The sequence below is a fragment of the Pungitius pungitius genome, chromosome 7, assembly GCF_949316345.1.
Source record: "Pungitius pungitius chromosome 7, fPunPun2.1, whole genome shotgun sequence".
Classification (NCBI taxonomy): Eukaryota; Metazoa; Chordata; class Actinopteri; order Perciformes; family Gasterosteidae; genus Pungitius; species Pungitius pungitius.
The window spans coordinates 5,631,619-5,900,158 of record NC_084906.1 but is presented as its reverse complement, the minus strand read 5'-3'; the positions used below and the strand labels follow the sequence as shown (position 1 = coordinate 5,900,158).

The following is a 268,540-nucleotide window of genomic DNA, read 5'->3' as shown; positions in this document are numbered from 1 at the left end:
CGGCCCAGTGGGAGCTTTGCTCCTTTCCTCATTTCTCTTTTCACGGTGCATCACTGAGGTATTTCCACTTGTTCTGGGAAAGGCGTAGCATCATTAGAAATGCAACGGGGACCACCCAGGGCCACACTAGAACACTGATACCATTACATTTATCTCACCAAATTGTGCAGGGCAGAAAGAATTTATGTGATAAGGCAAAGCCCAATCCCCGGGGATACAATATTGTCCAATTATACGGGGTAATCTGATAATTGAAGGATCAAACTGTGACTCTGGAGTTTGCACAGATGCTGATGCAACAGAGGGCCTGTTTGTCTGTGTAAACATCAACATCAATGAAGGAAGAAGATTTTGATCTTTGAGCCTTGCTGGTAAAGCCTGTGCCATTGAATGCGAACATCAGTTTCTGCATTTGACAGGACCGTTGTTTGTAATTCAACATCACAAAAATACCCTGATTTTCTTTTTTACGGAGAATAAAATGAGAAAATTGTTTTCACTCTGATATATATTTGTTAAGTATGATGGTGCATTTAGAAGAGTTTAGCTTGAGAATAAATACCCCAAAATGAACCCATGTTATCTCTTGTTATATTCATTTAGTGTAAAAACAAGTTATAGTTCAATCGGGGGAAATATGCTGCACAGTTAAGTGGCAGTAATTAGAAGCTTCCTCTCTGTTTCTATCATTAACGCTCAATTAATCCCACCAGCTGATGGATGTAGCCTCATATTGAACAGAGATATGTGAAGCGCGTTTTGACAAGAATACATATCTGTGTATTTCCAGAAAAGCCCAACTGTTCCTTTAAACAACTTACCCACAGCAAATTCCCATTCCCATTAGACGAGGCGCACGTGGTCGCAGGTTGTGTTTTTTAAATAGCACAGGCTCTCTGAGCAGGTGCCCCAGGTGTGCTCCTGTGGGACACTGCTGGCGCCTTGATCCTTGCTGTGACCCCCCCAACCCTCTGCGATCTACATCCCGTAATGGCACATGCTGCGCTGGCACCATTGCTCATCCCTGAACCCTATTGTTCATTGTTTGTCCTCTCTAGTTTTTTCCCATGGGCCCCTGGCCAGTGAGAGGAAAAGGTCACTGTAAATATTGCACTGAAATCCTCCCTCCCTCCCATCGAGCTCCTGAAGATGGAACAGGCGACCAGTGGGTGAGCACTTCCTTCCTGTGCAGGGCATTTCAACTGTAAGACATCAAACAATTATGAATCCCTCAATGTCAAAGATCGCTGCAATGAGATCATATGCTCAGTGTTGACATTTCAATAACCTGGGCAGGCCTCAGCTTTTTGTTAAGAACACACGATTGCATGATATCTCCATTTGTGCCATCACTGGCTGCAATTCATCTTGGAAACTGCGCACATGAAATACTTCTATGTTTTAATAGACGAATGAGAGTTAAGTGAAGCTTGGCAACTCCTGACCCATGTGCGGCTAATCATTAGCCTGTAGCACTGCTGTTAATATAAGACAGGGATTTTGTAAATAAACCGCTGATATTTGGGTTTGTTTTGCTTGAGAGTGGCGCTGATCTCCCGCTGCTCCCCTTTCCCGGAGGAGTCCAGTTTACTGGGCTCAAAATTTGGGCTCCGGAAATTCAGGCCTGTGCCAGGCTTAGCTTGGAAAAGCATCTAAATGAACACAGTGGGAGAGGGAGAGTTAAGGGGAACAGAGAGCTCCTCACATCACAACACGACCATTAAAGGGATGGAGAGATGGCGGGGCGGAAGTTCAGGAATGATTTTACATAAAGGTAGAGAAAAATCATCTAATATGATTATCTTATGTCAGCTCTCCCGTGACCTTAAGGCTTAGTTAAACCAAAAGACAAGAAACGTATTTACACCGGTGTTTTGCATTGGAGATGCTGGCAGTCATTACGTTTGTGCTTCATTTGATGTTTTCAATAAAATCACTTGATGGTTGTTTGAGGCTGTGCTTCATTTAGATCAGCAGTATTTGAGCCAAACGCATACACCGAAATCATGAAGGTAACACATCCATTCATCCTTGTTACTTATTTGGTTAACAACTCGTTAGCAACAACAAGTATTGTTTTTCAGTGTCTTTGATAACCCACAGACCTTTCTGTCAGCAGTTTCCCCAGGAACTATTTTGTGAGCGTAGTTCCAAAGAAAACTATTTATAGTGAGGTCTGTTGAACATAACTATACCAATGAGAATATTATTATTAATATTTACCGTAAATGGGTTGATTTTATCGATTGCTTAAATGACTTAATGTAATGTAAATGTAATCACTTGTAGGGACAATGCACATGACTTATCTCCTGACTCTGCAGTTCCTCTACACGTTTTTATGGGAGTTTTAGCTCATTGTTTGGGATTTAACTTCCATTACTTTTTTAAGTCTCACTGTTCTTACCTTTTTATCACCTTATCATCAGCATCTGTGCCTAAACAGGAAGCTCTTATGAACGAATAAAGCTCTATAAACCATAGTTATAGAAGACTAGAAGGTGAACATTTATACTTTTAACTCTTGAATCATCCCACACAAGAGAGCCTAATTAATTAATTAATTAATCAAAGTTATTCGGACGCTTTAATTAGCAGCCAAATATTGGAGTTGTGGGAATTTGGACATCTTTGTAATAAGACATAGTAATAGGAATGATATTAAGATTTTATTCTGTGTGAAATCTTTGCTGTTTTGTGTTTTTAATTTGGATGAACCGACCCTTTAACTTTTTAGACACAGGAAAGATTGGAGAATTCCTGCAGTTAAAGTGTGAGAATCTGAATAAAAAGAGAGGTGTGAGAAGGTATAAAGGGGCATTTTCTCAAATATGTTCAGGCATTTACCACCCAGGTTAACATAACATGTTCTTTGCCTTCTCATAACACCACTCCGTCGGCCCCCCCAGGCCAGACAACAGGCTGCAGTGTCTCGGGAGGCACAGACAGGATCAGCCCTGAGAACTGTGGAGGAGCACTCTGGGAAAAGTCAAGAAAGTAAAAAGAAAAACCCCACAAGGGCGCTCAAGACGTAAATTCGGGGTGGATTGATTTCCTCGGACACATATTGTGTTCCTGAAGGTTGTTTCACGGAAACATACAGCTGAAGCTGCCGATGCACGCTGCAGTGTGTGCTCCGTCCATGATGAGGTGTGACGCGCGGAGTGTGTTCATGACTGTTTTTTATAAACAGGTGGACCTGGTTGGAGCTCTCGGTTAGATGTGTGCTGAATGGGCGCAAGATCAAGAGGAGAGCATAAAATCGCTCCTCGGTCTCTACGCTCAGGCTTTGTTTTCTGTCAACACATGTTGACAGAAAACAACGTTTTTTTTATTTTTATTGGCCTGAAATATAAATACAGGTCATATTTTGAATTAGTGAGAATATATCACGTTGTAAATATTACCACACTTAAGCATGAATGTCAAGTGTTGAATCTTAATCTTAACCAAAAATTTAAAAAATCCTTTTTATAAAGATGAGTGGCTTTAATTTCATACGAACCCCATTGGCTCAAATTATATTCGTATTGAGTTTTTATAGTAAGGGAATGCAAAGATAGTTTGCATATTTACCATACAAGAATTTTCAGTGAAATGCTGACAGAAGGAGAAAGAAATGTATGAAGGGTGAACCACACAGTACAGCTGGAAAAAAAGGGGACCAAAAAACCTAAAATTGCATATGCCTCAAATTTGAATTATATCTAATTTCCTACTGTGTGAAAGGAAGAGAGGGTCTTCAGTTGAATGAGCCCTCTAATGCCACACATGGGCTTTCCATCCCATGGATCAGCCTGTAAGGATTTAACACGCTCAGGAGGAACTCAATTGGCTTCAGTGAATATTAACTGGACTTAATGTGCAGCATATTGGCTCACTAATGATTTAGAATGTCTTCATTTCCTCATTTAAATCAACGACAATAAGGATTCAGGCCTTGGCGGGAGGCCTCACCGTGGTCCTCTGGGTTTTCCCTCTTCATGTGCACGCGAATCCTTTCCAGAAAACCAAACCAATTGTTGTCTTCAGACCAGAAGGGGGCGCCCAAGAATGTTAGTTGCGAACTTGGCCACTCCACTAATGTCTTCCTCTCAGAGGAGCGCTGAAGATGTACAGCAGATGACACAAGTACAGACCTTTTGTTTCCCTACAAAGCTCCAGTTATGGGGGTGACACCATGTGTGGACAATAGTTACACCATTGGTGTAACAACCTAAACATCCGTTTAAGTTCTCATTTATCTAACAACTTAGATATAACAGCATAGATAAATATGAAAGTAATTCTTTAAAAAAAAGTTTCCATTGGTCAAAGAAGTCAATGTTCTGAAATTCAAGACTTTGACACTGTCTCAAATTGTCAAAATGTTTATTTAAATCAATCAGATGGGACAAGAAAAATATAAGGTAGAATGTGACCAGACATATTCTGCCCTTACATTATAAAGAACAATAATAATTGTAATAATAAGGATATTTAAAAAAAACAGATCAAGCTGGAGTTTAAAGTACTTTGCTTTAGATGGGAAAAAACAAGTTACCCAAAGAAGACAAAGGTGAAATAATATAAAAGTGTTGTGAAATAGTATAAAAAGTGTTGTTTCTCCATTCTATACATGAATGCATTTTTGTGACTTGTGATGTAATTCAATTGGTTTCAGAACTCATGAAGAAAAAAAAAAGTTTTGTTAGAGAGAAATGTACCTACCGGTGTGATGAATAAAACCGCCTTTAAATCAGCAAAAGAAAATAGGGTTATTTTAGGAGCTGTTCATGGTTAAGAGTGTGGTTATGTGTGTACACAAAAACATTTTGTGTATACATTACAGTGTGTGTGTGTGTATGTGTGTGTGTGTGTGTGTGTGTGTGTGTGTGTGTGCACGCGTAATGGAGTTGAAGCAGAGAGGCTGTTTGTAGTGAAAACAGCGAGAAAGAAGACACAGAGAGGAAGCCAAACACAGGCTTCTCTTTGAAGTACCGAGCAGGGTAATGCTATTGTACGCAGGTTATTTAACCAACACAAACACAAGTTATATGTTATTCTCGGAAATATCTGATCATCCACTTCTGATAATGTGTGATATACGGTATAATATTGTTAAAATAATTCAGATTAAAGTGAATGTGTCATGGAGGCCATAAATTGTCCTGTTAATGGGTTGGAGGCGGTGAGAGATTTCCCGTGTTAAGTGGATGAGGTAGTGTGGCATGCAGGAAGGGAAGTAGCCTGTGTGTAGTTCAGTGGGGGGTGGTGCAGGGGATGTGAGGAGAACTATAGGACTGTGTATGTTGGAGAGGTGCGGAGCGCGCAGCAGTGCAAATTGAGGTCAGTTTCAGCCGAGTAGCCTTTTAGCTTTGATCCCTCGGCTGAACTGGATGAAAGACATCCTGCTTCCCTCGCCAAGGAGGGAGGAAGGGGAGGCGAGCAGGGGGAGGACCTCAGTTTTCTACCTGACAAATACGGCTTGATGTAGCTCAAACTGTTTCCTCTATTACAAAACAGATAAATACGTCCTATTCGGCTTCATCTCTTCTTCGCTGACTCCCTTCTCCTTTGTTGCTTGCCTTCACAGTGCATTCACAATCTGAACTTTGATCCTCCCTCGACCTGTCAGAGAAGCAGACCCGAAGCCCGGAGCGATCCGCTGGTTGCGTGTGTCTGGGGCCTTCCGTCTGAAATTTGGTGCGAAAGCATCCGAGTTCTTGCCAAATCACTGTGCGTGTGATCATAAAATGATGATTAAATGAGATTACAGTGTTCAGACTTGTGTCACTAATGCGTCGTAACTGCATGTGAACATAGTTTCGATGCCACGGTTCAGAGCAGCCGCTTCCAGCCAGGCACGGCGACTATCCTTTTCTTCTGGGGCAACTTGGTTAATGTGTGATGATTGTACAAATGTACAAATGAGGTGGGGTTTTTTTGCACTACATGAAGTATGCAAACTATTTATCATAATTTAAAGACGCACCATTAACTTTGACCTTCCTTGTTTACTGTAGATCAATCAGTTGAGACACCTTTTGTCACCCAATATAGCACATTAATTTGGATTGAGGCCTTTAAAATGAAATTAGATTGGGGCCGACCCTCCCTGGAGAGCCATATTTGGGGAATCGACATTGACCTTTACTGTGGTACTTTCTGCTTCAGTGGGTGTCTCCAGGAACACATTTTGCCACCATGACTCAAAGGATGAAAACAATGCCGGCGACGCCATGATGGCTGTTCATCATTGGATAGTTGACAGAAAGGTTGAGCCCAAGAGTAAACCCTCTTCTGCACGCTGTCACTTTCTGTTTCACCTACAAATGAAGGGATTTACAAGATCTGCTTGATTGTGTAAGTGAATAACTTTGTTGTAGTGACGTTCAGTTTTTCGTGTCAACAAACAAAACTAAGGTTTTCATGCGGTGTTACTCACCAAAGCTTAAATCTTAAGGGTTCTACAAATGTGATGACACCATATCCCTTTTTTAAATTTTAATTTCATGTTTACATCCATGTTTGCTAGCTTGCAGTCGCCACCTTTACTCTCTTTGTCTCTTTGTTCGGCCTTTCAAAACGTAATCTCATATAATCTCAAGTGTGTGAAAATAAAATCCAGGTTGTGACCAACTGTCTAAAATGGTTCTTAACTTCTTTCTGCTTGTAGTCATTTCTCATTTTGCTTACTCTCTCGTGACCTTTCTGCTGCAAAGCGGCAATACTTCAAAGTATTTTTCACACACATAAGGAACACAAATGACAGGATGGACCTATACATTCAAATACAATGGGGCTCAGGAACAATGAGGATTAAAAGAGGGCCACTTCCCTGTGTCTGACATTGGGCCACTAGAAGGTAGATGTCAGAGAAGAGCTTGTATATGACGTAACATGGAAAACCGTCAGCTTGAAAGGGAGTTTGTATGGTTAAAGTTAATCCATCACAAACTATAAGACTTCCTAAAAACTTCACTTCCAAAAAGAAGACCAGCTGTCAGGATTTACGATGACATGAGAAGTGGGCGTTAATTTCCATATTCACACCTGTGACGTGTTGAGATCTCTTCTGTGAACGATCCCATCGTGTTAATGTAGTTTTTTCTTTTTCGGCAGAGTGAGCGCTCTTTTCTTTTCATGTTCTATGTGGCCAAAGGACCCAATACTCCTTACTTCCGAGGATAATTTGCGACTTGCAGGCACAACGTCATAAACACCTGTGAACTTCAACCTGTTTGCTGGTATTTTCAGAATCGATCCAACAATCATCCAATACAGATGAACCTGTATTTGAGTTCATTTAATAATGAGGAGAGGTTGTCAGTGAAGATTAGTTTAGAGAACCAGGGAGATCCCCAGCTGTTGGAACTTGTCTCATTATCTAACGCAACCGTTGATTCCAGCATGCTGAGAAGTCAGATGCCTGTATGAAATTCAGTTGTTGCTTTTATTGTATTTCTCTTCAGGGCACATTTGGGTGTGAGACGTCCACCCACCATTCAATCAACGATGAGCTCAAAATTGTCAACCAGGTAAACAGGTTGGGACTATTCATCTTATTTTTTTTCTTTTGTAATATGAATATTTATGCAACCGTGAATCATGCATTATGATGGAGACTGTTCCTCGATTGCATTCTTTGTGAGGAAGTTTCCATGCCACATGTGAACCAGGAAACACCTGTTATAGTGTTTACAAAGGTATGTGAGGAGTGCAGTCTGCTGAAGATGCAATGTGTTCCCACCTACAAGTTCAGAGGGCCTTGATGAAAAAGCGCCAGTTTCAGCTCAGTTATTACAAAAATGTCACATCAAGTTTTGGTTGTTGCTCCATTTCATTTGACAGATATCATTTGAAACTTCTCGCTCATCTCAGAGACCGGTATTAAACTGCCATATTAACATGGCTGACGAGCCCTTTTCAGACCATCAGCTCTTTAGCTCCTTGCCTTGAGTATTTCAAGCAAGCCCAAACTATCTTCACTACAGGGTCATTTCTTGATTGACTAGAATGATATATTTATTATAAATGAAATATCAATTGATTGTCCAATCAGTCATCTTCTATACCGCTTATATTTAGAGGGTTGCGAGGGGCAGGATTCAGACCAGCTAACATCAGACGAGAGAGAGGTACGACCTGGACTCGTGACCAATCGATTGCAGGTCTGTCACATTGATACACCTACGGGCAGTGTTAAAATTATTATTACTGTAGCAGTCAAATGTAAAAGAACAACAAAGCAGCGCAAAACGGTGCTACTACAGCAAAGAACTTCAAGATTGTAAAAGGAGATTCCTTCAGTAAATGTACTTGTGTTGTCTGCTTTGCTGACTTGCAATGTATGAGGAGCCCAACAAGACCCCCGTTTAAGTCTCCATGGAATGGGACAGGAAGGGTAGTAAACTCCTAAATCAATCCCCCACTCCAAATTTAATTACATCCAGCTCCCACACAACCCATTCCCAACCCATTTATGTGCAAAAGGAAATGAAATAATACGAGTTTGCATTGGCTAATACGTTTCATAAGTGCAACGATTAGAGCTACATTAAAGGAGAATCATTTTCTCATTGCACATCCATCTTGGGTCTATAGCAGGTAGACAATGCTCTTCCTTTTTACACACATACACACACACGTCCCCAAATTTCCGTAATGGTAACTGTCATTTGGTTTACACACACAAACACACACACAAGCGCGCACACGCTCGGTGACGCAAATGCAGAGCCATCTTTTAACACCCACGGGTTGCCCATCGCGTGTGACTGCAGTGCAGAAAGCGAGGGCACAGGGAGGTTTCTTTGAAATGTCATCCAACCTGTTTCAGCCCATAATGAAGCGGCAGTTGGATAGCTATCAGGGAGCCACACAAAGGAGCGAGACGGACTGACACCTCAGCGGACTTCAGGGACATCATGAAAGAGCAATATCGAACACCATAAAACAGAAACAGCAATTCTTTACCATAAATATGTGATGTACAGGCAGGTAGCAACATGCCTGAATGTATGGTTGGAATAAGTACTAATGCTTTCTCACTGAAGGTTTTATTTCCAAATAAAGTAAAAACACCTGGTACCTGCAACTTCCTCGTTAATACACTGTAGAAACTATAACTATAATTCTATTATATTGCGAACAAGGTGAGGCTAATCTCGACCCTCTAGGAACAGGAGAAGGCCATGAGGTGATTCCACCATAACAGCAACACTCAGAGCAATAAGTCGTGACACCATCTGCCTGCTCAAGACTTTCCCATTAACAAAGAATCCCCCATAAAACAATTAATCAATTTGAGCCATTAGATGTGATAAACATTGGAACGTTTCTGCCATCAATGAATTATGTTGATCATTTGAACTGGGAGCCGGCAGGAGACCAGCAGGGACCATGACGTTCAAGCTCAATGGGCCAAAGAGGCCAACGACCTTCACCGGTATTACTGAGCGGCAATCTTAGGAGGTTGCATTCAATTCTCTAAATACACAAATGGTTTGGGTTTGCTTTTTTCCTACACTAATCATGCCTAACAAGCATTGGCCCCATACGGACTTTGTCAGATGCTACTTTTTGCCTTTGGTGTACACGATGGATGCTAAATTGTAAGTACGGAACGGAAGTGGCGATAATATTTAAAGCCAGCACTCAAAACCTCCTTCAGTGATGTAAATCTGTCTCTCTGTCCACAACAGCAGTGTGGGACCACAGGCTGCAGTTAGAGTTTCACCAGAGAGGCTGTGTGGTCCTCCAGTCTCCTGCTATTAGTTTGTTTACAGAAGTTAAAGCTGTGAGCTGCTGACTGCCCCGGGCCAGCATTCCAATACAGTGGCTCATACAAGCATGCACGGGCACACTCTGTAAAGCTTTTGTCTCTCAATACAATGAATTCAAACCCGTAGCACTGAATAGCAGGGCCCAAGCACTCCTGATGAGCCCTCCTTTTTCCGTTTGTCCTTTGAAAGAATATCTCTTCCTCGCTGGTCATAGATCTTCTCCAGCCCTTTTTTCCTATTTGTCCACAGTTCATAAATCTTTTTCCTCATTTTCTCACGCAACCTTCATCTCTCTCGGCTGCGAGACATAACCGCATGACTAGCTATGGGAATGGCGGGACAATGGCGGTCTGGTCTCTATGGTCTTTTGAACGGCAGATGATAGCTGCATGTTCAAATAAACAAAAGTCTTTAAATGTATAGGTGAGATTTCTTGTGCTGTTGAGACAAGCATATACAGTTTTTGTCCACTTAATGGCCAAAAGGTCACCTCGGAATAGATAAACTCACGTAGTTGAAACCAACAGTTGATGAGATGGGGAAACATTAATCCAGGTCCTGACAGTTACTTATAACTATTAGTCTTAGGGGAAGAGAGACAAATATGCAGACATAATTCCTATTCCGTATTTGAAGTATCAGTCTATCCATAAGTAAAACCCACTCGTAGGTAGCACCATGTCAAGTAAAAAGGAATGAAATGTAAATAGCTTATAGCGTACAGTAGGAACACAGCAAATCAACTGCACTGCAGTAATCAGTCAGGGTCAAAGAGTTTCTTAAAGAATGCTAGTATTGAAAAGACTGTATCAACTGCTGTTGGCTTAAAATGGCTGTCATTTCACATGCTGATAAGAATGCCATATTTATCTCTCAGTCTTTGTCTGAAGATTTTAGTGGACAAACTTTTGAGTTGCTTATCGGTACAGGTGTTACACATGTTGACTCAAAAGCCTCGATCTTGAACGGCTACACACCTGAGCTGGTAATGGACTCGCCTTATCTTGTTTAAACAGTCCGGATTTCTAGATGGGCAGGCATGTTCACACCTAGAGACAAGAAACAACACTTCTCAAAAGCTTACCGGTCACTGTTCCCGCGAACTATGATCACGTATGAATTATTTACGGCATTGTATTGTTAAAGGTTGGTTTGAAACTTAGTAATCTCTGACCAAATCCATACCAAAAGACACACACACAGCTTGAGACTCATGTCACGACCATTTCCCCTCTGTACCTGCTGGCCATATTGCCTCAACATTTTGCCCCCATTTAACAATCACAAAGCTGTCATTTCATTCACATTAATGTGAATGCTTAGTCATACACACAGTGGAAAATTGGACCGTGTGCAGACACACCCAGCGCTAATGGCCCAAAACACCGTTGGCCACAGGCAAGGGTGTAACCATGGTTTAGATTTTGGGGGGGTTCAAATGAATACCCTTCCTCGTCATTTTTTTTAAAGCGGGTATTGGGCAGGTGTTGTGTAACAGTTATCCAGCATGTTCTCCTCTCTTGTTAGGCATTTAATAAACTGTTTGAACTTGTTAAAGTCCCCAAGGACAATAACCAATGAGTCCGGGTTGATCCGCTCCACACGTCGTATCTGGTCGGCGAGTGTCAGCTGTGCCTCCTGCACGGCATGTAAACACCGACTAGGATGAATGAAGGGAACTCACAGGGTAGTAAAATGGTTTACAATTAATGATGAAGGATTCCAGATCAGTGTTGTTCGATCACCGTTACATCGTTGCACCAGCTGGTGTTGGAGTAGAAGCAGATTCCTCCACCATTCGTCTTGCCGGAGAGCTCCGCGTCGCGGACCTCTCTGAGCAGCTTGAAACCGGAATCGTGAAGCACAACACGAAGGACGTAGAAAAGTCTCTGTCTGTCCTCACCAGCAGCTGAAGTTGGTCCAGTTTGTTGCTCAGTGAGCGCACGTTGGAGAGAAAGATGCCTGGCAGCGGTGTGCGGGAACCAACGAGCTGAGAGACCGATCCATCGACAGGGTTCATAAGAGGAGAACATATATTTTACATATTTTCTGCTCTACATTGTGGGGACAGATTGGTATTTTCTCAATATTGGAGGGGACACAACCCCCCAATGGATGAGTGGTTACGCCTATGGCCACAGGTACTACTGAATTTTCTTTTACTCTGCGAAAAGCCCGGGTCTTTAAGGCAGAGGATGTTCTCGGTTTACAGTCAGAGCACTGCAGTCTGCAGTCACGTTATCCACTGAAACACTGAATAACATCCCTCTTGATTTTCAGATGGCTTTGAATTTGTTTTTGTTTCTTGATGAAAATATTGCCTAGGGCAAGCATTTTAAAGTAGCAGTAATGACCACATGCTAACAGATGATGAAATCGCATCCTCCAGTTACAAAGACTAGTATTTGTATGAAAGACTATGAGAAAATATCCCAAACTTAATTTGTTCCCTCTGTAAACATTGTGAATGTTAGTGTATGTTCTCAATCTCAATAGTTTCACGTCTTGTTCAATACAGCATGATGTTCATTTGGTCAATTACGTCCCATTTGGAGTCAAATAGACCATAAAGCAGACTGGGCTTTTAGGCGGGCTTACTGTGGTTGACAGGTCGCTGACACTACCTGAGTCGTACACAGCGTTGCATACCACACACCTTCGCATTTAAAATGTGGTAACTGTTTAGAGGTTGCAAAAAAAATGAATAGATGCTAACATTATCCAAAGGGCAATTACAAAATAGCAGAACATGGCTTCAAAACGACATCCCACAAACCAATGGGTGAAGTCACAATGACTACATCCACCTCTCATATTTAATTTGGGAACAAATGAATGTACTCACTCTCATTTAATTGTAATTGTTCCAATTATGGGTCTTGAGTTTGCAGATGGTTCCCGACATAACTAGAATAAAAAATGTATGGAAAGTCAATGCCTTCTTTTGGATTTTTTGTTTTGAAATGTCTTGAAATTCTGCTTAATATTTGTGTGAGGGTGGATTGATGAGGAACAAACATATCTAATGCAGTGGTTCAAACAGTGTCTAAGGATTAACACTTTTGATGGTCTTTAAAATAAATCTTTAGGCTCCACAGAATCTCCTGGAATTCTGGTTTGTACACAGTGATTGTAGATGTGTCAGTATTTCGTCAAATATTGTGTGTGTTTGTGTTTTTGGTGTCTGCCCCGGTAACTACAGGGCAAGTGAAGTAATGCCGGCCAGTGAACCTACGCAGGATGGCGTGTATAAGGATGCCAAAAACCTTCTGCTCGCTCTCCCAGTCGCTTCCCTCCAGCTTCTCTTCCTTGTTTACCTCCCTGGTTCCTTTTCCAATCTTCATCCCTGACCTTGTCATTAGGACACACATTTGTTTGATTCAAACATATCTTATAATTCCACTTGTACTTGGGTTCAAATATAAGAATTACGATGGTTTAGCTAAACTACTTCTTATGTATATTTGCATATACATGTACTCAAGTATTCAGTGGGGAAAAAGGAGATTCTTACAATCCTTTACTAAAGTACCACTATTCAGGCAAAAATGTTTAAAGGTTGAAGGACGTTAACCTCTGTGCTAAATACGGGCTGGTAAGATGTGTATTGTCTTTCTCCGTCCGTCAGTCGGAAGTTGTTTGCATCCCAGATGCCTTTAGACACACCTTACAGCTCTACAATGTGAAACACCCTCATACAGGAACTCTCATTGTTCACCTGCAGGACAGGGCGAGCTGTGAACTCCTGGTCCTGGGTCCATCGGTCGAGAAAGGGGGGAGTCCGGGACACCAAAAACAACAAGTACCTCCACTTTACCAAGTGTCTGACTGACTCGGCAAACAAAGACTGGAGGTGACACCCACAGCTTATATGAACTGTATCTGCAATCATTACCCGGGCCTGCGTGCAGATATAACACAAGAGGGCTGACCCTAGCTGATGCGTGTTCATGGTGATATCACCAAATCCAGTCACGAAAGGATTATTTGCGTAGATAAACAGCCTTCTTATTTGATATCTCACTCGCAGCAGTCCAGAAAGCCCCCGAACACATGCAGTTAACTGAGGGATACACACAAATACCTGCTGGTTTTCGGTAATGCATGACAAGCTACATGCCACTCAAAAAGATGCCTCTTTGTGAGAGGTAATAAAGCCGTGCATATTGTCTATCTGTGTCTAGCACCCTTATTGTGTTTTATATACTCGTGCACTCAAAGTAGCGAGTCGCCGAAGAACAGGCCCGCCGTAGATTAGGCGCCGTTACAGCGACCCTTGCGTCTAATCCTTGCACGCACGCCACCGGGGATGCGCTGCTCCCAAGACACAGGCTTGGATTAAAGCTGGGAGTTATCGGCATGTGCGGCGCACACACAAAGAGAGGGCCATTAACATAGAGAACGGTACAAGCTGCTCTCCTTTGTGAGGGGTGAGACGAAGCCGAGCCACCACTTGAGCATAAACAGAAGTCACCGGCAAAGGAGCAGCGAGAGGGGAAACAACAGCGATCACAAGGAGTGGAATTTGGTCTGAAACTCTGCCGAGACATATTAGAATGACAAAGCCTGTAAACTTGCTCTTTATGTTGTTGCAGTGATGCACCCTCAAACACTCGGAAAAACAGCCTTTCATTGCCTATCCTTCCTATAATGAGAGAGCCCATTGTGCGCCGACAACAAAAACTACTATTTGCACTTGTGTACACTCCAAATGTGCCAAATATTAGAAGCTTCTTGTTGATATTAGGTTGCAGCATCTTTAAATACCATCCTTGGTGAATAAGATTGTAAAAGTAGGTTATTCCAAAAAAAATTAATTTCTCATTATTTCATTTTTTTGTACCAAAACCAATGTAAAAGAAGTGAATCAACTTTATTTTGGTGCTTGCTAAAAAAACAAGCTCTCAACATCATCTTTTTCCATAAACGCTATTAATAAGAGGCATTCATTTCTGTGGACAAATAAATCAACGCATTCACACATTGTGCACTATAGTTTGGTTCAACATTCTTGTAATGGATTAGTGCACAGTGGCTGTCATGGATGGTTCACACTTTGGGATCAATCTTCTCAATTTATATTCATTTTCATTGGATGTTGAATTGAAAAAATTCTGGAAAGAAACAAGGCCCTTGCAACATGACATAATTCTCCATGCGGCTTCAAAACAACTGTCCTGCTCACTTTCTGAAACAGTGTAATGTGAGCGTTAACACGGAGGGGTAGCAAGTTTATGCTAGCTAGCTGACAATTAAGCTACTAAAAGAGGGAAAATAAGCCTCTAAGATATGATGGCGGCTGTGGGGAATCCCAAAGAGTCCGATCAGAGGGCGTAAACATTATTATGATCTAAATAAATCCGAAAAGGATGTCTCCATCTCAGAATTGGCCTTAAAAGATTAGGACCAGTTTACTATTACTGTAAATGGGTTAGTTTATGGCTTAAAATCACATTTTGTTAAGGACTACACTTTAAAGGTGTCCCTTGGAGTTTCTCACCACTTATGGTGCTTCAGAGCGATGCAAGTAGGCTCCTGTCTTGTTTGTCCGATGTACGCACACAAGCACACTGGCATTTACATTTGCTAGAGAGAAATGATGCTTTTGTTAGAAACACTCAATGTACAGTGTACCTGAAACTTTCGATTCACCTCAGCCCAATGCCATTTGACGAGCAACACAAACTAGTGTTAACATTCTGTGTTTATGCAAAAATGTGTGTGTGTGTGTGTGTGTGTGTTTGGTGAACGTAACGTAAACCTTCCCTCTGCCTCACAGTAGCGCCGGCTCTTTACATGCAGTCTGACTTCTGGTGGACGGAGTGTACATTGTGAGTGTGTGAAACCACTCCAACCGATCACCCCACCGCCCATGTCTGTGTGGAGCTGCTTAGGCTCAGAAAGGTTCCTGAGTTTGGTGACTCATGAAGCTTGGCTGCAGCTGGCTGCTTACAATGTGTTTTTGTCCCGGGCCCGGGCATTGATTCAGTATCTGGTCAGGCATTGTGAAACCTGGGAGTATCCCAGCGTCATTAATCCAACTCCCAGACAACTGCGGGCAAAGACAAACGTTTGAAACACTTTTGTCAGAGGGCTGACTGATTGACTCATTGTTTTTTTCGCAGCATCAAAACAGCTTGACAAGAGGTTAAAGAAAAGCCAGACCCATGTCAAAAAAAATGATACATGTATATTGATCATAAAAACAGAACAAGAAAACAATTTAACAGTTGCGTGAATTATTTTCACACAATCAAATTAGTCAAGTAACATGTAAATCATCACCTTCAACATTCACTCCTCAGGGACATGACACCAGAGCTCCATATACATTTTACAAAACAGACAGGTAAAGAAGTGTATAGTGACAGTGATTTGTGTCCTGTTTCCTGACATCATCAACGTTTGGTTGCAAAGTAGTTCAAGACTAAAACTTAAAAACATGTTTATAGTTACATGAGAAAAGTGTCAGTCTGTTCTTTCTTTGGGTTTTCAACCACATCTCTTGGTCATCATCAGCGTCAGGGGTTTGCTCAGTTTTCCTCTTGTGACATATGATTACAACGTTTGCAATGGTTCTGTTGCTCAAGTTGTTTTGTTTACATTTCTGTCATGTTGCATAAAAACCAAGTTTTCTTGAGATTTGTCAGGTCAACGACACTCCAACAGTCAAAGAATATCATCTGAGCTTTCTGATTCCAGCATCCTTACTGATCCTAATATTTAAAATAGCTTACATGCCCTACTCCAATGGCAAAATGTAATGTCAGATATTAAGTTCCTAATAAAGGACATACAAAGCATTACTTTTTATTGGTGAATCACAAAATAGTTAACTACACCTTTGTATTCACATGTGATTCATATTTGAGTACAATTTGTATTAACCAAAACCACACCCTGATCGACCGAGATTGTTTGAGTTGCCTTCACTTAATCATTAGCTAATCTTTCATTACAATCACAATTTGTGGTGTTAGAATGATTGTTTGTCCACCAAACACCTAATCTGTGTTAAAGGGTTAGTGCTGATTGCCTCAAATGGAGCTGAATACCTGTGAATTTATTGTGATTTTTAGTTATGGCTCTCTGTTTGACTAGCATGTAATTTTCTTCTTAGTTCTGATGAATAAATATCTTGATCCAAAGTTTCTCCACATATTACTACCCCCTGGTGAAAGAGGTTCGGGTTTGTCTGGCATTACTGAATCATCTAATGTCTACAGGTGGAACTCAAAAAATTAGAATATCGTGCAAAAGCTCATTACTTTCAGTTATTCAACTTAAAACGTGAAACTAATATATTATATAGATTCATTACATGCAAAGTGAGATGTTTCAAGCCTTTATTTGATATAATTTTGATAATTGTGGCTATATATATAGTATATATATATATATATATATATATATATATATATATATATATATATATATATATATATATATATACTAATATATTAGTTTCACGTTTTAAGTTGAATTACTGAAAGCAATGAGCTTTTGCACAATATTCACCTGTATGTAACATTTCAAACCACTAAACATGACTTGGGTTTTTGCATAGGGTTGAACATCTGGCTGCACATTCTGAGAACTGCTGATCTAAACTAATACCATATATTATGATAAAGTTGTGAACTTTGTCATGTGTGGCCATAAGATAATTCATTTACAGAGAGTCATTAAAACCAGCTATTAAGTTGACACAATCGACACATGATTGCTTTACAGTAAAACATGCTTAGCCCCGTGAAGTCATCTCATTCTTCTGTTTCATCCTAAACACGATCTACAAACAAAAAGGTCATGTCATTAACTGTGAAATAAACACCACATGCAAATTTCTTTGTTCGTTTTTTGTCCTTTCAAATCAGAGAACATCTCTGCTGTATTTTAAATGATCACAGCAAACCTAAATGGAAATAAATGACAGCATCACCAGGTTCATCAGACCCAGTAGCTGCGTATGAGGGAGCCATGGCTTTGACCTGTCAATCCTCGGCTCACATTAAGGATCGGCTGACTAGCACAGGGTGGCACAGTTTGGCCTTGTGAGAGCCCTATCGGTGTTGACAAAGAAACAGATGACCCGTGGGGTCGGGCCAACACAGTGGCAACACCCGCAGAGGGGAAGAATTGCTCAATATGCTGATAATGCAGCCCGTGCTATCTGCTTCTGATTGCTTTATGGCTGTGCAATCCAGGGACAGTTTGCATTCGAGGTTAGGTGACCAAATATGGCCGAATGTCACTGCAGCAATCCAAATGTACTTTATTATCTTTACAAGAGCATGAATTCCCATCGTGTATTGATCTGTGCAAATAGAAATCATGGTAGAGGTTAATGAATGATGAGTCGTCTGAATCTGATCTTCCGTATCCGCTCATGAAAGGATGGGAGCCGATGTGCAGCTTGCACATGCTCACAGAGGAAGTTGCAGTGACACAGCAGTTTATGTAACAGGCCCAATACTGGTCTTGATTGTGTTGCTGTCCCCAGACAGCTTTGATGCTTATGGACGAGAGCAGAGTTGCGAAATCCAAGCGTGGGTCAGGAGTGAGAAGCTACAGTGCACCGTGTTCAGTTGTTGCCTCTTGTTCTGCTGGATTGTTGCACCGGGTGTTGAGTTTCTCATGAAGACCTCGTAGCTACGAGCTGGTTTCAATCTCCTACATGTTTTAATGTATATTAAATGTAGTCTATTCTTGTAACTGCGTACAGTACATGAAGAAATATGTCCAGTTCGGTATATCATCAGAGAATTCAGGTTGTTTAGCTTTTTCATGATTTGGTTTGTAATTTGAGTTCCATCATTTCTTTTCATCTGTATAAGCGTCATAAGATATGTTTCCCATAATCTACATTACTGTTTTTCTCCACGCTCTAAACGGGTCAATCTGTGTAGTTGCAAGCCCTCTTTAGTTTATTTGAGTTTGTTCTCTCTGCGACCACGGCCATCACTGTGGGTAAATATTCAGTAACAACTAATCACCACAGATAAACTGTAGTTCATGTAGCGAAACCATTTTAAATTTCAAGAAGAATGAATCTTCCCTTTATTTGAACTTACAAAGAGCTAGGCCGACGGATGGGGGAGAGGAATTGCACTCCACACGTCTTGAAGAATGAAATACCTTCATCACTAAAGACCTTCCTATTTTCCAAAAGCAAACAATGACATTTAAAAACTCAACATAAAGAACGAGCATATTGCCGTGTGTGTTGTGCATCTTCTCTCTCTCTGTGGGACCGAATGATCAGTACGGAGCCACACAGAGTGGGACGATGGGCCAAATGGGTGGCCTGAGGCAAGGAACACCAAGAAACCATCAAGTTCGGTGGTTTAAGTGCGAGCAGGGGGAGCTATTGGTTTGGTTTACATTGAAATTAAGGCAGAGGAATGAGAAACTGCTGTTTACATTTCATGTGGACTGTTCTCTGTATTTCCATCCACACCCAGAAAAACCTAACTCAAGGAGTTATGAAAAATGCATCCTCTAATTGAACATGTGAAATGTGAAACAGAGCTTTGACTCGATTTAGTTTACAGTTCAAGTGTAAGCATTATAGATTTGCTCAGGGTTATTATGGCATTGTGTACTTTTCAGGTTTTGAGCAACGTGGCATATATAGAGTAAATAAGAATAAATACAGTATTAAAACTTACTGGACCACGGTAACCTAGATGACACAACAACAATGTTTACTGGGAAATAGTATTTGTTTAAACTACATTTTGAAAAAGGAGTAGTGTTAAATGAAAAGACACATTACATATGTCATTACTAGATCCATGACTGTATTACCAAATAATGAATACTTCATTATTAGATTAAACTGCATGCATAGAGATCTAGATTTTTTTATTCTATCCACCGTGCAATAGAGTTCTTTCCAAAATGTTATGAAAACTATCAATTGGCTGACTCTTAAAACAGGGTGCAGATATCTCTCATAGTAAAGAACCAGTCTGTATTGATTTGTCAAAGTGTGTATTACTTGGCGTGATACACATGATGACCGTAAACTCAACCCATGTTTATAAAGTTCACTGGTAACAAATCAACGGAGAAGTTGGTTAATTATTTCATAAAACCCACCCTGGGGTCCCAAGTGCTTTGTTTCGTTTTCATTGTCATAGCATCATTTTATGGGCATTTATTGCATATTTTTGCCTGTATTCAATTAAAAAAAGAAAAGAAAACAAGAAATATTCCATCAAATTTGGCCTGATTTTAACTCAAACATAGATTTCTAGAAGCTGGCAAATCCCAAAATCTGTCTTTACTTGCAAGTGGTTTAAACGATTTTGTGAGTCAAAGTTTATTTTTGGCCTATCAGCTCAGATGCAATGATGATCTTGCGCAGGCTTTACGTGTGAGTACATGCCATGTGTGTGAGTACACGCCACACAAAACAAGGACATACATGTCCATTGTCAAGGCGGATTCCTCACAGGTGTGACCCGCTTTGTACGACAAAATGACCACAGGGCGTTGTGCGCACTCCCACTGTGCAACGGAGGCTCTCACCTCCTAGAAAATGTAAACCCTGTCACCTAATCACCAACAGCGGACCAGGGATACAGAGAAGACATGTGACCCATGGAATCTGTTGCTGTGCATGTCCGTGTGGCGGTGAATGTTTCTTCTTTCAGCCATGCACTACGAAAAGTGAAAGAGTGGAAAAGTATTTTTCCTCACACGCTATGAGGTGGTCGACAATAGAGCAAACTACTTAAGTCATCGAGAGAGTGTATTATGATCGGCAATATGGGACCGGAAAAAAACACTTTCTATACAACCAAGGGTGTTTCTCTCAAAGCATCATCCAGGCAGCAGTTTGTTTTCATTCAGTTCTAAACTAAAGTTCATTTTTAAACCTAATTGCAGATACAGTATGTACATGATCTACATTAACAGCATGCATTTGATATGGATTTTTTCTTTAAGATTCGTTTGATTCGGGTCATGTCTCTTCAACAATAAATTAAAATGTATGACACATTCCTTTACACACAGATCTGCAAATACATTTGAATAAAAGTGAAATCAATGCAAACCAAGAGCTAACTTGCATTAAAACATGTTTAATTGTCTACAGCGTACGTTGTTTGTAGGGAAGTTGAAATAACCACTGAGACAAAGTTCAAATAACTCAATTTAAAGCATGTCGCATAACTTAGTGCTTAATATTATGACGTTTTTTAGTCTTAAAATCCTTGTTCTGTTATTTACTGTTTGAATGAGAAATAATGGGACTTTTGTTCGAAACATTGACACCGGAGCTTCCAGCGTTGCAAGTGTGCATGTACGTGCACCTCGTCAAAATCTGTCGAAGTACTGAAGGTACACTGAAGGATGTCACGCAGGTTTATTTATACATATCATTTGTCTACCTATGTGTTGTGCGTGGTTGCTTATGTGTGAAAAAACAGGTATGCCCCGCCACCTCTAATTAACTTGGTGAAGATGTGCACGACTCAGCAGCAGTTGACAGCATAATCACCCTGTGGCTCACCTGTTTATACGCGCAAACACACAGTCACGCATGCACACATAAGCGCATGCTTACTCACACATACACACACACACACACACACACACACACACTCTCGTAGGATGGAAAACCCTTTTTGAATCCCTGGGAAAGTTTTCCTTCTGCACCGGGGTAAAACCTGAAGTCTTCGTGGAAGCATAAAACCCAGACGTGCCATAACCCATCACTGAAGGCTGGTCCAGGAGCATTCTCGCCAACGAGTGTGCGTTTGTTTGTCTCTCTTTCTGATGTAACCTGGCAGCTCAGGTGCAAAGAGAGGCCAGCGCGGCGTTTAGATGTGCCAACCTGCAGCCGCGGGCAAGCCAGTAAATGAACATTCAGGGTTAATTGAGCAGCAGCTATTTAAGATACAAACAGACACAAACAAACTCTATGGTTTCACAAAAGGGGGAATTCTTTTCTTTTTTTTCTGTGTAGTTTATTCAATTAATTCAGACTTTTGGTGTATCTTTTCCTGTTAATTAGTTTCTCCCGCCGCACCAGGTGAGTTCAGGGTTGAAGGAGAATCCAGATGTTTCTCATAGCCTGAGCAGTAACTTTGGTCATGATGGAAACATTATATGTGGTTAATAAGTAGAAGAAACATATCTTAAAGTGACTCTGAACTTGACTCTATTCTAAGTACTGTACTCACAGACCCCTTAGCATCCCTTTTTTGAGCATTAATGAATTTGGGATTCTGGTATGTTGAATGTTGTTTGATGGATCAGATTCAAGACCAATGTGGACCTCTATAATCACACTTTACTGACAGGGCTGACGTGCGGTAAGTTAGAGTTAAACTCAATGGTATCTACAATGGACAGTTTGTGTTTACGCATGGTTGTACTTGGTTTTGTTTTCATTTCCAGAAAAACTTTGATTTCTTTTGTTAACTGGGAACTTGCTTTAAACGTGTCTCACCACATCACCACATCATTCTTAATGTGCAGTCTACGTTATGTTACAGCATTCATTATAAAATCTTTTCATTGAAGAAAATTAAAAAAGCCAAATTTAAATTAGCTGAGACTGCCGCATGTCTACTATCAAATTTTAAATAATAAGATAATTAATATAAATGGGTACTGCTTGGCTCAAAAATGGAAACCAAAGGATGGAGGCAATGTTAATTAGAGTACAAATGAGTGCAAAAAAAGGAAAAAGAAATTGATGAATATAGAAACATCTTTTAAAAAGAACTCTTCAGTTTTGGTTCAGAGTTTATTGGATTTATGGGTTTTACTTTAACAAATTTCCAATTTCAATATATAAAGCTACTGTCACGGTTTGGGTCCTCTTCCTGTCTTATTTTGTAGTTTTCTTGTGTCTCGTGTCTCTGGGTGAGCTTCACTTCCTGTCCTGTCATGTGATTGCCTGATTGCTTCCACCTGTGTCCAATCACCTGCACCTCCCTTGTGTATTTAAGCCCCGTGTGCCTGTTGTCCCTCGTCGCGTCATTGTCTTAGTCAGTCATCGTCGGTGCACGGCCTTTTGCTTCTTTTCGGTTTTGTGCTGAATAAAGAGCAAATTTTGGAAACTTTGAAACTCCTGCGTTTGAGTCCTGCCTCCTTCGACCTGCACCAGCACCCCCAACCTGACAGAATGACGCAACCAAGTAAGGACTCAGCAGACTCCTGGTGCGATTTGGGCCCTGACTACATTGATGTGAGGAGCCCGTTTTTCCGGCGCAAAACCGGCGCCCCCCGCCGCCGCAGCCGCACAGCTTGGTGCCCCCCGCCACGACGACGCCGGAGCCGCACAGCTCGGCGCCTCCCCGCCACGACGACGCTGGAGCCGCACAGCTCGGCGCCTCCCCGCCACGACGACGACGCCGGAGCCGCACAGCTCGGCGCCCCCCCGCCACGACGACGCCGCCGGAGCCGCACACAGCTCGGCGCCCCCCCGCCACGACGACGCCGCCGGAGCCGCACACAGCTCGGCGCCCCCCCGCCACGACGACGCCGCCGGAGCCGCACAGCTCGGCGCCCCCCCGCCACGACGACGCCGCCGGAGCCGCACAGCTCGGCGCCCCCCCGCCACGACGACGCCGCCGGAGCCGCACAGCTCGGCGCCCCCCCGCCACGACGACGACGCCGCCGGAGCCGCACAGCTCGGCGCCCCCCCGCCACGACGACGACGCCGCCGGAGCCGCACAGCTCGGCGCCCCCCCCGCCACGACCACGACGCCGCCGGAGCCGCACAGCTCGGCGCCCCCCCGCCACGACGCCGCCGGAGCCGCACAGCTCGGCGCCCCCCCGCCACGACGCCGCCGGAGCCGCACAGCTCGGCGCCCCCCCGCCACGACTCCGCCGGAGCCGCACATCTCGGCGCCCACCCGCCACGACGACGCCGCCGGAGCCGCACAGCTCGGCGCCCCCCCGCCACGACGACGCCGCCGGAGCCGCACAGCTCGGCGCCCCCCCGCCACGACGCCGCCGCTGCAGAGCCCGACGGACCCTGCCGCCGCAGAGCCCGCCGCCCCCCAAGACCCTGAGGCCCGGGCGCTGCCCCGGCAGACCCCCCGAGACCCTGAGGCTCGCCCGCCGTTCCGGCCGCCCCCCCGAAGGACCCGGGACATGGCCGTCGGCACTTGGAGTTCCCTGCGTGGCCCAGGATCGTCGGGTCCCCACCCTCCCTCCCCTTGTCTGACTTTCCCCGGTTCTGTCCCCCTTGAGGACCGTCTGGAATTTGGTCCTTGAGGGGGGGGTTCTGTCACGGTTTGGGTCCTCCTGTCTTATTTTGTAGTTTTCTTGTGTCTCTGGGTGAGCTTCACTTCCTGTCCTGTCATGTGATTGCCTGATTGCTTCCACCTGTGTCCAATCACCTGCACCTCCCTTGTGTATTTAATCCCAGTGTGCCTGTTGTCCCTCGTCTCGTCGGTGCACGTCCTTTTGCTTCTGTTCGGTTTTGTGCTGAATAAAGAGCACATTTTGGAAACTTTGAAACTCCTGCGTTTGAGTCCTGCCTCCTTCGACCTGCACCAGCACCACCAACCTGACAGCTACGGGAACCTGGTGAGCAAATGGGCTGAGGCAGCCACAACGACTGTGCAAAATATGCTAAACGATTGTACATAAATTAGGTCCGGGACTTTAGCGCATTAATTACAATGTGAATTAAGATTAATTACACAAAAAACAACAAATTAAACTTTTTTTACACTTTTTTTTTTCACCGTGGAACGTTTCTCACTGGATGAGTTTCGGCGGACCGATTATACTGGAGCACCAACTAGCGTTCATGACTTCAGACAACAACAAACCACAGTGAACATGAACGAAGAAGCTGATGAGACCGTGTCGGTTGGCCCCGTGAATGGGAAATCTTGTTATATTATAATTATATTATAATAAATACACGGATGGAAGCATTGATAAGAGCATGGTTGTGTGCAAGCTGTGCAACAAGGAATTCACATCGAGCCTCAAGTATCCCCTCAATGCAAAACAATTGGCAGCTAGCGTGGACGTTAGCCCGACTACGAGTACAAGGACCCACACCCAACCCACACTGCACCAGATGACTGTTTAAGGACCAGGGTAACTAAGTCCACGTCTGAAAAAATAACCAATGTTCTGAATGTACTTAAGTGTTGGTCTACTTAAAAAAACCTGCTACCTGAATTTCTGAAAGTACTATATTTCTAAATATGCTATTGCTAAACTTGTCTGCTGGAATTGGTTGAACAAAAGTAAAAATCCATGTGAAAAAAAATACTTCTCACTAATCTCAGGTCAAATATTTAAGCAATTAAAATGCAATTAATTTTGATTAATTAATTATAAAGCCTCTAATTAATTAGATTCATATTTTTAATCGAGTCCCGGCCCTAATAATATAAATGTATATTATATTTTTACCCTACATATTTTGACTTTTTTCCCCATGACATGACTGGACATCTTAGATGTCACTAATGCCAAATGCCCCAAATTTCTGTACTTTAAAACCTATCTGGGTTCAACCCTCAAGGGACATGGTGGCTCTTCCTAAATCCTTTTTTAGTTTTGGGTAACTGACATTTATAAAAAATCATAATGGGATATTGCCCCAGAGACGGCTTGGTGCATCTTGGAGGATCAACCATGCTATTCATCCTTCCTGCATTGGTAAAGGCACAAGTGAGTTTAATTTGAATGTAACAGAGAATTGGAGGGTGGATGCACTAAAATGGGTAAACAAATCTACACCCTGTGCCAGACTGTCAGTTTAAGGTTGTCCACAGGATGCCCTGAAGTAGACAAAATGTGATTGTCTTGAAAAATGCCCTCAGAGGCTGTAATAAGTTTCATGTCAGTGTGACCACTGAATGAGACACATCTGCTCCTCTTTACTGACTCATCCGGCCTTCTCTCCCGTCAAAAAGGTGGAACCCTATAGGCTACGTAGCATGGCTAATAAGTGCTATAGAGCAATTCATCATCATTCAAAAGATTCTTCATCGTTCTTGACAATGCCATCATAATCCAAGTGAACACACCTTGTGTTTCTGCATAACCCCTAGGGCTCACTTCTCTGAAACAACCAGTGGGGACAATGCCCCCACTACTACCTCCGCAGTAGTGTGCTCAAGACTTGGCAGGAGCGGGATTTGAACCCACTGGCGGTGCGCACAGAGGCTTCTGGGCTCTAGCTTGCACCCCTACACTACCAGTCCTGGTCACATTTTGGCAACTTTGATTCTCCTATTTAACCTTGAGCATGTGAGTTAAACTTTAAAACTCTTTTAAATGCTTTTTCCTCATCTGGGCTTGAACCCACAACCTTCAGTTGCAGTGCAGGGGCTTATGTCAGCAGCTCTTCCACTGTGCTACTTCACCACACACTAACAACCCCTTTGTTGGTTGTATTTAACCTTGAGATTGCCACTCAAACCTGAAGTAAAGCCAGAGGCTCAAACCCAAGACTGGGTTTGAACCCACAACCTTCAAATGCAGTGCAGGGGCTTATGTCAGCAGCTCTTCCGATGTGCTACTCCACCACACACTAACCAACCCTCTGTTTGTTGTATTTAACCTTGAGCTTGCTACTCAAACCTGAAGTAAAGCCAAAGGCTCAAACCCAAGACTGGGCTTGAACCCACAACCTTCAAACGCAGTGCAGGCTTGTGGCAGCAGCTCTTCCGCTGTGCTACTTCACCACCAATGATTGCTTTGTTGTATTTAACCTTGAGCTTGCTACTCAAACCTGAAGTAAAGCTAAAGGCTCAAACCCAAGACTGGGCTTTAACACACAACTTTCAAATGCAGTGCAGGCTTGTGGCAAGAGCTCTTCCGCTGTGCTACTTCACCACACACTAACCAACGATTTGTTTGTTGTATTTAACCTTGAGATTGCTACTCAAACCTGAAGTAAAGCCAAAGGCTCAAACCCAAGACTGGGCTTGAACCCACAACCCTCAAACGCAGTGCAGGCTTGTGGCAGCAGCTCTTCCACTGTGCTACTTCACCACACACTGACCAATGATTTGTTTGTTGTATTTAACCTTGAGATTGCTACTCAAACCTGAAGTAAAGCCAAAGGCTCAAACCCAAGACTGGGCTTGAACCCACAACCCTCAAACGCAGTGCAGGCTTGTGGCAGCAGCTCTTCCGCTGTGCTACTTCACCACATACTAACTGACCCTTTGTTTGTTGTATTTAACCTTGAAATTGCTACTCAAACCTGAAGTAAAGCCAAAGGCTCAAACCCAAGACTGGGCTTGAACCCACAACCTTCAAACGCAGTGCAGGCTTGTGGCAGCAGCTCTTCCGCTGTGCTACTTCACCACCAATGATTGCTTTGTTGTATTTAACCTTGAGCTTGCTACTCAAACCTGAAGTAAAGCTAAAGGCTCAAACCCAAGACTGGGCTTTAACACACAACTTTCAAATGCAGTGCAGGCTTGTGGCAAGAGCTCTTCCGCTGTGCTACTTCACCACACACTAACCAACGATTTGTTTGTTGTATTTAACCTTGAGATTGCTACTCAAACCTGAAGTAAAGCCAAAGGCTCAAACCCAAGACTGGGCTTGAACCCACAACCCTCAAACGCAGTGCAGGCTTGTGGCAGCAGCTCTTCCGCTGTGCTACTTCACCACACACTAACCAATGATTTGTTTGTTGTATTTAACCTTGAGATTGCTACTCAAACCTGAAGTAAAGCCAAAGGCTCAAACCCAAGACTGGGCTTGAACCCACAACCCTCAAACGCAGTGCAGGCTTGTGGCAGCAGCTCTTCCGCTGTGCTACTTCACCACATACTAACTGACCCTTTGTTTGTTGTATTTAACCTTGAAATTGCTACTCAAACCTGAAGTAAAGGCAAATGCTCAAACCCAAGACTGGGCTTGAACCCACAGCCTACAGGGTAAGGACAGTAGCTCCTCAGCTCTTGTGCTGCACTACCTCACCCTGCACAAATTACATTTTTGTTTCTCGTATTTAACCTTGAGACTGCTACTCAAACCTCAAAACTCTTTCAAAGCAGAAGTGATGTCTGCATGAAGGGGCATGAACCCACAACCTCAGACAGCAGGTTGGAGCCTGCAGTCCTTCAGTTGTTCCCTTGTGCTATTCAAGCACATGCCTCATTGTGTCCGTTTCTCATATTAGACCTTGGGATTGTTTACTAAACCTCAAAACTGTTTCAAAGTTTACAGTTTGAAGCCCTGACTGCAACCAAACCCTCCTTCTGAAAGAGCAGGTTTGAACTGAGGATCCTCCACACTTCAGCCTTCCTGCTATCTCCCTGCACTGTTCCACCACACACCTGTTGATCCTTTTGATTCCAACATCAATTCTCATAGATTCTCAGGCTGGAATCCACAACACAACACACTTGTCTGCTGGAATTGGTTGAACAAAAATAAAAATCCATGTGAAAAAAATTACTTCTCACTGTTCTCAGGTCAAATATTTATGCAATTAAAATGCAATTAATTTCGATTAATTATTTACAAAGCCTCTAATTAATTAGATTAATATTTTTAATCGAGTCCCGGCCCTAATATTATATATACGTAATACTGTCTATGGGCCACTCATATTAATACTTAAAAAAATTCAAATTCCAATAAATCCCTGGTTGTCAAACAACTTCTTTCCACAATACACTTGATTACATAATTTTCTTTTTGCTGCTGCCTTTAATTGACCATTTCTTTATTTAGAAATTTCCTAAGACTGAACCTGCACAAGTGTGCCATAAAAGGGAAGGAATGAGACATAGTGACTGGCAATGATAGGATGTTTACGCCATCTTTGAGTAAGTTGCACAATAAGAAAAGGACACGGTATTTAGTCAATTTTCTGAATAAAGTTGTACAGAGAATACGGTACGTTCTGTATTTTATTATTTTAACGGACCGATATTGCCAATCCAGCTAAGCTACATTGATCCGTCGTGCCTTGCATCAACCCTTTACGGTGCTGCTGGTGGTGTTATGATCTGTAGGATGATCATCTCAAAGGTATCTTTCTTGACTGTGACAATGAGTTCACGTTACTCAAATGACCTCCGAAGTCAACAGATCTCAAACCAGTAGGGCTTCTACGGGATGTGGTGGAACGGGAGATTAACATCAAGGTTGTGCAGCCAACAAATCTGCAGCGATGTGACGCAATCAAGCAATATGAATCAAATCTCAAAGGAATGTTTCCAGCACACGGGTGAATGTTTGGCACAAAGAATTAAGGCAGTTTAGAAAAAAGGGGTTTGAACTCTGTATTAGCAGGTGATGTTTTTGAGACAAATTGTCACTCAAATAAGCTCCACACACTCACACTGGTAATGTACAACTTGCTTTTCACAGGTGTGCTGCACAAACATCACAGTGGTGCAATCCTCCCACACGCTGTGATGGGGGAAACGGCGAGTGAGATTTTGTAAGATAGCTGAATGGAGTTCATCAGACCCAATCAGATCTAAGAAATGTGTAATCCACTCTAATGAGTCAGAGTAAATCAAACACAGGGCTTTTTCCGATCGGCCCTGGCAACAATGAGACCTGTTTGTTTAAGTGTAATGTGGGAGGCGATAACTCGGGGAGGCTGCTGCCTAGGAGACTAAATGATTTAAAATCTGTGGTGTTGTGCAACGCCTTGACTCCGCATGGATGACGACAACCTGAGGGAACACCAGTGCCAAAATCATCAAACAGGGAGCTGTGATGGGGTGAGAACCTGTTTATGCATACAGAAACTCTGCATCTTGTACAAATACACCTGGAACACGCCCAGTACACATGGCAACTGGGACCAACAACCACTTTAAACACAACTGCAGAAAAGAGGTTCTGGCAAGCTGCGTGGATTCACTACACCCGGTCAAGTCTCATGACAATAAGCGAGCAGCAAAACACAAACCCACGATGTCAGTATGTTTGATGTCCCGCCGCTCCGCCCCCCCCTCTTGTTTTTTTAATCTTTGCTTCAATAGAGGGGAGTCTGAAAGGCAGAGTTGAGATGTTTTAGTACACGGTTTGCGGCGGTAAAACCCGCAGATAACAATAAGGGTTTAACACTGAGCAGGAACCCAAAGACCTCGAGGAGAGAAACACAGAGACAATACTTGACGGTGAAAGAGTGACGAACACTCTAACATGCTAAATCTCTGCCTTTGTGCCCCGAAGCTTTGATCCCAAACTTCCAGTGAGCCTCTTGCTGAGTCTGTTTGCTCTTATTCAGATATATTAAGACCTGCCATTATACGGAGACTTCAGAAACAGCCTGTGGTATTAGCTCAAAGATTAGTTTACTTAGAAAAAAAAGGGTCCTGAAATCAGAGGGGAAAACCTTTCATTGATAGAGATGAGAGGTAATCTGTGCGCATTGCAGGGCTGTGCTGGTGTGTACATATGGACTGCGTGAGTGCAAATGGCAGTTTGTGTGCGATTCTTTAGCTGTTAGATAAATATGCATTCAAAGTGTTGGGCTTGAAAGAACAAGTGTCAGGAGCATAAACGTCTTTCATACTCTAAGTCCAATACACTGTTTACTGAGACTTATTGTGGTTAGAGCCAAACAGCCTCTGAGAAGCTTCTGCAGACCTGTCAAGCCTTGGTGTGTGTGTCTGTGTGTGCTTGTCTACTTTTAGTGGCACGTATCTGACGGCTTGTTCTGTAAGATTTGTGTGTTTGACCGATGCAGACTGCCGTTCGTCCAGTGAGGGGTCATGGGTCATACCGACTGTGCCGGCAGCCGGTTGGGTCAACGGACATCACTGACCTTTGACCTTTACCCTTGTCCCAGGACTGACCCAGATGATTGACTGCCGCATGGGAGGTATCTCAAATGCTCATACGTTTCAAACGTGTCTACAAATGACCCTAAAAAATATCGATGTTCACTGTGGGCTTGATGGATGGGGACATGACAGAAATGAATTTGAATTTGAAGCAAATGTATTCGGTCAAACAAAATCTAAACATTTGTTTAACACTTTGACCTCGTCCCTAAAGGCAATAGCACATGTGCTATTCTAGAGGCTTGACCATTTGTATCAGAATTTCAACATCAAATTGAACAGTTCTCACCAGTAATGTGTGGGTTTGATCGTGATTTCCTTACAGTCAACAAACCTATGGTTCCATTCTTTGCTTCAGGAAAATTTAGCATCAGCCAATATCAACACTATATTGGCTATACAGGTTGTGACACACAAACACATAAATTCGCACCTACACAACATTCAGACAATGCATTGGGAAAATAAAGACTAGTGATAGCAATGAGTTGTTGGCAAAGCGTTTTTTTAAATGTTCATGCCAAACCAATGAATATGTGTGCATTTGAGCAGCTGATTGATTAACATAGGTATGCTGAAGACTTGCGTCTGATGATTCGTATATTTTCAGTCACATGCCACAATCATACTTACCCGGGCCATTAACCACTCCCTGCTATCAGAGTTACTTTTGAACAATGTGAAGGAATGTCTTCTCAGAAGGTTGCAGTCACTCAGGATCTGACACACTGTGTGAATACATCAAGTTATGCTGCAGATCACATGACTTCAAATACTTGAATACATATATGTATGTCCAAAGCAATTCTATCCTCAAACGGTTTGTACGATACCTTATACAACAAAAGGTTAGTTCTCTTCTTTTTCTGGGATTTCCAACAAAACCAGCAACACTTGTTACATACAATTCGAAATAAACAGGAAGATCTGTTTATTTTAATGCCACAATTGCTACAAATAGCCTGCCCAGCATTCAACATTAACTGGACCAAACATACAAACATATGGAGTTTTGTCACCCATCTCGGACACGCACGGCGTGTAAACACAGCCTCTATTGTTTGTATCAATCCGCTGTTTCGGTAGTTGAGGCTACAAACAACATTTCCTTTTTTAATGTTGTTGTTTTTCTTTTTATTCACACTTTCTCTTTCTTACAAGGGCAGGCAAGCACACACTCACTTTCTGTTTTTTGTCATAGAGGTTTATGGTTTTAGATATTATTGATCTTTATAATTTTACTTCATAAACTCTATTAAATTATACAATAATAAAAGTTTTTTAGTGATTATTTTGTGCATGTGTGTATTGTGCTAATAGTTATATATTAGTCTGTACTCAAGTTCTAATGTTTAATTGCCTTGGACTGTTAACATCTTAAGTAAACACCCATTTTGAGAGATAGTTCGCTTATTAGTCCCTGATATCAGGGTGGTGGCCCGTTAATATTAACATTTGTTAAAATCGTATCATTAATGTCAATATATAATGTTTGATAATCAAACACACTCTTGCCAGATCCCAACACTGATGTGTTGTTATGGTTGCTTAGTAACAGGGTCACATAGGGACCACCTCCATCAAAACCCATCGGCTTAAAGATGCAGAGTAACTAAATTGCTTAAATCTAAGGAAACGTCTAAGGTGGTTGTGCATGTCAATTTTCAGAAGGAAATCCACCTACTAAACAAAGAGAAGGTTAATCAATGTTACCCAGAATATTTAGGCAGAGAGAACTCCACAGAGGTTCTTAAATCCTTTATTGATAAGAAACTACTTCATTTGAAATATGGAAGATTTTATAAAAACAGTAGCTCACGTCAGATGTTGATCTTTGGACCAAACAATGGTCCTTAGCTGTGATACAATCACACTTATCAGAGCTTCTGCATTTCACTCATTTTGCGATGATTTTGTAAATCTCTGTAGACTCCGTAGTAGAACCTTGGACTCTAGCAGATGATGGAGGGGGCCCAGCGGAGCAGCGACGCGGAGCTCAGCTCTTGGCTGCAGGAGGGGCGTTTGCTGCCTGATCCGGGTCGGCCTTGCAGCGGGATGGCTGCCGCTTATGGCAACATTGAAGTCCGAGCCGAGGCCGTTTCTGGTTAACCCCAATGCTGAAGATTGGTTTGCTCTAATCTTGCAGGCGATTGGAGTAGAGAAGACATTGACAATAACTACGAAGAAATTGGAAACCTTCTCGGTCATGATCTTGTTTGCTTATGTTGGCAATATTATTTTCATCATCATTTTCAGTATTAAATCCTCAATGTTTCATAACCAGGTACTGGAAGTCACGTAAAGCAGTATGGCAGCGATCCATCATACATGGTGTACAAGGTCAGAGGGGTTTCAGAAATCCATGATCAAAATAAAAGAACTGAAACCAGCCATTACTTTCAAATGGATTTTAATAGAGAGGATAACATGAGACAATGAGTATATCTAGATAAAGGATGTTTACTTATGTTGTTAAACGTGTGTTTACATCCGTGATTGCTTGTATACAGAGCTGTAAAACAGGCCAACATATTGAATTATGATTGAGGAAAACATACTTTCCATCAATAACTGAAACTCCTGAATGATTTAAGTAAATAGAACTTAAATAACTTGTCACTGGACAAATGATGTGGTTTCTCAGACATCTTTGGGCTTCAGGGCACAGGGCAGTTACTCTCAGTGTTGAGAGCAGTTACTGTCCAAACTTTAGCAATCGTAGTCATGCTCAAAGGACCCAGTGATGCTAATCATCTGTGATAATTACCATGAGATAAACATAGCTGGCTTAACATCTCTCAGACTGCCTGCTGACCTCTGATCTAAAGATTACCTGGGATGACCCCTCACTGATGGGCTTGTGTACTCTGCAAGGACCACGTCATTCTTTCGACTAGTTATGATCAGCAAAAAGGAAAAGAGAAAAAACAAGTCACAAGAAAAAATATGAGCGAATCTACTTTCATTTAAAAAATAAAAAAAACTACACATTTTAACCACGGCAAGCATCTACTTATCTATATTGTAGATGTAGATGAACATGTAAAACTGAACAAACTGTATAATTCAAACATCTGTTATTTTTAACCAGCTGGCCTACAAAAATATTTATCGTTTTCAAACCCTTATTTATAGTTAACTATATTGGGGTTCAACCCCCCCTTATGAAGTTGCTGTCCCCCTCAGGAGTTCCATACAGCTTTTTGCTTCTCTGTAAACTCTGCAGGAGGAATGGCCACTTAATCCACTTTGTTCCACGGTGTTGAAACTACCTGAGCACAGGGTCTGAAGTTTGAACAGATGAATGAAACGCATTGAGTCTAAATGACATATTTACTGTCTACCTGTTCACTTACAAGTGACCGTGTTGTCGTGGAAACAGTACTGTAAGGCAAAAGTGAACAGCCTAAACTTTAATATGTTCTTCCGTGCTTGAACTTTTGTTTGAAAAAAAAAAAAACTGGTCTACACACACTACACCAAAACTGGGAAACCACAGCTGAAGGAATGCAGAGGAGGGGGGCGCTCTTCCGTCCACATTGGGGAGGAAAGAAACAAAGAAGTGAAATAGATTTAAAAATGTATCTTCTCAATATTTCTCTCAAAAGATACATTTTGGTCAATTGATGAAAATCAGTTGTATTTAAGATGTATATGGGTTTCCTTTAGAACACTTCTTTTCAGGTGTGTGTGGGCAGGAGCGTCCGTATGTGCAAAGTACAAATGAAATGATAAGCGATCCAGTCGCACGACGAGTAAGGGCTCCATCCTCCATCCAAAAGAGGTAAAAAAGCCTGCGGTTCACTCTAAGTGCTGTGTTGTTATTTCTGAAGTGAATGGAGTTTGTTATCACAGCTTGCACCCCCCACCTCCCCCTCCCCCCTCTCCCTCACCCCCCCACCACCCTCCTACTCCCCCCGCTCTGTCACTCTGCAGAGCGACAGTGCAGAACCCCTGCTGTGTTTCTCATGCTACACACCACAGGACTGTGCACACACACTCACATGCACACACACACACTTATGTGAAGGGAGTAGACATACATGCAGATACATCTCTGATGCAGTAATGTATTGAAGCATGTAAAAAAAGTTACCGTTGCAGGAGTGCATGTGTTTGTAGGAGTTCATGGCGTGCGGCTCGCCAGCTACCGCCATGACTGTGCTTACATGTTACTTATCTTATCTGCTTATCACGTTGGCAGACAACACACACACACACACACACACACACATACACAGTAACCAGTATTTTGGCAGGTGTTCTCCAGTTTCCTTAATCAGGTTAAGATAATCTTCCCTTTGAGTACACAAACTCCCACACACGCACAAACACACACGCAAAGACATACCAGAAGCGATAAGTAACGAAATACATTTACTTAAGTACAAAATGGAGCATACTTGAATATTTCGGATTCACACCACTAGTACTAGTAACTGATCTCTTTTCAGATTTATATAATATATAAGTATGGGAGGGGCAGTTTCAAACACTCTGTTTTAATGCACATGATTGTCTGAGAGAGATCATTACTCATGTCAAATTTCACTAATAGCAGATACAGATGTCAGCAGAAGAATGTATAACGCCTACACACCTGGCTGCCAGTGGAACAAACTCGCCCCAAAAGAAAACAATACCGTGTGACAATCAATAACAATCAACGAGTGGAACAGGTGAGTGTCGCGCGTCACTCAGCGTTTGTCCCCGGAGCTCCAGCGTCAGATGTAAGCCATTAGCCGACACAAAGCAGGATTGTCTGCTTGTGCGTAGCAGGCCGGCCCCGCGTACGTCAGGGGGGGAGGCTGGCTGCAGCCGCCGCTGCTGCTGCTGCTAAAAGCCATGTGTGTTTGTGTGGGTGTTTGTTTGGGATCACGGCAACTGTAGTGGGGCAGAAGATCAATTGTCGGGCCAGTGGTATGAAACATCAGCTTGGACTTGTTAGAGGGAACACGCAGTACAGGATCGTGGAGAAAAAGCACAGAGTGCAGCAGTGACGTCGTGGTTTCGCTAGTCCGACCTCCTCCATCTGGGTCGGACCCAGACATCAGCTCGGTGCCACGTACAACGTTTCCGCGCCGCAAGCGACCGCTTCGCTGGATACACAACATTAGCCGGGCAAGGCCGTCACTCTCCTGGCGATTGTTGTATTGTTCCCTTTGCCGGGACAGGGGATGAATCACTGAATGTGAATGCGATATCGTTCAGTAGGAAACCCTGTGATGAGCACGGTGGTGTGCTGGTTAGCATGGTCGCCTCACAGCGAGAAGGTCCTGGGTTTTTAACCCGCCCAGAACCTTTCTGAGTGGGGTTTGCATTTCCGGGGGTTCTCCCGAGTGCTCGGGCCTGGGGGGCCCTCTGCGGATCAGGGGTATAGAAGAAGATGACTGATTGACCCTGTGATGAGTCAGCAAATTATCTATTATTAGTTATTATTTATATCAGTCAAAATCCATGAAGGTACGAAATAAGATGTACATTCAAAGTCACCTGACCTCACACTCACATAACTGTGATTACCATCATCGTGGCAGATTTTTTCCAGTTTCAGAATGTTCCAGAAAGCGTCTACAAACAGGATGAGGCAGATGCTTGCTCATATAGAAAGTTCATGTTTTTTAAGTCCTCAAAACAAGTCAGTCGAAAGTCCATCCCTGTGGTGGATTCCTTTAGGCACTTTACAGAAAATAAGATCAAGAGACTCAAAGTTTTCACTCGGCGTCTCTGTCACACATACTTGTAATACAATAATTTACACTTGTGACGTGTTGTTTTTACTTCAGGAATATCAAAGATTCTACAAACGGCCAGAATCTTTACCAAAGCACTTGAGTGAAAAGCTTAAGGGTATTTGTCCGTAGGGTAAATTTTGTGCAAATACCATCAGGATTAGCACATGCTCTGTGAGCTCTGATGCAAAAACACAGGGTGCAACGATGTGGGGTATGCACCTGGCCTAGACCATGTGGATGTGAAACTGGGTGACAGGCTCAGGTGAGTTGGGAGAGCCTGTCAATCATAGTCCTGAAGGCCCTGCGGCAGGCTGCCAGTTCAGATGTACTGCCATATATGGCTTAAAACCTGAGCCTGTAGTCTCAGATTTGTGCTACATAAACATATTCTACACACTTATAGGATAGTGGGCACCTACAGACCCATAAGCAGATTATCTTGAATGTTTATACAGAATGACTCGAGCACAGATCTGATAAGGCTGATCCGATCGGTATCTGAGAAATTCTCACGCACCTGTGTGCTGCTTAGAAAAAATGTGCATTTGTTCAAATGAATGAAAAAGGTTTCTGTTTTTTTTTTACAAATAACATTTCAAGTCAGTTTTGAGCCCTTTCAAGCACACATTCTTTTACCTGGGTTTTTCATCTCACACAAGGTTCCAAAAGCTCTAATGTGTTTGTACCCAATAAGTAAACCAAAGCCACGTGATTACAAGGAACCATTAGTAAATTACAAATACAAAGTCAAGTGTTTTTTATAGTGACAAAGAACGATAAGATAAGAATGGCATCCTGTGAGGTCTCGGCACATCCTGCTGTAGCAGTAAATGTTTATTTCCTTGATTATAAATGAACAGTTCAACATATTACACGTAATTTCGGGAAAGTTGGCTGACATACATCTAAATAAGTTCCAGCATGAAGTAGATCAGGGCTCATTTGTCAGATCTAAGCCACACTGTGGAAAGAACCTTCATTTAATGACCACAGCAGTTTGGCCCCTGTGTTTTACATGTCATGCATGATCAGATGAGATATGTTTTCATTGAAGTTAAATGCTGGCTTGTGAGCAATGATCAGAAAAAGATAGATAAGGTCGAGAGAAAAATGAATGATGATCTTTTTTTAGACTTCCAATGCTTTCATCCATGAAATTAAATGAAAAAATGTTCAGGTCCTTACTGGCAAAGATGGACTCCAGCAGATGACCTTCTAAAAAAAGAAGAATTTGCGAGAAATTCTTGGTTAACTCATGATAGTGTAAAATCATTGTTGTTTATGTCTGGAAGGTAGATCTTTATGTTGCTCTCGTGTTTACCAGGATGTGCAGACAGGATATGAGACGTGAGCGGTAGAATCACGTGTTTATTATTTAGTAATTCTACACATGCCTACCACTTGAGTGCCTAAAAATGCCAAAGCACTGTTGGTTCAGCTGTTGTAAAAGAGCAGGAACCTCACAATATTTTCTTGTCATGCAAAAGAACTTTAATCGAGTTTTCTCTTTTCTTTAAAAGTGTTATCATTGAGTTTGATGTAAAGACACCCAACATTAAAGCTTCACGGCTTCATCTGATTTGCTGTTCTCTGTGTAGTCATGCCATGCTTTGCTTTGGGATAGCGGCTCGGCTCAGTCAGATCAGATCTATAACCCCACCTGAGCATGCCAGCGCTCTGAACTGTCAGGAAAGGCCCACATGCGTTGGCACGTTATTGTCGTATGCCTGATAACTGGCAACAGCCGAAACAGAGCGTAGATGAGGGGCACGATGGTAGAGCTGCTTAACTGAGTGTGCAGAGGAGGTGAGAAGGAGAATTTTGATAAGATTGTTGTCACCAAAATGTTTCTTGAAATGACCTGGCATTACGTATGGTTGTGTTCCCGTAGTCGAAACCTGAGTCGTAATGAACCATAACGAGTCAACCCCACCGTCAAATCGAAATACTAAAGTGTGGCCGTGACAGGTGTGAGAAAGGTGTAAACTAAAACTACAAGTGAACATGAAGCTTGATCAGACTTTCAGTTCTCGAAGGCCGAATGGTGTTTCCCTGGTGGAGCAATGACCACACCTCATACATTAAAGAGCAGTAGTTCTGGAAATAATAATCTGGAATAATGATGACATATTCTGGGAGTTGGGATTTATTCCTGGTAAGTAACTCATAAAGAGACCTCCCATACTCCCCACCTCACTACATTATGGGGACTCTCATTTCTGCATTGGCAATAATTGTTTACAGCGGACATCACTGCTCACCATTTCCCAGGGTAACTGAGCTGGGAGGTCTTTGTACCAACAAGACTGAATCCCCACAAATTGAATTAAATTCTTAGAGAGGTTGGTGAGTTAGCATGCTAATTGCTGACATGACTTAATGCTTCACCGTTTACAGAAAATTAGCCATAAAAAGACGTCACTCACCTGGTGATTCTATTTTCTTTTCTTTGCTGTGTCTACAGTGTATGGATGGATCATTCAGTAAATCATACTAATTACCTCTTAAACTGTCTGGTTTTACTGCTCCCATAGCCTTGTATAGCTGCTGAGCAGCAGGACTGACCCGTATTAACTCTTAGAAATACACTTCTAATATATTTGTCAGATTTGTATTTAAAAAAATAATATGACCAAGTGAAAATAAATGGAGTAATTAGGAGTACTTCTGTTTGGATGGCCACTTTGCTAAAACCTTCCCCCTTAACGGACCAATGATTTTTTTTAATCCAAAGCATGCTAAACATGCAACATGTGCTTAGCATGTTAGCATTGGCGTTGCCACAGAGCTGCTAGCGTGGCTGTCTTAAACGTGTAGTTCGAGTGCGCCTGAGGCATTTAGTGGAATTTTGAGAAGTGACAATTCATCCTGCGCGCCACACCTGGCCTGTCAACACAATGGTAGAGCTAAATATAAACTGAGGATCGCTGTTGAAGGGATCTTCTTGCCATCAGTCAAAGTTTCAAACAATTTAAAGACGTTGTGTTTGCGATGCATGAAAAATCTCAAAGATTGACACCAGCCCTGCTGATCACACACAGACACATCCCATAAATCAGCACGGGGGGGAAACAGGTAAGGTGAGCAGTAGAAAAGGAGGAGGGAGTGGAGCAGGAAAGGGGGATTTAGGTTAAAACCATAATAACGGACTTTGTGTTATTTTTGGAGCTCTAGTCAGAAAGCTACTATGTAGAACAAAAACAATGACAGTAGCTTTTTGCAGCACCTAAGACACAAACAAACATGTCCTTACGTTCTATCCAAACCCATGTGAGTAATATCAGACCTGAATCATCAGTGCATTATTAAAGGCTAAACCTCAATACCTAAACCAAGACCAAATAACAACCAGGAAATCCAATGAGCTTTGTTGGTGAACGTGGAGGGAACCCCACACACCTGGTGATCCCTGTGCTATTGTCAAAACAACATTTCAGAAGAACCAGTTTTTCAATAGCACACACACACACACACACACACGCACACGCTGGCCAAACCTCTGCTGCTAAACACACACGCGATGGCATACTCTGAATAATGACTCATAGCTATTACCTGACACTATTAGGCATTGTGCAACACAGACTGGGTTACCCTCCGAATCGCTCTTTCCTCATATTTCATGCTAATCCTATTTTCAGACAAACACAGGCCAGCAGCTAATAGCACAGGTATGTTTGGGCATGTTGAGTGAATAACCAGGCTGTGACAGGCGATCTGTCACGCACACTGTACATAAACCATCGATGAGTTATCCAACCGCCCGCCAACCCACCGACCCAACCAACAATCAGTCAATATGATAAGATACAAGATAGGGTCTGCTTCATCGGAGCCCCAGGTCAATATCAGTCACAAAACATTCTCAACTTGCGATAAGAGAGGCCCCGAAAACACACTGGTTATGTAAAACGCTATCTAAACATTGCATAAAGCAGACTGGCGTCTGGTTTTGTTGGGGCGATCCCTCACCTGTCTTGAAGAAGAGGAATACACCCGTCACATGACGTGTGTGTGTATGTAGGTGTGTGGAATGTATTTTTCCATCTAGAAAAACATTCAGCCGTTGTGTCCCTGCACTCAAAGGCCTGGAGCAGCTCACAATATGACCTTTAAATCATAAACAAACAAAGGGCCAGAGTCATACATTCTCGGTCAGGTTTGGGCAGAACAAACCTTTGTTAAGAATTAATAGATTAAGCTGAAACAAAAAGGTTTTGACCTATGAACTCTCTTTCTACTTTTTCATTGGCAATTATTATCAGATTGGGCGTGAATAAAACTGGAGGGGCAGGTGTATTGGGTGGCTTTTGGGATTGACACTCCTATTTTTGCAAGTCACGTCAAGTTTATTGACCGTTTATTTGTTAAAAGAAAAGTTATAACTAAAAATTGAGAAGAATAAACTCAAAGTAATCAACAATTCAATCATAGCAATAAAAGGGGATTTTGCTTAGATACTATTGGCTAATAAAGACAAAGAGATTTGTAAAGGGACGTGGCCAATGTTTGTAAAATCAGCTTGTAAAATTGACTTGTAAAATCAGCTTGTAAAATGGGACCTTTATTAAAATGGATTGTAAATGGAATGTACAGCGTTGATTTTTTTTTCTCAATTTTTAGCCATGAAAATTAACTAAATTAATAAAAATGAAATGAATTTCATGGTATTGCATTGTATTTACACAACATGGGTTAGAACACAGCAGGACTCTACGGCACTAAAGCGGTGGCTCAAAAAATATATAATTGCAATAAATTATTTTATATTAATTAAAACCTAGTATTTTTATTCTCGATAGTTTCCATCAAAATACATTTTTGTACTCTAATTTCAAAATGAACATGTTTATCCATAATTAGCTTCTGCTTGTAGTTGGTGACCACAATAGTAGTCAATTTAACTTAACTTTCTGTGGAAAACGTGATCAATTTAGCCAAAATATTTATTAAATTATGTATTATATGTTCCTTTAAATTACGACTTAGATTTTATTCTAATATGCAGATGCATTTTAATATTCTAACACAATATCCCGGGACACACCTTCAATGTGATGGTATGGCCTTCATGTAACCAGAGAGGAGAAGCGGAAACAGGGTTTGGCTGTATATGCGTCATTAGACATGAATCAATATACAGATTCTTTAAGCACACAACTTGTTGGTCAAGTCAGGGCTCACATTTGCAGATCTCCAAGCTGTATTTTGTGTGCTTCAGTCTTCTTTTTCCCTCTGTACAACAACAAACATTTGGTGCCAGAGAGCTTTAAATACCATGAAACAGAATCTCATGGCAGTTCAGATTTTTGATTAAAAGACAGGGGGGAGCTCCTGAAATAAGAAGATCCAGGTCTGTGATTGCTGCAGCAGGCCCCTCAACCGCCACTCCGTTCCATCTCTCACACATGGACCACCTGGGTGATCTGTTTATGGAAGCCATCCCAGCTTCTGGCCCTGAGCACATTCAAGCTATTCATGCCTCTCTTGTTTAAAGAGAGTCGATTTATAAAGTCTCCTAAACAAGCAGTATGCAGATTAGAAACAGAGCGACTTGTCCAATCAGTCCAATGCGTTCAATCTGGACATAACTTCGCTCGGTCCCCCAACACACCCACCGCGACATTAAAGACTTATTTCCCTGTTTCGGATCAACATTGTTCCTTTGGTGGATTATAGGAGGCATCTCTGAGGATAATTCTTTCCATGCCCACAGAGGAGCATCAAGAAAGAAAAAAAGAACAAAGAGGGGCAGGTATAACGTGTATGTGTTTCGTGCGAGACCAAAGTGTTTCTACAGGTTAATTTGTAGGGAGCAGCTCCCGCTGTTGTCACGCACGGCACACCACTTTGTTTTGCTCCTGCTGTGAAAAGTGTTTTTGAGCTAACCCAAACACAGCCTATAGTAACAGTGATGTTATCTACCTGAGCGCACGGGGCCCACCTGCGGGGCTCTGACACGGCGAGGGAGATGTTTTACCTCGTCTGCACGAATGGGCCCGGAGCACAGGAGTGAGGCAGGAGGGAGTGGGGGCGTGTGGGAGGAAACCAGCGGAGGAGGGCGGAGGCGTGACGGAGACTTTTACAAGCTAACACGCACAATGCTGTTTGGGCAGGTTGAGCCTTCAGACTCGCTGACTTTCCATCAGATAGTTTTTTTTTTTCACCTCAAAAGGCACACTGTAATTAATCAGATGTCTGGGTTTGAAAATGCACGCAAGGGCTCGGTTCAAGACCTTTTGTTTGGGTAGATGCCTGGTCAGGTGTTAAGCTGTATAAATAGTAACTGCCTGTTTTCTCACGACGCCTTTTGGAGAAAGTTCAGATGGTTTTCTGTTGGTTCGTTCTGTATGGTTCTCTGTGGTTTTCTTCTTTTTGGGTAATAATTGGGGATCTCTGTAGGAGAGACCTTCACCGACACTGTTTCTGACCCCTCAGTTAACTGTCAATGCCCTGATTGAAACTGAAACCCTCACGGTCTGTTTGTCCCAGCAAGATACAGTAAAGGTACTGAATGGCTTTGGGGGGAAAAAATCACATTGCTGCATTATTATCCTGTATCCTGTATTGTTACCGTTATCATGCAGTTCACCCATTACTGCCCGTGGACGTCATCGAGCAGGTGCTGCAGTTTATGCCCCTAAACGGATCTCCCTCCTCTTCATCCACCTGGCCAAACTTGTTCCTCTGGCAGGCAGAAGGGAAGCCAATCTCAGAGAATCCGGCCCTTGAATGTGTTCATTTGCCGGATTCTATTCCCAAATTAAACAGGATGGATGGGTATTGGGTCAAAAAAGGTCCGATCGAACTGCAAAACATTGGCAGCTGACATATGGGTGGAATTTTTACCTGATGAAAAAGATTTTATTGGATTGTGACACTCCTCAACAAATCCCATGGATATGCCATATCTAACTGATATGAATCTGTTAATTCATCGTAAACTAATATTTGACACAGCAGTACTCTGGCGTCGGAAAATACAGAAAAAGACATTTATCCCTATCAACAATGTTATGTCGCTCATTTGTAGCCCTTCCACGACTCATTTTTGGAGCAATTCCGCAGCTGTGTTGAAGTTTTTTGTTTCAGGGTTCCTCGTAAACAAAGTTGAATTCGAACAGCTGTTCACAGCGCATAAGGGCTTTAAGTTATCCAGGAGTTGCATGTTCTTATGTCATTTTAGCATCTGATTCTCATCCCAGGGGTTGCTGTGCAGCCATGCAGCTGCTGTTTGCTCCGGCGGATCAATGCAGCAGCAGAGGCAGGAAACATTATAGCCCAACAGCCAGCTGGAGGAGATTAGGATTTTTTTTTCCCAAATCAAACATCCGATCCTTAATGATAATAATTTACAAATTATCACCGGATCAATATCTAATAGCATGTACGACAAACAGTAGCATCTGCTCATGAGCCCAGGTATCTAATCACCCCTGCAGTGAGCCATGTGACAAAAGGAAAATAGAAAAAGAAAATACATTAAACTCTTTGAAAAGAACGCATTTGCCGAGAGTTTCTGTACTTTGAGCCGGGTCCCACTAAGAAGGGGTCACTGGATATGCAGAAAGGCATGTGGTAGATTTCTACAGCGTTGTTTGCCCTGATGTTTCGGTTATGAAAAAACGCAGGTACACATTTAATGTATTTGTACAATAAGAAAACATCATGTCAAGGGAAATGAACAATGAGCCTGCCTCATGAATAACTCATCTCAGGCTAAATTCTCTTTGTTTCTTAATTCATTTGCTTTCCCACAATTATAATATTCCCACAAACATAATATAGCAATTCTAATCTGTGGACAATCTAATCAAATTTGCATCAAATTTAAGGTCATTTAGTAGTCATATTGCCCTTCGATGAAGTTGACGGACTCACAAGAGAAAAATCGTAAGTGCAAGAGGCCAAACACAACTTTTAGTCTCAAATGGTAACTTTGGTATCTCTCGTGTTGTGTCTAAGTGACTGATATGATCAAGGAAAGGACTCTACAGAGAATTCAAAAGGTAAATAAAATCTTGAAAGGAAACATGCCGACATGAGCAAAGAGTTTCAGGTGTCACTGATACGAATGGAAGCCAATGGTAACTGGACCAACCCAGCCCTGTTGACCGCTGACACGAAGCCAGTTGAAAATTCCCTCCAGAACCCCAGCAGATGTATCAGTGCAACGTTTTTCACTGGCTGAGTAATAGTCTTTGTGACGGGTAATCTGCCGTAATACAGAAATATCACAAGAAACCTTCTATTTTCTCTTACATCCACCAAACTCTCAACTTGAGTAGAGGCTTTTTGCATGAACACAAAACACCTGTGTCTACTTATTTTAAAAAGCTTAAAATTACAAAAAAAAACATTCAGATTCAGATGTCAGTTATTGGTCCTTATGAAATAAATAGTGGAAATCTACCACTTCATGCTACATTCCTACTTATGCCCTACATTATTTGTTGAAGAACACGTCAATGGTTATGTATGAAGAAGCTAAAAAGCCCGGGATAAAGGGCTGTGAAAGTGCCTTTTAGCACAGTTGATTGTGGCAGCTCTCTCATGGTGAGAAAAACAGGATCTAAATATAACCCACTCACTAATGTTGTCAATCAGCGAGATATTTGTTGGGGTGTTCTGTGGTTTGACTCCATGGTAACTTTTCAAATTCCCTGCTATGTTTGCAGATAAAGGCTCCGGGCGAGAAGTTCCACCTCCTCTCAATCAAAGAAATAAGAGGGCTGGTTTAGGTTCAGACGGTGCAAAAATAGCGCTATGGAGCAGTAGGGCGAAGCATGTCGTGCAAACCACTATGCGTGAGTAGAGTGTTTGGATCCTATTTCAAGTTTAGACAGAAAAAGGCTGAACGGTTGCCAAGTAAACAGTGCAGCACAGGTACTGATTTGGCCCTGTGTTTATGCTTACACAAAAACAGCCTACAGCTCTGCTGAATGGAGGTAGGTCTATCAGCTGCAGCGATAAAGCGAGGTGTCTATGGCAAAGATCAATCATTGCTCCTTTTTCTTCTTTATCCATTCCATGCACTCCCTCCGGGCACGGCATGCGTGGGGACCCTAGCGTGTGAAGAGTAGAATTGGACGATAGCGGCAGATAGGGCAGGTACTGAGGCTGTGTTTTGCCCGCACGACGGCAGTTCATTGACAGACACGCACTAACAGTTACATTTCACAAGCGTGATTAAGGGGTGCACTCGGGTCTGCTCCGCCCTCAAGGCCGTTTGGTTTTTCAGTTTCTGTAGACTGCGGTTCACGAGATGGTGCGCACTCGCGCAATGTCAAGGATGAGAGTAAGCTTGAATAGATGCAGAGAGTCATCTGTTCATGCACACTCATACATACTGTATGGATAAAGGAATGCATCCAGGAAGTGTCAGGGATAATGAAGGGATAGGATTCAGTTTTACCCAAAGCAAAGGAGACCCCTAAGGAGCTATGTTTGACCAGGGGCCACTGAGGCTACATGCGCCTTACTAAGTTTTATGTTAAAAAAAACTCATGTTTTTTGTCCACACTTCGACGGCGTTTTCAATCAGCAAAACGGGAAACGCTCCCGAAGGCGGAACAGTTTGAAAAAGCAGGGGTTTGGTCAGAAAGGATCAATGGGCTGCATTCATATACTCAATGAGCACTTAGGGACCAGAGAGCACCTGGATTTTAGTTTTGTTTGTTTGCATTTGGTTCAACCAAAAGAACACTTGGTGCCCAGAAGGGCCCCAGAAAGGGACCACAGAAGCTTGTTTGCCCAATTGGTTTGAACTGACTAAACTGGAGCTTCAGTCATGGGTTAAAAAAAAACAGCAACATCCCATTTTTGCACGGTAGCATTGTAAAATATAGTATGTACCGAGGCAATAGCAGCAGGGGGGACCCGAAATGACATCACTACCTCTGCATTGGATTTAGATACTGGAGGTGCCAAGATGCCTCTCACCTGTACTTCACCTCTTTCCTTAAATACTTTAATTATATGCTTCTTAGCTCCGCCGTTTATGTGTAACCCTTTTTTTTTTCATCCTGTCGGTCTGGCAGGGTGTGAGCACCTCAGGTAAGAATGCAGGAAAACCCAAAAAAGCAATCTACGGATGCCATCTGACTGCAAGATACGCTGCTTTATTTAATCGCATTTGATTTATTAATCATCACTGCCTTTTACTTTATTTATGTATCTGTATGTATATCAGGTATCCAACCATACACCTTATGCTACATGAAGCAGCTGCCTGCGAGTGTATTCAATCTGGAAAGTTTTTAACATCATGAATAAAAACAGCTTCGAGGGAGCTTTTTGTTCGTCACTTGTTAAGTGTTCAGGTGCCTCTGATTACATGGATGAGGCTTCCCCCACAACCATTTATCTTCGAAAACACAACGGCATGGTTTTTACAGACGCATTGTCGAGTAATGACGGTAATCACTGCTCAGAGAATAAACAATATGGAACGTATTCGTCCTACTGCTCTGTAAAGCCAAAGCACACGCGCAATAAAACACACCTGAGCAGGCGCACAGCTGCAGACAAACATGCACGCACATACCCAATCCCCCGTGCCCGGGCCGACTGTGCTCAGCACAGAATAAGGGAAATTGATGTTTAACGTCTGATTATTAGGTGTGGTGTAGTGAAGCTGACACTTTGCCGTATACCTACCCGTGGGCCCAAATGAAGCATGTCGACCATCAGCAGCTTCTGTCAGAGACTGGCTCTGCTGCAGGGAATCCTGGGAATGTGAGCTACGCAGCGCGTCGCGGTTCCTCCCTGCCCTGCTCGCCCACAGCCCGCACTTTGTTTATACAAAGACATGGGGGTTGGACAACCTTCACTCACAGAAAAGAAAGAAAACAACAAGATAAGATACAGGTAAGAAGTCAGCCTGAGACACACAGACAAGGGTTAGCGTGTGAGCACAGACAGCCGCAGAGGTGGGGCTATTTTGGGAGCTGCAAAGGATTCACCAGATGAATTTACATTATTGGAATTCCACTCATGTCAGCACTTAAAGGAGACTTCTACTGTTGCTCAAAGGAGACGGTTAAGATCGCACTAGTTGAGCTTCTTAAACAACAAGGTGCCAATTTTAGGAGAGACACTTACAGGTTATAGGCGTGTGATGTGTTTCTCACGGTCTCGCTTTTCAAGGAACTTAACTTCGCTGACCTTGATGAGCTTGCAATTAAAAAGGTTTTAAAGCATGATACTGTATGTAATATAAATGTCTTTTAGAACCAGAGGCTACAAGATGATCCTTACCTGCTCATTTTGTTTTGAAACAAGCATAAATATCATGAGAGGAAGGGCAACATGATATTTTACTGATCCCTGTGGGGAAATCAAGTTTCCACCTTGGATTTCAAATTGCCTTGTGGAAGATTAAAACGGAAAACAGGTGTGTTGCCTTTCACACCAAATCTCTGCAGCACAGGTGTGTGTAGCCAACTTGGCAGAGTACCTGAAATCAAATACAGCCTCATCACACTTCTGAAAAGAAGAAAAATACATGCAGGCACACCTACCAGCATCCCGGCGGTGTAACATTCTCAGTGGGCCTTGTCACAGTGTTATACAGTGGCGGTGATAATGATAGCACACATGCCGCTGCTTTCCTCCGCTCTAGTTTTAGGCTCACAGCGGTCGGCCTCCTGAGTTTCAACAAAAACATTTGGGTTTCAACTCTCCAACTGCTGCAGCGTTGTAACTCCAGAATTTGATCAGAGGGTGTTTGACGACCTCTGGTTTCTCAAAACCTAAAAATCTAGTCAGTGGACCTTGAGTTTTTTCAATTATGAGGCCTAGGACTGACTTTTTCAGTAATGTGCATGTGCCTTAACATGCTAACAGATGGACAAAAAACTAGTCCACAGCAAACTGTGGATCAAACACACGTTACAATCCAGCACAAAGCACATTTTCATTTCAAATACTGAGATGGACAATGATAACCAAGATTATTTTTAAAAAGAAAAAAGGAGCGGTCATTGGGATTCTCATTGACAGAACTGGGACCAAATGTACCCGTAATTGACCTACTTGCCTTTCCAAATCTGTTGCTTTCCCACATCTAGATAAACACCAATACCTCTGCGTACGCTGACATTTGTAATCATACCTGTCATGTAAACCCAAGGTGATAATTAGGCAATAAAATTGAAACATGTAGGTACACAAACCGCTCAGAATGCCAAATATAGATCCACATCTCAGCGCTGATCAGATAAGACGGGTAGTCCACGCCGCCTTCATCCTTTATCCTCTGGTATCATTGTTAAAATGGAGTTATTTAGTTTATTATGTTTAGCATAATTCCAATATCCAGGGCCACTAAGAATCTTTTCATAAACACCGTGCAGAACCCCACACGTGACTGTGTGAACAATGTATAGTTGAACTTAGACTACGTTGTTCAAGTCTCGGCAAATTCCAGCTGTGATCTGCGGAGTGCCAGAGAAGACATTTTAATGATTATTACTGGCCTGAGGCCAAGCTCATGACTCATGTCAACTCTCCGGTGTCTTTCTGCTCCATCAACTGGCTGAAATCTGTTGACAGAATAGTTACTGGGAGACATTTAGGTTACAGGCGTTAGGGATGTCTGTTTAACCTGTTAGGGTACACTCCCTACAAGAAAAATGCTTTTTAACTATTTGTGTTTTATCCTCCCAGGTGTGAAGTCTACCCAGTGTGTGGATAAAGGTCTGAGAGATGAGATATGGCCACTTCAGTGTGAAGAAAGTCTCCGCAGAGCCTCGACAACTACAGCGGCAAAAAATGATGACTAGCTGGTGTAAACCATGGCTCCTGTACTTTGCCAATGTCAAAATGCAAAAAGGTGTAGTTGCGTGTGTACCGAACAGGGTGGGTCAGAAGGGCCCGCCCACACACACACTTTACACCACAGGTCAGAGGTCAGATTTTCGGTGGGTGTGCATCAAACAACGGTCACTTCAGCAGTCAATAAAGCATCCAAAATTCAACAAGCGCAAACTTTTTGTGTGGCTTTACTCCTGTTTGTATGGTACTTCCATCGGGAGGTGCCAACCTTGGAAATGATCTTGAAACTATCATCCATATTTTACTGCATGCGTTTTGAGCTATGATGTGAATTTCATCAACATGTTACAGAAATCTAACCTAAGTCGACATATTGATTGTTGGTTGAATTTATTGTCGGGACAGTTATAACCAGTCAAAACCAGCAAAGTGGCAACTTGTTAGAACAGGATTTTTAGTGTCTTGGTTTCGTACTGCACAACAAGTCAGAGGGGATAAGCAGAGGTCGTCGGGGTAAGTAGGCCCTCATCCTCACAGAGAAAGTAACCACCAAGTGAGGAATTCCAGGACCAGACGGCTCTGGCTCCCATTCAAACGTATGAGACATGGTGGACAACTTTATTTCATTTATTTATTTTTATTCACACTGGAACTTAATTGTATGAAAAAGACATACTTTAAAAAAAAATGTACAATCTAAAATAGTCTGTGAACTGTCTATTAAATTGAATAGCCTTACATTAAACAATAGAGCAGTTTTCTGTTTATTGTTTGTGCGTTTATCTCGCGTTACTTCCCCGTTCCACCGCATCGCCGCAGGAGGGAGTGACAGGTTGAAGTGAACAGCAGCAACATTCCTGTCTACTTCCCCGTGTACTCTCACCTTTCTACACTCGTTTTCCTTAATAACATTTCCACGAGAAGCAACTGAAGAAGGGTGATATTCATTTAAAAAATTCATATTGTTTCCATCCATAATGTGACAAAAATGCATTTGGACTCATTTTACGCAGTTCCCTGAATCTGGAATCAAGACAAAAATCCGCAACTGATAATATTTCATGTTTTTTAATAACATCCGAATAGGATCAATGCCATAGAAACCAAATGTAGTTCAAGTATTTATTTAACTGTGCAGCAGTCCAGCAGGCTATATTGTTTTTATGATTATGGAAGACCAAAGGACTAATTATTTTTCATACCTGCCCTCTCTTCACTCATCTTTTTTTTTTTACCTCCCCAGCGTATCACGGTGGCGTCCAACTAAATCACTCAATCGCATCAATGGATTCGGGCTTGAAACCCCGCCTGTGGGCCGTCCCTTGCCGAGGCATTATATTATACCAAGACAAGCGTGTCTCCGGAGACAGATCTGCACTCAGCTGCCCTAGACTGAGGAATAGGGAGCCTCCAGCGCTTCAGAAGAGCCTCTACAACACACAGACATTTCTGCTTTTAGGACCGATACACCTGCTCCGTTGCACAGATATCATCCTTCTTTTTTGAGGGGAGGGGGAAAAATGAAACTCGAAGTTTTCTCTGCGCACCACTTTGTGCCGAAGCCGCTGGAGTTGTGTATGGACCCAGAGAGGGGAGTCCCGTCTCCTCTATCCGGGGACGAACTGGGGTCCGACGGGGACTGCGTGGCCAACAGCCCGGCACCTGTTACCCAGATCGGCGAAGGCAGCAAAGGGAAGCCCTACACCCGCAGACCCAAACCTCCTTACTCCTACATCGCCCTGATCGCCATGGCCATCCGGGAGTCCAGCAGCGGCCGCCTCACTCTGGCGGAGATCAACGACTACCTGATGAAGAAGTTCCCGTTTTTCCGCGGCAGCTACACCGGCTGGAGGAACTCCGTGCGCCACAACCTGTCACTCAACGACTGCTTCCTCAAAGTGCTGCGGGACCCGTCCCGGCCATGGGGCAAGGACAACTACTGGATGCTCAACCCGCACAGCGAGTACACCTTCGCTGACGGCGTGTTCCGCCGCAGGAGGAAGCGCATCGCCAAGAGGACCGCCAAGGAGCGGGAGAGCCCGGACATCCTGAGCGAGGACACCCGCGTCCCCGTCGTGGAGGAGAGGGCGGGGACCAAGTTCTCCAGCTCCTTCGCCATTGACAGCATCCTCAGCACACCCTTCAAACGGAGGGAGGACAGCCCCGTCGATGCTGAAATCCACGCCCACCGGCTCTACTGGCCCCCAGGGGCCCACATACCGCCTTACGGTGTGGGCTACCCCGCGCAGCGCGCGTACCTGTCAGATGGTGTGTACGGCAGCACAGAGCCCAGCAGGGGTGCCCTCACGTACTTTCAGCAGACAGCACCGCGCATGGCCGCAAGTCACGCCGCTCTCCACGCGCTCAAGATGTCCAACAAGGCGCGTGGTTTCCATATAGACTTCTTGCTGTCATAAAGCATCTGGACTGTTGTCAGACTTGTATGTTTTGACCCATGATGTGAACTCTTATGGGCGCTCCTAGCTTTCAGTGAGCTGTTTAACTGTTTGGGACTCTGTGTAAGTTGCTGCCTTTGCATCTGTGCGCCAGTGTGTGTGTGTGTGTGTGTGTGTGTGTGTGTGAGTGTGCGCGCGTGTGTAGATGCGTGTACATGAGTGCATCTATGGTTCATTGGTCATTTCCACTGTATGACGGCAATTAAACCCCATGTTGAGACATATTACTATTAATCTATTTATATTTTAATGTTTTGTATGACCTTCTGTATAAAATAGAATTTTGCCGTGTTTATATATGTCAGCAAATGATGTGCTACGTTGAGAATCATGTGGCTGCACTAGAAACGCATGGAAATACCTGTGGTTTTCTTTAGAGTGATTCATGCATGCCTGGTATTTTTGTGAATAAAAACGAAAAACAATGGGACCCTGGTGTTCAATGAGTTATTCATTATACTGACATGAAAGGGAGAGGCCTGAAGATCATAAGCAGGTGTACAGACCAGTGAGGGCTGGAGTGAATGGGGCGCACACCTGTTCAACAGACAGGGGAAGAACAAAGGTGGGTGGGGTCATAATCTGTAGAAAAGAAAGTCTTTAATACGTAATCATCAAAGTCAAAATGATGCATTAAAGCCTAACGTATCCCTCACACTATTTGCTCAGTACTGATTTTGCCAAATTTAAATACTTGACTATTACTGGTTTATTGAAATGGAAAAATCAAAGTAAGTCCATCGCAATCAATGCAACGACCAAATACAATAACAGGTCAAATGATACAAACAAAATAAAGAATAAGTATATACATTTTGCTCAAATAATGTTTACACTGCTATGTTATTTATGGCACATACATTACCTGAACAAGTACTATACAAATACAACCTATACAAATAATTTTTGCACAGGGACTGCAAATATAATCTTTCACTAAAAAAGGCTCCCGTCATAAAGAAATAAAGTGATATCCTTCCTCATGTACTCATCATAAAATAACGTTTTATTGCAATGATTCATTACGTTTGGACGTTATTGATGTTAATGTCAAAATATGGTTTATTACAGTATAACAGCAATGTTTGTTAAACTATATTCAAACGTGTTGGTGCAATCAGTGTCTCACAACCCTTTTGTAAAGAAAAGACAACAAATATGACAATATTCGCACTAAAGCCTCACTTCATTTGATGAACGCGATGCAAACCGTGTACAGGGCTTATCTAAAAATAAAACTTAATTTGTTCCGTCATCGAAAGACAGCCTTTATTTTTGATTATTCATTTGCATATATGTTTGGATATTTACTCAATCACAATATTACTGCGACATATGCTCACACGAACACGGCTGTTTCCTGCTCGTGTCCTGATGAGGCTGCAGTTGCTCTCCGCGGTCCTGAAATAGACCCCAGACTCATCACCTTCTGGTCGAGTCATGAGCAATAGTCTATATAATATCTTAAGCGGTGTTCTGCATTTGAATAAATGTACAAAGACGAGAAACCCGTTGTCGTCTCCATCACAAGTTCACAAAAGTTAAAACTGCCTTCCTGTTGTTGTAGGTGTACATCATCAAATAAAAAACGCTCAGTCTCAGAGCTTCCCTTTGGCTTTTAAATAATTAGGTATTCATATTTTCATTCATAAAATAACTTTCCGGAGAACCATTTAAACCTGAACACATGACACTTAATTACCAGTCACATTACTATTCTGAATTGAACGGAAATCGATTGTACTTTATTAAAAATAACAAATTACGTAAATTATTTCAAATCCAAACGTGCACGTTTACAACACTAAATATGCTGTAATTTGTGTTGTTGTTTCATCTTAACATTTAAACATGTTTTGATAAGACCTTTATAATGACTACACACTGATCACGCATGACCTCGACATCCCCCGCGGAGCGTCAAGCAAACACACAAGTCTACAAACAGAAGCCGAGGTCGTTGTCCAGCGCGCAAGGAGCAGTCTGACAGGTGACAGGTGAGACTTTGCTCCGGTTTTCAGGGGCAATGCTGCAACCTGCAGGTGAAACGCCGGAACCGCATACCTGTGCGCGCGGGGTGGTCACGTGGCTACATTGCTCCCAGTATCCCCTCATTTTGAACATCTTTGTTGTCATGGCGCGCCTTCTTCATGTTTTGTAAACAGCCTTTTTCTGCTCGTGCTTTTCAATTGGTTCCCATATCAACCTGGTACACGACGGCAGGCTCAGGAATTCGTGCCTGTTCCAGGGCCGACAGTGGTGCAAATAAGGCCAACAGTGTCATGGAACCAATCTTTACGACAGGCACAATGTTAGGAAGTCCAAACAGGCTGTCACTGCGTCAAACAGAGCCGCGCTTGACCCACCAGGTTCCCGGAAAGGCAGCTCCAAAGCTCCCGCCACAGGAAACCAAAAAAAAATTAGATTACCGTTAAAAGGAGGTGTTATTGTTTTATTCAGTCGTGCTTGTTGTTTGTTATGTTTATGTTTATTATAGGGCTATATGATATATGACTACATTAAAAATAATAATTTTAAGACGAACGTTATTGCTATTGTAGATAAAGGTTGTGTGTCTTTGTACTATTTGGGAGAACATAAATATTTGTATTTTTTATCAGAAATCTATGATCGTCATGAGTTTTATGTAGTTCCACTTGAATGTTGTAAACACGTAGAACCCAAGCATTTGGTTTCAAAATGAAATAGGTTACCTGCTGTCCAATCCTAATTTTACCTGGGGATGAACAATATATTTCAACCTAATGAAAACAAATAAAAGGCTTTAACGTGTCGGAAATACGGGCCTCCAGCCGAAAAAAGAAGAGCTTTTGTGGCGCCCGCCGATCAAATCATTTTTCCAAAAGGCTAAATTAGGAGGTCGCATAATCTCGGTGCGTAAAAGCAGCTGCGGCGCCGTCTTCAAAGCACTCACAGAACAAAGATTCCCTCTGCAAACCGAGGCATCCTGATCTCGGCGGGGGTCGTGAGTTTTGATGTCGCAGGAAATTTCTGGGGCCGTTAAGATCCTCCAAACTGCTCTGTGCGTGCGTGTTGGTACGCGTGAGTGTGTTTGTACGTGTGCATGTTTGTGTGTGCGTGTCGAGGTGGAAAAATGATTTTATCCGCACATCCTTTGTTCTGTATGTGCTGTATTTGCAGAGGTTGTTGTTGCTGGTTATTGTTGGGAAATCATCCAGTATCTACACCAAAAAAAATTGTGGCGGCAAAACACGTGCACAGCCAAAGGTTTGTGTGTCAAATAAAATGTATAAATGTGGAACTATTTTGGGGTATTTTCTGCACAGTCTCCACCGATGGACTTGTGGTTTGTTAGATCTCCTATCTCTTGGGCCTGTAAGAAAGAAAATCTAACGTATCTAAAACTATAGGCTGACTTAGTATGCATTAGTAAAATAGCGTAATTGAAAGAAATCGCGAACAGCATGAACAACACAACCAAAACTAAAAGATCTCGGTTTGGTGGCAGTCACAATACGTGATGCTTTCTTTTTTCTTCAATGATCTCCGCACTATTGCAATACGGATGTTGATACTACCTTTATGGGATATATAACTCCATCATGTTGGACAAATCTGTGTGTGATGTCTCCATAGGGGAGGAAACTGTCGACGCCCGCTCGCCTAATTTCGCTTTTCTCTTTCTAATGAACGTTGGGCCCATGGGACCAGCTCTGGCCCGGGGCGGTAAGCTGACACTGGCGCGCTGTGTGTGGTATATCCAGGGCCGGGCTTGATGGAAAAAGCCTGCTTCCACTCATGTCAAAGTCATTTACTCAGAGCAACCCCCCGCTTACACACGCACGGTGAAGACCACCACCTCTCCATCTCTCACACTCGCCCCAGCCCGGCACTGCGACAGTTTGTTTTTGTTATCCTCTGGACCGGTTTGGGAGGAAATTATGAGCAGAATAATAAAAATAATACGAGACGGTGCGTTTTTTCTTTTGTTGATTCGCAGCGACGCGTTTGGTTATCATCTGCCCCAAATATCACGTATCGGCCCAAATGATTGTTATGCGTCATCAAGGCTTTAATTTACAAGTTGGGCCTTTAGCACGTAGTTTAGTCGTTTCAGAAAAATCTATGATCTGGCGCTTAATATCACGACCCCATACATGCAGGAACAGAGAAGTTGGAAAACCCAGTTTTTAACGTGCGTCTGGCGTGTGGCGCTGTTGATTGGGATGTCCGGGGGAGGCACGATTGATAGATGACTTAATTGCGTGTATAGTCCGAACTTGATGAGGGCAAGAAAGAATGCAAGATAATCAAATGAGGGGCTTTAACACTGTTAAGAAGGGTGAGTTGACTTGGGCCAGATTTGGCAAGAGAGTGTAGGAGGAGAGAGGGTGGGGGCTCTATTCGTCACTGATTTCAGGAAGATTTGCAGGCCCAGAGTGCGGATGAGGAGAAGGGGTGGGCGGTTGAGGAGGGGGGGGTCTCTCGGAGAGGGAAGACAGATTCATGAAATGATAGGTGGTCGCGCTTTGTTTGGCTGGACTGTTGCGCTCGATAGGTCGAGGGTTTTTTGTGTTTCCTCCACTTGAGGGATTATTAAAGCGGTCGATGGCCACCCGGCGCGCCACGCAGCCCCACTTAGCGCCGCTGTGACACCCATGGAGCCCCTGTGAGCCCCTGTGTCGCTAAAAAATCCTCGACACGGCCTCCAGTGACTAACCAGCCCCCCCCCCCCCCCCCCCACCCCCCGCCACCCCGCGCCCTCTTCCCTCTCCCTTCCTCTCTATGTCAGTGCGTAGTCGCCGTGCCTTCTGCATGCTTCAAGGGAGAATTGTGCGTAACGGGATAGTCGCGCGTAACGGAAGACAGATTTCACTCCATTTTCCACAGGGATTGTGAGGACCACTGGCGGTGTAACGCTCACTCGAGAGGACACTGACGACTGGATTCCAACAGATTTCTCATTTCAAACAGCTCACAGCACCGTCTTTCTCCCTCCCTCTCTTCACTCTACGCCAGTCGTACGTCAGAGCTGACATGACGACCGAGACCACTCAGCAGCAGCTGGACCCTCCGCCTCCTCTGAGATCCAGCCCGGCGTCCGGCACCCTGCACCCCGCCATGCTGAGCCCACAAGCCGCTACAGAAAGTTCGTCCACCGCCATTAAAGGAAAGAAGACAAGCTCCGGTTTACGGCGACCGGAAAAGCCGCCGTACTCCTACATCGCTCTCATCGTTATGGCAATACAGAGCTCCCCCACCAAACGACTGACCCTCAGTGAGATCTACCAGTTCCTCCAGGCTCGCTTCCCGTTCTTCAGGGGCTCATATCAGGGCTGGAAGAACTCCGTCCGGCATAATCTTTCACTCAACGAGTGCTTCATTAAGCTGCCCAAAGGGCTGGGCAGGCCGGGGAAAGGCCACTACTGGACCATCGATCCGGGCAGTGAGTTTATGTTCGAGGAAGGCTCGTTTCGTCGCAGACCCAGGGGCTTCAGAAGAAAATGTCAAGCGCTGAAGCCCATGTATCGGATGATGAACGGCATAGGCTTCGGCACCTCCATCCTCCCGCAGAGTTTTGACTTCCAAGCTCCATCGGCCACTCTCGCCTGTCACAGCAACGGCTACAACTTGGACATGATGAGCAATTCGATGGCCGGGGGTTACGACGGGCTGAGCGGCGGCCACCACGTACCCCACATGTCCCCGAGCCCCGGTTCCACGTACATGGCAAGCTGCCCCGTGCCGTCCAACGGGGAGTACGGACCGGACAGCAGTAGCAGCCCCGTACCGTCCTCTCCGGCTATGGGCAGCGCGCTGGACGGCCACTCCCCGTACGCCAGCACGTCCGCGCACTGGGCTTCCTCCGGCGGGTCGCCCTACATTAAACAGCAGCCTCTCACCTCCAGCAGCCCCGCGTCCTCTGGTTTACACTCCGGCATGTCGCCTTATTCTCTGGAGCCGAGCTATCTTCACCAGAACGGCAGGGACAACCACAGCACCGACCTATCAGGTACCAACGACTCGCGTGTGGCTCGCGACGAACCGCGCAGAATATTTAAAGGGGTTATCATACAAATTCATAAGATCATCCTCGTATGGCAACTTCACCCCATTGAGAGACTGCAAAAAAGCAACTCTGCACTTCATTTCCAAAGTGCAGAGGCCTCTGACAAATCCTTTTTTTTTTGAGGGAGTAAATTATATATTTTATAATTACGAGTAATATTTAAACCAGAAAGACAACATGTAAATTATTATTACATTTCAGTCGTTTTAATTCTATTGTACCCTTCTTAGCTTTCTCAGCAACTGTGGAAGACAAAAATGATTTGGCAATTGTTGAATCAACTGATTTGGAAAATACAATTATATTTAATGTTAACTGAATAATACAATTTTGCCAAAGCTTGGTTCGGCAAAGTTATCATTCAAAATGTTTTTGAGGGCAAGAAATATATCAAACATCAGATTATAAGGGTAAAGGGTAATATCCCCTCGGGTTCCACAGGATTTTCTATAACACATGTGTGCACGTGCTCGAGAATAGATGTCTCTTTCGTGTTAATTCACGTACCCAGTTCACGCTCATTTGCTTTAGCACAACACACTGAGGCTTTACTTAAGTCTGGGGATTTCACCGAGGCGCGTTACTCATGCTGGAGCCTAAAGGGTCCCAGAGGTTACCCAAACAAAGGGGTCTGCAGGTCGGACCACACCAGCGGAGGATTTCAACCAGCGCGTCTCCACAAGAGACGGCGGCCCTTGTTAAACTTTACGCAGCGTCTTAATTGAGGCTGCACGGCGGATAATGTGGGACTGAGCAGTGAAGGGTCCGTAACTGCAGTGTCAGTCGGGGGGGGGGGGGGGGGGGGGGGGAGGCTTGTGTGCAGGGCAGCGAGCTGCGGCCGAGAGGATAAAGCCTGCTGTCTTCCCCTGAAAAACACAGTCACATCTGGAGTCCTTATGACCTTGACGAAGCCACAGCCTCCCTATTTATTTTTCTCTTTCTCGAAATAGAGGCTCACTTGCAGACACAGAATGGCGGCCTCGTTTAAATATATTTGCAGGTTCGAGGCTCTCCAAAGGGAAGGAAATATCCAAACAGTTTACTGTGGTTGAAAATCACAATAACGGCAGTCAATTGATGAAAAGTCCAAAGGTCAAATGCTTTTAAAATGACAAATAATTGGATAAAATTGGGTTGTCACCACGTGGAAGATGTATAAATAACAAATCCCTGTGGAATATATATTTTACATATGTAAAATACATTTGATAATTATAACTGCGAATTCATCTGCAAAGTGTGAGAAAATGGGGGGGGGGGGGGAGTCGTCAAACAATAACAATTTCTGTAAAAGAAGGCCTCGTCCGTCTAAGGCAATAGTAAAAGCAAACATAAATACACATTTTGTAGTCCATGAAAAATATCAGGCCAAACTGCATTTATGTTGAAGACGTAACGACAACAACATAATGGTCTGTTCACAACGAACCAGTCACCCGCCTAACAGCTTTCTCCTGTAAAATAACGTCGCACCATTTGGATTAAGATGCTCAAGGGCTATTCGTAGTGCGTGGATTTGGACATGCGTGTCTGCATCTCTCTTCATTTCCTTTGATTTGTGTCTCCTCTCTAGTGGGGATTCCACGCTACCAGAGCCATTCCTCGGTGTGCGACAGGAAAGATTTTGTGTTAAACTTCAACGGCATCTCGTCCTTCCACCCATCCGCTGGCGGATCCTACTACCACCACCATCACCACCACCACCCCCAGAGCGTCTGTCAGGACATCAAACCGTGCGTGATGTGAGCCGCCCCGTGACCGTGCGCGACGGGGACAGTCAAACTGCAGCTCCGTCACAACCCTTTGGATGTATCACACGCGCTGTGCCTCCTGTGCGTGCAGCCCAAGTAGCTTTCTTTCGTTGGACTTGAGAAAACTACGCATTGAAGGAAATGAATGAAGAAACCCCAGAAGCCTTTAAAAAGCAACAACAACACTCAATATGACACAATGTGAACCCGACCAGGGTTTTCTTCTTCAAAAGAAGCTTCAGAAACACACCTTTTAATGTGTTTGCTCTTGTAACACGTGCAAACGAATTATATTCTATGTAACTATGTTCTATCCTATTAGAGTAACTACACCTTGCACTTATTTGTATAACCCATTGCCGACTTTTTGTCCTGTAAAAGGTTTCAATAAAGCTGATACATATTTTAGGCTATATTCCTACAGATTTCTGTCTTTTCATATACGTTTATATAGAAAGGTTCTCCTTTTTGCATTAAAAAAGGTTGGATATTGAACTTTAGAATTCCCTCTTCTTGAATATTGTACCTGGTCGTTTACGAGCAGCAGTGTTGGAGAGGCCATTATTCTTAATAAGACAACAAGACTTGAGTATTTTAATTACTGGTGTTTTAATGGCAGTTACACAGAGTAATATTTAACACAAGAGACCTATCAATTTATAATATTTAAAGTATTTTTATAGATCAATTAAACATAGATCACATCAATATTGTTCCGACAACATGTTGACACAATAGTAATAACAGTAAAATGATTTCATTATTGTATTATTATAATTATTATATTATTAAGAGTCATTGTACTGCATGGTGAGTCATTTTACTTTTGATACTTAACTTTACAAAGCATTTTAAAATAGTTGTGTACTAAAGGTATTTAATTAGTATTATTTTCTATTATCAGGGGCATTCAACAACAAAGGCAATGACAACCTGATGTCGTCCATGAATCCTGTTTTTGTCAAATCGATAATGTTGATTTTCAGAGTGCTTTTGAAATATCTTTTTTTGATGGATTCTATTTTGATTGTGCAGTACGAGACTGGGATGATACCGGGGATATTGCAGTGGTGGAAGTTCAGATCCTTAACTTTCATAAAAAGTAACAATGGCACTGTGAAAAAAGACAGCTTTACGTTTTATTCCTAACTCCACTACAACCAAAACACATTTAAAGAAATTTTGTAATGAGATTACAGAAGAGCAAATTTTACTTTTTTATGCATCGGAATGGCCCCTTTTTATATTATTGGTTGTCATTACTTATTCAAATGAAAAATGATTTTTAATGTGTGAAATCAGTGGAGGAGATGCATGTCATGTTAAGGAATCAGGTAATTTTGTAATTTTCATCTAAAATCACAATATCCAAAGTAACTAAATCTAAACCACCATCAAAAATAAAAACTCAATTGAAGAACATGCAACTCAACATTTTGCTTACAGCCAGTACAGTGTCCGGGTAATTGTACTATCCACCCTGTTGAGTATTTGAAAAGAAATGAACACTTTTAAGCAATATAGATAAATGAGAACCAAACAGGCTGATCATCAAAGGCGTGGGATTCCAATGCAACAAGAAGGTCGGATCGTTTCCCAGTTTGAATATCACCAAATTTTACAGGTTTTACACTCCCATCCCGCCTGCCTAAAACAGCAGAACGTCTTTTGCATCCTGAGGCTGCTCCTTTCCATGTGGACATCCAGCGTTGCCAAAATTTCAAGGCGCCATATAAACAAAGACACGACAGGGCCCGCGTCTATGGAAATGCAACAACTTGGTATTTTTAGAGTGCGGTAAACAGAGGAGAGTCGCAGAGAGCGGCCTCGTCACACAAACACAAACCAGACTGGGGCGGCTGCACTTGTGCTGTCTCTCTAGTTTTTGTCTTCACGGCATTTGGTCATGACTGCGATGCAGCATCCCCCATGGCTAAAATATGTGGAGATTTGGCAGTGGCAGCTCCATATAAGGCCACTGACATAACCTCAGATGCCTAAAATGCTCTGATGAATCTGTGACTCGAATGAAACACCTCAGGAAATGTGTTTAATATCTGTTACCTCAATGTTTATTTGCCAGAGCACAGTATACTTTTAAATATATTCTCTCATATAATGTTAGTCATTTTCATGTTAAATTAACAAAATTCAACCAGTTTTAACATTTCTAAGGTATTAAAAATGAGAACCCCGTGAGAAATGAATGCTCTCTCAAGTTGGATTTTCAAATTTGAACATCCTAAATAAGCAACATCCTCATGGTCCAATGCTGCAGAGAAAAATAACTGGTGTTGTAGTAAATTATCCGGGGGGGGCGGGGGGGCTTCAAACGGCATTTGTTCATTCATGTTCATAGCTTCAGATACAAAATCAGTAAGAAAACGATAGCAGTTGTTTGGGGTCCCACTAATGTCTGACTGGTAGCTAAAAGAGAAGAAGGAAGAGCAGTCACATGAAAAAAAGTTGTCTTGACAACAAAATCCTCTCTAATTTCCTCAGTGCAACCCTCCACGATGAAAAGTCACAGAAAGTGCCCTTGCAGCTGCTGGATTTTCCATGACGGGGTAATAAGGGGTAAGTAGCTTTCGATGTGGTGGAGTACAACGCCATCTAGTGGCTGACTTCGTCACACTGCCATGAATGACACACCTCTTAAACCAGCACATAGGAAATGTCTTTGGGCTATTCCTGTGTTGAAGTGAAATGATCTAAAAACAAATTAAATTAATAAAAACACTTTGCTAAAATTGCCATTTATGAACACACGCTGTGGTATATTGGAACTTCAAAATCATCTGCAAATGAACATAATTTATGTTGATGAACAAATGAGAGTCACAGCATCCTCAAACAAACTGAATCCTTCTCAAGGAATCATAATAACATGCAAGCTGACGGTTAAGGCCAAGGAGCAACGTGTTGGATGGACAGACAGAGGAGCACACCAACTGTTATCTTTCTTGAAAAGAAAATTCTGACATTTCCTCTTTTGTTGATGACTTGAACGGACTAGTGAAACAAGGCTAAACAGGTCCCCAACCTCTGAGTGACGTCTCGTTGTAACTCTCGGCTAAATGACAAACAAAGGTCCTCCTCAAAGGGTCACAGTGGATATGGATGAAAAAAAACATCCTGGTTGATTCCACTCATACACGGACAAGGTCCACAGCTTTTTGCAAATTGTGCTCTATTACGAATGTGACGCAGCCTGTTACATCACTGATTACATGTATCTTGTTACTGTAGCATATATGTGGAAAAAGTCACTGTTCAATGGACTAAACACAAATAGTGAACTGGCAGAGCAAAGTAAAGTCAGACAGCTCGCCTCAGTTGCTTGTAAATCAAAGCTTTTTGTTTGTATTCAACACAATGGAAGAAGGAATCTATGGGTTTGGGATTAATTGCCAAACTGCATTGATGCCCCATTTGACCAAGAGTCGTGCAGATGATAAATGTCACTCCTTTGTTAACTCACTAATTAATGTTATTACCAGTGGCCAATAGAGGGCACCTGTAGTGATGTAATTTTCATACTTTAATTGTTTTGCATTAAATCAAACTGGGATGTCATTGATTTGATTGCCTTATCTAGAACATTATTACCTAACGTAATGCCATGCTGTAGCGGTTATGATTGAATTGTTAGGGTTATGTTAGTTGTCAAACTCGTTGCTGAGTTAAGTTAGTTTGGGAGCTAAAGGACGTAATCATTCCTTCTAGAACGAAGCCTATTATTTAATGTGGTAAGACATTCTTTCATTGTTTCATAACCACCTACCATTACTAATCTCCAGTATGGCAACAAATAAAACACTTTTCATGTTGAAGTGATCTAATGTCTAAATCTTTCAAAACAATCTTATAATTTAGTGTATTCACCCTTAGGAGACCCCCCCCCCCCCCCCCCTCTATGGAGCGATTTTGGCGGGGATGGACTTTTCCACTTTGGAAAACAGTCAAGATTTTAGCCAGACTCCATCCTTTTCCTTTTTTTTTCTTGTATCGGTCATAATTCATTGTCTGACATGCTTTGGCCATCCGACAGTTATTTGATATAAACAGTTGCAGACTTGAGCCATTTGATGATTAATCTGGCACACAAAGGGTGGGATCCTGCCCGCCTTCCAGTGTGACCTTGAGGAGATAATATTGTGTTATGGAGTTGTTGCTCCTCAGGACTCATGCAAAGCTGCGCAGAGGGCAAAACAATAGTCCTTGTCACTTGCGAGTGATGTTCGTCCGCCACTCATGATATAATCATGGCCTTGAAGATTTGGTTCACCATCAGTGAGCCCTGTCTCCAGATATGTATGATTTTGTTGATTTGATCAATACATCTTTAAAAGTTTCTCTGCAAATAATCAACAGCATCATTTAAAATCTTGTGTTTGCCACGGATGTGTTTGTAAATTCAGCATGAAAAAAAAAGCATAAGAAAGGACTATGGACCAATTGCAGCTGAAAAGAAAATACATTTATTATATTTAAAATACATTTTATAAATAGTCAATGTTTTTGTTTTTGAAGCGTGGATTATATAATCTGTAATATTTGTAAATTAAGATATAAATGAAATATATGCTTTTCCTGCACATTTTCTACGCTTTTCTCAGCTGAGCTCCGGCCAAGTCCCAAAGAGGCGGGTCTAAGAAGCAGTTAGCCAATCATCCGATAAAGCCAATGAGTGACATTATACATTACATATATATATATATATATATGTGTATATATATATATATATTAATTGATATACTACATTATTTGAATTAAGATGTCCTTATTATGTTAAACTGTTGGAATAAATGTTAAATATTTAACTGCAAAGTAATAATGCCTGTTTGACCACCAAACAAAAACTCCACCAGCCGCCACTGCTCTTGACTAAAGAAATTGCAGCGGACCAAGAATAAAAACACAAATGAGTCGACATATCAACTAAAAGGGGGCACCCTTTTGGAAGACAATACCCGGGGTAGAGGTCAAGTCCAAAAACCACAAAATCAGCAGGATGCTGCACTGGTCTAAATACGCTTTGAAAAGAGCTTTGCACATCATCCAATATCGACCACCCTCAAGGCCCAGCTCTAAAGAAGACAATACCAGGCAGGCCTGGAGTTTATCACTGACATTTGATGTTTTCCAACTACCTTAAACAAAGTCCACCAGAACACGGGGTGGCTCGCAGCTGCACGCTACAGCTAAAAGACGTGGCCTCGTCTTCATAGAGGTCTAGCGACCATTCCTTCTCCTCTGACTCTTCTAAAGATGACTCTGAAAAGGAGAACGCCCATGCAGGGAAAAGAGAGCTGAACAGTTTAGAGCTGTCAACAAGAAGCTGGCTTCCCAGTCCAACCACTATCCAACCAACCAGAGAGAAAAGAGAAGGAGGAGAAAAAAGAAAATGTTCCACAGCTCTCCGAGAATCCCAAAACCAGTAACGATAACAACAAAGAATGGGTTGGCCTACGCCCAGCCGGACCCACGGCGTACAAAATGGTACGGAGGGGGACTCCATTGACGTGGGACTGGGTTCCCAGTTGCGCATTTCCATTCGATTCTGATGGTCAGGTTGGCTCCATGTGTGGCAGCCTCTGCCATCAGTGGATGAGTGTTATTATATGTGAGCTCTGAGAGTTGTTTGATATCCTGAAGGCTGGTGGATTACAGCTGGTGTTGCAGCTGGTAACTGGTACGAATCCCAGCGAGCCCTGTATGCATCTATTGGCGTGAGTGGGGCTTTTCTGGATCTAATCCGCTGAGGTGGCTGGTGTGCCAGGCGTCTTCAGAGCCTCCTCTTTTTATTTACGCTTTTCCACAACGACTTGTTGCATGTTTACATTGTTCCTGAGTCCTCATAGTTTTTTTTCTTCTTTCAATTGCTCTTTTAACCACTATATGTAATGCTTGAGCTATATATCAAATGCTTCCGAATTAGATATAACATCTCCTTTTCCAGTTCACAGACATTGAGTATATCCAGAAAACATGCTCAGTAAAACATGCATCTTTGCACATCTGGAAAAGTGTAAGAAAATGATTTTCAAGATGTCAATATCAGGAATCAGGAAACATTTTTGGTCATCTTAAGCCCAACATACGTGGAATTTGATCTGGCGGTTGGTGCATGACAGCAGACAGTACAATAATGGGCAACAGACAACGTAGTGCAGAAATAATAATAGTAATATAATGTATGCTATGGGTTAGTACGCTAAATTTATGGGTTAATAAGTTAAGAAATAAAGATAAAATTAAAAATAAAAATTAAGATGAAGTGCACCAGCTAACAGAAAGTGACAAGTGCAAAAACCAGAAAGAAACGTTGAAGCATTTTGGAGCTGGAGTTCGGGAAATAGTGTCAGCACACTGGTTCAGATGACAATACTGGCCAATGAAACTGATAATCTGCTGTAGTGGCTTCTTGTGAAATTAAAAAGGGGCGTGGTGCACATCAGGACTTAACAGGTTAAACATCTGGCAGCTGAACCATAACAGCTGATTAGTGGAGTCACATGATGCAGCTATGCTTTCTGTCAACAGACCAACATTATGAACTCCCTCACTTGCCCCCCAATCCCTTCATTTCAAAATAAACCCACCATGGAGGGAATTCTTACTGTAATGTTTGATGAGGCCCATCAATTAATAACTTCTTGGTTTTCTCAGTTTAGGGCGACTGTGGGTGAGTGGGGAGCGCCGTCGTCCTCCAATCAGAGGGTTGGCGGTCTGATCCCTGGCTAACCTGCATGTCAATGTGTCCTTAGGCAAGACACTTAACCCCAGCATTGCTCCTCTAGCTGTGACTACAGTGTGTGAATGTTAGTTACTGATGGGCAGGTGCCACTGTGTATGGTAGGTCCTGTCACTAGTGTATGAATGGGTGAGTGACGTCATGTAGTGTTAACGCGCTTTGAGTGGTTAGAGGACTAAAAAAGTGCTGTACCAATTATTTTGGAACGATAAACATTCTGTGTCCCAACTCACCCAATTCTATTATTTCAAAATAAAAGCCCCAATGATTTACTCTACCTCAACCATAAAGCACAGAATGAAGCTGTTTTGTTGTTGCTCTTTCAAATACTAGTACAACTAGTACTTACTTATTCTACTGCTACTACCAGTATACCACAATTACAACTACAACTAGTACTACACCTTATGTTACTACAAAAAATACATTTTTTAATTCAGCTTTTAATATTTCTGTATTTTTTTCAAATTCATAGAAGCTTCTCCCATTTCTGTTTTTATGCAATTATTTGAAGTTCATTTCAGCTTTTCTCATTTCTGTATTTTCAGCAATTTTTAAATTAATTGCAGCTTTCCCTATTACTATGCTTTCAGCAATGGTTAGAATTAATTTCAGCTTTTTTCATTTCTGTATTTTAAGCAACTGTCTGAAATTAATTTCAGCTTTTTGCATTCCAACGCATTTTCAGCATGCATTTTCTAGTTTGCCTATAAAATATGGGACAGCTTGTTGTCGTCTACTCACCACAGACTAACGAACAAAACATATATCACGGTGATTAAACGTTTGCCTGCTAGTGAATGCCATTTACCTTTTAAAAATCATTGATCTTTATGTTCATGCAGCTTGTGTTTCCACTTTTTTTCTAAACCAGAAAATGAAAAAACTATACAATACATTTTTTTTCTCAAATAATTTCAGGTGAGTCACACTGTACAGAGATTGTACAAAATATGTTCCAAAAATGAACAACGGATTTAATCCCACCTTTTCACGCTTTTTTATTTGTTGCTGCATTGCAATTATAGTGTGATGTTTGAAAGATACATTTTCCGGTTGATTTATTAACATAAACGATGAAAACTAAATTCTTGTCACTTTGCTAAACTTCTTTTATTTTGAAATGATGTGCAAATATGAAAACTGTGTGTCATTGTGCGAGGAAAGTATGCCACTCATCAGGGCAGCTAAATCAGAAACAGCTCAAGGAAAAGTTTCCTTCACTCATTTCCCATGGCCTTATTTCAGAGGAGCACCACACATTTGTCTGACTGTTCTTAAATGTTGAGTTTGACGGGTAAAAAAAGGAAAAACTGCCAAACTGTGAGGAGCTTTGTGGCCTTGAGAGCAGCGTTACCCTCTTCAAACCCGTCACAGCCGGAGCAAGATTAATGTTTTGCACATGGATGATTGGCAGCTATTTATTTGAAAACCAATTCCAATGAACTCTATGAACGCATGACTTTGAAATATTTTGGAAATCTGTCTGTGTTTAATTAGGCACTTAATATAAACACCGTCGATGACACACTGAAGTGCCTGCAAAATAGAGAATAGAAAATGACCACAAACTGATGTGGTAAAAACGCAGAATTTCAATACCGTGCACTTTTTCTCTATGTACATTCCTTTTAGAATTGTGGACATCATTAAACTAAAACAAGCTTCTAAAAACGAGGTGTCCTGTCCTTACCACCGTGTTTTTGCATGTGCATCAATGTAGCAGCAGAGGGGGCTATGTTACTACATTACTCCAGTTTGTGAAAGATGAAATGATATTTCACGGTGAGCCTCCCCTGATGACGAAGGTCACGTTGATGATGACTAGAAACCAGAAATGATCAGCTGCCATCAGTCATCATCTAAGAGGCTAATGTTGTACTTTTTACCTCAGAATCCGCGTCAACAGAAGGAGAGATGAAAGTTTTGAGATAGCAGTCGGGATGTTCAAAAGTTTCTCCCTGTTGATTGCAAGAATAAACTAAATGTATTTATACTATATTTATTTGTAAATGGTGATTTAAGATGAATAGCCTTCACCAAAATGATGATATGATCAACTTGTCTTGTGTGAAAATTCTCCAACAGTGGCCTACCAAGTCTAAAGTTGTTATTAATGTGAGCTGCAACCAGCTGCAACAATCAAATTATAAACTGTAATGTATTGTGCTCCATTTGTAAATTGGGTATTCTACATAATTACTATTTTTTACTTTATTCGACATTAAGGAGTCAATATTTTGATACTAGGATATGTTTGAGATTACGAGCATTTCCCTCCACGCGGCCCTCAACCTCTCTCATGGGGACCGTTGAGCCGGCAGCTCGCAGCTAACGGTGCTAAAAGCATGAGCAGAGCAAACAACAATGACAGGGAGAGCTGCAGGGTTTACCTGGGGGATTTGACCTCTATTCTTCTGCGATGGTGAGGGGGCAGTGGAGAGCATGAGTGGGGCTCACATCCACTAGCATGCATTAAAGCAGTCAGCTCAGCTATCCAAGCGAAGAAAGGGGAAGATTGGATTACAAAACACACACAGTGCTCAGCGAGGACACTCCGTTCTATCTCTACATTGTCATAATTGATACAAAATTGATGTTCTAAATATCAAGAACCGTTATGCATGTTTTGGTTGCAGGACTATTAGCAGACTTCTTTTACTTTTAGCCAAAAGTAAAAGATCTCACAAGAGCCATGTGCTTCCACCATCTGACCACAGTGGGGCGCGAGTGGGTCGTACGCTTACATTGAGCGGCAGCTTTTATTCAAAGGCTATGTAGTAAAAATGATGTTACTTTCTCTTTACCGTTGATGTATAACAAATAAAATCAATGCAATTTTTTAAATAATATTTACATATACTAAGGATTTCTCGATTTCTATTTGCTTTTTTGTAGTTGGTAGAGATATTATCTGAGGGGACGTTCCTGTATGAACGGAGTTCAGCTGACAAATGCCAAAACGTATTAATAAAAGAAATTCATCCACGTCTGGGGTTTCACACACCCGCCCCTCTCTCTCTCTCACACACACACACACACACACACACACACACACACACACACACACACACACGGCCGACGGCAGGGGCCAGTGGTCAGTCGGACCCAGCGGCGGGCCTCACAGAGACGGTGCGCTCTGCATCTGCTTCGCCATTTAGAGGCCTGATAACACATGCAAATGCCTGAAGAGAGAGAGCAGCATGGATGACACTCAGGTGAGAAACAACCGCTTCTCACAGCTCAAGGAGTTTATCTGTTGGCTGTTGGTTTGTTTTCCCTTCGCTTGAATTAATATCACTTCTGAAAGAATTGTTCGATTAATTCATCAGGTAAATTCCGAGGATTAAGATGGGATAAAACAGCTGACTTCTATTTTATTGCATCAGGCGTTTACTTGCGTTATTATTATTACTTTCAATGGCTCTGGTGAACAGCGTGTTACGGCGTGTTTGTTTTGTTATTTCACAGCTTTACCAGAATTCATTCTGTAGATAAATAGAGCATGTTTTCGTTTGAAATATATTTGCAGAATTGAAAGAATGTGCAGGGAAAATTGACAAACGTATTTACATTTTGTTGAATACATATAAATAAAACCCACGCATTAAAGTTCTGATTCATACTTTTTAAATCATTTTTTATACAATAAATTAAAACTGGTATCTTTCAGAAACAGCAATATATATTGAAAAATAAATATGAAGATTATAGCAAATAAATGAAATCAATAACTGAATAGAGAAGTAGGTGGACATCCTCTTGATAATAAATAAACCAATTTAAACACAAACCTTTAATTGGAGGTTTTCACACACATTTTAGGAGTTATACATTGAACTAATAACATATAGATTATAGAATATAAATAGTTACAAAGACACAATAGCTGAAACACTCCCTTGACCGCTTAATTGTTAAACGATTGTTTCCATCAGGCTGGGAAAACACTGATGTTGTTTTTAGGTTTCCAACATAACGCAACACCATTTTCTGGAAGCCACTAGGTGTGTGGGGAGGGCATTGGGGTGGGGTGGTGGTGGGGGGGGGGGGGGCAGTTAACAGTGATTCAGTGTGAATGACATTTGGAAGGTCTCCATCGCGAAAAAAAAAATCCCACCTCAGTCTCAGCAGCCGCTCGCACCCAGGGGCCCTTTTCTCACCCATCTCGACCAAATGATCTTCATTTAACCTTTAATTAGTTTTAACACCCCCCCCCCCCCCCCCCGACGGGAGGCAGCCTCCCTCTTTCATGTCCGTCCTGTTTGTACAGAGGCTCCGCAGCAGCTGATGCGAGTCCCGCACAGACTGCAGTCTGATGAGCCCGGGCTCATTTGCCATTATAATCGGCAACACATCTGGTGTAATCACGGGTTTAGGTATCGAATAGTTCAGGAAAAGGCCTGTAGTATTTCAGGGCCTGCACGGCTGGTAGGAGACAGATTGAACAGAGACATACTTGCGGGTGGCCGTTTTGGTCAATCTTGGAATCTTTTCATCTCCCATTTTACGCATGCGTTTTGCTACTCGGGAGAGTAAGAAGAGCGTTCAGGGGGGGTTCAAGCTCGTCACCCCACAACAGCTCAGTATTCTTTTTACCAAAATCAACCAATGCAATCAATTGTATGACTAACAATAAGATATATATTAATACAAAAAACAAATTGAGTAATTAAGGGGGGGGGGGGGGGTTCTCTGTTGTTCAGGCACACCCTTAAAAGCATTTAACAACTCCATGAAGTTATAAGGAGAGAGGGATGAAGGAGGGAGGGGGCGGAGGAGGAGGAAGGGTGTAGTAACTTCTGTCGCCCATACCGCTTTTCCACAGGTTCATTCCGTCCTCCAATTGGATGATGGAGCACACTTTCGGGGAGGAGCAGCTCAGAGTAGCCAAAAGGGAGAAAAAATGTAACGGGTAGAAAAAACACAGATCCTAGCCGTGTGGACTCATGCGCCTCCAGTCTTCCTTTTAGCCTCCTCACTTTCCCAAATGTCCACTGCGGCAGCGTGCGCCCTGTCCGCTTCGCCGTGGTGAGCTGTGGCTTCTAGACGGGACGGGACTAGACGATACAGGAAGAAGCGAACCCAGTAACACATTGGGTGCACGCGACGAACTTAACAAGGGTTTCTGGAGGGGTCGCTTTTTGGGGAGCTTTTACGCATAGCGCAGGATGCAGGCGCGCTACTCCGTCTCCAGCCCCAACTCTCTGGGAGTTGTACCGTACATCAGCAGCGACCAGAGCTACTACCGGGCCGGCGGAGGATACACCGGGATGCCTGCGCCCATGAGCATGTACTCCCACTCGGCCCACGATCAGTACCCGGCCAGCATGGCACGGGCGTACGGGCCGTACACCCCTCAACACCAGCCAAAGGACATGGTGAAACCTCCCTACAGCTACATCGCTCTCATCACCATGGCCATCCAGAATTCACCGGAGAAAAAGATCACCCTGAATGGGATTTATCAGTTCATCATGGAGCGATTCCCCTTCTACCGGGACAACAAGCAGGGCTGGCAGAACAGCATCAGGCACAATCTGTCTCTCAACGAGTGCTTTGTAAAAGTGCCCCGGGACGATAAGAAGCCCGGTAAGGGCAGCTACTGGACTCTTGACCCGGACTCCTACAACATGTTTGAGAACGGCAGCTTCCTACGGCGTCGGAGGAGGTTCAAAAAGAAGGACGTGCAGAAGGACAAGGACGACCGCGACAGGCAGGTCAAGGACCCCTCGTCCCGCACCCCGGGCAGGGAGCAGGACCCCTTAGTGCAGGGCTCTCATCCGGTGCGGATCCAGGATATAAAGACGGAAAACGGGACGTCTACGCCGCCGCAGGCCGCTTCTCCGGCACTGAGCGCCGTGCCCAAGACCGAGAGCCCGGACAGCAGCAGCAGCAGCAGCAGCATGTCCACCGGCAGCCCGCACAGCGTGCCCTCCAACCGCTCCGTCAGCATGGACGGGCCCGAGCACCACCAACACCACGGCCAGCTGCCGGCGCAGGGCTTCAGCGTGGATACCATCATGACCACCCTGCGGGGGTCTCCGCAGGCCGAGCTGTCCCCGCCACTCATCGCCTCGCCTCGGACAGGTATCGCTCCTTCCATGTCGCTCAACTACTCCCCGAACCAAACGTCCGCATACAGCTCGACGCCCTGCAACCAGAACGCCATCTCCAACTCCAACGCGACCTATCACTGCAACATGCAAGCCATGAGCCTGTACGCGGGGGACCGATCCTCCGGCGGTCACCTGGCGCCTTCCACCACGGTAGAGGAGGCTCTGCCCGACTATTGCATCACCACGACCACCGCGTCCCCTCTCGGACACAACAACCTGGGCCAGGTGGGCCAGGACAGCCACCACGCGCACCAGGGGCGGCTCGCGTCCTGGTACGGGGACCTGAGCCATTTGAGCCCGGGTTACCCGGCGCAGCAGCAGAACTTCCACTCTGTGCGGGAGATGTTTGAGTCCCAGCGGATCGGGCTGAACGGCTCCCCGGTGAACGGGAACAATAGCTGTCAGATGGCCTTCCCGTCCGGCCAGTCCATCTACCGCACCTCAGGAGCTTTTGTTTATGACTGCAGCAAGTTCTGAAAGCCAAAGTGTTCCCATTTAAATTAATAACTCTAATATATGTTTTATATTTTTGTTTTGTACTTTGGGTCGTTTGTTCCCTCTCCGAATGGACATAAGAGATTCAGAGACTTTCTTTTTTTATCGAGACGTGTGTAACACCGAAAACACGTAAGTTTTTTTTTTCTCCTCCAACTTTGAGAATTGTTTATAAAGATGGCACAAACTCCAGCTTTTATGACCATATACTGTAAATTATAACCTAATATAGTAATTTATTTTGTAGAAAAGGGGAGTGGTTGGATATTGAGGACCAACACTTTAATGTTTTTTTTTCTAGTTTTCTTATTGGTTTATTTGTCCCAGTTCTTGTATAGAAATAGAGGGGGGCTTTGTAGTCTGTACTGCCTTATTTTATTCATTTTGTCTTAATTGTTGAAAAAAAACTATTTCGTAGGCATTACATTTTGTTTGTTTAATAAAGTGCCGTCTATTTGATCTTAATTTGAGTGATTTATTAGCTGTGGGGAGGGGGCATTTTTCTTAACCAGATGTCAAAATGTCTTTGGGCTGAAAAACATTTGGAAATATTTTTAACTTGCTAAAAATGGAGGCATTTTGTCCTATAGGTGCATTTGAGCGTTTTAGTGCATCAACATTATTTGATTTGTTTTAGTTGAAAAAAGAAAGGTAACCAAGGAAACAGTGTTTAAGGCCCATGGGACTGGCTTGCTTCAAGAAGGAATAACCGCTCGTATAAAGGGTACCAGGGGCCCTGCGGCCCTTTACCGCCGGGGCCCAATTCAACCACAGGGGGTTATTATTTGTCCAAGAGGTGACAGCGATTCATTTTCACTTGGACTCTCAGTGTAAAAGCCTCACGCAGACCTGCAGATTGCAAATAAGCTCACGTGTGGCAGCGGTTCAGCGGTGCGGTTTGAACTCCCGAAAGGCCTCGCGAGCACATCACAAAGCGAGCGGGCTTCCGTCGGACTGCTGTTTGTGGATGATGGAGGCTTTGGATGCGGCAAGAACAACTGCAGCTGCATTTGTTTTGGGTGCCTTCGGGGGACATTTTGTTGCACGAGCAGACCCCGTGATAAGGACAGTCAGACTGATTTTATGTGGGGAAGTGGTGCAGCCTGCGCTGTGTGTCCCGTCCAGGCTAAAGCGGTACAGCAGCACTGACCTGCCAGCTGTTTGTTTATTTCTGGGATTCCTTGATGACGTGACCGCCCCCCCCCCCCGCAAAAGACCCACATTCTAAGGAAGATCGTTATGGCAAAAGCCACAGGCTTCAAATCCAGTTATGATTCAGTGTTAAGATTACCACCCTTTCGATACTATTTTTTTATTTAAAAAAAAAAACAACAAACATTGCGAACCATTTAATCGAGCGTAACGGTGAAATTCGATAATAAACACCATTATTCGGACAAAAAGCAGATCAACAAGAACAATTACTATACCCACACATTACAATAACAATTCTTAATATTAATAAAATTAATAAATGATTATAATAATATTTTAGTTTAGCCTTCACACAGTGTGTCTGTCTCCCTGAGGCAGAGCAGATTTGAATGAGTCAGTGAAACTGTCAAATACGGCACACACGGGGCCACGCGTCAGATGAGTCAAGGCCATAAAACTAGCGTAAACAATGCGCACCGCATGCACAACGCTGCCTAATACCAATCACTGCTGTGATTGATGCGGCCCTCAAGGGTCAAGGAAGGAAAATCCAGTCCCGACTTACAATCATCTTTCATTGTAAGGACAAGACAGGAGGAGGTGATGGGGGTCAAAGAAGAGGATGTCAACAACGCACCTTAGGAAAGGAGAACTGCCACTAAGCTTATCTAAAGCACCTTCCCCGGGGCGGTTATCTACCTGCAGCCTTCCAGTGAAAAGAGGAGACGACTGGAAACGATGCGACGAAGGCGCCGATAGAGCATTCAAACGCATCCACGCGGGGTTTGAGGTAAAGGACATGCAGCCCAATGCGACGTTTTAGTGGGTCGTGGAGCATCCCGATGGCTCACATCTCATGTGTTAATTGGTTGGCATTTACCAAATAATTTACAGGGAGCACATCGGTGGCTCCATTGAAGCGGGACTATTTGATTTTGGATTTTAAAGAAGCTTACGTTAAAAAAAAGTACAAAGAAAACATATATTTTTATTTTCTTAATTTAAAATATATACAATTTAAAGTATTGTAACAGTATTGAGCTACAGTATTTTTTTCTTCATATTTTTGCAGCTGGAGGCAAAACGAAAATATATTTTAAAAGAAAAGCACGTTGGTTAAACGTTCATGGTTTACGTCAAAAAATGAAGAAAGCCGCAGATTAAATGTAATTCGGCTTTTGATGTCCTATTTAACACCTATTTAATTAATGAGAAATATGTCTTTGATGTGAAAACCATACAGAAAAGGACATTCAAACAGTATAAACTGAACATTGTATTACACACTAAAGGCTTTAACTTTATTTAAAACAAGCGAGTAGCAAAAATATTAAATGTATTTCCTCTGATGAATTGGTTTTAAGCGTCACTGCTGATACTTGGACGGATTTAGTTGAATTAATATTCACACCGTTTCCAACATTTGACTCTCTGTCTCATTCGTGAGGCTTTGTACGCGTTCATTCTCTATTTCTATTGTAACAACACGTCTGTCTTTAGTATTTTCTATTAGGCTAAAACAACATCGGAGGAGTCAGATTCATGTTAATTCGTTTTTCCACATAAGGACCAGTTGAAAAATGAAAAGAATATAATTTTATTTAGCGGAGAGCATGCTATTTTCCCTCTATGGAGTAATGAACAGATTGATGCAGCCAGCGGGCCTAAACAATATCGACTTATGAATGATACATAATGTATATTTCCTGGGAATGGTTTATGAAAAAGGGGCTTTACATTAAACACGTCTGTCATAATGTCACCAGGAGTCAACGCAACATTAAAGTTTCTTTCTCCCGGCCGCAGCCTGGATTTGAGATGGTTCCCCCTAAAGTAAACCCACTCATTATCCGTTAAATTGGACATGCACAGAATACAGAACTATTCTCATCTAACAAGGACTTGTGGAACCATGAGCTTAAATGGACCGATAGAGTGGTTTCATCCCCTTAAAATGTTTGTTTAGCTGCAAGACGTCTCCCCCCCCCCCCCGTGTCCTTTTTCTTTTTCTGTGCTATAGCTTTACATTCGTGGTGCAGAGAGCCAGCCCCCGCGTGGCTTTCTTCGGGTGCCAGCAGCGCACCGGATCACGCGGCCCGCCTAATTGTTGTTGAGCGGTGCTCGGTGCACCTGCGAGAGGCTCCGGGGCCCTCCGCGCGGTGTCAGAGCCCAAAACAAGCGCGCAGCCACATCTGCTTCCAATCCAGAGTGCACGGCGATCCCAGCGAGGCCTTTAAATGTCCTGTAGGTGTTGTCCCAGAGACAGAGAGGAGCGATCCCGGCCCGGGCCCCCGGACCCCTCACTGGGACCCGCGGGCCTGCGCACGAGTTCAATGTCAAACCGCTCGGAAATAATACCGCCGCGTGGGAGGTGGAGAAGTGCTTTTAGGAACTTTAGGACCACTTTCTGCTCTTTGAATGCGCTTTAATCATTTTCACGCGACCATTTCTTTCTGAATGCCAGCATTACATTTCAGATTCATATTTTATGAATAAAATATATGAAAAAAATGGTTGGGTTATACTTTTATAACTATTAATATATATATTACACCGACAGGAGACCTTGCGTTTTATTTTTCAAATGTTGCCGATGGTGGCCTACTTTTGCTCTCCCCTTTCTAGGGTTTATATTATATGATTGTGTTTTGAACTGGACTTAAAAGGATCTGAATAGTTCTTACATTACTCTTATTCCCCAACATCTCGCTAGCAGAACTTTCCCGTAATGTTGGGCCCAAGAAAAGCCATTAAACAACACGCATGCTATTTATTACAAAGTGTGAATGTGCATTGTATTAATTCGATGCAACGTGAGGAAATTACTAAATTTCTAATTACGGTTACGGACTTAATAATGCAAACAACAGGAATGACACTAGTGCTTAGTATAACTCAAGTGGTTGTCCCCTCACAGCATTTTAAATGAAAATGAAGACCTGTTCAAGAGACAGAATGCACGCCACGAGGTTTAAATATCACCTGGAAGTGTTTCGCTGTATCAGCGTAAAAAAAAAGCACAGCGACAATCATCAGGACCAGAGGTCCGGATCCCGGGCTCTACATTGGCGGGCAGAGGGGACGGAGAGCGGGGCCCCGCACGCCGCGTCCGGGGAGAGCCCCGCTTCCTGCCGGGTAAAAGGGGCGCAGTGTGCTCGCTAATGAAAACCCTGGAGCGAGCGGAGGGAAGAAAAACGACAGGAACTGAGCAAGGCGACCTCTGCACAACCTGGGCAAAACACACACACATACACACACGCACACGCACACGCACACGCGCACACACGCACATTTAACCAACGGGCATACTTGCATTTTAAGACTTGCTGCTTGCAAAGCACCTCCTGCTCAATCTTAATATCAATACGAGCATCGATTATCAGTTTTGTTAGCTTCAGAAAAAATAATACAACACGTAAAGACCAACCTTTATTATAGCAAACAGTTTTGTTGTATATATCAAACACAACTAAACCTGTTAAATTACTATTTTCCAAGATAAAATTCATAAATTTTCTTTATATATTTTGCCATTTCATTGTCCGACAGATAAAAAACCTCTTAATCAACAAAGCCGTTATCAAAAGAAACAACATAAATAAACCCTTAACCGTTACCATCTACACCCATGACATGATACATTTGGAAAGAAAAAAAAAAGGCATGTCTGCTTTGTGCAAAATCAAAAAATGACAGGATGCTAAAAAAAGAACACAAGAGCCCTTACCCACCCCCCCCCCCCCCCTTAATAAAGAAGAAAAGACACAGTTCATTTTGGAAAAAGTGATTGAGGTAAAAATACAACATGTTCCCTCTTTAGTTGATGGAACACCGGAGTGCTAAAAAGTTTCCGCCCTTCCCGGAATGATGACTGATTTGGACTCAGGCATTTGGGTTGTTTTTCATTAGCTGGATGTCTCCATCCACCATCTCCTTCACCAGCTCCTGCAGAGGGGCCCCATGGACACAAGTTTACACTTAGTTACAGACAGGATGGTAACTCTGAAAAGGTTGATTCATCGTTAATGAAGTTAATCTCTGGAAATTAAGAGAGTTGAGTCCCTGATTGGAAATTAAATTCTTTGTCATTAGTTATCTACACTGTGGTTTATAGTGGCCCTGCTATTAATTAAGATGCTACCAGCATTGGCATTAGTTAAATATTATCATTTATTCACATTCAACTGAAACGTCTTAAAAAGCAATAAAGGTAACGATAGGGTGTACAACAATGTGACAGTTCGTCACGCAGTGATATGGAACACACGGGTCAATGTGAACAGGTACTGTACATTATCGCTCAATACACCCTGTGACTCACTCTCAACCAATCAGAATGCTGGATTTCATCCACCTTTACAATGACACAACGTACGGTCGGCTCGTATCAGGCGGGACACGACGACTCTCTGAGACATGGCAGTAGGCCTGGACTCACAATTGACGCTGGTTGGTTGGTTTTGTACTGGTTTAACATCCTTCACCTCACTATCTCACCCACCTACTCTCATAACCCCTCACACCTGTTATATATCTAGATGCAGAGCAAAATACACACTCATAGGCCCACTTGGTCACCCTCTCTTTTTTTCATAGTCATAATTCCTTATAGGCCTTCAAAGATATTATTTTTGAATCTTTTGGCATTGTGCTTTCTGTGGCTCAGTAACAGTTTATTTCATCAACTCATTCCCTGTCTGTCGAAAAATATCCTCAGTAACATAATATAGCATATTGATTTCATCCACATCATCAGATGAGTGACACGCACCTCAAAAGTGACTTTTGTCTTCCAACCAAACCTCTGATACGCTTTGGTGCTGTCGCCCTGCAGGTAGTCCTGTTGCATGGAAAGACGAGAGAGAGAGAGAGAGAGAGGGGGGGGGGGGGGGGGGGGCAGAAAAACAAACAAATCAGCACTCATGTATGATCCGATGCCGACGGGGGTCCTGGATCCTGGATTCAACTCAGTGTCCAAACTCTGTGTCTGCAAAGTGATGCTCTCCCTCCCTCCCTCCCTCCCTCCCTCTCTTTTTTTCCACAGAGGTCACAAAGTCTCTCTGGCCATCAATCGCCCCTCTCGGCTCCCCACCCCCGATCTGTCCAGACGGCCCCCGTCGGTGCCAGAGGATGATGAATTGTGGGACTCTGGTGGTGTAACCCCCCCCCCCCCCCCCCCAAACCCCCCCATCCCGGCCCAGGACCCCCCATACACCTTCCCCCTCCTCCGCCCCTAACTCATTTCCCCCCCTGTTGTGTTTTGCACCAGGTTCAAGAACCGACGAGACCCTTCATGAGACCACCAAAGAGACTGAAAACAACATTTCCCCTGTGCGTCCTTTGTTGCAAAGCTTCCTTTCTCTCTCTCCCTTCTATTTACATCTCAATTTGGGTGGGGTGGGGGGGGGGTTCATCGCTCAAGCATCATCCGTATTAAGTTAGTAACAGAAACACACACGTTGGCCTCGAGGGGCCTAATAAAACGTGATGAATTCCCCTTTGTGATGAACTGATACGGTGCGATCCTTAATCTTTCAGCTAATTCCAAAAGGAACGAGAAAAAGCCTTCGTTGAAAAGTCAACAAAGACTTCTATTTTACTTTCTTTTAAAGTTTTTTTTCTTGTAATCTTTAACAGTCGTGGCTTTGGTTCTTTCGCAAGAAATGCGTGGTGGAATTCCCTTTTCTTTCTTTGTTTTCCTTCTGCATGGAGGTTGTATTCATATCAACTATATTGCCAGAAGTCTGCGGACACCCAGACATTTCCCTCACACCATTGCTGAGCATCTCACTCCCAAACCATGGACATCAATTGCAGACATGACAGCCTACCAATTTCTAGAACATCTTCTTTCAAGATTTTGGATGCAGGAATTTGCTTCAATTCGGGCACAAGAGCATTTGAGTGGATTCACACTTTTGCATTACGGAGTTACAGGGCAGCTATGCAGCGGATGTAGGAGATACATCGGTACCACATGGAAAGTGAAAGAAAAGGGATTGTTCTGCAAGCTTCGTTTGTTTATCAAGCACACTGTATATCTGCATGTTTTAATGCTGTGTTGTGGTATGTGTGTCGTTGCTGTACTTGGGAAAAACTCAAGACGCATTTCCATTGGAATGTAAAATGAAGATCACGAAATCCAACCGTACAAACGGCTGTGAGCAAAGACAACGAGCAGCAAAATGAGAAAAAAGAGCCCGTCCTTCTCAGGGAGACACATCTCTATCGTGCTGAATCAAAGAACACCAATATGCCAGCTAGCCCCAATAGTCAGGTTTTCTATGAATCTATCAGGGCGGATGTTCCAGCTGCTGGTTGTATCCCAAAGTACCAGAACACAAGTAAGACTGCACCATCTCTGGACTCCACAGAAAACGGTGTACATTCAAATGATGATTGCCTTTTTGAGGGACAAACATAATGAATCTCGTGCAATAATTCCATTCATTCTATTGCAATGATGTCATGTTTATTTTGGAGCCGGTCTCGCTGTGGATATATGTTTGCAGAGGGTGTCTTGTTCTTTTTGTGGTATTTTTCCTGTGTGTCTTAAATTGCACTAGTCAACACTCATAATTCCATTGTATTCTTTACAATGACATACATTCTATTTATCACGTTGAAACAGGGAAAGGGTCCCCTCTCCCCACATGGGGGCTGTGCCTTAACATTTCCATTATCTGAAAGCAGCAAGCTGAGCCCAATCCATGAAAAACAGACCAAAAGCACCCAGGCGTCAGGCTGGTGACAAAAGAGCAGTGTTTTATTCCGACGCCGAACCTCTTGAAAATGTCTTTTCTGAGTGATCTTATTACAGAGGCACTCACTGGCATAGTTGAGCCTTTTTAGAGAGCAGGGACCCACATCTCCACGGCGCTTAATCGCAGTCTGCTGATTACACACAAAGGCGAGAACCCTGAGCGCACACACGGAGGACAAGTACAGGCTGATTCAGTCTGCGACGGCCCTCGGTTTGAGAACCTGGTTCAGTTCAGGGTGTTTTGATTTTTTGACATCACAGGGTGCTGCACATGCAGCCCCGCAGATGAAAGCGACAGGGCCTTTTTTCTCTTGCCCTCCGTCTGCAATGGCAGCACAAGTCGCTCTTTCTTTCTGTACATTACTCACATCCATTTTTGGCTCTGAGGGCCATAACTGGAAACATTTCCAGACTAATGACCTACAGCAACGAGACATAGTTAATCATGGCGGTGAATGTAATTATTGTAGGGTGACTTACTCCACAATTAAATTAAATAATCCACTCGCTTCATAATTATGTTGATTAGGGTTTGAAATGGTGAACATTTCGAAGCTGGCATAAAATAAACAATAACTGGTCTCGTCACGGACACCGAAGCCGGTCTGAAGTCAAGTGTTATATTTTTCAAAAACCTGGTTCAAGATTTGAGCTTCCGTGTCCCTCTTTCGATTGGTTGTTGAATGGAAGGAGGGGCGGGTCTCATCGGGTATGAGCGTGTCAGAGACCAATGGCAGCAAAAGGAAAGGAAAACAGATGCAAGAAAGTTGGCCTGATGATGAGGTGGAAAAAAAGACCCTGAAGTAGGGTTTTGTTTAGTTTCTGTCTGCGTGCATATGTAAATCCAATGAACGGATATACGCCATGCAGAAGAGCTCTGAACTTGTGTTCTTGTTGTAAAAAGAAGACGGATTGTATAAAAGCGTGATCCACTACCTCAGTAGTAAATGATGTTCACACTTGGCTTTGACTTTGTAATTTACGCAATCAATGGTTGCCGTCACTGTGACTACATCCACTTCTTCTGGTGTTGATGCCAGAGGTACCTGCAGTGTGTCCACCCTCAAGTCAAGGTGCCATCCATCTTTAGTTCACTTCAACTGAAGCCAGAGCAACTGACACATTCTTGTAATGCAGCTTGTGATTGGGACATCTGGCAGATTTTACATTTCGGGACTTTGTAGAAAAAAGTTTATATTCTTTAAAATATGGTTATCCCAGAAATGCAACTTTTGGCACCGGAATTGGCACCAATATTTCAATCGACAAACAGCGCTAACAGGCAGAGTTGTGCTTTGCATTATCGTCCCGTTTGCCATCTTAGCCTCGGCTGGTTTCTGAAATCTGCATCCGAGTGTGGCAGAACGTCAGTTGAAATCAGACTCTTGTGCACTAAGTCGGCCGTCTCAGCAGACAACCACACAGTTCAGCATCCAGGAAGTTAATCCGGCGCCTGGTTTTTCTCAAGCAGGATTTCTGCAGGTGACGGACAATCTCAGCGTCACAGAGCGGTCTCCAGAGTACGGCTCACTGGAATAAAAGCCGCTTCCAAACTGCTAACAAGAGCGCTCTGCGGCCAAGTGAACTCACCCCAAACACAGCATGTCGCAAATAATTCAACACAAACTACTAACAGATGGGCGGGCACAATAAAAACGTCATATGGATCCGATTTTGAACCAAACCCAACGTTTTGGTACATCCTGTTTGAGGCAGGGCTCTGCCCGTGTCTGAAGCTACGCAGCAGGGAGAGCAACAACAAGTAGAAAGCCAAGGATTAGCCCTGACAAGACGTGTCCCTCACACTGCGAGCATTAGAAACATTTGGCGGATTACATTTCAATATGAGCGATAAGCCCACTCTGCTGCTTGGTACCATGTAACAGTGAGGACCACGGTGCCCTGAGCACTGATGTTTATTATGAGCGGCAATTAAGATGGGGGAGAACGCGTACGCAAATGGTTTCATCCGTGAGCCAAAAGCAGGAAAAAAAAATCGAGAGACAAGAGTTTTATTTGTTATGATTTGTCTGCAGGGCTCAGAGCAGGCGCAGTAGCGGTACACACGAGCATTTGTTTTTGAAAACGATGGATGAAACTCAATACGACAGTAGCCATTAGCTCCAGTGGTTGCTGCTGCAGAAGATCCAAGAACAAAATGATTCAAGTCTTAAATGAATTCAAGACAAAGCTTAAAGAAAAAGCTAAAGCGAACAGTTGTGGTTCGTAGCGATGCTCTCTGGAATGACGTTATCTTTCGCCGTTGTCATGTGCAGAAACGTGCAACAATTGGACAACACTTGGTAATTGTTGTAACGAGACGTTTATGGCTCTCCAAGTGGTGGCTACGCTCCAGTGGCTCACCAGGGACAAATGGGAGCTGTAGTCGTGCTGGTGGCCTCTTTTCCACCAACATCTGTTACTTAATGGATGTTCCCGTGGTGGTTGGTGGTATTGAGGACTTGCAACATGTTCCAGGCGTTTTACGTCCATATTTCACAATAAATCATACGTGAACTCCTTTCCATTTCAGCAAAGATAAATCAACAATTGCATCCTCACATGAAGTAAATAAGAAAACACCCGGAACGTTGTTTTCAAATACAAAGTATAAATCATAAGTAGATCTCTTTGTTTTGAGCTAATCGGAAAAGGATCTCTTGTGGCCACTAAGCTTAGTAGGGCCGTGTTGGTAAATGTCTTATTGGGGAGGAAAACTATCGAACTGTGCGTTGGCGAGATTTCTTTTTGATGGTTAATGGCTTTGGAAGGCATGGACCAACACTGTCACCCTGAAACGATGCTTCCATGGGTCACTTTTCCGTTTAGTATGAAGTACTTGCTGCTTTTAGTTTACTTTGATCAGAATCTGGACTGTGGGTGGAGGGTTGACCTCGCTACTCTACTGTGTCATGACCACAATGATGTAATCTCGTCAGTTCGAATGCAACTGTATATAGTTCCCCACGCCTCCCATCAGCCCCTTTTCGCTCAACTCTAATAAAGACAAGGCGCCTTAAAGAATAAGCTTCAGCAAAAGTGAGAGACGAATAGAGTGTGATCATGGTTCATAAAGCACACGGGCCGTAAAGAGCACTCAGCGAAGGCATTTAACGCAAAGGAATTCTGGTATCACTGCAAGGCCTTTCAATAAATCACACAGCACACCAGGGCTGACCTCCGAACACACATAAGGGCACGCACACAAACATGTAGCGGCGTGTGGACACACACACACACACAAGCATACACACCTATAGTACTTGAATGTCGGGAAAGGTGGAAAAAAAAAATGCTAAATGTCCGTAATGTATTACTTTCTTCCTACTGGAATAACAACTACTTACGGGAGACACATCAAAGGTTCTTGGGAAAACATGGCTCTCCTCTCTTTCTCGGAGGGGTGCATGCTGGGAGACTATAATGTGGTTTTGGCCAGTAGCGCCTCTGGTATTTGTACAGTAGTGGACATGAGGCTGCGAATACAGAGACTTCAAAGCAAATCAGATAGAGCAGCAGCGAACGCTGTGAGAGCCTGGAGGCCAAGGTTTCCATGTCCCCAGTAGACACAGATGTTCCGACCAGACCCAGAGGTTCTGACCTCGACCTCGTTGGCTTTTTGATGGAAGAACTCAACCCTTTTGCTGGGATTTTTATACCCAGGATGACGCTGATGCTGTTACGACAGCGACGGGGACATGAAGCGACGGACATGAAAAATCGGTTTTCCCCTCAGAAGTCAAACTGCTGCCTGTATGTAGTTACATGGAGGCGGCAGCGATCACCCTGCGGCCAGGTGTGTGTGTGTGAGCTGCTATGAGTGCGTGCAGGTCGGGACACACTCCCAGCAGAAAGCAAAAAAAAAAAAAAAAGCAAAAAGGGAGAGAGCCACATCGTTTCTAGTTGTTCAGACTCAGAGTCACAAATCTGTCACTGGTCAATTTCTGTGCACCTCCGCCAGCATCGCCTCGACTTATTTTAGACAAAAGGCCCCCAGTTTCAGCTGAAGAGGAAAGAAGAGACTTTTGTGGTGTGTGCATACCATTTGTAAGTCATTTTTAAAAACAGGACACTGCAAACCTTGTGCAAAAATGCTTTGACTGTCAAACTAGATGTGAAATGTCCTGCTTAAAAAGGCAAATTTACAGAATAACAGTGACGTTTATTGTGTTCAGGCATCATACTGCATTTGTTTTTAAGAGCATTCATTATGGCGTTAAGGGTTCTATGTTTTTTAACGCCTTTGAGGCGGGACAATAACTAGCTCTTTATCGACCCTACACAATGTTTAGAGTGATGTATTTAAACTGCTGCACCATCATTCTACATTTAGCCTGATTTATATGGCGTTTCCAGAAATCCTGGCATCTCACAGGAATTTCTAAGAATGGGTTGATTGGGGTCGGAAAGGTTAACTGGCCGTGTCTGTGTGTGTTAACGTACTTTGACAACACAAATCACCGATTTCACACAAGTTAATAAAGCACCGCTGAAATACATTTAGATGAATTTTGAGATGCTGCGTCTTTAAGAATCAAAGTAATTAGCCACACCCAGCTAGAGGTCAAAAGTCATGTCCAGTGTGTGTGTGAGTCGGAGAGAGAGAGAGAGAGAGAGAGAGAGAGAGAGAGAGAGCTGTGTGAGTTATAGCTCAGGTTTCCTTCCCTGACTCCCCATGCAGCTTGGCCTGCACACAATGTGTTGAGTGACCTCTAAAGGGTGGCCCTGTCACCCTGATGAGTACGTACACTACACTACACACGCAGACACGAGCAGAGCAGCCTTTAAAGAGCCTCGATTTTAGGATAGACCGACGCACACACACACACACACGCGCACACACACACGCGCACACACACAAAACAGCAGGAAACAATTAGCAGAAAAGCAGGAAAGTGTGAATCTGCTCAGGAGAAGAGAAAATGCAACCTGTGAAAACTGTCTTCCAATCCTCGCCTCCTCTGGGCTGTGTGTTGATTGCTCTGCATCAGTGCTCATTAAAATTCCTGGGGGAGCCGTGTGATAAATATTTACGCGTCTGAGGACACACTCCACACACACTCCAAACACACTCGAGCGGCTGGATCTAGCTGCCGATAGTGTTAAGTGCCCAGCAGGCTCTGGCAGCGAGAGGGATCCGCACGTGAGGCGTTTACTGTCAAGATAAAGGGAGGACGGCGTCGATTTAAGGCCGTTAATCAAGGGTGAAATTGGAGATTCTCTGTGTGTGTGTGTGTGTATGCGCGCGCAAAAAGTCTTTTAATGTGAGAAGTTTATGGAAATGAAGAGGAAAATATCGCACATTTTCACATCTGAAAATAAACGCAATCACACACACAATACACTCACACACACGCAATGTAACCACAGCGGAGCTGGACTCCTCACTACTGTTCCACTAAGCTGTTGCCGCCCCCCCCCCCCCCCCCCCTCCTGTATTCTATTATTCCTGTGGACGGGAAACAGATCATAATTCCTGCAGTCAGCAAAAAGTTCTGTCTCAGAGTGAGAGATGGAGGGGGGGAGGGTGTGTGTGTGTGGGGAGGGGGGGGGGGGGGGCAGAAAACAGTAGGGGAGCTCAGGTGACTGTTCATTTCCACCGAGGTCATAATGAAAAAGTCATTCACAGTGAAAAGTGAAATGTATGTTTAGTCTGTTTAGTGCGTTTATATAATACAGTTTGTGTGAAGTAGCGCTCTGTGTGTGTGTGTGTGTGTGTAATTGGTGTTCTTCTATCAGTGCTTCATATTTTAGGAGACAAAGGTGAACATCATTTCCCTCATTTAGACAACCATCCTAAAGTGAGAGTGTGAGAGATCTCCCCAGAAATGATGACAGAGTAGCTGAATAAAACTAGAAGCGGATGCAAGGGCCGTTCCAATTCACGTGTAAATAAGAATGACTGCGGATGGCGGACGGACCACATTGCTCTTGGTGGTGTCTGTGTATGTGGTCCATTGTTATCCCGGACAGAACCACCAGCCTCTGCAGACTGAGGTCTGCATGTGGGAGTAACGCACATTCAGCCGGATTTTTGTTGTTGTTGCTTCTCCTCTTGCACAACGTCATTTCAGAGTGCCGCTTTTCAAAGACACAGCACAATCGGTTTTACGAGGTGTCACACTTTAGCGAGCCTCGTGCCTTTGAACCTCCGTGGGACGACAGACTCTCGGTCTGAGAGCCGCTGCTTTAGATCACCGCAGCACACGGGAGCCCTTTGACATCCTGTTTTCTTGCTGAGGTCGCTGTAAAGCTGTGGCTGACAGCTAAAATGTTATTAAAATCAACAGCATCGCCGAACCACACAAACCACGATAAACTACAGAAATATGTTAGTGTTCCCTAAAATATACAAATCTGGATAAGCACGAGTTGATCTAGTGGATCTACAGATTCACAAACCAGGTTTTGTAATCATTTCTATTTACAATTTACCATTATTTAGTTAAATTGTTCCCTTTGATATGAATATATAATATAAATCATTTTGCGATGGCAATGTAAGTCAAAGTAAGAGCAACGACACGCTAGTAGGCTAAAGCGCGACCTTTGGCCTCCTCTGCGGCGCTGTCCCTCGTTCTCTGCCTTAAGAAAGCCATTTGAAAAATTTAAATATTTTTTCCAAAATCAAATATATAGTAGGTTTGAGTTCTGTCTTGTATTTTTCCCCTAAGCTAATCTTATGTATCTACTGAGGAAGAACCTTCCTTCATTCAAGCATTTCTTGCATCTGTTTTTATTAATGTCAAACAGAATCAATAATTGGCTTTTTTTCCCTGAGCTGGCATGTTGAAGGGGGGGGGTGAACGGGCGTGCCCATCGATCCCTGCTCCCCTCCCTTCTTGCCTCTGCCCCACCAGTGTGGAGGGGAAGGAGGGGAGGAAAAGACAGTTGTTGGTGTTGGGGGGGGGGTGTTTGGATGAAACGTGGGGAGAGGAGGAGGAGGAGGAGGAGGAGGAGGAGGAGGAGGGAACTGTCCTGTACGGGCCACATCTCCTCCAGGACGGCGTTTCCTCTGCGAGCAGCATTCCTCATCTTATCAGCCCCAATAATCTGCCTTTCTCATCGTGCCCAAACAGGGAGAGCGCGAGTGAGCTGCTGCTGCTGCTGCTGCTTCCCCCCCCCCCCCCCACACACACAGACTCTCTCTTTCTGTGTCTGTTGGCTGGTGATAGAGTGATAAAGCCGGGGAAAAACAGTGCGCTGTCTGTCGCGTAGAGGAAGTGGTCGCTCCGTCAGTCGGGTGGAGGAGGTGAGGGAGCAGCGGCAGAATGCAAACGGACACCCTCCAGCTCTGCTTTGGTGTCTCCAAGTTATACTCGGTTTTTACAGGTAAATATTGTGCTTTAGCCTCCACTGCAATTGTAACTACCGTGTTACGTTGCAGATAAAAATATGCTGTATTCAAATCGCGTGACAGTCTACAAACATTAAAAACAGCACTTTGTCATAACAACAAAATACAATCGAAAACAGGTCAGGCGAAAGAGGAGGACAAGCCGTGCGAGATTCAGAGCGATGGGGCCGACCTTTCGGTGAGAAAACAAAGTTAGTTAAATGGTAAGTTACGGTAAGCTAAACTGTTTTGTGGCAACCGTAAATTACAGACTGGTTGAACCACTGTAATTGCCACTGTGGCACGCATTTACAGTTTTATTGTGCTAGAAGGTGTTAATGGAGACATTGTGGGAGCGCTCCCTTTCTGTTTAACCACCAACGCCGGTGGTTTACACTAAGTACACATGTTTACGACCTGTCTAATGTGCTGCTTGTGTTTATTGCACAATGCAATCCTTTTCATTCACATTTTGAATGCAGCACTTTCACTTGGAGTGCAGCCTTTTTTTTACATTCTGGTGCTGCTAGTTTTGTGTAAATTAAATATATGATTTTTTTTTTCTTTCCCCGCAGCTGCAGCAATGGCTGAAAAAGGTGCGTGTGTGTGTGTGTGTGTGTGTGTAGCATGTCGGACGAGCGAGCTCCGAGAATGATTGAGTGAGAAATAGAAATAAATTGAGCAAGAGCCAGAGAGTGGGAGAGAGAGGGAGGAGAGAGAGAGAGAGAGGGAGGAAAAGTAATACGACGGCACAGACTTAGGGTAACAGGAATGTGGGGGCTCCTGAGTTCAGGAGAGGGTGTGTGTGTGTGTTTGTGCGTGCATGTGTCATATGAGTGTGTGGATACTAGGGCGACTGAAGGGAGCAGACCCAGAATTAATCGCCCAATCAAGATAAGAAGCCAGGGAAAGACATTAGAGAGGTCACAGTACAATTAACCTCTTAGTCTAAACCTCACACACACACACACACACACACACACACACACACACACACACACACACACACACACACACACACACACACACACACACACACACACACACACACACACACACACACACACACACACACACACACACACACACAAAAAGTCATCGAGCTGGAAGTTCATTGCAGAAAACGCAGCAAATGAAAGTCAAAGGTTTTTTTTCTTTTGCTGACCGCTCGACCCGATGTGCTTTTATTTTGAAGCATTTCCTGTATTCGGCTTTTTTGAGGAGGCATAGTGGATCTACCTGTTTGGTACTGGCGGAGCCGGCTTGTTTACAGTGGGATATTGAGTGAGTCGGGGGCTCGAGTGGAGTGGAGTCGGATGTGGTTCACACATTCCACCAGAGACTCAGATTACACTGCAGGAAACACCGGCCCTGCAAGACACACACTGCCTGACTGTGATTTATAAACACACCGCTCTATGGGACACACACACACACACACACACACACACACACACACACACACACACACACACACACACACACACACACACACACACACACACACACACACACACACACACACACACACACACACACACAGTCTTGCAGAGACACATTATAATTTCAGGGACTCGCTCTGAGTCGGTGCTAGGCCTCCATCCCTTGCTCACTTTCCTCCTTTCCTCTCCCTCCTTCCTGCCTTTCCTGTCATTCTCAAACTCTGTGCTCGCAGCGTCTCTCTCACTCTCTCTCTCTCTCTCTCACACACTAAAGGATCATTCCAGAAGTGATTTAAATGTTGATGAATTAAATTCTGCCACATTGACATATTACCATAAGTCACAGTGGCCTTATTCTACCGATCAGCTGTATTCACAAGGAGCTTTTTATTCACCAGCATCCCACCCTTAATCAGCGTGAAGCTGTTCTGAAGTAAGGGTTATGGGTCAACACTTAAACACCATCTGCCCACACTACCTTCATTGAAAGATGTTTGTAGGGAGTTTTGTCCTCGATAGGAATTTGATCGTATAAGTCGTTTGTGTCGAAAACACATTTCAGTATCGTCTGTAATAACCAGAAGGATGAACTCGACGAAGAACTGTATTTTGTCCTAACTGCTGGATTTATTGGCATTATTTTGCATATTGTTCTCAAAAGTGCAGGGTTGTGTGAAATGATGACCTAACTATCTCCTACTCCCATCCCTTCATGCACGCCAATGATCAGGACTCTTCCTGGCAGCATCGACTTGGAAGAATGTTGGAACAACCTGCCTTTTTCACTTAGTATTCACTTTGACATTGCATCTTCAAATCGACATGTCCCACTTTCTAAATTGAATTAAGAAATATTATGCATTGCAGTTTGTTGTGTAATGACATTGCACAATTTCATTCTATATTTCCTGGGAGAGGATACATTCCATGTTGCCCAAACAAGGGAGCATGTTATTTTAACAATCTTACTGGAGTAGGAAGCAGAAGGGTTTGAGGGAAATATAATCACTGAATACTGCACACAGAACCAGATCTAACCTTTAGCAGCTAAAGCACATTGGGAATGATTTATTTTTATTCTACGTCTCGTAATTGTCGTATTACGAACCGACATTCAAAACAGAAAACTGCATCATTTATAAAAATGTCAGCGTGGTGTAGGTTCACTTCAGTTCAGCCGGGGGGTTGAGGTCTGACTCCCTGCCCAGACCCTCCCCCTCCGACAGTCCAACGGCCACGCTCCCCGAAGTCGCTCAGTGGAGAACTCTGGGTAATCAAGCCCAGCTGGGACTAGGGGGCAAAGAAACAGGCTGACGCTGCTCACTCTTTTCTCCCTCACCCTGGCGCTCTCTCTCTCGCTCTCTCTCCCGCGCTTCTCTTTCCACCCGTCTGGCAGGTCTCTCTCGCCAGGCGCGGCGCCGAAGCCGCGCCGGCTGATAGCGCAGGAATCCTGGCCCACAATCCTCGGTGCTCCCTCGCTAACTCAACGTATTAGTATGGTATTAAGGTGCCGCAGATAGAAGCTATCCTTCACACCGCCGACGCCAGGGTACAAATAACCGCGGAGAACCCGGCGACTCTGAGGCCCTCGGCGCTGCCCGTGCGGCCTGAAGTCGAACCGGAGGCGCTGCCTTCGCTCGGCGAGGTAATGAATGACAACGCTCTGCACTGTGTGTCGCCATCTTTATCAATGCCCCATTTATGTTCATGCACCTTCATATCTAATGTGTCTCTCTGTTTCTCCCTGGCAGCAGCACCGGGTCAGTCAGTGTGTTGGACTGCACGGGGCCCCAGGGTGGTTCCGCTCTGACGGTAGGAGGAAACTCCTTCAGGAAATACCAAACTGCCAGACACACACACACACACAAACACACACACAGACACACACACACACACTTTCTCCTGAAAGTAAAGCTTGTGCACAAACTGCCCTGCACTCTTCGTTCACTTAGCTTCAGCGCCGTTAGACAGGGTCTGACACTCTCAGCTGTGATAGCAGCATTCTCAACCTGTGGCGTCCCATGACCCGGGTTAAGGCTGCGGGCGGGATCTTTCTATTGCATCAATTAGGGCTCAATTAAACAGCACATCTCGGTAAAATCAACATTCTTCCCCTGAGAGTACAACCTCTCCCCTCAAACCAGTAATAGTTGATAAGAGTTATGTGTTTCCAGAAGAATTTTAAAACCGAATGGCGTTAAGTGGCATAGGAAGATTTGTATACCTTTGGGAAATAATTGACATAAATGAAGAAAGGCTGTGTGGTTTTTGTCAAGCAGTTATTTCTTCATAAACTCCATTTAATTCCAGTGGATTTACAGAGTTTTGTTGAATCAAATCAAATTAAATCATTTTAGCTAGTGGACATACTCAGCTCCTTTTTTTTTTCAAGCTTTCAGTCTTCATTTTAAGAATATTTGGACTGTGTGTGACTGCAACAGGTAAATAAATTCCCCTCTCCTCAAGGTCCGGTTTGCAGAGGGGAAGAGGGAGAGAGCAGACGTGCATCCTAAAAGATGAGTCATGTCCTCCTCCTCCTCCCCTGACATATTCAAATTCTGATATGACGCAACATCCCTCTGTCAGCTTGCATGCTTGATTTCAGCGACGCTCTTCTCTCTTTAGAATAAGTGCTCCATGTAGACAAGCTCCCTCAGATTTTCAGTTTTCTTCTTGAGATCTTAATGGGTTAAAACAATAAAATGGCAAAAGGAAAAACAAACTATTTGTAAATTTCTGAAGTTTTCCAGTGATTCAATCTTTTTATGTCAGGGCCCCCTTTGAGGAACATTGTAAGATAGACAAATATATATATATATATATATATTTTTCAAAATAGTGTTTAAAGTATAAAAATGCAAACAACATTTATTTTCCCACCTTGAAAAACTCGAGGGGCTTCTTCACATAATCGGGGTGGTGGGTTTCCAGGCGTCTTTTTTTAATTTATTGGGTTTCATACTTTCAGCTGCCAGAATCCTGCACAGCACACAGTCCTTCTTCCTGACCCGTTGAGGTCCACTTGCTCTGGCACAAACCTTTCCATCTTTGTACACTGCTTGTTTACTATGTAAGATCTTTTTTGGCGTCTTTCTGATGCTACACGTCACTCTTTCTCTCCCCCTCTCTGTCTCCCCCTCTCTGTCTCCCCCTCTCTGTCTCTTTGCTGCACAAGTCCGCTTGTAACCTGAGCTGTTCTGGGGAGGGGGGGGCGTGGTTCGTATGTCAAATCCTCTTGTCTGTTCCGCTTTCGTTTTTTTTTTTTCCACGGTTGTGGCTGTGTTAGGTCCCGCCCCCCAATTTGAGAACTACTGGTTTAAGGGACGGTTGCAGAAACTTTCAAAATTCTTCAAAATGTGATGTCTCTCAGTGATCTGACTATTACTAAATGTGAGGTTGCTGCATTACAATTAGGGAAAACACACTTGATTATAGTATTTTCTTGTATAAAGTCGAGAAAGATTTTCTCAGCTGACTCAGCGGAGACACAGGTGCACTTCGCAGCTCTTCTTAAGTCACAAACCTCTAGCGAGGCTCCTCGCAGCAAGAGTAATTCATATATTTTGAACTATTGTACATTTCGGTGGATTAGTTTGTGTTGGCCTGATTGCCTTGGTTTTGCACATTTTCCCAGATTACCCAATATTTGGCATGTTTTCTTTTACAGTCCAGCACTGTCTAATATGAAATATGGTGTGATTCTTTTTGAAATATGCTGTGATCGTTTGCTGTGAAATACGCTGTGATATTTCTGAAAGGCACCTCTGTGCAAGCGTGTATGTGTGTGTGTGTGTGTGTGTGCACGCGCACGGAAATGTGTGTTTCCAGACAGCAGCTCTTTGGCTGACCACGGGAAGTTCCAATCAGCAGCACGGCATAGCTGCTACCTTCCCTTTCCCCTGGTGACCTCCTCCACACCCCTCTCTTTCCACAATAGAGATACCAGGATCACATTACAGGCTGAGGGTTAAAGGTCAATCCCATTTTTCAGGCCTCTCTGTCCCTTTTTTTTGCATTACAGATCCTTTCTCGGGGGTTAAAGCCTCCCGTCACCTAAATTCACATCAGTTCACGCGTGGCGAGGGAGTGGTATCCGTCGGAAACCCTCCGTCTTCTCTTCTCCCCCCCCCTTCCTCCTTCTCCCTCGCCCACACACCCTTTTTAGTGTCCCTTGACAGACAGTCCTCTGATCTCAGGGCCCACTCACACAAAGACATAGACATGGTTAGGAACACGTTTAAAACACTGCCGGCCTCTTTGTGTCATTGTGTTGGTGTGTCTGTTACACCCCGGTTACGGTCTACATTTCCCTGCTGCAGGGGATTGGGTTACTGGGAGGCAATGCGGAGCCTGTGATGACCTCCTGCAAAGGAAACCAACCATTTTACAATAATAATGCAAAAGGATATATTTTGGGCACCCAGGGATCCACTAGTTAAAGCCGTGCTCATTTTATGCACAATTACCTCTTTTTCTTGTGCAGTAACTTAATTTGTTCCTAGAGGCTTCTAAAAAGCTGGACTTTTAAGATCCTTTAGAGCCATTGGGGCAAGGTTGTTACTTGCATTTCTGTATTTCAAAAAATTGGACTACTTCCCACTATGTAATTCTTTGGTCTGCACACTATGTTTTTCTATAATTCTGCTCAATTTGGTCTCTGCACTGTGTTGGCTGCATGTTGTAATCCCTTTTCTGGATGTTTGTTCAAATCATTGTTGTGTAGTGACGAAACGTCTGCTTGACCAGTGACCAAATCTATTCAAGTAGCCAGAACCTGCGTTTATCATAACGTTCTCACCAAATTATGTGTGACTGTGTCTGGCTTTATTTTGACATTCTGACTGTGTTTAGTTGCTCTGAATTCACAGCTCCGATTCAATCCTTCTATTGGTTTCTTCTCATTAGAAATACTGTCCAAGGATTAGGGATATGAAAGTGGAGTAGGGCTGTAAATAGATTAAATAAAACTAATTACACAATTAATGGCGATTAATGAATGTTGTTGTTGTAATGTTTTTAATCAATGTTTTTAAACTAAAGACTAAATCTAAAAGTTTCAAAATCTAAAGTAATGAGTAACAATTTTACAAAAAGTGTATTTTAGACACGATTCTTTAATTAATGTTAAACACAAAACTACACACATTTAATCATCTTGGAGGCAGAATTCCACCAGGAACATGTTGAACCAGCAACTCGTCCAGCTAGCTTTGCCTAGCAGCTAGCTTAGCATAGCAGCTAGCTTAGCATAGCAGCTAGCTAAGCATAGAATAGCAGTGCTTTAAATCAGTGACCCAAATCGATACTTCAACGGAAGTAAACAAAGACACGTTAAAATGTTACAATTTTTTGTTGCATTAATCTTGAACACATTAATCGCATAGGTCAATGCGTTTATGTTGACAGCACTAATTTAGAGTAAGTACTGAAAACACCATTTCTCAGAGATCAAGCTGAAATAATGAAAACCTACAGCAACGAGGAGATGTCCTGTGAGGACATCAACGTGGAAGTGGGAATCAGCAGTGGTAGAAAAAAAAAAAAATAGAAAACTCCTGTCACCAGCGGCTCCTTCCACTTGGCAACGCTATATGTGTGGCCCATTCGGAGAAAAAGAATACCAGTCAAACCAGCCACTTAGTATGATATACACATGGCTGACAGCAGAGCAGTGCTTTAAATCATGGCTTCTATACTACAGAAAACCGCACCCAGAGTACCAGTGTGCTCTCCTTCAACAAGTCTGCTTTTGATCATGTTGGGGTTGCTTAATCCTTTTAATTAGACTCTCAAACAGAAAGGGGCGCAATAGCTTACTGTCACTTGCTCTGACAGGAGACAATTTCCACAAAGTGTCATGTTAATAAAGCGTCATTAACTGGAACTGCATAAAGAGAGCGTGGCTTCGTGAGGAGCGACGGATAGAAGAGGAAGTGGCGCTCATCAGAGGGGGAGGTGTCGTTGCCATGGCCGTACCCCCTTTACACGCAACAGTAAATGCAGTCATTTTAAATCCACGTGGCTCCGAGGACGGACGCACACACATCGGAGTCATGTTTAAAACTAACGTCTTTGTGGTTTACCACAAATCTGTAATAGGTCAAGTTCAAATGAAAACAGCCAATAAAACATCGGCAGACGTTCACTGATGTACAGACCGAGTTGTAGGTTCCACTTCACTTCGTCATATGAGCAAATGAACCAAGTAGATCAGTAACACATCAGTGTATGTAAGTGAGAAAGAATAAGTGAGAGGACCTAATGCTATGAAAATATATTTAATATTAAAAGGCAAAGGGAAAAAACTGGATTGAAGTACGTGTAGATTTAGTCCACTATTTCTTCACTGAAAAGTTTTTGGGGTTGGGAGTCATTAAAAATCCTATTCAGACATTTCGGAAAACGGTCCAAATGCCGTTATGCACACAGCAATTGTAACTACGGCAGAACATGTGCGACCACCTTCTACAACCTTGTCTTTTATGGCTTTCCGTCCCGAGCAGCAGAGCGCCCGGCTGTCAGCGGTTCTTTCCAGACAGCAGAAGTCAAGGTGAGGGAAAACTCGGCTTCACTGGGAATCGTCTTGGAAAAGGACATCCAATTCCTCCCCATTATACAGAAACCTTTTCAAAATAATTCTAATATTTCATGCTCCCTCTGTGTGAAAGTACCGTGTACCTCTGCCAAACGTCCAAGCGCTGCACTCACGGCCTTTTTGTGTGTCAAGTGCCATAAATTCAGCCAATGGAGCTCCACGAAGCTTGTTCAAAGGATAAATCTCACCGCTCATAAAAAGCCATTTGCTCCTTTATGTCTGTCTGGTGTTCAGACATTCACCTCAATCCATCAACGCTGCAAGCTGTCAGAACACCGGGGCCTCTCCTTACCTCACATTTCCCCTTATCACTGGCTTCTACTAAGAGGAATCTGTGGAATCCTGGAGCTCAGCACGTTCGCCAACCGCCAATAGGACACGGCTAAATGAGCTCCTTTTTAAAACACAGACTAATTCCTGACACATAAATCGCCCCGATTGATCACAGATGCCGGTGCTAACTACTGCGGCTGAGAAGCGAGAGTGGAATAAAGCAACCAAATTGGACAATGACGTGCGAATCTGAGCTCTGGGACAATGTTTAGCGTGGTGATACAGTCGTGCCGCCTCGTTCTTGTTTAAGACCTATAGTGCCGTATAGGAACTCCACCCAGCAGAAGGGGCTGACTTTGCTGCCTCAGCGCTTCCATCCAAATGGCTGCGGTTCAGTTCGAGGTCTCGCTGCATTGGCCCCGACGCGAAGCACCTCGGAGAGCCAGCAGTCCTAACTGGCCCCTGGCTTCCACCGCCGGCCTCTGATTGACACCACTGCGGTGCCAGAGACATAAAGCAGGATAATAATAGCTGCTCATTCCTCCCTATCCCATACGGCCCATGCAGACAGGCACGCACTGTCCAAATCCATATAAAGTTGCACGATAAGAAGCGAATGAGTACCTCGGTCTACAGCCTCACTGAAATCAGATCCATCTCATCCACTGTTGAGCAAGACACGAGATCTCGGTGGGTCACGGACCCTGTCTGATGCTTTTCATGATAACCATGTAATTATTATTATGATAGTGTTATTAATAAATGTGATGTGCCAAAAATTGCTCGCGTAGCGTCGCAAAAATTCAAGGGAAAAATGAAGGCCGACATTCCGAAGAAAATCTTTTGAAAATCTACAATGTAAAGGGTGCAAGCAGCTTCACCACTTGAGCTGTCAAGTTTGAAACAAGTCAACGAGTTAAAACAAATGACCCAGAAGTAATCAGTGATTACTGCATGTTATCTTGGGGGATTCAGCAGTGAGCTATTTACAGTGAAGCCAAACGTGTTGATTCTTCCCAACTACTCAGACAATCGTGTGCGTTCACCACCAACGCACAAAAATCAAGTTGACCTCATGAGAAGAGAAGAGTGTGTGGAGAGCAGAGTGAAAAAGGTGCAGCATGACACTACACTCCTTTATAGACTTTCCATCACTCCTCTCTTTTTTATTACTGTAAGACTGGCAGGTATGTGAGTTTGAGACCATAACCATGCTGATGTTTATGGCCTGTGTTGTTGTGTAGACATTACCTTGAAGGGGAGAGTTTGAGTGTTCCTTATTGTAGATACTTGCACAGTTGCCATTGGGACTGTATATCTATAATAAAGCAAGTGGTTAAAATGCTATATTGACCCAAAGGAATAATGGCCACAAAAATGAAAATAAGACGCACATTGTAAAATGTGCCTGGAAGAAGTAGAATATAAAAACAGCTGATAGGTTGAAGAGCACCTTGGGCTTTGAAAGACATGTCAACTGGATGTCTGACGAGCAGTCCAACCGAATACTGGGAAACTGGGAAAAAGTCTGGATATTTCAGGCTTCATTAAAAAGCAGGTATGACGCAAACAAAGCAGGCCAACTGTTCAAATCTTCTCTGGGGCACCGGCACCAAAGTGTATGAGTTACTGCCTGCCAGGGGCCGTTATGTCTGCAGGGGGGGAGCATACCTGTTTTTCCCATTGCCAGGACAACGCACTTTCTCCACGGACGGCGTGGTTGCTGCAGTGTTACGGTTTCTCCACGAGTTGGCCCACCAGTGTTGGCACAATGCACTAGCACGTCGAGAAGGCAAAAGCAGTAAATGGTGTTCTACCAACATCTGCTGAGAAAATAAGTCACTGGACATCGACTACGACGGAGCTCCCCAAATCAAAGACACCGTAAAACTTATCCTGTCTGTGGTGACAGCAGCACTACGAGGACTTCGGGAGGAGATTTATGAGGTCTGCACCGCCAACACGGAGTCGAATGAAACCCAACACCAGCTTTGTTTCTTCAACGAGGCCCAAGGACAGAGCACCTAACGTCGGCTGCTACGTTCGGACTATAAAGGTGTCACTCCGCTTCAACAAAGTGCTCGCTGCGCGCGCCGGCCTCCTCCTCCAAACCCCCCCCTTTTGCCATAGAACTGCGGAAAAGTGTCGTTACCACAGGCTGAATGACTGTAGATGCAATACGTTCGGCCTCTCACCTCACTTCTGAGTGCCGCATTTTGGGACCCGTACAAAAACGCTTGTACGTGCCACATAGGCGTGCGGGGCCTTGTAAAAAACTACTGCGATTCATCTCGAGCATGAGGTCGCCTTAAGGTCCCTGCTGGGTTTCACTGTGGTCCAGCTTGCCTTTGATCCACTTCTTGAAATGCTGTTGGTTTCTATTGCTTTACACAGGAGGACTTGCTTTGTATTTTCAAATACTGCTCTACAAATTAGGATTAATAAGGATATTTAGTTCATTTAAAAGAACAAATTATAGACCTGCTCTATAGGGGAGAATTAAATTCCATGCATAGTGTATATTCAGGGATAATGGTGGCAAAATGCTGCCCATTTGTTCAGCCTGGTACCACCGAGCAGACCTGCTGAGTAAATCATGTAGCTTTGAACTCTTGAACTCACATTTTCCCACTTAAAATGTCTTCTTTAAGCAGTTCTTTCCCACATTGTTCAACATCATATATACTATGTCTCTGCTAGTTGTAACACCTCATTTAAACTATACGATGCCTTCACTGAATGAATTATTTTAACCACCATGTTTTTATGGCTGCACAATAATCATTTGGAAACATCATCAACAAGTGAGAGGAACAACATCTGGCTGTAAAATGTTACAAGCCAAATAACAATGGTCTGTATAGAAAAGGGTTGCTTAAACAAACTGACATACCAGTAGTACACTTTGTCATTGTATGTGGAGGACCAAAAAAAACACAAAGTAAAAGCCGCTTGCATTCAGTCTCGTGGACTATATAAACATATAAGTAGTACGTTTCACAAGATAAACAGAGCTTTTTACACGGAGCGTTTCATCACTTTACATGAAACACACAGTGACAAACACACAACAACACAGTGAGAAATTCACTGCAAAACATCCCATCCTTGTCCCGCCTGGCCACTGCTTTCTGGCCCAGGTTTCAGTTCCTGTGTGTAGCTGTGATCGGCCCCCTGCGTCATCTGTGAGAGACGTCAAAGCCTGCTGTGCGGGACCCATGAGATCATTAGACCCCGTGTAGGGAAGGCAGGTTGCAACACCTGACCACAAAGGCACAAGGAATGCATTCAGCGTCACACAGCGATGGCATCTACCACTGGCATCCAAGGGTGGAATTGTCCTTTGAGCTCAATAAAGCTCCACACAAAACGTAATTAAGTAACCGGATTGGTCACGTCAACAGTTGGTCTTTATTCTCCCGGATCACAGGAACTATTGTTCGAGCTCCTCGTCCGATGACGACAGGAATGAGTGTGCTCGCGGGCAATTGGTTGCGTACATCTCACTGCTGGAATGACAGCCGTCCCAAGCGGGAAGGAAGTTTAGAATTGGACATTTCACACATGCAAATGCGCTCAGACAGACGGTTGACAGATGCGTGGGTGCGGTGCGTCAGCCGGGCTATTGTTAAGGCCGCATTTGGAGGCTTTTGTATGCTTACCTTTAGCCTAAATACAAGAAGACCAAAAAAACAGGCCTGTCAACTGTCAAAATTCTCACAACCCACGATTAGCATTCGGTGCCGGTTTCTGCCGCGCTGTGAGAACTCTTTCATTTGTGCATTCGTTCTAAGCCGTTTGCTTTCAGAGGAAACCTCGTATGCGGCATTCAGGGAACGGTGACTGCCAGTAAAAAGAACCAGTAAGCAGCGACAAACGGGTCCAAGGCAGCAACAGGATGTGGCACAGGATGACAGTAAAGATACGAGATTCATTTGATCACCGTCTTTCCACTCGGCGCCCAAACAGTGAAACAAGAGTCGGCCTCAAACCACAAAGTGTTTACCGTGGGGCGTCCGCTCACGTGCATGCAGCACACACTCCACGCGCAGGTATGTAGCGCACCCACTTGTAACACTTGTTTGTAACACAAGAATAAACTTGCAGTTGGAAAACAAAAAGGAGGATCGACAGGCTGAGAAGCGCCCCTACGTGACGGATGCAAGGCCATCTAGATCTCGACGTTTTTGATACATGGGAACTTCTGACATCGATTCCTCTGTGTCAATCAAATGCCGTCAACTTGCGCAACTGTTAACCGCAGCAATGTCAGTGGGGTGATTTTGTGGTGACCAATTAATCTTTAGAGTAATTGGAATGCCATTTTAGACCGTGGGAAGTTTTGATGTGCATTTACTACTATTTATCATTCACTTATTCAATTGTATTTTGGCCTGCTTTTGGAAAAAGATACTGATTGGACAAAAATAAACGTGTAAATATACATTTCTGTTCCAAACCTACAGTAACGTCACTCGACTTCAAACTAACCTCTAAGCTACCCTGGTCTCCACAAACTGAGCAGGTGGCGGATGATAAAGGGGGCAGCTGTCTGTCAGGGGGATAATCTCGCCTGGAAGGGCATTCCTGTGCTGCCGACCAGTGCTCGTTGCATCACTGTGACTGAGACACAGACACTAAGTGCGAAAGGGCCAGGAGGTGGGCTGAGAAAATGGCCGTGGAGGAGTTCTGCGAAACACTGATTAGGATGGAGAGCGACAAAGTGAGATTGAGAGACAACCTTTCATCGCCACTTCTCCTCCTCCTCCTCCTCCTCCTCGGCATGAGAGGGTCGGCCACAAATCACGGCGCTGTCACTCATCTCCCAGCAGCTAAGGCCCTGCAGCGACGTGTGAACTTGGAAGAATGGCAGCACGGCTGCATTAGCACAGACACGCGCAAGTGTGTACTTGTAGACACACACCAACGCAAATAGATGCACAGGCCGAGTTGTCTGGGAACATTATCGCCGCAGTCCAAAACTAAGTCTACATTAACAATCAGTGCTTCCAGAGCTGCCTGCGAGTAATTAGGATCGGCAATGAATATTCCATCTTTAAGTTGAACAAAACCTCTGTGGCAACGATCAGTCATGTGACACAAGTCGTTAGAGAACCCTCCAATGAGCCGAGCCTGCACTCACACACATTTGGTTTCTTAAATCTTTGGCCAGATAAAACTTCTGCGTTGGATACATTGTGGTACAGGCAGCATTGAAGTGAAACAGGAATGACATTTAAGAGAAACCTTTTTTCTAAAGTTAATTGTACTTCTAGATTTGACCCTCAGGGTCATGTTTATTGTACTTACAAGAAGCATTTACGACTGATTATTGGAAATTATGTGAAACTTCACAAGCTCACAAATAGCAACCTACCATATGGAGATATTTTTGATAATCATGGAATATTGCATTTACACAAGGGGGTCCAAAATGATTTTACAAATTACAAAAATATACTTTTCTAAGTCACTTGGAATTATCTTCTATGGCTTTGGTGGAGCTTTGACAAGTCCGGACAATAAAATAACCGGAATGATGTCATAAAGATGTCACCAGAAAGGATTGACGCAATACATGCATTACAATTGTTAGCTCATGAAGTTAGTAGTAGTTGTAGTTTTGACTCGAGCGTTTCTCTAAAGATGGGCTCACAACCATTGCATCAGAAAGTGTAGCATTTAGCATTTTTGTTGTTTGACGTTAAAGGATTAAACGAAAGGCATGTTTGCCTCTATGGCCAGTTTTGTTCTTTTTTAAATGGAACTCGTGTAAATCCCCCTGCAGCGCCCTTAAAACCGCACTTTACTTTCAGTTTGTTTGTTGTTCAGCGACATATGACGGCAAAACAACAATGCACGTACACACCCTGAAGCACTGCGGATCCTCATTCATCTGTAATGTCGTTCCTATTCGATTATCAAGATCAGCATTGCTGTAGTTCCAGCCTCGTGCATCTCTCAACACGGTCTAAACCCAACCGTGAGAACCGGCCGATGGAAACCATGTGATGTCCACAGCCAGAGCACTGGGTGTCGCCTGGCAACCAAGAATGATCACAACGACCAAAGCATAACACGCCTCTGCAAAACGCAGGCAGAGGCCGCTCACCTGGGCTAAAACTCCCTGCTGGCAAAACCCCCACAGTGTGATTGACAGCTGCGCAAAGGCATTTCAATGGGAACGAACAGCAGCCATGCCAGTTGGAGCAGTTAGCTGCAGGTTTAGTCGCAACAACCTGGACACCTTTCAATCGGGACGTTCTGCAAAAAAAATGGCTGTGGTTTCTTTTTTTTTCTGTTTCCAAAACCCACGTAGGCAAATTTGCCATCACCTCTACAGCCTCATGGCTTTGTTTACCAAATTTACACAGAAAAACAGCATACCTGCATATTTAACCCCTCTCTTGCCCCGCCCTGCTTCCTCGCCCCTGTCCCAAGGGGCTCGGGAGATAAATGAGCTTGTGTCAAACACACACACTGACAGGGATAATGATGAATTACATATATATTAGCACACAGCCCGAGGACTCGCTCTTCTAACGTACACACACACACACACACACACACACACACAAAGGCCACACACACACACACACACAGACGCACAAGACTGAACACAAAAACAGAAGGTTACACATGCACACGCACAAGCACTTGATGACAGGTATTTCCACTTCAGGAGAGCCAAAATGCTGAGCTGTGAGCCCGGTGTCACTCACTTCCTGTCTGAAGGGGTCAGAGGTTAAACACTCTTTAGTCTCTTTAACCCCAACCACAGAAAGAAGTAGACAGTGAGACAGAGCAGAGAAATCGCCTGCTGTAATTGACCCGTTTCGCTCTCGTTATCCTGTTCCCTCCGAGCTACAGCTTGTTCTGCCTAATTCACTAATTCAGTCAGCAAAGTGCGAAGTAGGAAGCGGAGAATAAATGCAAAACATTAGTTTCAGATTGTCAAATGGGAAATCTGCTATTGACAGATCTTTTTCAATGTTAATTCAATGTCTTTTGGTTTTTGTTGAACAAAAATAATCACATCATCGGTCAATCGGAACCTGTAACGTCTGACGAACGTTGACAAAAGCAAGGTTACTTCTCTGCTGCAGTGAATGTGAAGGAATGTTTCATTTTCTTTGGAACAATTAAATGCGTCTTGGTGTGCTGTAGACAACACTTAGTTTTACCATAAGGAAAAACATTTATAATATAATCTATAAAACAAAGACATTTGGCATATTTCAGGTTGATCATAAATCTCCACAGAGGCATTGTTTTGTTATGGCCTGAAATCAAAACCTTACAACCTTTCAGCAACCTTCAAAAACATAATCAGCTGCTTAAGTCTGTAAGTGGTTGTTGGAATTAGTTTCAGCTCTTTTGCCTACTGGGTTGCTCAATTAGGTCGGGCAGGCCTCAGCACTATGGAGTGTGTAGCCCATCTGTCCTTGAATCGCAACAAGCTCTTGGCGAAAGACACAAAACAGTTTGTCCATTCGACCAGTGTCTCGAGGAGCCTTGGTGCACAAAGAACACAGGTCCAGGTGTGTGAGCGGCGCTTCCATCGCCTCAGCAGTCAGTCCGCAGGGACTCCTTGCTAATCCTCCGCCATCACTCAATGGGATCTCAGCCCTAATCTTGCGAGGCCAAAGCTCAGCAGAGGGGAGCTGCTGGCTTTAAACTGAGAACCTGACGGCTAATCTCGGCCACGACACCCCTGGGTAACCCTACACCCTCCAACGGGGGAGCAGCCACAATACCCCGGGGCCCACGACTATGAGGGAAGGACCTCCCAAATATCAGAGACACTTCACGCCTCGGATGAAACCCTGGTTCAGATGTTTGGGGTGGATTGACACTCACTGCCGTTATACACTGGAGCACTAAGTGACACAAACAGAGACAAACATAACATTCTATCGTACTGCAGAAACACACGCCCTCGCTTTAGCCTACATTGAAGAAGCTCAACAGTATGCTAAAAGCAGTCCGAGGCTGTCAACTCGACCCGTTACAGCTGATGAGTGTATGGTCTCAGACACAATCACATGTAACACTCGTGTCAAAGTCACATATATAGAAGAGGAAATATGTGCTATGTTCTATGAATGTGATCTTCCTATTATTACAAAAGACCAACTTCATTAGGCAGCAGTTTGCTGACATGATGAACAGCACAGCTGATGAAAAAGCAGAAACAAGCGCCCAAAAAGAGCAGATATAGGCAATAATAAAATATAACAGCTATAACATGACATGGAGAGCCACCAGAATGTTTCTCAGGATGTCAATAACTAACTAGCAAGTTAGCTTTGGCCTTAGTTCATCTGTTTCCTACAGATTAAAAAAGTATTAGGTGAGAAGATCATGGTGGTCGTGGTAAGTGTGTTAACTAGAGTTAATATTAACAACAACTGTTGACAACGATAATAACAATAAAGATGAACCCATGAAACAAACGTTAAAAGAGAAACAAGAGAAATCAGACTCACCACTTCGGTAGGACGGAAGTACTTAGGGTCCACCTTCACATGGATCACTCCCGTCTCCTGGCAACGGCCAATCTCCTGCTCATCCTTTCCCTCCCACCTGGAAAGACACACCTTTGAGCATTTTCCCACAGCTGCTGGCAGGTTCAGCTGTCCTTCTCTCTCCGTCTCCTCTGATCATTTCTCGTGCAGTTTGTTTCTTTAACGTCTCGTGCAGACAAAACATGCGACCTGTCTTTGTCTCCAACATGTCAGTGTCTTCCAGGACACAACAAGGAGGTGAGTGAGGGGTGAGAGAGAGGCGGGGACCGAGACGTGGCACTGAGCGGGAGATCGAGGCTGCTAAAATTATAGCTCCTTTCACACATGGGACCTGTTACATTGCTGGCTGCACGGATGCCGTTGGACCAACAGTAAGACATTTATTTCCTTTTTATGTAAGAGGAATTTTGGTCCTCATGTTTTGCTGCCTCGCCTCTGGATTGTTTTTAAAGTTTGAAACAGTTAAGAAATAATAAGCGATCATAAGTTATCTATGACAGACGTCTCAAACTCTGCATAGAGCCTCTCTGTGAGTTCACGCTGTGACCTTCACGATAATGTGATGAGACTGAAAACGTTTTGGAAAGTAAAAAACAACTCAGTAAATGTCTGGAACGGCGCCGTGTGCGTGTGCATCCACTCACACAATGGTCTTCCCCACATGTTTGAAGGCCTTCTCCACAAAGTCCCGCACACTGTGCACCTCCCCCGTCGCGATGACGAAATCCTCCGGCACCTCCTGCTGCAGCATCAGCCACATGGCCTGAAAGAGACGGAGAGACAGGGGAAGGGGCACAGAGGTTAAACGACTGGGTCGATCATGAGGACGGTTCAGAGCTCCACGCTGGACCCCGGCTGGCCTGGTCCTGACAGACAGGAAGTGAACCTGCGACCCCCCCGAGCGGGGCACTCGCCCGTACCTCTGCTCTGACGTCACCGCAGGGGCTCATGGGACAGATACCGTGGGAAAAGGAGCGCAGAGTGCTCCCACAGGCCCAATGTGTCGCCGGGCACACACAGAGCGCACCTACGCACACACGCACACACACACACACACAACAGGCTCGGTCCGACCGCTTTAAATAACACACGTTAAGAGAAGGCGCAAAGAAGGAGTTGAGGAGAAACTCCCAGAATAAAAGAACAGCAGCGTCACATCCTGGCTTGTGTTTCTGACTCCCTGATGCAGGCGGGCAGTATTTCGATTAGCCTTTTTACCCCAGTGAAAGCTGATAGTCGGAATCGCTTAATGGACCCAGCTCCGTATTAAACAGTCAGCCGGGGGGACTCTTCCTGGATCCAAAATATTTATAGTGAACCAGAGCCAGCCGGTCAGAGCTGCTGACCTCTGGCTCGTCTAGCCGGATTCGAGGAGACTCTGAGAGCACAAAGACAGACGGACGGACAAACGCTCATATCGGCACACATGCACAGTATTACATACATACATACATTCAGGAGCAGGGTCGCATGCCGATGTGTCCTTGGGCAAGACACCAAGCACTGACTGAATGTTAGTTACTGATGGGCAGGTGCCACTGTGTATGGTAGGTCCTGTCATCACTGTTTGAAACGTCATTATTATTATTATATTAGTACAACTATTTGAACAGTGACAAAAAAACGTGCAGTGGAATCGAAAGCAAGTTCACTTTCATTGGATTTACGTTTATTTAAGTTTAATATCAACATAGTGCTTCCCCTTAATATCTCAAACGAGATGAGTCCATAACACAGGATGATGGAACTGAAAACAAAGATAACTGCATCAGGTGCTGGAAGCCACACAGTGGCTGTCTTTGGCGCCTCTACAGAAGTTAACACTTTGCGGTTGTCGCTCTCAGAGGATTGCACCAGCGCTGTTTATGGGCTCTACTTGGTTTTGCATTGAACAGTGTGTGTGTGTGTGTGTGTGTGTGAGAGAGAAAGAGAATCGGTTCCATCCGGCCACATCAGGATGTGTTATGTGATGCAGCTGGACAGACTGGCTGTCTCTCTGAGCCCATTTAGCACATTATTGGTTCCCTCTGTAGCAGTACTCATAGGTGTGTCCTTTACAGAAACAAAAACACAAACTTTTAAGTAGCGTCCCACACAAGCTGTGTCCCTGGCACCCAACAAAGAAAAGGGAGGGATTCTACGAAGGGTTCATCCACGTGACAGCATGAAAGTATCCACTGCCATTCAACTGACCATTAAATGTAGATATAACAAGTTGTGACATACAGGGGTGCAAGAGGAAAGGTCAGGTGTCTCCAAAATATTGGGATGAACGTAATTGAGATGACACCTGACCTTTTGACCTCGCACAAGCAACAGATAAGAAATGATCTTCTTGGGACCATGACATCGTATTTTCTAGGCACTTCGGCCATCAGACGCGTTGAACGCAAAGTTTACATTTAACTGCAACCGCCTTACGTTCAAACGTATTGTAGATAAGCAAAATTTGGACCTGTGACCATGGCAACGAGGCTCGGGGGGGCTGCGCTATGAATAACAACCACTAGCAGCGAGGAATGCTCCTCCTCGGGGGGGTGGGGGGGGGAGGGGGCGAGGCCATCCTATCTCAGGATCGTTCGGGGTCAACTGACCGCTCAGCACTGATGGCTCCCCTGAGCCTGACCCCCTCACCTTGCGGCCCCTGATGAACACACCAGATTCTCACACTGCTGCATGTGCCAATAATAGCACCTCGTCAAGGACTGACAGTGAAAAACATGAATCCAGGCATGTTCAACTTTTCTAAGTCTAGAGCACCATCAGGATCTGTCCTCCCAATTGTTCCCACACTTGTACGTCCCATCGAGTGCACGAGATGAACAGGACCTGGATGCACTCATAGAAAATGGTCTCCACAGCAAACTGCACCGGTAACTACATGGAAAACAGAACAACTAGATGGAAAGGTCATTTTTTCCCTTGAACAGTAGAATTTTAGCACATAAGAGAATACGTTAGCACTAGTCCCAAAAAAATACATTACTTAGCTGGTTGATGTAGTTATGTCATTTCAAAATAATCCATTGAAAACAAACAAAGTAGAGCGCCAACTAACCAAAATCTGCATTGCCAAAGAAGCATCATTTGGTTTGGGATTTTTAACCAGCCAAAACAAGATTGTTGCTTTGGTAACTTTCTAGATCAATCACTTCATCCAAAAAGAATTCATCAAAAATACAAATAATCACTACTTCCAGCCCGACAGATTACAATATACTTTTCCAGTAATAATAAACCATACAGGTCATGGATGTATATCCTGAGGATTTAATCAGAGTCTGATCCACATCTTGGCATTTTAAAACAACCAGATCTTCAAAACGAGCAGGATTAATTATCAGAGGAAACGCTAAGATATCAAACGCTGGACAAGTAAACTGTTAAACTGTTTTGATCGTGATGACGTTGTGATTATTTGGACTTGTAATGAAGCATCTGATGCATGTGTGGCCGGCAGTAAACTGGAAGGCTGTGATGATGGGAGCTGGGAACGCGGCTCGGCTTCTCTCTCGCGGCCAGAGAAAATGTTTACGGCTGGAGCTGAGTGATATGGCCCCTGATTTCTAACCAGGCAATGTGAGAAATAATATGAAGAGTGCTTTTCTGCTGGTTGCAGTGGGAATAAAGCGGAGTGAAATCATGGGAGACGTGGTGCATTCCTCTTCTCATGACAGCTAAGGGGGGGAGCGCTGGCTCCACTGCGGGTATTCCCACAATTTACGCATCTTTTTCTCACTCTCTTTGACATCAGTCGGCTTCTTCCTCCTTTTTTTTTACCTTTCCGCCTCCCTTTTCTCTTGTCCCCCCCCCTCCCTCCCTCCCTCTGCTGGCCCCTGTGTCCTCCCCCCCCCCGCGCCTTTCTCCGGATCGCTTTGCTTCATTAGCTATCTGATAAACAGCTCAGAGGTTCAGCCCTTCACGCTGGACCCGCACCTTCCTGTTCACATGGCCACAGGATGACCCCCATCACACACGTCGCTCTCCGGTCCAGCTCAGGGGGCGACGCCCGCAACCCCATCTACCTGAATTACATTGTGACGCACACGAGGGGATTCCTGGTGAGCAAAGTTCAAATGCTGTGTTTTGTTCAGAGACTGAAGAAACACCGGGTAGTATAAAATGTGTATGATGTTATGAGTTGGAATGTTTTGAAATATGTTTGCATGTACATTTTTGCCATCTTTGTCAGTTTGACGACCAGGGCGTTCAAATAGATCTTGTTAAGCTTTGTGGACGAGTGTCTTCTTAGGCAATATGATATTATAAATTACAATAATTATATATACTTTATAAATAAAATGTGGAGGATTTTTATTCCTCCAAGATAATTTTATTTAACTAGTCCAAAATGATTGGTCAATATAATTTTATCTTGTGTTATAATAAAAACGACCATATACCTCTCTAGTTTATTTAATCTTTCAGGTAATATATCTTTCACTAGTTAAGTTCTTCTTTTTGTAATCTTTTTATTGGTTTAAAAAAATCTCTTAAAGGAATAAGGCGGTAAAGTGACAACATGGAAACCTGCTACAACATATCTGAGTAAAGCTTTAATATTCACTAAGTGGTTTATCATTTTCAAAATATTAATGTTGAAATAAAAATCATGAATACATCCCAGTCACCAATCAGCTCATTTGATGGAGCACAGAAACAGTGTCTTTAATACAGTAGGAGTTGGTTGCTCCAGTATTCAGCTGTAGTGGCGGGGCACTTTTTTCTGAATATGTATTATATTTAATCTTTTCCATATGCCCCTGTCGGGTAGAGCACAACCAAAGCTACTAGTCTGCGGGAAAATCCCTGGTACAAACCAAAGGCGTCTGCTGACTCAATACTTCTGTAAAGGTCACGCATTGCACTCTCACCACGATGATACCAACGGCTGCACAACTACCGTCTCAGGCACCACACTCTGTGCCGCTTGTGCCCAACATGTGCGAGAATGTCAACGTTCATCAATCCCTGGGCAGTAATTCCTCCCGTGTGCAACATATTTTAATAGATAAAATACATGTTGTTGTTTTTAAGCGAGGTGGATATTTCCTGATTTCCTGGTACAGAAAACCCATCAAACCACAATGACCAAGGACCTCCCTCCTCTGCAGCCAACTGACCCCTGCATCCCCCCCCGCCTCCCCCCAGCTCTGTGTCTCGCCTTCCCAGGCTGATGCAGCTCCCCGGTCCTCCGTCTCTGGCTGCTTGACTACAGCTGACATGTGGAATGGCTCAAGGTAAACACTTAATAGAGCTGCCATTATGGTCGCAGAAAGCCATCAGCCCCAATCACAGCCTGCTAATGCCATTAACCCCGGGGTTTCACACACACACGCACACACACACACACACACATGTTGACACATACCCACATGTGGCCATGAACACACACACACACACATGGCCTGACTCTCTCACAAATGCAAACATACGACAAAGCCGCTTTAACATAAAAAACCATGAAAAACGCACACATGCCAGCACTCCTTTAGATTGCTGCATACAGTAAATCTACATGATCACCTACAGCCATGTGAGTCTGCCTGACTCTTTTCAACAGAGACTCTCTCAGAAGAGTTTTGGAGAGGTTGCCGGTTCATATCTTCTCCTCTACAGACCCGACCAGGCCCGGCTTTTCCACATCATTAGTAGCTCAAGAGGTACTCAGCGCTGTTCCACAACATGCTAGCACAGCTGCCAGACAAGAATAATAACGCTTGGAAAATAATAAGAAAAGTGCTCTTATGTCGGGGGGGGGGGGGAGGGGGGGGGGAGATTTGAATGGACGCACCTTGGGGCGGCAAAGCGCCGATAATGAGATTAATGACGGGCACTCACAGCTGTGATGCCGGTCAGGCCTCGCGATGACACAAACATCTTGTACTGAGATTAGGCAAATAACCACTCCAGAAGTACATAGGCCCAAGAGCAGATACCACAATGAGGCCAGATAACTTCCTCCCATTGTCCCCATGTTTACATATTTAACATCAAATTGATTTCCAATTCATAACAAGTAGAACCATGTCCAAAAAAGGGCTGGAAAACATGATCTCACTTTGGGCCTTACATCAACACTACGTTTCATGGCTGAAAACAATAATGTGGTTCAAAGTGGATATGCTGCACATAACAACATTTATCTTGCTTTTTAGGATGAACATGGTGAAATGTAGTTTTTATAGTACCAAAACGAGGACATAATGGACTCCTTCAGATATCAGCGACATATTGCAGGAGTGGCAGAGAGCTTTATTTAAACTGAAAGTAAGTGTGTGTGTATGTGTGTTTTAGTGTCTGGTTTTCCTTTCGTCTACAATCTAAATGTGTCCACAGTGGTTCAGGTCACTTTGTTTGGCTGTACTAAAGCACAACATAAACAATTATGGGCATTAACAACCTCAACAAATATGAGCTCAAGCATTAGTGTCTTGAACAAGTTTCACCTGAAGTTCTTTACGGTTTCAGAGTTGTGAGCTGATTGCGTTCCAAGCCAAATATGTACATTTGTAAAAGTTACCTGTTATATGTTACAATCATGCGACGTGCCATGTTTTTGCATTGTCACCTGTGTCTGCGTACTCACATAGGAAATGTCCAGCCGACCGGGCCTGTTGGACAGAAGAGGCGGGGCCAAAGCTGCACGTGTCACACGGACACTTCGCATTCATTGCCACCTGAGCGATCAGAGACTGTATGAGGTTACATGTGAGTGACGGACATCACATTGTGAGTGTGTCTGTCTGTGTGTCGGACAGCATTCCACAACCGTGCAGGATAATCCCAAACACCGGATTAGAGAAGAATGGACACGTCTGACAGCTTCCTCTGACATTCTGCTCTCAAAGGATCCTTTTGTTCTTTGAGCGTCCTTGCTGTGATACACACACCTTTTCACACAAAGTTCTTCACACACACACACACACACACACACACACACACACACACACACACACACACACACACACACACACACACACACACACACACACACACACACACACACACACACACACACACACACACACACACACACACACACACACACATACGGCGTTTGAAACTCTAACAAGATGTGGATATAAGTACTCCCTGCCACTCTGAACTGCATATCACGTAACGACTCCACAGCGCTGCCAACACAACGCTGACACACAACCCATATCAGTACAAACATTGTGACACAGCAGGGTTGGGGCTGGAGGCAGAATCATTTGTCCTTTCTGTGGATGGGCACTTAAACCCAATATTATTTGAGAACCGACCAGAATGTGTTAAGAAACAACAAATTGAAACAAACTTTGGTATCGCGTTGGTATTTTAGAACCTAAATCAGGAAATGTGTTTAACTTTAGACACTTTTTTTTTCTCTAGAAAGAAGATTATATTCAGCAAAACTAGGTTATTATTTTTGGTGTCTGCACCCAATCTGAGGTACTGGCCGGATATGGAAACTATACAAACATTACGCAGCGGCTTTGAGGCGAAGGGATTCAAAGCCCTTTGCAGCAGACTAAACCAGAATAATAATACTAATCAAAGTGAAAAGTGTATTTAATAAAAGCGTCTGGAATTAAAATTGAAAAACAAGTCACTACTAATATTGTTGTATGTTGTACTCTTAATATATATATTTTCAATTACATATGAAATGAAACATTTAAAACAGCACTTAGTACTGCCTCTGTATTGTACAGAAAATAAGTCATGATTACACAGAGTCACGTGCATCTCAACTGTGCTCTTGTTTGGTTTTTAATTAACAAAAGTTGTTTTTTTTGTTACCCAGATTTGAAAAAAAATGTTATAGGCTGCAAATGTTATAGGCTGCAAAACTACGCCACGCCTCAGGTTGTACAAGTGGGGAAGTTTGTTGCAGAGGTAAAGGATTCCCAAAGTGTCTCTGTGATGCCACAGCAGTTTCACGCCGCGGCGATCCGCTGAATATCTTTTAATATCTCAACCCTAACCCTAATAAATAAAAAGGAAAGACGTGGAGAGTCGAGGCGAACCTTGCACTGTAACGAGGCATTAGTGTCAAATAACGACACGACATGCGCAGCAGGTCTTTGGACTACTCCATGAAATGATGTTGCATTAAACCGGGGTTCCTGTGACGCTCCTCATCGCCCATAACAACATAACAACGCAAAAGTCACATGCTGCTCAAATTGAGCCTGCAGAGACATTCTGTCTCAGGCTCAGTGACTAAGTCTTACCATGCGTTATGAACCATTGCCGATAAACCCAGTTTGTAAAAAAACAAATGAATCTCTGTTACAGCACAATGGGGGCCAGCAGCCTTTCAACAGGCAGTCAGGGGAGGGGGGCACATGTTAAGTGAATTAAAAGCTCTGAAATGGAGAGTGGTGAGCTGACATTCCAGGAGTTTTCCTTTTCCAACATATTTGATGTGACTTTGTGTTTGACTGGAGTCTCTTTTCTCATATAAGGACAGAGCTCGTTCATGCCTGCGTCCGCCTGCGTCCCACAATCCCTGATGATCTTGCAGTGAGTCAGTAAAGGGCAGGGGTGGATTTGGCAGAACTACGAGCCAGACTAGACCGGGACAAATTGGGCTAAAGCAGGACGGGCCCAACCGGACCGGACCGGGACCCATCAGCCCCCAAAAAACGATACATGTAAGCAAGCCTCAAACATTAAATCAGGGTCTACATTTACACAGGCACCTTGATATTTTCACACACACACACACACACACACACACACACACACACACACACACACACACACACACACACACACACACACACACACACACACACACACACACACACACACACACACACACACACACACACACACACACACACACAGCTAACTTTCCCAGGCTCCACCTCAGGGAACACTCATCATCCAAATGGCTGCTGTGGAGCTGTGATTTTTAGCAGAACCAGTTTTTTTTTTTCTCCTCTTACTGAGCCCCCTATTTTTAGAGATGGTTGAAATTATTAGACCCCCCCCCCCCCACCCTTCCGCCCACACACACACACCCTCCTCGTCCTCCTCCTCCTTTTCTTTTCTGTTGCGTTTCGACCAAAAAAAGTCACAGACTGCAGCGTGTTTCCCTGTCAGACAGCCTGTCTGGACGGGGTCGGCTATATTTACAGCCGGATGTCGTCCCGGCCGAGCGTACGCACACAGGGACACGCGCTGCTGCAGCGTGGCCAGGCCTGACGCAGAGACGACCGCAACCCCGCGCCGTCTCTTTCCCTTCTGACGCCGTTCTGCTGGCCCGGGCCTCGCGGCGGTCTTTGACCTCAGAGGATGCCGTTTCTCCCCCCGCCGCCGCCCCCGGCCCTGTTCTCCCAAAACGTGGTCGAGCTCATAGTGAGGGCAAAATCATTTTTGTTCACACGGTGCTGCTTCACAGTACGGTAAATCTGGACTGTGTCCGAAGGAAGGACGAGTTGAAAAGAAACAGGCAAACATTTGAAAACACAATGTAAACACGCGTTCAGTGAGGCTCACTATTAACACAATCTTGTTTGATTAATCTGTAAACCAGCGTTATTAGAATTTATGGTTTAAGTCCAATGCTGGAACCGTTACTTGGCAGCTAGGAGCTGCAGCTTTCCACAGCGTGGTCCTGTGTCATCATATCTGCACAGAGAGCTACGGCGAAGGTTCACCAGTGTCGTCCAACAAGCTATGGAATCACTAAAGCACGTAATTACTTTTCAAACTTTTCGGGCGGGACCTTTAGCATTTCTTTCATTCCTATCAGCACATAGACTTTTTGGGGATAAACCTATTGGGTGACCTCGAATAAATCCAATCCCACACCAAGCATCTAAGCTTTAGATTTAGCTGTTGTTTGGTTTTCCTCATTCAAATGGCAGGTAAAACGCAAAGGATGCACTCTTTGCAAGAGCAGAAAATCTCTCAACTAAAAAAAATCAGAGCTGTGATAGCAAAGTTTGAAATCAAAGTTAGCTGTAGTCTTTAATCTGTTGTTCCTGAATACGCGTCAAGCGCCGTTAAGACGTAAATTTAGGGAGAATTACGTGGAAGTCAAATAAAGAAGTAAATCGCTGTACTGACTGTATTTTATTTTCATTTGAATACTGAATGCTTTAGCACCATTAGCACGTTCAGCAGAACCTCCGTTACTTTGTGATATCTCGGAGAACGAGCGGTCCTGGAGTCATCTTGTTGGATTTTTCCATAACTTATGTCTTCAATTCCGGCATGTTTTCATCAGACATCTTGACACATTCATCAAAAAAGAAGTTGCCTTGCCCAACTGCGGCTAAAATTCAAGCCATCCATTTTAGCCAGCACCCGTCCCTTTGATACCATCAGCGTGTTTGTACGTCTAAACATAACTGCATGCACGGGGAAGTGCACACACTCACACACTGTTGAACCGGACTGTGACCTCTGGCTGCATGAACAGTGAGCCCTCAGTAAACAATATTTCCATGTTTTCACCAGAGGAATTGCTCTCATGAAGACTGTCATTCACTATTTAACGTTAAAACGGACACGCCGGAAAGCTGAGCGCGCACACACACACACACACACAAGCTCCCGCGCCTAAACGCACCAGCGCGCACACAGCGGCCTGGGCTCAGCGCCACGGTACACGGTGGACCGGGCTGCTGGCGCTCTTGGAACTCGGCGATAGCGTCATTTTTACGCCGTGAGAACACCAGAAACACATTTCTCAAAGGAGCCCTCACATTTGCGGGGGCGTGTTACCATTTTTCTTTTTGGCGGGGGGGGGGACAAGAACACACACATACACTCAGGTTCAGTTAGAAGTTAAATATAGTAGCTATGCCCCATATGTCATAGTTATGAATAGGTGGCTGCAGGGGCTAAAGAGGAAGTGAAAGGCTTATTTCATTTTTATAATGGTCTCTGGTCTTTACTTAACAGCATAATCCCACATGCGTGTGTACACACACACACACACACCCCCACCCCCTCGGCTGTCGCAGAAGGGGGTATCAATAACAGGGTGATGAGTGATGCAGGGCCAGAGAAACACTTATTTATTTTGCCCTCTTTGAACAGGCAGGAAGGAAAAGAAACATCAGCAGGAGTAGAGAGACACCAACGCAGTTTCTAATCAAATCTCTCGCAGCGTGCACCACACACTGCCTGCAGGATGGAGGCTCATAGGGCGCCTAGAGGTGGGAAACTCTGCAGTGTGATGCAGTTGTATTTCATTGATCACAGGGCAGTATTTAGGAGAGTATGATCAATTCTGCATTCATCCGCTTTTCTCCTCCCCGAAAAGCCGTACTGTGTGAAAGGTGAAGATAACACCATACACAACACAGGAAGCAAATTTTACGCAAGTTTTATCAGCAGTAATATTGTGATGAGATTGGATTTAACAGTGAGTCTGATAGCAGGAGACAGGGAGTTGAAATATTTATAGCCTTCCACGAAAACTGAAAACAGATAACGCTCTGGGAAACTGGAATCTGAGAGACCAGATGAAGAGATGAGGGATGTTTGTTTGTGGAACAAAAGCGATAAAAGGGAGACGGGGATTCACTCAAAAGGAAGTGAAAAATAAAAGTGAGGAGCTTAAGTGAGAATCCAGAAGTAGAGGACACAGTGAGCGTAGAAGTGTCAGTCCACGCTTTCTCCGTAAAGTGAATTTCCAGACTTCCTTCATGTGTTGGGTTTGAACTCTGACCCCGTGACACATGACCTCCAGGCTGAAACCAGGGGCAGCAGTATAGAGGAAGACTCTGCTCACACTGTAAAGGCTCATAAACACGCCGCTGCACCCGTCACTCAGGCCAATGGCTGCTTTCCTCTCCACAGTGTGTGCAAGTGTGTGTGTGTGTGTGTGTGTGTGCGTGCGTACTTTGGGCTCAGTCTCTATGCTTAGAATTCTGTTCCAGACGCAGTGATCTCACATGAGATGCTATCACCATGTTTACTGTTGCTATGGTCCCCTGCGGCTGCTACATGGCTTACAAATTGGACAATCAAGAGCAGGTGCGTGTGTGTGTGTGTGTGTGTTTTGGTGAAGCAGCCCAGTTTGACTCTCTGGTGAAACTACATCCTCTCCCCTTACTGCAACGCACAGGCCTGTGCAGGTGGAGGAGGGACTCCTCCCCAGGTGAACACACAGGCCTGTAAACTTTAACGCTGTTTTGTCACATGTTTAAGAACGCCACAGGCCCTCCGCGGTGCGCCGTCCTCGGGGGCCACGGTGGACTGATTAGGGAGGGCAGATCTCATCTGTGTGTGCATCAGCTTTTCTCCTTTGTCTCTCTTTTGGTTTTCTGACTTTAATCCTATTGACGACATTTTGATGGCACTGTCCATCTCCTGATTATTCCTTAAGTTTCCTGCTGCGATACCCTGTCCAGGTTGGTCCATCTGCCGGAGCCAAAGTGCGTTGCATGTATTATGTAATGCAACTATGCATGTATGTAAAGTCCCCAATATTCCTTTTTTACTATTATGCAGCACACAGGAAAACTAGTTCATTTTCCGCAGTAAAGCAGCAATGCAAAGAGACTAAATTTTACCACAATTAAAATCCTTCTCTGACATTAGCTCAAGCTTTAGCTGCCCGCACTCAATCACACCGTATGGCCCCCCCCACTATGCCGTCATTAAAGAAAAACACAAAATGGCAGAGAAGGTACAAAAAACAACGGCTTGCCTTGTCCCCGTACGCTGGGACAACACTGATACCGTCCACGGTCACAGGGGGAGGGGGACAGTGGGGCGGGGGGGGGGGGGGACTGTGAGAGGGGGACAGCTGGGAAACCGCACATTCATCATTTTCACAAAACATGAAGTGAGCACAACATAATATTTTAGAAGCAGATTAAACCCTGTCCCATCCTCCAGCCTCCTTATCTGTGCTTTGGGTGACTATGGACACATTATCAACGTTATCTGCCCAGCGCAGCAGGAGCGGAGGGAGCCATGACAGGCACACGCCATTTCCTCAAACACACAGGTAAACACACACACACACACACACACACACACACACACGTTTCCTTCTGGGAGTTTATTTTCAAATCCGCTATCTGCGATCAGCTGCTGTAGGCTTGTCCTTCCAGCCGGACCCAAACACCGCGCGCGGCCCGATACGGAAATCAGAAACAACGAGGGACGCGGCGAAACGAAAAGGCGCAAAAGCTGGGTGAAAAAGTGGGTGACGAGGGCGGTCACGGAGAAGGACAAGCTGCGACATAAGGAATGAGCAGAGGAAGGCAAACGTTAGGGAGAGTGAGAGAAACCTGAGGACGCCTGCGACATGAACCCAGGCCGAATGTTCGATATCCCTCACCACAGATGGCTTAGCGCAATGCCTGATTTTGGCAGGAATATTCATTCCTGTTTTTTTTCAGTGAATTTGTTTTCAAACAGGAACTTGATTTCCAAAAAATAGTAATACCACAAAATTATCTGATTATCTGTTTCTTCTCAATCACATAAGATACGATTAGAAGAAGTTCTGCTCAGAAAAACCTGACATGCCAATCTACAGAGAGAATTCCACTTTCGGTTTCATTGTGTTCATTTGATTTCCTAAAATAGACACAGATGTGAACTTCTCTCTCATTATATACAAACACATTATATACAAACAAATATGTTTCATTGTGATTCAATGGCAAAATCATAAACACATGCACACAAAACACTGATAAGGCAGCAAGGCGTTGCAGCACGAGCTCAATAAAAAGAACTCCACCCAGTACAGTATCTCACACACACACACACACACACACACACACACACACACACACACACACACACACACACACACACACACACACACACACACACACACACACACACACACACACACACACACACACACACACACACACACACACACACACAGCAGGCAAAGCAGATCAGATGAGAGCGCGGCCGCTGTTGATACGGAGCCAATAACATCCGGACATTAGCACAAAGATTCGGTGCCAAATAAAACTGGAAAGGACAAACGATTACCAGTCAGTGTCATCAAAACATGGTGGCTGCGCGGCCCTTGAGACACTGCGTTCCCCCCCCCCCCCCATGAGCCCAACAGAGGTGTGTTTCTGAAATGTGCCTTTAATGTGTAAGATAAGACAGACGGACTGTAAACAGAGTTTGTGTGTGTGTGTATTGAAGGCAGCGCCTGCAACATGTTGAGCATAGGAAACAGATGCCTCACCCCTGGCTATGAGTGAGAGAGAGAGAGAGAGAGAGAGAGGGGGAGGAGGAGGGGGGTTGTATTGGAGCTTTTCAGCAGGGACCCTGCAGGCTCAGGGCTGTTGTTGCACATCGTTCCACAGTCAGGCGCCCAGAGGGGTACAAGGATAATAACGCGGTGAAGTTTGGCCATTTTCAGCAGTTCATGCTGACCTCTGCAAATTCTTTACATATGGCAATATGTGTGTCAAAGGTTCTCTGGGGAGAGAGAGGTTCTCAAAGTCTGCAGAACACACACACAAAGTTAAAATGGCACAGTAGCCGCGCAGAGGTAATCAGAGACATCTTGTGTGACACGCCGGTGCAAGGCCCGAAAACGTTCAAGGATCTGGAAATTTTTGTTTCTAAGGTGCCAACACAACTCTATGACTCAATAACCGCAGATAAAATGAAAAATAAATTCAAACAATTCAAGCCTTTACTTTTCGACATGCAGATGCACGCTGTTGGTTCTGAAATGCGTCCAAACACTTCCTCCTCGGAAGATTAACTGCAAAATGTGAGGTTGTTCCGTTACATTCAGTCAACATAACATTATCAATGACCCGTTTTTTGGAATCAGCGAAGAATGGCTAATGGTAAGTGTTGCAAATCTAAAAAAAATAAATAAATTAAGACCGGAACCATATGATATCTGGCCAACAAAAATGTAACAAAAAATCTGAATAACATAAGAGTGAGAAGCATCCGGCGCCTTTGGGATGCTCTTGTGTGTACCGTAGTACAGACCTGGAACTTTCTCATGCACATTAGAAAAGGAGTCGATTCATATTTTTCCTCCCCATCTATAGCCTCCTCCCTCTCTTCCACTCATCCATCTCTCAGTGTCTCCCTCTCACCTGTCTTCCCTTTAATCTCGTTGTGCAAACCCCATCCCACCAATGTCGGCCGCTCTCCCTCTCCCTCTCTCTCCCTCTCTCTCTCTCTCTCGCCACCGACCCCTTCGGACTGAAGGGATCAGTCTCAGTGACGGTGCACTAGCTCTGCCCTTACACTTCTGCTCCAGCGCTTCCTGTGGAGCTGCAGTGGGAGTCACTAAAGGAAGTCTTCATCTCGGAGGACAGCCTGCTTCCTCCCGGGAAAGCCGGATGGGGTTGTGGGCTGAGAGTGAGAGGTTTCGGAGAACAAGCAACCTGCTTGTTTAAAACCAAGTGAACAAGGCAAAAAAAAAGACCTCTATGTTTTAGGACAGTGGCTCCAAAATGTTGGATGGGGGTCTTTGTGGATTGTGTGCGCCCAGTCCACACTGCGTAGAAAATATTCATAATTCACCACCGCAATCGGCAATCTTCATCCTTGCCGCTATTATTATTATTATATTATTATTGTATGTCATTAAGATGTGCTTGGTTACCCTATCACGCCCACATTCTTATGAACATGATGGTAAGTCGTGGCGTTCCTGAGCTGATGATCAGCAGTCTCGATTCTATATATTTATATATGTTTGTTGTGCAACGCATCCATAGAAAAGGTGAGTGGCTGAGCGGTCAGCAGGTGGGTGGCCATGTGTACGAGCAAATATTATCCTGCAACCTCATTCTATGTTCATCACGATCGACTAAAACTTCTGTCAAGCACTCAGTAATGCTGCATAAATCAGTGGAACCACTTCATATTTCATCTGCTGCTGCTCGCCAAAGGACTTGGCAACCAGCGCCATAAATTTCCAGCATTTCAGCTGTATGAGCACGCATAAACATTCAGAGTAATGAAAACATGCACCTGCACACACACACACACACACACTGCACATCATAAACATGCACACACTTTAAAGTCAATCCAGCGGTGTGGTAAAACAGGGTTAAACAATTCATCTCCACCAGCAGACTCCGAACAATAGAGCCACTGTGATCTGATGTGTGCACGATGAAGTCTGTCATTTTCATTAAAGGTCTCTTTCCTGAACACAAAACACACACACACACACTTTCTTTCTGTCTGTGCTGACATTTTGGAGCACCCTCCGAGCGATGGATGCAAAACAAAAGCACTTTCTGTACGCTGGCGACAATTGGCAGGGAGCACTGCTCCGAAAAAACAACACAAGTGTTTGGCGTTTCCCCCGCGGTGCGAAACTCTTACTGGGAAATCTTTTCCCTATCTCACACACACACACACACACACACACACAATTGCCTGAGGGTGTTTTTCTGCATCTAAATAATCAAAGAATCCTTTGTCTTGATAAGATAACAGTTTAGTCACTTGAGTGACAACAAAGGTTTGTCTCTTTCTATCAGTAGACTGATAAAAAAGGGTCTCTCCCCATTTGCGCGTGGCGCTCAGAGTTTATTACGCACAAAGGGAGGCATTGACACCGACGCCCAGCTGACCTCCGCTCTTGACTACGGATTTCCATCGCAAACCATAACGGGCATAACGGCCTCCATGGCCGTCACCATCAGCATCAAGTGCTTCCACATTGAGAACATGGCTGAAACTTGTCAATCCGCAATGAGCGGCGGAGTTTTGAATTACCTGATAACTATGAGAAGACATCGAGTTGCCTGTCGTGGTTTACAGTAGTTTTCAGAGCAGAAATGACTTCATTCTTCGCCTATGCAAATGTCGGGACGTTACAGACTTGTACGACCTGCGTTGGCAAGGCTTTATTCTATTGTTATCATGCCTTGAAAGCAGATTTGAGAAGGATAATTTTCAAGTGGGTGGGTGGTGTCGGGTGTGGGGGGGATGTGGAGCAAAAGCTGTAGATCTGGATGGGGTTAACCTCGAGTGGACCTTGTGGGTGGGTGGTAAAGAACCAGGCCGGCTTCTTTTCGTACTGTAGTTGAAACCTCGTTAAAAGCCAATTAGGTTAAATAATAATCCAGGTCGAATTAAACACACACTCACAATCTGCAGCTCTGCCTTCTACCAAAATACTAATGAAAGGGGATCATTTTGAAAAAAAGAAATGCGATCTCCAGTCATTTTTGGGTGATTCTTTTTATTACCTCAGTGTATGTGTGTGTGTGTGTGTGTGTGTGTGTGTGTGAGAGCACAGAGGCTGGTTCCCAGGCTCGCGGACCACCGGAGTGAGCCGGTCGAGCTCCGAGGCAGTAAAAGCCCCGGGCGCCGTTAAGGACACAAGAGAGAGCTCACAACTGGACTGGCTCTGCTTCCGGCGGGACAGCCTATGTGCAAACACCAGAGGCCGCTTGTGGAACTTTCACCTGGGGGCTAAATGCCGGCTTTCCAGCGGCCTCGAACGAAGAACCCGCAGAGCCAAATAAAAAAAACAACACATGGAAGCGATTAGTTCGCACCGATAAGCATCTCCAGCGTGTCCCTCTGTCCCTAAGTCCTAACACACCCAAAAATGATAACAAATCAGATAAACCATCTGATGAACACAAGCTGACAAAACACCTGCAGCAGGGACATCACACAGGTGTGTGTGCGCGCGGCTGAAGACGAACAACATTCCCCTCCTGAATCTACAAGGATCATCGCATGAAGGACCCCGGGGCAAACACAATTACCCCATTATTATTAACCAATTATCCAACAATGTCTCCATTGTTCACTCCTAAATTGATTTGTATGCTGGCACTTGGGATTATTTTGACATAGCGTAACAGAGTATCAATAACCAAATGTTGACTCCCATTTGTATAAAAGAATGTAACAACACACCCTTGCTATCTGGTGCTTGCAGTGGGTGTATCACCATAAAGTGACAATGAGATCGTCTCAGCACGTATATGATGAGTAATTATCCTCCACAAGTGAAGCATTGCGGCCGGTTACCCAAAACACAGAACAGGGAAAACGAGTCCTTTTGCTTCTATACAACCAACACGAGTCAAATCGGTGCTTCAACTGCCTTTGAAACATTTATTTACATACCAAAAGAAATTCAAATTGTCCCTTCATTCAGAAATAGATAATCATGTGTGCTGATCTCTAATTTAACGGATTTCTATGAGACTAAAACGCCTACATTTTATTAACTCGCCTCCTGAGTCAGTCAGAAAAAAAAAGTATTTTCTGAGTTGTTACTGTACTGTTGCTGCTCCTTCATCAAAACAAATGTCCACACTATGAATTAAAAATGAAAGCACTGTTGTGGTTCTGCTGTACAGCACTTCTACACTAATCTACAACACGTGATACTCTGCTGCTGCTGTATTTGGAGTGAACAAACACACATTCCAGCCCAAAATGACTGTCCCCAAATCCAGATGTAGACCCTGAAGCAACATGACCTTGTCCCTGTGACATGAAAAACTAAAAACAACCTGCTTGTTCATTAAACGATGCCATCGCCAATAACGGGCTAAATCAGTACCATGTGGCTCTGAGGGAGCCTCTCAGCCCTCGGTTTTTTTAATATAGTGGGATGAACATCACACAGGATGGGCTGACGAGATGCATATGTCTGACACGACATAATCACGCGTGGGTGTACGGCAGCAATCTCCTTAGGGCAAGCGTTTCACATTTTTCTGCTTGAAATCCATGTTATTTCTCAAGAGCAACACCCTGGGAGGAGGAGCTTTCAAACGCACAATGCTTCCATCAGACATTCTGGCATGGACACAAGCAGTTTAAAAAAAGCCGCATCAAACTACTTCAGATGCCATTTACTCGGCATAGATTTCCAGCGTATTAGCTGCCACATTTGCTGCAACAAAGCCTCGAGCCCAGCGAGATCCACAGGTACTGGAGTTTAGTCGACGTGGCCAGAAACCTAAGCACACAATATTGCTGTGTAGGCACTCGAGCTGCTCCTCCTTGGAATGTCTTTGTCTGTTTTCCAGAGGGAAACCGTATCCCCGGTACTCCTGCCTCCGTTAGGCCGCAGAGGATCGGGCTAACGGAGCCCGCCCCGTGCATACCTCCGGCCTCCGGAGGAAATGCCTGGCATACCCCCAGAACAAAAGGGAGCCATATAGGCACCGAGGGAAAAAGAGGAGGCTTTTTTTTGTTGGTCACATTCAATACGTTAAGTCAAAAATCAGAATCAGATGAAGTTTAACCAGGCGGCAGAAACAAGAGGAGCCGGTTGATGCTTTCAGCCTGGTTTGGATACAGCTCTAAGCAGTTCAGACATACGGTTGTGTGTGTGTGTGTGAGTGTGTGCACACGTATAAGCCTAAAGTGTGTTGTGACTTGTGAGTGGAGTAGACATTAAGTGGCTGACATTAGATCTAGTCTTTGTGGGCTGCTCTACTCGCGTGCCGCCTGAGAGAGAGAGAGATAATATACATGTGTGTGCGTGTAGTGTGTGCACGCACGTACGTACACAAGTAGTTTGCAGAGCGCGCACCTGTGTCATATAAATCCGCCACGAGCTTGCTCCCGAAGCAGCGCTACATCTCCAATAACAGTCACAGAGAGGGCTCCAGGCGAGGGGTGGAGAGATGGCTACTGTACATTGCTGTAATAGAGCACAGCTGTGTATGCATGGGTGCATGTGTGTGTGTTGTAAGCACATGTGTTGAGACAGTCGGAGAGGTTCCACGGACGAGCGTGTTTCTGAAGCGAGCTGCTTGTAAATCTAAGAAATTGGCTTGCGATTGCATTTGGCTGCAGCTGAAACAAAAGCAAATCACTTTTTGATGGCGAACCAGAATAACACATGTTGCCGACTATGTCTTTGTCGGAAGAAGGACATGCTTATAATGTACAGAAAGACAGAAAGACTTCAAATGGGTGGATGGACTGCTGTTCTAAATAAAATGCAGGATTTGGAGCCAGGGTTGACTTTCTTAGTTCCACTGTAGTAAGGTTAAGGTAACATTGTGGCTTTGGTTGAAACATTGAAAAGATTGCTGCAACGTGTCAATTCGGTTTTGACGTTTGAAGCAACCTATTCTTTTACGAAACGTGATCTGATCCACAGAGTTGGCTTTACATGGCAGATATAGAAAAGGGCGATTCTTTATTTAGACCAAGAGTGGAGGAAAATAAAACGGGACATGATGACAGGGAATGTTTAACGGATGAAGTTAGTTTGCAAATATGGTCGATACAAACATCTTAGCATTAAAAGATCTAAGCGGCAAATAAGTTGTGTATTTTAGGACATGTGTTGCTCCTGGGTGTCCCGGATTCAAATCAATGGACATGACAAAAGTACAGATATGTGGAAACATCCATACGAAAAACTGAGACATGGACGGTAAAAAGAAGTTGAGTAGAAGAGGGGGAGAACAGAGAAAACCGTCGCCATCACTGCCGAGCAACAGGCTGTGTGAGGGCCCAGGGTGCCTCTCTGTGTTTTAACTCCAGAGTTCTTCTTCTCTCCTGGGAAATAAAAACATTCTTGTTTTCCCTCCAAATGAGCGTTCTGGGGGCAGCCAGATGTGCAGCCGGAGGAGAAGGAGGAGGCGGCTCCTCTCCTCTCAGTCTAAACTCAAGGGCTAGGCGAGGGGACCTCCTACACCAGCTCCTCTCTTCCAGGGGAGACAGCCCACAATCTCGCCTTTCACCTCTGACCCCTCACCCCTGACCTGAGGGATGGGGAAGGGAGTAGAGGGGGGAGGAGAGAATGTAGAAAACCAATCACCACGTACAGAATGACTTTGCCTGAGTGATTTGTTTGTTGTCCTTGCTGGAACAAAGCCCAGCAGATGATGGGGAGAGAGGTCTTCTCTGCATATATGCATACATGTGCTGTGTATGTGTGCATGTGGGGGGAAGGGGGGGGGGGGGGGGGTGCGCTCATCTCTTCTTAATCTGGTCCCTCCCTAAAAGAGAGTTGCGTCAGTCATCTATTCTGGCTCGTCCGTCGATCGGGAGGAGAATACCATCAATCCTTCCGGGACCTCGATTGAGAGACCACCGGCTAACACAGAGGAGCTGCAGGGGAGGAGGAGGAGGAGGAGGAGGAGGAGGAGGAGGACACGGGTTCGAGCCCTGAACCATCGCCAGACGGCTAGAGAGATGCAGGGAGGGAAAGATGTAGGCAGATAAGAAGGTGAGGGAGGGTGGGATGGGACCGGGGCGAGGAGGGCGAGAGGGAGGTGTTAAGAAATAGAGGATGATACAAGAGTAGGGGAGTTGAGAGAGGAACTTGATGTGAAAGGGGCGAGGGGGAATCTTTAAAGTTGTCTCAAGGGAACAAACTTGGTACACGCTGTCCTCATGTAGTGGGAATGTTACTTTAGTTTCCCACATGCCCCGCATGTGCTGTTTTGCACCTCTGGGTGCAGGTCGAGGAGAAGGCCGCCTACAGGCCTCACAGATGTGAGATTGTTGGGAGTCAGATAGCTGGGCATGGCATTCTTCTCAACAGGAAGCAGCCCTTTTCTCTGCAACTTCCAGACCTGGCATGCTTTGAAATCAATGCACTGCCCTCATAAAAGCCCTCACTTCCTGTCTATACAGGAAACAGTCACTCACCCGCTCGCCTGCTCCTGATATCCTGCAGGTCTCGTTCGGTCTGTGAGATTGTTCTGCCAATCAAAACATGTTTATCGATGAAAACAAGCGCGAGAATGTGCCCTTATCAGCGCGTCATTTGCATGCAGTTCATAAACTGACTAATCAGTGACGCGTGAGTCCTATGGGAGCCGGCCAAATCAGATGTGCAAGCACCCCCAGAGGTGCTAATCCAACAATGGTTATACATTGGTTGGACGCTTGTCAACTCTACTTCCTCTTCAGGTGAAATATGCCCCCTCCCTTCAAATCAATTACCCCCTGCCAGCTGCCGAGCTCTTATTTACGGGCTGAACCTGGAGCCTGAGGTCATGGCAACATTTGACCTCCCACCTTCGACCCTCCAAGGCGACCTCGTACGCTATTAAACTGCCTCTCTACCGTTTTTTAACCGATCTGATGACTCACTTAAGGGGAATCCCCGGTAACACGAGAACAAGATGGAAGATCTTCCTTAATGGCAGCTAAGGAAAATGGCTGCCAATTATTTGAGAGAAGTACTTTGGCGGACTAAAACTCCTGGATGCAAAGGGGGCTATCGTTTTACATCTCTGTGGTTGGCCACCCAGGGACACCTCAAGCAACACGTGCATCATGGAAAAGATCCCCTTGAAGCATAATTCCATCTGTATGTTCTATTTTCAGCTTCATCTCTCCAAAGCTAAATAAAACATCTGGATTTATTGCTTTATTTCAACCTTTGAGTTCAATTGTCTTTTATTTTTTTAGCTGTTAACATCGTCAAAAGTCCCTAATTTACCCAAAGGTGCAGTGATTGTGTTCTTACAGCAGGAGGTACAACATTTGAGATCTTGAGGAAATAGAATACTGTTGATAAGACGTAAACTGATTTGCTCTTCAAATGTGGACGAGGTCTTGAGGTCTACCAAGATGAGGGCGACCTAAGACAATAAAAACGGTATTTTTCAAGGGAAACTAGTTCAGCCGTTTGGGATCCCTTCTCAGCAGTGGATGAAATGAGTCAAAAGAAAATCAGAGGAACCTGAGAAAGCAAAGAGAGAGTCAGAGCCAGCGCCCACCTGGCCTCGCCATGTTTATTATTACCATTATCCAGTGGTAATGGAAAGTTGAAACAAACACTGGTGCACCTGTTAATTCCACCCCCGGGGAAACGGGCCCACAGACTCTCCAGCTATTTCCTGTGGCCTTGGGGAGGGCGCGGGATGCGCAAGCAGAACCAGATGATGGGGTGTTGCAGCTCAGCCATGCAGTGGCCATCGGGGAGGTTTAGAGTCAGGGGGTAAAGGCCAGGTTGAAGGGTGGGTACGGCCAGTAGGACAGGAGAAGGATGATTGGGGGGGCGGGGGGTAGAAGACAAACTGAGCCCTTCATCTGAATCTGTTCCAGACCCAGAGCTAAATGACAGCATATTAGATCCAGACATGAGCAGGAGGCTGTCTGTGTGTGTGTGTGTGTGTGTGTGTGTGTGTACTCAGATTTCGACTGATTATATAAGTAAAATGACTTGGCGGTCACAACTGTCTGTTCCAGTGTGAACCCTGGGAGATTCAGTCACTGCCTATTTTTTGTGTTTTCCATCCAACGGAACAAATAATGACATAGAAACCGCTTCATAACTGCACATAACCCCTAAAGAGGGCATTATTTTATTATCCAAATCATCAGGCTTCAGCGCAGACCGAGTTTAAACTTAAATCCCTTCCAGCTCAATCTGCAACTTCTTCCTCGGCCAAAGTCACTCCATCAACCATCTAATTGAAAATGTCCTCTGTTTATTTGCGTATTTCTGTAGGAACCCCAGCAAGAGATTTCTAAGACAAGCATTTCTTTTTTGGATGTTCTTGGATGAGTGCTCCTTATTGCATTCTAATTCTAAAATACTTATCATCCTCTTTAACAGATAGTTAATGAATGGTTCTCTTTAAAGTACGTTTGGGGGTTTGTTTGAATTCGTCAGACTGTGAATGACGAGCCAGGTTGTACTAGAACGAAGCCTCTCCCAAAGCATATCTTCTTAAAGCATCGCCGGCTCTGCAATAAAACCATCGACGTACACAGACATGCACACAGAGACACTCCCTCAACCCGCCTGCCTCCCTTCGGTGTGAAAACATGCTTCCTTCACCCTCATCATCCTCCTTCTGCATCCCCCCCGCTGTTCTGCGCTGCGGGGAATTAGAAAGCATAACAGCCGAGAGGTCCAGTCACGGAACACCCAGGCCGCTCTCTCCTCCCCCTCTTCCCCTCAGCCTGCACCTCCTCTGAGCTTCCTGCTGACACAGCAGGCCCTTTCTTCTCCCTGGCCCGTGTTTCAGGAGGAGCTAGTTCACCAGCGCACCAGGCCGCCCAGACAGGGCCCGTAAAAGACGGCCTCGGCGCTGCGGGGAGGGAGCCGCCGGTGAAATTGAGCATGGTAACGCTAAATCCTTCACCGAGCGGGGAAGGCAGACGCACATGAAAAAAGAGTCCACAGAAGACGGCGAGGTGGTGGAAAGGAAGGGAAAGGGAAGGGTGGCGGGGGAACAAAGAGACGGTGACAAAATGGTGTTACCATTCTGTGGCAGGGTTTAGCCCGATGTCTGTGTGCACATCACAGGGACAAGGGGACAACAAGAGGCCGGGCAGCGTGGGGGGCTACATGCTGAAATACAGTCCCTTGCGTTTCCATTTAGTGATTATAACTTTGTGAGTATTATTGGTGAATAATACTTCACAAGTATCATCAGCATTCGAGGTACTCTATTGTCTTCGGTACGCTGGGTAGTGCGGCCTCCGCCCGGCAGCGGGGGGGGAGGCCGCGGCATCGACCGAAGGGGGGCGGCGAGGAGGCGCCTCGGGCAGACGGGACGGGACAAACGACAACAACAGCCCACACCAGAACGAGACACAGAGCACGGGGAGACAATGAAAAGAAGAGCATGCGGGGGAGCCGGAGTGTGGAAATTGACAAAGGCGAGGATGGTATGCGGTTCCATTTTAAGGAGGAGGGCTGGGGATGATTTACAAGAGCCGCGTGGATCCCTCCGAACCCGATCCGACCAGACAGCAGCACAAATCACCGCTCAGTGGACGCCCGGCCGTCACCGCCATGAAGCAACACTCCCTTTTCAGAGCCGCGGCATGCGCCAAGGAGGATACTTCAAAAGAGCAGTCACGTTACATATTACCAATCCATTACGCCTCATCTCTAGCCGAGCTCCCCCCCCCCCCCCCCCCCCCCCCCCCCCCCCCCCCCCTCCCCAATCCTTAATCCTGCTTTGTCCTCCAACCAAAAAATGAAAGTGAATCCAAGAAGGCTGCGGTCTCCCACCTGTCCGAGGAATTCCCTCTCTGACCCCATCTCACGTAACATGCTGCGTTAGATTCCATGTTCCTGCATGTTCTGCTGTGTGTGTGTGTGTGTGTGTGAGAGAGACAGAGTGTGAGCAGGTTAGTCAGTGGCCGCTCTAGAGAAACATTACTCTTTGAGGTTGATACCAGGCCTGACGACCCTGGAGCCAGATCAGCGCCACGGGGATTAGCCACTCTGATTTATGACCCCGACCGCTGGACAGTGATCCTGCTGGCAGCATCACTCACGCACACTGACACAAGCACCTGTCCCTGACCAGCTGGGAAGAATCACCTCACAGACGGTGCCGTCCGCCCTGCGGCCCGCCTCGGTGCGTCTGGGCCCGCTGTGCGCCCCGCTTTGCCAAACTTTTCTTTCGGCTTGGCCCTTTTTCAAGGAGTTGCCGAGCAGTGTTAACGTAACCAGCCAAACCATTGGATACGGGAGACGGAGCATGGGAATTTATGCATGAAGTTGATTTCCAGTCAGTGGGAAGATAAGGTAAAAATGTTGGAAGTGGAATGAGTTCAGTTAATTCTGAACAGAATTTTCTTTTTTGTTAAATTACTGCAAATGGCACATATTAGAGATATGTTTCAGACTTTATTTTGTTGGAAATGTGCTGCTCTTATTGTCTCCTCATGTAGTCGAATATCTGTCAATGTGAATAGCCCAAAAGAAACTTTAGGAAACAAGCCAAATGTATGAAGAGATGAGATAAAGAACACGATGGATTCTCCGTTTAGTCCAGAGTATGGGATGAGAAATTTGAACTACTTTAAGATCTGGGTGGAACAAGTCACAGTGGAATAATGAATGATACTAAAATGGACTGCAAAAAGAACAGATTCTGATAATAGGTCCCAAAAGGCACACATTTTCTTTCTGCATACTTTAAATGGACAAGGGGGGAATTAAATACCATCCATTAATGTAATCCATCTGTGGTCCAAACAGGTTCTTCATTCGCTCATTGGTTAAAGACGACGTTGCTGTTCTGTCATTTCTATTCCTTCGTTTAGCTTTATGAGTCTATAATTCATCCTGTAATATGCACTGCTTTATTTCTTCATTAGACAATCTATTATTTGAAATATGCACTAAAACTTTTAAAGTCAAGGACTGGTTCATGAAGAAAGTATTTTTCAATCCAAAATATTTTGCAGACCGTATATCTCGTACACTGCTAATCTGTCCATAATTGTGCCTTAAGATAATTGTGATACATCTAGCAAATGTTGAACCTGTTCCTGCATATAGCAGTAATATTAGGCACGTTTTTACATTACAACAAGTTGAACTATTCACCAGTGACACGCCGATACAAGACGACGACGCCGCCCTCGCTTTGACAACTCGAGGCGAGAGTCGAGCAAACGGACCACTGTCCCTTTAGAAATGCGAGTGTGACCTCCGACCTCTGAGCTGGCCAGGGGCGCGGTGTCACAATAGCCCCGACGCTTCTGCGGCAGTCGCAATTTCACGGCGAGGACAAGGCCGGCATATGCGACAGCAACTGGCAGACGTCGGCCACGCCGGCCACCGCGTGCCTTCACCGCAGAGCGGAGGACAGACGGAAGACCCGGTCGAGGTAGAAAGGGAGACGACAGATGGTGGTTCACGTTACACATACACACACACACACACACACACACACACATGATGGTAACACACATTCTCAGGCGCCCATCACACAGAGGTGATTCATGATCTCTGGAGTCACAGGGGAGCATCGAACACACTTCTTCTGTGTGCGAGGTCACCCTGTTATGGTGTGATTGACAGGTGGACACAACCTAATATTTAGCATCCAGCTGTTCAAAGCATTCAGTTATGACCCCGAAAAATATTAAAGATGACAGTTTGTTGGTCGGTGATGAAAAAATAGGCGGAAACAGTGCAAAATGTGAGTTATTAAAAGAAGAAATCGGAGAGGTAAACATAACCGGGCGCATGATCTGGGGCTACTGCTTCATATCAGGGTGTGTACGGCATACAGCGTCATACTTGCAAGTGTTCCCAAGATGGCTGAAAAAGCATCAAAACAAAACCCAATCAACCTGAGCAAGTTTCTTAAAAACTGAAAACTCAGCAAAAAGGTAGCTATGATGTTTTGCTCCCTTAGAAGTATTTATGTTTTCATGCAATCCTCCCTCAACATAAGTAGCATTTGGTCCAACAGGACAGACGTGATCACGCACATCTGACAAGCATCTGATAGACATGTGGTATGGGAGATGTAATGAATGTGTGATGAGTTAAAGCCGAGTCCGAAATGGGCACAGTAGTCAATAAGGGAACCACCCCCATAACCAGCAGGGGCCTAAAGGTGCACGGCGTCCTCCGGTGAGCTGGTCTGCTCTCAGGGGACGACTGCGTGTCGACACGCTCCGATCCGTGGCCAAGTGGTTTGCAGCGGACGGGGGGGGGGGGGGGGGGGGTGACCCTAACTCAGGCGGACAGACACCACACTTTAAGGTAGAGATGAGCTGCAGACCCGTCACAGCAGGCTGGAGTCCTGTCAGCACTCCGGATTCTGCCGGAGGCTTCTGCACTCAGCACTGCACTACGACGCAAACACACACACACACACACACACACACACAGAAAGTCTCTCTTCACACACGTATGCACCAGTTTTCGTTTTGCCAGCATGCAGCTCGATAAAACCACTATTATGTCGGGAGTGACGGCGCAGTATGAGTTCAGTTTGAAGAACGCCAGGAGGGAGCATTTGAAATCAAGAAGAGCAAAGACGTGGAATCTGCCCCGAAAATCTCCCGTCTCTGAGACTTGTCTTTGGTTTGTTGATGTTTAAATGTTAAAAGAGGGTCAGTTCATGCAATTCCCAGAAATGTTCAGCCACGGGAGACATCAAGCCGTGTAGATCATTTCTGTTAAAACGGTGAAAGAACTTCACGCCTCTAAGAAACGGCGACTGAATAGAATTCAATTTATATGGATTGATTGAGTATTTTTAATGAAAGATGTTAGAATTCATTTTCCAAACTTGAAAAGAATAGCCACAATAGGTTTGGCCTGAACAAACGTTTTCTGGGTCAGATCTATTGAGTTGCATTATGGGAAATACAGGAAAATCGGAAAATGTCCCCTGCTTGACAGTTCTCACTTGTGGGAAACTTACGGCATTGTTCGCTCTCTACTGTAAAAGGAGCTGAGCAGAGACATAATAACAGACAGCGGGATCAGCGTGATGTAACTACGGGTCACATGGTAAGACGAGACGTCCAGTGTCAGACAAAAATAATCATCACCAACGCTATTGGATATTTTGTGTTTGTGTTTCTGTGTGCTGTAACCAAGGAGCAGACTGCAGAGAATCAACATGATGTCAGCGGCCAGAGAGAATCACACGGAGCTTCACCGCGAGCGTCCACACACACACACACACACACACACACACACACACACACACACACACACACACACACACACACACACACACACACACACACACACACACACACACACACACACACACACACACACACACACACACACACACACACACACCTCGCTAATCGCCGTCAGATACAGTCCCAGGCGGGCCGGCTCCACCTCATTGGCCGTGATTAATTGTCCGTCCTGTTTTCCCATGATCCACCGCGGGGGCCAGCAGAGACTGACTCCAGCTCGGCATTCTGGGAGTGGGCTCTGGCAGCGCTTCTCACCGGAGACGTGACCTTTCCTTCCACCCCCCTCAGCAACCCGCCCTCCTCTGACCTTTCCACTCTGCCCTCGGTGGGTTCAGGACGGTCGGGCGGCGGGCCATAATTCAGAATTACGGGCCGAGCCGAGACGTGGTGGAAGCGCCGGGGTTTCTCACGCAGGCAGAGAGGCGAGGCAATTACCACGCCGGCCAGTAATTGAAGCATAATGAAGATGGATGGGGTCGGCGGCGAAGGCGGCGAGGTCGCATCACGGGCTAATTCACGACATTTATTTCAGAGCATAGCGAGCTAATTGCTGGCATGCAACAGGTGAGGACGGCCGTCGCAGCCCCGCGAGCCGCAGCCATGCAAACAATCGTTAGCCGCTCGTTGATTGATGTGTCGAACTTCCTCGCAGGACGCGTTTACGGCGGCGGCGTGGTTGGATGTCAAGTCCAGGGCGGAACGGTTGGTCGTTTTAACGTGGACTGTTGTGAGAGTGGTCATTTTGGGTTCATGAGAAACATAACCGGGACGTAGCAGTCGGACATCCACACGGTGAAGACAGAATATGTGGTGCACAAAAAACAGAATGCATCTTGGAGCGGAAGCTGAGTTCAATTCAGACAGAAGCTGTAGATTTCATGCATCTGGACGACATATGCCTCGTTTTTATATTATTTCGTTTTTTTTTTTTTTTTTAAATAGTCCATCAAAATTGATCAGCTCGAAAATAAACAAGTACAAAATTAAACTCCATTCATTTCAGTGAGTAGTATATAAATATGTACAGTAAAATCTATTGAGCAGATTTAGAGAAATGGTATTGGAAAAATTGAATTGTGTACATCTATAAATCGAGATTAGTTTGTTTAAAAATCAAGCAACTCCCTTTCAATATTTCAGCATTAACAGACAAAAGTGTCCAGATCTTCCAGCCAATAACAGCCATAGTGTCTTTGTTAGATTCGCTAAAAAGTGCCACCAACACGTCCGTCCAACTAAAGCAAATGCTGCAAAAACAGCTCCGGAATCCCCCTTATGCTCGGAAAAAAGGATCTTGTGAGCCGCGGTTGGGAAAATAGACAAGAGCGGGACACGGATAACATGTTAATAAGCAATAGTCCGTTCACAGCGAGCCGTATGAAACACAATAGGTCAGGATTCTTGTCCTAAATCTTGGCTCAACCGGCCATAATCTCTTCCTAACTCCGAGTAAGGCCCAGTAATAAGAACAAGGGACGGGCCGCGGAGTCTCTCCTCCGTGAGTAAATATACAACAACCTGGGAGCCGCGGCTCTCATATCGGAGCCATCTGAACACACTCACAGGCCAACACAGGACCATCTGTGGATTTCTGGGAGGACATCGATGCCTTATTGGCTTCTTTGGAGTGAGTTTGTGTTCCAGCAAACATCGGCCGTGCCCTGCCCAGAGGAAACGTGGGAGTGGGCGGGTTGGGGATTCAAGGGGATCTGGTTCTGCCTGGAACCGGCTGGTGGTCTCCCCAACCAGCTCATCAGAAGAGATTACATGCGCCGGCTGCTTATTAATCAATTTGTGAGATTAATTTTTAAACAAGGTCAGACACACACACAATATTCTCCGTCTGGAAAAGGGCCCCCATGGCTACTGTAACAGTGTTAAAGCGTTCCTGTTGCCGCGGTGAGAGCCGGTCAAATCCCTCCATCAACAATGGCCTTTGTTTCTGTGTCAATGAGGCACTTTTTTTTCTCTCTTTTTTAATGGCGCTGATATTGTTGTCGCCCTTAACCTCCCCGGCTCTCTGGGCGGGGCCCAGCTGAAGCTTGTACAATCGGCCGGTGAGAAATGCAGTATGAGTAACTGGCCGGGTGGGCGGCAGAGCGTGTTCCTCCGACAGCGACCGGCAACTCCGTGTCGTTCAAGATGTGGGAATGTAGCTCCCCGCCGTGTCAGTAGCCCGACGCGGACGCCTCGGCCCGTTTACCCGGGATAATTCTCATGTCAAACCGAGCTCTATCTCACGGCTCCTGTCCACCTCTCTCCGTCTCCATCTGTCTTCTGCCGGCAGGGAACGGAGCACAGCTGGGGGGGGGGGGGGGGGGGGGGAACAACAAATCGTCCTCTGACGTTTTTCGAATTTCAGGACAAACGGCAAGGATGTCAGAAGGAATCTGGAAAGTGGGACAATACCAGCCGAGGCACAGAGAGAGAGAGGGATGATGATGGATAGCTTTCCATATCGGGCCCATCTATTATCCAGAGACTAAAAACAGACATGGCGACCGAATGAAATGGTTTTAAAATCCTTGTGTTCTTTATGTCCAGAAAACAAGTGAATGTGCTTTATGTAAACACTGAAACGCCACACAGCATTAAAGGATCATTCTGGTTTAGAAATTGTTGGATCTTATTTTCATGGTTTTGGGAAATTTATTTGGCTATGATAACAATAAGAGCTGGGATTTGGAAACATGGCGGCATCCTGAAGTCCAAAAGAACCCACAATCCGTCAGAGGGGCTTGACCTTTCATAGTATGAAATCGGCCGCAGCCAAAAAGAATGAAGATTATGATCCATCATTGTACAATATAGGTGTGTACAGACAAAGCTCATTTGGGAGTTTTCTCAGTTGTCAGTTTCTAATTTAAAAGTATTTAAGTAATGGCTGTGTTTGGACTACAACCCCCACATAAAACGTTTGGGCGTCATGCTTAAGTCATGTGACAACCAGGACATCTCCACGGCAACTGAGCAAACTCCACGCTGCGGATAAAGTAGCCAGAAAAAGTTGAGTTTTATTAAGTTTAGACTTCCCAACTAATTCTCTCCTTCCCCCACTCGGACACGGATCTCTGCCTGTCTGACTGACATCTCCCAGTGGATGTCCGCCCACCATCTGAAGATTAACCGCGACAAGACTGAACTACTTCTTTTCCCCAGAAAAGAGTCACCCACTCAGGATCTGACTGGTAACTTTGGCAACTCCGTGTTAACGCCCACTCTGACTGCCGGGAACCTCAGCGTGACACTCGACTCTGAACTCTCCCTGACTGCCAACATCACAGCGACAACACGATCCTGTAGATACACGCTCTACAGAATACGAGCCCTTCTCACTCAGAAGGCGGCGCAGGTACTGATTCAGGCTCTTGTCATCTCCCGCCTTGACTACTGTAACTCTCTCCTGGCAGGTCTCCCTGCTGCCGCCATTCCACCTCTGCAGCTCATCCAGAATGCAGCAGCTCCACTGGTCTTCAACCTTACGAAATTCTCCCACACCACAGCGCTTCTCCGTTCTCTTCACTGGTTACCAGTGGCTGCCCGCATCCAGAACCATTGGTTCTCACATACCATGCTGTGAATGGATCGGGTCCTACAACAACCCGCACACAAGCTGCTTGTTCCTCCCTCACTGAGAGAAAAGCACTCGGTGAGATCGCGACTCTTCGCTGTCCTGCTCCCAGATGGTGGAACGAGCTCTCTGAGGACATCAGGACTGCAGAGAGCCTCTACCAAAAACTCAAGACACACTTTTTTAGACTCTACCTTGACTAAAACACTAGCAAACCGTAGCACAAACAAATGGTAGCACTTAAATTGTACTTATAAGGGAACTTCCATTTCATTTCACTTTCAACATGTTTTGAAACTGCTTATTTGATGAAAATTGTACTTTCTTGTTCTTCTGAGTCTGTATCTCTATGATTGAAATGCACTTATTGTAATTGGCTTTGGATAAAAGCGTCAGCTAAATGACATGTAATGTCATAATGTAATAACTGAAAGAATGATTAAGTTATAGACAATTATTACTAAAACTTCTTACACGTCTGAAAGTCTTTTGCACAGGTGCGATCTTTAAAGGCTGGAACGTGCTTCTGCGTCTTGTGTCGACCGACTCGTTTTTAATTCATGGTTCAAAAAGGCTTCACCGCCACAACACTAGGTGGAAAAACGTTTTTTTGCAGAAAACCTAGAGAGTGACGTCTTTGTGTGTGGAAGTCGTTGGTTTGTTTATTTAATCATCAGAGACTTTTTTGGCCCCTGCATCGCCACTGCTGCTTTTCAATGCATTAGTTACATATTTGACGCCATCCGCACGTCCTTGTAGTGCGCCAATTAAGGGTTGTATCAGTGGTCATATTTAAGTTTTTTTTTCCATTGAAAACTCTTCAAACTGATTCATTCTCCTGTAAAAAATCTTCCTTTTAATAATGGCGGAATTATGCTATGAAGCCGGAAATGTGAGACTCCCGGAAGGATGTAGTTAGCAGACCAATCACAGCCTTGTGGGCTGCGTGAGCTCGCGTAGCTTTTGACGCAAGTTTAGAAAAATGGGTCGACACACGCAAGCACGCGGAGGGGGTGAAAAGGCAGCAAGGGGCTCTTCTACGTGTCCTTGCCTCTCTCTGAAAACACAGAAGCATAAACTAGGCTTAACTGCGCCCTGAGGAAGTCTGCCCGAGGAAAGAAATATTGTTAAAAAAAAAAAAAAATAGAAAGGAGAAGGATAATTTGGCTCATTTGGACAACATTAAATCTTTTTTGCCTGCGTGACTTAAAATCTGGGCGTGGAAAGTATCGCCAGACAACCGGCCACAAACACACATTAGTTTCTAACCGACTGATGCTGAATGCAGGCAGAACCCCCCCCCACCAGCGGCAGCACCCACCACCCTGTTCTACTTCCATCCCCAACCTGAGATATACTGTAAGTAACAAAAATAAAAAAAACTTCACTCAAAGGATGAGAAGGTTTGTGTTTGAATGTGTGTGTCTGGGGTATGAATAATGTATGAGTGGCAGCTCTGATTGATGTGGGGTATGGGGTTTCCAGGCAGCCAGCGGAGGGGCTGTGTGCCCGTGCCCAAACCCCAACACGCAGCACGGCTGACTTCAAAGGGTGTGGTCTGGACTCACTCATATACAAACCCCAAAAATCTCTCTCTCTCTTTGACACACACACACACACACACACACTGAGTTGCACAAACACACTCTCTCATTCAGCCACATTCAGACACAAAATTTCAACCACTCCCACTGATGAAGACACACATATGCACACTTTCCTCACACACACACACACACACACACGGGCACGCTGGACTTCCTGTGCTCCCAAACAGGAACACACAGGGTGCTGTGTGCGGACGGTGGGTCTGGGGTTTTGGGTGGAGGGAGGCCTGGCTTTCCACACCTGCGTTTGGAGCAGTAATTAAGGGTGCATGCTATTTTGGTGGCGGCGAGCATCCGTGCGCACGCAGGCGCACACACACACACACACACACACAGCGAGAGCTCACCGTGGCTGAAGCGTGCCGTGCACGTAGGCCGGTGTTGTTGTGTTTTCTGCGGGCGGAGAGTGTGAACGCCAGTGGAAAGCTCTAAATGCCCTGTAAATACAAACAGTCCTATTTCCAGTTCCAGGCCATTTAACAGCTCATCATGGCCGGCCCCCGCGGGGCCCTCGTCACATGACAGGCAGCAGCCATGGAGCAATAGCTCAGATGAGATGCTGAATGGCGTGGTCAACAGGTAAAAGTCGCACGGGAATCCTGAAGCGGTCCAAACGTCTGTATTTTAACCACTTGAGAATAATCGACGTCACACCGATGACTCTTGCATTTTATTAATTCTATTAAAAATATAAAGCGCCCCTGCTCACATGTCAGATGGGCTGGGAAAAGCTCGAGGTGAAGCTAACGCTCGTCCTCCCTTTCAGCAGAAAATCACACACTTCTCCTACCGCAGCATCTATTCTGCTGTGGATTGTTCATCTGGTGTATTTTTGAATCTCCCCCCCCCCCCACCCCCCACGCGGCCAGTACATTACAGGCGACGTAAACCCGCCCCGCGGCGTGTTGCGCCCGCCGGCAGCTCAACGTCTCACGGAGTAAAACAAGCATGACGTGACGTGACAGTCTCCAATCTGCCGGCTCTGTACTTTGAGGTTGCGCTGGTTTGGTGGCCAACGAGGCAAGCAACTCTGCTTGCCTCGTGGAAAAAGAACGATGCGGGGGACGGTGGGGGGGGGGGGGGGGGAATCGATGGGAAACGAGCTCACTCGTGTTCTCTCTCTCCTCCTCGCACCCTCGCCATCTCGTAAACACACGCGCACGGTAATTGCGTCTCATTAGAGAGCTCGGGGCCTTTCATGTAGCGGGCGAACATGGCCACCGTATCTCCCCTCTGGCCCACAGACATATACAAACACTTCAGCTGGACCGTGACACCCCCCCCCCCCCCACACCCTCCTCCCCATGGACCCCCGGCTTCACAACAGAGTTCTATGAATTCCCCTTGGCATCTCGCTTTTCTTTTCCTCACATGCCTCTCTCCTCGGCTCCGTCCCGTAAAAACAGCGAGGGGTTGAAAACGAAGACAGGAAAGAGGGAGACAGCAGTCAGCGGGCCGACGATCCTGCTGTGGGCTGGTAATGATATAATGACAGGACTGCAGCGTTTCACTGGCGGCTCTATTTATAGCAGATGTCACGACAAAGCAAAATCGTTCGCTCTGATTGAGTGAGTGTGGCCGCTCGGGGCTGACTCGGGCATTGTGAGCTGGGCCAAAGGGAGTGAGGGACAGTCTAGAGAGGGGAGAGGGAAGTGGACGCCAAGGACCTGAGTGAGGGGTGATATTGAAAAGAGGAAAGGAATGGAAAGGAAAAGAAGCCCGTCCCGGGCATGGAGCAGCGGGTCAGCCACAGGTGACAAGATGGGGTCACACAAGGTGCAAAAGCAGCAACTCTGACGCAAGTTTAGAATGAAAACAAACCAGCCGCTATCACTGCAGGTCACGGACGGGGCCTCCTCAGGTTACACACACACACACACACACGTATTGCCGGGGCCACTTAATTAAAAATGGGATCGCTGGCCCTCCCTTAGAAATTCCCACCTTCTGAAAGCAAATACGCGTCTCTCCAGCGCGGCTGTTTAACAAGCATTGGGTTGAATACCAGCAGCGGGGACTGAAGGCCTCATTGTGGTGCAGCGAGGGGCTCTGAAACGCCACGTCAGTTCTCTCCTCGTCCGTCACGCAGACACCTCGGTGCAGCATTTCCTCACCAATTATGAAGAGAACTCGGAGCTCGCTGTGCATGGTCCCGACTGCACACAAGCCCGTTGTTTTATGTTTAAGTGCGTTATAGGCAGCATGCGGGCCGCAAGATATGCACAAGTAGCACATCATTCGTTACGGGGACCCTTTGCCTCAAATTGTCCACAGAGCTCGTTGCAAATGTGTGTTCCCCAGTGCAAACTGTGTGTGTGTGTGTTTGTGTGAGATCTCGTGTGCCACACGGTGTCGTACGCCTGGTTTAATACGATAAGCCTGTGAGAACTTGGATCTACTAAGTATAATAGAAAGCAGACAACATGAGGAAGCCATTTGGCATTGTGCAATGAGGGAAGACAGGCTTTCATTGCTCTGGCCCGACAAATGTTTCCATTCCATTAAAGCCATCAGGCCAGTTTGAAGTGGACTGGTTGGGTGGATGTGTCTGCCATGCTCAATAGACTACAGGCAGCTCTCAGCGGGACAGGAGGGAAGACGCAGCTCGGCCATGAATCACTATTCCTTCTAACGGGAGTCATTTTTCACTCTTATAAAAATCTGATTGTTGAATGAAGCAGTTCTGCAAAAGTAGGCAGCTCTCCGCAGGGAGCATGCAAAGGCCATTGGATTTGGATATCAATATTGTTTTGTTTTTTTAACCTGTGACACTGCAACGTATTACGACTGGATTACTTTATGAAGAGTTGATTTTTCTCACAGAAATAAAAGGATTTGATCCACAGGGTGCTTGTCAGGAGGTATCAGCTGATCCATTATGATAATATCATATAAATAATGCACCCGACAAAAAGCCCCGTAGAGCAGTCACTAAATAGGTGAGAGGGAACGCATTTACCACCAAGTCCCCCCCAAAAGGAAAAACATAGCAAACAAACGGGAGGGGGGGGGGGGGGCATAATTAATAAAATGTTGTGGAATGGAATTTGCATTATTTATGTTTCTGTGGAAAAACTGACACCACTGTTGACCCTCTGTGGGTCTATGTAAACGTATGGAAATTTGCAGCAGTGCAAAATATATCAAAAGTTAATACAATGTTTCCCACAAGCAAACAAATACTTTCCAGATGTGCATTCATTCTCGAAGACAAAGTAATATCAGTGCCCCTGTAAGCAGCACATGCATGCAGGGGGAGCACAAACACAATCACACTTTGTGTGTCCACAGAGGGCTGAGTATCAGATGGGGGTCAGACAAAAATTGAGCGAGAGAGAGAGCGAGCGAGCGAGCGAGCGAGAGACTTTGCTCCAGCTATGTTTGGCTACACTTTGACTCTCCGCAGTCGTGATGGAGAATCTTCCCACGAGCCGCTCCGAGCCAGTAGACGCACGGGGAGCGAGCGAGGGAGTGTGAAGGAGCGAGAGAGAAAAGGTCACACACATTCCACTCCCAAAGATTTAGGCCAGGCTCCTCGCACACAATTAAAATAAGATGATCCACTCCCCCCCGCCCCCCCACCCCGAGCCCTGGAAACATCCCTCTCCTCCATCAGTCTGCCTGAGCACTGAAGGCTTCACTGCTCTCCCTGATACTCCCTAAAATGTCACAACGTTTTCCCCCCCCCCAGCTGACAAACGCCCGCGAGGACAGCCGTGGGCACACAATGGCCTCTGGAGGGATCATTGCAACGACGCAGGGGGCTCCCCAGTCAGGGAGCGTCTCAGCTCCACGGACCAGCTGTGGACTCGTCAGTGCCAGTTCCAGTAAAGGAAGCCCTGCTGGCATCCCTTACACTGGGGTTACATTTGGAACAAATTACTGAAAATTCACAGTGGATTTAGTTTTTGATAACTAACATATAGTTGAATGTTCATCCCTTGCATGAAAATCAACATTTGATGCTGTAATTTGACAACATCAGCAGATTACTGTAAATTAACAGTATTTTTTATGAAGTTGTGGATCCAGTCACAGTCCAGCTACATTGTATGTTTTATTGTTGTTACTATGTGTGTAACATGCTTAGTGAACTGTTATCTCACTTAATGTTTGATTTGGCATGTTTAATTGCATTAGGTTTATAAAAAAGCAAACTAAGGTCATCCAGCGCTCAACTTCAAAGTTTAGCCAGCCAACAGCGTAGTCCGTAAAGTCAACATCAATAGTTAATCACCAATTAGAGTAGCAACATGAAACAGTAGTAACTGAACCTGTGTTTACTTTTGCTAATGAAGAACTTGATGCAGAACAACAAACGGGAAAATCGTGGAAAGGAGAGCAGCTGAGGTAACGCTAACAGTGACATCACATGTGTTTTTCCCAGGAGTAACAATACAACCAGATTAGACTAATAGAAGAATGAATTACATTCTTTCAGAAAATATAAACAGCCTTTTGTAGAAAACGTGCCTTCAAGTCTCAAAAACGGCTGAAAGTATTTACGAAGAAAACTATCAACAAAATAACCCAAAGTGATGATATATAGCATACGAATGTCCATGAAGTGAGAAATAACAATGAGAAAAAGGGTTGTTTATTGTTGTATTGTATTAAGTAGCAGCTTGTGACGCAGCATTCAAGCTGCATGGAACAATATCAAGTCATTACTTGACAGATATTGTTTTAAGGGCTTTCTTCTGCCTCAAAGTCTCCTCCCTAACACCCAGCCATTCTCATCGCCCCAAGCTGACACCCTCCCTCCTGCCCCGACCTGTTAAACCCCCAGCAGGGTACTGAGCCTTCCCACCACCTCCCCCCTCTGGACTCATCAGGCCATCCATCCCCCCCCAGCTCGACTCACTCTGTCCAGGTGGGAGGTATGAGTCTCTGCTGTTCCCTGCGTGTACGTGTGTGTGTGTGTGTGTGTGTGTGTGTGTGTGTGTGTGTGTGTGCACGTCACCATTACCAACCCTTCCCGTCAAACACGGCACTAATCTGCAGCACAGCGGCTGCACTGGAAAATAGAATGACACTAACTGACTAATAAGTCACATACATATCGTTTGGAACAAATAAAGCCTTTATTTTGAGGAATTAGTAGCAGGGATTAGACGCTCAAGGCTTTATTTACTGAATATTGCATTGTGTAGTTGTACTCTAACTGTAAGCAGTCTCCGCAGTTTCCATGTGTGAAGGCAATGGATGAACTCTAAATATTTTATTCAGCACCCATAATTTAAGACTTGATATATTAGGTTCTATACAGCATGCAACACTAACAGAAGAAGTTGCGTCTTTCTTTTATTAAAAAAAAACTTCTGTTAAAAAAAACTTTTTTTTGACTGGTGGTGATTGGGTTTAGGATCAGTCACAAAGAACGTTTTCCTAAAAGAACTGTGTTTAAAGACACCAACTTCCAGTTAATATGTCAAAGTGCATCATTCTTAAGAGTCGTTGTTCATATTCAACTCATATTCATCTTCTTGGTTTTTAAAACAAATACACACAAAGTAGCCGTGGGCTCTTATGTCCCACCCTTCTGTTTTTGTGTTGTTGGTGCAGTTGGGGAGGTGGGGGGATAGAAAAATTTATTTATTTTATTAATTGATCTATTTTTTATTTATGTCTAGGGGAGACGTTTCAAAACGTTGCCAGAGTGTTGTACCTAATTCCACTTCGGGGTTTTCTTAGATTTCATGAATAACATGTACTTCTCCACTGAGCATCTGTATCATCTCATATGTCTGTGTTAAACTGAACTGTTGAGCCTGTCAATGTTCCTCCAGCTTTCTGCAGGACGGCGGGGTGCAAACTGTCCTGCAGGCTTCATCTGAGAGCTGAGGACTTTGGTTACAAGAGGCGTCGGGTAGAAAAAAAGAAAACCAAGAAGAAGAACAAGGGGAGCATCTGCTTTCATCCTCAACCCAGCAGGGAAGAGCTTCGGCCTGTCACTCTGAGACGGACAGCCAGCTGCTGCTCGACGCGCACGCGCACACGCGCACGCGCACACGCACACACACACACACACACACACACACACACACACACACACACACACACGGGAAAACTATATTGAATGTTCTGGGAGTAGCATTGAATCTCAGTTGCACAAAATTTCTCTTATTTCGCTATTTTAAAAGACATATTCCTATCATTAAGAAAATAAAAAATAACACAGGAACCGTAGAGGCTCTCAAGTGTGCAGACAGTTCTTTCCAACATGAACTCCTTTCAACTTTTTTTCTCGCCCTTCAAGAAAGAGCTACAGGAAGACTATCCTCCGAGCAGAGTCCCAGCCGTCCAGCTGGACCTGAGGCAACGACTCGCACTTAACACTCGCTCACCGACACTGTGCATTAATACATGTGCATTACAACGTCCAAAAGCCCTTCCTCCACGGAAGGAGGACGATCATTTTGGTCCCGTATTTTTGCAGCTTCTTGGGGTTTGATGTGTTGTGGAGTGAAACCAGGAAAATAGAGCTATTCAACTTGTGATAGTCAAATCATCTTCACTGCCTGCTCATGCAAAAAGGATTAATGAGTGCTTGCCGCTTCATTTGATTGAGGAGGGGGAAGCAAAACGCTAAGATTGAATTCATGCAGATGAATCAAGGCTAATTAAGCTAGAGAGACGTGTTTGGAGACGACAGGAGCACCACGCATCACATTATCATCACGTTATGATGACGTTGCCGTCATGTTGTCATATCATTTCCTGCAATTCTTTCAATCTAATGATCTTTCCACAAAATGCACTTTGAGCGTGGCTCCAGCATCACTTGATCCTTAGTGATCTCACCTTGTCCTTAAGGTTACTTTTTAAAGCATGTTGCAGCGATCGAAGCCCACTGCAGCATGTTTGGGGGTTTCAAATCCGTTTTGACAGGAACTCCAACCTACAGTAACCCTCCCATCACCCCCTTCATATCAGGACATCAAGTAACAGCTGACTACAAAAGTAATAAACAAGGGGAACAGAGAGGAAAAAAAGACAGGGTACACAGTTTGTCATATGTCACCTCCTACGCCTCTCCACGTGACTTTGGCCAAGTGAGACTCTCTGCTGTCTACCGGTTTGTGTTGTGCCTTCATTTCAATAAGTGGGTGCAAAATAAAGTGTCTTTTGTTAAGCCCATATTCCAAAAGACACATTATGGAGGCTCCGTGAACCTGTGATATCACTGTTTGATGTTATGCTGAGGCAACAATCTCTATAAATTAACACAGACTTCCCAACGTCTGTGTGTGTTGGTTTGTGTTCATGCATAAGGTTCCTGACGGTTCAGTGTGTTTTTATTGCTCAGAACCACAGGGGGGGCAAACCCCAGTTTATTAAGCTGCTGCTAAGGCCATGGGTCAAATTTCACCTGCAATTACCGTCACAAAACCTCTGACACACACACACACACGCAAACAGCTGCTGTCGTTTACTCATCCTGCTTGTGTGGGATGCCAAGTCAACATGACGGGAGCTTGTGACACAGTCGCTCTCTCACTAAATGATCCACACTCAGAATCTCCCCCTGCGGAGAGCGCACACAGACAGACACACAAACACACACAACAGGCTCACGAGATGACATTACGATTATGCAAGGACGGGTGTGTTGTGGTGCAGCAGTGGTGGTGAGGGGTGGTGGAGCAGCCAGGAGGTATGGGTGATGAAACCTAACGCGCCCTCTCCTCTGCCCTATTAGCTCTCGTTTTAGCTCTTTACCACTCCAGCTGTGTTTATTAAAACTTTACAGAGCAGGCCACAGTATTTATCAGCTCGCTGGATCACTGCTGGAAAGACATGCATGCAGCAAGCATGCAGTTCAAGGACACACGCACGCTTAAAGTTCTCTCGTGCTTTGAAACTCGCACTACTTACTCATGGACAGATTATTGTTATGTTTATTATATATCCCTTACAGGAAATTGATAAATACATTTGTTCGGGTTATGGAAATTTGGTTTGAAGACACTTTTGAAGATTGAGATTTTAGGATTAATCGAGACGATAATCCAAGGCATCATCAATAATGAAAATACGCTTACTTAAATCACAAGTGGGAACGTTGCGGTTATTGCCAGTAAAGTTTATCAGCTTTGCTGTGCGACCACTAACAGGAATTTGCCTGAAGTTAATATCGCCCCTTTAAATTGGAAAAATACTACGCTACGTTTGGATGAAACTCAAATCTTATATCTCCTTTTTTCATTTAACTAGCAGACCGGCTAAAAGTCGAGGTCGCCAGGCTTAAACGCCAGGCCAAAAACTAACAAATCTGATATCCACAGCAAAAACACCATGTCCATCAAGTCGCAACAACGTCTTTGAAAGTTAACAAGGCCCTTTTGCGTGTCGAGTCTCACTGGATAAGCGAGCAGAACATGTCTATTTTACTGTACCCGGTGCTGGGGCCTGCCCTCGCTGTCACCTCCAAGGCCAAAAACATGTGATGAATGGCCCGGCGCTCTCATCAATCATCTCTGATTGGCCCTGATCTGCTGTGTGATTGGCTAATTAGCCTCATCTGTAACCATTACTGCACAGAGAGGCAGCTGTGGCAGTGAAAAAGAAAAGAAGAAAAAAAGGGATAAGAAAAATAAAGAAGGTGAAAAAATTACACCATCAGGGCTGCCCTGTCACCTCGCTGCCTCCACACAATGCCAGGAATCAGACAGGTCTCAACACACACTCACACACACACACACACACACACACACACCCCCACCCCTTAGGACCGCTAGGAAACACCTTCCGAAGGCCAGAGTTTCACAGGTAATTATATTTTGATAATAAATAGATCAAGACAAAAGGAGCAAGGAGGGCTTGTGGGACTGTGTGTCGGCCACATCTCATCTGGCAACAGTTTCTGGTCCAATACAGCGACTAGAGCAGCAACGTCAGCTCCCGTCACGGGAAAAATAAGCCGGGGTTATTGGATGTCGGAGGGAAATATCTGGTAACTGGGTGGTAAACTGCCAGCCGAGAGCCAGGAGGCTGCGAAGGAGGGGGGCAGGGCTTTGGTGGAAGTGCCGGGTCTGGTGACGCAGCAATGACAGGAAACAAAAAGAAAAAAAGAAAAATTGTAAATAATGTAAATAATGGTGGAAGAAACGTGAAGACTATTAAAAAAAGAACAAGGTGGGGAGAATAGAAAGAGCAAAGGGAGGGACAAAGTGAGCCAGCAGAAGACATGGGGAGAGTAGAAGAGGAACGCACGATAGGGACAAAACCACCAGCCTTCTGCTGTGCACAGGAAATGACTCTGCAGCCAGAAGGGGAGGGGCTATAGGTGAGGGGGGGGGGCTTCAAACAGCTGCACCCATCACAGGCAAAACTCAGAGTGGGGTTATGGGCTGGGAGGAGAGGAAGGAGCAGGGCCCTCCTTAGGAAGGATTCCTACCTTTTCCTATAGGATTCCTACCTTTTCCTGATAGCATTTTTAGCGAGAGGATAATGTGGGGTTTCATTTTTTCTTCCTCGATAAGCGGATTTGCCAAATCCCAGAGGAAAAAAAAAATGATTTAAAAAGTAAAGGGGCGACCATGTGTTTCAAACACCATCCCCAAACTGGACGAAACCCAAACGCTTAACTCCTTTGAGGCAAATCAGATCAGGAGGATTTGAATCATTCTATTTGCCCATTTTGTACTAAAGCGTTCAGCTCCCGGCATCTGTTCCACAAAACCACAATGATAATAAAAGGACTCCATTGAGGGAGTCGGCGGGCAGCTCCAGGTCTGCCCGCCGAGGACGGACACCCGATACCCGGCCGAGACGATGCCCAGCAAGCCGCACGCCTTCAGACGTCGTTAGAGCAGACACACAGCACGCCCCTCCTGCCACCCGCAATCCATCCACAGCCAATTACAAGCAATTTCCCTGTCCTGGGTGGGGTGAGGAGCGAGAGAGCGAGAGCGAGAGCGAGAGAGAGAGAGAGAGAGAGAGAGGAAAAGCAGTTGTCAGCCTAAAGCAGACACACATGGTTCTGTTTACAACTTGCCAGTTGTTTGGCTTTGCCATGGTAACACAGTCATGCTGGACGGTTAAAAAGTGAGGTGGAGAGAGGCGGTGGGGCAGAGAGGAGGGGGGAGGAGAGGCGGGGGGGTGTTGTGGTGACAGTTGCGGCCTTTGATGGTTCGCAGGGCAGCGGGGGGGGGGGGGGACCTTCGGCGGGTGCGATGGCTCATTTATGCATAATGTACAAACGTAACACAAACTAGTGTCTGTCCTCCCCCCTCCGCCCCCTTCCTTCTCCTCCTTCTCCTTCTCCTCCTCCTCCTCCTCCTCCACATCAGTTCCCCTCAGCACCTCGGGCTTCTGTTTGGCTTCCCCGAAATCGGCCTTTTCCGAAACCGGAGACGCACAGCGAGGAGGTGCTTGATTCACCAGAGCTGGAATGTCGGCCGTTCCCACAGGAAACCTGGGGCGTCTCAAGCCAGGGTGCACTGGACAGGCAAGTGCGCACACACACACACACACACACACACACACACACACACACACAATGCAGCGTCCCAGGGTTGCATGAACAACAACACGAGTTGTACTTGTATGAGACCAGGAACCCGTCCTGTTGTTTTACTCGTAGGGGCCGTCATAGAGGACTGTAAATTTACACAACTTTCTTTGAAAACGACCTTGATCTTTGTCTAAATTACCTGCCTGGGAACAATGAACTGGAATTTTACTCCAAACATCTAACAGACACCTGAGTAACGCACACCGTCCTCCACTTTGTCAGGTGTGGTCATTAATAAATGAAAAGAGCCTATGTGACATAAATGCCAATTCAAGTCCGACTTCCTCCCACAGATGACAAATATTATTGAACGGACGTCTCAGCGTATTTTGGCAGCCCGAGGCGCTGCTCTAACATCACTCCGCTCTGACACAGTGCACCCAGATGGAGATCTGTAGTTCAAGAGGAGGTAACCTCCTCACCCCCGCTCCCATCTCAAAGAGCGCCCCCCGCCACCTCCGCCACCATCACCTCCTAATAATAACACGGCTCGCCGTTGGGGGGTCTGCTGTCAGACATGGCAGCCCGTCGAGCCTTTCATCTCCACAGCCTGCACACACGTGGTCCAACCTCTCACATACACACACTGACGCAGGAATGTGCGCTCCCTGACACACACACACATACATACACACACACACAGCTCCTGGACATGGCGACCCCACTGTTCGTTTCATCTCCGCACTCCTCACTCTGCTTGCCACTGGCACAGTCACGTTAACACAAACACCATATTTCTGTCATCGTCCCTGGGACGCGGCGTTCCCCTGAATATCTCTCTTTCTTCTGCAGGCATGGGGGGTGGGGCTAAAGGGATCTGGGACATGGGTGAGTTGTGGGAAACCAGAGTGCAGTCTGTGGCCTCGCAGCATGGAGCCCTCTGCCTCTCGCACCGCTCCCCCTTTCCTCCTCTATCTCCGTTTCTCTTTTGGCAGAGAATCACAGGAGGCTCCATGCAGATCGCATATTGTGGCCTCAAATGATCTGGGAAAACATGCCGCGTTAATGCTACGTGCACATCTGAACCCTGTTCAACTCTGCCGCGCTGCGCGCACAGTTTGTGTCCATTTCTCTGGGACCGTGTGCGGTTGTGGTTGTGTGTGTGTGTGTGTTACCTCCACATAGTCTTTGGCGTGGCCCCAGTCCCTCTTGGAGTCCAGGTTGCCCAGGCTGAAGTTCTCCAGCTGGCCGAGGTGAATCTTTGCCACAGAACGGCTGATCTTGCGCGTCACAAAGTTTGCACCTAAAACACACACACAGAATATAAATATGACAGAGGTTTAGCTCGGGCCAATACACAGACCCAGATCAGTCAGAAGGAGAGAAGGGCAGATAAGTGAAGTGGAGGCCTCGGGGAAGAGTTTAGGCTATCACCACAAACAGACAGCCTTCCAACCTCCTCTACTGCTCCAAATCCTCTTTAGCCAAAGCAAAAACTACAGCTAGAAACCGCCCTTAGTCCAATCGATTCGTTACAACCTCAAATTTCAGCCACTAGATCCTTTTAGTTTCCTTCTCTCTCATTTTCCTCTCTAATTCACTACTTCAGCGTCAAATCTGGGCTGGAGGCCCGAGGCACATCTCGGAGCATCAGTGTGCCTACACCAAGAAAAGGAAAACAGGAAAACTGCCCACGCACAAAACTGCCCACCCCCGGCCCGGCGCAGTGTCCAGTCCAGAGTCACCGCAGCGACACGTCGATCCGTCTGCCAGATCGGCCCAACACACGCGGCGATAACATCTGGGGGAGAAGCAATGAGCTCCTGGTGGGTCCGTGGCGCTAGAAGGGTTTAGAGGCGCCTTTGGCAGGACGGCGAGGGCCGGTGTCAGGTTCTCTGTTCTGTGCTGCGGGGGGAACGACGCCGCGGAGAGCCGGCGAGTAAATGCACCGGGCCTCCAACCCAAACAGAGCATTATACTTATGGACATCAATATTAAATATTGGGGTGTCACGTCTAATTATGCCACCGTCTTAGTCAAAACAGCTTATTAGCCCTCGAGGAGGTTCACTCTCGCTCGGGCTCTCTCTGCCTTTTGTTGAACGGCCAAAATGGCAGATATGCCGGGACATGCGAAAGTCTCGTTTCAAAGAAAAGCATCAAAGAGCTGGCTATATTTAGCAGAGCCATCATCCCTGCTGTACATAAATCTCCCACAACCTTGCGTGAACCTTTGGGGAGACCTCTTAAGAGCTCCTGCATGCTGTTCTTTTTAAAAACTCATCCTGTCCGAGATGAATGTTGCCTTTTAGCTCCATAATAGCGCGCCTCTGTCTCGAAACGCTCTAACGCGGTTTGACATGGAGCAGAGCCTCCATTTAGACACAGGAAAATCCCATGAACCCAATCATGCAAATGCCACAAATTTGTAGTAATTATTTCATAGGAAAGGGACAGCCCTGAGCAGAAACAGAGGAGCTTAGACACGCTTATTTGGAAAAAAACAGCATGCTGTGTGTCGATGGCATGGTCACATGACCCCCGCGTCACGGCAGCCCCTGTGAGCTGGAGTTTAATGAAGTTTAAACGCAGCGCCAGCCGGTCCTCAGATTTTCACTGGATTGCAAATCTAAACAAGAAATCCGACGTCTAACCCCTGCTAGTTATCAGGGTTCTGGGACTTTTATTACAAAATAGCATGTGCTTAAAGAGCGTGGATGAAATGCGGATGGAAACCCCCGTGCAATGTCCGACCTTGATGTTTTCGCATTATCATCTCATCTGGCCCCCGGGGGGCCATTCTCAGTGCTGGCAGGTCATCTGTTCTGGCAGATACCGCTAGTCAAATGTTAAGCATCAATTATTCATCTGCCACTGACGCGTGCATGATTGTCAGTTTTGCTCATCACCCTGGGAGGGATATTTATTTAACATACACACATGAACATTCTGACCTCCTAAATCTGGTGTGCAAATGATGGAGCAATTAGACAATGGACAGATGCTTAATGGACAACTATTTTTCAGGGGAACTCCGCGGATTCATGGAGAATTACCACTAAGCTGGAACCAGCTTTCTACGTAAAAACAACCCGTTGTTACCCACAGTTTTATCTCGTCCTTGGCTTTTTTAACGAAGCGCCTGGTTCAAAGGAATAGGTGCTATGGAGCAGCAATAAAGGAGAGAAAGTATCGTGATACTTGTCAGGGACTAAAAGTGTAGCAATAAAAAAGGGACCGCATTATTTATTTTTTCTTTCATCAATAAAAAAGAAAATAATAAAGTTTAACAGTCTAACGTTGAATGAGTGTCCCTGCAAGCTGAATTTTTCTGCGTCATCGTATATTGCGACCCCGTGGGCCGAGGAGCGTAACGTGAGCTCAGATTGGTAACAGCAGCGAATCGCGATGCACGGGTTCGATTTCATCCCAAATTCAAGAGAAACAGGGTTGCAGGTTAAACCCAGGTCATCAAAACTCTGCAGGCCCGAGTTCCCTCTTTAAAAAGGTGGCAGAGGGATACAGTGTAGCACAGTACACCCAATGAGTAATAAAGTCCATTATTTCCCCCCCGAGCACACCTGTAGTCTCCTTGTAAAGCTCACACCTATGTTTGGGGTGGCTCTGCTCCCTGCCTGCTCTAATTGGTGCGGTGTGGAGCAGAGCGTGGGCCTAATGGACCGGCCTGCCTGGCTGTGGACAAAGCCTACTCTGTTACTGGCCCGGGTGTTAATGTGTTTCCTTTACTGGCACCGGCACCGCAGGCGAGCCGGGGGGGGGGGGGGGGGGGGGGAGGCAGGCGAGGAGGTTTCGAACGCAAACGGGGCATCAGTGGCCGTTTAACCTTGCCCACGGCCCGGCGGAAAGTCTAATAAAACCACGGGCCCTGAAAACTGAGCAGACAGCAAAATCCATGCCAGAAATGGACATTCAATCTCCCTCTCTCTCTATATCTCTCTCGCTTTCCCACTCAAACGTTTCTCTCTTTTTTTTTTTTTTTTTTTTACTTTCCATCACTCCCTCTCTTTTTTTGGCCAGAGGAGCGACAGGAAAAACGTAACACTCGGGGTTCGTTGGCACAGCTGGGCTGAGATGTGGCGAGAGGAAAAGAGGAGGAGGAGGAGATGTCTCCCATCCAAAGCTGGGCCGTGTGGGCCCAGACAGGATGGGGACGGGAGCTGTCAGCTGGGGGCCCTGAGTGCGGGGGATCAGGGAGGGGACTGTGGGTTCGAGGGGGTTTTGGCTGGACCGGCCTTGGTTACTCTACAGATTCTGTTGTTAAGATACGTGACTTATGAAGTCTGCCTTCAGCCAATACTGTACGCTCTCAGACCCCAGGATGCCTGGCTCAAGCTCCTCTATATTGCCGTCTGTGAGTGTATTTATGTGCGTTCGCTAATTGGGATTCCACCGCGGTGGGATTTATTAAAATCACTTTAACATTCATTTTGCAGACATCATGTGCAGCTGTGGCTCAGCCGAATGGCATATTACGCTCTGGAAAAACTAAAAAGATGGAGTTTATCCAAGTCTTGAATCATGTCAAACATTTATCAAGTTGATCTTTAGCGTTATATTTGCACAGGTAAAACATCTACTTCCTTCCCAAGCCAAGTCTCCTGTTCCAGTTTTAGACCTGAGGTATGTTTTTCATTACCACTTAAATCTGCTCAGAGGTGATTTGTAGGATGTAACCAAGTTGTACCTTTTTCTTAATAAAAATGTGGAATGGTAACCGAGGCTCCGTTAATAAGCCACATTCCAAAAATAGGACCAAGGATTGCCTGCTTTTCATAAAAAAGTCAAACACAAAGACTCATTCCTGCTTCTTTCCAGTTTTTTTTTCCAGTTGAGTCATTTCTGTCAGGAGCTTGTCTGAACTGGCCAAGACTTACTCTTACCCTGCCACAGACTAATAGATTATTATTTTTTTTACCTCAAAACAAGGTTTAGACACCTGTTTTGGAATTCAATCAAAACTGCAAATCCCATAATCCCTTTCTGTCTTTGAACCGATGGCCCAGGGGAGAGAAAAGGCTTTGTAGACTAGAAGTAAAAAATGAAACCCTTGTTTCACACATTTCAGGTTGTAGATCAACCGCGTTGCCTTGGTTACATCAAAATGCTTGTATACACATCTCCTTTATCCATACTGTGTTATGGAGTTATTCTGCAGGATGAATCTTCCTTCATTTGCGATTGGCCAAATTCCACCCAGGCCAAAGACCTGTCAGTGTCTGCCATCACTGTTATTGCACAATTCACTTTCTGACTGATCTGTGGAGGCTCGACGGAGGGAGAATATTTGCGTTGCATCCAAGAGAGGTCACGCTCCGCCAACACGGCGTCTATCCACACCTGACAGAATGCTGCCCTCTGAGCAGACTCTACCAACAGGGAGGGTGCAGATAGAAAGAAATGCAGCGTGAGGAGGGTTGGAATGGAGATGGAGGATTGAAAAACACAAAGACAGCCCCGTTTTGGAGATTTTTAATTTTTAATTTATTAGGTTGTGATGCAAGAAAAAAAAACGGATGGATGGCACACGGTGTGCAAAGATGTGGGGAAAGAGAGGGGAGTAAATGATACATGTCGAAAACACTGACCAGAGCAAATAAGACAGTATTTCAGCCCGGTATCGAGAAAACACAGACTTAATCATGTCAGCATCCAGCAGTGTGACGCAATCAGATTGTAGAGCGATATTTTTGGGGTTTCTATTGCCCAACAAGAGGTATTGGCAAAGGTTGAGACAGCCCACGAGGAGTGCTGAACTCACGGTGTGTAATTAGAGCGCCTCAGAGCGGGCACTGAGTCGACACGTTTCTTAGATGCCATGGAGATCTGGGGCAACAAACACCGATTGAAGGGCGTCAACAGGGACGGGTAAAAGTATTAAGAGAAAAACAGCGCGACGGGTATGAAACAGAGAGGCAGGGAAGCACCTTTTTCGGGCCACGTGGCGGTGGGAAGCACGGAGAGGACTCTGTCGTCGGCTCTGCTTGGAGGCGTCACACTCGGCTCTTCACCTTGCCACAGTTCAGCTATTGTTTGGACTGCTCTCACTCAGCCTTTTCTCATCAACACCCGACGAAACAAAAGGGCGAGAAAAAAAAAACCCCAAAGTGTCCGCTCCACGCCGGGTTCCTTCGTACCAGACCTGCGCCGAATGCCCTTGACGCTCCCTGACCGGGTCACTCCCATTTGAAGATTTCCTTAGTAAATAACCACTCCGATAAATGGAAAACATATCCTGTTGCAAATCTATCATGCGATCTGACCTTTTGGGCTCCACCTCAACAAAAGCAGAAAGATGAAGCCGAGGCTGTATGTGTACGAGTAGATTTGCCGGGCAGCATTGATTTTGGCAGTGCTATTCTTACTTCCCCAATGCGAACTGGTCTTCTCTCCTAACATAACAGTATATTATTCTATACTGCCAAGCGTGAACCACAGAGCTCTCAGGGTGGAGAGACTGATGGGAATTCCCCAAATAAACCAGGGGATTAGCCTACAACCGGAGCTGGTCAGTAGCAGCACCAGTGGATACGCGCACAAAACCTATTACTGTTGTGATTTACGGCCCAGACTTGGATCAACACACTGCTAATCGCTATAAATTAAACTTTTGGTTGGCCTTTTCTAACAAAATGGAATTTTTGGGGACGTCAAGGTGCGTGCTGATAGCGATGACCAAATAAACACATGATCCGGTTATTTGCATAGGCTTTGCTGCTGATCGCTCCTGCCAAGCAACTGGAGTAATTCACCATCTCATATGTCAAAGCAATATGGAGTCTATTTCGCACCCCTGCTAACGCTAATCCCCCCTCTTCAGAGCGAATGCGAGGGTTATTTATTATGGCTAAAGACTAAGCTAACCAGAGAGCAGCTCGCCGCGGTGTGAACCGGCTGGCAGATGCAGGCTCCTGTTTGCTTGGCTTCACGCTGGATTTCCAACGCCGCATTTTTTTCTTCCCGACCGTCCGCTTTGGACCTCTCGCGGCAGAACACTGGAGGTCGGATGTTTATTGGTGGAACGCTCAGGTGTTTATGAGAACTGTAAGGGAAACCAGAAGTGCATTCCTGCTGGGATTAAGTCATCGTGGGCGCAGTGAGAGACGGGGCTCCTTGTTCAATCCTACAGAGGGACAGCAAGTCTGAGTGGTGTAAAGCTTCCCTCCTCTGTCTGCAGCCCTTCCCAGCAGCCACCAGATCATCATGTGACACATCACACCACGCCACCGTGATGATGATGATGATGATTGGCCCGGTGGGTCGCTTGGTAAGGTGACTAAGGCAGACGCCTTAGGAGCAAAAATAAAAAATACAAACTTCTATTTGCTTCACACAATACACAGCCAGTGGCACACTGGGCCAATGATGTCACCGCTTTTCCTGTGTGTGGGAGGGGAGGCGAGGGAACGGTGATGTCAGGGCCACGGACACTGACCTCATGGACTGACCCCTCAGTGAGTCAGAATTCAGAGGTACGACGGACGGTTGGAGGTAACGAATAACCCTTCATCGCTCTCGGTCTAATGTCAATGCAATTCGTGTCACTAGCGTTTTAAGTGATGTCCTTGGTTTGGTGTGAAATGTTACCAGATCATACAGGATCTTTTGTTTTTGACATGTACGTTGATATTTTTGGTTCAGTTTTTACTGTTTGAGTTTCTGTTGTTTGTCCTTATCTTAGCCCATTGTTATATAGACTGAATTATTATACTTCACAGGGAATTTGTCTTTTCCATAAATATCTTTATCTTGTCCCCCCAGCCATCATTATATTATACCCTAACAAATAAAGTAAATAATGCCTCTGTGATGTTTAATATACCAATTTAGCTAAATTCAAAGGAAACGGATGGTGATCTACTTACGTCCTACAACTTACAACTTCTGTCCTGAACTAAAATACAGAGATGCTGTATATTGTATTAACAAATAATTACAACGTGTAACAAAACATGTATTATTTCAGTTTGCAACTTAGATGAAACCCTCAATAGTGTTGAATTCAAGTACAACAGCAAGGTAACCCTTAAAGTTGAATTTCAGTGTGCATGCTGGCGGGTTTAATACGCTTCATTCTACACTTTTCCTGGTGTGAGGATAGAAAAAACTCAACAGCTTGAATCAGTCCCCAAGACATACGGATTCAAGGCGTGCTCCATACAGTACAGCTGACCAGCTATGCACCTCACACTGTGTAATATAACCTCACACCCTAACAATGACTGAAATGGGCCACGGGGTGTTTTGCAGCTCGGAGCATTGACTCCTCCCCTACAAAGGCCCCCCTGTGTGTGTATGTGACAGTATCGTGGCCAAATGGCCCCCTCAGTGCGGCAGAGTCAGGGAGGGAGATGAAAAGGAGCTGAAAGGACCAAAAGGCTGAGGGAGGGAGCAGAGCGCTCTGCCCTTATAAGGTCATTGTGTGTTTGTGTGGATTAGGACACACGCATCTCTGGTTTCATTGCTTCAGTTTGGTTATCTCTCTCTGCTTACTTTCATGATCAACAACTCTGAAATCTAGAAAATGACAGGACACTGCGAAAAGATGAAAAGTGTTTGATCGACCGTCCACAACTCAGAATTTCAAATTCAACAAACGTTTAAGAGCGCAAACCCAACAATGAGCGCACAATATGGTCAAGCATTGTTTTAGATTATTTCCTGGTTGATCAGCACTACTTATCTCTATGGCTCCTCCAACCTGTTTCATCTACTGCATCACGCGTCCTTCCCAGATTGACTAATTGTCCCTTACAAGACCTCGATGGCGACCACACCGTCTCTGCTGAGCCGGCTGCACCAGTTCCCACACCTATCTATCTGTAGTAACCCATTAGGGTTTACTGGTTGACCTCTGACCTTGGCTGGGGTTCGTGGCCAGGGCCTTCATTAGGGGATAAATCATAAACACCTGAGCGGCTGACCTGGGCTCAGCGCAGGGGCTGCAGTCATGTGGTATTCATTTGGGGTCGCGGTGGCGTGTAAATCGGGTTAAACCAGCGCCTGCGACCCTCGGGGCTCTGGGTACATATTAAAAATGTGACCACAACCGACTTACTGTGTGTCAGAATGTGTATGAGTGTGTGTCAAGTAGTTATGAGGGACCTGGCTCTGCCAATAAATGAATATGACTTTATATGGAGCGTGTAATTGAAAACTTGTTCAAAACTCAACAATGGCTTACCTTCTGCTTCACGGTTTTACTGCGGATTCAGCCTGTAGCTCTGGACAAGTGATGTCATTTTTCTCACAACCAAAATAGTTCATCAATAGGCCCTGTGAAAAACCCTATTGGCAGATTTTTGACTGAGAAAAATAGGCCCTTTTCTTTTATTGAACTTTATTTGTTCCATGTCTTTGTAAGTGGAAACATTCCATTTAAGTTCAATTCTGTACACAATGTTTTTGGACTAAAGTAGGTCTTTCTAAAAACTCCTGCCTGATGATTATAAAGAACAGATGGCACGCAGAAATACTTCAATACCAAAAAACTTTGCTAGCCCTAATGTGACCTTTAATAAGGCTCTTTGAGCAGGGCATTCTCTTTTCTTCTCCTCTATTACTATCAGATGCTCCTCAAAGAAATTCCTTGTTTCCACGTTTGTAGGACAGAAAACCGTGGTGCTTTGTGGGTCCACTGACCAGCAGCATGCGTGTCGTGCAGCGAGCTCACCTCTCCTCGGGCTCTCGTGGTTGAAGAGGATTCCGTTGACAGCGAACATGTTGTAGGCCTCTCGAAAGTTCACCACGATCCAGTAGGCGTAGAGCTTCGCCGCACCTGAGAGGAGACGTGGCGGAAACGGGGTGACGGACACATGTATTAGCACACGGAAACAAGACCGTGCTCTCAGATCCACAGTCACTTCTCTCTCTTTTTACAGTCGAGTGATGCTTGTGATCATTAAATCGTCAATGACGCTTTCACACAGTAGTGGGAAGGTTTGTGGGGTTATAGTGTAGTGGGGTTCAGTGATACAGAGGGACAACCCAAGCACAGAGAGAAACACTGATCTTCTCTTCCCAGGGCTGCAGGGGGGAAAGATTGCAACCACATCACATGTCACAGTAGAACACAGCGGTACAGCAGATCAAGTTTCAACGTCAGGAACGTGAACCGCAGACTCCTGCTGGTTGACCAAAAGCAGGATTGTACAAAACGTTCCCCCCTCACTACCCCCCTCCTCCTCCTGTGATGAGGGGAATACCAGAGCAAGCAAAGGGAGGTGCCCATTGATTAAGCAGTAGGTCAGGATGTACGCAGGAGGTGAAGGGAGGCCGTCATGGCAACCCTCCGCCTCCCCCCCCCTGTCCCGGGTCTAATTAATGGAGTAGCAGCCCTCCTCGGGATGGTATGTGCCTCCCATGCAGCCTCAGATTGAGTGCTGACAGATGGGGAAAGTGTCAGTGAGGAGAGCATTGAGACAACAGAGAATATGAAACCTAATCCAGCACACACGTGTACAGCCTGGCTCAATGTGTGTGTGTGTGTGTGTGTTGAAAGGGAGTGCTGAGTGCAGTGGATATAAAGGTGTCTTTGTTAAAGTGAGAGCCACTCCAGTCTTTAGTCAGACGCTTTGGCCCTGGGGTGTGGTGCCCCCCCTCCTCCGTATTTCACTCACTCAAAAACACAAGGAAAACGTGCAGCGAGGTATCAAGCAATCTGTGTCTGTATGCCCTCACATGGCCATAGGCAATGGTTTGATGAATGGTGCAGGGTAGGAGATGTTAGGTAATCAGTGTGTGTGTGTGTGTGTGTTTCCACATGGATCTACAGTACATTGTGTATGCGTGCATTACCGTAAGGGGAGCGAGGGTAGAAGGGCGTGGTCTCCGTCTGAGGGATCTCATGGACTTTGCCGTAGAGCTCACTGGTGGAGGCTTGGTAGAACTTCACGCTGTTGGTCAAACCGCACGTCTTCACGGCGTCCAGGAGACGAAGTGTGCCCACGCCGTCCACGTTAGCGGTGTACTCGGCCAACTCAAAGGAGATCTGAGAAAGAGGGAGAGAGGAAAATGGAATTACTAAGGGAAGCAAAACGTCCTCTACTTACGATTCTGTCAAGGATTTACAGGATAGATTTAAAGTGTAATAAATAAAATTGACTTTTGGTACGTACCAAAAAAGATAACTTGACCATGACTAGACTTCAGACTGCTTAAAACTTTGAACCTGAAATCATTTGAGTTGTGCTGCGTTTGAATTTGCTGGTTCCTCACTAAGTGTAATGACCTGGAAGTCCACGTGATAAGAGCTGTTTGAAAGGAAAGGAGCTTCAATGCTTCCCTACTGGACCACTGGATATACAATAGAAAATTAGATAATTCCATCCCACAATTCCTTGCGGCGACAATATTTAAACAGTGACGAATCCTTCGGCCATTCACGAGAAATAACAACCATTACCAAGACACTTGGCTCGTCTGCATGACTCAGCACTCGCTGCAGACAGACGTCACCAACATGCGTCTCTGCGTCGCATCAGAGCTACGCAGCTCAGTATGAGGCGGATTCCCTAAACACGGTTTTCTTCTCCTAACTCCTCATGAAATCTCCTCACCATCTTTCCATGACGGTTTCCACAGAGGTCAAGGAATAGTAGTTAAGAACAGACGCTGGAAGGTAATTTGTTTTTTGACAATTCGAATCCAGCCTAAACCTTCTTAGTGCAGGAAGAAAAATGTATAGTGAGCGACAATGACGTGGAACTGGAGAACATGCCGTTTCTGGCCATCAGAAAAACAAAATACCCCAACTCCCACAATGCCCGTTTTCCACTGCCGAGGGCCAAGGGAGGAGGGAACTTAATGAACACCTGGGGGGGGGGGGGGCAAATTCACTCTAAATTAGAAGTGGATGTGCGTGTGCACGAATGCGTGCGCTCGCACTGTGTGTGCTTGTGCGAGCGCCAGGCCGGCCTCAGGCTCCAGATCACGCGTGACGTTTAGAAGCCGCGCGGGTTAGTGGTCACCACACCTGGAGCCGCGTCAGGACGGAGGAAACGCTTTGGCCCTTTTAGTGCTTCCACGTCGGCGCTGCACTCAGCCAGATAAAGACCCCTTATTTAAGGCCAGGGCCGCAGAACACTGGACCTCTATTCGACTCAAAGCGCACACGCGCACACACACACACACACACACACACACACACACACACACACACACACACACACACACACACACACACACACACACACACACACACAGAGCAGGCTTGATCAGGTTCAATTACACTCAACAGCTCGGCGTAATTACCGCTGACGCTCCACTCACTTTGCATTCTGGCATTTTCATTTACATCATTTACAAGTGAAAGTGAGGCGACACTTTATATGCTTTCATATACTGGAGGTCACATGATGTTTTTCCCTGTGCAGTGGAATACAATCTGAGAAAACTAGACAAAGTTCTAAAGTGACGCACAAAAGGCAAACTGGTGTTTACTGCGGGGAAGTTGACAAATGGCCTCGAAAAGTCAAATAGCGCTCAGTACAGAAATATAAACAAAACATTTATGAAACAAAAGGTAAATTAAATTGTTAAATTTAAGTCACAATTCTTCATGACTTGTAGCAAGAACAGGTACCAGTCCTCTGGTTCTGATGTCACAACTCCCTCCACTAGTTTGACCAATCTGAGAAGACAGTAGTCAGTTTATTTTAAGTTGTCATATAATCTAGATATAATTCCATTTATTAGATGTTTTTTTTAAGTATATTTGAAATTAAATGAAATTTCTATTGATTAACAAAATCTTTGTATTTTAAAAACTGCACTATATATTGTGCTGAAGGACTAAAAATCCTTCAGACACATTTCTATTCATGCATATTATTTACTTGGTTTTACTTTCTATTGAAATGTATTTTAATGTTGCCGGTGAAGCCTGAACCTGAGACAGACAAAACCCGCTTTCAAGCCCAGTGAGGGGACAATCACACATACACACAAGTCCCACTCCCACTCCAGCAGACATAATGTAATCCTAGCTCCATCAGTCCCCCCCCCCCCCAACACGCCCTTCCTTCCTCACACATTGCTCCTCCTGCTGCTTCGTCACTGCTCACTCTCGCTGGACCCCATAAACCTTATTTTATGCTACTATAGCACCTTCCTGAGCGACACCGTCCCCATCCTGCTGTCTGTTTGCGAGTAACTCCTTTCCCCACACACACACACACACACACACACTATCAAAACCAGCTGAGAGGGGCAGGGTCGAGGATGCCTTGACAACTTAAATCAAACAAATTGCCTTAATGCCTCCATTCTCTGTCATTATGTAAGGCAGGGCCTAAGCGCTGACGGTTTAAAGGCCAGACGCTCGTGTGCACCGCTGTGTGTGTGTGTGTGTGTGTGTGTGTGTGTGTGTGTGTGTGTGTGTGTGTGTGTGTGTGTGTGTGTGTGTGTGTGTGTGTGTGTGTGTGTGTGTGTGTGGGGGGGGACTGCTGGGCCCCTCGGTCGACCTGGCAGATATTGTTCCGTTTTTGGAAAGCAGCCAGGCTCTGTCAGCATTGGGGGTCCGCCGCCGACCCAGTGAAAAAAAGCAATCTGTTTAAAAGGGTTCTAGATGTCCAGGATATACGCGCTGCATTGAGTGGTTTCATTTCTTTCCTGCTCACACACGGCCGGTTGAAATGCATGCTTGGAAGTGGGGAATGTGACTCTGTGGAAATGTGTGTGTGTTCTCACAGACGTCACTTGACAGATGTATAAATATAAGACACATTTATTCAGCCGTGGCCTCTCTGCATACCTGCATGGCTTCCACTCAGGGTACTAACCGGCGTACACACAGTAGTGAAGGAATTGGGAGCTCTATTGTGCATTCAGAAGAAGAAATGCGTCAGTCAAGAGCATAGAAGCAACATTATTGAGGCGATTTAAATGGTGGAGACGCACCGAAATCCAACAAATGAGTTACTCCAATAGGAAAAGATCTACCCTTATTTGAATCAATTTGACCAATCTTTATTATTAAGTACATTTTTGGTGATCATTTTAGTATTCTATATACTCGAAAACAAATTGTACGTATTGTATGTTTCTGTTCGATAATGTCGCAAAATATAAATCCTGCAATTTGACTACTGCTACATATTTAGTTATGAATCTAATAATAACCATGAATGTGAATATTGTAAATTTGTAAAGGAAATGTAGTTTTCAGTTTTGTGCCAGTATTCTGGCCATGCAATGCATTCCTATCGACCGTACATTATAAAACCTCGGCAAGAATATCTAATATCTATGTATAATGTGATTTAATCTACCGTAAAAGAATTATTCAGATTTGTTTTTCCAATTAGAACCCAAAAGACTACGCTCTCCTCAACTCTCTCTGGTCCATCCTCTGACCCCTGTGGTACACCGTCAGCCCATGAGAGAATGAGAGTGACTTTCTCTTATGGTGGGCAACAACGTTGTCAAACACTGAAACCCTGCACGTTCCTGCAAACAGAGCGAATAAATCACGCCGCCGCCGCCGCCCTGGAGGTGGAGACGACAGAGAGAAAAGAGCGGGGGGTGTGGAGGGGGGAAGAAAAACGGGGGAGAGAGAGAGCGAGAGAGCGTGCGCATGCATGCAAAGGGGGGTTTGTCGGGGAAAACCGCAGTCAATTAGACCTTTACTCATCACATTTCAGCCAACTGAAATTAGAGCAGTCGTGTGTTAACACGGCAAAGAAAAACAGGCGGGTTCACCTCAGAGAGAGACAACAGTTCAGCTGCATCGCTATCATCAACTCGACTACCCTGTAGATGTTTTGGAGACATTGTGAAGGCCTCAGTGCAGCTTTTCTCAGTCCATCAGGGGACATCAACCCCCTCAGGAGAGTAGTTACTGGTTAGTGATCAGCGTTGCAGAAGCCTCTTGTCTTTAGGTCATTGCGGGAGCTCGGTATTTTGGAGTCTGTTTCCGTGGGCCTGCTGAACTTCTTATTCTGTAGTTAGTGTGGGGTTCTGCTTATTATTTTGGCCTCACACCCCAGACTTCTCTGCTTCCATGGTAGATGGTTAGAAAGAGGACTTTACAAGCTCTTTTACCACAACTTGACATGGTGCTTTATGGTCTGACTGAAATGTCTGAAACATCATTTGGTCAAAATATCACAAGGGTCATTATTAACGGCACCCTTTTCAGCCGGCCTGAAGCCCTGTCCCCTCCCTCCTGTCCCCTCCTCCAGCCACCACCCTCCGTGGTTTGACCCTTGCTTGGCACACCCACCTTGTGGCATCATGTAAATACAGTTCAAATACATAAATATTCCTCCACTGATCTGTGATAGAAATGTCATTACTTTTACGATTCCTACGAGGCATTATTTTAAATCATATTTTTGTCCCGAGCTGCTGTCGGTGTGCTGAGGACAGCCGCCCACTCTCCAAAGAGAGCTGATGTCCACCGTCATGTGTGGTGATGAAACTTGAGGGGGAGACTCTTCACCTCCAGTTCTGTCTTGTTGGAATTTTGTCACAAAAGGTCATCTGCGCACAAACACGCAAACACACCGGCTGGAAAAACAAAGCGCCAACTTTTTCCTTTCAGCGTGCCAAATGGCCTTTCCCTGAAAACAGACACTACACAACTGACAGCAGAGTATGACACGTACACGCTGAGTGACGGGGAGACATGGGCGCTGAGGTATGACATTGCATCATCCAGCTGGAACCTCTGTTGGCTTTTTGAGCGTTTTCCTGGTAGAGAACTTGACTTTTTGAAAAGGATCCCAGGGACAAAATTAACCTCCCGACCACCTGTAAAACTACAGGTACGACTATCTGAGGCACTGATTCAGGACATCACAAGCACGGCGGAATTTTCTCAAAGCATGAAGTTCAGACAATGCATCACATACGCACACACACAACTTGCAAAGAATTCCTTCGCAGTCTTTTGACGTTTGCAGTTTAAATATAGACACTGTGACGAGCGGAAACGATAGGAGCGTTAATTATAGAGCGCACCTGAAGGAAATCCAAACAGCGAGTTTATTAGTAGAGCGTCGGCTTTAACGTGAATACCCAGAGTAGCTCAACAGGCTTACATGGTTTACTATAGCTGCTTTACAGTGGAGTCGATGAAGGCTATCAGTTTACAGGAAACCGCCGTAATGAAAAAGATGCTTGTCGTTGTATACAAATGATTAAAAAAAAAGATAAGAGTTGAGACTAACACCACAATAAAGTAAAAATAACCAAAAAAGCAATAATGAACACCGTAAAAAGACTTGCATCTTAACAACTTCCTTTTGGAAGACGTTTGACTAAAGTTGGACTTTATTTGGTCCTCCGATGAAATGCTCATAGTGTTCTTTGCGTGCCTGCATGGTCACAAACGGCGTGCAGGGATTTGAGCCCTTGCCAAATTTAATTGAATTTATTTGTATGGGCCAGAAATAAAAATTAGCCCCAGAGGGCTTTACGATCTACATGACATTTGACATCCACGGTTCATGGAGCCTCGCATCGGAAAAGGGGCCCCCTAAAAAAAACATCGCCCTAAAAGCACAAGTTCCTGTATACCTTAAATTGGTTCTCAAAAAACTGGGAACGTTCCACTGAACGAAATAGACGTAAAGAGAAATTCAAGGTCAACATTAATTAATTAATTTTCTAAATGAGAGATCAATCTGTACATGGGATGACAAGCATCCACCCCACTAACAACCCCCCCCCCCCAGATGTTCACTTATCATTGCGATCATTTCTGGATCTCTGTGTTCTTGTTTTTAATTACAGGCGTCTCCGCTCGGCTCTCGAGGAGACTGTTGTGTGCAGCTATGGCAATCAACAAATACAAGTCAAACACATCAGCTGAATGTAATGGGGGGGGGGGGGGCAGATTGAGAAGGAGGGAGAGTGAGGATTGCACGTCTAGGGGAATACATGCCACGGCAGCCTAAGTCAGGGCAGGTAGACCGAGGGTTGCTGATTGACTGTCAAACCGAGGATTTATGCAGTCGAGTCTGGAAAGTCCCCGTCTGCCTCCCGGCACTAAGCCTTCTACTATTTCTATCTCTCCCTGTCTTTGTATCGCTGCATGGTTGTCTCTCCATGGCATTCATGTAACCCGTCAAACTGGCTCCAACTCTCTTAGTTGCTAATAAAGTTGCTGTAAAGCATCTAGAAAAGCGCTCAACAAAATTACAACAAAAGTTTTTCTACACTAAAACATTGTAGAAGCATTTGATTGTGTGCAAGAGATGGACATTACATTTAGACTGATATTCAAACACATTTTATTGCAAATGCATTTCATCAATACAAACTGCCGGATTATTTTAGCAGCCCGTCACTCCCTCATTTTATTCTAATTTAATTTCCCCTCAAATGGTTTAAGTTCTGTCTCGTAACATTACGTAACAGAAGAGGGGACCCGATGAGCACTTAAACCCTTTTTACAACGCCCAGGAGAGACAGCTGAACGCTATAGAGCCCCAGCCCCCTTAATGAGAGATAACATCTCCTCCCCCTCCCCTCCCCCCCCCCTCTCTCTGGGTGTTTTCCCTCACACGTTTTATCAGCTGACCAGGACCAGATGACTTCAAAGGGAGCGCTCAGAGGAGAGGTGATGAAGGACCTCCCACATCTAAGACCCCCTGCCGGACCAAACTGATCCCCTTTACTCCTGCAGCCCCCTTCTTCCCTCGCTCACCTTGCCGCCCCCCTCCTCCCCCCAAATCCAGCTGCTCCATTTGGCCGTAATCGGCACCCAGCAACCCCCTACCCCTCCCTCTCCGATTAGAGAAGGTGGGGGTGGTGGGAGGTAAAACTTGACAAATTGCCACATGCTTCTCCACCCGGGCCTCCTTACCCGTCCCTCTCGATCCTCCTTTCCCTTCTCCCACAGTCCCCACTTAAATCTGGGAGCACCCCTGTCAACCCCTCCAAGCACCCTGCACCACTCACTTGATGAATGCTGTCTTTGTGAGCAGAGGAAGCCACCAACGCACCACACACACACACACACACAGTCCTCAGGCCTGTGTGGTGTTGCTTGCATGATCCTTAAATAGAAGCGAAGTTTGGTGACCACCGCCCCTGCAGGTGCTACATCTCTTTGGTCTCTCTCACACGCACGCACACACACACACACACACACACACACACACACACACACACACACACACACACACACACACACACACACACACACACACACACACACACACACACACACACACACACACACACACACACACACACACACACACACACACACACACACACACACACACACACACACACACACACACACACACACACACACACACACACACACACACACACACATACAGGTAGATATGTATTAGGTGGACTTTTTCGCCATACAGGCCCGGGTGTGGTTTAGATGGACTACCCTTTCCTGAGGTCCTTCAGCTTTGGCAGTTAGGTTAAAACACTTCAAAAAATCTGAAAAAAAATCAGCTCACTTTAGATTTCAGATACACCCTACACAACCTCATACACAGCAACCTAATTATACTGTGGTATAGGTAGACATTTTTATTTTGACAAAAGTATGACTTATAAGGACCAAGAAAACACTATTGGGTCTTTAAAGGGACAATGATCCCGCCCTCCTCATTAACATAAATACACACAGACTGGACACAGCATTACTGGAACCATCAATTTAATATAAAAAAATATTGTTAAAGGATGGCCAAATTAGTGGCATACAAATTTAGCCCCTCAAACTGAGACAGTATGTGTAGAAATCTATCTATATTATCTAATGATCCATCTATGCAGAGGGAGATCAGCCCCTACAACCTGGGTTTCACTTAACATGAAAAACACAACAATGAGCTGGGGCGATTTTTTTATTACTGTCCCACTCAGGACACAAGCAACCAGACTACAGTGGTTTTGTAAACTATTTTATGAAACAATTGTTTACAAAAGACTAGTGCTTTTGGAAAAACAAGTCCTGTTTACCAAACAACCGAAGAGAACGACAGAGCGATGGGCAGGACATACATAACATTTTTTCATCGCACCATGGAAATTTACCTAATCAACAGATAAGACAAAAAAGGATGTAGAACAAATAACAAAAACGCTTGTTTGTTTACAGCTGGGACCGTCTTTTTTCAGCTGTTCCCCGATTCCGGACGAAGTCTCTGACATTTTGCACAGTTCTTTGTTCCAAGACGGGTCCTTCAACCAACTTGCAGTGACTGCATTCGTTCTTGGTGGCCAAGTGACCTTTACGAATATGGTCTTTGAAGTGCCGCATTACCGCTTGAACCTCACATTTAGACCACGCTCTCTTTGTCCCTCTTCTGGACCCAGCATCTTTTCCTGGAAGATACACGAAGTAGACAAAAACGATCACACAAAAATAATTATTATTTTGGCCTTTTCTTTCTTCTACACCTTGTAGCAATGCCTTTTTGTGTCCAAGTACTTTAAAAAGATGCTCTACCATCAAACTTTGCTTACCTTCAGAGAGAGGGTAGCTCTCATTTACTGTGGACGACACGGTTCCTGCTAAAACAAATTTCACAATAATTTATTTTCAAATTGAATTTAAGTACATTTGGTCAACAGTGACAACTATAAAGTGAGGGAACCTACCTGCATCGTCAAAGCCATGGACCTGCTTTGTAGAGTCGGATGCAGCATTTACAGGCTCGCTAGTCCCACCCTCTGATCCTCTGCCTGCTGTGCAACCGTCATCTGATTCACTCCCACTGTCCTTTTCTTCAGCGTCGCTTAATGCAATTTCATCTGAAAAATATTAGTAGCACTCATGGGTGGCTGGACATAACTAAAAATCAAAGTTTGAGATGTGTGTTTGTTATATAGTAACATTATTTCAGGCCACAAGTGGCTGCACAGTGTAAACTAAAGAGCCAATTTGGATGAGAGGGCAATCGTTAAAAATCAAAAGTCAAGCTTTTTAAGGAATGCATAAAATTAATTTTAAAAGGTTAATTTAGCACATTTCTACTTAAAGTTAACCCTTTCCTACCCATTCTGGGCGTGTCAGGGTAGTGTGTGTCTGTGGGTGGAGATTCAACAATTATTTGCAGATATTATGTATACATATAATTCTGGCAATGTTTGCCCTGTAAAATGTAAACCACAATCAGGTGTGTTGTAAGTGTTAATTTGTTTACAAACCTTCCACTTCAATTTCGTCCAGTGATTTCCCCTGCATGGTGGAAAGATTCCCTTTCTCCATCGATAAAAGCAATTTGGAAATCTTTGCCAGTTGTGTTGTGGGAACTGGTAATCTGTAGAAATCCCGGTGAACACGGATGTCGTGACCCAGGAAATCTGCAACTTGATCAAGTTCGTTGTTTTTCAAATTAAGGACTTGAGAGAGTGTGGCGACATGTTTCCTGAGCTGTGTCGACCTGAGGTACTCGGGGTGCTTTGCTCCACACTCGCTTGCATGAACACGCAAACAGTCCTGTCCTCTGTAGTGGCTCATCGAGTTGGGTATGGCGAACAGGAAGACATTTGTGGCACAAACACCACAATCCATTCTTTTGCTGGTAAGGAGTGACAGAGCCTCCACCATGCTTGGTGTGAGCAGAACTGCAACCTTTCTGCCCCTTTTCCCCATTATTTCGATTCGGCTGAAATAGTTGCAGAGTCTCTGTTCAGTCTTCGACAACCCCATTGCAACATCTTCATGAAGCTTCGTATTGTCTCTTTCATGGAAACTTTTGAGGCGCATTTTTGAAACCTCCCCAGCACGTCTTCGATTGAACACAATGATTTGTGCAAGTGTACACTTTGCAAGTTGTGCGTAGTTCTGAGTACTGGCCTCCTCCAAGTTGCGAAAGGCAGTTTCTGCAGAGTTCTCAAGGTGCCGATGAAGGATCTGAACATCTTCTGTGAAGGGTAATGTTGATGGCTTGTTATATTTTGCATCACTCAATGTGTTCAGGGCACCGTGAGACACCACCTCAGACCACTTGGTGGTGTAGAGCTTCTTGAACATGTCAGTGGACTTGATCAGGTCCTCATCTTCGGCCATGAGGGCCCTACAATGAACAATGTCACAAATTTTCTGAAGTGTATGACCCAATTTCAGAGCGAGGCTTGGTGTTGCATACGAGTGTTTTTCTTCATCAAAACCGGAAACTCTCTTTACAGCTTGCACAACCCTCTGGAAGTTAGCAGGTTTAACAGCCTCCTCTAGGTTATGCACAGAGAAGTCTGTACGCAGACATAGCAACAAACGCCCCACTTCACGGAGCTTCTGTCGTATGTACTCGTACTTAGTAGGGTCTTGTCCATGTTTGTTGTAGAGTGACTGAGCTAAATTAATAATGGAGAGGTCATTTCGCACAACAGAGGCAACCTCATCCTGTTTCATGACACTAAGGATCTTCCACACTCCGCTTGAGATCTGCTGACAGAATGCATTTTCTTGAGCTTCAGCCAAAGCCAGTACTTTTGTTCTCCCAGGTTCTCTATTCAGTTCAGTGTTTTCTGGCTTAAAGGGGCATCTGCGGGCATGTCTCCAAAGTTCCTTACGAATGTACATGCCCTGACAGTACATACAGTGAATAAACTTTCCAGCGAGTGCTTTAGCCTTTGGTTTTCTTTTCACTTTCAGTGGCCCTGTTCCATCTTTTAAAACTGCAGTGTTGTGTCTAAAATTTCCCTTATTCCTCATCTTTTCTACCAAAATCTTGCGCTCTTTTGAGTGCTCAGGGAGGGAAAATGCTTTTACAATTTCAGCATCCGTCTTGTGTGTTTTCAAATGGCGGGAAATTTTGCTTTGTGGCTTACCACAAACATAACAGTAATTCTTTTTGGTCATGGTCAGATTGTTTACTTGTTTAAGCTCAACTTCACACTTTTCCTTTGTCAAGTCTTTGGGAGAATTCAATGTTTCAGCAGCAGATGGGCAACCTTTTGATGAACTGGACAGAACTGGGATGCTTTTGTCTGACCCATGGGCTGTTCCAACATCAGGTAGCACTGGTTTTACTTTAATCCATCCGGCTTTCAACTGACTTGGGGTAATGGGGATGCTTGCATCTGAATCATCATCCTCATCATGGGTTTCCGAGTCTGGTATGTATTCCTCACTCGACACACACTCGTCGTTGTCATCATCGTCATCATCATCAGATATTTGATCGAGAAACTGGAAAGAAAACGAAAGGATTTTACGTGATGGACAGCTCCAGACAGTTAAGAGTTCAACAAACTTTGTTCTGTTTTCTGTGTCCAACTGACCTGTGATGGGTCTTGGTTATCATTCGTCATTTTCCTGAGGCAGGATTTATGCCAGACTCCTGAACAAACTGAGACATTTTGAATATTTAGTATAAGTTTCAATACCACAGATTTATTATAAGTTGTTGTGTCAGATCAATAGAGATCTGAAATGCATAATGCAAAAGATTCCCCTTTAATAATTTAAATGCCCATGTTTGTACCTTTAACTGTAATGACAAATGTATTGGAGAAAAACCTCTAGCATTAAAGCACAACAGATCTGGTCAGTGCCAAAATAAAACACCTTTTAAGTAATCTGAATGATATTCCACACCAACTATGTCAACTTCATCACAACAGATGTTTACACATTTCACAATTATGAGAAATAGTTGATATATCAGCTTATTATGCTGTGAACGAAGAAATATGTAAGAGTTTCATTATAGAATGGTGTGTACATTAGAACACAGCAAATATATCGACCCAATACCCAAAGACAAACTCTGTACTAATTCACTAAATAGCTCACCTCTGCATTCATAGCCAACCCACTTGAAGGAGGATACAGGTCCCACACATTGGACACATTTGTCCAAAGAGGATATTGTTGCGGACACCAGGTGATGCTTTAGACACTGTTAAAAAAAAATATATATATATATATAATGTATATTTAACAGTGTCACATTGACATGTTGGTATTTTATAAGTTCTAACATGTGTGCCACATTTCAGGTCAATCAGTCATATAGTGCGACATCTGTATGCTTTCACAACAAAGAGTTATGTTTTTTAGGGGGCTATCCCAAGACACTTTTAGTTTACATGCGTTATACATGACTACGAAGTTTCATACACGTAGGTCAACCGTTGAGCTGGGGGCTGGATGATTGATTTGTAAGGGGCACAATTAAGCCAAAGTGCCATTTTGAAGCATTAAAATAAAATCAGGTAACTTATCTTTGCCATTAAATGTGTGTACCAAGATTAGTTATGAGTTTTGAGCAGTTAGTTCCTCAAAAGCACCGTTGTTGAGTTAAAGAGTCTAATGTCCTCATATAAAACTGTCCCCATACACCATGAGAGGCGACTACACACACACACACACACACACAGTAGATTCAGAGAATGTCCTCATATAAAACTGTCCCCATACACCATGAGAGGCGACTACACACACACACACACACACACAGTAGATTCAGAGAATGTCCTCATATAAAACTGTCCCCATACACCATGAGAGGCGACTACACACACACACACACACACAGCTAGTAGATTTAGATCGAGAATGTCGATTCTGATTTTAATTCCCATGTCTAATGTCCTTATACACCACTGTCCCTATACACCATATAAATACATACATACATACACATACATTATATGTATGTGTACATACATACATACATACATTATATGTATGTGTGTATGTGTACATACATACATACATACATTATATGTATGTGTGTATGTGTACATACATACATACATACATTATACGTATGTGTGTATGTGTACATACATACATACATACATACATTATACGTATGTGTGTATGTGTACATACATACATACATACATACATACATTATATGTATGTGTGTATGTGTACATACATACATACATTATATGTATGTGTGTATGTGTACATACATACATACATTATATGTATGTGTGTATGTGTACATACATACATACATTATATGTATGTGTGTATGTGTACATACATACATACATTATATGTATGTGTGTATGTGTACATACATACATACATACATACATACATACATTATATGTACATACATACATTATATGTACATACATATATTATGTGTACATACATACATACATACATTATATGTATGTGTACATACATACATACATTATATGTATGTGTACATACATACATTATATGTATGTGTACATACATATATTATATGTATGTGTACATACATACATACATACATACATACATACATACATACATACATACAATTTAGACTTATTTTACCTTTTCAACCCTTTTGGGGGGACCATGTTGTGGACATGTTGGACTCAGGCCATCCACAGAGGTCTCAATCTTGTTGGCCTTGTCACTCGCAGCAGACTCCATCAGCTCATTCGCAGTGATCATCTGTAGCAGATAGAAAAGGAGGACAATGAATAGAGAAACTGGAAATGTACCATTAGAGAATATTTAGGGTTTTAATGAGGCAACTGCACACACACATGAAACATGATACAATGCTTTTTCACAAGTAATTAAGTTTAGACTTAGTTTACCTTTTCAACCCTTTTGGGGGGACTATGTTGTGGACATGTTGGACTCAGGCCATCCGCAGAGGTCTCAATCTTGTTGGCCTCGTCACTTGCAGCAGACTCCATCAGCTCATTCGCAGTGATCATCTGTAGCAGATAGAAAAGGAGGACAATGAATAGAGAAACTGGAAATGTACCATTACAGAGAATATTTAGGCTTTTAATGAGGCAACTGCACACACACATGAAACATGATTCAATGCTTTTTCACAAGTAATTAAGTTTAGACTTAGTTTACCTTTTCAACCCTTTTGGGGGGACTATGTTGTGGACATGTTGGACTCAGGCCATCCACAGAGGTCTCAATCTTGTTGGCCTCGTCACTTGCAGCAGACTCCATCAGCTCATTCGCAGTGATCATCTGTAGCAGATAGAAAAGGAGGACAATGAATAGAGAAACTGGAAATGTACCATTAGAGAGAATATTTAGGCTTTTAATGAGGCAACTGCACAAACACATGAAACATGATTCAATGCTTTTTCACAAGTAATTAAGTTTAGACTTAGTTTACCTTTTCAACCCTTTTGGGGGGACTATGTTGTGGACATGTTGGACTCAGGCCATCCACAGAGGTCTCAATCTTGTTGGCCTCGTCACTTGCAGCAGACTCCATCAGCTCATTCGCAGTGATCATCTGTAGCAGATAGAAAGGGAGTGGGTGGACGATCAGAAGACTTTCCTTAATATTTCTGAAGATTTTAACAATAAACATCAAACCAAAGGGTTCAAGTAAAAACTGAATAGTTAATACAGCAGAAATTCGATATTTGTATGTAGCAGCATGTCTTTTGTACCCCATCAACCCACAATGTCAAAAACCATTTTCATATTGAAAAATTAATATGTAAAATCAAAGCTGCGTGTGAGCAAAGAGCAAGGAGAACTTCATTTTCACAAAGAAATATTTTGACTACCTTGCATCGCCATGGCCAGTCAGAGTCACCATAATTATAGGTGATCTCCTCTCCTTGACTGATGTCTCGTGCTGCAAACAAACACAGATGGGGCTTCCCTTGGATGTTTAGGTACTTCATCTTGGCATTGGGGTTTACATTATCGTCATTTACAAGCCTTCCAAGAGACCTATCCTCTTTTGCTGCATCAACACTACAAAAACACAAGTAAACATTAGTTTCACAAGAGTAAATATATAAAATAAAGGCAATGTGTCGTTTAATTAGACTAAGCATTGACATGATACGCACCACCATAGTTTTCCATTAAAATGGAACTCGAACATGAACACCTTAAGGTGGTCATGGTAAAGGCTCTGTCTCCTCTGACATTCTTTATGGTTTATTAGTTCACCTCTATATTCTAACAGAAAGTCTCCTTTATCAAATGGAGCCGAGGTGAAGATGCCGCGACCTATTTCATAGACAGACAGAAAAAAACATCAGTCAAGTTCATTCATACTTTAATCAGGATTACAAAATCCAAACATTCAACTTACCTTTGAAGGCATTGATGTATTTGACATCAAGTCCCACTTTGTCCCCTCCAGTATCAATGTAAAATTTGGCATCATCCTTCGGATTTAAGCGTCTTCGCCGATGCATATTTTGTTACTGAAATGACCAAAGAAGGCTATCAGCATTTTTATCTTTATTTATAGAACATGCACGATCAGAAAACTTTCTATAGCCATTTAAATCAGTAATAAACGGAGATAATATAAGAAAATCCATAACAGCGCAATTCAAATTTTAATTTAACACTGTTTCACAATTTAAGAACATCTTTAGATGCTCTAAGATTAACTGTAGAAGTTAAGAAAGTCCCTAGCATGTCCGCTACGTTTTGCACGTTCGTTTAAAAAAACACAAAGCATATCATCATATCTCACCTCACACGGTCTCATCTCCTCCATTCGTAACTGTAGCTAGCTCCGTTTTATACAAAGCTAGCTACTCGGAGCTAACGTTAATCACGGAGCTACTCGGAGCTAACGTTACTCACGGAGCTACTCGGAGCTAGCTACACACGGGGCTACTCGGAGCTAGCTACACACGGGGCTACTCGGAGCTAACGTTACTCACGGAGCTACACGGAGCCAGTTACACACGGAGCTACTCGGAGCTAGCTACAGACGGGGCTACTCGGAGCTAGCTACACACGGAGCTACTCGGAGCTAGCTATTCACGGAGCTACTCGGAGCTAGCTATACACGGAGCTACCAGGAGCTAACGTAACTCACGGAGCTTGCTACTCATGCATGTCTTCATCTTTAAAAAACTGATGAACCTTGTACTTGACGTTCGTACGTAAAAATCATAAAGCATGCCATCATATCTCACCTCACACGGTTTCATCTCGGAGCTAGGTATTCAAGCCTGTCTTCATCTTTAAAGGGCTGATAGACCTTGTACTTGACGTCCGTAAGTCCTTCCAACGTGACTGACCCGCCCCTCCGACGTCACTCACCCTGTCCCGCTCCGCAGGAAAAACCAGCCAATCACAAGGCAGCCCGCGAAATTTTAACCGTGTGTGTCAAAATGTGTATGAAACAGCACCAGCATGGTCAGGACGCTACGCGGCGCTGTTCTATACACTGTGATACACAGAAATCAGGTAAAGTGGTAAAAAAGGACTTTCCACGAAAAAGAGAGAGTATGTTACTTAAACAGTTATAAGCCGTTTACACTCTTTGTTTTATGAGGACCTCAGCATGGTCCGTAAATACCATATAGGTCCTCGTAATGCTGGTGTGTAATCAGGTGAAAAGTCCAGATATAACATATCCACCAACACACACACACACACACACACACACACACACACACACACACACACACACACACACACACACACACACACACACACACACACACACACACACACACACACACACACACACACACACACACAGAAACCACAGGCAGCCACAATAACGCATACCAGCACACACTCGGGCTGCTCTGGTAGCTGTCACAGAGCCATGCGACCAAAACGGAGCCCGGATTCTGGTCCAACATTGTGCCCGATTTACACGGCCTACCCCCCCACCACCACCCCGTCCCTCGTTTCTCTGTCTGTACTGCTGCCCTACCACAAAGCCCAGCCAGTCCATCCCGGCCCACCCAGGACCCCCTGGAAAGGAGCAGCTGTGTGTCGTGGGGAAAGGACCCGGGTTTTTACATGGTGCCCGTTTAGTTATAAATACCTTCTCGTTTGTCTTGCAGAGTCACTGGAAGTGTCTCTTGAGAGTTGTTTTCTGGGTTTTGTGCCGCCATGGATGAGAGATCGTGGCTCATAATAATAATTCAACATCACATAAACGACAAAACCTTTTTATGTGGTTCGGGTTAGGGTGGTTTAAAAAAAAAAAAAAAGAGTGATTTACTGTACCTGGAAAGCACGTCAAAGTGTCACTGTGACACAAAAATCAACTTTTCATTTTACTCAATGAGAAGGTGTGACTGGTACTGTACCTTACTTCCTCGATTTTAAACTATTTAAAATATAGGTATAACTTAAATGACAGCTGAACAGTCGATTTTTGGGATTTTTATAGTATTGAAACTCCTAAAAATATTGGTAAAATACTAGACTAAATAAGTCAGCTTCCATTTCTCAGCAAAAAAATTCACACTTCAGAGAAATTGTTGCTCTTGCCATACGGTGTCTATAAATTCTTTTGTCAAACTATGTCCAGAGAATTTAGATTACCGACAAAAATAACCTGCAGAACCACACCGCTAAAACAAGCACTTTCGTCACGTAGGGTGCATTGTTTGTGACCGTGTCTGTCCCTCTATAAGTGTCTGTGGGTGGGTGCGTGTGTGTGTGTCTGCTGCTGCTCTCTTTCATTACTGCGGCGAAGGCTTGTCTGACAGCGCGGGGAGGCCGAGTCAGAGGATGGTGTGATGGAGGAGTGGCCGACCTTTCCCATCCTTTCCCAAACCCCATCACACCAAACCGGCTTTCATCTGGAGCGGATTAGAGACATTAGCACTTTCTTATCTCTGCGCCTTCCTCCACGTCTTTCACCATACACCACCCCCCCCCCCCCCCTCCCCCCTTTCCTGTCTCTGGCCTCCCTCACGACACCCACCCCCCTCTGATTTCTCAAGCTTTGTCCCGGAGCATTCTTAAAATACTAAGAAGAGGGCCAAGGAAAAGTAGATCAAAAAGATAATAGTAAATAGTTGAAGCAAAAAAAGGTTTGGACGGATATATCCATCTACATCTATGTATTAGATATACACGCATGCTATGCTAAAATGGTAAGTACATAAATCAGGCTCAGGCTCGCATTTTCCAATGAGAGAAGTTCGCTCTGATCTGCATTTGGCTTAGTTAAAGAAACGGCAACCGATAACTCGCAACCCTGACACACGGTATGTGCACACAGAGAGGATTCACATCATAATCACGAGTCGCCCTCCTACGGCATCTAAACCCAGCGGTGTGGTTGTGTGTGTGTTGTCGGTGGAATGTGTGACAGATATTAAGAGAGCGCTCGCACAATTAACCCAGCGCTCGCAAACAAACACACACGGCCCGTGATCCGCAAATGAATGCTAATCATCCATCTTGAGATGATGCCACCCGAGGCTGTCCTTTTTGGGGAAGAGACATCACCGCATGCTGCACAAACCGGGTCGGGATGGGAATCTAATCTCTGGCGTTGCGTGGCGGAATGAGCAGGATTACGGGTTACGGTCAACTGGGCGGACGTGGTTATCGCGCGTGTTGATGCCGACAGCGTTGAGACAAGGGTTCGTCGGCCGTCACTCGGGTGAACATTTAATCACTGCACCATTAGCTCCATTTTATTGTTGTTGTTTTTTTCCATATTTCTATCTTTCAGGGACTTTACAAACCAGCAAAGTATCCTCCCACAACCTCATAATTCACTTGTACGGACCCACGTGGACACACAAACACACACAGAAAGGTTAGCAGAAGACAATTGCTCGGGTTCAAGTCCGGGCCGCCTCTCTCAACAGGGCGGGAACATGGGAGCAGGGGTCGGCATGCCGGGTCGGAGTGGCCAGTCTTTGAAGGAGGCCCGTGGCAGGGAAGCGCTTTCTGGAAGGGGATGTTTTGACATATCACATGGAAAGGCTTTCTGCCACACAGTGGCTGCCCTTAATCTTCCACCATCACCCCGTCGCAACGGAAAGACCATGTCAAAAAAAATCATGTAGCAGAAATATTTCCAGCAAACAACAGCCTAAACCACTGCGATCCCTTCCCTGATCAGCAGGGAACCAGCAGTGAAGCACGTATCATGTTTAGACTAAGGTGTAATACGGTAAGAGAGTATGGCAGGACACTGCTGACAAGCATGTATTTTTTAAACATTATATATACACTCACCGGCCACTTTATTAGGTACCCCATGCTAGTAACGGGTTGGACCCCCTTTTGCCTTCAGAACTGCCTCAATTCTTCGTGGCATAGATTCAACAAGGTGCTGGAAGCATTCCTCAGGGAGTTTGGTCCATATTGACATGATGGCATCACACAGTTGCCGCAGATTTGTCGGCTGCACATCCATGATGCGAATCTCCCGTTCCACCACATCCCAAAGATGCTCTATTGGATTGAGATCTGGTGATTGTGGAGGCCATTTGAGTACAGCGAACTCATTGTCATGTTCAAGAAACCAGTCTGAGATGATTCCAGCTTTATGACATGGCACATTATCCTGCTGAAAGTAGCCATCAGAAGTTGGGTACATTGTGGTCATAAAGGGTTGGACATGGTCAGCAACAATACTCAGGTAGTCTGTGGCGTTGCAACGATGCTCAATTGGTACCAAGGGGCCCAAAGAGTGCCAAGAAAATATTCCCCACACCATGACACCACCACCACCAGCCTGAACCGTTGATACAAGGCAGGATGGATCCATGCTTTCATGTTGTAGACGCCAAATTCTGACCCTACCATCCGAATGTCGCAGCAGAAATCGAGACTCATCAGACCAGGCAACGTTTTTCCAATCTTCTATTGTCCAATTTCGATGAGCTTGTGCAAATTGTAGCCTCAGTTTCCTGTTCTTAGCTGAAAGGAGTGGCACCCGGTGTGGTCTTCTGCTGCTGTAGCCCATCTGCCTCAAAGTTCGACGTACTGTGCGTTCAGAGATGCTCTTATGCCCACCTTGGTTGTAACGGGTGGTTATTTGAGTCACTGTTGCCCTTCTATCAGCTCGAACCAGTCTGGCCATTCTCCTCTGACCTCTGGCATCAACAAGGCATTTCCGCCCACAGAACTGCCGCTCACTGGATGTTTTTTCTTTTTCGGACCATTCTCTGTAAGCCCTAGAGATGGTTGTGCGTGAAAATCCCAGTAGATTGGCAGTTTCTGAAATACTCAGACCAGCCGTTCTGGCACCAACAATCATGCCACGTTCAAAGTCACTCAAATCACCTTTCTTCCCCATACTGATGCTCGGTTTGAACTGCAGGAGATTGTCTTGACAATGCCTACATGCCTAAATGCACTGAGTTGCCGCCATGTGATTGGCTGCTTAGAAATTAAGTGTTAACGAGCAGTTGGACAGGTGTACCTAATAAAGTGGCCGGTGAGTGTATATATATATATATATATGTCGATGGCTGATGGACAGATGACCATCAGCCCACAGGAGGAGATGGAGGGAGAAAGTCTGCTGATCCAAACTATCCCACGATCCAACAGCAACCTGGCTCAACCACAAGCACAACCTCTGGCTATCCAGCTGTTTGCTCCAGAAAATACTACTATATTCTCTCACACACACACACACACACACACACACACACACCAGCAGGGAGTAGTATAAAACCTACTCTCAAGTTACAGATAAGGTGGAAATGTGCTCTCTCAGTAGAGGCGCTCACAATGGCTCGCTCACCGAGCCAAAACACATTGGACGTACATTTTAGAGCAGCCATCCGCGGGATTTGTGAAGTGGAGACTGTTGGTACAACAGATAAGAAGGACACGGGAAATACAAGACTTCCTTTAAAACATGAAGGGCATTTTCTCCCCCTGGGGTAGAGCCAAACATGCGTCATGATAAGCACCTAACAGTACTGGATCTAAAATGATTTTATCCCGGTTTCAAAAATAGGGCTCGCATGTACCCTCCATCTCATGGGAGATTTAATTGATATCTTAAATAAAGTTAACTGACACCTGGAAGAAGCGTTCCCAGCTTTTGAAAGATTGATCCCAAATTCTCTTAGTTGTCAAATTCTCTTAGTGATTGGTGACAACTTATGAGACACTGATGCTTCCACTCTGTGGCACTTTATTGGGAAGACCACAGTCTACATCCACATTTACAGTAGTGATTCATAAGGAAAATATAGTTTAATATAGTCGTTTTTCAAGAAGAAAAAAAGAAGCGTTGAACGTTTCCGGCCGCTTTCATTCTGCACAAACCTGTAAGTGGTACCACCCCGATCCGCCTACAAGCACATAAGTCCACACGGACCCCCCTTTCATGTTTATCTTTTCACTGACTCTTCTATCCTCACCTCTGCTCCTCCACCACCACCACTAGAGCAGCAGCAGCCGGAGCAACAGAGCGCCCTCTCCTCGCAGACCTCCGCCTTCTCCAGGCGAGGCCGACCACAGCCCGTCCAGCACGGGTCACCTTACCCGCTGGCGGCGTGGGAGCGGATGCAGACGCGGGCTCACAGAGACCCATTCAAAGCCGCGCATAGGAAATGTCTTCCTCTGCAGCGATACCTTACACCTCATCTGCATATTCACAACGAGGTGTCGGTGTCCCCCCCCCCTTTCCTGTCTGTGCGAGGGGGGAACCGGCAGCAGGACGTCCCGGCAAAAAAACAAACTGAGCGGGACTCCATAATGAGACTTAGAATTGTTAGTAGAAAGAAGAACTATAAGCGGTACGATAGATTATTTGTAAGCAAGACATGAACACAAATTATTCACGTCTGCTCGTACCAGTGACACAGGATAGCAATAAAAAGAAAACAATGCAACTGTCATTTGAGGAGTTGTGCCGAGACCTGCCCGTCACGGATCACCTCGCAGGCAGACAGCAAGTGTCAACAAAACGCATGCACGTGGTAAAAGATGAGCGCTACTATTGCGCGGGCAATCTCCCACTGCAATTACACTGGAAAGCCAAACGGCAGCATACCACGACGACACTGCAAGCGGAGCCTGGCAGCCGCTCAGCTCGCCCGCGCATCCCACCCGCAGGTTTCCTCTACTGTTGCGTTCGGTTGGGACTGGAATCCGAGCAGCATTCCAGCCGGGGTACCGTGCGCTGGCACGTACCGCCGCTGATGTCATCGCCCGTGTTCATACCAAGAGGGTAACCTGGTCTGAGGTAAGAAATTAATCTGGAATGCCTTAAATGTTTTGGCACAAATAAAAAAAAAAAAAAGTATCCGCAATGTCCTCATCCAACATGGCATGGCGGTAAGTGCTGGTCGTCTTTGGTTTTGTTCTTTTTTCAGCTCCCATTGTCTAATGTCACTTTTTATTTCTTCAACTCCAATAAATTAGGGGCTTTTTTTAATTTGGTACTTTCCAAACTTTGAGAAACCTTGAGGCCAGAGTTGTGTGCACACATGCTCTCACTAACAATGACACATGGAGGTGGTTGAAATGTATTCCTATTGTTTTAGGTATTAGCAGCGATTCAAAACTTATGTGCTCACTCAATACAAAGCTCATGCTTACAATGTTATTGCTGATTATTTGCAAGTTGGCTAGAAATACGAGTTAAAGGGCTAGAAGCACGTTGTTCGCCCCAAGTTAGATTTTTTTCAATGATTTAGTATTAAATTGCATGAATAAAAACCAAACCAAAAGAGCAGACGGATACAGACACAAAACATCAATGGAAATGTTTCCCACATCACTAAACAGTGATTTTGAAATGCTTTTCATGCATCAAAGAAAATGAATCTGTTCTTTGATAGAATGGATCCCTCAATATTTATGAGATCATTTGAAAGTCCTCTTTGCAATGCTTATCCAACTGAAGTTACATATTCCACCATGAGGTTAAGATCTCATTTGCTGTCACAGAGTTTGTTAATTCGTACTTTAAAAAAATCCAAGCACATGGCGTCTCATATTGTTATTTCATACACTTACATTTTTTTGTGTGACCGCACATTAAATAAAACACTTCCCGGAATCCTCGGCCTCCATAAACTACTTGAAAAGAACAAAAATCACATCGTCCTCCCAAGCCCATTGTTTTCTTTTTTTTAACTGCTGTGCTTTGTGGGAAGTGGTTAGCTGATGTCTGTGCATGTCCCCTGCAGTTTAAAGAGTCACTCTCACAGTAACAAAAATAAATAAATCATAAAATCACCTTCCTTAAAGCAATGTGCAAATAGAAGACAATAACAAGGCTGAAACTGACACAGGGCTCCGATTATAACAAGTAGTTACATCCACAGTGTGATCCATAAAAACTACAACAATAGCGCTGAGACTTCCCTGCAACTCCCTCTGTACTGGGATCACGGACAAGAATATCCAGAAGCTGCAACACATCCAAAACAATGCTGCCAGGATCCCGATGAGTGGAAATAAGAGCACACAACAGCCATCCTACACGCACACTACACCGACTCCACGTCTCATTCCGCGTTGACCACAGAGTCCTGCTCCTCACCCGCCAATCTATAAGTGGACATGCACCTCTCTACCTGCAAGAAGCAATTATTCCCCTGGCACCCGGCAGCTCACTCCTCCGCGTCCCTGCTAGCACCCTCCACTGCACGGGCCCCCGGAACCGTGTCCCTGACCACCGAAGGGCAGCAGAGTCACTGGACTCAAAGCTTCTTATTCATGTTTTTATTATTATCTACGGAAGGGTGGAGCGAGGTGCTGACTGACACTTTGAGCAGGGTCCACGCACACAGCAGGTGAAGACACCTGAGACAGAGAGATGTCTGGCTCCCATGCTGTGCTCTCCGAGGCCTCGGCTGCCCAAGCGATGCAAGTTCAGACACAATCCAGAGCAACAAAGGACGCTGCGAAAACTATTCTGCAGCAGCAGGCCTCGGCAGCTGTAAACGCTCACACCGTAAATTGGTTCAGTTCTTTGCCTTTTTTTTCCCCCAAAAGAGAATCAAGAATTTAAAATCTGAATTTCAATTTAATGTAACCCAAATACACGATTCCATTCCAGTTTCAGATGGCATGTTATGCATTGTATTGTATGTTTGTTATTAATAAAGACAACTTAAGAACAACTTAATCCACTGGAAAGAATTATTATTATACAATGAATTATTAAAGAAGATACGAGAAATGAATGAAAATGTGCTAATGTATACCCTTCAAAAGAGATCCATGTCTTATGGCCGCAGACCATTGTGAGTCTTACCTAAAGTAATGACTGGAGTCTTTTTAATAAAATGTTTAGTGTTGGTGATCTAACAAACATCTAACAATGTATTCGGAGATCCTTTGGCCAAGGCAGTCACACTGTGAAAGTTCCATCACATGATCGACCTTCAAACCTATCTGACACTAAATACTGACACCTGGCACCAGGTAGGTCATCAAATAATCCATAATTCCAATGTACGCCTCTCCACAAAAGCAGAGACTTTCGAACAGTTCCCCCACGAGGAAGGAACATATCCCCACCGCGCGACGCCATCACACCTGCGTAGCAGTACGGCGGCGTCCTGGCGACCGGCCGTGTGTTCCTTTGGTTTTTGAGTTCCACGGTTTACGGCCTCGCTGCCCCGAGGCACGACAGTTTAATTTGACTATAATAAGATCAGCACGACAGATTGGTTTCACTGCAGCGGGCGAGGCGCCTGACTTTTATTACAACAGTCATCACTTGGAGCCTATTATTGTAAACGTTTAGCTGTGGTGGTGGCCTGCGCCGGCCGCACACGCACATAAACTCCATCTTAGATTACTGAGCCGGAGCAGATATTACCAGACCAGTGCTGAGGAGATGTAGGAAAGATTTAACGTGGGGAGCCCAGACTCCCAGGTGTTTGTCTATGTGTGCATGTGTGTGTGTGTGTGTGTGCGTGTGTGCCACTGTCAGAATGACTGGCTGGTCGGGGGAAAGTGTGAATACTGTGTTTGTGTATCCATGGCTTTTTTCCTTCTTCTTTCCCCTGTCATTATGTTCATAATTTGGGGGAAGGAATGCTTGGGGGAACGGTTAGGAATGTCAGGGGACCCTCCAGCTTCGCCGCTAAGCTACGGCTACACCCTGACATCCCGAATGTGACGAGGTCACCTACAGCAGAGAAGAAAAAAAAAAAAAAGAGCTCGGAGCAGAAAACGTATTTGTTGCGCATAACGTGCACGCTGGCAAAAAGAAAAGCAACACCCCCCTGACCTGTGTTATTTCTTGCTTAACGCTCTGTAATGGTTTAGTGTGTGAGTGTTAAGCAGAGGAAAGTAAAGCAAACAGCGAGGTGTTTTCTTTGGAGTTTGCCCACACTGCAGACGGACGAGAGGAGCGATTATCTCTTGACTAATCGTGTTCTGTTCTCTGGGAGATGGCACTTATCATCGGCCCGGCCCGGCCCCACCTCCCCTCCTCCTCCTCCTCCTCATGACCTCCGTCAGTCTGACACCTCTTCACCCGTTCCCACAGGAAGGGACCTGCTTTAAGGCGTCCCAAACGGCTGCACGCATGCTGCGGCCAAGGCACGGCACTTCTACAAGTGATTAACACAATATTATAAATGAGCACGACAATATTTGACTTCATCGGAGATATAACAGCACATGTGTTTTGAGAAGGTGACACAACGGGCCCACCACACGGCCCATTTAGTAGCCACTCCGGAGAATCACACGATCTTCCTCAGCAGGTTGAAAGTTAATATTGATTCCGAGGTATGATTAAATAATCCAGAACAGCTACTAAATCATCAATACCCATTGTTAAGGAGGAATTTCTACCCAACATGCAATGGGTTGTGTACCAGTGACATATATTTTCATTTATTTAAGGGATACTTAAATAATTACGTTATGCCTTTTGCTGATGAATGCATATTTTGCCATCTAATATTTTACTGGATGGCACCTTGGAAACCTAGTTCTGGAAAATAATGAATTATCCCCCGTCCCACGGATCACCTGAGTTGATTTACCCTGTATGTTAAATGATTATGCCACTGTGGAGTGACTGATGCAGTAACGATGATGAAACAAAAACAAACAGAAGATTTCTGGCTCCGGGACGAGCTCGAGGAGACCGAGCGGTTACGAGCTCCGAGTCAAGAGTTGGAAGTTGGCCGCCTCTCAACAGTTTGCCGCTCGTCTGCCTCACATGTCCGTCCGTCTCTCTGCGTCCGCCCGACCGGCCCCGGCGGCGGTGATTGATGGCCCTGCGGAGGACTTGGAAGCCATCCTTCTCCGTGACGGAATACACGACAATTAATCACAGCCGGCCGCTGTGGATACCTGCACCAAGCACCGGAGATAAAGACCATCGTGATCTTAACTGCAATCCTGCAGCGGCCGCTTAGAGGCACTTTCTAGAACATCCCGAGACCGGGTCCTGGTCCTGAAGCTACATCTAAATTGCTCACCGACGCCGGGCCGGAAAAAGTCGAGGACAGGGAAACGGAGTGAAACACTGCGGGTAGTTTGATTAATGAGCAGTTTTTCTTTCTGCCACTCATACATCTGGCAGCACCACACAGCTGGACAGAAGGTCGCCTGAAGACATAGGTCAACAATGATGCCATAGAAAGTGGCCTTCAGGATCAATACACAATATTTTCCCATAACCCATTAGTATCTGGACAGATGCATGTGCACATCTGGCGGTATCCTTCTGCATCATTTGGTCTGGGACGCTTTCATTCTTATTAATTTAACGAAGCTCACGGGAATTCAAAATGTATAATAAAAGGTATAATAATAACTTTCTGTTGTTGATTGAGAAACCAACGAGTCCATTGAGTGAAAAATTACCGTTTTGATAATATATTAATTCTTTCAGAAAATGTTTTCAGTCTCTCAAACATGGAATGCATTAAAATCATAGTTTGACATAAGTAAATTGATTGTTCTCTTTGAAACCTAATGACAAACTTGACAATTATAGACATTGACTTTTCTCAAATGGAAATTTTAAAAAACAAAACATTCTAGAAAATAATCAGCAGTTTAATAGATTTAGAGTGAAAATAAGAGTTAAACGGATCCATCATTGTGTTGTTTGTCTTCTTTCCCGTTTCCACATGAAAATGACCCCACGCACAAAGACAGCTCAATAGAAAAGAAGAAGAAGAAAGGTCAAGTGTGGAATAAATTCATTTTCCACCTTTGAGATGAATAGAGCCGTTGAGCTGCAGATTACATCAGAGTTGGAGTTGGGTTGTAAATCACTTTTTTTTAAATCACGTTTTGCTGCAATATCCTGACGGCACATAAAATATAGAAACCAAAAAACGGCATGGTCATTCTGCTACATTGGCCCTTAGATGAAGTTAGCAGATGTTAATGAAAGGGGCGCAAGGTTGCAAAAGTAACATGAAAAATAAACTTAACCACAGACTGATATTTTTGTAAAAATCTCTCCTGTGGACCACTACAGGTCCTTCACAGGAGGTTAAGGGGATGAAGAGTTTTCCCTAGGGAATGTGCCAGACGGTTATTCAGTTGAAGCACTTCAGCTTTTTTGTTGGAAAAAAAAAAGTAATTCTTAATTTCATCAACTGTCAAAATATCCATGGTGTCCAATCCAAGCCACGCAGGAAGAGTACATCTCTTAGAGGCCTCGCTGTTGACGGATTTATCGATGATAATGAGTCTTTCTCTCTCTGCTGCTCTCTGATAAGATGAATGCTTTTGTGTCTCCCTGCAAATGGCGCAATAGCCGACACACATACACGCTTATGGTGAGAGCGGCCTAGCCCGGCATCCAGGTATGACAACCTGATTTAAAGCCTTAAATTAAAAACACCCAAATGCAGAGCAGCCTCTGCACACAAAGAAGCTACAGATTCCAAACCTGTTTAATTCCTTCAGAGGCAACAGAACAGAACTGAAACAGTTACACTTGTCAAGATTAGGATCTAAAGTCATAAGTCATCACGGGGCTCTATTCCAACTCCTCTTGTTTTTTTGATGGCATCATAGCTCATTACGGCAGGCTTTTTGCAAACTGATTGCAGTCCTGGGATTAGCCCAGCAGACACGGGAGCGCAACCACAGGCACGTTCCACCAAAAATAATGGACAGATTACAGATTATGACCCTCTTAAAAGGGCAATTTACACATTTTGAAACAACAATTACACCGCCCCCTGAAAGCGGGACCTGCCTTCCATCTCTAAATCGGGTTTAACGTCATGATTTTGAGACAGTCCCAAACAACGGAGAGCGATCTGACTGCAGGCCTGGAGAAAAACTCCAAAACACAAACATGCAATTACCAGGGCAGGTTTGTGTGTGTGAAGGTGCGCGTGCTGCATCCCAAGAGGGTGTCGAGCGGCAGCGGCCCGGGACTTGTGTTCACAGATCAGCAGGCCGCGTCCACTTCGGTGCGAGTGTGTCTGTTTGGGGATGCGGCGTAATTAAGAGGCCTGAGTCGATGACGGGGAGAAGCAGATGTTTTGACTGGAACAACAGCAACTTCTAGGTGAAAACAGAGCGAATAGCTGCACAGCTCTCTCCGCTCCTCTGCGTGTGTTTGCAGGCAGCGAGTGTGCGCACAGAAATCCCTTTGTGCACACGTCACGTCAACGCAAAACACCGCCGCCGCCTCCTCACAACAAGCGCCTTTGTCTCCCGCCTGTGTGTTCATTGTGTGAACTCATCGAGAGTGAAAGGCACGTCCACGCGGCTGTGATTAACTTTCCCTCAACTGGGAGCGCAGCGCTAACTGACAGCTGATGCTAATTTGAAAAGGAATAGCGGACAGCGTGTCCGTGCACGGAGCTCAGTCCAACCGAGCTGCAGATGTACAACACCTTTGGGTGCTGCTGCTGAAGACAGGATGTCAGTAAGAAATCCTTAGAGAATTTAATTTGAATTTAGGGAATAGATTAAAGAGCATTTTCTGACCAAATCAAAGGGGAAAAAAGTGTTAAAGAGGAGAGCTTGCAGCTTGCACGATGAGGAATTCAAATGATCACAGAACAATCGTGTTTTGTGTATTGGCCTGAAGGACGTTGTTCTTGTTTCTTGTTTTGTGTGTTAACGGAAATAGTGTCAAATAGCTTTCTTGCTCATTTTGTTTAGCTGCAAGTTGAAACTTGCAGAGTCAACTTAAAGGAATAATTCAGCCACAGAATAACCACAACTTGTCTCTTTGGCCCCTGAGGCAAATAAGAAAAAGCGTGAGCAGCGAAATCCACAAAAAGATACACTGAAAATGTACTTCATGCTTCCGACAAGAGTCACCGACTTCCAGTCTATTTCTATTTATTTTTAACTGTAAAGCAGTGATTGTCAGCAACTGGATCAGCAACTGTGCTGTAATAGAATGGCTCGCTTTGCTGAAACACGGGTACACAAATGTATTTATACATTATACATAGATGAATGTATACATTCATCTGACAATGTGATATTGTATTAGTGATAACATGAGTAAATGTGACCATATTAGTCTTACAGTGTAAATGCTGTCATTAAATATTTTGTTGAAACTTCAACTTTTTGTCCAAAGGTTTAAGGTCTCCAAGAGATGTTGCTGTTCTGGAATTAGTCATTATTTTATTTCAGAAATCATCTTATTATGCAGCACTTTGACACAAAGGCAGATCACTTGGAGTTGACATTTCTTGTTCCCCCATCACACAGGCAGCTGAGCTCCAGATAAATCATTACAGAACATCCAGTATGGCGCTATGACTACGATTATTATTGCCAAATGTCTCCCTGGAGGACATAGCAACAGGAAGATTAATGACTTTGATAAATAAATATTTAGTGTAATCCCTGGTAACCGTATTCTCCTCGCTGCTCGCCCCTCTAGCAAACTAACGAAGCACACCGTCACATCTCTACTGAGGGGAGTTATCGTACCGAGGAACACGCTACGGGCTACTGTCAGTCACTCTACAGCCATGGAAGAAGCAGGAGGAGGAGGAGGGTGGGGACTCTTGAGACGAGACCGATGGAGTGTGCGGCAGATGAGGGAAAACAACCAAAATTGAACATCAATCATTTGTTCAATGGCACCATGTTGATCTGGTCACTAACTTTACTGCCTCTAATTGATATCAATTTGACTGAAAAGATGAAAAGTGGGCACTTATCTAATGTCTAATCCTGAAGCATGCCTTCCTCCACTAATATGTGGTGTAATGTGAACGTCTGACCTGCAGAGGGCCTCGTCCAGACCTGGAGTCTGAAATGAAGGCTTTAATCTGGCGCTGTAATTATTTTTACTTTAAAAATCAATCTAAAGGGAAGTATATCAGAATATCTTCTCAAATAAGAAATTTTGAGAAAGACATTTTTGGAAATTTAAAATTGTAGGTTTGCTCAGACAGAAAATGTTGATTCGAGAAGCTAGAGGCAGAGAAAGGTTCATTAATAATATATGTAAACATATGTCAATTCATGTTATGAATTCTCTTTAAATCTGGTGGATGCAGCTCTGTGAAAATGTATTGCATTGAGCAACTATAAAATAAGACTGACGACTGCTTAGTAGAATTAAGAGGTAACAGCAATTTCATTTTTTATCAATATACCAATCTACACATCTATAGAGATAAATTGTCACACAAATACACACACTTAATTTTATATATATATAAATGAATGCTTTTAAATAAATATCTGTGTATATATATATATATATATATATATATATATATATATATATATTGATGACATTGATGACATTTAAGAATCTAGAACCACGAAACATTTAGCTTTATTTGCTTGATCTTTATATCTTTTTTTAACAGTGTTGTTGATTGTCTAACAAATCATTTTGTAAAGCCATTGGATCCTAATTCCCTGGGTAATATTTAACATTGTAATTTTCTTCAAAGATTCCGTTTGTGTTGATTGATTACTTGATCATAAAGTGGTTAAAAGCCCATCTGATGTGCTTCTCCTGACCGGGCTGCTGCTGAATACTGGACTCCAGTCCAGACTGACGCAGCCGAGGGAGTCACACAGCAGCTCACTGATGCCATCTAGGACTCACCGGGGGAACTACACCTTAGGATAAAAACCAGGCCGTACCCAATTTGGGATTTTATTTAACAGAGATTTAGATGCAATCATATTTAGCTTTTTGATACTATTTATGGACTCAGTGAATTTACTTAACAAACCTCAAAAAGCTCTCCCACCGGCCCCCGCAAACTGCATGTTTCCATGTGTAGGATCTTTGCTGCATAAACAGAAAAGAAAAAAAACCTAACTGCACTCAGAGTGCAGCATCGACTCGGACCCACAGAGCCCCACCACACAGCATTCCCTGACTCCGCGTGTCTGACTGCAGACGTGTTTCTCTTGGCACAGAACGGGCTATTCTTAAACCAAAAGTTCACTTTCAATCCGGCCCAGGCGGGCTGCCTCGTACGGAGGCCTGACCTTTCCAGACAGGGACGCACGAGAAAATGTGAGCTCGGAGATTGTAACGCATCTTCTCTTGGACAAAGCGAGCTGGATCCTGGAGCTTTTTTTTCCGTTAAACAATGGAAAACACACAACCTTAAACGCACGCAAATGAGGCCTGAGAGACAGACCGCGCGTATCGCTCGGTGGGGAATGCACGGATTCGGTTGAGGGAGAGTCTTTATACGAGCGGGATACGCACAGCCGCACCCAGGGCTGATTGGACGGGTGAAGTATAAACACCAATCACTGGGCGGGCAGGCCAGGCCGTGCCGGGCCAGGCCGCTCATCAGTCACTGACCGGCCAAAAGCAGCTTTCTCCAAAAGTCTTTCTTGTATCAATTAACTTCAAAAGACTTTTTTTTTTTTAAATGCTGAATTAGACAAATCGGAAGAGCGCAGATGTTTAGAAGCTGGAGATTTGCTTTTTCCTGTGAAGACTATGTCTGCGATAGTGTAGGATACTTTAACCCTTTTTGCTGATCCACATTCTTCCTAAATGCCATGTTTCCATAAATTAAACTTATTTCAAGTTTAGCAGCAATGCCTTCTTAAGGTAATGAGTGTTTATGTTTTGTTTTTTAAATTGTACATTACAGCCGGTTTGGTACCAAATTGATAAGCCAGGTTTCTCCAATATATAACATTTATGGAAATTTGAAATTGTAGGTTTGCTCAAACAAAAAAAGTTTATTTGAGAAGCTAGAGGCAGAGAAAAGTTAATTAATAATATGTATTTGTAAGTCAATTCATATTATGAATTCTTCATCAATCTGGATAATGCAAGGGAAAGTATATACACATATACACACACACATGTATAAATATATGCTACAAATAAATAAATAAAAGTCTTATTTGCATAGCAATCCCCAAATGTCCAAGAAAAAAAGCATTTTAACAGTTTAGAGATCTAATAAGACAGGAAATTGAGCGTCTAAAGACACTACAACATTCTGTACCACACACGTCGCACACACACACTGGATGACGCATACAGTCCAAACAACTGAATCGCATTACCAACGAGCTACAAGGATTGCATAACGTGCCCACACACTATAAGTAGTGGCATTAGGGAGTATGAGAGTAAACGGCTGGCAGGCTGCACACTAGCCGCTTCAGGCCAGTAAAGACCTCAACACGGCGGGTTTATGGAGCAGAGCTTTGTGGGGAAACAGGCGTGTTAAATCCCGTGTGTGTCTCCGGTGTGGGAGCTTCTGCGAAACCGGATGGGGGAGAAACCAAGGGGGGGGGGGGGGGGGGGATAGAGAGAGAGAGAGAGAAGTTAACAAGAAAATGTCTTCCCGAGGAGGACTTTGGAAATGGATAACAAAGGATCTAGATTGAGGACGTCCGTCCCATTGATGCAAAGCTGCACTTTGGGCTCCAGAAGCCATCAAAAACACAGACAACCGTAAGGCTTCTTCTCCCAACGCTGTTCCCCATCTCCCCCGTCTTTCACTGTCCTGCCCCCCCCTGTTTGTGAGCAAGGTGTGGTTATAACTCTGTGTGAACGCTGCAACGGCTGCAGGTGGGCGATCTTGCATTGGGGAGAAAAGGAGGGGTCTGTGAGGGGGTTCTGTTCTTCAGCGGGGCAGCACTAGGTGGGAAGGGGGGGGGGGGGGGGGGGGCGGAGGCACATTGTACCCTCGGAGGCCGAACAGATCACTGAGAGCAGCGTGTAAGCACTTCTCTCCCATCTCATGTTCGATGATCACGCGGCTTATTTGGTTTCATTTGATCTCTCCTGTCGTTTAACCTGTAACATGGTGCTACTCATTTTAGCAAGACCTGGAATAAGCTAAAAATATATATATTAAAACCTCGGAATAAACGCCGCTTGCCAGGGGGGGGGGGGGGGGGGGGAGTTAAGATAAAGTTCTTCCCACTGTAGAAATAAATAAGATGATATGAGGATTGTGGCTTCAATTTCAACCTCCTGACTTTGTTGATCCCGACGTTCCCTTTGGCACAACCATGAGGTTAAAAGTTTACACATGACTTTGGTGATCCTCAGACACCAGCGGATTCCTCACTAGACAAAGTACGTGATGTTAATCGGCAGCAATCCATCTCCACCGCTCACACTACTCTAGTTGCTGTAAAAGCTACACTGCACAATCCACCAGAAACTGTGTGAAACAGCTCTTTTTACAAAAGACTTGTACAACTTCCCCGTGCCTTATGATAACATATTAGGAAACTAAGATCAAACTGCTGCGGCGGTCCCACGGAAGAGACATAATATCCCTTCGGTTTAGTCCGTGTGGCCTTTTGATGCTGCAGCTGGCGGCTCTCCGGCGTCCGTCCACTATTCCCTGTCCACCTCCGCCCCTGCAGCATTAGAAAATAACCCTCAGTGTGTTCTCAGTGACGACTCTCTGCAGCGGAAACCACCACCCACACTCACACAGACACACACAGACGCACACAGACACACACACGCCCCGGGACAAACCGATGGCTCAACCCCATTAAGTCAGAAGGGATTCCCTGAAAGACGGTGGGAGCGGCGAGAGGGACGACGGGAAGGAAGAGACAGATGTTGAGTAGCCGGCGGCAGTGATCTTTTCTTCTGTGTTGGGACCGACTGGAAATTGCTCCACACCAACGCTGCCAGTAATACATCTGGCTCAGCTGTTTGAGCCGGGAGCACGTTGGTGAGGAGAAACCAGAGACGCGTTTATTGGTGTCCAGACTAATAAACACAGGGGAGCCTCGTATAGGTACAGGGATGAACTGTCACTCAGAGTGCGCGCGTGTGACCTGAGGATCATATACCATGTGGGAGGAGGAGTCACGACCTCTGACCACAGAGGACGCAGAGAGAAATCTCCACTGTTTTCTCCCACTCTCTCCTTTTTAGTTGCGCCATCCTTCGTCCCTTTGAACTATCACAGCATCAGCAAACAATTATCCTCAAAAGTGAGTCATCAATAGCGTTTCAAACAATTATTTAATTAATTGACAGTAATTCAATAAAAGTTCAAGTCCAACACTATACCGCTTGAACTCATTTAGCCTGATAGCTCTTTCGTATTTCCATTAATTTGTCTTCTGTTATTCACTTCTAAATATTCATCTTCATCTCAACTCTTCTTAATCTTCTTCAACCAATGAGAAATACTCTTTCCACAGACAGAACAAAGTTTCTGGGAACAAAACCTCTCTGAAAAAAACTCCTGTATTCTGACATGGACATTCCTGGAACTCTAATACATATATATCTCCTGTTGATTTACTCAGTTAGTTGTGGAGTCAGCAGAGACGGACCGCAGAGCGGGCTGAGCCAGCTCTTCCTGTTTCACTCAGGGAATCACAGGAAACAATCTGATTGGCACTCAACGTTGAAATGGTACCAATTTCATCCACATACAGTTGGATTCAATGAAGAAGCTCAAACTATTGTAGAGCAGCAGAGTCTCCTCCAGAGTTCACGTTGCAAATGGCCTTATTAGCTATGATCTGACTAAGCTTTTGGCTACATATCCCACACAAGCCACGATGAAGGAGGATCAGTGCTTTGTGTGTGTGTGTGTGTGTGTGTGTGTGTGTGTGTGTGTGTGTGTGTGTGTGTGTGTGTGTGTGTGTGTGTGTGTGTGTGTGTGTGTGTGTGTGTGTGTGTGTGTGTGTGTGTGTGTGTGTGTGTGTCTCTCTGAAACAAACGAGACATTGTGGCACAGACTGTCTGATTCAAGTAAATAAACTTCCTGTCCCATCGGCTCCAGCGTCCTCCTCACCAGCAGCTCACGTCCCAGAACTCAGAGCCCCTGTCTGACACCATGTGCTGTTAACCACTCACAGCAGCAGGCGGTACCAACGTGCACACTAACCGGCACTCGAACACACCAATCTACACTTTTTGGGGAGAGACCATTATCCACTCAGTTTCAAATCAACTTGACAAATAATGACTTAAATAGAGATGAAGATTTTCACGTTTGCTAGAGAGAAGATGTAAAAAGAAGGTCAAGCTGTTTGACGCACTAGGTAATGCTTCTTAAAGACACTTATTAAATCAAAGTATGAAAAAAAAAGGGACCGCATGACTTATTTATGAGCTACACCAAGCACCTTGATTTCCAATTGTGCCAACTGAATAACTAAGTCCTAATCCTAAGTAGGGTTGCACGATGCACCGGTTTAACGGTATAAGATCTCCTTACGCTTTGAAATGCTCACATACCGTTCATACCGTTCTGCCATAACAACGGAAGTTACTCTTTGGCAGGTTTTATTTTTTACGCATCATCACAGGGCGCCCAGCATTCGGAGCTAGTTGTCTTCCGTGTGTTGATTTTGAGTCATGGTTATAAACAACCATGAATAACCCACAACAAACTCTCTTTAACAGGCTAAAACACCACAACAGCCTGTGACACAAACATTTTGTAATACTAATAATTGTACATATATAAAAAAATGTCCCCATTGAACTGCTTACAACAAGAAGTAACTTGCTACATGAAAACCCAGAAAAGAGTTATACAGGAGTAACAACGAGAGACCAGGGATGCACCAACAAAACTTGTGCCCAAGAGAGGAGCCGTGTCTGTTTGGAGGGTTTTTGGTTTTGATAAATCTGACGCAAGTTACGTTAGATCAGAAAACAATTTATTGCACAGTCTGTTGAGCCTCTGGTGGCAACACTAGCAGTCAAAACAAGCTAACAAGCTAACACGCTAACGAGCTAAGTGGCCGGCCAGTTGTGAGCACGTTGGCCCCCTGTTCGGGGGTCATTTTCGGGGTCAATGAATGAATGTGTTTACTTGAAAAAGCAATACTGTGATATACCGTCAGAATGTTTAATACCATGATATGGATTTTTGGCCATACCGTGCAGCCCTACATTCAAGGTAACTGTTTACTGTGACACAGTAAAAATCCTAAGAATGCTTAGCGACGGCCGGCGCCCTGTGACAAGGTGCGCCATGGGTTCAGACTTGAATGTGCTTCATGGCACAAAGCGCTTGGACTTTGGAACCACAGAACAATGCCGTCCTTGACTCCTGTTCACTCTTATCAGCTACATTCCACGGTCTGGCTCTTCAAAACAAACCGGGGTGCACAAGTTAGCTGGGCTTATCCTTTGGAAGGAACACGGTGAGATGCAGACAGAGTGTTTCACGCTACCTTGACGTGGCTCTGAGCGCCCAGGTTGTAGATCTCGGTCGGCTTCACCATGTTGATGATTTTCACCAGGCACGTGCTGTCGGTCAGGTCGCCATAATGCAGCTTCATGTCTAACAAAGAGGAGGGTGTGGAGGGATGGGAGGGGAGACACACACCCATGGTGAGCCACACAGAAATTCAAATGTCCCCTGAAGAAGTGTTAGTGATTTTGCTTTGCAACATCCCTTTGGATCAAATCCCTATTTGTGCTGCTGTCCATTCCCCCGCTCTAGCTCTGCCCAGGTGAGCTGCATTGTTCCACCTGGTGCCCTCGGCATCCTAACTTACACCGTGAGTGTCGTTCCGTGGCACAGAGCAACAAAGCTTCTGGACTTGAAACATTCTCTTTACGGCGGTGTCACTCGAACGCATCACACGAGAGGGTTGCTACAGACATGAACACCCTGGGATACATCGTCGCTAAAAATGCTGAAAACCATCTTGGGGAGAAGTGTATTTGACGTGTAATTTTATGTTATACTTTGGCCCTTGTCCCGCCCCTTTAAATGGAGGGGGCGTGTCTTCGGCCAGTGGAGATATCAGGGCTCGCTCTTGAAGAGCTGTCTGATTGTTCCTCTTTAGACCACCTACGGTGTAAACCGTGTACTCACTTCCTTCGGTGTGCGTCTGCGGGTTCTGGTAAAGATGCTCGATGCGACCCGTGTTGAAGGAGCTGGAGCGACGCAAAATACCGTGAACCTGGGAGAGACGGAGACAGGGTTGATGACATATTATATTTTAGCTCACAATAATATTACTTAGATCACTGCAGTTTGAACTCACCATGCTCAGCTTTCATATTGTCTTTAAACAATACTTTTTTATTGTTAGCATGTTGTTAATGCAAACTTTGCGCCACCCCTTCACATTAAAAGCTCCCACTGACAGGTCTTACTGTGAAGCTGCTTTGCTTCCACATTTACACAAACTGACTTCATGCAGTTATCCACATTATGTGGCGACTACCAGCGCTCGCTTTGATTATCGACAGGCGTGCCTTCATTGCATTCAAGTGCTTCAAAGACACACACAGTTAAAAATAAAAAACAAAAGGTAAACACAAACTTGTGCACGTCTTTATGCAGAAATGCCGTCGACAGCGAGGAGTGGGCGCCCCCCCCCTTGTTTAATGGTAGGGGAAACACTGAAATCACAGTGCTATTGCACAAATTAAATCATTGTAAACAGCGGTTGAATTTCTACGGTTTGGGTACACAAGGCTTTTTATTCACAGTGGATATCCAGTTTATCTCAAATGGATTCACTTACTCAACATTGAGGATTGATTTTCAAAGTGCACAGGTTCTGCAGTGAGATGCAAGCCGTAAATTAACTTAGAAAATTTGTCATTTTAATTTCATTTCATTTTTGCAATACATAAAACAGTCAATTTATAACTTAGGTTAAACTTTGGGGGCTTATTTGACATATTGGGGTTTGATATGAATGTCACTCTTTCCTTTTCAGCCAATCCCCAGTTTGTCCTGTTCACTGCACTGTATATCTCGTTATGTACTTTAGTTGATTGGTTACAGTAGTCATGTTATTTAAATGTGACAAGATGTCAAACATGATCTTCACCCTAGCAGTGTATTTGGAGCAGAAATCCAGGCCCGCCGTTTTTTAAAGCAGCTCGTGATGTGGGATCTGGACTTGGTGTTCAGAGTGCGACGTGTGCGGAAGCTCTGCTCGGGGGAAGATAACAGAACCTGATCCGAGGGGAGTCTATTGGTGGGAGGCCGCTGTGCCCTGACCGCACTTCCTTTATTCACTGTGCACTTCCTGCATGTGCGCTCCTCTTCAATGCCCACAAGCCCGACACACCCCACCTCGGCGTGCAGCCTCCCCAAACTGGGTTCAGCCCAGTGTGTGTGTGTGTGTTTGTGAGTGATTTGCGGAGAAATTAAGTCATGCAGAAATATAACGTGCACGTGTCCATTCAAGCACGAAAGCAATGAAAGTATCGTTGCTTTTTTTGTGGGTGTCAAACCGATGGCGAAGCCTTACGCAGCAGAAACAGCTTGTTAACCTCTGCGTCCACAGACAGGATGTTGACTTGTTTTTTTCTGCTCCTAAAAACACATTGGGCAGCAGGTGAGAGTTAGTGACCTCACCCGTATGACCATGTAATAATAACAACCATTTCCCTGTTAATGATTTGACCCGAGGGTAAAGGATGGAGGTGTGGCGGGATTAGACTGGGTGGAGGTGGAAGGCGAAGGCCTGATACCTCAGCAGCGCCCACAGTGCTGAAGCTGATGGCACGTGTGTGTGTGTGTGTGTGTGTGTGTGTGTGTGAGAGCCGGACCAACTCTTGGAGCTTTGTTTTTCGGAGTCTGGATCTCTATCTCTCACCTCGTAGCCTTTCTCGAGCAGGAACTCAGCCAGGTAGGAACCATCCTGCAAAAGGGACAGAAGGTGGCAAAGATTAAAACCCCAAAGAACCATTGCAAACACGCAGACGCTATTTCTACTGACAGTTACAGCATGAAAACACCAAAACGTAATGGACAAACAAATTTAAGATATCGCAAAGTGAAAGCTATTCGCCCACTTTTACATGCAGAGGAGAATCAAACTTAAGACAATGTAATGAAGAGCCACTGAATAACTGCAGCAAATATGTATGTATAACATTAAACATACATGTAATATTGCATTCTGTAATAAGTTGTCCAAAAATGAAATCAGTAGTTGTAAACATTTTTCAGGGATGCAGATTCATTATGAAAAATAAATCTGTACCTTTTATGTTTAGTAAGGTATTAGTTGTCAAGTATGAACAATAATGATGTATGTCTTGATTTGTTGGAAAGTAAACCTGTGTATTCTTCTCTCCTCATTGGTGTAAAGTTTTATGGTGCTTGACCACAACCCTCCTGAAACCTCCACACCGCAGCGGGCCGGTGTGTGTGTGTGTGTGAGGCAGAGAGCTGTGTCAATAAGGTCTTGTTCCCTTTACCCATGTTGCTCCTCGTCTTTATTATCCGCTCAGACTTTCCGACCGCACATTCTGGAAAAGTCCGGAACATTCCGAACTAGTCATGGCATTCATCCCTCAATCCCCCTTCACATATGTGCACACACACACACACACACACACACACACACACCTTGAGGTGGGGGGCGGGGACCAGAGGATGAAAAGGTACCCTGAAGAGAGCTGTGTAGGTGGGCAAAGTCTGACATGCAGCAATTAGCCCGAGGAACATCCCAAAACCACGAGAACTCATTCGGTTTGAGGAGAAACGGCAGCAACTGATTGACACTGGGGGTGGGGGGGAGAGGGGGGCAACAAAACGTGCGTTCACATATACACACTCTCTCTCTCTCCTGTTTGCTGAAACACGGTTTCCCCTGCAGCTGGAAACAGCATGACGAAACAAACATTCCACCTCATTTAGCTGCTCAGAGAACTTGGGGCACGGTCACAAGAAGCCGCTTGTAAACTTTAGCACAAGCAGAAATCAATAAAGGGGACGAGGATGCGCCGGCCTCCTCCAGTAGGAGCACCGGAAAGCTTCATTTCGTTGCAGCCCTCCACTTTGACAAACAATATTGCGAGGCCTGGATCAAAACGTCACCGGGCATTGAATACTCTCTCCCTATCTGGACTCGGACCTCATGGCTGCTGCTTGAACGCCACGACGGTAGAGGCCAAAAGCTTGTGGCAGTTTTTTGGCTTTTGAATTAGACCCAGACAATTCTCCTCTAAAGACTCACTGGAGCGAGATGTGTTTTTCGTGTTTTCTGAATATGAATGTATACCGTAGCACCGCGCTAAATGTTTTTCTTTAGAAGATCATGTGCAGTCCTGCAGGTTGAGCTCCCCGGGTTGTGCGGTTGGTGGCACAGGTTTTTCAACCTGTTTCTGCCCAACCATTCGGGGCGGGTGGGGAGGGGGGGGGGGGTGATGGCCAACCCATCGGCCCGTCCCCACGGCGTTCAAAGCCCCGGCGGGTGTCATGTTTTCCTGCCCCTGTGCCAGGGTCAAAGCGTTTCATGCCAGAGCAATATGGAAAACAAGCCTGAAGAGCTGCAGCTCTGTTTCAAAACAAGAGGCTTCTTTGAGGCTGCATTAGCCCGTAAACCCTGGCCTCACCTCGCAGTTTCCTGTTATGGGGAGCTGGCCGCTTGGTGGGGGCGGGAGGGACACACACACACGCACACGCACACACAACTGTATGCTCACCTGGCAGGTCTACGTCAAACAACAAACTCCTCAAAGACAGATTCTGGACTGATTTATGGGCTCGCCTCTCTACGGCTACACTGAAGTTGAGCAAAATAATGGCTCGGCATCAGGAGGGAGGGGGTTGAGTTGAAGAGCAAGACAACGGGTGTCCCCTCCTCGGAATGTCGAGGGTCGTCTGCAGTGGCAGAGATTGTCTGCACGGGGGCACAGGTGTGAGATCTCAGTGGATTCAAAATACTTTTCCCCTTAAAAAGGGGCTATAGTCATATGTGTAATCAATGTATAATTTCAGACTCTAGTCGTGTGAAATGAAACGTGTGTTAAGCTCGTGTTCATATTCTGGACGTTAAAATCGTATTATCAAAAAGAAGTCCATGTACAACATTCCAGAGAACTGGAAAAAACAAGAGCAATAAGGTAAAGATCAGGAAAAGAAGGAAAGCCAAAAAGCTCATATTGATGTTAGATTAAATCGGACCATGTGTCTGAAAAATGTTGTAATGTTGGGCATCATCTCAACCCCCCCACTCCCCCATCCAAGTGGTATCATTAGCTCCAATCAACATTCACATTATCATCATCTCCACATCAGCATTGTGCGGCTTCACTGATCGAACGCAATGAAAAGATTAGAAAGATTTAGTCAGTTATGATTCACATCAGGATGTGATCAAAATAAAAAGGATCAGAAATTTGGTCACTTGAAAAGCCTGAAATGTTAGAATCTGCCTCTTCGGGATCCAAACATCCTTTGGTCCATATGTCAAATGATGTGGAAAAAATCCTAAATTCTGGTTTTGGCTAACAAACAACCCAAACACCTTTCAGTTTACTATCCTGGGAGAGAAAAATACAATACCATGCAGTAAACAGTGATGACCTCTGTGACCATCCCCACGGTTACGGTCAAACCCTCAGGCAAAGGAGAAGAGGCAGGGAACACAAACCCCAGCACTGTGAGTTGAGCCCCCTCTGCTGTCCAGAAGGGATGGTTCAGTTTAACACCAAACTAGGCTTAAATCAGTAACATTGGGGCAAAAAAGACATAAACGAGTATTGTGTGGCCGCATTCACGATCCCATGTCAGCGTGTGTAAACTACAAATTAATCACTTTGAATGTGCTCTTTGGACCCCAAGGAGAAGCTGCCAAGAACACCGCCAGTCTGCAATTAGGCCAGATATAGTTTAATGACACTGTAATCATAGACCACAATACGTGTATGCATGGACAGACACCGACAGCAATAAGTAGGAACACTCGATCCCGGCGAGAATCTCCCTCCTTGACTCGAGCATGCTGGATTTGAAATCCACATCCAGGCGTTTGCTGCGGCTGAACTCGCATCTCCTCGAGTCCAACTACAAGTTAGCAGACAAGGAGCAGTCGACCGCCATTGTGAGCGAAATACCGCACAGATTTTTCGCTCTACGTTTTTTTTTATGTCTGGCACTCGCTTGGATTTCTATCCCGTGCTGCCAACACAGCAGTTCGTTAAAAGGAGGCCAGCAGAGGACGTGAGGGAAGGGAGCCAAGCTCCGCCGACAAAGGGTGACGGAGGAGAGCATCAAACAGCTCGAGGGGTCAAATCGCAGCGCCGCTGTGTTTTGCCAATCAGGCGAGCCACGGAGAGACGTGTGAAACCTCAAAGCAAAGTTTTACTGTCTGATAGAGAAGGCGGGCCTGTCCTCTCCGTAACCCTGGATCGTAAAAAGAAAAAGAAAAAAAAAACAGCGCCGCCAGCCAGCGGCCCCGCTCTGCAGCCTGGCCCGTGGCACTCAGGTGGTCTCCAATAACTCACACCCTCTCGCGCCGAGAGGGCACTCAAAACACGTCGAGGCCGAGCAGCATGCTGCCCTGAAATTCATGAACGGTGGTTAAGCGGCCGATTTACGGCATCCCTGTGACCCCCCTGGCTGGTGGCTCCCGAGATGTTCTATCCAGATGCCTGCACGACTGCCTCCTGCACGGGCCCTCGGGTGCTCAGCGGCAACGGCGTGACTGCCGCTACTAAAAAGAATTAGCGCTGTTATTCTTTGTGTGTCTGGTAACTAGGTTCAGCTGCGGAAAGTGAAACTTGGCCCAAAAAAAAAAAAAGGGGGGCTGACGTTGAATTTCCACAACCTCCGACAGTTTGGGGGGGGACAGGGTTGCGCACCGTGTCGACGGATCATGAAACTGCCTGAGTGTCCGCTGTTGAGGGAAAATGTTTCTGATATAACTAGATTAATATATCCCAGTAGCTGAGTTACAATTCAACAGAGGGAAGGGAGAAGCCAACAGGAGGCCTATAGACCGATATAGTGAGTGCCAACCAGGCGAGGTTGCAAAGATATGGAAAGCAAGGAGTCATCGTGACACTGAGGATGGCAAAAGGTTTCGGACAAGATAGTGTAGAGACACCAGCTGTGGGACAACGGTCTCATGTGTGTGTATGTAGACGCTAGGAGGAGAATGTGAGGGCCAGCGACATTGGGTCAGCCGACCAGACTGAGCCAGTTACAGGTGAAACTGGAAAAATTTGTAGTGCCTCATTTAGTTATTTCACAATGTATTTCCAATGCATATTTCATTTATCTATTTATTCATTTATTTAATTTTGAATAAAACGGCATTCCATATATCATCACCTCGTTGGTGTCTTTCCGGAAGGAGCTCGGTTTATTCGAGTGTTTTGTGGCTCCAATAAATCTGTGAATCGAAGAATCCTGATCTCCAGTGTGTTCTACGGGTGTGTGTTACTGAAAGTTCCTGGTCTGTGAGGATGTGTGGGTCCTCATTTCGAGATAGATATAGTCAGTGAGTTAGAGAATACTTAGAAAATAGTTGAAACTATGAATAAATTAATCCACAACACAGCTTAGTCCCTGCAGCTTGATGGCATATTCATATCATCAAGCTTTGTGAGGAGCATTCTGTACAGTAGACTGGGTCAATTAAAGGATGGAGCTTCCATAAAGGGTTTTTAATTCTATTCAAATTTTTTATATGCTGCCATCTGGCACCAACAACCAAGCCAAGTTCAAAGTCACTTAAACCGGCTTTCTTTCACATTCGGATGCTGTTTAAACTCCAGGAAGTTGTCTTGACCACGTCTGCATGACTAAATGCATTGAGTTGCACCCGTGATATTGGCTAATTAGCAATTTGTGCCAACAAGCAGTTGAACAAGTGTACTTAACAAAAGGGGCTGGTGAGGGTATAATCATTTCATATATAGGACATCTCAATTCAATTGCATTTATAGGTCAAATTTCAGATTACGTTATTTGTAGCTTAATGTGTGCACTGCAAATAGAACTCAAACAAGCAACAGAAACATTGCAGAAGTTAGTGCCAAAAATTGTATTGTGTAGTCTGCAAAGACCACACAACAACATTTTGTTTTGGAAAACACACAAACAATGAAAATAAAGTATTATATATCTACAATAAACCTAGTATTGTTTAATAAGTATATTAAACATATAGTGTCATTAATTAGGCTTCTCAACTAAACTTGTTTTTCGTGGTGAGATGAAACCTTGATGACAACCTAACTTCCAGACCTCCGGCCAGAGAAATTACATCAATCTAAGCCATTAGAATAATAAGGTGGCAAACATTGTTGACAAGATCATTGATCAAACAGTGCCATTAAAACATTTGCTTTTGTTCTCTAGTGACTAAAGGATGTTAGCAAAGGTGAGATTAAAGTTTAGTCCATGCAAAATTACTAGTCATTCCGGTTCTGGCCCTGTGCCCCTCCCTCTATTGTACACGTGATTACGGGTTCTCTCCACAGCAGCATGCAGTCAAATAAGAAGTCATTGTGTATACATCCTGGTACCCGCCCTTGCCATTCACCCTTTACAGGTATCAGACACTTCCTCGTTCTTGTTTAACAATCACCGAAAGGTATCTGTTAAATAAGATAACACTGATCCACCAAAGACATCATACTATTGGCTGGCCCCACCTTGAGCCACAAAATAAATAATACATTATGCAAATATGCAATATTTGTGTTTCTTAAATTTAGAATAGCCAGTTACACTTTTCACTTCAATATTATACTTGCACAGAAGATATCCTTTGCCTCCTCTATGTCTGTCTGCATGTCTCAGCAGCTTTGACTGCCAAACTACTTTTATACTCATAGAAACCAGAGACAAAAGGGAACCAGTGGAAGTGACTTGAACTTGCAGTGTTTCCAGTATTACCAGACATCTACGCCCCATTGTGCGCATTGAGCTGAAGCAGTTAACAGGTCAACAAGTTTGACAATTGGTTTTATCATTTACCGTTTTACTGGTTGTACTACTCAGAAAACCAGTTCATATGTTCCAACACGTGGGATTTGCATGTGAAAGAAAAGCGCTTTCCTGTTCAACCACCTGATGTCTTCTACACTAGCTTGTTATAAATTAGATAAATCATTTTAAAACTAAAATCTTTTTGAAGTTTGGTTTTAGAAGATTAGTTTTGTTATCCTATGTATGATATAGCGCAGATGCAGAAGGGTAGGGGTGAATGAGACCTACTTGCACCTCAATTGTTGTCTTTGTTGTGCAGTTTATGTTTAGTTTATACTTCAGAATTTATTTAGTCATACTTTTCTGTCGTCCTTGTTTTGTTTTATATTCTCCATTTGTTGTTTATACTGTATATGTACATTGGGCCTCAAGAGTTACCAGAGTCAAATGCATACACATAAATGGCCAATAAAGCACACCAACACAGTCAAGTCATTCAGTAGGTCAACACATGAGTACACTTCCGGTTTGGAGGGATTTCTAACGAAGCTATTTAGTGTGAGAGAATAATACTAGGGAAGGAACTTAATGTGAAACCTGTGGTAGTAGGGATGAACATTTAGTGTGAGGCATACTGACCGAGGCTTCAGATTCATACTGTTCATACAAATACTGCCCGCTCTCCAACCATAAATACCATTCATACTTGTGTTATCCTTTCACAGTGACTCGGGCGCTTCTGCTGCACAGGGGCAAGTCAAATGAGCAAAGAGCTCGAGTACTTGGGATGGTTCAAATTCTAAAGTGGCATTTGTGGCGCCGGCAAAGGTTGAGACCGGAAGTTAAAACAGAGGAATACTGACGCTTCAAAGCGACGGTGTGGCTGGAAGCCGCCGGGTGTGGGAATGTTACCTGTCCGGTGATGCCGGTGATAACAGCCACCTTCCTCTCCTTCTTCAGCTCTGCGTTGACTGAGGAGCTGACGCTCGCGGACTGGGAGCACTGGGCCATCTTTCCTCTGCTGGATGCGTACGGTGTTTAGTCAACGACCAACAGAACGTGGAGCTGCGTGTTTAAAAGTAAGCGCAATGACGAGCCTCCTCCGCATCCGCAAACAAAAACACACGCCAATACTCATTCAGGAGTCTACGTAGGCGGAAGCGGCCGCGAGATCAGCCAATGGGAAGAGAGCATGTGGGAGACGCATGTGAAGCAGTAGGAGGCTGCGTTAAAGAGGGAGTAGGGTCTGAGAGGAGTGCACGTCATTAAACACAGCGCCCACTACAGGCTAGGAAGAGATAAAAGGCAGCCTCCGAATCTACGAACGACGGAAGTAGTTTTCGTGTGGCAGTAGTGTTTAATGTGTACATTCTCTACAACTCTAGCCCTTGAGTTTCATCAGCAGACGATAAAATATATATATATTTTTTAAATTAAAAAAAAATTCATTCTTCATTTTATTTTGAAGGGACTTTTTTAATGCAGCGGTGTGTCGTTTTTTTTGCCGGCTCGTCCGTCCATGTTTTCAGTCCTGACAGGTCTCCCTGCTACTGCCATTTGACCACCATCCAGAATGCAGCAGCTTGACTTGATCTTTAACCTTTCTAAATTCTCCCACACTACTCCACTCCTACACTCTCTTCACTGGCTACCAGTGGCTGCCTGCATCCAGTTCAAAACATTGGTATTCACGTACTGTGCTGTGAATGGATTGGGTCCAGTCTACATCCAGGACATGGTCAAACTGTACATCCCAATCCACACACTCTGCTCTGCATCTGCCAAACTGCTTGTTCCTCTCTCACTGAGAGCAAAACACTCAACAAGATCACGACTTTGCTGTCCCGGCTCTTAAATGGTGGAATGACCTCTCCGATGACACCAGGACTGCAGAGAGTCTTTTCATTGTTGGGCCCTCCATTATGCTGGTAAACCCGTTTTTTGTCACTGAAGACAAAGGAAAAACACGGAAACATGAAGGGAGACCCTCATGTCTCATTCGGGAGCAGATAACAGCGACCCCCGCTGAGACCAAGCCATAAAAAGAGGATATTGGACAAGGACCAAGTTTCATAAAAAGAGATTGCGGCAAAGAATCCTCCTCCCTTCTTAACTTCCTGTTAACAACAGATTGAGACACTACATCAATGTTGTTTTTCATCCAATTGCCAAAGTTTAGTCTTAATTTCGCTGGACGAAGACTTTCGCCTTTACCTCATCCCCCTTTTGTTTTTTCCCGTCTTGATTTCATCCCCGTTGGACCTAGGACGATCAGAGAGACAGCTGCTCTCTCTTTTAGCCACGCTCACCCCCACCGTCGTCCCTTCTCACTTATCCCCTCGGTTTCCTCTCACCCCCTTTTCTCTCTCATTCGCTCGTACACACACACACACACACACTTTTGATTGTTTTTTTAGGGAGTAGCTTAGTAGTAGTGTTATAGGGATTGTTGGTTGCAGTTATATGATCGGTGTTTCTATGAGTTAACATCTTCCGTCAAAAAACTAAAGACACACCTCTTTAGACTATACCTTGACTAAAAAACACAAAACAAATTGTAGCACTCATAACGTCTCTTTACCAATGGCAAGTTGTATAATGGCTTATTTGATGAAATTTCACTTTTTTGTTTCTTGTTCTTCTGGCTTTGTATCCTAATGGTTGAAATGCACGTATTGTAATGACATATAATGTAATGACTGGTTGGTCCAATACGTTTTTAGGCTCCACTGCATCCCTATGGACATTCTCCTCCAAGGTCTGGAAGGCGTTGTGCCACCGCCTCAGCGACACCGCTAGCCTTTCCTTCGGCTTTCACCGCAAAACCAATGGGCAGGCCGAGAGGCTAAGTGTATGCACAGATGTGGTGTGGCACAAATTCTAAATAGCGGCGCGTCTGTTGCATTAGTCACTGATGTCCTACAGACATTTGCGAAGGGTACCTCGAGCTGTACGACACATCCTCGTACCTACACTGCGACTGGTCCAGGAGAAACCTCGCACTTTTAACACACAACCATATGTGCCTTCTTTACACCCCATCACTTCACTGAATGTAGTACATTATAGTGTAGGATAATTGTATTGTTTAACGACACACAGCTACTCAATATTAAGTAAAATTGCAGGACGTTTGCTCAATAGTAACGTGTGGGTGGCTCTTAAAAGAGCCGCATGGATGTACTTGAGCAGACAGTGTCTTGTCATCCCTCAGCAAGTATTATGTGAAGGCAGTGAAGTGTGGTCCATGATCCGAGCCAACAGGTAGTCAAGCTTGTTCAACAACATTTCCTAGATTTCATGAAATGAGACATAGAGAAAGTAAAAATAAAGTAAAGTCTTTATGGTCTCATGATTTGAGATAAAAATTACATATTGTTTACTTCAGATACAACTCAGGTTTTAAGTACAAATCAATATAAATAAGGGAGAAAAGAATAATTACTTGTAAAGAAAATAATATCCGTCTTTGAGTAGGTTTCAGTGGAATCACGTGCCCTCTCAGGGTCCCGCCCCTCTGGTTTATAAACACTCGCTATTGTCTTCATCATCATCTTCTTCTTTAGAGATCAACACCTTGGGTAAGACATCTCTTTGAAACATAAATAATATAATTAATAATTAAATTACCAAAGTGACAAGTACGAATTCACAGAACAGCAGAGTAAAGTTGTTAATTGTTTTATTAATTTATTCATATGTTTTAATGAGTTATTCATATTTATTTATAGAGGTATATGTTCAGCTATTCTCTTTATCTGTCTGTCTCTCTCGCTCATGTAGTGCCCTATCTTTACAACTTGTTTTCAATTGTAAAGGGGAACAAAATTAAAAAGTAAAAAAATAAGAGAATCTGAACGTGAAAAGGTTCAAATCCTTTGACCAAAAATATTAGGGCGAAAAATGTTTTCAAAAAAGTGCAAACAAGTGCAATAATGTCATGGAATAAAAAGAAACATTAGGTCAAAAGTAAATTTGGGGGAAAAACATCTAGATGTTTGGTTGAAAAAATGAAGGAAAGAAAGTCAAAAATATGTTACCTCAGGTGAAAAAACTAAATACCTCAGGTGAAAAAACTTCTATGTATTTTGTTTTCACTGTCTGGTTGTCTATTTTTTCTGTGAATCAGCGTGGTCTCTTGTTTCAGGCACCTCCCTCTCCCTGTGTGATTACAATCTTTCTGCTAAGTCTCGTTGCTTGCCCTGCAATGTGTATTTGTTTGGTGCCAGTTTGTCTCAGTTTCTTTCCAGTGAGCTTATCAGCAATTCATAGTGTGTTTTCTCTGTTTCTTGACCAGTCCGTGTATCTGTGAGTTTTTCCTGCCGATTTGGATACCGTTGCCTGTGTGACTGATTACCCGTGTGACTGATTACCCGTGTACCGTAACCCTCATCAGTAAAGACCATTCTTCACCCGACTACATCTTGCCTGATCTTCATCAAATCATTAAACAGAACATTTATAAAATGTTTGTAAGCAGGAGACAGACAACGTTCACAGTGTTATGCGTGAAGGCTACTCTAAGGTCTTCATTTTCAGAGCGAGAATATGTAGAAGGAAGATAAACATGCTTCAACGGTGGGGGGGGGGACTCTGGGGAAAAACCAAGTGCTGGTAGTCGACCTTGGATGTAGACAATCATCTTTGGAAATGAAACATCTTGATTATGAGCCTCTAAGTGAAAGGACACAGACTTTTTTTTGTTTAAGCTATAACATCTTGCTCCTGTGTACTGTTTTTGCCAATACAGATAATACCTTTGTTCATTGTTTCATCACAATTTCTGACAGACCATTGAGTCCTTGATATAACTTTTAAGGAATTAATATCATCCCCCCAGCATGCTGCAGTTTCCCCAACACTCATCGTCCTGTTGAGAATCCTGTTGGTGAACTACAACTTGTTTAGCCACGGTGGCATCCACCCATCGCTACTGTAGTCCTCCAATACCAAGAATTAGAGGTTCCCACACACAGCGAGGAGCGATACACCCATTGCGGTGAAATAAACAATGATAATGCCAAATTCATTCACTTGCTGAACTGTGATTCACACATGCGATGCTTCTGTAGAGACTTCTACACCTCCTACATATGCGCGCACTGCGCGCATGACGTCGTCGTGTTAAAGTTAACATCGCTACCCAGCTGCGACGCACACTGGACTGCGGTGAGGACACACAACCAGGACGTGAACGGTAACAGGGACATTTTATCCAAAATAATTAATTGTGTGAAGTTTTGTGGGGCTGTCCTCAACACACCGATCAGGTGTTTCCCCAACAAGCTAGGTTCATAGGTCCATCTCAATATATATATATATATATATATATATATATATATATATATATATATATATATACTGTATATATATATATATACATATATGTACATATTTTAAATATTGTTTTATAGTTTTATAGTAATATATATTTTCATTGATATACTGAATTGTTATGTTAAACTGTTGGAATAAAAGTTAAAGATTTAACTGCAAAGTAATAATGCATGTTTGATACCCTTTTTTTGCATTGAATGGGATGTTTACTGAAACTGATTGGCTGGCCCTACCAAAAAAAATCTTTGAACTTGACACTACATCGCCTCAACAGTAGTTTTCTTGGAAAAAGCTTGCTGGTTAAAACATCATTAAAACTTGAATTTAATATTAAACCATAATAAGTAAAAAAAATACTTGATTGTGTTACTGAGTTGAAAGATTGTCTGTGAAGTAATCCTTTGATTTGACTTCAGCTGATTATAGCCGGTAGAGATGGCTAAGGTCAAGTTATCATGAATGTTGGATTGAATAAATTCGCTTTTTAAAAGATTTTGAAGTTGTCATTTTGGGAGTAGTTAACCAACATTTTGATTCATTCTGATCCATTTTTGTCATGTTCATTATGTATCTATCCTCTAGGAATCACTGAGGCTAACACCCGGAACAGATTGCCCATTTGACTGGACCACATCTTGGACAGACAACCTATTACATTAAAGGGTTACAGTTTGCATGCCGTCAGCATTTTTGTATTATTAAGTGCTCTACATGACATAGTGAATGTAGGAGAACATGTATTGTCTGTATTTGTTTACTTAACGCTTACTAAGTATACGTTTTTATTTCCTTTTAAAACAAGATATATATATATTATATCTGCTCACATTATTCCTTAAATGTTTGTAACACGAGTACAGTAATGACTGACAGGATTTAATTAGAAGTATTATATGTATTTTTACTCATGCCTTTCTTGCATACAATTTGTATATACAAACAATTAATAAAAAACAAAGCAATGTACTGCTTTACTGTGGTTCAAGGAAGTGGTCATTTGTATGGGTTAACTGTATTGGTATTGAACACTTGAATGAAATAATCATCAAAGAACTTCAAACTATACTAGGGCATATATGTCAATAAGAATTGATATATATGCTGCTACTTTGGCATGAAGCGACACACCCTGTCACACAGTTATTGTCAATAATTGTAACTTAGTTTCAGGATGTTACTTCGCAGAATAAGCAAATTAGCTTGCAGAAACTAGTCAACACTAGGTAGCTAACTAACATTAACGTTAAGCTTATGTAGCTACAAACTTGTTAGAAATAGGAAGTTTGAAATAATTCACAGAATTTACTTTGCTAACATTAGAATGGATCAAAACAATTAGTTCATGGTTCAAGAAGATGTCATGTCTTACAATAGGGGGCGGGAGGTGTACATTAACTATGTTCACTTACACTTGAAGTGGAACGGCGTCTTTACTGGACACCATTGTTTGCTGAATTCGGAGCTGTTGCTTTGCCTCCGCAAATTATGTAACGCTACCAGTCTCGTGGAGAGGGCAAGGGAGAGCTGCACGACATCTGATTGGCTACAGTCTATGTTGAAAAAAACACATTTGTAAACCACGTTAGGCGAGTCTAAAAAAAACACAAAAACAAATGCCTACACATCCATAAACAAATGCAAATGTGCAAAAGTGTGTAAATTCTTCTTTGTGCATTTGAAAAATCGAATATATACGGTATATGAACACATATATTTGTGAATTGTTCTGTGAGCATTTGTGAATCTTCTTTTTGCATTTGTGAGTTGCTGTGTGTGCATTTGCAATTATTGAGACTGATCTGACCCCATCAATATTTAACAAACGTATCCCAGATATCTGTTGACTCTGCGGCAGATCTGCACTGCACTGGATATAGTGCATATATATATATATATATATATACATATTGAGCAGAATGTGCTCTACATATGTGTAACCCTGACTTCACAGGTCTCCCCACACAGATTCTAATGACTGCAGCACAGTAAAGCTAATTAACTTGTTTTTCTTTCACCCAGGGGACTTACAAAGTGCTCAATAATCAAACCCCCGTGAAGCAGTGATCATGGCAATGTGAGTATTACAAACATGTATCCAAGCAAGGATGTCTAAACCTGAGCCATGCCAGACTATAAACCTGAGCCAGCCCAGACTATAAACCTGATCCAACCCAGAATATTAACCTGAGCCAGCCCAGACTATGAACCTGAGCTAGACCTAACTATAAACCTCAGCCAGCCCAGATTATTAACCTGATCCACCCCGGACTATGAACCGGAGCCAGCCCAGACTATAAACCTGAACCAGCCCAGACTATAAACCTGATCCACCCCAGACTATAAACCCGAGCCAACCCTAACTATAAACCTGAGCCAGCTCTAACTATGAACCTGAGCCAGCCCAGACTATAAACCTGAGCCAGCCCTAACTATAAACCTGAGCCAGCCCATACTATAAACCTGAGCCAGGCCTGACTATAAACCTGGGCCAGCCATAACTATAAACCTGAACCAACCCAGACTATGAAGCTGAGCCAGCCCTAATTGTAAACCTGAGCCAGCCCAGACTATAAAACCTTTAACTATCCCTAACTATAAACCTAGACAAGCCCGAACTATAAACATTCTACACTTTACTTGCAAGAAAAAGAAGCTATTACAGGAGTAATGTGTTCTATTTTTGTTTAGTAATGTTGCAGCATTCTTGAATTATAGTATGCTAGTTGGTTATGGACAACATGTGTTTGTATCATATTTGCATTTTCATGTAGCTGAGGCTTTTAACCAAAGCGACGATAAGTGAATTCAACCCAGAACAACACAAATCCCAAAAAGACATTTCTTTAAGAAAGCCAAACTACATTATCACCACCAACACTGTGAAGTAAATGGATAGTGTCTAAATGCGTAAATGTATTACTTCTTTTTTGACAGGATGACTAATGCTGCTTTGAAATATAAGGACATCATCTCAAAAAGTTATGAGATCCATAAAGGATCTCCTACACTCTACCAACTGAGACCAAAGAAAGAGAATATTGGAACTCTGAAAAGAATGAGTCTCGGTGTAAAAAATCCCAAAAGGGAAAACAAAACCATCTTGCTTGTTGGTGAAACAGGAACAGGAAAGTCTACTATGATCAACACTCTGGTGAACTTCGCCATGGGAGTGAAGTGGGAGGATGATGTCTGGTTTCAGATCGTAGAGGACGAGAAGAAAGAGCAATCACAGAGTCAGACGTCAGATGTGATCGTGTACAAGATCTTTGGACTTGAGGAAAAAACTCTGCCCTACTCTCTAACCATAATCGACACTCCTGGATACGGCGACACAGGAGGAATTGAACATGATGAAATAGTCAGACAACGGTTATTTGACTTGTTTCGCTCAGAAGATGGAGTTCATGAGATCGATGCGGTGGGTCTGGTGCTGAAAGCAGGCGAGAATCGACTGAGTGACCGACTGTCATACATATTTAATTCAGTGGTTTCTCTGTTTGGAAAAGATCTGGAGCATAACATTGTTGCCCTCATCACACACTCACCGGGAGGAACTCCTAAAAATGCTCTGGAAGCCCTCAATGCTGCAAACATTAAGTGTGCCAGAAATAATAAGAATCAGCCTGTTCACTTCCTGTTTAATAACTGCCAAAACAAAGCCAGGACGGAAGATGTAGATGATCTTCAACAAGCATATAACAAAGCTATGAAAGGAATGGAGCAGTTCGCAGACTTTCTGCAAAAAACTGCACCTCAAAAGCTGGAGACAACCGTTCATGTTCTGAATGAACGAATTGGACTTACAGCCTGCGTCCAAAACCTGCAGGAGAGAGTCCAGTCTTTGAAAATCAAACAGAATGAAATCCAGCAGACTCAATTAGGTCTGAATAAATACCAAGAAGCAATGAAGTCTTTTGAAGGGTTCACTATGGAAGTCGATCAGCCCTACAAAGTTAAAGAAAAAGTAAAAAGTGGAAAGTGGGGGATGATCTTCTTTGAAGGAGCTGTCACCTGCAAAGTCTGTGAGGAAAACTGTCACTTTCCTGGATGCACCATGGCCCGCAGTCCTTCAGGCTGTGAGATTATGAAAGGTGGCCGCTGCACCTCATGTACCAACAGGTGCCCTGTAGCAGACCACGTTAAAGAAAACTGGAGGTATGTGACCAAGACCCGCAGTGTTAAAATAACTCTGCAAGATGTAAAATACAATTATGAAAAGAACAAAGCACAGACTAAGATGAAGATGAACATTTTGGAAAGTCTTGAAAAAGAGATGGAAAACCTTGAATTACGTAAAACACAATTCCTGTATGAGTCCTACGAGCATGTTATCAAACTGGAAAAGATAGCTTTGAATGTTGCTTCAGTGTCCACGTATGTCCACCTGGACTTCCTGATCGAGGAGATGGAGAAGAAAAGCGACCCCGGGAAGGTCCAGAAGCTTCAAGAGATGTCAAGTATAAAAGATAAAGGAGTTCTCGCAGGGGTTCAGTACCTGTATCGTGCATTTCTCGAAAGCAAGTAAAATGAGAAGAGGCACCGAGGACCAGACTGACGATACATCAGACTGGCTCATACTTAAATGTTAGACAATTCTGTAGATGCCAATGAAGTGTGACGTCTGTTTGGATTTTCATTTTTAAGTTATTCTGCATTATTCTCTGGTTAAACAAACACTGGTGATCACCTTTACGCCCTTCTATTAATGCACACTTTACTGTTTCTTTCCTGATGAAACGCTGACTTTCTTTCCTTCAAAAAGGAAGCACAGCTTTGACGAAGACGCCCTCCTGGTCTGCACTAGAGAGAGAAAGCTCCTGTTAAGTATCACTTTTGGGTTGTAATCGTAGAACAAATCTTAGTTCCGGAAATAATTGTTGGTGGAGAAGTTCACCTTCCTGGGTTAGTTTACCATGAATATTGATGTGATCCCCTGCTGCCAGGCTTAATCACAGTTTATAAAAAAGCAAATATAACACAAAATCATCTGTAATCATCTGCAAATGTACGATTATGTAAACATTATGTTACTTGATTGGTTTTAAGTGTGTTTGATCAGATTCCAAATCCACATTAAATGATCATTAAACTCCAAGTGTCGTTCTTTGAAGCAAACTTTCTTTAATAGACAAGTTAATTACAAGATATTGCAATGTGGGGCTTGGACTACATCCTGCCGTAGGAAAGAACAGGGGCCGGGATGCTGAGCCGAGCTATATAGACACTGGTGGTGGTGGTAGAGAATAAGTTGCTCCAATTTCCTGATGTGCCAGGTTCTGCTGTGTGTCAGGGATGTGGTGGTGGGTTGCTTTTGGTGTGCGCTGAAATGACAACTGACAGCAGAGAGAGAGAACAGTCTTTTAATGTTTGCCGGCACTGATGCAATTGGTTTACTGTACAGTCAACCGCGTCTGGTTGGCTGGTACTACCCGACCCCGCCCCTAATCAGCTGGCTCTGCGCCCCCAGGGAGACAGGAGGCCTCCAGGAAACGGCACAGTCTGTCCAGTCTTCCTGACTGATTTTTGCCTAAGCTTCATTTATACTAAACAGAAACAAAATCAAATTCATACATACGTTCTTTCCATTTAACCGGGAATCACCAACTCTGGTTTGAGAGTTTGACAGTGACACTTAATTTTTAAATTTAAAACTATGTTTTTAAAAGGAAAAAAAGATCAATTTCCTAACCCTGCATCCGGGGCAAACAAATAATAGAAGGGCATACTCCTCGACTAGCACAAAATCATATACATGTTAATCTTTGTGGAAAAGGGCTAAGCCTAAATATATATGATTGTCAAATGTTTATTGACTGGGCACCATTAAGGGAGGATCAGGGGAGACATCTGGGTTTTTTCCTTACATTCCTCTGTCCTAGGGGTTTGTGCTGAAACAAAACAGGTCCCTCTTCAGAGTGTATAAAACTCCTGTTCTGCTCTTTACTCTTTGTCAGATCTTCCTGCTCCTCTGAGGGAGCAGGAACAATATTTCCCTTTTCAGCTGAATTGTAGTCATTTGACTTCTGTCTGTACTTACGGCTTGTGTTGATGATTTCTGTAGTCTTTTTATCGGTATCATTTTCTAGTGATAAATACTTAATCACAAAGCGAGTTCAAGATACTTTTGATTTCTCACAAGGCTTCAATCCACAAATTTCCACCACAAGAAACAATCTTTCTAGCTCGCTTCAGGGTCCTGGAAGCGAACAAGTCCTGGGGAGACGGAAGACTGCAGCTGATCACCCTCTCTGCAGAGCAGATGAAAAGCTGCAACCTGCAATTGTCCTTGGTTGTGGCTGCAGCGTACCAGACGCTGATGGAGGAAGAGGGGATGGACTTGATGATGGCTGTGTAGAAGTGCAACATCATCGTCTTTGGCAGGATGAATTTCTTCAGCTGCCTCAGGAAGAACAACCTCTGCTGAGCCTTCTTGAACTTGTATCCAACTAAACTAAAATTGTTTAGTTTTCTGATATGACACAGCTTGGTTGAGTTTTAACAAAGAAAAAGATTCAGGAACGACATGCACACTGGCAGCACACTGGATGATCAAACCTTTTGAATCAACAACTAATACTGTTGGTTTTCTGTTGAGAAGAGCTGTTAGTCGTATGGCACCTTTTAATATTTTCAGAATGCCCAGGACACAGAAAGACCACCAGGGCTAAATTTATAAAACACTTAAGTTTTGGTAGAAACACAGGAATAATTTGTGTTTTAAAATCCGTCTTCTACTCAGCTAGAGTCCATTTCAAGATTGTCCGGCCCAAGTTCACATCCAGCGGCGATACTCCGTAATCATCTTTATCGCTCCATGTCCAAGCTCCAAGCAACATGCTGATACAGGACGTGGGATGGACTACATATCTCTGCTGATTTGAGAGCATAGACATAACGCTCAATTCAATATGTGGATAGGCAGTCCCGGTGTGAGTTCACAGTTGTTTGAACGTTTACAAAACTTGGTGCTATTTTCATGCAAATCACAACTTTAACGTTCAAGGTTTAGTAAAAGGAATACACAGTAACTTCAACACTTCACGTGTTTTTAATGTGCTCTCTTTATTTGCTTATTCAAATTCTACATTTAATTATGTCTCATTAGTACACAAGAAAACTTTGAAAACGGTATCAGAAATTCCAATAAACAAGTATTAAAGATCACATAGATGTTTCATTTCTAAGTGGAGCAACCAACATAACTGAGTGATAAATATTCATCCGACTTCCCGCGCCTTAGAAAGTACAGGGTTATAAATTATGAATCTTGTCACCTCCGCTCTTGTTGTTGCAGTACGTGCAGGTCCTGTTTGTCGGCCCTGAAAGAAATCCCATCTTGAATAAAGAAGCTTTGCACTTCATGTACAGTCTGGTGTTGAACCAGTAAATAAATGAACATAAGAATCCACTCCAGTGATAATCAGGAGTTACATTATTATTCTGTTGCTCGTTGTGCCTTCATGGAAGGTGAGAGGGTTACTGCATACTGCCAAAGCAAAGGTGAGATAGTGGCGTGAAAACAAACAGGAGGCAATCCGGTCTACAGTGAAGATGTACTAGAAACGCAGGCTGCAAATGGCTTGAATGCGAAAGTGTTCAGTCGTGAGATATCTTCACTCTTCAGGGGAATGAGAGTATGAGGTGTGTTACACACTGTACAGAATAAATTAATGTGGTGTGACTTCAACTTCAATCAAGTTCAAAAGGGTTTTTTAAACTGTATGCTCAAAAAAGAATAACATTTTATAAGACTTGTAACTTAAATGAAAGAAAAAAAATATATATATATCGGTATTCACAAAAATATATTAATCGAGTACTAGCTTTCAGTCTAATGCAGTTGTTTGCTAAATCTTGAGGAATTAGGACAAAAAGTGCAAAGCATGCAACAAACCATGACGACATGACAAACTGCTCACTGTCAGAGGGAGAATAACAGTGTCTGTTTGATGGTGATTTTCAGTTCTTCCCTTTTCACTACATGTGGAAGTCATGGGAGTGGCAGGCCCTTAGCGTCTAATATTTTGGATTCACCGTTGCAATACAGGTTGGTCTACACACCACCATAACGGCTGGTTCAGGAGGACGTTTCACGCTGTGTGGCAAGCATGCTAGCACTCATGCTAGCTAGTTGATTTGTCACTTAATGGTGGTGTTAGGAAAGTCTCTTCTTCTCCAGCGGGCTCTACACTACGCAGGTCAGAACTACAAGCTGCGAAGCTAACACGAGGATGCAAGAGTAGTTTTCCAGTAGCCATACAGGTACGTCAGCATTGGTCCAGTGTTGAGCTCAGGGCCCCACATTGTCAGAAGGCATGCTGAGGGCCTCACAGTGTTTCTGCAAGGGACAGGAGGGAGGAAAGAAAAAGGCAAAGTTTGTAGTCAGCCGGCTGGAGAAGAAACCTTGCTTTTGACAGAAAAATGAATCACTAACTATTAGAAAATACCTGTCTGGCCTTATGGAGAAGGAACATGTGTGGGGTGGCACTTGTTTTTCTGCAATGAGAGGATGATGAAATTAGTGCAATGCAGAAAGAAACTTTATGAACACTTTGTTTGTTTTTTCTATTATTCCTTTTAAATTATTATTCATTGTTGCTGGGCTTTGACACACTTACTGTATATGGAATTATGACTTACTTTTAAATTACAAATATGCATTTGTGATGTGGTAGTGTGTAGCTTTGAATTGTGTGTCTTCTACGTCTTCAGTATTTTTTTCTTTGCATTATGTCTTTGACTGTTGGTTATTGTGCTATCCTTTTTTTCTTTGAGCTGCCAAGGGACTACGGATGCAAATAAGCATTGTGTAGTGCGTCAAATGGTGGCATTGATGTCTTGAACTGTACATGTCCCTTTTAAATCAAATATAAAAAAATGAATATGTCATATCCAGGAAACTTTATTGAGCTAATTTAATCACGTTTGATTGTATCTTCACTAATGCACCTGTTCATAAAAGTCTTCAAGTCTTCAAAACGTTTCAATGGTCAATCAAATGAACAATCAATGTTAAAGGACCCATTGTATGCGCATAGTGTGTGCATGTACGAGTATGTAACAAATACAGTGTGTTAATGTAAGTTACTGTTTGTTAAAAACAATTATGTAAATGCAAGTAACGGGACACCAATAAGATGTAATTGCTACATGAGTAAAGCTCCATTTGTAAACTTAAATGTTATCTTCTGAGGCTGGGACGTTATGTACAGATTTGTGCGGATCTGTGCAGCCAACCACAGCGCATCATGAGGGCTTCATTTGCTTCATGCTGCTAGCTGGCTATTCCAAGTCCAGATCCAAATTAATGTGTAGTAACACTAAAAAAGTGGAATTTTTATAATATGTCCCCTTTAAATTGATTTGAAATTGTAAATAATTTCAATGTCAGGGTTGTCCTGGTGGTTTAAAAGTCCCTGTCCGCTAGACTGCTGTGTAACAAAATAGATGTTTGAATGATTCATTTTAAAATGGAACCTCAACATTTTTTTTATTTGCATGAAAAGCAACTTTTGATGGACCTAAACATATCACAATTATTGCAACATAAATGCCACCAAAATATCCCCCACAGAGAATTATGAAGAGCTCTGATTTGCCAGCTGTTGTGCTTTAGATAGTTTTACGTCCAATGCAATGGACACAAAAAGGTATTAACGTTCCTGAGAGCTCTTACCACAACAGCTCTGTTTAACATTATGTTGGTCTCAACCCTTACCTTCTGATTTAGTCGATAGTGCAGACTCCGATCTGACAGCCAGGGGTGCCTAAGTGACTCTGTGGCGCTCATCCTCCAGCTCTTGCTCTTTACCAGCAGAAGGGTGATGAATTCTTTGGCCTCGACCGAGATGTCTGTAAACTCCTCCTCCTCAAAGTTCCACTGACAGGCCAGGATGTTGTTCAAGGTCTCGTTGTCATCGTCCCCCAGAAACGGAGACAATCCACTCAGCCTGGACAGAGAGGATACATATATATACAAACTTTTAGGATACATATATTTATATGTATATACATGTACATATGTGTTTGTGAAAAAGCCCGCACAACTCACAACATGTAAGTGATGACGCCCAGGCTCCACATGTCAGTGGGAAATGAAACAAACTCATAGTTGATGACTTCAGGAGCTAGAAATTCAGGTGTTCCAAAGTTTACCCTCAGTTTCTCCCTGGGTTTATACCTGTCAAAGGACAACCAGAAACATACGAATTACATCTTCTGGCTGAGAAGGTCATATTGTGAAAGTAAATATATGTAAGATTTTACCTCCTGGCCAGGCCAAAGTCAATGATTTTAATCTTGTTAGTAGCTCGGCTGACACAAAGAATGTTCTCTGGCTGAAATGGAACAACAGATGAGGATTATGAAGGGTTGTATCTAAGCTTGTATCTAAGCCGATTAAAACACACCAAGGGATCTTACTTGGCAGAATTTAACAATAGATAAATTAGAATAGATAAAAAAAGTAGTTGCAGCCTCAATAATTGGGAAGATAGCAACAAAAAACCTGGTGTATGATTAAAAAACACAGTCAATTGTGAAAGTGGGATATTCCTGAGAATACGAGATTCTAAGTTCAAGTCGGTTTACCTTGAGGTCAAGATGTAGGATGTACATCTTGTGCATGTACTGCAGCCCTTCACAGATCTGGCGTATGAACAGCACCGTGTCCAGCTCCGTCAGGTTGTAGTTCTCATCAATGATGCGGTCAAACAGCTCTCCTCCCTCCACACTGCCAAAGCCAACGCTTGTTAGTTTGTTGTATCGACAAAAGAGGACAAATATACTAAGACGAACGCACGTGCCCTAACTTACTATTCCATGACCAGGATGATGTCATAGCGTGACTCATAGGCGGCGTACAGTTGGATCAGGTTGGCGTGGTTCAACTGGTTCATCACCTGCACCTCATTCCTCACCACGTCCTGAGATAAAAGCAGACAAAGGAAAGAGACAAATACAAATGAGGGAGAAACGGACACTATAACAAAGGGTGCACACATAATGTCCCATATCCCACACAAGCCATGATGAAGGAGGATCAGTGCTTTGTGTGTGTGTGTGTGTGGAGGTATTCACAGACTTGAGACAAGCAAATGTTTGAAAGTTCATTAGCATAAAAACCAAGAGAACCATCATCTACCAGATCAATTCATTTTTATCAACCGTTTATCAAAAATCAAGCAGCGCATTGTTTCGAAAAGTAGCACTTCAGTAGAGCATCAGTTCAGCATTTTGGGTGAAAATACCCACAAAAGATTTTCACCAAAAGGCCAATTCCTTGTATGTGAAACACTTACATGGCAATTTCGCAGGGTATGAGTTGCAAAGAGGGTGCAGATAATGAACAAATTCAGATCTGTTGGCATCAGGTGCTTGTTCAGGTGGCATAAACTATGTTTGTCATGTATTGGGCTTGTCTTTTATTTCATGGATGACCACTGACAACAATGTGAGCCATTTCAATCGCAGATGATAATGTAACCACCGAGCTACGATCGGATATCTGACCTGTTTTGGTCGACCCGGAGTAAGAAAGATACAAAAATGTTGACAAACTGCCCAACACCTTTCGTGCCGTTGAACTGTATCTTTTTTTAAACCGTAATCATTCATGGTGCTTAGCAACGATGGAAGTGCCCATCCATTCGACTGGCTTTGAAAAATTCTACGTATTCAGCATTATTTGGTGAATTGTTCATGCACCTTCTCTTTCTGGCTCCTGGCTTTGATGATCTTGGCAGCCAAGACCAAACCAGACGAGTTCTCTAGGCACTTGTGGACTTGTCCAAAACGTCCCCTGATGAAAGAAATGTGAAAAACAGAGAAGAGTCAAGCACATGAGTTAATGCTACTGGCACAGTAGAAGAAAAAGAACCATCCCAAAAATGAGATTTGGGATTTATAAAAACACGAGGTGAAATATATTTGCAATTGACCAAAAATACGAAAAAAAATTCAAAACGAATTTTGGGACAATTTAAGGTCAAATAAATCAAATAATTCCTACAGCCAAAATCTCAAATAAAAAACATTCTCTATTTCATTTCAATGTAAGACTGGTTGGTTGGACTAAATCTATTTTAAGACATTTTGGGGTCCAGGCTTTTGTCATTGGGAACAATAGTCGATGAACAAAGGTATCATGAAAATAATAATTAATCATCATAATTTGCACCTTCGGTCATAGAGTAATTAAGGCTGTATGCTGTGCTATTATGTCCGTACTTTGAACAATGTGCTTGCGTGCACAGGGGTAATCTGTTGGCAGGATTTCACCCTTGTCTATTACATCAGGGAGGTCTGCCATTTCACAAGAGCCCTCCGAGGCACTAAGTCAGACGCCCTTTAGAGGGACAATAAAAAGGACTTTGAAAAAACAATTAGGCGTCTCTCACAGGCTGTGAGATCTTCTGTTATTCTATCAGAGAGGGCCGACGTGTTTAATGCGGAACAGAGCCAAAGTAGGACTAACTCTTGGGTGCCTGGCATTTAGAGATACTCACCCCCCCAGGACCTCGTCTTTGTTGATGGTGTAATAGCTGGCTATCTGATGGGGTTTGGGGGTCACAATGCGGTGGTCGAAAGGTGCCAATGGTGGAGGGCTTGCTTCTGAAGAAACCGTAAAGGATGACAAAATTAAGTGAATAGTTTTTGTTTGCTGAAAACAGAAAGTTCTGACTTAACGGGGGTGTCAAAGTTGTTCCACAGAAAAAAAGTGGATCAAAATAGTAGAATGCCAAAGTCGCATTAGCGGTTCTGCCAGCTGCGGCGACTGACATCTTAGCTCATGTTCTTGATATTTGAGCTGTTTCAAAGTCTGAGGAACAAAAAGTTAAATATCACCGACGTCTGATGTGTCTGCGTGGAGAGACACATGAGAGCAGGACAAAGTGCATTCAATTCCAAGTTGATGTCTGCATACATCAATAATGGATCAAAGCTCAGTCTGAACTACTGGCATGTGCTCAAACTATTTCACAATTTCTTCAACGTTTTCAATTTTACTGGTTAATTTTTTTTGTATTTGATTATTTATTTTTTTGACATTTGGAAACAAGGAAAGTGGACACCCCAGGTTGCCAATATTCTTTTTTTCGCCTCTGCTCCAAAAAAGGCATACCCAAGATAAAAAGTGTAATTACTCTGGAACTACACTTTGTCTATCTAGGCAGAATCGTCAGGTTGGGACTTGGTTTTGGCTCAGTTCTGTACCCACATGGAAAAGGCTCGTATCCAACAGGTACTGAGTTTATGTTAAATCAGATTTAATCTATATATCAAGCCAGTAATGCATCAGTGCCTATAAACAACAACCAAAAAACAGTGCATATGTTTATGGAAAGGGCACACACACACGACAGGATATAACACAGATCAAAACTTCAAAGTACAACTTGCTCACTAATCAACTTATCCTTTTTGTGGCAAAAATATATATAAACCTGATTCTCATCTAAATTGAAGGTTATACATGATTAATGAGTAAAATGTATCCCCCGCTAAAACTAGGTATATGACCACAGTGTCCTCTTGGACTGTCTCATGCACTGTAAAAAACACAATGCCTTACCAATGATGAATTCCTTCACTGCTGACTCTGCCTCCTTCCCTTCCTCGCCCACCTCCGTCTTTACTTCCTCCGATTTGGATGCCTGAGGCGCGTCCCCCTCAACCCCCGGCCCATCACCCCTTTCCACTTCACTGTCTCCCACTCTGCTTTTTTTTAGGTCGTCCTTTGCCAGCTCCTCTTCGGTGACACAACGTTTACTGCCAGTGGCCACATCACGCGAAAAGAAAAAGAAAAACATTGAGCACCTGATTATTTTACTTTAGTAAATTTGCTTCCTTTTTCTAACATTGGTACAGTTATTACCTGTCCTGTGTTTGGAGAGAGCTCTTGCAGATATCCAGGATGATACTCGGGGCTTTTTCTGATTTGGATGACTTTTCTCCCTCCCCTTTTTGCTTTCTCTTCCCATCACCCATCGCCTCTCCAGTCCCTTCTTCTGTCTTTTTGTCATCTTCCTCTGACTCTGAGTCATCAAAGACCATCCACGCCGTTTCCTCCTCAATGTCCTTGGTGCATCTGAGCCCGATGGACTCCTGTCTTCTTACCCCACCTCCCCTGTCCTCCCCCTTGTGATTGCCAGCGTCGACCCTTGCATGGGAATGCTCAGAGTTCTGCCTGTTGAGCTTTTCCACCTGCTCCTGCAGCACAGGCTCATTCTGCGACAAAGTGTCTGACATGGGGAAAACCAAGCAAATAACCATAAACCAAATGAGGCACTCAGTATGGACATTTTACTTCTATTACATTGTAAATTTCAATTGTGTTGTACTAAATGTCTTTAATCTATGACAAAGAGATCAAATCTACCCACGCTACGCCCATTAAACGCTAATTTCATTTTCATGCAATAGCTTTGAGCTCAAGAGAGCTGCTAAAATATAACTCGCTTTTTAAACATCAAAATACAAAATTTAAATAGGCTTAAACCCAGTATAGGTCAGGCTATAATCTATATCTAATCCAGGAGTCAAAAGATGCAGGTGCTGTGTACATCTAGTCTCATCTCAGAACTCAGCTGAGGTTGAGCGTTATTTCCTGTTTGAGCCTACCAGACGTATCTGCAGGTCTCCTCTTCTTCTGGGCCTTTAAGCCCTTCTGGCTCAATTTGGCTTTATCCTTGTCATCTTTTGCCTGGTTTTAGAAACAAGAAACACAGATAAAGCTTGAGATAATAGATCTACAAAGTGACAGATGTGGACTAAACTTTAAATCAGAGCACTTATATGTTGGCACAACAAAGACGTGATTCTTTCCAACCAGGTTAGCGTGATTTTTTTATCACTTAAGTCTCATGTGTCTTCATTTATACATAAGTGTGACCTCAAACCAAAGTGTTGCTGCTGCGGTTGACCCTGTAACTCAAGCATAAATGGATACCTCCTTCAGGAGAAAGATCAAAGGTCAAATTTCATTCGTAGCATGACATGATGACAACACAGGAAACCGCTATATTTGCCTTTTGCCTCATTTATTATATTGTGATTAAATATTGTAAAAACAGGGCAGTATCAATGCTTAGGGGATGGTAGAAAAGAGGTTCAGCTTAGCCCTGCTGCAGTTTCTGTGTCATTGAATCTGTCTGCTCATGCATGAATCTGTTTGCTTCACCACATTCGTTAAAAATAGCTGAATTCAAGCACTCAAAATATTCCAATTGAAACGCAAACATACTCTGGTGTCCCAAAAAAACAAGGAAGCATGAAGCTATTCAGCGATGCTCTGCACAGTTTCAAAACCAAGAGATTAAGAAATGCAAACATGCACAATGCTTCAGAACGAGTCAGATTAAACTGAGCCTGTTGTGATGCACTCCAATCCACTGCTGTGCTGATACAGACACCGTTTGGATAAGATTAGCAGTCTGACTCTAATCATTCACACCTCTGAGACAAATCACAATCACTGCACAAAGGAAAATTACTTAACATACAGAGAATGACATGTTGAAGTGCAGTGGAGCTAATAATAGATGGGTATGTAGTCATATCAGAACATTGAGGGATGACTGCCAACTTGTTATTCAAAGAGGAAATCTAAAACCCCTGTTCAAAGATTCCCACTATGCATTTTACCGGCAAAATCCTCAGGTTTTAAAGTCTGCCAATTATTAAATCATTGCAGACAGGTCATTCTCTCTAGATGATTTGCAACCTTTCAAACTACACTTACTGCATCTGTAGATATGTTCACAATGTAACTAGACCTCTCACTATGTCGACATTGGCAACACAGACAGTAATAGAACAAATATGAGAACATCGCGCTGCACCTTCCTCAAAGTACCGCACGTCAGAGATGAGAACAGAACAGCAGATGGAAAAACCCTGGATCCTGAGGCCTTATCTGGCTCGAAAACCTCGCGTTTGATGTCTCTCACCTTCTTGTTGGCCTTCTTTCCGGGCTGTTTGAACAGTAGCTCTACGAGCCTGGAGCTCTTCAATACCTCCCCAAAAAAGCTGATCACCTGCTGGGTGCCCTCCACAAGCTTCTCCACCCCGTCCAGCCTGCGTCCCTGACTCTCCATCTGCTCGCCGGCCCTCTCAATGGTGCCATGTAGCTCTCCGCATGCCGCCTGACCCCGAGAGCCGCGTCTCCCCCCGGCGCCGCCTTCATGCATCAGTGCCAGATCCCGACCTATGCCCCTGACGTCCAGCGACAGGCCATCTAGCCGGGTCAGAACGGACTGCTGCATGCTGAGCAGGCGCTCCATCTGAGAGCTCAGCGAGTCCATTCGGCTCTCCACGTGGCGCAGCGCGGCATCGTGAGGGGAGGAGGGCGACGGTGAAGAGGCTTGCGACTTGACTGATCCACTAAGAGAGAGCTTCCTTCTTCCACTGGTCTTCTGGCCATGAAGAGGATTTGGATCATAGACCTTCGCTAAAGAGTTGACAATGCTGGAGCTCATGACTGATGTGAAGCAGGCCCCCTGACAATTATACACTAAAACAGCTTTCACTCACTAATCAAGTACGTTCTCTTTGCTTGCAACAAGAAACATAATACTGGACAATGCCTACACCAGAAGAAAACGAAGTGGAGGGAGAAGAGAGATCTCTCCCTCAGCACTGCACCACTGAGTTTTAAGAATAGCAAATGGCTGTACTCCAAAATAAAGTGCAGCCCCCGCGGACGTCAGGCCCTGTAAGTGGCCAGTGATAAGAGTGGGGGGCTCTGGTGTGGATATAAGTTAGGGGGAGATGCTTGAGACGATCGCTATGTGACATTTGAGACACTTCAAAAGCTCTTCAGTCAGGTGTCAGAATCCGAGGAATCTGGTCCTGAAGTATGACGGACAATAAAATGTTCAGCCAATAAAAAAAAGGACAACCTACTCCAGTGCCACATAGTTGCCAAACGTATGTTTAAAAAAATGGTTTATAGCATTTTGCACAAATGTAATCTGTATACTTGCTAAAACCACTTCAAATTACTATCACTTATTCAATTTTATTTTACAAAGAATATTGTAGAAATGGAGTGAAAAAAAGGGAGATGTACGGCATGCAAAGAAGGTCACTCAAGACTGGAATAAGTTTTCCACAAGGTTTCCACCTTCTATATATGCAAAGAAGAAAAGTCTAGTTTATTAAGTCTAGTTTGCAACATTTCCAAAATGAATCAATGCAGCTGGAGGGACAAGACAACGGAAGAAAACAGGAAACTGGATGATGCCACTTACACTGAAGAGCTGTTGATACAGAGAGAGACAAACTGAAGCAGATACACACTAAAGTTCATATAGACGAACAGACAGCAGCCATTAGTGCTCAATGAGACATAACTGATTGTTTGCATTGTCCTCAAGCTTTTCCATGTCTCAATACAGCGATATCTGGAGTGGGCACGGGTGACACGCGCTTCTATACTTGCACCCATCTGTCAGCACGGGACGCCAACCTATCCCTCCCACTGTTCCCAGTACATACAGCTGGTCAGGTTTATCACTCGTACGCCCGGGGCCTATTTACCAGGTATGGTTGGATTGAAAGAGGTCACTGTGCAGTACAGTACATCAAAACACACGTGCAGTCTCTATTAAAGGATTTAAAGGGCCGCTTTTCCTGAAATTTGTGAACAATGTCTTCAGGACGGAGACATATCTTTGTATATATAAATATCAGTTTCCGGTCAATACCAACAGATTTAAAGATTTACTGAAAACTAGTCTTCACTCACAATTGTCAGATAACTGAATTTCTCTTTAAGAAAGGAAAAGAAAAAATGTGTGAGAGGTATAGAATGTTATATTTAGACAACATATGTTTCTTTTAAGCTTTTGAGGCATTGGATGAGTAAAAAACCTAAAAAGATGGTTAATGTGCTTTTATTGAACTGTAGCCTACCTTTTATCACTCTGCAAACTTACCATAAAAAAGACACATGGACTTAAAGTACTAACTTTTAATTGGCCGTGATGAAACTTTAAGCAATGTAGAATTCACAGCGAGTGACCACAGCAACCGTAATCTGATTCCTTGGTAAAGCTAACCAAACTGATTGACACGTAAAGGAGCATTAATTTACTTTTTGTCAAACTAACTATAAACACAACATAACCTTAAACCTTAGTATTCATTAGTAGTTACAAATCTCACTCTCAAGCTGCTAAATGCTCCATTATTTTGTCTTTAACTCTGACGTTTATTCTGGGCTTCCACATGACATCATTGGATCTTTTGCTAGTATGAAACATTGACTAAAGCCTTTAAAACTTGTGTTCTATTGACCCTGTGGCCAGGGGCTATGGTATAAAGTCATGTGTCCCCCATGTGGATAACAATAGTCTCAGTGAGGGAACTCCCTGTGAGCTTATTCGCCCGAACCTCCTATGTCTGAAATCGTGACAGAAGGCTGATCCGGGCAAAGTAGGCGCCGGTGTGGTACAGGAGCAGAGATTAAGAATGAGAGTGACGGGGCCTCACCACTCTCACCGCACACATATCCAGTTACTCATCAGAATGACACAGATAATACTTAATGCTCAGTTATTCTAGCGCCACGGACTGTCCAGTAATCCAATATCGTTACAGTGCAATGCGCTGGACAACATAAATGACACAAGCTTTAGCTCAGAGACACAAAAATAGACTTTATAGAAACTCCTGCCTCACACCAGAGGCTCTGTTCTGAGTCCACATTCAAAACAATGCTGTAGTTTGGCCAGCAGAAGCGTAAGTAAGTACATTTACTCAAGTTGAGTACACATTTCCAAGTCCTTGGGTATTTCCGTATTGTCTCCACTAGTTTACCTTTTACTGGACAGACTTTAAAGAAAAAACTTTTGCGTCCAGTATATCTTTTATAGAAATGAATTATTACACCCCCACTGCTGAATTGCTTTGACCACACCCAACCCTGACTTCATTAAGAACTCAACTATCCATTTCCTACGTTTGTGACTCGCTGAATCTGTCCAGAGACAGACAGAAATACACTTGATTAGATTCACTGAGTGGCCTCCATCGTGGTTCCTTTTTGCAACGACGACACAAACACACACGGACAGCCACAAGTGAACACAACACCACTGGTGCGGGAAAACAAACTGTCAATTCAAATGTTCAACCATGTGTGTTCTCTCACAGACACCCAAAATAAAATTAACCAAATGTTCTCTTTTGGGGTACTGTGCACTTTGAACGAAACGTTTCGGGCAATCTGACAGCAGCCCAGAGACAGGATCACTGGCATGTTCCCCGGCACTGGTCAAGCTCTCAGATCCCTGAATCATCCATGCCCATCCCCAAAATGGCATCCCTGGCCACAAAGCATCCACCATACCATCATCATGACTCACCCAGACGGCCTTACTGAGACCAAGAATAATTGCATTCAGATGAATGCATTGTAAAGCCTGTCTTTCTTTACATTTGTATCTAAGGGGGTTCCCTTCAGGGGCCAAAAAAGGGCCAAATAAAGGTTGTCAAAATGTGTGATTAGGGATGCACTTTAACATGCAAATGCTTATTTGCTTATTTGTTTTACGTCTTTTTCTTCATTTCTTCATCTTGGCAATAAAATGTGCAATGACAAGCCGGAAAGTAAATCATGCAATATACTGTGTCTATGCTACTTGTGACGTCTGTCCAAATATTCAAATGCTGTGTTTTTTTTAGTTGCGCTGTGACACAGAAATGCTTGACAAATGTCTTGTTGAAGTCGCATCCAGGTCACAACTGGAAGTAGTGGTGATTCAAACAATGTCGGAATCAGAGGGAGACCCAGGTCGCGCCCATTCTTGATGGTCACCCAGAGGTGGCTCTCAGCAATCTGGTGTGCAGCAGAAGCAAGAAGCTCTCTGGCAGCAACTGGGAGAGCATGGCGTAATGGCAACTCCAGACCTCCCGATCGCCGAGCTACGTGAGCTAACGAGGTGGACAGTTAGCCAGGACGTAGTCGATCACTTGCCAGCACCGGGGCAGAAGCAAGCCAAGAAGGCGGGTGCATCCCAAGCGACGCAGGAAAAAAGAAAATACGTCACGTCTCGGGCGCGTTCTCCACCCGCGATTCCCGCCCCATCGGACAGAGACAACGCCATTTTTTTCACCCTGCAGTTGCCAGTGCCAGTGTTGATGCTCGCCTGCAGTCCCTGGAAAGGCGCCGAAAGGCCTAGGCGGTCTATTGGTCGCCACCATGGTGACTGACTGCCACCAATAGACATCTAGGCATTTGCAAGTGAACTGTCGTTTCAAAGGGTTTGCGTCCTCACTAGGCCAACGGCAACATGTAGCGAGAAATCTGCAATCTATGGTAAGTGCCCCAGGTCAGGTGATCAAGAAAGAAGTGAGGAGGAAGTCTTTGCCCCTTTCATATCCTCTCCAATTTCGGTGTTTTGCACAAGTCCCATAGGTGTAGCAACAGGTAAGTATTCTCCTCCCCGTTTCGGCCAGTTGGCAAGCGTTATCAGCCTCATTCCGCCCGAATTGTTACGCCTTCATTACGCCTCGGTTTGCAATGCCATTAAATTTATTAAACTAGCAGGACAAGGAGCATGGCTGTCCAAAGTAGACATCAACGACACATTTAAAATAGTACCTATTCATCATTCAGAGTGGCATCTGTGTGTCCAGATCCTGCTTCACCAAGTTTGTTCATGAATGCAGCCATCAAACTACTGCTTAAAGGCATTGTTGAATCGCCTCCCCAAAATTGTGACATCAGACAGCCTTCCACGCTTCCACAGAACTTTGAGCAGGGGTTTTCTCGCTCTACCTGCGACACCTCGAAGCAGTGTTTTTATTAGCATTAGCATTAGCATTTTAATTAGCATTTGAAGACCAAGTTGACTAAGTGTCTTTGCTACTATGTTCTCGCCCCATCTAGATACTGAAACTTTATCTGTCTACCTTCTCAAAAGATTGAGACTGTCCGCAGCAGATTCAACTCAAGTATCTGCTGAATGCAATGAGGTTGATGAAATGTACACCCCGAAGCTGTGGCCAGACGGGGCGCTATTATGAGCCGCGCAAGGCGGGAGTCAAACCCTGCCCTCGCTGTGGGGGGGATATCTGTGCCTGCTGGTGCTATGAGTTTATTCAGGTTTTTTCATACAACCGTGTGGGCCACGATGCAGGGGATAAAGCTCGCCGCATGGTGGTTGACAACCTTTGTGAGATACTACAAAAGACATTCTTAGCAAAGCACGATTTGGAAAAGTAAACTCTCTCAATGATAACTGGGGAGTCTACAACTGAGATTGGGAATAGTTCAGGTAGGATACCAGGGAGTGTAGCTATTTTTATGTAATAAGAAGCTCGACTCATTGATAAATGTGGTCAGGCTTGGTGTTGACTTTGGCATTGGAGTACAGTTTACTCACAATGATAAGGAATTCATCATTCTAAATGTCTACACTCAATGAGGATGAATATCTAAATAGGCTTACCTTCATCAATTCCTATATTTAAGATAAAACTTCCTCTAGTATACATGTCATTGGAGAAATGAATGCAGACATCTCAGACACCTGCTCATTGTTTGCCATGTCATGGCTGGACCATTGTATAAGTATAGCTGATGCACAGGCTTCATTTGGATGTATGGGCATTCTTTATGGGGCAGCAACAACTAATCATATAAAATTTTCTATGTCAATAAATGTTGATGATTTCCTGGTACTGGAATAAGTGTCAATGCAGAAAAACTAAACCGGTCAACTCTCACAAAGGAGGACTTGTAGCCTTTTATGCTCGCACAGATATATCTGTATGGAATATTCATCTACCTAGAGATGCAACTGTAAGAATGTGGAGCATAGGAGAGAGCTCTGCTCCATGTATAATGATGTAGTGAGTGCTTTGTATGAAGTAAGCCCTACTACAAGAATAAAAGCTTTTAAATCATGGGCTGTCGCAGGGTTTATACAAGGTGAAAGATATTGAGACGAATGTGTCAATGGCAATAATGTCAAGAGATGTATCAAGCTATAAATAAGCTGGCTTATGGCAAAGCAAGTGGTTTAGACCATATTACTGCTGAACATCTAAAATATGCAAGACAGAGGATAGCTTTTCTTCTTCCCATTCGTTTTACCGCCCTCACAACTCATATCTTGTTACCAGACTCAATGATGTATGTTCTGTTAGTGCCGGTCATCAAAAACAAAGATGGTAAGGTAGGTAGTCTAGATCAGTGATTCTCCACTGGTAAAAACCCACCGTTTTAAATTTCTTTTCTTTTTTTAAAATTTGAATTAAAAAAAAACATCCTGTGATCATCCTGTGAATTTATTTTGAAGGGACTTTTTTAATGTAGTGGAGTGTCGTTTTTTTTTGCTGGCTTGTCGTCCATGTTTTCAGCAGCTGCCAGGTTGGGTCAAACCATTCTGATATGGGGGAGACATTGGGTTTTTAGGATAATTAAACATCCTGAATATAAACTTCAGCTCATGAACTTGATTTTGAATAAATTTGAGATGTTGAGAATGTTCCTTCCGTCGCGGCCTGTCATTAAGGGGTGATGGTGGGTCCCGGAGCCAGACCAGTTGAGAGCCACTGGTCTAGATCATTACAGGCCCATTGCGTTGGCCAGTATTCTGTCAAAAGTCATGAAAATAATCCTAATGCACAGAATAAATTAGTTTATTTACTCCTCAGATAACCACTCTGGCTTTAAAGCCAAACATGACACTGACTTGTGTACATATGTTTAAAGGAAACGTTCTCGCAGAAGTTTAGTATGTGTACAGGTGGAGGGAAGTTGTCCCTGTGAATTACCTGTTTTCTGTCAGCGTTATATCACACGAAAACAACTGGGCCTGGTGTTCCAAAGGGGATTTAGGATAAAAGTCAACCTCTGACCTAGCGGAATGAATGTCAATCCCCCCACCACCCCCCCAAACACACGCAAACACTACACACAAAAAGTCAGCGGGGCTTAGTGGAGGATTTAAGCAGAGGCTCGTATTTCTCCCTCAACCTCTCAGTGTCACAGTGTCAACACAAACTGGTGGTATAAAGTTACAACTTGAGAAAAATGGACTTACTCATGGTGTGAAGAAATGTATGAATGAAACAAGTACATAGATATATTACTGTAATTATCCATTTGCTATTATTAATTGTTTACTCTGTTTATGATGCTGTTGTTTATTTAGGATTGCATTGCATGGATATTTGGTCAATTTGTGCAAAATGAATGTTGCATGATATTTTAATTGCATACTTTGCATAATTGCAGTGTATGCAGTAACTTTCATTTCATGTTTTGTTTAATGGTAAACTGACTTTAATAAGCTGTATTTATAGAGGTGCATTTGCGTCTTACTACCACAAGGTGGCAGGGGAGAGCCACCGGCCCAAGAGTCCTCTGCTAGTGCCACGTTATTTACACAAAGCCAAACAGTTATGGTTGCCATGTAAGATCTACCCTACATGGTGACAGATCATAAACACCACCCAGCGTAGATTCATGTATCTCTTAAAATATTATTCACCAACATGTCCTCCTGTCCTCAGTCACTACATCTGACCTCTCCAGCAAAAGAGCCACAAAAACAGCCACTGATACTTTAATAAAATCAACCCGCACACACACCTTATCTCTTTATATTATCATTTTGAAGTGATGCCTAATTTGATAGGTCCTGCAGCATCCCCACATCCTCCTCATAACTAGTGCCCTGACAGACTTTTAAGATCCAGCTTGAACGTGTCTAACTCTTGGGGCAGCTACATCCAGACACATCCACAAATCGATGTGCAGTAGCCGACTGCCTTTCCGTGGGATTCGGTCTGAGCATTGATGATGACATTACAGTACAAATCTGTCCTTATAAGTAGCAGAGCACTCAATAACACCTGGCCCTCTCCACCCACCTGCTCACCTGTTCCCAGTTTTCTTTTCAGCCCTGTAGATATTTAGGCCTGTTCAAATTATTTCCTTGATAAACTGGCATTCTGTTACACTTGCCTGTTTTGGAACCTTTGCTTGATTTTTTTTTGACGATCTTTGCGTGTTTGGGCTGCCTTTCAATATTTATCCCTTGTCTACCTCAATGTTTGCTCAAGCTTTTGTGCCTTTTATAGGATCAGTAAATCCTGGAAGTTTATCTGCAATTGGGTCCTGTCAGCTGTTCACAACTCATAGGTTTAGACAGAATGCATGTTTTTTGCTTGTGTCGCTGTCGTTTTAGGAGATTTCTTGTTGGCTCAGTGTTATGCCTGTGAAAGGCAGTGGTTCATTCTCAGAATGTACGATACTAGCAGGAGGAGTCCAGCTGAACTTTAGTAAACTTTTTACGATTGGGACAAAACTCTAATTCCCTAAGAAGCATTATGTTTTCACATATACATTCAATTTATCCTAATAATCATACTTCTGCGACCCAACAAGGGCAAAGGCAAGAAAGCACTTGTGTGTGTGTGTGTGTGTGTGAGTTGGTTTGTGTGCGTGTGTAAATCAGGCCCTGATGTATCGGCACGGGGCTGTTAATGAGTTACGCAAACGCTTGAAACGGGAAACCAACGCGAGGCCAGTGGAGTGCAGGCAAAAACAGCACGATCCTCAGAGTCCTCATTCCAGAGAGACACACAGGGAGACACATAGGGACAACACACAGGGACACACGGAGGGAGACACACAGTGCTAGGAGACATGTTAAAAAATACAAATCTTGCAAGCCTCCTTTCCTTCAATATTATTGTGTGTGTCTGATCAATGTACATTAATGCACTGTTACATTGAATAGCTGATGATTGAGTCAATATTGTCACAGATAATAAAAAAACACATACTCAAGATATTTATAGTCAGGGTCATTTACAAAACTTCATCTATCTGTGTAAAAACATATTTTCTGAGTAAAATGGGTCCTTTATTTATGTTCTTTTGAATTACTTAATTACTTTTAATTAGTTACAGTTAATTCATCAAAGTCCCCACTAAGTAGCGAACAAATAAAGTTGCAAATATTTACTGTTAAATAGTGGGTGCAATTGATGAGTGCAATATGAATAAATGAAAATGAATAAATAATTGTTGAATTCCAGTCTTTCTTTTCGAAAAATAATTAACTGGAGGAAAATACTTGATACATCTGACTCAATGTCATCCAACTTTCCGTTTCAGTGGGAAATCCTTCTACTATCTTCCAACTTCCACTTTTTATGTAATTTAATGGCAAGCACTAATAAATACAACAATAATACACGCACATCTACAGTCGTCTTTGTCTTGATAAATATTTAAATCCATCACAAATACTCTGGCTCCTATCCTCCATTCCTCCGGTCGTTGTGTGCTAAATTCGTCCCGAGTTATGTGAGTGGGGCCGGAGAAGCCCTAGTCACGTCAGACATGCTTACGCGTGTTTGCGTCACGCCAAACCCTTTGTTCGCACTGTATGTCCTTTCAACAAGACATGCTACAGTGGACCTCAATGGATGACTTATCGAACCTTTCTTAGCCTTTCACATCCCCCATGTGACTCACAGCTGACGCATATAAATAACACAACACTGAAAAAAGTGCAAAATAAAACATAAAATGGCACACTCTCATCAGTGTCATCTGTGAGGATGCCAATTGGTGAAACTACACCGAGTAACTAAATTGTTATCTCAACAACAAACAAACAGTTGTTTATGTTAAATCACAAGCTTCTGTGTTGTGTGGACATAAACACTCGAAGATTTTAAGAAGAGCTCAGTCTGATCCGACTCTCATGAACCCATCTTTCTATCACTGTCACCTTTTCGGCTGACTGGTGTTTTGTATTCAAACCGGTAGCTGAAGGAGAAGGTCCTTCACGTGTGTTCAGGTTAGTGGAGCTTTTTTACGAATTCGACTTATCTAAAGAAATCCTGTAATAAGTTACAGGGTTGTTTCAGCACCTTGGACAGAGGTCACTTAAACTGAATCAACCTGTTCTGCAACCACATTTTACAACGTTCAACTTGACTCCTGAGAACAATCAGGTCTATTATACATGTAACACCGTTTTATTCAACTTTAAACCAACATGACATCCCATTATGTTGACATATTTGGAACAAACTGTGTGGCATAGATGATACATTAGAGATAAATTGAGTAGTCCAAAGACCCTTGAGCCTGACAGGCTATAACAACTGTCTCACTTTATGAGGAATAATAATAACGTTGTAGCAAACATAATATGGGCAGTGTGACGGCCCCCTGGCTTCGAGCCGGGCCTGCTCGGTGTGCATGTCCCTGTCCTGCCTTGCAGGTTCAGGGTAGGAGGAGCTCATCAGCAAAATCGGAGAGGCAAATAAAAGCAGAGGCTCATGTGAATGAAGTGCTCTTGAACAGAATTTAGACGTCACTGCTGGTGACAAGTGTGACGCACGTAAGATGATGTAATGTTTTCCATTTGCTGTCCCGTGCTCACATGCCGGCTGCAGCTGGATGCTTTACTTGCCAAAAACTATTGGTGCTGCATTATGGTGTCAAAGCGACACGTTCAGTTCACTTCAGCAGCTCAACGCAACAGCAAGAATGATGAAGATCTTAGGGACTCCTCAGCTGATTCGTTTTTACTGACAGCAAAGACCAGCTTAGTCAGCATCTCTCTGCTTATCCAAGACAAAGTCTGAAAGATGTCAACCCGTTTACATCCCCAGAAAGACAAACTCTCTTCTCAGAGTGAAAGCAGAAACCAGGACACCAGCAGATAGAACCAGCATTGCTGAGATCGGATTGTCCAGGGTCTTCTTTCAAAAGTCAAAGGTATGATTATCATGCCACATAAACGCAATGTGCGCAGCTAATGCATGCTCTGCTCCACCAGACAGGGCTTTGCTGCAAAATCATGATTTAGGGAACTCATTTTCCAATGGCTCCAGTCCTCTAAATCTGTTAATTTGTTGTCAATAAAAGTGTCTTCCTCTTTCTGAATTCTGCTCTTGATCTTACTTTAACGGCAGAAAAAAAAGACAAGGCCTGAGCTGACAAGGGTATGTTGACTCAGTCATGTATGAGATTATGAGTTTATAATGTGCACCAAAATGCACCACTTACTGTTGTAATATTTAAAAATACTGAAAGTGGGCAAAAAGAGCTTATTGTTTTGATGCAAAGAACTTCGGCCAGCTACACACAAACACAACGTAAACACAACTTCTCGACCGAAAGACTAAAAGCTAAAAACAGCTTTGGTCAGAACGGGGAAAACCTTGAAAGAGAGAAGCAACCATCTAGTTTGAATACCTTTGGCATTCAGGCAGCGTTAGCAGGGGCGATAATGTGATGACATCCTTTTACTTAATTTCCGCTTCATGCAGGCCTGCAGCTGGTTAGGCTCAGCTATAATCCCCCACGCGACAGCAGACAAACAACGTCATTCGCAAAACCACTCTGCTGCTCATTCAGAGTCAATGAACCTCTGGCACGTTCCCAGATTCTGCTGTTCACAGGTAGCGCAGGTGCACGGACCCTCCTCGTGCTTTGTTACCTGTACGCCCGCAGGCGCTGCGGTCCTTCCCTTCCTCTTGGCGTAAAATAGTTTCCACAGCCGTCCCCACAGGAAAGTGGCCACCACACACACACTCCCTAATATCCAAATGTCTTTATCCCTCAGGACGTTTTCCATGATGGGAACCTTCCTCTTCCTGCCCCCCTGCTGTCTGCCTGTACAGGCTCTCTGTGTTTTCTCAGCCTGTCGGCGAGAATGATTCTCAGGCGGCAGGCAACGAGCTGTTGGCACGGGCCGATGATTATGAAATGGCGGGGCTCATGCTGTGCATTCAGTCGCGGACTCGTACGAGAACACTGAGTTGTTGCTGTCCAGCCACCTGTCCACCAAGCCAACCATTCACCCGCCACGCGGCTTCCTCCCTGCCTCCCACCCCCGGGACCTAAAAGGAGAGAACATGCCTTCTCCGAGACGAGAAGGGGACAGGTGGCGTTGGATTCGGGTTGTCGTTGCTGTACGCAGAATCACATGCTGGCATGTTAGTGAGAACCCTGAGGTATCTCAGACACAGCACTCGACGCACGCATGCGTGCTCCTAAGTATAACTGTCAGGCAGTCCCTTTGCCTGTGTTTAGCGCCGTGTGGCAGGCAGGACGATGACTGCGCACTCTTGTAGATTAAAAAACTTGCAGCTGTGTGGTGCATTAGTTAAATGCTTAGGTGCAGAGTAAAAATGAGACTGACGAAGATGGGGAGAGAGATCAAAATGCTAAGTTCCGATGTTGAATTATGAAAAACATACAAACACTCCTATTCTTATGCGTATTACCCGTCAAAATTGTGGACACACTTTCTCATTCAATTCAATGAAAAAGTGTGTCCAAACCTTTGACTGGTACTGTATGTTCAGAAGGAGCCACCAACAGACACAAATGTACAGATCCTTTCTATTTGTGCTGTCGGCAGAGGACAGCAGAGGTTCCTTTTGTGTGCAACAGCTGTCTGTCTGCTTGGTAGCTTGAATTTTAAAGAAAATCGTACAAGCAGCAACAAAGATTACACTATCCCATCCTTCTGTAGAGAGTGGTCATTGCCGTATTGATCTAGAAAAATAAGTAATTCTACAAAAAACTTGGGATTAGTGAAATAAAAGACAAAATATATCTTTCAGTCACCCATTTCTTGCAGATTGTCAAAGAATTTTCATGATTAAACAAGCAGCAGCAGGTGGGGGGCCGGTAAGGTCAAAGGGGGGTAACGAAGTGTGGACCCCCCAGGGGAAAGATAAGAGGAAATCTGATAAGAACCGCTGTCCAGAGCGTGGCCAGAGTAACGGGGTCATCTTAATAATGCGTGTTTGGGACGAGTGGGGCGGTGTGTTGTCATTAATCGAGGAGAGAGAACAGAAAAGAGGAAAAGTTCAAAGGAACACGGTGCTGGTGCAAAGACGCAACTGAGGTCAGAGGTCAGACATAGAGAGAAAGGTGTGAGAGTTATTGACTCACAGCGCCTCCCGTGTAACTGGAAGGTTTCCACCAGGCACTCTGTGGGGGTCACTGCGGTATGTGGTCGGACAAGACGAAAGACGGAGGGAACGGAATCCAGAGCGTGATGTGAAATCACTTTCCTCTTCTTTCATCAACAGAGATCGGCTTCAATGGTCACCGGTTCTCATGCTTCAGGTTAACTTCTATACACCTTAGAACTGTGGAAATGATGGTAATGACCGGAAAAGCAGCTGCCCAGTAACCAGTAGGACAAAATATACCATCTGGTAAGTACACAAGAAAATTTAACTTCACACTTTTTAATCACTCCGACGGACATTTACATTCAGTTCCTCATTATCAATCCCAGCCCAGTGTTTGAATCCAGATATGCGTGTCTGGTGTGAACTGAGTTGATGTCTAGTAATGTAATCTTGCCATTGGCGGCTTCAGTGTCGAAATGTGAAAAAAAAGTATGTGAGTTACAATCATTCGATATTAAACATAAGGTTAAGTATTACTGTTTAGTACTTTTTATAGTGAGCCAGCCTACATGATTGCATGGTTGTTTTGTGGAACATAATATTTTTGTGGAGTTACTGATACCACATCACTAATTGAAATGAATACATGACATATTCTCTGGATGCTTTAACTGTAACACTTGCAGAGTGCAGGGCCTCTGCATTTATTCTCCCAAATGAGCACGGCCTACTGGCCCGGTGCCGCCATCATGTGGCAACCAGATGTGTGTGCGCCAAACATTCATTTCGATCTGTGTTGTACCGTGCGTGTGTGTGTGTGTGTGTGTGTGTGTGTGTGTGTGTGTGTGTGTGTGTGTATGCTGTGTGTGGAGGACTATCAGACAGATCTGCAGCGCCCTCTAGTGAGCTTGCTTTATTCCACCTGCCGGGGCTCGTTGGGCCTGTGAACAGGTGCAGAGAACCAGAATAGTTTGCTGTGGTTTATTTCGGTTCCCTTCTTCCTCCTGCCGCCCACCACAGACTGCTAATTGTGGCTCAGTCATTAACCTAAAAAAAACGTAATCTAACTCCGGTAAATACTCACTGTGTGACGCACTAAAAAGGCCTTCCCCATTCTATTGGCCATACTTTATTGCTGGTGAATAGTTTTAAAAAACACTGCTGCATTCTTTGGAACAGCTTTTAACCCATGGGTTGACATTCATTTGTGAAAAGCAAGCTGCATGTTTTTTTCTTGGAGAAATAAGCATTTCGAGATTTGATCAAGTAGGTGCAGTTAAATATGGCAGTAGGGTGGCAGAGTTAATACTCAGGTCATCAGTTTGAAGCCTACGCATCTAAAGGAACAATACAAGGAAGCAACCGGGAGTATGGGGAAAGTTCTCCACGATTCACACAGGCATCAAATCGAAACCACTTGAAGGCCGTGCTTGTTACCTGTTGGTTCCCCCCCTCCAGCTCCACATGCTTGAGCTCCCAGAAGCAGCGCATGGTCTCCACCTTCTCCAGGTGTCGGTAGAAGGCCAGTCGGCCCAGGCGGAGGCTGTTGCTGCGGTTGCGGATGGCCTTCAGCCCCTCCATCTTTTCAACGATGGGGGACATGGGCATTGGGGGAGGAACAGCAGGTGACGTGAGTTTGACATTCTTCTTGTCGGAAATAGACTCATTACACAAAGTCGTGTCTGACCTGAAATTACAACAAGCTGTATATTAACGTCTGTTCACCAATATATATATATATATATATTAATAAATAAATAAATTCACAATGAATCCATCCACACATCAGCTCTTCAATATGGATCAAATCTACTATTGCTCAAAGCAGTCCAAAAATGAATTATGGCATATAAAACTTTCTGGTGCCAGATTTTTAATTGTGAATATTTGATGATATATTTGCTAATATTTTGATGCTTTATTTATGTATTTCACATATTCAGGTTTGAATCACGCAAAAAAAAAAATCTTAGGCATTGGGATTCTGGGGAATTTGAAAATACGTTTTCTCATAATTCAAGCAGTAATTGAGTCGAAGCTCGTTTAAATATATATATATATACTGTATGTACGTGTGTGTGTAAAGCTACTTTGACCAAATAAGCAATTTGAAGACCTTCAATTTGACCTTAAAATGACTTTGGGGTCAGCGAATTCACACAAAAAATCGGAATACATTGACGACACTGCTGCAACAGTAGAAACAGTATTGCAAAATGCCTCATCTAATTGCCCACTCCTGATATGCATTGTTGAGATTGCAGTGGCCACCATATGCTTGGACCCAGCCCCCCGAGGGCAGCAGTGTGTCTGATCCAAATGGGATGACTGATGATGTGCTGAAGAAATCCAGCCTGACGCCTGCGGGGTGACAGCTGGTTTTCTGCTTCTTTCTACCTGTTGAGCCTTTGGGGGGGGGAGTCATGGAGGATCACAGGGGATATTTATACCTCCAGAGTGTAAATGTCCTGCATTTTGTTTGACAATTACAGAGGTCAGAGTAGAGTGAGGGTAGTTTCAGCACAGCGCACCGACTGTGTTGCAGCCAGGGTTGTTCTTCCGAATCTCAGTGTTGGATTTCAACACAAATGCTGAAACCAAAACACCTGTCACTGTTTTTTATGTTGGACTTTTAGGATGCTGTGATTTATTTACTCGTTATATGATTTATTTTTTCCTAAATTGTATTAATTTACTTGCGAATGGGTTTGGAATGCAGATGCACCAACTGTGCAGATAAATGTTGCTAACTAAAAGGTGAATGGTTGAAGGTAGAGAATAATTTTAATGGCTGTGTTCATGACGAGGTATTTCCATAATATTGGAATTCTAATTTAAGTAAAAACAATGACTGGATAGATTAAGGCCTGATGTACCCTTCAGGCCAAACTGCACATCTTAACAAAGCTCTTATTATATTACATTATTTACTCATTTGCAGATGTTGATGAGTGGTTGTTTGTGCCAAAGTGAGCACTCTACTCTTTACTTAACTGTAAGCAAATGAAGTAGACTCATTTTTCCAAATCCAGTATGAATCTAACATGTCTAAATGTTCCACTGTGTTACATGTTACAGGCACATACAGTATATCACATTTTACCGGTAGCACATGTGCTCTTTAGTTTTCTAAACATTTAAAAGCAGATGTTTTATTTGTAGTATTTTTTACATCTATATAGTTTTACTGAGTAAAAGAGCTGAGTACAAACAACAGACAAACAACAAGGTGTCCAACCTGACCACTACTAAATGTTGTACTTTGTATGCCTGTTGTTACAGAGTCAGCTGGAGATCAGAAGACTCCCAACGCTTGTGAGCGGCAGCTTGACCCAGGTCACCCACTTTAAAGGGCTTTATTTTTGGGTGCCCCGTAGCAAAGGGCGAGGGTCAGGGAGCGCGCCATCGCCAGAAACGGATGGCACACATCGCTGAAAACCCGTCAGACAAGAATTAAAGCTGAATATATTGCTTTTAATAGTGGTCACTTGGACTTATTGCGGTTGTTGCTTTGAACCCCCTTACAATAGGGTATTGTGTATGGTATGTAGCTGTGTTTTATTTGTTCATGCATGCCAGTAGCTTTAGCATCAATGACTAAGCAATGCTGTAGTTTGTGTATATTTATTTAGCTTGGCGGCCCTTGGTAATCCGCCTCTATAAAACGGCTGGGGGATTCCTATCTGTCTTCTCCAACATAATCCCTCCATGTAACCGATAGGAAGCCACGCATGAGTCTCATAGCTCTTAAAGTAGCACTGAATCATGGAGGCCCCAGAAGACTGAATAAGTCCACAAGCGTGTGTTTAGATGATTAAAAGGGGGAGAAAAAAAGTAGGAAGCATTCCTCAAAAAACGCATAAAATGCTAAACCTGCCACATTAGCAAAATGATGAGAGAGAACATCGGTGTGACAACCTTACCTATTCACATTCATTCATTCATTGCGAGTGCGTGGGGCACATGGAATAGAGAGGATGCTCTGTTAACCGCAGGGTTTGTAGTTCGAAACCTGCACTGTGTCAAAGGTGTCTTGAGCAAAACACTCAAGACCCTAACTGCTCCCCTGGTGCCTTTAAAGCAGCACACTGCTCCCACTGTGTGGGAAGAGCTAAATGCAGACAATCATTTCCCTACGGGGATTAATAAAGGATACTTTCTTCTTTCTTACACACTGGTCGTCCATAGGGGGATTAAATCCATGCGCACAGCAAGTGCTGATTATGACAGCCGTGCTAAGCGGAAGAGGCATCATCACAATGTTTTGTCACTGTTAAATAGTTTCTCCATGTTCAGGACCGACGCCAAATGCTGTCTCAGATTCTGTTAATAGCTGAGGGCTTATTGTAACAGGCTTATTGTACAAGCCAGGGACAAAGGAGAGCGTGGAGAAGAGAGCCACTATAAAAGACAGCAATAAAACAGTGACAAAACAATACACAAAAAGCCTGCCTGCTCCTTTAAACTGATGTAACGCTTCTTTTTTAAACTGAAATGAAAGGAATAAAGGGGGTGAATTTCCTTCAAGCGATGACAACATTTGGGAAGTACTCTTGCTTGCTGTTCACGAATACGTTTCTTACGATACAAATATTTTATATTAAGTATTTAATTTGATCTGAACAGCAGGGGGACGCTCAGCTCTGATCTGGCCTGGTGTACTTGAACAGGGCACAATGACGCGTGGTGAGCTAGTTACGCCCAGTTTAAACTTTATGTAGTATTTTCCAAAAGGAAAATTCTGAATTTGCCTCGGGTTTATCCGCTTTGTTTTGGTCGCTCTCAGCTAAGATGACATCGTGGATGAGACACGCATAGTCTGTAGCATACACGTTGGCTTGTGTTCATTGCTGCATCCGTCCATATAAATACTTATGTAAAATATGTCCTAACTCACTGCCAGGGTTTGGTCTTTATATGTGAGCATAATACAGAATCAACAGGGCAGATCAGGGGGGCTTTTTTTAGGTAACAGGCCAGGTGGGGGAGTACATTTCCTGGGGGCCTGAGTGGGAGGGGTGGCTTTGAGTGGACGCTCTTCACTCCAGGGTGCTATCTCTCTCTCTCTTAGGGGCCTCTGTTGTCCTGGTTTAGTAATCGCATGGAAACAACCATCAAAGCCTGTAATCCATAGGAATGTGGGAGAGTGTCTCTGAGTGTGTGTACAGGGAAGAGAATAGACCGGCATACACGGAACATTATCATCCCAAAATTGCAGATGGTCTCAACTAAGTCAAAGTAAGCAATGCAAAGTACAGTAAACACATGTCCACAATCTTCTTGAGACTTGCTAACGGACAGACAGCTCCACCGCAACCTCATTCACCAGAAGGAAAACGTATTAAAAACACATTTAACAGTGTGCTCAAGTGACCTGAGGATCTTCCTAAATGAATAGGCATGTTGACGCCAACACGATAATATCAAGTGATCAACAGGTTTATCTTTCCCCGTCTAAACCCGGCATTCCCTCCTTTCCAGCATGCGAGCTTGCGGCGGCGTTGAGCCGGGCCGGAGCCAAGTCGTGATCAAAGTTAAACTGCCGTAACTCTCGGGGGAGTCCGACGCACTTGACTTGCACTTTGAGAGAGAGAGAGAGACGTTGTCGGGCGACCTGGAAATTCTGCTGTAACTGCCATGTACACTGTGCACAAAATAAAGACATACACAAGTAGGGTGACTCCCCACAGGCTTCTCACAAAACACACAACGTTCACACGCTCACACACCAACTGTAAAGTAATTGATGATACACGCACTCAACGGACATGTTCGGTGCCAACAGTCCTTCCAATCCGTCACACTGACAACAACTCGCCAACCTTTGCAGAAGAGTGTAACTGTAGAGCTTCCACTCTTTTACTTTTCCATTTCGTCGAGAAGAGGTGTTCTCACATGATTGAAACATTTTCTACCTTATTTATTTATGGTGGAAAGCTGTTGTTGCCCACTTTATTGAGCTTGTGCAGATGCATCTAGTTAAGCAACCCTCAAAGTATGATATAGGAGGTCTTAATTTGAAGGGCTTGAAAATTATAATGACAAACGCGTATTTGCGTGTGACAAATGAGTATAGCTGAGTGGTTGCAGCTTTTTCCACATAGCTGCAACTTGTTTCATGACCTTTAACTTCATGTCATAACCTGCCTCCTTCTCTTTCTTCCATTTCTTTGCTGTCCTCTGTCAAATAAAAGCTAAAATGTACCCCCCCCCCCCCCCCCCAACCCCATTTTCGGTTAGGTTTGGTTTTTAAAATCAAGATATTAAAAAAGTTATTTTTGTAGTTATTGGAAGAAAAAAAATTATAACTTCAAGCCAAACAGATTAAACGTGGACTGAATAAATTATGATGCCTGGTAACAGGAAAAGTGGGACCCTACACTGTCCGTAACTAACACCACAAGAAGAGAAGGTGCTAGAATTCAAAACATGGTTTAAGGATGCTTTACATTTCTGGGTAGGTAGGTCAGAAATATCTATTTCAATTAGCACCATTGAAAATATTGATCATATAGTTGCAAAGAAAGACTCACCCTTGGTAGTTGGGCACATTTGAAATCACCAAAATCTTCTTCTCCTTTCCTCCCATGTCTCTCATTGGTGTGATGGAGTCAGACTCTCCAGGTTTCCTCTCGTCCTCCACCGGTTCGCCTTTATTAGGTCCTGGCACCGGAAGCCCTCTGCCTCCCTACAGGCAGCAACCAGCTAGCGCGAACGGATCCAGTGTGGCAGACAGACGGACCAGGAGCGGCAGCTCATCGGGAATCTCTGGCTGCTTGTGGCTCTCGGCGCTGGGAGCCACAAGCAGCCAGGGATAAGCACCGGAGGCGGAGTGGGAGCAGAGGGGGGAGGGGGGGGGGGGGCAAGAGAGGGTATAAGAGAGGAGGAGGAGGGTCTGCTCTGGGACACAGGGACCACAAGCAGAAACTGGGTGGAGGTAGTGTTCCAGGGAATGTGGCTTGTTATAATGGAACGGATGGCATGCCAGAGTGCCATGTGTCTGCCATGAGTGGGGATGAGAGAAGGAGGAATACGGCATGGGGGGAGGAAGGAGAAAATATACACTGGGGTTTAAAGCAGTATTCTCCTTTGTGTAAGTGATAAAAAAAATAGCGGCAACTGGTTATTGTCATTTCAGAGCAGTCGATGAGAAAGCAACATTATGACCAAGTTATCATTGTAGCAGTTGTAGTTGCAATAGTGTTAAGTAAAGTTATTAAAAACCACTGGCTGCTGTGGATACTGCTACACTGAACCAAAAGAGTTCAGCTGCAGGCCTGGAAACAGATGAAAGCAGAGTCGGGTGATAATTATTTTTGGGTTCATAACCATGACACGCATATTGTCACTCGAGCTGTTGTTGATGAAAATATTTTGAGTATAGCAGCATACATCTTTAATCAGTTTAAGCAGGATGGAGGGGCAAGCAATGCAACTTAGTTTAGACTGTAAATACATTGATTTATCGCATCATTCTATTCATTCAATATTCTGTGCTCAAGTATCTATCCTTCAAGTGGAAATGAACACATCAAATAGATTCACATCATTCAGAAAAAGTATGGGTTGCTTGTGTGCAAAAGAAACAGCACTATACACTATACACAACAAAAATGTTAGATCTCAAATCATTTTGGAATAAAGTTCCTCCAATGCAGGGGGGCCTTTCAGCGCATTGCCTCATGATCATCAGTTGTGTTCATCCCCAACATTTGTCGTTCTCCTAACCTTCCCAGTAGTGAGTCTTGGGTCCTGAATCCTCCCTCACGCCTCTGACGCCTTCCCCCCTTGCATCTACCTTCCCTCTCTGTGCTAATCGGTGACAGCGGTGCTCCCGGCTCTAGGAGGTTTAACAGTATCGCTGCTGGACAAATGTTTGTATAGACGTGTGCTTTATTTAGCTCACTCGCGATCATGTTGGAACAATAGTGACGTTGGCCACAGGAAATACGGCAGCGGAGAGTCTACAACAACAACAACAACAAATGCCATCAAGATGAGCTGCAGCAACCGGAACACTCAATGCTACACTTTCCATTGACAGCTTCATATTTCACTGTGAGATAAGGTAGATAGCCAAGAAGTGTCCCCAACACTCTGCTGTTCCTACCTTCCTAAGGGAAGAGTCTTTATCTGTAACATTTTTTTAAACATGCCAATGATACGGGAGTTAAACAGTGTGGGGCAGGCTGACCTGACCACCACCATCGGCCTTCACCCCCATAGTCTGTTTTAGACTGGGTCAGTCAAGAGACAGCATGCCTTTGTGACACAGCCGCATCCATACCATGATCCACCAAGAAAATCTTTAGCAAAAATGAATAAAATAAAGTGAGTTTTTTTCTCAACAGAATATATCAACATTACTCTAAAATTGAGTTAATTTATGTAGATCAATGAACAGAAAAAAACAAATACAAACATAAAAACATGAATGAATAAGACTAAGATCCGTAAAATCTTAGCAATGTCACACAGCTATTCCAGACAGGAAGTCATGAAGATATATCGAGACAAAATGCTGCGTAAACCTTATGTTATGGTGGTGGCAGAGTGTTTAAGTAACAAGTTCTGCAAGGGCCTCAGAGTGCTGGCATCTACTGTATTTCAAAGGGACTCTTACAGAGTAAACCATATTGTGATCCCTGAGAAGGTCAACAGGCCAACAGAACCACCAGGACAAACACTGCTGGGTCCATCATCGCCATGAAGCCGCTGCTGCCGGGGTAAACAGACGGGGGACCTTTAGTTTAGTTTAGTTTTTGACAAGATTCTATGAATTGTCCTTTACGACAACTTTGAACTCATGAGTTTACAACGTCTTTGTATATTGTTCAGGCTCCCTTTCTGTTTGATTCCTTTTCTCAGCCTAGTGTTTATGTTTTGGTTCTTAGATTTTGTATAGTATTCCTCGGCTGAGAGTGATTTTTATTTCTGGGGCATTTGCCTTTGTTAAAACACTTCGTTGGCAGAGTCGTGCATTTGGGTCCAGGACCATCGTCCGGTTGTGACATTTTCGGTCAGCACTCATGCTTTCTAACTTCATACTGTTGACTCACTGAATCATAGACACACATGCACAAGTGGTCGCAGTATTCTTAGACCAATTTGTGCTTTGCTGAATGTCCCTCTGTGGGTACTTCCCAACTACAGCACTGACTGCTGAGGACACAAGTTACCTTCTTTGGAATATATTCTCTATCAAAAACAAAAAATGCAATTCTGCCAATAAGAGCATGTAATTACAAACAGGTTCTTTGACGTATGGATCAGTGCTTAGCTAAATAGCTGGAGACATCTGAGCAAACACAGAAAGGGCTGGTACATGCTGTACACGTTAGGCTGCTGCAAACTGAGCAGCTGAATTGCTCCAGAATTTGTATCAAGTGAGTAACACCTTATTTAATTGCATCTAAGTGTAGCATCTGACTGTGGAGTGTTGCATTAGGCTGAAGTCAGTATTGTGAACATGCAGCTAAGGTAGGATCTGGTCATATGTCACGCTGCTCACTGCGCTCTGCGTCTGCCAATCAGCTTGCTGCTCCCTCACTGAGAGCTAGACACAACAAAATCCCACATTTTTGCTGTCCTGGTTCCCAGAAAGTGGAATGAGTTCAACAAAGAGATCAGGACAGCAGAAAGTCTATACATCTTCAGCGCAAACTAAAAACCCACTTCTTTGGATTATACCGTGAATAGGTACACACACTTAGTAGTAGTACCCCCAATCTCAAGTAATAAGTACTCAAGGAGTTTATGTTTGTCCCCCTGCAGGCACATGTGTGGAGCTTTGTGAACCAAAGTAGTTGCATTTGGGGAATTGGCAGAAAAAGGTGTGAGCTGATACTGAAACCCAATAATGCACAGACATGTCGTTCATATCAATCTCACAATTTCACTTTCGAAAAGAGAACAAATCAGCAACATATAATATCCAGCTGTACGTAACGGTAAAGACTGGAGACAAGTTCTACCATATGCTGTTTGGGATTAAGTTCTATTTGATGTGCCATGAATTCATGTTCAGCACAGGAAAGCTGTTGGACCTTGGTTTTACACCTACAGCCAACATTGTAATGGCTTTAAACATCTCATCGCATCTGTTTATTCTTTTACCACCTTTGACCACTATACAGCTGTTTTTCCAGCTTAGGCCTCCGCAGCTCGGCGAGTGGGCTTCAGGGGATACAGGCCTTTATTAGGGTCCTCGCTACGACTAGTCGTAGAGGAACCTATTGTATTTCAAGGAATTATTATTATTATTCTCACAAATCCGTGGCATGGATATCTGGACTGTTAAAACATTTCAAAATGTTTGGGTCTCACGTTTGGGTATAAAGAAATGTCTCTATAGCGCCCTCTAGAAATTTAAAAAGGACCACACTTGGCCAGGTTCCACTATCAACTTGATAGTTGGCACACAGGTGCTGTTCGACATGCTCTACAAAAAAGTCAATCATGGTATGCAAATGCACCTAACTAGATTTTCTGCCATTTTGATTTTTGTGAAAAAGCAATTTCTCCTAAACGCTGAGTTTGATTGCCACGAAACTTTCGGTGGATCATTATTGATTCAATGTGCCCTTGATTTTAGTTACCTTTTATTTATAACCTGCACTGGCATATACACACACAAAGAAGCATTCCTATTTAGATACACTTTTAGAAGCACTAACATAATGGCAAACCAGGGGGAAGAGCCGAGCATACCAAGCCCAAGGGTCGGATCCCCATGCTCAGGTTGGGGGAGGTGTTAGAACGAGTTTATTACCCAGTGCAGGTGCTGCAGCCACTATAAGCACACGGTACTGGTCACACGTGCAGCCCATCACCTAATTAGAGGGAGCAGGATATATCCCCTGAGCAGAGCAGCAGGTGGAAAGGAAGGAACAATGAAGAGGTAACAAACTGGACTCACCTCTCACCTCTGGTCGGGCTGAACAGGACCAAGGAATCCGTTACCCGGTGGAGGACACCGGATTCAAGGGACAAAGAGCCGAGGAACCCTTCTTGTTAAAGTTGGCCTAGGCGACCTTTTGCCTCACCTTGTTTTTAAAGGACACTTTTTGTTATTGTGTGTATATATACTGTCTCAGGCTCCTCTTTTATCCCTGGCCTTAACTTTCCGTGGGTTCCAACAAAATAGATACACAAAGACACACTAACTAGATCAGGGCTGTCAAACTCATTTGCTCTGACGGCGCGGCTGTCACCCGGCGGACCGCACTGGGCGGGCAGCCGGACGCCCCCGGCGGGCCTTGAGTTTGACACATGTGAACCAGATTGTCTACCGCATCATGGGCGATGGTGGCGCATGGAGTGGTGTGATGTGCTGGGAGCTGCGAGGTTGGAGGTTTGAATCCTGGCTGCTCCATGTGCCATGTTGAAGTGTCCCTAAGCAAGAAACCCAACTCCTAATTGCTCCCCAGGCCAAATGTAGGCCATGGGTTACAATTTGAGATGAAGTCGCTTTGGATGAAAGCATCAGCTAAATGACATGTAATGTCAGACTGCACATTTCTATATTGTTCAAAGTGACCATTACCGCAGAAATGTTCAAAACAAAATGACAAACTGAATGCAGAAAATATTACCAACAATTCATCTGTGTATAATATTACTTTGTGAAAAATTTGACCAACACGGACAGGAAGCACAGGATGGTAAATTAACGGTATTTATTGCCACTAAGCAAGGAAATAATTGCTTTTGTGAGGTGTGCCTTCTCAGTCAGTAACATAAGTTATGTAATCGGATGTGTGCGTCATAAGTTGTTATTATTTCAGGTTGTTGTCAGCAGGAACCAAACCTAACGCAGGACCTAAACACAACCAGGCAGATAGAATACCATGTGCCCAGGACACCCCGAGCAACACTGAAATAGTCCTCCAGGAGCTCCAGGACCAGGTGCTGCAGCAGATGCTGTTGGTTAAACACAAACACGCACGCGTAGGGAAACCAGTAGGTGTAAAAACCAGTAGGGATGTAACACCGAAACAGCGATTAGCTGGAGACATGCTCCATTACGACGCTCTGCTGCCCCCTTCCCTCATCAGCTGTCTTGTCTGGTAACCAGCTAAATAAAACAACTTGACGATTTCTTAGTGTAAATATTGTATATTTTTATAATGCTAGTAGGCAATTGTGTTACAGCTTTACATAATTTGTATGCATCCAATCAGCTGCATCTGGCTGCAGGTTACAGGCTCCATCAAATAAATTGTTACAATAGAGAGGTTTCTACCTTTCCACTACTTAAAGGCATACAGCAAAGCAGATTTCATTACACTAGTAGTAGTAGTATTATTAATATTATAACATACACTTAAAATAAACTGCTAAGAGGAGAAAACAAACATAGCAGGAATAGAATCGACATTACATCTGATCAATATCTGTAATAAACCATGTGATATCACATAATGGCAATAACATTTAGACATTTAGTTGAAAGATATTCATGTGTGTGTCATACACCTGCTTCCAACAACCTTCCAAAGTGCGACTGTGGGTGAGTGGGGAGCGCCGTCGACCTCCAATCAGAGGGTTGGCAGTTTGATCCCAGGTTAACCTGCATGTCAATGTGTCCTTGTGCAAGACACTTAACCCCAGCATTGCTCCTCTAGCTGTGACTACAATGTGTGAATGTTGTTGTAAAAACAACCCACTATGGCTCTTGCAGGTTTTGCAGACACTCCTCTATTTCTCTACACTTTGGGTGCCATCCTTTATTCTTCTCAAGAACTCTGATGCTGTTCTCACGAGAGAGGGATGGTATCGGTATTGCTGCTGCCTTCATGTGATAATCTATTGACTGGTTGTCATCCTTTAGATCGAAGAAGAGATATTTTGCATAGTGGTTGTAAAGCACCTGTTTCTCTGCAGGTTCCAGCTCCCTTTTTAGCAGTTGTTGGTACAAACGTTTGGCTTTAGCCTTGCTGTGATTGGACTTTGCATATATATTTGCGAGGTCCATTTCCTTCACAAGGGCCAAATCAAGGTAAAGAGAAATCACCTCCTTGTGGAGACTGACTGCTTTGTCAATCATGCTCTCATCTACGCCACTCTCACTGAAAAAAATGATCTTCCATTTGAGAGTTAGTGCAGCACATCTCTTCAGATAGCGTTCATCTGGATGGTTTTCCAGAGCCTTTTCTGCCAAAACAATGGCCTCATCAATTAATCCACAGATTCTGTAGACATGAAGTATTGCACTCATACCACTATAGCTGCTGACAGGGTTTCTTAAAATCCTTTCAGCTAAGTCACGTGCTTCGTCTTTAATGTCTGGCCCTTTCATTGCACGTAGCTGCAGGTAGTAAGCAGCGAGGTACAAGTTCTCTGGATCCTGTACCTTGGCGTCTCTCATTTCATCCAAGATGTCAGCCTCCATCTCTCTGCTGCCTCGTTTAAAAGCATTCGCTAACCCGATGACGTGACTGGTGTTCCACTCCACCCTGTCTGGCTGCATCCTGATGGCTTTCTGGAAGTAATCTGACACCAGCTCTCGTTTTGCGCTGAACTTCATCAGGGTCCAGGCTTTTTCAGCGTAGAGCTCTGCATGGAGCTCGTCCTCTGATGGAGTTGGGTATTTCTTCTTCAGGGCGTCAACCTTTGAAAGGTAATCATCGCTCTTTGCTTGGTCTCCCAGGAGGTCGTGCAGCCAAGCCAGGTTCCCGTAATTCACCACCAACCAGGGACCTTCATCTGCCCGTCTCATCTGGCGGAAGGCCTCTGCAGCCTGGAGGAACAAACTCAGGGCTTCTTCGGTGGAGCCCAGCTTGCACTGAATGAACCCCCTCAGGTTGTAGATGTGACCCAGCCAGCTGTTTCCCTCCTCCGTGCCGATGTCCACCAGGATGTCGCGGCGACGTAAAAGAAAGATCCTTGTGGTGTCCAGAGCCCAGGTAAAGTGGCACTCCAGGGCCTCTAGTTTGGACCTCAGTGTTGTTTGACTGTGAGCAGCACTGATGTGGAAAAAAATGACAAATATTAAAACGCATCGCTAGGTTAATATAATTTCCTCAGAGTCCGCAGTCCTAAATCCAATTTAGACATATGTTGTAACTGCCTTGTGAGTCGTCCTTCAGGTATGGGACCTCAAATCTTTAGCATAACAAAAGCAATATGTTAACCCTGTCAAAGTATAAATATGCTTGTCGAAATCGATGTATAGCTGTTGTAGACTCCTTCCTTGCAAGAAATAAACAGAAAATACATTGTTGATTCACAAGAGACTTTATAGCTAATTCTTGATTGTATGAGAAAAACTTCCACAAGAGCGGGCAGTGTTGAATGCCTGGGAAGGAAATATTTGAAAATTGAAGAAATATGGACCAACAGATGGCTGCAAAGAAAAAGTATGGTAAGAAGATGAAAGTATAATTATAATTGTAAAGAATAAGCAACATTCCAATAATTTACTCAAACAATGATAGAAATGCAGAAACAGCTCCTCACCTCATGATTCAGCTGTTTCCTCGACTAGTGTTAAGTTAGTGTGGCTGGTTTTGGCTCTTGATGCTGCAGCTTCTCTGGTGTAAATGATAAGAGCTTTATATCCCGTTGCTGTTACAGTCCCGTTGTTGCGGATAGTAGCTGCGTGACACTTTATCACACGCTCCTTGACCTTAGTTTCTGGGAAAAGGAAACCTACGTCATTCTATGATTACAATCCCCAAACACGACTTATTAAAAGTTCTCTATTGAAGATCTTCAGTTAGAAAAATGTATTTTTTCTCAATCTTGCGGAACATAATGCCATGCTGAGTGAAATATTTACCTCCCAATATTCCACATCTGCATCGCTGCACCTTCCTGTGAAATTTAACTATCCATTTGTTGTGAAATGAGCTTGACTTTCGTTTACTAAGATGGTAAACCTACAGCCTCGTCTTAATAAATACGCCCTGCAGATTAGATTGTCCATGATTATATAACAACTTGGTTAAATATTAAAACCTTAGGATGCCACATCTTTATACCTGCACCTTTTTGTCGACGTGGTATGCACCTTTGAACACATCCGGAGTTTATGAAACTGAAGTAGTATCACCCACATCCCTACACAAATCAATGGTCTGTGAGATATTATTACAATGGTCATGTACATTCAGCACAAACCCATCTGTGTCTTTAGGAGCAGTGTGCTGCAGTGAAACAGTCAAAGGAGTGACAGTAAGAAATAAAACACTCATAATATTCCATTTTATGGCTGCACTTTGCCATCCACTGAAAATATTGACATGTTGTTCAACATTTAATTGCATAGGGATTAGGGTGGTACTGGTCAATCTCCGTTCTTACCCTCACCTATGGTCATAGAGGATGGGTCATGACCAAAAGAACTAGGTCACAGGTACAACTGTTTTTACTAGAGTGACCCGTGACTCCTTCTAGAACCACTCCTGGACTTAATCCATTATTGAACACCCGTTAAACCATAGGCCAAGGCCTTGCTCAAAAATGACATTCCAAAAAAGAAATATACAGTATGCTGTATATCTGCCACTACTAAAACCAAAAATCATTGTTATAGGAGGAGGTTACGTTTTCTATATCGCTGCAGGGGTGTAAGCATCATTATATATGTTACTGAGTCAGAGTAATTGGAGATGCCGCATAAAAATGCAGGACTTATTTCCTTCCTAAAAAAAACATGTCATAACATCTGAGCATTACCATTACATTTTTACCATCTGTGTGATTTGACATTTTCTCCGGTGACTGTAAAACTGATTTAACTGTATTTGAATTCACAAAAGGCATTGATTCCACCTAAATGTGATGGATTTGAGCTTTGTCCCCCCTAGGCATGTTCCCGTTTTCAAAATAATTTGGACAGGTCACGCTGGATGATTCTTCCACCAGATGGAGACAAAGACCACGCAGTCATGTGAAGCAGATACTGGCCGCTTACCTTAACTTCGTGTAGAACACACTGTAATTAACTGCACTCTCTAAATACATGTATATATGATTTAACAACAAAATTCAGACAGTATCATTGGACAGTGAAATTCAAAAACAACATTAAAGCTGCAAGCAGCGATGAACGGGCCTTCGTCTCTCCTTGCACGTCGGGGGGGCGGCGGTCAGCCGGACTCGCTGGTCAAAAAGAGACTAAAGAGACAAAATAAATCACTCTTGGGGCTGGCATTCAAACCTGGGTCTGTGGTCTCATGAACGGAATCCACCAAGAAAAGGCTATTGCCGAGCTGCAAAGGACCTGAAAAAAGTAAATTAAATGTAGGATCACCTTCGTTCAGTCAAGGCCAAGGACGACGGCTAATCACACCACTTTTGCTCCATCAAGAAATATTCACCTTTTAACTACGCACACTGGATGACCATGTGGCTCTCTTCCTGAAGAGAGCTTTGCTTAATGAATTAACAAATACATTGACTAAGATACGCTTCTCCTCCAGGGTTTTATGTATTGGTAAATTCAAATTGAATCAGTTGAGCCACGTAGAAACGTTGCATTGACCCAAGTCATTACAATTTAAAAAGTTCCGAGCCATCCAGGCCTTTATGTCGTCAAGACAATTGAGTAGTTGTCCAACAGAGTAATCCTTTTTTTGTTTTAAGACCAAAAGCTTAGATGTTATTACTGCCTAATATACTTCCAATTGACCAACTACATAAGGGACATTTCCACACCATATTGACTCTCATAAACGTATACAACTCTTATTCACATATGGACATTGTACTTTAGAATGTATGTTAACTCAGCATGTACCAAAATATGTACAACATGACAAATTAAATCACTGTCCGTGCGTACTGAACAAATATTACATTCTGGATTCATTAAACACATTTTAAGTCACATGAGGAGTCTTATTAAATAAGTTCGGGCGATGTACAAAGTACAAAACCTTAATAGAGGTAATAAAAAAAAACTATTGCCATGCCGGGAATCAAACACTTGTCTCCTGCACCAGGGAGCAACGCTCTGCAGATGAGCTGTCTGCTCTAATACAATTTCAATTCAAAACGTCACTCAAATAGGATTGGTGCCTCTCCTGCAAAAATACAGGGAATATTAATACTGAAATGAGAGCTAAAGAAGAAAATAAACGCAGTAGGTCGCATAAGTTCTGTCGGATGTTCAAGTTGCCCAGAAGGATGAGGGAAGAGCTGTCATCTGGAAGTTGTAACTCTTCCATTCATTGTAGAAGTAAATAACTACTTCTTCTCTGGAAGGATCATTTCCCGCTGTGGTCCAGTCGACTTGGGCCATGATTGCCCACGGTGACGCCAACCTGTGCAGTGTGCTGGAAGAAAAAAAGGCCAAATTATTACATCCATCGACAGTTACACGATATGTAATGGAACGCTGTTGTAAGAACACGGGAAGAAGTATTTTACCATTTTGCAGACAGAACGAAATATACGTAAAGAAATGCTTTCCCACCTCGCTGGAGTTGAAAGCCACGTGTCCCATGTGCCATTCCCATTGATGTCCTCAGACTGGTGGCATGACTTTGCACGGGGCATCTGAAAGTATTTGAGCACCAACATGTATTATCAGAATACGATTAGGGCTGTCAACAGATTATAGACAATTAACTAGTTAATCACACATTTTGAAAAACATTTATCTTGATTACAATATTTGTTTCTCTTATATTAACTGTTTACAGTTTAGTAATTAGTTGTTTCCCCTCTATAAAGAGCTTGACGTGAATATACTATTTCATTGGAATTTGGGGCATATTAATCATATCATTTAATGTTAGATTCATGCTCATTGTGAAGGAACTAAATACATGTAACATATTGAAAAGCATTGAAGACGCACGCTGCGTGCAGATTGTAGACAATGGACTAGTTGTAGTTAGCTGCTGCGGGGACGGTGTCATCATCCTGATTGAGACTGCATCTATAAGATGTACAGGACAAGAAAAATGCACTGGATGTAAATTGTACATGTGTTGAATCAATTATACAGACGCAAACTGGAGAATGAGACAAGTGTTGCTGTGATTCTTGCGCTTCAGACTCTACCTTTATTTTACAGGAATACATATTTTTGTTATTGTGGTGGATTCCGTTCATGAGACCACAGACTCAGGTTTGAATGCCAGCCCCGAGACTGATTTATTTTGTCTCTTTAGTCTCTTTTTGACCAGCGAGTCTGGCTGACCGCTGCCCCCCGACGTGCAAGGTGAGGCGAAGACCCGTTCATCGCTGCTTGCAGCTTTAATTGACTTTTTTGTAGAGCACATCCAAGAGCACCTGTGTGAAAAGGTTCCAGCTCAATCGGTAAAAGTGGTAAAAAATGTCCCCACAGGGAGCACTTTTTGGTGGCTAATTGCGGGACCCGAATCATATCTCAATTTTTCGCACTTCTGAAGCGCGTGCAAAAATTCAAGAGTTTTTGAATATGATAAAGTCCCCAAAAGTGCAATCGAAGTGGCAGAAAAAAAAATCTTGATACTTACTATAACAATAGGGCTTTCGGCCGACTTTTAGTCGGCTCAGGCCCTAAAAAGCCACAGTAAGATCTTCTCAGCAGGATGATGTTGTTCATGACAAGTTAAATCGATATATACTTATTTCCTTTTAAACTTGGAGCAGGTTGAAATACAGTATTTCTCCATGAATTCTTTTATTTTAGATTTCAATGATTATTTTTTGTGCGTAGGACATAGACCTATTTTTTGGAAACAAAGCCTGAAAATGTTTCTATTGTTTTACAATTTAACTAAAATTGTCAATGAATGCAATGATGTGCAGAATATACTTTTAAATGTAGAGATAATTAGATACAGACAGAACACTGAATAATCATTTGATCAAGCTTAGGTTTATTGAGACGGAGAGAAACCAAACGAATGCACTCTGAGAAACTGCAGTTCTCAGTCAACAACTCTTCTTGTGAATAATTATCTTCTGCTGTAACCAAAGCTCTGTACTTTATGGTGTTTCAGGAGGAAAACTAACTTAGTGATATTTACTCCATCTGCTTTGTATTAAACACTGAAATGAAGAGAAGATACTTTGGTCATGTTTGTTTATTCATCATGTAAACCTTCAGTTTATTCTTACATCCATCAGTAAAAGCTTTCATGTTTCTCTTGATTCACTTTATTCACACATTAATATCTCAGATCAGAACATTTATGAAAAAAAATAATCCAGCATTAATAGCGAGGATCAAAAGTACACAAAAAAGAAAATGTCTACAAATCTAAAACCAAGACCTCAATATCGTTGTCGATTTCATTGCCTCTTTAGATCAATTAAGTGGAAGATAAAGAACAGTATTAACGTATGAAAACATATATCAAACATTTAGAACTCTGAAATGTTCATACATAGAAACGTTAGATCCGGTCACCAAACATCATGACACAGTCAAACCCTGAGATGACTTGTGTCTATTTGAACTCAGCAGTGTCTCCACAGTTGACAAGCTGAATTCCAGCATAGAGAGGCTGAGTGAACGTGGTGTGGACTCTGTGGAGGAGCGTCATGGTTTCAGAGACGCTGTAGAAGGACAGAAGGCCTGCTGTGTGGTCCAGGTACACTCCTACTCTGGAGGACACAGGACCTGAAATGGGGGTTACAATGCGGTTGTGTCGGAAGATATAATTGCTTTTTGCACAAGTTAATGCCCAAGATTTGTCATTCAATCCAAATGTAACTTCATCACAGTCCCCTTTTCTGCTAATATCCTTGTATGCGACTGCTACAACAACCTCTCCTCTCCACTCCACCTCCCAGTAACAACGGTTAACCAGACTCTCTCTACTCAGGACCTGCTCACATTCACAGAATCTATCTGGGTGACAACGATAAGGCTGTTTTTGGCTCCCTAATGCTGCTTTTTTGTTCCCATCAGATAATGACAGCTCTGTGTGTGCCGTGTTTGGATCCAGTGGGATTGTAAGTGAATGTTTTAAAAAGCCAGCTCTGGTGTTTGGCTCTGATTGTGAGAGTAAAGCCTCCACTTCAGCCACAGTCAGGAAGACGTTAGTCCATTTCTCTTTCAGGACGTCCTCTAGTTTGTCTCTGATTTCTAACAGAACCCTTGTGAAGGCCTCAAAGCAGCTCGGAGGACGGATGTTGATGCTGAATGAGTCTGTAGACTCACTGAGGGGGGACCCGGAGGGGTAGTTCTGGAGGAACTGGTTGAGATTTCCTGTGTGTGAGAGCTCCTGCAGCTCAGTGTCTCTCCTCTTCAGCTCAGAGATCTCCTGCTGCAGCTTCTCCTGAAGAGCTACACTTTGTCTGTCTTCAATGCTGTCCTGAGATTTGACCTTCGCCTTCACAATAGAGCTTTTTTCCCCCGTGAACAACATCAGCTCAATGAAGATGTCGTCACTGTCCTTCACTGCTTTGTTGATTTTCTCCTCCTCCTGTCGAAGCAGCTTCACACCTTCCTCTCTGTCCTGGATTCTCTGCTGGATGTTGAGTCGACTCACCTCCAGCTTTTTCTGCCTCTCAGTCCTTTCTGCTGCAGCTGAGACCGTGTCGTGGTCTTTATGTTCATCCATAAAGCAGAGATAACAGATGCTGTGCTGATCAGTACGACAGAAGATCTTCATCACCTCACCATGAAGAGAGCAGAGGTTGTCTTGGAGCTTCTTGGAGGGGTCCAGCAGGTTGTGATGCTTCAATGCAGCCACATCGTAATGAGGCTGAAGGTGTTTCTCACAGTAAGAAGCCAAACACACCAAACAGGACTTGAAGGCTTTCAGCTTCCTCCCAGTGCAGAAATCACAGGCCACATCTTTAGGTTCAGCATAGCAGGGATCGGCAGCAGCAGGTTGGACTGCATTCAGTTGCTCCACTAGATTTGCTAACGTGGTGTTCTTCACCAGGTCAGGCCTCACTGTGTAGATCTCCCTGCAGTCCGGGCAGCAAGGGATTCTTCTCTTGTTGTCCATATTCCAGCAGTTGTTAATGCAGCGCATGCAGTAGCTGTGTCCACAGGGAATCGTCACTGGGTCCTTCAGCACGTCCAGACAGACGGAACAGTCGATGGTCTCCAACAGCTGAGGTGTTACTTCAGCCATTTCACTTCTTATCAGAGACTGAGTGAGAGGTTCACTGAAATGACTTGAATTTTGTTTCTCTTGTTAATGTCAGGATCAGGATTCACCATTTTCGGCCCAATGAGATGCTGGTAACACCCATCTTCACACTTGTATATGAGGGGAGGGTTGATAGTCCTTCCCTCTGCCGTCTCTCTTGGAGGATAATGGGCTTGTTTAAGATCAGACAGCAGTAGGAGGCTTGAATAAAAACATTTTTTTTGTCGAATAATTCCTCACAGCTTTCAAACATCATACGGAATGCCACAGAAATAGTTCCATGCGTCTAGATCTTTGCTGTAGGCTACTTGTAGCTTGCTGACCGTGTTCAGATTTTAATATCTAATTACACTCTGAAAAATGGTTTTTTCTGGCATTACAATCCATTTCTCGTTGTATTTCTGCCTAGTGAAACACTTGCTGCTTGTTCTGATGAGTGCATTGTGAAGCACCTTCATTATTATCAACCACATATATGATTTAGTTAAACCTTCACTGCACAACATGAAACTAGTACCCAACCACCCAGTACGCCCCTTTTCACAATCTTTATCTTTATTTTTCAACTTACTAACCCATAGCATTTATCTTATTATACTTTTATTTTATTTTTGTCTTATTGCTGCACTACTTTGTCGTTATTGTACTGTCTTCCGTCATGCACCAACCGCCAAGACAATTTCCATGTACATCTAACATGTAATGGCAATAAACGTTTCCTGATTCCTGAACCACCCAGTACTCCCCTTTTCACAATCTGATCGACAGCCATCAATTTTTGGGCAGACGTGTCTCGTCTCAAACAACCTCATCGTGGTTTCTGGTAGGAAGAGTTTTGGCACAAACAGTGCAGTAACAGTTTGAAGGCTCATTTCAACATAAATCCGCAACTCCAACAGCAGTTCTCAGTGAACGACTCTCATTCCGTCTGAAAAGGCTTCTGATGGATCTGCAAACCTGAAACTCCTCACCCCACCTTTGCTCTGAATGAATCTTGTGTGGATTTGAAAGACAAAGGGACATTCCTGATGACAATGGGGACTCTCACCTGGAAAAGAACATTCACAGGCAGATGGAGTCGCCCTGGACTACCTGCTGAGCAGCAAACAGCCGGCAGGGAGGAACCAATCACGGCTTGCTTTTGTTCCCGAGACCTGATGTTAATTTAGTTGCTTCATTTATTCTTGAAGGACATACAAACCAGAAGTAGAAGTATGACATAGTCTTACACTTTAAAAACATGATTTTAAATAAAGGTTGTGCTGAGCCACTAGAAACAAAGGGAAAGAGATTCACTGATATTTTATTAGCTTGGGATGTTTCATGTAACAATCATGTAAGTAAGCAAACTGTGGGAAATGGTGTTAAAGAATCTGCTTCAAATAATTCGTTTTTTCATTGTGGTCGTGTGAAGTTGAAATCTTGTAATAAGATAAACTAACTCAGATAATACTGAGTAAGAAAATGAATTTAATGCAAACATTTAAACCCTTAACTCACATGGCTTTGGTTGAACACAGAAGAATCCATCAGGTGAGAAGAACAGTTTAAATAAATAATAATCATTTGATCAAGCTTAAGTTTATTGAGACGGAGAGAAACCAAACGAATGCACTCTGAGAAACTGCAGTTCTCAGTCAACAACTCTTCTTCTGACTAATTATCTTCTGCTGTAACCAAAGCTCTGTACTTTATGGTGTTTCAGGAGGAAAACTAACTTAGTGATATTTACTCCATCAGCTTCGTATTAAACACTGGAACAAAGAGAAGATACTTTGTTCATGTTTGTTTATTCATCATGTAAACCTTCAGTTCATTCTTACATCCATCAGTAAAAGCTTTCATATTCCTCTTGATCAGTGGTTTCATGTACAGATTCACTTTATTCACACATTAATATTTCAGATCAGAACATCATTTATGAAAAAAAAATGATTCAGCATTGATAGCGATGATCAAAAGTACACAAAAAAGAAAATGTCTACAAATCCAGAACCAAGAGCTCAATATCGTTGTCGATTTCTTTGCCTCTTTAGATCGATTCAGTGGAAGATAAAGAACAGTATTAACGTATGAAGACAAATATCGGGCTCACCGAGAAGCTCTTGCGACAGCTGACAGCGAGGTGAGCTCTTACCCACTCTCCCCACCCCCTAACAAACTGTAAAAACGAGCACTGTTTCACATAGAAACGGTCTTAAATCAGATTTGGTTATTCTACTAAAATTGTATTCACATATGCATATAGTGATTTACATTTGACAATATTAATCAGCAAAAATGATATTTCTTATCAGTTAAATGTAATAGCATAATAAGTACATCTTTACTTAGATGTGCGGCTTTCCCTTCACACCGGTCTGGCTGATCTGGGCCCAGTTGTAAGGAGAAAATGTACCCATAGTACATCAATGTATTTCGTTGTACACTGAAATACTCATTCACTTTATCAGTGATTGGCTAACTCCTTCTTAGACCCTCCGCCTTTGGGACCCGGCTCGAGATGAAACAGCTGATACATGCAGTCAAGTGAGAGAGCAGTTCTTAGTAGGTGTAAAAACCAGTAGGTGTAAAAACCAGTAGGGGTGTAACACCGAAACAGCGATTACCTGGAGACATGCTCCATTACGACGCTCTGCTGCCCCCTTCCCTCATCAGCTGGCCACTGGTTGGTACTTCACGCTGATGGGCCTTGTTTCATTGAAAACCAAACATTTCCTTTGGCAGAATATTTCAATTGCGTTTGTTCATCTAACATCCATCAGTGCTGCAAAAATGTGTAGCGCACAGGAAATCTTGTCTGGTAACCAGCTAAATAAAACATCTTGACGATTTCTTAGTGTAAATATTGTATATTTAATAATGCTAGTTGGCATTTGTGTTACAGCTTTACATTTTTTATGCATCCAATCAGCTGCATCTGGCTGCAGGTAACTGGCTACATCAAATAAATTGTTACATTATTAGTTGTATGTTTCTATGTTCATATACTATCATATACTTCTATTAGAAGTATTAGTAATATTCTTACATGAACTTAAAATACACAGCTAAGAGGAGAAAACCAATATTAGGGGAATATGTTAGACAATATTTATTGTAATAAACCATGTGATGGCAATAATATTTAGACAAAGTGGATGTTATTGAAGGACACAGTTGTATTATAGAGCTCGTCATATACATTGTACTACTTCCAACAAATTACCTAAATGTAAACACCAGCAGAAAAAAGTTTTAAAAGACACAAATAAAAGTATTTTTTAGGTAATGCATTCTACATATTTTGTCCAGATTTAGAACCAGGGTTGTAAAAACAACCCACTATGGCTCTTGCAGGTTTTGCAGACACTCCTCTATTTCTCTACACTTTCGGTTCCTGCCTTTGTTTTTAATCTTCTCAAGAACTTTGATGCTGTTCTCACGATAGAAGGATTTTATCGGTATCTTTGCCGCCTTCATGTGATATTCTATTGATTGGTTATAATCTTTTAGATCAAAGATGAGATATTTTGCATAGTGGTTGTAAAGCACCTGTTTCTCTGCAGGTTCCAGCTCCCTTTTTAGCAGTTGTTGGTACAAACGTTTGGCTTTAGCCTTGCTGTGATTGGACTTTGCATATATATTTGCGAGGTCCATTTCCTTCACAAGGGCCAAATCAGGGTAAAGAGAAATCACCTCCTTGTGGAGACTGACTGCTTTGTCAATCATGCTCTCATCTACGCCACTCTCACTGAAAAAAATGATCTTCCATTTGAGAGTTAGTGCAGCACATCTCTTCAGATAGCGTTCATCTGGATGGTTTTCCAGAGCCTTTTCTGCCAAAACAATGGCCTCATCAATTAATCCACAGATTCTGTAGACATGAAGTATTGCACTCATACCACTATAGCTGCTGACAGGGTTTCTTAAAATCCTTTCAGCTAAGTCACGTGCTTCGTCTTTAATGTCTGGCCCTTTCATTGCACGTAGCTGCAGGTAGTAAGCAGCGAGGTACAAGTTCTCTGGATCCTGTACCTTGGCGTCTCTCATTTCATCCAAGATGTCAGCCTCCATCTCTCTGCTGCCTCGTTTAAAAGCATTCGCTAACCCGATGACGTGACTGGTGTTCCACTCCACCCTGTCTGGCTGCATCCTGATGGCTTTCTGGAAGTAATCTGACACCAGCTCTCGTTTTGCGCTGAACTTCATCAGGGTCCAGGCTTTTTCAGCGTAGAGCTCTGCATGGAGCTCGTCCTCTGATGGAGTTGGGTATTTCTTCTTCAGGGCGTCAACCTTTGAAAGGTAATCCTCGCTCTTTGCTTGGTCTCCCAGGAGGTCGTGCAGCCAAGCCAGGTTCCCGTAATTCACCACCAACCAGGGACCTTCATCTGCCCGTCTCATCTGGCGGAAGGCCTCTGCAGCCTGGAGGAACAAACTCAGGGCTTCTTCGGTGGAGCCCAGCTTGCACTGAATGAACCCCCTCAGGTTGTAGATGTGACCCAGCCAGCTGTTTCCCTCCTCCGTGCCGATGTCCACCAGGATGTCGCGGCGACGTAAAAGAAAGATCCTTGTGGTGTCCAGAGCCCAGGTAAAGTGGCACTCCAGGGCCTCTAGTTTGGACCTCAGTGTTGTTTGACTGTGAGCAGCACTGATGTGGAAAAAAATGACAAATATTAAAACGCATCGCTAGGTTAATATAATTTCCTCAGAGTCCGCAGTCCTAAATCCAATTTAGACATATGTTGTAACTGCCTTGTGAGTCGTCCTTCAGGTATGGGACCTCAAATCTTTAGCATAACAAAAGCAATATGTTAACCCTGTCAAAGTATAAATATGCTTGTCGAAATCGATGTATAGCTGTTGTAGACTCCTTCCTTGCAAGAAATAAACAGAAAATACATTGTTGATTCACAAGAGACTTTATAGCTGATTCTTGATTGTATGAGAAAAACTTCCACAAGAGCGGGCAGTGTTGAATGCCTGGGAAGGAAATATTTGAAAATTGAAGAAATATGGACCAACAGATGGCTGCAAAGAAAAAGTATGGTAAGAAGATGAAAGTATAATTATAATTGTAAATAATAAGCAACATTCCAATAATTTACTCAAACAATGATAGAAATGCAGAAACAGCTCCTCACCTCATGATTCAGCTGTTTCCTCGACTAGTGTTAAGTTAGTGTGGCTGGTTTTGGCTCTTGATGCTGCAGCTTCTCTGGTGTAAATGATAAGAGCTTTATATCCCGTTGCTGTTACAGTCCCGTTGTTGCGGATAGTAGCTGCGTGGCACTTTATCACACGCTCCTTGACCTTAGTTTCTCGGAAAAGGAAACCTACGTCATTCTATGATTACAATCCCCAAACACGACTTATTAAAAGTTCTCTATTGAAGATCTTCAGTTAGAAAAATGTATTTTTTCTCAATCTTGCGGAACATAATGCCATGCTGAGTGAAATATTTACCTCCCAATATTCCACATCTGCATCGCTGCACCTTCCTGTGAAATTTAACTATCCATTTGTTGTGAAATGAGCTTGACTTTCGTTTACTAAGATGGTAAACCTACAGCCTCGTCTTAATAAATACGCCCTGCAGATTAGATTGTCCATGATTATATAACAACTTGGTTAAATATTAAAACCTTAGGATGCCACATCTTTATACCTGCACCTTTTTGTCGACGTGGTATGCACCTTTGAACACATCCGGAGTTTATGAAACTGAAGTAGTATCACCCACATCCCTACACAAATCAATGGTCTGTGAGATATTATTACAATGGTCATGTACATTCAGCACAAACCCATCTGTGTCTTTAGGAGCAGTGTGCTGCAGTGAAACAGTCAAAGGAGTGACAGTAAGAAATAAAACACTCATAATATTCCATTTTATGGCTGCACTTTGCCATCCACTGAAAATATTGACATGTTGTTCAACATTTAATTGCATAGGGATTAGGGTGGTACTGGTCAATCTCCGTTCTTACCCTCACCTATGGTCATAGAGGATGGGTCATGACCAAAAGAACTAGGTCACAGGTACAACTGTTTTTACTAGAGTGACCCGTGACTCCTTCTAGAACCACTCCTGGACTTAATCCATTATTGAACACCCGTTAAACCATAGGCCAAGGCCTTGCTCAAAAATGACATTCCAAAAAAGAAATATACAGTATGCTGTATATCTGCCACTACTAAAACCAAAAATCATTGTTATAGGAGGAGGTTACGTTTTCTATATCGCTGCAGGGGTGTAAGCATCATTATATATGTTACTGAGTCAGAGTAATTGGAGATGCCGCATAAAAATGCAGGACTTATTTCCTTCCTAAAAAAAACATGTCATAACATCTGAGCATTACCATTACATTTTTACCATCTGTGTGATTTGACATTTTCTCCGGTGACTGTAAAACTGATTTAACTGTATTTGAATTCACAAAAGGCATTGATTCCACCTAAATGTGATGGATTTGAGCTTTGTCCCCCCTAGGCATGTTCCCGTTTTCAAAATAATTTGGACAGGTCACGCTGGATGATTCTTCCACCAGATGGAGACAAAGACCACGCAGTCATGTGAAGCAGATACTGGCCGCTTACCTTAACTTCGTGTAGAACACACTGTAATTAACTGCACTCTCTAAATACATGTATATATGATTTAACAACAAAATTCAGACAGTATCATTGGACAGTGAAATTCAAAAACAACATTAAAGCTGCAAGCAGCGATGAACGGGCCTTCGTCTCTCCTTGCACGTCGGGGGGGCGGCGGTCAGCCGGACTCGCTGGTCAAAAAGAGACTAAAGAGACAAAATAAATCACTCTTGGGGCTGGCATTCAAACCTGGGTCTGTGGTCTCATGAACGGAATCCACCAAGAAAAGGCTATTGCCGAGCTGCAAAGGACCTGAAAAAAGTAAATTAAATGTAGGATCACCTTCGTTCAGTCAAGGCCAAGGACGACGGCTAATCACACCACTTTTGCTCCATCAAGAAATATTCACCTTTTAACTACGCACACTGGATGACCATGTGGCTGTCTTCCTGAAGAGAGCTTTGCTTAATGAATTAACAAATACATTGACTAAGATACGCTTCTCCTCCAGGGTTTTATGTATTGGTAAATTCAAATTGAATCAGTTGAGCCACGTAGAAACGTTGCATTGACCCAAGTCATTACAATTTAAAAAGTTCCGAGCCATCCAGGCCTTTATGTCGTCAAGACAATTGAGTAGTTGTCCAACAGAGTAATCCTTTTTTTGTTTTAAGACCAAAAGCTTAGATGTTATTACTGCCTAATATACTTCCAATTGACCAACTACATAAGGGACATTTCCACACCATATTGACTCTCATAAACGTATACAACTCTTATTCACATATGGACATTGTACTTTAGAATGTATGTTAACTCAGCATGTACCAAAATATGTACAACATGACAAATTAAATCACTGTCCGTGCGTACTGAACAAATATTACATTCTGGATTCATTAAACACATTTTAAGTCACATGAGGAGTCTTATTAAATAAGTTCGGGCGATGTACAAAGTACAAAACCTTAATAGAGGTAATAAAAAAAAACTATTGCCATGCCGGGAATCAAACACTTGTCTCCTGCACCAGGGAGCAACGCTCTGCAGATGAGCTGTCTGCTCTAATACAATTTCAATTCAAAACGTCACTCAAATAGGATTGGTGCCTCTCCTGCAAAAATACAGGGAATATTAATACTGAAATGAGAGCTAAAGAAGAAAATAAACGCAGTAGGTCGCATAAGTTCTGTCGGATGTTCAAGTTGCCCAGAAGGATGAGGGAAGAGCTGTCATCTGGAAGTTGTAACTCTTCCATTCATTGTAGAAGTAAATAACTACTTCTTCTCTGGAAGGATCATTTCCCGCTGTGGTCCAGTCGACTTGGGCCATGATTGCCCACGGTGACGCCAACCTGTGCAGTGTGCTGGAAGAAAAAAAGGCCAAATTATTACATCCATCGACAGTTACACGATATGTAATGGAACGCTGTTGTAAGAACACGGGAAGAAGTATTTTACCATTTTGCAGACAGAACGAAATATACGTAAAGAAATGCTTTCCCACCTCGCTGGAGTTGAAAGCCACGTGTCCCATGTGCCATTCCCATTGATGTCCTCAGACTGGTGGCATGACTTTGCACGGGGCATCTGAAAGTATTTGAGCACCAACATGTATTATCAGAATACGATTAGGGCTGTCAACAGATTATAGACAATTAACTAGTTAATCACACATTTTGAAAAACATTTATCTTGATTACAATATTTGTTTCTCTTATATTAACTGTTTACAGTTTAGTAATTAGTTGTTTCCCCTCTATAAAGAGCTTGACGTGAATATACTATTTCATTGGAATTTGGGGCATATTAATCATATCATTTAATGTTAGATTCATGCTCATTGTGAAGGAACTAAATACATGTAACATATTGAAAAGCATTGAAGACGCACGCTGCGTGCAGATTGTAGACAATGGACTAGTTGTAGTTAGCTGCTGCGGGGACGGTGTCATCATCCTGATTGAGACTGCATCTATAAGATGTACAGGACAAGAAAAATGCACTGGATGTAAATTGTACATGTGTTGAATCAATTATACAGACGCAAACTGGAGAATGAGACAAGTGTTGCTGTGATTCTTGCGCTTCAGACTCTACCTTTATTTTACAGGAATACATATTTTTGTTATTGTGGTGGATTCCGTTCATGAGACCACAGACTCAGGTTTGAATGCCAGCCCCGAGACTGATTTATTTTGTCTCTTTAGTCTCTTTTTGACCAGC

General features: G+C 44.0%; 10 protein-coding genes and 1 long non-coding RNA gene across 19 annotated transcripts; 5 read left to right on the top strand and 6 right to left on the bottom strand.

Moving 5' to 3' along the window:
• The first annotated feature begins 50,425 nt into the window (after positions 1–50,425).
• Positions 50,426–51,930, top strand: LOC119216161 (forkhead box protein Q1-like). The gene has a single exon (XM_037468623.2). The coding sequence runs from the start codon at positions 50,571–50,573 to the stop codon at positions 51,465–51,467; it is 897 nt and encodes a 298-aa protein (XP_037324520.2). The 5' UTR covers positions 50,426–50,570; the 3' UTR covers positions 51,468–51,930.
• Positions 51,931–56,286: 4,356 nt separating this feature from the next.
• Positions 56,287–59,717, top strand: LOC119217280 (forkhead box protein F2-like). The gene is made up of 2 exons (XM_037470803.2): positions 56,287–57,501; positions 59,132–59,717. The coding sequence occupies exons 1-2, from the start codon at positions 56,526–56,528 to the stop codon at positions 59,302–59,304; spliced, it is 1,149 nt and encodes a 382-aa protein (XP_037326700.2). The 5' UTR covers positions 56,287–56,525; the 3' UTR covers positions 59,305–59,717.
• Positions 59,718–69,191: 9,474 nt separating this feature from the next.
• On the top strand, positions 69,192–73,145 carry LOC119216510 (forkhead box C1-A-like). Its single transcript, XM_037469428.2, has 2 exons — positions 69,192–69,284; positions 70,895–73,145. Exon 2 carries the CDS (start codon positions 71,238–71,240, stop codon positions 72,660–72,662), a length of 1,425 nt encoding a protein of 474 aa, XP_037325325.1. The 5' UTR covers positions 69,192–69,284; positions 70,895–71,237; the 3' UTR covers positions 72,663–73,145.
• Positions 73,146–77,571: 4,426 nt separating this feature from the next.
• On the bottom strand, positions 77,572–205,608 carry gmds (GDP-mannose 4,6-dehydratase). The gene is made up of 11 exons (XM_037469429.2): positions 205,345–205,608; positions 198,359–198,403; positions 196,615–196,702; positions 195,965–196,074; positions 159,589–159,781; positions 158,465–158,569; positions 149,950–150,077; positions 105,417–105,535; positions 104,734–104,830; positions 78,607–78,675; positions 77,572–77,780 (listed from the first exon to the last, which is right to left on the bottom strand). Exons 1-11 carry the CDS (start codon positions 205,441–205,443, stop codon positions 77,718–77,720), a joined length of 1,116 nt encoding a protein of 371 aa, XP_037325326.1. The 5' UTR covers positions 205,444–205,608; the 3' UTR covers positions 77,572–77,717.
• LOC119225555 (uncharacterized) lies at positions 167,039–176,157 on the bottom strand. 4 transcript variants are annotated; one of them, XM_062563624.1, is made up of 14 exons: positions 175,609–176,155; positions 174,765–174,879; positions 174,517–174,679; positions 174,226–174,418; positions 173,823–173,945; positions 173,549–173,671; positions 173,275–173,397; positions 173,003–173,125; positions 171,515–171,620; positions 171,001–171,068; positions 168,922–170,908; positions 168,373–168,525; positions 168,238–168,285; positions 167,039–168,096 (listed from the first exon to the last, which is right to left on the bottom strand). In XM_062563624.1, exons 2-14 carry the CDS (start codon positions 174,868–174,870, stop codon positions 167,864–167,866), a joined length of 3,549 nt encoding a protein of 1,182 aa, XP_062419608.1. In that variant the 5' UTR covers positions 174,871–174,879; positions 175,609–176,155; the 3' UTR covers positions 167,039–167,863. The 4 variants fall into 4 exon arrangements, with proteins under 4 accessions (XP_062419608.1, XP_062419609.1, XP_062419607.1 ...); XM_062563625.1 differs by having other exon boundaries at positions 168,238–168,282; positions 174,765–176,156; XM_062563623.1 differs by having other exon boundaries at positions 174,765–176,155.
• A 6,179-nt stretch (positions 205,609–211,787) lies between the features above and the next one.
• On the top strand, positions 211,788–214,718 carry LOC134132198 (uncharacterized). Its single transcript, XM_062563616.1, has 2 exons — positions 211,788–211,843; positions 212,704–214,718. The coding sequence occupies exons 1-2, from the start codon at positions 211,836–211,838 to the stop codon at positions 214,292–214,294; spliced, it is 1,599 nt and encodes a 532-aa protein (XP_062419600.1). The 5' UTR covers positions 211,788–211,835; the 3' UTR covers positions 214,295–214,718.
• Positions 214,719–216,812: 2,094 nt separating this feature from the next.
• Positions 216,813–245,419, bottom strand: mylk4b (myosin light chain kinase family, member 4b). 5 transcript variants are annotated; one of them, XM_037470560.2, is made up of 14 exons: positions 245,220–245,419; positions 240,124–240,373; positions 224,392–224,473; positions 223,646–224,012; positions 223,343–223,539; positions 222,276–222,381; positions 221,476–221,569; positions 220,585–220,694; positions 220,360–220,501; positions 220,036–220,106; positions 219,821–219,949; positions 219,488–219,719; positions 218,217–218,265; positions 216,813–218,107 (listed from the first exon to the last, which is right to left on the bottom strand). In XM_037470560.2, exons 1-13 carry the CDS (start codon positions 245,282–245,284, stop codon positions 218,227–218,229), a joined length of 1,884 nt encoding a protein of 627 aa, XP_037326457.2. In that variant the 5' UTR covers positions 245,285–245,419; the 3' UTR covers positions 216,813–218,107; positions 218,217–218,226. The 5 variants fall into 5 exon arrangements, with proteins under 5 accessions (XP_037326457.2, XP_037326458.2, XP_037326460.2 ...); XM_037470561.2 differs by having other exon boundaries at positions 240,124–240,267; positions 245,220–245,416; XM_037470563.2 differs by lacking the exons at positions 240,124–240,373; positions 245,220–245,419 and adding an exon at positions 237,255–237,687.
• LOC134132197 (uncharacterized) lies at positions 236,137–240,269 on the top strand. Its single transcript, XR_009956722.1, has 3 exons — positions 236,137–236,530; positions 238,861–238,989; positions 240,145–240,269. It is a non-coding gene; the product is annotated as an uncharacterized LOC134132197 (long non-coding RNA).
• Positions 245,420–250,337: 4,918 nt separating the features above from the next.
• On the bottom strand, positions 250,338–253,311 carry LOC134102904 (interferon-induced protein with tetratricopeptide repeats 1-like). Its single transcript, XM_037470724.2, has 2 exons — positions 253,147–253,311; positions 250,338–252,653 (listed from the first exon to the last, which is right to left on the bottom strand). Exons 1-2 carry the CDS (start codon positions 253,149–253,151, stop codon positions 251,354–251,356), a joined length of 1,305 nt encoding a protein of 434 aa, XP_037326621.2. The 5' UTR covers positions 253,152–253,311; the 3' UTR covers positions 250,338–251,353.
• Positions 253,312–258,077: 4,766 nt separating this feature from the next.
• On the bottom strand, positions 258,078–259,727 carry LOC119217273 (E3 ubiquitin/ISG15 ligase TRIM25-like). Its single transcript, XM_037470792.2, has one exon. The coding sequence runs from the start codon at positions 259,716–259,718 to the stop codon at positions 258,078–258,080; it is 1,641 nt and encodes a 546-aa protein (XP_037326689.2). The 5' UTR covers positions 259,719–259,727.
• A 1,782-nt stretch (positions 259,728–261,509) lies between these two features.
• Positions 261,510–265,275, bottom strand: LOC134102912 (interferon-induced protein with tetratricopeptide repeats 1-like). Of its 2 annotated transcripts, XM_062563651.1 has the most exons (3): positions 265,182–265,275; positions 264,860–265,028; positions 261,510–264,366 (listed from the first exon to the last, which is right to left on the bottom strand). In XM_062563651.1, the coding sequence occupies exons 2-3, from the start codon at positions 264,862–264,864 to the stop codon at positions 263,061–263,063; spliced, it is 1,311 nt and encodes a 436-aa protein (XP_062419635.1). In that variant the 5' UTR covers positions 264,865–265,028; positions 265,182–265,275; the 3' UTR covers positions 261,510–263,060. The 2 variants fall into 2 exon arrangements, with proteins under 2 accessions (XP_062419635.1, XP_062419634.1); XM_062563650.1 differs by lacking the exon at positions 265,182–265,275 and having other exon boundaries at positions 264,860–265,115.
• Between the last annotated feature and the right edge of the window lie 3,265 nt (positions 265,276–268,540).

Bases quoted from the DNA above. Each gene is read 5' to 3' on its own strand.
- LOC119216161 (XM_037468623.2), top strand. From the start codon at position 50,571: ATGAAACTCGAAGTTTTCTCTGCGCACCACTTTGTGCCGAAGCCGCTG.
- LOC119217280 (XM_037470803.2), top strand. From the start codon at position 56,526: ATGACGACCGAGACCACTCAGCAGCAGCTGGACCCTCCGCCTCCTCTG. The intron at 57,502-59,131 runs GTACCAACGACT...TCTCCTCTCTAG, and splicing joins CCACAGCACCGACCTATCAG to TGGGGATTCCACGCTACCAG.
- LOC119216510 (XM_037469428.2), top strand. From the start codon at position 71,238: ATGCAGGCGCGCTACTCCGTCTCCAGCCCCAACTCTCTGGGAGTTGTA.
- LOC119225555 (XM_062563623.1), bottom strand. From the start codon at position 174,870: ATGCATCGGCGAAGACGCTTAAATCCGAAGGATGATGCCAAATTTTAC. The intron at 173,946-174,225 runs GTAGTCAAAATA...TATCTGCTACAG, and splicing joins ACTGGCCATGGCGATGCAAG to ATGATCACTGCGAATGAGCT. The intron at 173,126-173,274 runs GTAAACTAAGTC...TATCTGCTACAG, and splicing joins CCCCCAAAAGGGTTGAAAAG to ATGATCACTGCGAATGAGCT.
- gmds (XM_037469429.2), bottom strand. From the start codon at position 205,443: ATGGCCCAGTGCTCCCAGTCCGCGAGCGTCAGCTCCTCAGTCAACGCA. The intron at 198,404-205,344 runs GTAACATTCCCA...TCCCTTTTGCAG, and splicing joins TCACCGGCATCACCGGACAG to GATGGTTCCTACCTGGCTGA. The intron at 158,570-159,588 runs GTAATGCACGCA...GTCTCCTCTCAG, and splicing joins CTACCCTCGCTCCCCTTACG to GTGCGGCGAAGCTCTACGCC.
- mylk4b (XM_037470558.2), bottom strand. From the start codon at position 226,247: ATGAGCTCCAGCATTGTCAACTCTTTAGCGAAGGTCTATGATCCAAAT. The intron at 221,570-222,275 runs GTGAGTATCTCT...TTCTTTCATCAG, and splicing joins AAAGACGAGGTCCTGGGGGG to GGGACGTTTTGGACAAGTCC. The intron at 220,107-220,359 runs GTAAACCGACTT...GTTCCATTTCAG, and splicing joins TCCTACATCTTGACCTCAAG to CCAGAGAACATTCTTTGTGT.
- LOC119217273 (XM_037470792.2), bottom strand. From the start codon at position 259,718: ATGGCTGAAGTAACACCTCAGCTGTTGGAGACCATCGACTGTTCCGTC.